Source organism: Pieris brassicae, chromosome 5, assembly GCF_905147105.1.
Source record: "Pieris brassicae chromosome 5, ilPieBrab1.1, whole genome shotgun sequence".
Taxonomy (NCBI): domain Eukaryota; kingdom Metazoa; phylum Arthropoda; class Insecta; order Lepidoptera; family Pieridae; genus Pieris; species Pieris brassicae.
The window spans coordinates 13,769,434-13,988,546 of NC_059669.1; the positions used below are offsets into that span (position 1 = coordinate 13,769,434).

At 35.3% G+C, this 219,113-nt stretch overlaps 10 protein-coding genes and 1 pseudogene across 18 annotated transcripts; 7 read left to right on the forward strand and 4 right to left on the reverse strand.

Annotated features, from left to right (window-relative positions):
- The first annotated feature begins 5,675 nt into the window (after nt 1-5,675).
- On the forward strand, nt 5,676-26,640 carry LOC123709673 (fatty acid synthase-like). 2 transcript variants are annotated; one of them, XM_045661167.1, is made up of 40 exons: nt 5,676-5,707; nt 6,201-6,347; nt 6,665-6,857; nt 7,482-7,602; nt 8,813-9,016; nt 10,018-10,134; nt 10,217-10,395; nt 10,798-10,940; nt 11,097-11,300; nt 12,033-12,219; nt 12,397-12,559; nt 14,074-14,243; nt 14,498-14,649; nt 14,737-14,920; nt 14,989-15,137; nt 15,705-15,889; nt 16,148-16,267; nt 16,392-16,501; nt 16,903-17,093; nt 17,383-17,534; nt 17,695-17,952; nt 18,317-18,431; nt 18,621-18,863; nt 19,115-19,546; nt 19,761-19,910; nt 20,079-20,191; nt 20,557-20,707; nt 21,099-21,270; nt 21,729-21,841; nt 22,066-22,224; nt 22,593-22,765; nt 22,845-22,991; nt 23,171-23,380; nt 23,731-23,839; nt 24,297-24,429; nt 24,834-24,984; nt 25,051-25,198; nt 25,409-25,585; nt 25,667-25,769; nt 25,938-26,640. In XM_045661167.1, the coding sequence occupies exons 2-40, from the start codon at nt 6,201-6,203 to the stop codon at nt 26,480-26,482; spliced, it is 6,873 nt and encodes a 2,290-aa protein (XP_045517123.1). In that variant the 5' UTR covers nt 5,676-5,707; the 3' UTR covers nt 26,483-26,640. The 2 variants fall into 2 exon arrangements, with proteins under 2 accessions (XP_045517123.1, XP_045517122.1); XM_045661166.1 differs by lacking the exon at nt 5,676-5,707 and adding an exon at nt 5,719-6,096.
- A 4,232-nt stretch (nt 26,641-30,872) lies between these two features.
- LOC123709528 lies at nt 30,873-64,451 on the forward strand (annotated as a pseudogene).
- Nucleotides 64,452-70,738: 6,287 nt separating this feature from the next.
- On the reverse strand, nt 70,739-104,802 carry LOC123710477 (fatty acid synthase-like). 2 transcript variants are annotated; one of them, XM_045662405.1, is made up of 40 exons: nt 104,770-104,802; nt 104,222-104,371; nt 103,300-103,492; nt 102,361-102,481; nt 101,726-101,929; nt 100,980-101,096; nt 100,665-100,843; nt 99,653-99,795; nt 98,914-99,117; nt 98,453-98,639; nt 98,186-98,348; nt 97,927-98,096; nt 97,179-97,330; nt 96,806-96,989; nt 96,156-96,304; nt 95,550-95,734; nt 94,785-94,904; nt 88,106-88,215; nt 87,384-87,574; nt 86,979-87,127; nt 86,259-86,492; nt 85,530-85,644; nt 84,641-84,883; nt 84,127-84,561; nt 83,725-83,874; nt 83,446-83,558; nt 83,123-83,273; nt 82,693-82,864; nt 81,970-82,082; nt 80,970-81,128; nt 80,115-80,287; nt 79,883-80,029; nt 79,275-79,484; nt 78,657-78,765; nt 73,445-73,577; nt 72,992-73,142; nt 72,662-72,809; nt 72,201-72,377; nt 71,793-71,895; nt 70,739-71,342 (listed from the first exon to the last, which is right to left on the reverse strand). In XM_045662405.1, exons 2-40 carry the CDS (start codon nt 104,369-104,371, stop codon nt 70,795-70,797), a joined length of 6,855 nt encoding a protein of 2,284 aa, XP_045518361.1. In that variant the 5' UTR covers nt 104,770-104,802; the 3' UTR covers nt 70,739-70,794. The 2 variants fall into 2 exon arrangements, with proteins under 2 accessions (XP_045518361.1, XP_045518362.1); XM_045662406.1 differs by lacking the exon at nt 104,770-104,802 and adding an exon at nt 104,634-104,651.
- A 1,599-nt stretch (nt 104,803-106,401) lies between these two features.
- LOC123709844 (asparagine--tRNA ligase, cytoplasmic) lies at nt 106,402-117,543 on the reverse strand. 2 transcript variants are annotated; one of them, XM_045661422.1, is made up of 10 exons: nt 117,368-117,543; nt 116,954-117,298; nt 116,232-116,452; nt 115,876-115,994; nt 113,820-113,993; nt 112,848-112,976; nt 110,714-110,858; nt 109,945-110,049; nt 108,423-108,633; nt 106,402-107,517 (listed from the first exon to the last, which is right to left on the reverse strand). In XM_045661422.1, the coding sequence occupies exons 1-10, from the start codon at nt 117,393-117,395 to the stop codon at nt 107,333-107,335; spliced, it is 1,662 nt and encodes a 553-aa protein (XP_045517378.1). In that variant the 5' UTR covers nt 117,396-117,543; the 3' UTR covers nt 106,402-107,332. The 2 variants fall into 2 exon arrangements, with proteins under 2 accessions (XP_045517378.1, XP_045517377.1); XM_045661421.1 differs by having other exon boundaries at nt 116,954-117,301.
- A 1,642-nt stretch (nt 117,544-119,185) lies between these two features.
- On the forward strand, nt 119,186-125,256 carry LOC123710089 (cyclin-dependent kinase 1). Its single transcript, XM_045661786.1, has 7 exons — nt 119,186-119,583; nt 119,844-119,988; nt 120,111-120,245; nt 120,643-120,752; nt 121,051-121,164; nt 123,099-123,201; nt 123,612-125,256. The coding sequence occupies exons 1-7, from the start codon at nt 119,435-119,437 to the stop codon at nt 123,789-123,791; spliced, it is 936 nt and encodes a 311-aa protein (XP_045517742.1). The 5' UTR covers nt 119,186-119,434; the 3' UTR covers nt 123,792-125,256.
- A 1,151-nt stretch (nt 125,257-126,407) lies between these two features.
- Nucleotides 126,408-145,920, reverse strand: LOC123710023 (zinc finger protein 2-like). Of its 5 annotated transcripts, none has more exons than XM_045661676.1 (15): nt 145,589-145,920; nt 144,566-144,718; nt 143,862-144,041; nt 142,833-143,075; nt 138,518-138,793; nt 135,278-135,467; nt 134,046-134,223; nt 132,396-132,469; nt 132,076-132,215; nt 130,926-131,090; nt 129,953-130,090; nt 129,355-129,432; nt 128,715-128,780; nt 128,065-128,139; nt 126,408-126,550 (listed from the first exon to the last, which is right to left on the reverse strand). In XM_045661676.1, exons 1-15 carry the CDS (start codon nt 145,724-145,726, stop codon nt 126,434-126,436), a joined length of 2,211 nt encoding a protein of 736 aa, XP_045517632.1. In that variant the 5' UTR covers nt 145,727-145,920; the 3' UTR covers nt 126,408-126,433. The 5 variants fall into 5 exon arrangements, with proteins under 5 accessions (XP_045517632.1, XP_045517633.1, XP_045517634.1 ...); XM_045661677.1 differs by having other exon boundaries at nt 144,566-144,786; nt 145,589-145,714; XM_045661678.1 differs by lacking the exon at nt 145,589-145,920 and adding an exon at nt 145,148-145,240.
- LOC123710024 (dnaJ homolog subfamily B member 13-like) lies at nt 136,852-138,038 on the forward strand. Its single transcript, XM_045661683.1, has one exon. The coding sequence runs from the start codon at nt 136,922-136,924 to the stop codon at nt 137,939-137,941; it is 1,020 nt and encodes a 339-aa protein (XP_045517639.1). The 5' UTR covers nt 136,852-136,921; the 3' UTR covers nt 137,942-138,038.
- A 1,085-nt stretch (nt 145,921-147,005) lies between the features above and the next one.
- On the forward strand, nt 147,006-149,415 carry LOC123710323 (solute carrier family 35 member G1). The gene is made up of 2 exons (XM_045662145.1): nt 147,006-147,146; nt 147,222-149,415. Exon 2 carries the CDS (start codon nt 147,232-147,234, stop codon nt 148,264-148,266), a length of 1,035 nt encoding a protein of 344 aa, XP_045518101.1. The 5' UTR covers nt 147,006-147,146; nt 147,222-147,231; the 3' UTR covers nt 148,267-149,415.
- A 124-nt stretch (nt 149,416-149,539) lies between these two features.
- LOC123709757 (mediator of RNA polymerase II transcription subunit 21) lies at nt 149,540-150,705 on the reverse strand. The gene is made up of 3 exons (XM_045661290.1): nt 150,555-150,705; nt 150,202-150,480; nt 149,540-150,063 (listed from the first exon to the last, which is right to left on the reverse strand). The coding sequence occupies exons 1-3, from the start codon at nt 150,594-150,596 to the stop codon at nt 149,938-149,940; spliced, it is 447 nt and encodes a 148-aa protein (XP_045517246.1). The 5' UTR covers nt 150,597-150,705; the 3' UTR covers nt 149,540-149,937.
- Nucleotides 150,706-151,811: 1,106 nt separating this feature from the next.
- LOC123710189 lies at nt 151,812-209,521 on the forward strand. Of its 2 annotated transcripts, XM_045661944.1 has the most exons (4): nt 151,812-152,021; nt 183,438-183,480; nt 200,422-201,359; nt 207,554-209,521. In XM_045661944.1, the coding sequence occupies exons 3-4, from the start codon at nt 200,429-200,431 to the stop codon at nt 208,126-208,128; spliced, it is 1,506 nt and encodes a 501-aa protein (XP_045517900.1). In that variant the 5' UTR covers nt 151,812-152,021; nt 183,438-183,480; nt 200,422-200,428; the 3' UTR covers nt 208,129-209,521. The 2 variants fall into 2 exon arrangements, with proteins under 2 accessions (XP_045517900.1, XP_045517901.1); XM_045661945.1 differs by lacking the exon at nt 183,438-183,480.
- Nucleotides 209,522-210,992: 1,471 nt separating this feature from the next.
- LOC123710389 (protein D2-like) lies at nt 210,993-218,827 on the forward strand. The gene is made up of 5 exons (XM_045662240.1): nt 210,993-211,063; nt 212,317-212,397; nt 217,590-217,713; nt 217,924-218,137; nt 218,671-218,827. Exons 2-5 carry the CDS (start codon nt 212,320-212,322, stop codon nt 218,807-218,809), a joined length of 555 nt encoding a protein of 184 aa, XP_045518196.1. The 5' UTR covers nt 210,993-211,063; nt 212,317-212,319; the 3' UTR covers nt 218,810-218,827.
- Nucleotides 218,828-219,113: the final 286 nt, after the last annotated feature.

A 219,113-nucleotide genomic window follows, 5' to 3' on the forward strand; every position in this document is an offset into this window, starting at 1 on the left:
CATGTTTTATATGTATAAAAATTAAAACTCCTTACCGTACATTCAGTCCTTATATTAAGAATGAACAAGGTAGGTTTGAAATATCATTTACAAAGATTTTTCCATGTCAAGTAATTTTTATGCTATCATATAACTTCTGAACTGAATTTCTTTTTATTTAAAATTCATATTCTAATTTAGTAGTGAAGTAACTTTTTCCCTTTCATTCTAAGAGGCGTTTGTGTTTTGGCTGATCTTATAAGCTAAACCTATTACCTTCCTCAGTGATAACTTTTTCGTTCCTTGTATAATTAGCGTATTAGTTTTGATTCATCTTGATCTTGGTTGATCTGTACTAGGTCATGTTATCAAGTCAACGCTAGCAAATCTTAAGGATTTAAAGACACATCACTGTGCACAATGTGAAAGTCTTATTAATAAGTTTATTCCTTATTGAAAAATGAATAAAATCAGCGTCTGTGATCGTTTCCTTACGATCCTGCTTGTTACTTTATGAAATTATGCTTTCTTCTCAGCGTCCACGACGTTTACTGTCGTCGACTGAAATTCGTAAAGCTATGTATAACACAAGCAAACACTTCTAAATCTATACATATGAAATCTAATTACGTCTGCTTGATTGATGAGAAAACTTAAAATACCGAACGTCATTTTGTACATACACGAATAGGGAAAGAAAAAATGGGGAACGATACAGAGGAAGACTGCTCACGAGATGGTCGATTGATATTATATTAACGGCTGGTTAAGTTGGATGCAGCTGGCATACTTATTAGAATTACTTATTTTTATTTAGTACAAATAAAAATAAGTATCGTAATCTTTAAATCGCCAAGATTTTGTCCTCTTTTTACAAAATGTTTATAACCACCTGCAACCCTTATATAATATCATGCTCCTCATCACATGTTAAATCAGATATTACATCCTAGTTGCTTCAGCGTGTGACTTTCATCCCTGAGGTCGTAGGTTCGATCCCCGGCTGTACACCAATGGATTTTCTTTCTATGTGCCATGTAATGATGTGGCCGGCTTGTCTTAGACCCAAAAAGTCGACGGCGTTCGTCAGGCACAGAAGGCTGATCACCTACTTGCCTATTTGATTAACAAACGATTATGAAAGAGATATTGTAATCTGAGGCCCAGACCTAAAAAGATTGTAGCGCCATTGATTTTTATTGTTTTAAAAGCCTCATAGGTTTTGATTTTGATTGGCAGAAAACTCTAATAATCGATTTTCACCATTTTCACTTGTTGCCCATTAAGCTCCCGGAGTTTGTTTCACTACAGACGTATGGCCAGGTCCTACTGGAACACAACACTTATGTTAATTTTGGCAATTTCTGGTCAACCGCTAATTTTAAACGATAGTTGACAGTAGAGATAATAATTTAGAATTTCTATGTGGCAACAATTATTCATAGTAAACGATCAACTCCATCTAGGCCGCCGCTTGTAATTATCATTTAACCACATAATATTATCATTTCGGAGTAATGCGTCACAACAAACAAACACACGATTTTAATTGCAACTTGAGACTTATTTTCATAGATTTCTTAAGGCTTAATGCGATTCATCATCCCGTTTAATACGCCCGAGCCCGAGTCGAGTGGTCTAACCGAGCGCTCTAACGAGAGCCCCCAGAAAGGCAAAGCCCCCCCCCACCCGCTCGTGAAGAACCCGAGATACTGCAGGGTTTTCCTGGATATTCTTCCATTGATGACAATGTAGTACCGTACGAAATTCAATCACAAAACGAGGCCCTAAGTGATAATGATGAGACGAAGATGAGTCAACTCCGGTTTGGTCCGGTCAAATGCCCAGGCATTATCCGCTGTTAATCGTTTAAGACGCTATGTAGCTGTCTGTCAAACCAAAATAAGTGATTATTTTAAAAAATTTACTTAATTATAATAACACTACGTATTTAATATAATTTATAAATGTATAATTTAATACCTATATATAATAATATGTAGTACGTATGATTTTCCATATCCCGCATAATACGCTTTCTCGCTTAAGACCCATTTTTGGTAAATCGTCTGAGTAATCCAACCAAATAAAAATACCACACAATTGCTATCCGCATTCACAGACCACATTTATAAACATTTAAATAAAAAAGATCATGTTCTAATAGTGTTTATTGACTACAGTAAGGCATTCGACACATTAAAGCACAGCGTAATCCTGCAGAACTTAAATGACTGCGGAGTACGAGGAAACCTACTCAAGTGGTGTGAAAACTATCTGCAAGACAGAACTTATCGTGTTAAAGTGTGCAACGAAGAAAGTTTTCCAATATCTATTACAGAAGGTACGGCTCAGGGCTCAGTCATTGGGCCTTTACACTACCTTACCTATGTTAACACATTACCTAACATAATAAAGTATTGTCAGATATTCCAATTTGCAGATGATACATGCCTAGTAGCTGCAGGGCCTAACATCCAAGAAGCAGAAACAAAGCTACAATCTGATTTCGATACATTGGCTAAATGGTCCCACGACGTAGGACTTGTACTAAATCCTAACAAAACAAAGTTCATGCATATCCGATCCAGTCACAATCTAAATTCACGTACACCCATCTTAATCTTACACAACCACACATGTGCACATTCTTATAACTTGTACCCCAATAGCTGCAACTGCAACGCCTTAGAATTAGTTCATAACCATAAGTACCTGGGGCTTACAATAGATGACCGAATGTCCTGGAAAATGCACATTAATTCTGTCTGTGATAGGCTAAGAGCGATACTTGCCAAATTCACTTTAATAAAAAATAAAATACCACTTAAAACTCTGCTACTATTATACAAAGCACTAGCCGAATCCATTATAACATATGGACTTACAAGCTATGGGAGAACATGCAAAACTTATCTAAATCAAATATTTGCAATACAAATACGTATTTTAAAAACAATTACTCCCTTAAAATTAAAATCACAATATAAAGCGGACTACAGAAAGCTATTTGCATTTTTCAAAATTATACCTATACACGAGAAAGTACAACTAGGATTATTAAATGAAAACTACTTTACAGAAAATTACCTCAAAACAATTAAAACTCACTATCACTACTCAACACGTAGAAAATTAAAAAACGAATTTCTATTACCCAAATACAATAATTTATATGGGAAAAAAACATTAGATTACATTATTCCAAATTTAATAAACTCGATACCAGCTACACTTCTTACGAATATAACAAGAAACAATATTAAATTTAAATTAAAAAAATACTACATAAGTCAAACAATTATAAATTATGCATAACATAAATTATGCCATATACGTCATTAAAATATATATATATATATATATATTCGAATATAGGAACTCATCCTGTATGTGAATGAGAATTCTCGACAAGAACAGGTTTCTTGCATCGGCTATCTATGCGCGTCAGTGTTTAGATGTGTTTATGACGTTTTACGTGCAATTTTAAATCGTTTGAATGGTTTGATTGTTATAAATTTACAGTTTATATGTCACTGGCCTTAGTATATATATATGTGTGTTAATGATTTAATTATGTTCGACGTCCTGGTGGATAGAAAAACTGTGCACAGTTTGTGTTTCCACCACATCAACTACCTTTATATTAAGAACACTTATACAACAATAAATAAATAAAATAATCGTCTTAAGCGGGTTTTACTGTATCTATAGGTTTAGGAAAAAAGTTCAATAAAGATTCGGCGGTGACCTCTTCGATAATAAATATTAATTCTTAAACAAATTTTATTCATTCGACGTAACAAATATAAAAAAAAATTATATCACTTGTTTAGTACTCACTAGACAACCTTTTTAGTATAGGCAAGCACTATAAAACAATTTTTATCAAATTTAATTCACAACTAAATTACTTACTTAGATTTACCTGATCCCCTAAAGAGTAGATGTTTCTGGAATATGTCTACGGGTTGTTTTCGGTAGTGTACTTGTTGACTTCGATATACTAAACGTTTTTTTCCATTTAATTAACATCCCAAAGCAACTAAATACGCTGCTTTGACTACGATATACTTTGTAACTTATGTTTCAGGGTTTGGCCTTTTGAACTTTATAAACGTTATACCTATTCCTAAATTGTTTTGTAAGTGTAAATATCGTTAGTGGCTGTTGCAAAGCGTTTTATAAAATATCAAAATATTTGTTAGCAATTTTATTTAAAAATATCTAATTAAATTGTAACAAAAGTTTAGGCCGAATTGTGAGGTTTTAACAATAGTTAAATATAGTCCTTAGATGTAAGATACACAGCTGTAATCTGACAAAGACCTGTGACGACATTCCATAACATCCAATACTGACTTTAATAATTTATTTTTATTTTTTATACAGGTTAACTAAGACATGTCAGTCTCTAATAAATGGAAGATAGTCTGTTCTTGCGTTCTATTTTTAAATTGCATTACGTAAATAATTATTGTATCGCATAATATCAAAATATTTGTTAGCAATTTTATTTAAAAATATCTAATTAAATTGTAACAAAAGTTTAGGCCGAATTGTGAGGTTTTAACAATAGTTAAATATAGTCCTTAGATGTAAGATACACAGCTGTAATCTGACAAAGACCTGTGACGACATTCCATAACATCCAATACTGACTTTAATAATTTATTTTTATTTTTTATACAGGTTAACTAAGACATGTCAGTCTCTAATAAATGGAAGATAGTCTGTTCTTGCGTTCTATTTTTAAATTGCATTACGTAAATAATTATTGTATCGCATGGTATATGTGATACCAAACTTGCTACATCAGCGCTACGGATATTGAGAGAACCTACAAAATTATGGGATACAAAAACGTCGTCGTCATCAATTCATCAACCCTGATGAATTAGTATAAAGTGAGTATCGAAATAATTATTACCAATTATATGGTATAATCGATAACAAAAAAGGAATGCTATACGGAAATCTCGACGGTTCTGAAAATGCCGACAAAGACCGACTTTTATGGCGACATTTATTGAACGTGAACAATCTCTATGAAGTAGTAAAGCAAATGTTCCGTATGTAGCTGCTACAAAAATTGGCTTAGTAAAAAACATAAGGGCGAAAAGAAGTTTCCGTAAGTAATAAAAAGTAATAATATTACTACTAGCTTAGGTCAGCATATGGTTAAATACGATACAGTGAGGGCTAAGGAAGCTAGTGATTAATGTTTATCCTTCGCCAAACACTAGCATCTGTTTATGCCCTGAATCACTTCAAATTGACGCCTGCCTCGTCCCTGTGTTGCGACAAAATGGTTTCTACCTCTGGTATATTTGCAATCTGTATGTCACTTACCACGTTTATAATTTTATTTCCACCACACAAATATACAATATTTATAGGATTCTTAACCCACATTATAGTTACTATAGTAATTAAAAATGGATAACTACAAATAAGACACATTAAAAAAGGATTGATCTTAAATAGTACTTTTTATCTATGTATGTTATAATCTTTCTGTATAAAATTGTTGCATTATAGTCTGTATTTTTTATTATAATATATATCTAAGCACCCTGTATCTAATAATATATCAATCTCGAATAAAATTCAAATTTACGAACCTATTGACATTTATTATAATTTATTGTTAATATAAGTGACTCAATGTACTTTTTTTATTAGTTAGTGCTACGTAAGCAAATTAATTGTACGAAATTTGTCTTTAGTAAGTAATAAGTGATTTACCACTATGGTGTGAACGCGGAAGCATTTTATAAATCGTGTGTAACTAATAGTGGGCTAATTTTAAATAGATCGTTTATAAAGAACAGTCTAGGTTCTGAAGCCAGATTTTTGTATCTGTTTTTAATCATTTTTCTTATTGGGATGTGTTCAGTTCATGTGTCTTATACACGCAGTAGATTTTAAAGGTCTGAGACGTCTTACGATTCCTTCATCATATGACCAAGTAATTAAGTAATTGATTGCTTAGTCGAATGACCAGCGTTTTTACGAGTTTACAATGTTATTGTGAAAAACAATTATAGTAATTTATTTAAATTGCCTGAGATTTGCAATTGAATTTGGTTAATGAACAATCCATATACAATAAAGGTTAAGTATGACACATAATTAAAACTGTTTTATTTAAAAAATAATGTTTTTATATATTATAATGTACCATTTTCATATAGACCATGGCGGTTTCTGTTGCATAGATGGCGCCTAAACCTCAAGATTTCGTCGGTTCAAAGAAAGATGAGTGTGAGGCCGGTCTTGACGATGCGGTTGTCATCTCTGGTATGTCAGGACTCTACCCTGGCTGTCACAGTGTAAAGGAGCTCTCGGATCTGCTATACAATAAGGTGTTTATTTTGTTATATTTATTTAACTAACTAAATTTATACGCCGATGATCTTCAAATCTGCGTTCAGTCAAGTCTCGATGATCTCCCACAAGGCACATAATCTACTAACTAAGAGCAGACAGAGAGCAGAGCACATAATCTACTAACTAAAAAATTGGGGGTTTTACTTGATCAAAATTTATCCTGGGGCATGTTAAAGAAGTTGTCTTACCACGATATCCCGCTCACAAGCTGCTTAATAAACTCAAAGTACAAGACCTGTGGGGGGTGTCTTGATATGTAAATATGACAAATACATGTAAAATTGTTTTCCAGGTCAACCCTATATCCGCCGAAAATCCGCGTTGGGAATACAATCATCCAGAAATAACTGACTACATTGGCAAAGCACCCGACATAGAACACTTCGATGCTCAGTTCTTTAGGGTGCATTATCGCCAGGCCAATTCCATGGATTGCATGTCTAGAAAGATCTTGGAACAATCGTACCAGGCTATTTACGATGCAGGTATTACTTTAATACGATACTTCTCCTGTTGATTCCTACAAGTCGTAGTGTATTATAAAAATTTAAATCTAAAACCCAGTGGTAACACAGGCTGTCGACTCATCTAAGGCATGCCGGTGTCCACACGATGTTTTCCTATACGTGTGAGCGTTAAATGCGCACAGACAAACTCCATTGGAAATAAAGTCCTTTGGTGCACAGCTGGCGATCGAACCTACAAACAACCTCATGAGAGTCGTACGCTGAAGCTACTAGGTCAACACTTGCTTATACCTAAAATTTACACCCTATCTGATTTAAAAAGAAATTGTGACTCAACACTATTATTGATTCTTTTTGACATAAGTTCAAACTCATTATTATGAATGTTATAGTTTTGTAGATTTAGCTAACTGTGACTCCCGTGTATCAAAAACGTAATGGTTTCGACATACATGAGTTGTACGTTGTGCTTTGAGTGAGTGCCAGTACGGGATTACATAATATATAAGTGTGATTTGACGTCGGGCGTGTCATTGTTTTTTTGTATTATTTGTTTTAATTTCTACGCCATATTTTAATTACTATTTTATAAATTAAACAATTGAGCTTTTAAGTTATTTATACACAGTGTATATATTGCAGGTGTAAACTGTGAATACCTTTCTGGCAAAAAAGTGGGCGTCTACCTTGGGACCTCTTTTTCGGAGACTGAGAAGTCGTGTATTTATGTCAATAATATAAATGGCGGCTGGGGAATTACCGGGTATGTACATTTTTAAATAAAAGATTCCAAAGAGTGTTGCAATATATCGGCCACATTGCCCGGAAACCGAGGGAAAGAGACCCTAACACGATTGCACGACAGTCCATTGGATCTCTTTTGGTACAAAGGTATCGCAGAGCAGGTAGAAAAAAAATTTAACGGCAGAAATATATGAGTCTTTCCTCCAAATTCGATTTTGTTTCCTTTGGAGTAGAGACTCTTGGGGTACAAGCGCGCCAATTAAAGATCTAAGTTGGCGCCTGGTAGATAGTACCGGTCACCCCAGAGCTGGTGCTTTCCTCGCTCAACGAACCAGTATCGCAATACAGCGAGGAAATACTGCCAGAGTTAAAGGTACACTGCCACAGGGACCTATTCCCATATTTCCTCCCATATAAGGTAAATAATTTTTATGATTACTTTGTAAGTTAAGAAAATTGTGAATACTGTACACTTGATTGTAATCCATATAACTAATAAATAAATATTAATATATAAGAAAAAAATGAAAAGTTCACTGTTCAATGTATCATAGTCATAGTGTAGTATGATTTGTAGTATATCAATGAATATATTAAAATGATAAAAAAAAATTAACCATTTTGCATTTCAAAAATGTTTATGAACTTACCATGGATAGATAGTGTTTAAATGAGTTGTTCGGATTAATACCTGCGGCTGAGTTTTACATCGGAAGTGGAGACAGAATACGAAATAACACCCGTACCACGTTGACGTCCGTCGTTCCACAACTGAACGTTTTTTAAGGCAGTTCTTGCCGCGCACCACTACTATGTGGAACCAGGTGCCCACTGAAGTATTTTCAAACTAATTCGACTTAGGGTCATTCAAAAACAGAGCGTACCAATTCTTAAAAGGCCCTTAACGCACTCGCTAGCCCTCTGCCATTGAGATTGTTCATGGGCGGCGGTATCACTTAACATTAGGTGAACCTCCGACCTGTTTGCCCGTAGAACAGGGGTCTTTAAAAAACTATTTATGCAAACGTTTTTCAAATAACTTCTTTTATATTATTTCTTGTTTTGTGCCTGTTTTGTTTTCGAAGCGTTGCTTACATCGAAAATTACGGTTGCTTATGAACAGCTGTAAACTGTCGTTTGTTATTAAAAGCTCAAATATATTCTATACTATTCTCTATGCTCCATAAAACGAGTGGTTAATGTTAGTTAATGATTTCATACTCTTGCAGATGCAGTAAAGCTATGTTCGCGAATCGTATCTCGTATTGGTTGAACTCCAAAGGACCGTCAATGGTTCTGGACCAGGCCTGCTGCAGTTCCTCTGTTGCTTTAGAACTCGCCTACCAAGCAATCAAACGTGGGGATTGTGAGGCCGCTCTCGTAGGGGCCTCCGTTCTATGTTTTCATCCACATTCTTTTATTCATTATGGAAGGTAAGTAATAATAAAATATTAAATCTTTTGAGAGCAGTAGTGGCAGCTTAGGTCCAACGGGATAGTTCTAGAAAGTACTTACTGAAGTTACTGTTGGTTCCACCTCTATGACCCTTTAATATATAAAATTAAGTCCTCCCTGGTAATGGGTAGACACAGAAAATACCGTTTTAATGATTATACAAGTACATATAAATAATCGTTATAATAGTTATCCTTGCGGTGTGAGCCAACTAATACACGCACAAACGCAGATGACGCACAAACATAATTCAACATTAGTTAGGCGATTCAGTGAATTATTGAATCAAGTCATAATCCAAAACGTTTTTAATATACGGTAGACATAAGCGCTAACTTCGGCTCTAAACTAAATTTAGTATGCAATTGCATACGTGAATTAATTAGGTTAATTATTCAACGTACATTATCAATTGTCTTTTGTGTGCAAATTCTGTTACAAATTAGTTTTCATTATTATTTAGCGTACAATTATGATAATTGTCAGTAACAATAAATTTTTAAAGTTCAAACTTGTCATCAATGATTATTTTAAATGCATGATACAAATACGAGAAATATACAGATAGTTATAAGTATTCAAATCAATTATAAATATCTTAACTGCTCTTATTATATTTAATATCATGACATTATTATATTTAATATTTACATTAATCTTTAAGATAAAAATAACATAATTCTGCTAACATAAATTATTATAAGGACTCATAAAATGGTCCATTTCTGATGATCTACACATTTAACAGCATTCCCTGAAGGCCTAGTAGCTAATACTGGTTTTATGCAGTATAGTAAAGATGCCAAAATTTGATTTACTAAAGCTAGGAATAAAAAAATGTTAGAAAAGGTACAAAAATTGCAGCATTCAAGTTGTTTATTCAGGCTGTGAAATTATTGCATGGGTCTGAAGGTACCGCAGCGATAAAGATTAACTAGTACCATCCGTTCTATTATGATTTTTTGTACCTTTTTTGCAGAATCATGCCATTGACCATGGATGGAAAAACAAGATCATTTGATCAGAATGGATGCGGATGCGCTAAATCTGATGCGATTAACATAATCTTCCTACAAAAAGCGAAAGATGCTGTCAGGTAATACAAATAAAATTTATGAATATATTTAAAATTTGATATAAATTAAATACCTTTATTGAACATGAACTAAATTCAACAGAGTATACGCAGAATTGGTGCATGTAAGATCAGAATTTACATCATTTGTGGAAGGTGAAGAAGGTCCTAGGTTTGGTTTCTACCGTAACCCAAAAGAGGTTGTTAACTTCATGAAGAAGTTTTACAACGACGCCAAGGTTTCGCCGAAAGAAATCGAATATGTTGAAGCGTTTGGTTCTGGTATATATAAAGTCTATCTTATATAGTGCAGTAAAACTACGATGAGTTGACTTGAAACAGTATCACTTACTTAACATTTAAATATCTGAATATTTAAAAATATTTAAGATAGCCTGTATGCCAATACTATACTAAGGACTACATTAAGTTTATGTTATTATATTATATTATATATATTTAAAATTAGTACGAGACCTATAGAGTGAAGGCCTCATCCAAATTCTTCCATTTGTCTCTCTTTGTTACTATTATCCCCGCTGTCTCTTTTATTTCATCTTCCCAGGTTTCTGGTGGCAACCTATCTATTTTATTTCCACTGGGCCAAGTTCAAGTGGGGGTTTGACCCATCTGTCTTAACAGCGTTAACTAACATTATATTACCCGTATAATTGACATTTTTAGGGATGGTGGAAGCTGATGAAGCTGAACTAGAAGCTATTGATAAAGTTTTCTGCGAAGGCCGTACTGACGCACTACCAATCGGCAGTGTTATGTCGAATATTGGTTATAGTGAGGCAGCTTGTGGGATATCTTCTATAACTAAGGTTAGAAGAGTAATTATCCGTCTTAGTATGTAAGCGTATTCTGTGATTCACATACGTCTAAACATGATTCTGAGTCTTCCAAGTACTGAACTTTGTGACATACTTTAATAATTTAAATATATCTGAAGTGCCTTTTTCTTTATTCTATCTTTCCAGGTGCTACTGGGTTTTGAAAGAGGTGAATTCGCAGCGAACATCAACCTTGAAATGCCGCGGGATGACGTACCAGCTATCCGTGATGGTCGAATTAAAGTGATCACGCATCATTGTCCAACTAATCATGGCTATGTTGCAGTCAACACTTTTTCAGTTACGGGCTCAAATTCCCACGTCCTTCTCAGAGGACGTTATAAACCAAAGGTTTGATATTAATTAATACGGTTTTCAGATTTCTTTAAGTCGCTGTTATTTTTATTCATAGTTATTTTAAATGTATCGTTTTTCTATATAACCAACGACAAACAACTAAATGTATTTTTCACGAATAAATTGTTAAATTTCACATATTTAGTATGTACTGAAAGTCTTTAGTAGTGTGCAACCCAAGTGTGCTCCAAGAACTGGGTTTATTTGTACCTATGGGATATGTGCGACGGCAAAGGCCTAGGTTATTTGCGATACCAAGGACCAGAAGCAGCATGTTGCACGGATCTCCGTTATCAAAGACGTTGCGCCTACTGAATGCTGTCTCCTACACTATCGACATATTGTGTGAATTCGCAGAAGCGATATTTTATTATATAACGATACTTTTATTTTATATTTCCCGACATTGTCTTATAGCATAGCCTGTAAGAGTAATGTATGTATTTCTGTAATGAATAATAATATGGGTTTGTCACCCATGACACTAAATCGTAACACTCTGCGTGTTTAGAGAAATTACAAAACTACGTTTTACCACTACTTTTACTTTTTACTTTTTATTAACTACAACAGTAGTTTTGTAATTCATGAAAATATCAAACCCTAGTTTAATTATTTTTTTTAATTAATTAAAATTACGACAGTGGTTAACAACCTATAATAACTCCTATGAAGAGAGACTCGGTTGACGCGTGGTTATTTGGCTATTATTTATCTATCCTACAGAACATACTCCGATACAAAAGCAGCATTCCCCACCTAGTAACGATATCCGGCAGACAGGACTCTTCTGTGAGAAAGATTTTCAACGATCTAAAGAGTCGGCCAGTGGATCCCGAGGAACTAGCTCTCTTCCGTAATATTCATAAGGCCCCCATCGCCGGACATTTGGGACGTGGATTTTTGCTTCTTGGTAATATTTTTTTCATTAATTCATTTTCCCCAACAAACAAACTTTACTTTAAATTCTTTACTATGACCTCTTAACTCTCCTAATCTGAACTTCATACAATTCTGTTGTAAAACATAATACAAATCTCTAAGCACTATTAAATAAAACATAACTTTAGTTTTTACTAACAATTTTAAGACACAAATGAAGACAATGAAACAGTGACTCTAAGTGAGAAATGCGATTACTTCGATAACGCTGTTCGTCCTCTCTGGTTCGTCTATAGTGGTATGGGATCCCAATGGACCGGCATGGGTACTCAACTCATGCGCATTCCAGTTTTTGCAGCTGCAATTGAGAAGTATGTTTCTGACTAAAGTCACTTGAAATTCTTATACACTATCACGAGATGCATTATGACTAAAATGACACTGAAAATGTTTAGAAAATTACAAAACGGCTTAATGTAGAAAGTTGCCAATACTTTTATTGTTTTTCGAAGTAATCTCCGTTCTTATCTACATATCGTCGCTTTCGATGGAACTACTGAGAACAGCAGTGGGCCAATTTTTCGTTAGGGGTCACTTCTTTGGCATTTTTATGCGCTTTCACCGCATCTTCAGGGCTCGTAAAGCGACTACCTCGAATTTTATCTTTAGTTCTTGGGAATAAATGAAAGTCGCACGGCGCCGGGTCAGGTCTGTATGGCGGATGACTCATTATCTCGACACCTACTATAGTCAAAAATTCAACAGTCCGTTTTGGGGAGTGTGCTGAAACATTGTCGTGGTGAAGGAGGATCCAGCTTCGAGGGCGCTGCTGTCGAATTTTTACCAAGACATCAGGCAAGCAGCGAATGACATACCACTCTGCAGTAACTGTCCTTCCATGTTCAAGTACAAATGTCACGAAATGACGTTTCCTACCAAAGAATGAGGCAATCATCTTTTTTCCATGCCTTTCTTTACCATAGTTGGCTGATCCTCGAAAGGAGGCCCACTGAGCTAATTGTCTTTTGGTTTTGGGTTTGTAGCAATGTATCCAGCTTTCATCACCTGTGACGATCTCAAATACAGCATTTGAGTCACCGCCGTTGAACTTAATTAACATTTGGCGACACCAGTCCATGCGAAGGTGTTTCTGGTCGTCGGTTAAAGTATGGGGAATCCTTCTGTTACAAAGCTTCCTGACGCCTAAATGTTCGTGTAATATTTTCTGAAATTGACTCATATCAATGCCTAATCTTGCCCGTATCTGCTGATAGGTCACTCTCTTTTCTTGCTCTATCATGCGTCGTACAGTACTGATGTTATCTTGAGTAGTCCCTGGTAAAAGACGTCATGCGGATCATCATTGAGATCTCTACCTCCAAGTTTAACCTCGTTAAACCAATAGTAAATAGGCACGAGATGGAGCTTCATTAATCGCAGCCTATCAAAGCCTTGTTGCTGAGTAATCCTACATCGAAAGTCATAATAAATCATAGACCGAAAATTTTCTCGCGTTAGGTTCATTTTCACGGGTAACAAGAGATATAGATTTGCCCCCAATTCATAAATACAAATGACAAATGAATGCAATATACTACATTATGTTACCAAAGAGTTCTAAAATTGAAACTTAAAAGAAATTTTCCTTAGTAATGTTTCTAACTGGCCAGTTCTAAACATTTTCAGTTTTACCAGTAAACAGACCTATCATACCTTAGGATTTTTTTATAGAGGAGACCTATAAGCAGTAGTTCCTTGAAAAATTTAAGAAGATTTATTACCGACCAGCTTCGTTAGTTTTCACAAACTTAAAAACATTTTTTTATATAAAAACGATGAGTATTGTCGTCAATCAGTTTTTATATTACAATTAAAACATTCACAGGTGTCACCGTGTTCTGAAGCCAAAAGGCATAGATATTGTGGACATAATCACGTCACCAGATAAAACTATTTTCGATAACATCTTACACTCCTTCGTCGGTATTGCCGCTATACAAATTGGTCTCACAGATGTATTGAACACTATAGGAATATTCCCGGATAAAATTATAGGTATGTAAATGATTAATAACATAAGTACACAGTATATTAATACCTGTCATGTTTACAACTGAGATTAATAAAATTGTCGTGTTTGTAAAAATTTAATCTGACATACATCTGACTTACATGGCTAAGTGTTTCCCGAGTCCCCAAGTTCCCGATAACATTTTGAGTGTTATAAATAAAACTGAAAGATTGAAAGTGGGTGGTATTTGAACATCCCCGTGCTTTGGGTGCGCGTACAATAAGTATGACGTTTTCAGGTCACAGTGTCGGCGAGTTGGGATGCGCATACGCAGATGGCTGTTTTACAGCCGAAGAAATGGTTCTTTCCGCATTCTGCCGTGGCCTTGTCTCCAAACAAACACCGTTTATAAAGGGCTCTATGGCTGCAGTTGGTTTGGGTCATACTCAGGTAATCATATACTCTGATAGAACGTACAAAAGAAAACAATTAAATAATATTTAATGATCATGTTATTCTGAATATTGTCTCCATCAGATTTCCAAATTATGTCCACCTGAAATAGAAGTGGCTTGCCACAACAGTTCCGAGTCCTGCACCATATCTGGCCCAGATGATGTTATGAAAGAATTTGTTGCGAAATTAACAGCTCAGAACGTTTTCGCTAAAGAGGTTCCTTGTTCCAACATCGCGTATCATTCTCGTTATATTGCGAAAGCAGGTAATGCCACGGTAATAATATACTTCGTAGTTTGGGTAAAGACTTAATACAATACTTTTCGTTCCAAGGTTCCGGCTTACAGAAGTACTTAAGTGAAATCATTAGAAGCCCAAAGCCGCGCAGTGAACGTTGGCTCTCCACCTCAGTTCCAGAAAACAGATGGGACGAGGAACCAGCCAAGTATTCATCTCCAGAATATCACACTAATAACCTATTGGTAAATACTCTATTGGTATTTCGTATTGGGTCTATTCCATGCCTTAATGCAGTTATTGAATATGGGAATATTATAAATTTTTGATGATAGCATATTGATCAAATTCTTCACAGTTTAAAATAATTTAAACATGTTAGATAAATAAGTTGGTAATAAGGTTTAAGTTTTTTTTTCTATTTTTACGTTGCGTTATATTTCGTTCCTTGATTTTTTATATGTTTTCCATTACTACATTTTTATTTTTCTATTAATAAAAGCTTACAATATACAAATTTTAACAAACAAGTACTAATAGGCAAGCATACACGAAGAGATAATACAAATATTTAACAAAAAAACTAAACGTAAATCATTCTTTTACATAGTGTAATTTCTGTGTCTGTAAAATGTATAATGAATTATTTTCTTGTTTTTCTAGAATGCATTTTGTTTTAAAACTTATAAATAAATACGTAAATGTTTTCCTTGACTATCATATAGAAAGTTATTATCATTAAATCATTATATTATTTGTATCATTGACTTTCCTTTGCCGGCATAAATCTCCATCATATCTTTTTACTACAGAATCCGGTTCTTTTCGAAGAGACATCTCGCCATATTCCTGCTAACGCTGTGCTCATAGAAATAGCTCCTCATGGATTACTCCAAGCCATTCTCAAGAGATCCCTACCCGAAAGTTGCCAGAACATTTCCCTTACTCGCCGAGGACACCCTGACAATGCGAGGTTTTTATTAGAAGCTATTGGACAGTGAGTATGTCTTGATTGATACTGAATTATTATGCTTTTACTAAAATAATAATTTTAATGTACTTTGTAAAGAAGAGGCAATCTTAAAATTTTACAATAAATAAAAGTAAGAGAGAAACTAATGTTATTATCTGTATGTAATATGTTAGTAAATAAATTAAAAATACCTGATTGTTATTTTAAATATCGAACACCATATCAGAAGAAATCCTAAAGTTATAATGATAATTTGTACATTATATGTCCATATATTAACAGGATTTATATGGAAGGCTACAACCCTAAGATTCAAGAATTATATCCCAAAATAGTGTTTCCTGTATCCACTGGCACCCCTATGCTCGCACACCATGTTGAGTGGGCACAATCTGAAACTTGGTAAGTTATTTTTTTTTTCTTATTGACTACCATTCGTGACGCACTAGATACGTTCAAATAATGGCAATAATTTAATATTTAATTGATAAAAATTTAGTTTGATTGTATAATACAACTGCTCTAGGCCACTACCCCTATTCAAGATAGAAGATCGTAAGAATGCAGCCGCGTGCCGTTTTGTCATTTCCATACATGATGATGAACATAAATACCTCCGAGGGCATGTTGTGAAAGGTTTGTGTAAATTTTTAAAGGTAATGAGGCTTAATAGCTCTTTAGCTTATAGCTTATAGCTATATATGGGAGAGTATTTACACACCAGAAGCTTTGACAACAATTATCAATAACTTAACTGTTTTTATTATTATGGTATTATGATAATTAATATGAGACGCATACCTATTTTTATATGGCTGATTGTGCAATATAAGCTTGGACAACAATTATGAATAACTTAACTGTTTTTATTATTATGGTATTATGATAATTAATATGAGATGCATGCCTATTTTTATATGGTTGATTGTGCGTTTTTTTTATAATTCATCAATCTGAATGTACCAGTTTCTTTTCAAATAAACCTTGATTCGTCACAAAATTGTTATACCCATAAATCATACAATTTGATTTTGTAGGTGTAAACGTGTACCCATTTGCGGGAGCACTAATGTGCGTGTGGGACACTCTGTCTATGGTATATAGCAAGGAGCGAAAGCATATATCAGTAAGATTCCAGGATGTTCACTTCAAAGTACAACCATTGTTGCACGAGCAGCATCAGTTACGCCTGAATGTCAATTTACATCGTGGTACTGGAAGGTTTGAGGTGAGTACAGTTTTGAAGTTTTTATGCGACCTGTCTCCTTTAATGCCTTTTCATTACTGGAGGTTGGCCGTCAGTATCTTGAAGCGTGTCATGTCCTCTGCTAGATGCAGAAACACTTCCCCAGTCGCAACACTCGTCCATTCCCTAACGTTTCGAAGCCATGGTTTCTTCTACCAACGCCGTTATAACGCCGTTTATCCTGGATTTTACCCATTATAATTAACTGAAGGAGGTGGTAGCGCTTATAGTACGTGGAATGTATTTGCGTCTATTTTTTTTTATTCTTCAGGTAACTACGGAAAATTCAGAAATTTTATCAGGGTACATAATTCGGAAATATGAAAGAGGGGTGGTAAAACTCCCAACAGAAACTGATGAAGAATTAATTTTAACGTCGGAGGATGTCTCCAAGCTATTGAAGACCAAAGAATATAATTTCTCGTAAGGAATAATTATTGATTTATTAATTTTTAATACCACAAAGATTAAACTAAAATTGCTTTATGTATTAACATAAGTAATAAGTATGTTATCATAATAATCACCACATTTATCATAGGAATTTCAGCTTTTTAAATATTTAATGATATTTTACCTACAGCGGAGACTTTTTAAGCATCAAAAATGCGGCCACATCCTTGAATCAAGCTAAAATACTCTGGGAAAAGAATTGGTTGACGCTGATTGATGGTTTACTTCAATTAACTATGCTACAGCAAAGTCAGGACGTTTCTGAGTTGGATTATATCCGACAAATTGATCTGAATGTAGAAGAACTATTTAATATTGAGATTCATAATAATAATAACAATGCAGTTCTTGTCGATGGTTATGTTTCGGAAACCCTTGACGTTTCCTGGTAAGAATTATAGTGATCTATAATCAATAATATTTATTCTTCTACTCTATCTCTATCAGTCTCGCTTATATTACTTAAATGAACGTAGGGTCCTTCAAGATAAGAGCATATCAATTCTTAAAACGGAAACGCACTTGCGAGCCCTCAGGCATTAAGTGTGTCCATAAAAAAAAGGAATGAATGGGCCTAATTTTGGTTTCCCGGCCAATCAATCAATCGCCTAGACCAATTTACTGTCAATCAATCAAACAAATGAATTCAATGTAGAAATGTGACGAGTGAAAATTTGTTCATGCCAAAGCCGAACTGTGTAATGTAATAATAGAACCTTACTGTTAGAGAAAAATTACGTTTATTTTACCAGGTGTCCTGGAGTATCACTTCATAATGTCAGATTCCGTTCTCTCCTGGCGAGCAACGAGAATGTTTCTTTAAAAGTGAACAAATTTGTGCCTCATTTTCCTGAGGGTCTAAGTAATGTGAGTTTTTTATCCTATTTAATGAATGCGAAGAGATATAATAATATCACCATAAGATAAATAATTTTTAGAAATTTATGGACCTTAATTTATATTTGTATATAAAATTAAACCGAAACTTCCGTTCTACGTTGAGAGCAATTTTATATCGTATAAGCAATACGTATAAAAAAATCACATTTATTACAGGAAACATCCGCGCTTTCGGTGTTCTTCCAAATGATAGCTGAAAATCTAAACAAAAGCACAATACATGCATTAGTTGTTAACCAGGCCAGCCATAATTTTGTTCAATTAAAAGCCATTACACGAGAGATTCCGGGTGTCAAAGTAAACCTTGCATGTGTAGAAAAGAGTGCTCTTAACAAACTCACCAATATTGAAAACCAATTTCATGTATTGCTTCTATGTGACCTATCGATCCAAGAATCTGTAAGTATTTTTAAAGTTGTTAGAAATTTAAGTTTGGGGAAACCAAAATATCATTAATTACCGTTAAATACTATTTTAGTAGTTTTACGAGTGAGCTTAGTTAGAGATCTTACTAAAGCATTAATAAAAATAACTTTTAAAAAAGTCAAATGTATTTATTAATTTTTATAGAGATACAAAAACAAACTCTTTAATAATCTATAGATAGTACGATAGTAAAAAGATGTGATTCAGATGTGTTTTGTTTTCAGCTTACAGAAACCCTACATAACATCCTTCCACGTGGTTTCTTTATCATAAACAAAGAGTTATCTGAACCAAAACAAAGACTGGCTTCTCTCTACAGCCCATTGTCAATGCACAACATTTCTAATGCTAAAGTCCAACTGCTACGTTGGCGCCCAACCCCATCCTGTTCCAATTCTAGCACAATTGCTGTTGAGTCTACTAAGGATATTGCTTTATTGAACACCAGGCTTTCCCAACTTCCTCCAAAACATAACCTCAATATTGTATCCACACATCCATGCATCTCAGAGTTGAAACAGTTTGTACAAACACGGCAGAAAGTGGGCGTCGGAAACGATAACAATATATACTTGATTGAGCTAAACCAAACTTTGAATGAAGAGTGTTTGAGAAATTTACCATCTCTAAATTTAACTTTCAATACATTGTATCACGTAAGTTTTTATTGATTTATTATGCTATTATTATAAATTATCATAATCCTCCCTCACTATTTGCAATCTCTTGACAATCTAGAGAATCCTCATCTTCCATTGCTGTAATTGGATATATTATCAGAGAGGTGACAAACAGCACACTGCGTGTAATAAAAACCACTATAACTATAATCTTACTATAATCTCTATTTGATTTGTTTCGATCCTCTAGGGTGTCTTGGGAGGCAACTACTACCTGCCCGTAGGAAGTCAAGCGCAATGCACGAGAAATGCAATACTCCAAACCTCTAACATTGGAGATATCGATTCATTGACCTGGGTTGAAGCGCCTGAGCTTTCGGGAGCAGGGATTGATGTAAAGGTATGGACTTAACTGTCCTAAATCAAACTCACTGCCTTTTATCGTAAAAAATCTCAATAAAATCAAATTAAAAGTTCAGATGTAGTACGATGATTTAAATCTAAAATACTTCATTTTGTTACAAAAGTTTAGTAATTTAAATAAATAATTTTAATTTATTGTTTATAGGTACACTATTCAACGTTGAATAGCCTCGATGCAAAGAGGAGCATGGGAGCGATACCTGTTGATTTCCATTCGGACCTAACGTTTGGAATGGACTTTAGTGGTGTGACTGAAAAGTATGTTGTTTATATAAGTAATATTTATTCACAATCACAGCCTGTCATTCGACAAAGGCCTCTTCTAAATTTGTCCAAGGAGTTCTCTAGAATCCACATTGGACCCGATCCCTTTTTTATATCGTCCTCCCATCTTCTTATTTGCCAGCCTCCCTTTTGCTTTCCAGTACGTACATAACACTCTGTTACAGTTGGAAGAGTATAGACCTTAAACGGGTTGTGTCGACAAAAAGCCTGATGATTTTGATCCATTTTATGTAGCAATTTTCGAATGTTAAACCCTATAATTACACACTAGCTGCTTGTTTATTATATCCTTTGAATTATTCTGCTTTCTTGTCGTTCATTATAGACATATGTTTCAGTGGAGTCCGCGTTATGGGTATTATTAAATCGGGTTCCGTGAGTACTATGGTGCGAGCCAAGAGTGAGCAATTGTGGCCTGTGCCTGCGCATTGGACCCTTGAGGATGCCGCTACCGTGCCTTTGGCCTATTGTTTGGCCTTCTACTGCTTGGTAGGTGCTTTGGGGTACTGTACAAGTCTAATTTAATTGTATCACAATTCAAGAAATGCGATGACTAGGATAAATCAAATATATCCTAATCGCATTATTATCTATCTCATTATTAATTATCATTATGTTTGGTACCACTTCATGTTCTTAGTGAGATGACTGTCTAAACGTGATATTTATCTAAAATGTTCACTAAACTTTTTTAGGCATATTATTTTTAGTCCAGTAACTTATACTTCTGCTAGTATGGAAAAAATAGAAAAACATTAACCTCAATAATACTAAGTAGTTACAGTAATAGCAAGAGGACATGTTATGTTTTAGTCCTTTAATGTGTTTTGTATATATAAAACCCGTATAAAATGTCACTAAAATCATTGTTAACTTCTAGACCAGCAGGAGTAGCTTAGTACCTCGTATGAGAATTCTAGTTCATGGTGGAACCGGAGCATTAGGTCAAGCTGCAATCTCCATTGCACTCGCTTTTAACTGTGAAGTCTTTACCACGGTCAGCGACCAGACGAAGAAGCAATTCGTTAGAAAACTCTTCCCTCAGTTGAAAGGTATTTTCAAAGTATTAACCCAAAACCGTTGACCAGAGCAGTGTTGTCCTAGCGGCTTCAGTGTGCGACTCTCATCCCTGAGGTTGTAGGTTAGCCCCTAGCTGTGCACCAATGGACTTTCTATGTGCACATTCAACATTGCTCTAACGGTGAAGGAAAACCGTGAATCGTGACGAAATTGGATTGCCTTAGACTCAAAAAGTTGACGGCGTGCGTCAGGCACAGAAGGCTAATCACCTTCTTGTCGATTAGATTAACAAATGATCATGAAACAGATAAATCTGAGGCCCAGGCCTAAAAAGGTTGTAGGTCCATTAATTTATCTATTTATTAACACAAGAACGATTTAGCAAAATGAACCAATCAAACAACAACAGCATTTAAAGAACTTAAAAAACTTTAAGTAACAGAAATTATACTGGAGCGCGAATTTATTTGCCAATATTATTTTTTTCCAGAGGACCATATCGGTAACTCCCGCGACCACACCTTTGGAGACATGGTGATGTCAGCTACGAACGGTAGGGGTTGCGAAATCATCATCAGCTGCGCAAATAAGGAGCTAAAAAATGTACGTGTATAATCTTTTACAGTCATCCTTCAAATTAACTGTGGTTTGGTCCAAAATAAGACCACCATTAAATAAAATATCCTGAAATAAGATAACATCAATCAGAATATTGAATTTGAAATTCATTTTCTCTTGACATTTCATTTATTAAATTTGATTTGGCTATTGCATCTTTGAGCCTTATCCAAATAAAAGCCCGACAAAAACATTTCGTATATTTCCAGATCTCAATTAGATGTCTAAGCGAATATGGAGTCTATTACGATGCTAGTCTATTACACGAGCATGAAAACTTTTTCCTGGGAATGCATCACTTTACTAAATGCCGCTCTTATGCCACTATTGATCTACGCGGGATTTTCGAGAATGACAATGATATGAAGGTAAATTTTAACAAATTATTTAACTTACCTATATATACCTATTGCATTTACTGAATTTTAGATTAAAATGTACGATATTGTCTATATTATAATGAAGTTACGTAGTAGAACTTTGATCATATTTTAAAATTTAAATGAAATATTGTACATTTTTATTTTTATTTGAAATGTAACTTAACAATTCGTCGATTCCCGAGACTGTAGGCGGTGTTAGTGTTCATGAGCAGCGATAACACTCAACAACAGGTCGTGAGTTTTATTCCTTATAAGAAATAGATTCAGTCTCATACCTGACTTCGCCTATGCTTGATCATTACTGGTGGAAAGGTTACTGTCATATTTACTAGTTGTTGTCATAATATTTCTAGCGATTGCAAGTGCTCGTAAGCGAAGGAATAGCGCGTGGCTACGTACGTCCTCTGTCCCGTGTATCGTTCCCGCCCAGTGACGTCTCTCGCGCCTTCCGTCTATTGGCTGCAAGTAGACATCGCGGACGAGTGCTTCTTGACATGCAACAACCCATTCCTGATGTTAAACCAAGGTATCAATAAATACTATATCTCTATTTTTTTTATTTTTTACATTATCAAATCTATAGTTACGTATTTTAAATTTTTCAGGCTCCAAATATCACCAGAATCATGCAATTTGATCATATCAGACGACGATGTATTGGCGATCCAGCTTGCTGATAGACTGGTCGCACAAGGTGCTAAGCAACTTTACATTCAGGCACCTTATACTAACGCGTTCCTAGTTAAACAGAGGTAAAACTTTGTAAAACATTATTTAAATATATTAATTACGATAGACAAATAGAATCTTTCATCTTATCAATAATAATCTAAAATAATAATCACAAATAGGATTCTTTTTCATAAGTATCTACACCAGAAAGAGAGTAAAATACAGCTTGCATAATATTGACAAAAACGCTTGTTTCCAGATCGTGGAGAAGGTCTGGAGTGCACTCAGTAATCGACAGACAAGGGCTCTGGAACAAAAACTATTGTGATATTCTCATTAAAAAGAGTAGGGTTTTGGGAAAAATCGACGTTATATACACGATTGTCAGTAAACAACAGAAGAACACTGATGTTACTACGTATTTAAACAATTTTATATCAGTCGTGGAAAACTTAGTCCCAAACCTCAAGTAAGTGATTTGTTCATGCAGAGGTGGCTTTACCTATGATGTAGAGCATATGTTGCACATGGACGCAACGGTGATAGGAACCGGCTCTTTCAATAAACTTGCGCTATTGTAAATTTGTATGTATTCCATTTTTAACGCGCTCTCAGTAGAAGGCGCAAGGGATGCGCCTGTTTGCATAATTTTATTCAAACGCATCCATTTAAACACTCTCGTTGGTGATAAGCATTATATTATGATATTCTATCGGTCTATCGGACAGTTACAGGATTTCGATTTCTTCTCCATTTTCTTATTTAAAAAAAAGAAATTATGTGAATAATCTTCATAATGCGATTTTTTATTGGACGCAGACACCTTGCCGTTATTGATGTGGGTAATCGTATCAGTAATGATGAAGTAAGATCACCAATTGAGCATTATCGAAACTTGACAATTATCAAATCACCAGCACTTGAAACGGTAAGTTTACGAAACTCACAATAATAATAAATAAATAAATCAGTGGTCCTACATCATTTTTGGATCTGGGCTTCAGATTTCTCTATCTGTTTCAAGATCTTATGTGCCCGACACACGCCGTCGTTTTTTGGGTCTAAGGCAAACCGGTTTCCTCACGTTGTTTTCTTCACCGTTCGTGCGAATTAAATTCGCACATAGAAAGAAAGTCCATTGGTGCAGAGCCGGGGATCGAAGCTACGACTCACGGATGAGAGTCGCTCGTTGAAGCCGCTAGGCCAACACTGCTTTTAAATGGAAACTAGCAACACTATTCGCTTCAATTTGTATGTGTTTTTATGAACATACTTCAAATCATATTCTTTAGATATTCTTAGTAGCAGTAAGGGTCTTGCGCTGTGGACACATTGTATATAAATAATATAATTTTACTATTTATGGTTTTAAACATATTCTGTAGGTGCAAGGTGCATTATCAATAAAGCCAATACTAAAAGTACTGGAACAAGGTTTGAAATCTGAAGAACCTGTGGTTATTGTATATGAGCTTCCTGAGGAGAACTCTTTGTTAGAAGAGATTGCTAATATTGCTAGTAAGTCTTTTGCTTCTATGAGTGCTTGTGTTCATTATTCGCATTTACCAATAACTGAACGCCATATGAATCTATCTGTAAAAAAGATTAAAGGTGACTAAAAAAATATTGTCTCTATAATCTTAAGATTATAAGGAAATGAAGTGTGAGCAGTTCTTAAAGAACTTATTTAGTAAATAAATATTAATAGTTTTAATGGTATTAACGAAGCTATTACATTCTTAGTTTCTTAGTCAATAGCACAGAGGATGAATACCACCATGGCGATCTGGGATTCCAGTCCATAAAAGATAGAAACAGGCACTTACGCCATAAACAATTGGAAGTTATTAAATTATGTTTGATGTGGGTTACGAAAACGTTCAGAAAATATTGCGTCGGTACAGCTGATACTTTGTTTTCAGAATTTTGTCTACCAAAAAATCTTGTGAATACACTCACTCTTAAGGAGCTCTGCAAGGACTCAATCGCACTCATACCAGTGAGAGCTCACTTGCGCGATAAGTATCACATCGTTCTGTCTGAAGAGGAGATACCAGATCTTACCATAAGCCAGTATGTTCTGTTCCCTTATTATGATTCCTGTCTCCTTTAGAAACATTATATGGACCTTTTTTTCAGGATTAAAAAACTTGAAGAAAGTCTTTTAGATTCGACATTTACGGATGTCGAAGGATTTGCAAGCTTTTACTCACCCATAGAAGCCGATGAACTTCATGGCACTACGGAAATGGTCGTTCTTCCCACATTAATGAAATCGATTAATATGGTAAATTATGAATTCTTAATAACGTTAAAAGACTTGTATGTCAAAGTCATATTGAATTCTACACTAAAAATATGGCTAAACTTTGAAATTTCGTTAAATATCGATTCAGCGAAATGATCAGCATAAACTGCCGTTCCATGAAAACATCGATTCTTCAGTTCATGATAGACAAAGTATGAACTAATATTTAAGTATTTTTTAACAACACAGGGGCATGACGAATTTGACGTAAATCAAAAGTTCTTATGCGTGGTACCAGGTCTGGAAGGACACAATGGAAGATTCACGCTTTTATGTGAGAGACTCAAGTTATTAACATTAGTACTCCAACCTGGTTTGTCGCATCCAGATGAAACACCTCAGGAGTTAGCAGCTAGATTTGCTAAGGTATATAAAAAATCCTAAGTCTAGTTTTTTTAGGAAGGAATATTTTAATATGTTTTCTACTCACTACTATCATATTTTTAGGTTTTCATGAAAAGAACTGGTACTGTCGGCCACTTTTATCTCTTGGGATATGAGACTGGTGTCATAGTGGCGTTAGAAATGGCTAAAATTCTCGAGGAACATGGTAAACACTAATTTTATTTCTGTATGATGTACCTTGCAAATATATAAGTGTAACTAAAACAATTTTTGCTGTATTCGATAAAAACATTCTACCCATCGAAATCTTTCCACCAGACCATTACAATATTTATTTATTTTATTGGAGCCTTAAAAAAACGTTTTTTATTAGGTCTCGAGGGAACTGTATTCTGTTTGGGTGGAGCTCCTAAAGATGTTCTGGCAGAAGTCAATTATATTCTTAACCAATTTAACAGCGAAGAAGAACTGCAGAATGAATTAATACGACACATGCTACGTATGAACTTAGGCAATGATAGTTCCAACGTTCAGCTAAAAGGCACCTGGGAGGAAAAAGTATCTTCATATATTAAATATATTAAGGGAAAAGTGACTTCATCTTTGCAATACAGCCGAGAATACGTCTTGTGCGCATATGGCCGGATAAAGCAAATCCGACAGTGCAAAGTTCAAGTTACACCCCTTAAATCTCAGGTCATATTCCTTAAGTCCAGAGTGTCAGTTAAATCCTGTGATTCCTACCAGTACTATTCTGAACAACCTGTGATTGTTTATAATCTAAATACTTCTTTGGCTAATGTGACTCAAGATTTGCAGTGCACGGCAATCGTTAATAGGCATTTAGATGAGGACATTCTGAAAGCTTTTAATAGAGCTAATCTTTGCTTTACCTACAGTTGCAAGACTAATTATTAACATGAAGTAGAAATAAAACATTTGGTGGTTTAAATAAAGCGGAATAAATGTATACATAAGTTATAATTAACCAAGGTGGTGAAACTTAATGTGGAATTTATATTCATTATTTATATATAATAAAGGCAATGGAATTTATATTCATTATTTATATATAATAAAGGCAAATACACATGATACTGAATATTACTTTTAAAAGAGGAACTTTCAATAGTACTAACTAGTTAATAATCTATTTATCTAAATAAATGAGATAGTTAGATTAACATAGTTACCATTATTTTATTTAAAAAAACATATCGTAACCATGGCAACAAACACCATATCAACTTCAATCCACTTTATATAAGTATAAAAATTAAAACTCCGTACCTTACATTCAGCCCTTATATTAAGAATGAACAAAATAGGCTTGAAATATCATTTACAAAGATTATTCCATGTCATGTAGTTTTTATGCTATCATATAACTTCTGAACTGAACTTCTTTTTATTTAAAATTCATATTCTAATTTAGTAGTGAAGTAACTTTTTCCCTTTCATTCTAAGAGGCGTTTGTGTTTTGTCGAAGCTTATAAGCTAAACCTATTACCTTCCTCAGTGATAACTTTTTCGTTCCTTGTATCATTAGCGTATTAGTCATGTTATCAAGTCAAAGCTAGCAAATCTTAAGGATTTAAAGACACCTCACTGTGCACAATGTGAAAGTCTTATTAATAAGTTTATTCCTTATTGAAAAATGAATAAAATCAGCGTCTGTGATCGTTTCCTTACGATCCTGCTTGTTACTTTATGAAATTATGCTTTCTTCTCAGCGTCCACGACGTTTACTGTCGTCGACTGAAATTCATAAAGCTATGTATAACACAAGCAAACACTTCTAAATCTATACAAATGAAATCTATTTACGTCTGCTTGATGAGTAAACTAAAAATACCGAACGTAATTTTATACAAGCAGGAATAGGGAATGAAAAAATTGGGAACTATACAGAGGAAGACCGCTCACGAGATGGCCGATTGATATTATCAAAACGGCTGGTTTCCTGGATGTAGCTTGCATACTAATTAGAAAATAGATATTATTTATTTAGTACAAATAAAGAATTAGTAAAAAACTAGTTTCATTTATTATCTTTAAATCGACAAGATTATGTCCCCTTTTTACAAAATGTTTATAAGCACCTGCAACCCTTTTATCATGCTCCTCACCACATGTTAAATCAGTTATTATATATACCTAGTGGCTTCAGCGTGTGACTTTCATCCCTGAGATCGTAGGTTCGATCCCCGGCTGTACACCAATGGATTTTCTTTCTATGTGCCGTGGAATGATGTGGAAACCGGCTTGTCTCAGACCCAAAAACTCGATGGCGTGCTTCAAGCACAGAAGGCTGATCACCTACTTGCCTATTTGATTAACAAACGATCATGAAACAGATACTGAAATCTGAGGCCTAGACCTAAAAAGATTGTAGCGCCATTATTTTTTATAAAGCCTCTCATGTAAGTCTTGATATTGATTGGCGGAAAACTCTAATAATGGATTTTCACCATCTTCACTTGGTGCCAATTAAGCTCCCTGAGTTTCTGTTTCAGTACAGACGTGCCTAAGCCAGGTCCTGCTGGAACACAACATCTCGCGTTAATTCTGGCCGTTTCTAGTCAATCGCTAGTTTTAAACGATAGTTTAGAGTAGAGATGCAAATTCAGCATATGAAACAATTATTCATAATAAATGATCCACTCCATCTAGGCCACCGGTTGCAATGCTTCACGGAACTTTGACCACAATCATTTTCACATAATATTATCATTTCGGAGTCATGCGAAGGAAAAAGTTCAATATATTTTCGGCGGTGACCTCTTCGACAATAAATATTAATTCCTAAACAAATTTCGATCGTTCGACGTAACACATATAACAATTTCACGTTTATATCACTTGTTTAGTACTCACTAGACAGCCTCTTTAGTATAGGCAAGCACTGTAAAACAATTTTTACTAGATTTAATTCACAATTAAATTACTTAGATATACCTGATCCCCTAAAGAGTGGATGTTTCTGGAATATGTCTACGGGTTGGATTCGGTAGTGCCTGTGCTTGTTGATTTCGATGTACTAAACTTCTCTTCCATTAAATTAACATCCCAAACCAAGTAAAAACTATGATATACTTTGTAACTTTGGTTTCAGGGTTTGGCCTTTTGAACTTTATAAACGTCATACCTACTCCTACATTTTTTGCAACTGTAGAAATAAGTGCTATATTGGCTGTTGCAAAGCGTTTTATCAAATATTAAAATACTTGTAAGCTAGTTTATTTAAATCTATGAAATTAAATTCTAACATAAGTTTAGTCTACAGACTGTGAGGTTTTAAATATAATCCTAAGATGTAAGATACACAGGTGTAACCTGATAAAGGCCTGTGACGACATTCCGTAACATCCAATACTGACTTTAATACATTTTTTTTATTTTTAATACAGGTTTACTAAGACATGTCAGTCTCTAATAAATGGAAGACACTCTGTTCTTGCGTTCTATTTTTAAATTGCATTACTTACATAATTATGGTTTTGAGATAGTAACCCTTTACTCTCAATAAACCATTCTAATCTATTTTTAACTAAATGTTCAGAAATTTTGGAAATAACTGAAGCTAATGCAATTGGTCTGTATGATGTTGGATCATTAATCGGTTTGTTGGGCTTATGTATAGGGATAACTTCATGGATTTTCCATGATGAAGGAATATTACCTGATGTTAAGATAGAATTAATTAAACTGAGAAAATAAGAAAGGCATGTGTCATTCAGGTTTTGTAGAAAATAATATGGAATTCCATCACAACCTGGGGCTGAGTCCCTAAGTTTTGAAAGAACCCCTTTGAGTTCTGAAAGGCTAAACGAAATGAATGAATCGCTACTATCATGCTGGGAGAAGAGAGAAGGCTGTGAGTCAGAAGAAATATTTTCTATAGATGGGACATATGGTGGAGCTAATTTGTCAAGAAACAAATAAACTGTATTGCCATCCATAAAGCGAGACCTTTGAGGTTTAAAAGCAGATCTGAATTTACGAATATTTTGCCAAACTTCAGATGAAGAAATGTCTGGTGAAATTGAAGCACAAAAAGATTTCCACCCATTGAATCGTTTTTGTTTTAATAATTTACGTGTTTTAGTTATAAGATATTTACAATACAAATATTATTTACACTAGCAGCAATAATGGAAAATTTATCACTGTGATTAGGCATGGGTATGTGGACAAAGGGCACACTTCCCTTAAGAATTAGTGCAACTCCACCATACCCATATGTTCTGTCTTCTCTAAGACAGATATATCCTGGGATTCTAAAATTGAATCCAGGACGAAGCCAAGTCTCTTGAAGAGACACAGCAAATGATTTGTAATTATTCAATAAAAAAATTAGGTCACTTTTTTTACTATTAATACTCCGGCAGTTCCATTGAATCACCAGAGACTGGTTTCGTGGATGGTCCTGTCTGTCCATGAGTTAAAAAACTTTTTGAAGAAGTGGCATCGTTGAACGGTATTTTAATTATGTCAGATTGTGAAAGGTATTGAATTATAGAAATTATGAGATCCTTTGTTATGATTTCTGACAAATCATTATAATTTTTGCGACAACCTGTAGAAAAGGAAGGAATGTTGCTGTAATTTTCAATAAGCTCTGCATGCGCTTTTTAATCGTATCCCTTACTAGTATTTCTGGGACGAGCTTTGGGTTTCATGATACTGTTTTCCTAAATGACTGTGTGGGGCTTTTAGAAGGGCTTGTTCAATTATAGGGACTGGAATAAGGAGTAGTCGGACCAGAAGGGGCCGATGAAGCCGAAGCAACAACGTCTGCATAGAATTTCGAAACTGTTGTTTTTTAAACTTGTTTTTTAAATCTTGTTCGTTTTTACTTTTTATTATAAGTGTAATGTCATCAGCAAATAGTGTACCGTTCTGATGTATAGCATCTGGGAGGTCATTTATGTATGTTAGAAAGAGTAGTTGGGCCAAAATACCGCCATGGGTAGTTCCGTACACACGTTGGATCTATAGGTTTATTGTTCTAGTTTACAAATATTTGTAATTTCCACATATTGCATTCTATTTTCAAGAAAAAGTAATCGATTGCTTAGTTGAATGACCTGCGTTTTTAAGGAGTTTACAATGTTATTGTGAATAAAATTATAGTAATTTATTTAAATTGTCTGGGATTTGCAATTGAATTTGGTTAGTGAAAATTCTATATACAGTAAAGGGTTAAGTATGACACATATTAAAAAAATGTTTTATTTAAAAAAAGTGTTTTTTGTATATTATAATGTACAATTTTGATATAGATCATGGCGTTTCTGTTGCATAGATGGTGCCTAAACCTCAAGATTTCGTCGGTTCAAAGAAAGATGAGTGTGAGGCCGGTCTTGACGATGCGGTTGTCATCTCTGGTATGTCAGGACTCTACCCCGACTGTCGCAGTGTAAAGGAGCTCTCGGATCTGCTATACAATAAGGTGGTTATTTTGTTGTATTTATTTAACTAACTAAATTTATACGCCGATGGTCTTCAAATCTACGATCAGTCAAGTCTCGTTGACTGGAGTCAAAATTTTGTGTGTACTAATAAATCCTAAATAATAAAACGAGTAAAGTAACAATTATTGGCAGGCTTATTTCACGATTTGGGGGTTTTACTTGATCAAAATTTATCCTGGGAACAGCATGTTAAAGAAGTTGTCTTACCACGATATCCCACTCACAAGCTGCTTAATAAACTCAAAGTACAAGACCTGTGGGGGATGTCTTGATCTGTAAATATAACAAATACATATAACATTGTTTTCCAGGTCAACCCTATATCCGCTGAAAATCCGCGTTGGGATTACAACCATCCAGAAATAACTGACAACATTGGCAAAGCACCCGACATAGAACACTTCGATGCTCAGTTCTTTAGGGTGCATTATCGCCAGGCCTATACCATGGATTGCATGTCTAGAAAGATCTTGTAACAATCGTACCAGGCTATTTACGATGCAGGTTTTGTTTTAATACTATACTTCTCCTTTTGATTCTTGCAAGTTGTAGTGTATTATAAAAATTTAAATCTAAAACCCAGTGATGACACAGGCTGTCGACTCATCTAAGGCATGCCGGTGTCCACACGATGTTTTCCTATACGTGTGAGCGTTAAATGCGCACAGACAAACTCCATTTGAAATAAAGTCCTTTGGTGCACAGCCTGCGATCGAAGCTACTAGGTCAACACTTGCTTATACCTATAATTTACATCCTATCTGATTTAAAAAGAAACTGTGACTGCCAAAAAATCTGGTTTTATTATTATTAGAAGTATTTTATATTAAAAAAAGTCAATGGCGCTTTAACCTTTTTACGTTTGGGCCTCAGATTTATACATATCCCTTTTATGATAATTTGTTAATCTAATAGGCAATAAGGTGATCAGCCTTCTGTGCCTGACGCACGCCGTCGACTTCTTGGGTCAAAGGCAAGTCGGTTTCCTCACGATGTTTTCCTTCACCGTTCGAACTAATGTTAAATGCGCACATAGAAAGAAACTCCGTTAGTGCACAGCCGGGGATAGTACCTACGACCTCAGGGATGAGAGGCACACTAGATCAACTAGTACTATATAATATATAATAACTGATTTTACATGTGATGAGGATGATATAATGGTTGCAGGTGCCTATAAACATTTTGTAAAAAGAGGACAAAATCTTGGCGATTCTTTTTGACATAAAGTCAAACTCTTTATTATGAATAAAGAGTTAGCTAGTTTTATAGATTTAGCTAACTGTGACTCCCGTGTATCAAAAACCTAATGGTTTCGACATACATGAGTTGTACGTTGTGCTTTGAGTCAGTGCCAGCACGAGATTACATATATTAGTCATTGTTTTTTGTATTATTTGTCTTAATTTCTACGCCATATTTTAATTACTATTTTATAAATTAAACAATTGAGCTTTTAAGTTATTTATACACAGTGTATATATTGCAGGTGTAAACTGTGAATACCTTTCTGGCAAAAAAGTGGGCGTCTACCTTGGGACCTGTTTATCGGAGACCGAGAAGTCGTGTGTTTATGGCGCTAATATTAATGGCGGCTTGGGTCTTACCGGGTAAGTACATTTTTAAATAAAATTAGACTCCAAAGAGTGTTGCAAGATATCAGCCACATTGCCCGGAAACCTGATGTCAACCTTAAAAAACGAGGGAAAGAGACCCAACACGAAGGACCGACAGTCCATTGCGTCTCTTTTGGTATCAACAAAACCTGGGCTTGTCTCTAACACCATTCGCCTTACTGGAAATTGTAAGAGATGGAAGCACCGGTGGAGTAATCTGCCAAAGCGGGATCGAAAGCATCACTATGCAAGCTAGCAGAGGAGAATATAAGAAAACTGTTATAACAAACTCAGTTAAAAAATTATATATAAACTTTATTTAACAAACCATTGGCTATTAAAATATAATCCCGTCGCACCTCCTTTGGACTAGCAAGAAATCTGGGGCAGCCGCAGAGCAGGCAAAAAAAATGAAACAGAAAAAATATATGAGTCTTTCTTACAAACTCGATTTTGTTTCCTTTGGAGACTCTTGGGGAACAAGTGCGTGACAACAAGTGAGGATACCGTGACTCATTTTTTGCAAAAACCCGTCATCTTTTAGTCGATATCAACTTCGGGGTAATAAATACAGATAACACAACTTTCTTTACAGCTGTGATACTTTTGACATTCAATACCTTTTGTCTTCAGTCACCGTGACCACGCACGCTGTAAAGCACGTGAAACGGCGGAAAAAATCCATTTAAAAAGTGTTTTCTTAATGGGTAAAAGCTGTGTTAACAAAAGTCAATACTAAGTGCGCTAATTAAAGATTTAAGTTGGCGCCTGGTAGATAGTACCGGTCACGCCAGAGCGGGTGCTTCCCTCGCTTAACGAAAAAGTATCGCAATATAGCGAGGAAATTGTAATTCATATAACTAATAAATAAATATTATAATCCACTGCTACTTGGTGACTGACTTGTGGCGAGTGAAACTAACGCCTTGTTGCCTTTCGCTATTAATGAATTATAATAATAATAAGCCTTTTTATTTCCTGTTTTACAATAGTTGGTAGTTGCTATATTACAGAAAAAAAATGATTTCTGTTATGTAATGTAAGCTACATTATGTTAGTAAAATATGTCGGAGAATGAATATTTGAAAATTCCCGCCACTCTGAAGTTAGTCGTAGAATGCGGTGTGATAAGGTAAGGTAGACTGTCAACGTTGACAATTGACAATACCTAGTCTGTGTGATCTACCAAATGTCAGTGGCGCGACTGTTTCGTGGCAGTTAGTGAATTCTTTAGTCACTTGAGTTTCGAACGTCGCCTGCGCCGGACGTGCGCACTGACTGTGTTATAATGTCGGACGACGGTAGTAACACCAATTTTGCCATTATTAATCGCGTTGAATCTGCGACATCAGAAGTGGGATCGCTCCCAAACTCATCCTCCGTGACTGCAGCAACGGCCGTGATATTTCACGCCTAATGCAACTCCGGACTAAGTGGCTAACGATCCGTCCACGTCAAGCCGCAATGAACGTGGCACGCTATCATCACCCGAGGCGTGGTCATTATTCCTCAAGAATATGATACCAGCTTCCAGGATCCTATCCCGCAGCCATGTACATCTGCCGCAGCTGCTAGGAAACTGCGCTCGAGTGAAATATTTCTGCCATCTTTTGATCCAGATGAGTGTCAATTCATTGCGTCACAATGGTGTGAAGAGATTGAACATCACATGAAAATAATTCCTGGAGCGACTACGAAACAAGAAAGGTGCGTTCACGCACCTACAAGGCCGCACTAAAAGGTGGACTACGCGTTCATATCCACTGTGCAAAACTTGGACTGAATTGAGGGATCGGCTGACTAGCCAGTTTGTTACGACGAGAAGATTTCACGATTTGTTTCGTGATATGGTGGAGTACACAAGTGACCAGGCCGTGACGTACGTCGAGTATTCTACAAACAAATTGGCGCCTATAGACCGACTAGATACTGGATGGGGTGAGTCCAACAAAATTGAAGTTGTGATCTATGGCATTACTGATGTCCAGGTACGTACAGATTTGCTGAAAAATACACCCACTTCTTTCGCCTTACTCGATCGACATCTGAGTACGTATCATGACGGTTTCTAAGCGTCCGAGATTGAGCGGGCCTAATACGAATACATGTCGTTGTCACTATGTTTGCTAATGCGGGATAAAATTAGAAAAGAACCTGCCCAATCTCGTGCACCACCTACTGTTAAATCCCCAGATAGGCCAACTAATGTACAGTGTTCTTATTGTTTAAAAACTGGACATTCTGAATCTACGTGTTTCAAAAAGCAACGAAAGGAGAATTTTAAGGTGTCTGTAAACGATTCGGCAAAGGCGAGATCTGTTAACGTTTGCTCTGCCTCCCGTTACTTCCGGTTGTAAATTACGGGCGCTGATTGACAGTGGTTCAGAATGTCCGTTAATGAAAGGGGAGATTGCTAGTTGTTTGTCTGATGGAAAGGAAATCTCGTTTACCCGTCTCACCGGAATTGGGTCTGCTCCATGTTTCTCTTATCAAGGGATAACGACTTGTGCCGAGTTTGATGGATTTCACACCGAAGTTACTTTTAATTTTGTTGATTCCAATTTGATTCCATATGATATTATTTTAGGTAGAGAAATGTTTAGGACGAGGTTTGATTTTTACTCTTAGTAGTCAGGGTGCTAGAATTGCTCGCGATGTTAACGTTTGCCTAACTATAAACACAGGCTCAGTACTGGACCAAATTAATACTGATTTGGCTGGCGAAGAGGATGTTGATGGGTTGAGATTGATACTGGAGGAATATAAAGCTAATTTTACTAGTGGCAATTCTAACACTACTGTTAAAACTGGTAAAATGCAAGTAGGGCTGGGGAACCCCGATAAAATTGTGCAGCGACGGCCGTGTAGGCTGGCCCCTTCTAAACGCGCCGTGGTGCTTGAAATAATAGCTGATTTAGAACGTGAAGGTATAATTCGTGAGAGTTCCTCACCTTTTTCTGGTCCGGCTTTGCTTGTCAAGAAGAAGGATGGGTCTGACCGTCTTTGCGTGGACTTTAGGGAACTCAATTCCAACACTGTGCGCGATAGTTACCCTTTACCACTAATATCCGAACAGCTGGACACCCGAACATACCAAAGCTCATTCTACTGTAATAGGTTACCTCACTTCTGCACCTGTTTTAACCATATTTGATCCCAGTAAACCAATTGAATTGCACACAGATGCAAGTTCAAACGGATATGGTGCAATTTTGTTTCAAAAATTTGATAATCAGCTAAAGGTTATTGGATACTTTAGTCAGAGAACTGATGTAGAAAGTAGGTATCATAGTTACGAGCTCGAAACTGCGGGAGGGTTTCTAAAGAGTACGTTATCGTTATCGTTGACGGTTCTACGAAATTTTGTTACTTGACCGTTGTTAAAGATTTGACGACGTTCGGAACGCGTAAGCGTATCATCTCTGATAAGATGACTTCGTTCACCGGAAGTAATTTCCAAAACTTGTGTAATGAATGGTCTATTGAGTTTCATGAGGTGACGAGTGGTGTTAGTCGAGGCAATGGGCAGGTAGAGCGACTAATGTCGGTTCTCACAAACTGCTTCACCATTGCTGAAAATCACGATAATTTGGTATGAACAAAAATCCCCCTCGGCTAAATTTTCTCACAGTTGACGCGAACCAAGATAATAATGAGGACAGTTTAATTGAGATGCGCGATCTTGCTAAAAGCAGGATGGACGAGCGGGCAACGCAAAACACGGTATGATTCACATAAAGCCACGGTTCATCCATTTGCAATAGGCGACTTGTTGCTAGTACAAAAGAACCCCCGAATAATTAACAAAATTAGTGAGAAGTTCAATGGTCCCTGTAAAATTACAAAGTTATGTTCGAATGATCGTTACATTTGTGAGCCATTATCTGAGGGACGGTCTGCCTGAAATGTCAGAATGTCTTCACCCCATAGTATCCATAAATTATTAATTTTCTATCATTGTAACAGATTTCAATTGGTAATTTGCTTCGTAAATTTGGGGGTGCTGTTTAATAATTTGAACTGAATTATTGTATTAAGCCGAGATTAACTTTGTTGATCTCGATCGTGATAGTGTTTTAATCAATATACAATTTATGATCATTATTCATTGTAAAGAGGGTTTATTTTTTTTCTCTAAATGATGAATGACAATGTTGGATTGAAAGCCTCATCGCTTTGTCCTAATGATCTGCCTAAATGGTCCTAATGCTGAAAGTTTAGAAGCTTTGCAGTAATTTGTCCTTGTATTGATGCTGAAAGCTTAGATGCTTTGCAGTTATTTGTCCTTGTATTGATGCTGAAAGCTTAGACGCTATGCGTTAATATGGCCTAGTATTGTTGCTGAAAGCTTGGACGCTTTGCTGTATTTTAGCCTGAGATCTATTTTACCAGTATCGATGCTGAAAGGTGGACGCTTTGCAATGTGTTCGATGTGCTGCTCGTAAGAAGTGTTGAAAGCTTAACGATATGCTGTGCAATAAAGTTGTAATACTTTGAAAGCTACTACGCTTTAAGCCGCTGCAGGATTGAAAGCTAAGTCGCTTTGTCCGAGCTCTTTGAAACCTACCATGCTTCAACATGATTGGACTGAAAGCTGTATCGCTTTGTCTGAATACTTTGAAAGCTACTACGCTTTAAGATATAATCGGGCTGAATAATATGTCACTTTGTCTGAATACTTTGAAAGCTTCTACGCTTTAAGTCACTGGAGGATTGAAAGCTAAGTCGCTTTGTCCGAGCTCTTTGAAACCTACCATGCTTCTACATAATTGGACTGAAAGCTGTATCGCTTTGTCTGAATACTTTGAAAGCTACTACGCTTTAAGGCGCTGGAGGATTGAAAGCTCAGTCGCTTTGTCCCGGAAAAAGACAACACCAATCAGTTCGTTGAAAGCTGCTACGCTTTACGCTGATCAAATGTTGTAGACTATCGGATGGCACCTAAAGCTGTGACACTGAGGTGTTGTAGTATCGACATACCGACTGGCCGAGTGACAAAGATACAACGCGAGAGCGCGTTGGCCGTCAGAATGGCCGTGTCGGAGAATGAATATTTTAAAATTCCCGCCACTCTGAAGTTAGTCGTAGAATGCGGTGTGGTAAGGTAAGGTAGACTGTCAACGTTGACAATTGACAATACCTAGTCTGTGTGATCTACCAAATGTCAGTGGCGCGACTGACGCCTGCGCCGGACGTGCGCACTGACTGTGTTATAATGTCGGACGACGGTAGTAACACCAATTTTGCAATTATTAATCGCGTTGAATCTGCGACATATATATACATTATTTATTTATGAATTAACAGGAACTCCGGTTTGGGTATAGGCCTCCTCCAAAAATGCCCATTTTTGTCGGTCTTGTGCTATGGAGTGCCAGTTTATGCCAGCTGATCTTTTTAGGTCATCTTCCCAGCGGTCTAAGGATATCCCCTTCCGCCCCTTGCCTGGTGGTCCTTTCTATTGGATAACTCGTTTGGTCCACTTTCTGCTAGACATTCTAGCTACATGGCCAGCCCAATTCCATTTCAGTTTTTGAACAAAAGTTAAAGCGTTTGTAACTTTAGTGACGGCTCTTATCTTTGTTGTCTCTTATTTTGTCCATTTTCTTTATGTTTAATATGCTTCGCTCTAAGCCTCTTTGACATACATTGATTTTATTCTCAGTGTAGAGAATTTCCAGGTCTGGCTTCCATAAGTTAATCTGGGAAGCAGACACGAGTTAGCCTTGAGAGCTATTGGTAAGGTACTCTTAAATATTTCTTTTAGGCTCCAATATTTATTCCAGGTTTCTTGGACCCTTTTCTATATTTCTATAATGTATCTGTTTTTCTCGAAACTTATTCTTTTTCCCAGGTAGGTATAATTTTCTACATATTCTAACTGGTTACAATTAAGAGTTATAGGTCGTATTCGTGTATTAGTCATTATCTTAGTCTTCCTTAATCTCATCTTCAATCCAAGTCCACCTTTTATACAGAGTCCGGTTTTACTCCAATCTAACTTGTTCATGATATTTTCGAGTATGGTTATGAAAATAGTGGGTGATAATGGGTCCCCTTGTCTACCCCTCTTTCTATATGGTAGGCAGGGCCTAAAGTTTCGAGCTTTATTCTTCCTTTGTTGTTATTGTATATGCTTATAATCACCTATATCTATTTATCCGGCACCTCTTGTTCTTTTAAGCATTGTCATATGTGTGTGACTGTTCGAAAGCTATTCATAATCAACAAAAGTTATGTAAAGATGTCTCTGAAACTCTTGATATTTCTCCAAAACTAACTCAATGGTGTGGATGTGGACGATAGTAGAGTACCCTTTTCTGAAACCTGTCTGCTCTACAGGTTGTTTTGCCTCTATTATCGGACTTAACCTATTATTTATAATAGATGCAAAAAGTTTGTATATATTTCGTAACAAACTGATTGGTCTGTAGTTGGTGATATTTTTTGGATAGCCTTTTTTTTATTTTATTTTTTTATGTAATAGTAGGCAAACGGGCAAGAGGCTCATCTGATGATAAGCGATACCGCCGCCCATGGACACTCACATTGCCAGAAGGCTCGCAAGTGCGCTGCCGGCCTTTCAAGAATTGGTACGCTCTTTTCTTGAAGGACCCCAAGTCGAATTGGTTCGGCAATACTTCAGTGGGCAGCTGGTTCCACATAGTGGTGGTGCGCGGCAAAAACTGCCTTAGAAAACGCTTATTATTTGTGAAGTTAGTCCTATTTTTCTTTTGCGTGGTAAGCCTTATTCTCCAAACGTTATTTCGGCCTTTTCGATAACTAATAATAAAACCAACGGGATTGATTACCCAGATGTTGACAGGTCACAGTGGATTCTTGTCGTATCTTTGCAGGTTCAGGGTTAGACAAAGTGCTGCCTGTCCTTGTAGCAATACAGCTGAAGAGACGGTGTTGCATCTTCTGACCGACTGTCCAATTTATGGATACGACAGATATAACACTGAACAAGCTATGGGCATGGAGGTGACAGAGGCGAGTTTGAGGGAAATAATGTTCAACATTAGGTTAAGAGGCATCTTTCTGGGATTTGCTGTAAAAGTCATAAAAAAAGTTGTTAATAGAAATAGATAGTAGTGTTTAATCATCCGGGTTAGGAATACCATACGTAAGCTATTAAATACCTCCGACGACTACATAGTCGGGGAATTATCTAGAATTATTATATTTAAAAAATGGACTGTATTGCAGCCACTAAAAAAAGCCTTATTTTACACCTAATATGACGGTGGTCTGATGCGTAGTTTAGGTTCAGAACTTCTATATTTTGAAACAATTTTGGGTGATTTGATCTCGTTCTTGTACTGTCCATCTGCTGTTTTGTTTTTTCTTGAAACAGGTATTTATAATTGTTAATTCATGTTCTATCGCGAAGTTAACCAGTCTCTGACCTTTATCGTTTCTTTCGCGGTTTCCGTATTGTATCATTGCTAGATATTCGTTTTCTCTGGGGACTCCAACTTTTACATTGAAGTCTCCCATTAGAATGATGTGTGTGTGTGTGTGTTGTTTCAAAGGCCTTTTCTATGATCTTATAAAATTCGTCAATATCATGTTCGTTTGCTTTTTCTGTGGGTGCGTATACTTGTATAATTGATATCTTCAATGTTCCTGTTGAGAGTTGCTACACGTTCTGTTGTTCCTATGAAGCTCTCTATATTGTTTTTCCGTGACTTGTGTATTATGAATCTCACCCCATTTTGTCCGGGTGTACATCAAATGTAGCAAAGTATATGGTAAATAATAATAAGTAGGTGTTGTGTTCATCTATTTTGTTACACTGTCGTCTAACTTCCGAAATTCCCATAATATCCGAGTTAATTTTACTTAAACATTCTTCTAGTTCTAATAGTCCGTCGTATGATGACAGCGTGTTGACTTTGTATGTCATACAACTTTAACGGCGGTTTAACTTTGTGTGATTTGAGTTAGGGATAACTTTGAGTTAGGGATTTGTATTTTTGGAGGGTTTTGGTCGTAATGTTCCACAGTGACCAGCCTGGTTGGAAGATTTCTTATGTTTTCAGAGGGGATTTGTATGCATTGCGATGCATTTTTGTTTGTTGTATTTTTACTTGTCAAGAAAGTTCTTGAACTCAACATACTTTTATGGTTTTATGGCACCATCGGTGACACTGTTTGACCTTGTGGCCTTTAATTTTGAGCCAGACTGTTGTTGCTTTTTCATATTTTTTTGTTTTATTTTCTGTATTCCTGTTTTTGTCCAGTATGATACATTTATCCTAGCTTTATTACAGCAGTATTTTCCTTTTCTCTTTCAACCTCAGTTTGTGGAGAAGCCGATAATTCTCTCTTCCTTTTGTATATGTTAGATCCGCTTTCCTTGACTATAAGTTGATCATATTTTAAAAATGCAATCTTACCTTTCTTTAGTTCTTCTATTAATTTGGTTTCAATAATTTCCTTTTTTCTACCTGAGCTACCTGAGCTACCAGAGCCAGCGCACGACTCAACAGAAGTAACTATATAAAACAAGCTTCGTCACGTCCGTCTGCTCATTTAAATTAAAAATTTAGTATCAAATTTAACATAAGGCACTACATCACGCCCCTCCAGAGACCGTCAAGGGCGATAATAGTCGTGAAATCGTACGCGACGCCCTGATCTCGTCGTCCTGACGACATCGTCATCATCATCAGCACGAAGTATGTCTCGATTTTCCGCATTTGGAGTGTGCCGAGTGATTGCGTGAGTGTTTAAGTTAGGTGAATGGTGTGTGTTTGTGGTATTGTCTGGGTCACACAGTATGAAGGCCGGCTTAATGCCGTCTATCGATACGGTCACTTGTTTACCATTTACCAAGATTTTGAAAACCTTGTCATCTCGTTGGATGACCTTGTGGGGACCTGAGCATGCTGGCTTCAAAGCACCACCAACAATGCAGTCCCTGAGAAACACGTGAGAAGACGTGGCAAGGTCCTTAAAAATAAAGGTGTTGTGTTTGCTGTTGTGCCTGGCTGTTGGTGATGGTTGAAGGTTCCGAACCATGTTCCTAAGCCTAGACAAGTAATCAGTTGCATCAACTGTGACATCAGCCTCAGGGTCGAAGAATTCGCCTGGAAGGCGCATAAGCTGGCCGTATACAAGTTTGGCTGCTGAAGCCCGTACGTCTTCTTTATAGGCGCTGCGGATACCCATCAGCACGAGTGGAAGAGATTCCACCCAGTTGTTGTTTGCATGGCAAGTTATCGCAGCTTTAAATTGGCGGTGGAATCTCTCCACCAGTCCATTGCAAGCTGGATGGTACGCCGTGGTTCGACGATGCTGGAATCCAGCAATCGTCGAATAGGGCCTTAAATAGGGCGGACTCAAACTGCCCCCCTCTATCTGTAACGATATCCGTGGGGCACCCAAAACGAGCGAACCAGCCACTCAGCAGGGCCTTTGCCACCGACTCGGCAGTCATATCTGCTAGTGGTATTGCCTCAGGCCATCGCGTGAAGCGATCGACGGACACAATACTGGAAACCTTGACACAATGGCAAAGGTCCCACGAGGTCAATGTGGATGAAAGTGAACCTTGACTGGGGTAATTTGTAGATGCCCAATGGAGCGGACACGTGTCGTGTGATCTTGGATCGTTGACAAGATAAGCAGGATCGAACCCACTCACGACAGTCCTTCCTAACGCCTGGCCAGACGTAGTGGTCCGAAACGAGTTTCGCAGTTGCCTTGGTGCCTGGATGACTGACGGAGTGCAAGCTTGCGAATATTGCAGTACACAACTCCTTGGGCACAAACGGTCTTGGGGTTGAGGAGCTGATGTCACAATACAACAGACTACTTTTTTTTTTTTTTTTTCGTCAGGAAATGCTTTTACGCATGTCCCTACGGTATTTTACACCAGCAGGGATTATGTGGGACTCAGACTTAATAAACCCTACCCACTAAAACCTGACGGATGACTTCAGCTCGCCAAAGGGCGATGGCAGGTAACAGCTGAGCCCTATCCTTACCCCCGCCAAATGCGAATGCCACAATGCCACATGACTCCTCTCACACACAAATCTTCCAAATCTTAACTTAGGGCAGACGTGCGAAAACACGGCGTCGCTGCCCCGGTCGTCGTTTCCTTACTTGCGGAGCATCTGAATCATTTTCACGCTGACGCTCCGCATTCTCTTTCTGACTCATGACGGCCTCACAAAAAGCCTTGAAGGCATTCCAAGGACCGTCATTGTAAGCTTCCACCATTCTTTGAATAATTAGTGGAAGCGACAGATTGCCATCAATGCTATCAGCAATCACAGAGCGAAAGTAGTCCCAAGCCGGACACTCCTCCACTGTATGCCTCACCGTATCATCTAAACAGTCACAATGATGACAAGCGGGTGTCGCCTCTCTTCCAACGATTCGATGCAGATAACTTCCGAAGCATCCATGGCCAGAGAGAACCTGCACGAGCCGATAGGAAAGCGATCCCCACCGTCGGTCCACCCAGTGTTTCAAAAAGGGACGAATAAGATCAACGGTATGTAAACCAAACCGACATTCACTTAACTCTTCCCTCCATTCTTGCAAAATTAAGCGGCGATACTCCTCCTTCCACACCTTGACTACCTCCAGAGGTGGGTCAAAACCACCACTCCTGGCTTCAGCTCTTCTCCAAAAAATGTCTCCCAAAGCCAGAGCTTCCAAGTGCCAAGGTGGAGTGGCGGCTATGACACATGCTGCATCACAGGATACTGCACGGTATGCCCTCGCAATTCTAATGGCAACTTTACGCTGTGACCGCCTCAGTATACCTTTGTTGTAAAATGTCAACTTATCCGCCCATATCGGACAACCATAAAGAGCTTTCGCACGTACTACACCAGCATAAAGAAGCCTACAGCCCTCGCCTGGCCCACCGATATTTGGCATTATACGACCCAAAGCCATTGCAGTTGACTCAAGCTTGGGTGCCAGGGCTGCAAAATGAGCTTTGAAAGTCCAACGGGCATCGAGAACCAACCCGAGGTATTTCAAAGTCGACTTTACTGCCATATGAACGCCATCTACAATTATTTCAGCGCCTCTAGGTGGAGACCTCCTAGCAAAACAAATGACTTCAGATTTTTGTAAAGCCACTCGAAGACCAAGTCGCCTTATACGAGTCACTACTTGTTCTACTCCAGCAGCAGCTAACAAACTCGCCTCTTGATAATTACATCCCTTGGCCGTCACAAGGGTATCGTCAGCATAACATATTAAGCCTACTCCTGGCATCAGTCTACCTCGAAGGACTGCATCAAATCCAATGTTCCACAAAAGGGGCCCAAGAACCGACCCTTGGGGAACTCCACATCGAACCTGATAACATCTCCAACCTTCCCGACTTGGATATATGATCGATCGTTCAGAGAGATAAGCTCCTACTACATGTCGTAAGTAAACAGCCACACCATGATAAAAGAGACCGTCCATAATCGCTCTCCAGGGAATAGTATTGAATGCATTTGCAATATCTAGCGAAACCGCCAACACAACCCCACCACCAGAGACAGTTTCTTCGCACAAGTCCCTTAACCTAGCTAAGGCGTCAATTGTAGAGCGAGCACGCCGAAAACCGAATTGAGAATCAGACAGATTTGGACCAACGATCAGAAGATGCTTCTCGAGGCGCGAGACAATTATTCGCTCAAACAGTTTTCCCACCTCAGGAAGTAAAACAATAGGTCTATACGCCGAAGGTGAATCTACCGGTTTCCCGAACTTCCTAAGAAGAAGCAATTGACCGACTTTCCAGCTACTAGGGAATATGCCGTTCCTCAAAAGATCAGAAAGGAGATCTCGAAATCTGTTAGATAAACCATTATCAAGAGATTGCGCCAAAACCATTCCATGCAATCCATCAGGACCAGGAGCGGTTCTTTTGTTTTGAATTTTAAAAATACCTGCCCCTAACTCACCCTCTGACACCTCAGGAATATCCTCTGAAAGATCAAAGTCAACATTAATAAAAGGAATAGAATCACAAGGAAACAGCCATGTAACAACCATCTCAAGAAACGTTGGCTCCATTGTGGATGTTTCCCTGGGGACGGAGTTTACTCATGACAATATTATATGGTCGCCCCCACATATCACGATCCAAGGAGTTCAGGAGCTCCTTCCATGCCCTATCCTTTGCTTCAGCTATTTCCATCCGAAGAGCCCTTTTTGCTGCTTGATAAGAAGAATATAAACTTGCCTCTTCGTCCTGATCACGTCACGTCATCACGGTAACTGAGATGCCTTCTTCTAAAACGCGTGTACCGGCGACGTGCCTTAACACACTCCGCTCGTAGTTGGGCTAGTTCGGATGACCACCAATAGACGCTTTGCTTAGGTGAGATGGGACCGATCCGGGGCATAGCAACGTCACTGATACGAGTGAGTGAGTTCCTAAAACATTCCACCTCAGAATCAATTGTAATATTTGAAGGTTTGGGATTCCAAGCTTCTACTAACGATACCTCGAAAAGCGCATCTTTGTCTAGATTTTTTCGGGACCATCTAGGACCTATCTCAGATGGAGCAGGACCCGGAATACTTACAGAAGAATCATTGATGTCAAAGCGAATGTACTTGTGGTCTGATAAAGTTTCAACATCTGACAACACCCTCCATCTATGAACATAACTTGCAAGTGCAGGACTTGAAAAAGTAACGTCCACAATAGAGCCACCATTCACACGTACGCAAGTCTGAACATTACCCCGATTCAGAGACACCAAATTATGAGCAGCTAGCCAATCCAACAAAGCGTCACCACGTTCATCAGTTACTGGAGACCCCCACACTGTAGATTTAGCATTGAAGTCTCCAGCGACAATAAGATCGAGCGGTCGACACCATGAAATAAGACAGCCCAGTTCGGACAAAAACATTTCAAATTCAGCAAGCGTTTTATTAGGGGAAAAATAAGCACCGACAACTGCAATTCTTCCAATCTTTAAAGCAACACAACCTCTACCCTGCATTGTTGAAGCAACTGACAGCAAGTTGACATCATTTATAAAAATCGCTACAAGACCATCACGGTCACCGACCCAGTTGTTTCTATCTGGAACCATGTATGGTTCTGAAACAATCCCTATATTAACGATCCACTGTGTCAAACTCTGAATTAAAAGGTCTTGAGCACTTGCACAGTGGTTCAGGATTGAATAAAACGTAGATCCATACTAACTAATTACAATTTCTTGGGTCTCCATTATGTCACTGCACAAAGATGGTTCTACTGAAACCTTCGTGTTGAATCTTCTCGGCAATTTTTGACTGGGAGCAGTAGAAGCTTTCCCCCCCAGTCGATGATCCGCTGTTTTACCAGCCGCAATACACAGAGGACATTGCGGTTTGGATGAACAAACAGACGCACGATGACCTGGCTGGCCACACCGGTAACAAGACTTACTACGGTCTAGTTCCGCCGTACAACGAGCTGCAACATGACCAGCTTGCAAACAGCGGAAGCACCTTAGTTCTCGTTGTTGCAGCACCGTCACCCTAGCTGAAGACCAGCCTACAAGCAGACGACCTTCAGACAGTTTCTTTGCAGCTTCCACCGGGCATTTCACCCACACCGCAAAGAGACCCGTCTTAACTTGACGAACTTCACCAACTCTAACATGATCGGATGAGCACTCCCCTTTCTTACACACAGCGTATTTTACTTCGTCAGCAGTAACAGAATCGTCTAAGCTTGATACTCTTACTTCAACAGATTTAACAGGTCTCGACACAAGGATACCCTTCGTACCATAGCACTCCCTTAATTTTTTAGCCAGAACATCTGCATTCTCTCCTCCACCTTCACCAGTGACTTGAATAATGGCAGCACCAGTTGCGGCACGTCTAAACCTAACTGCTTCAATTCCCAACTCCTCTAGCCTAATCTGTCCTTTCGCTTCTTTAATAGCCTCCGCATATGTTACGCCTTTTTTCAGAATTTTCGCCGGAACAGTTACAACAACAGCAGCTGTACGGGGCGTACGCAGTCTTGGCTTTTTAACTGGTGCCTGAAAACCAGTTACTATTGGTTGAGCTAACACAGCACCCGACCTTTCCCTTTTCTTCTTTTTTCTTTTCTTTCCTTTCCCAACAATCAAGCAATGCTCTTTAGAAAGGTTGGAAGCCAATTGCAGAGGCGAGGGCTGAGCAATAGCAGATACCTTTTCAATGGCCATTATTTCATCTCCTGCAATTCTTTTATTTTTCTTCTTTTTTGAAATAGAGGATGGTAGTTGGGGCAAATCAGTAGATGCTGCTTGCACCAAGCCTCTGCTATTCACCTGCCTATTATTCTGGTATTGATCTGGCTCAAATCTAGGCGGCCTAACGATCTTGCATCGGTCCGCAGCTAGAGAAGGCCTTAATACAGGTGCAGGATTAAGCCTAGGCTCAAGACTCTCAATCCGCGCATTTAATCTATCCCCGATACGGTGCATCAGATTCGCCTCAAATTCCTCGAGGAGAGAAGGAGTAAGCAATGGCTCCTTTGAATTAACTCCAATATGTTTCCGAAGATCCGTCATATCCTGCTGGAGTATCTCAATTTGCTTTTTAAGGCGCTCGTTTTCTTCACGCAGAGATCGAGTTTCCTCAGAAACTGAACGTTGAGCAAGTACCCCAATATCCTTCCGCATGTCCGCAATGGCATTTTTTGCCATATGGACCCATTGACCTTTGATATTAGACGATTTTGTGGCAACCTTTTCAACAACTCCCAGGCTAACCTCAATCCTCTTTACTAAATCCAATGACATATCCTCGCCCTGTTCCGACACCAAGACAGAAGATAAAGTGCATCGTGTTTCTCGAGCTTGAATTTCCAATGCTAAAAGCTCTTCTTCCTCTCGAGCCTTTTTCTCAGCTCTTGATTCTTTTAACTTGGCAGACTTGTTAGTAGCAACCGAATCCACATTCTCGCCCTTAGTGGATGGCCGACCTCTGCCTTTACGCCGCGTTATCTTTGAAGACGCCTCTCTTGCGATATCTGAATCGGTGTCAGCGACTTCTCTGAAACGCTTCCGGGAGCTCCAAAACCGCGATGAACCTGTCAAAGACTCCCTTGCTACAACACCTGAGTATGTGGAAGAATCCGACATCTCAGGGCACTCCAACATAATATCACCGGGGGGCGCTGGCAAAACAAAATGATCGCCCGCCATTGCCACTCCAGCTTCCTGCTCAGCCGCATCACACGGCATCTCCACACTAACATCTTCTTTTGATTTGGTTTTTTTGTTTTTTAGATTATTTCTTGTTGTCATTTCATAAATTATTTTTCCATGGGGGAAAAACATAGTCCACCCAGGTGGTGCCCCCTGCACCTAGGTAAACCTTATACCACTCGGAGGACGGGAGGTATCCGAGGGATGGCCGCTAGCGACTGACTTTACTCACCATCCACCTGTAAACACAGGTAACCGACACCGCGCAAAACCTACAAGGCGCCCCAATGTCGGGAATTTAAGGGTTTTTTTATTGAGATTTTCCTTTCTCTCAAGGCCGGCCAATTAAGGCAAGCCCCCCTGGCCACAAGCATGCCGCTAGACATGACAACGACACACGCAGGAGGTAACAGGTTGCCCGACGGAGAGTCGAAACCCACCCGGAAATGCTTATCGCAGCCACCAGATCCGTCGCGCCACAGACCTAGAAGGTCATCCACCATATGCAGAGCATTACAAATGTATATATAAAAAAATAATAATAGTAATAATAAAAATACACAACACCGGTCGTAACCGATTCAAAAATTGAACCGGGGGCACGCCCTGAGCCCACCAGTTTTGGTCCACGCCAGTTGGATGTCGGAAGTCCAACCGATCGGAAGTCCAAAAACAATGTGCCAAGAGCAATGCTCTTGATATTCACTAATACGAGTTAAACTACAAAGTTCAGTCCATACATTTCCCCAAGGTGCTGGCTTACACCCCAGATATAATGATACACCAAATGAAGCGCACAAACGCTGGCCGGCCATCCCAACGTGCGAAAATAGATGACGCACACCCTCCCCTTACGACCACTACTTCTACTGTTGTTCATCAAGTTTCTTCTATTTAAAGAAGCCTACTGAGAACTGTGCCATCGGTCCAATCGGCTTCCCTAAAGTGCTGGCTTGCACTCCAAGTACTAGAGCCCCCCCGCCACGTCAAGGCTTGGACCTTGGAGGGGACAACAGACTACTTGACCCAGGTATACTTACCTGTTTCAGGTGCAGAGAAATGTCTCCAGCCAGTAGTTGTTTCAGCGCCGGGTCCTCGAGTTGAGCTGAGGCGATCCTTTCAGCGTGCACAGGTTGAGCAATTTCCTCAATACGTGAAAGTGTGTCAATTGTGCGATGAATTCTAAATGTCTTGTAAGGTTGGAAAGTGGAGCCGAATGAAACGAACGAAGTCTTGATTAGAACTGCGCTGCTTTATTAGCAATAATATTGATTAAATATGAATAGTACAATAGGTATAATATGTTATCTCTTACATCTCCCCTTTAGAAAGAAAAAAAAATGTATGGTTACAAAGATTACATTTTTTTTTTATTACAATTTTTTTATGTAACTTCACTTTTATAGGTGAATGAATATAATCATTATAATCCTAAAATACGTAGTAAATATTGTATTGATTACATTGCTTATGTACTAATAATAAAATTCACTTTCATTTATGATATATTTTAGTTCTATTTTTATGAACTAAATAAGGCTTTCCGTCCTTTAAGATTTCAACATTCGGAGAAACATCTCTGATTACAGTGAAGGGACCTGAATACACATCACTCATTTTGTTATTATTTTCATTTTTTAACACAATGAAATCGTTAGGTTTATAAGAAACTGTCTTAACATTTTTGTCATAATTTAATTTTCGTTTACATTTGCTTTTGAGTAAGTTGTCTCGAGCCTCTTTTTGAGAAGTTTATATACGGTATTTCAGTTCGCATGGGTAATTGTCATGATTGTATAAAGGTTCTACGCAAGTACCAGATAAATTGCTCGGAAGAACGCATTTCCTTCCAAAAACTAATTCGAATGGTGTAAAATTATGTTCTGAATGTACTGAAGTGTTATATGAAAAACACCAAAATGGTAACCAAGAACTCCATACCTCTGGATGGTTATTGGTTTGAATTCTTAGAAAACTGTTTAGATGTTTATGGGAATTTTCAAGAGAACCAATACTTTCATGATGGTATGCGGTCGAATTTATCTGTTTTATATGAAGAAGCGTACACATTTCCTTAAATAACGAAGAAATAAATTCTTTACCTTGGTCTGTGGCGATCTCCCTTGGAATTCCATACCTTAATATAAAATTACTTACCAATGCTCGAGCGACTTCTTCAGATTTTTTAGAAACTAAAGGATAGGCTTCGACGTACTTACTCAGTTCACATTGAAGTGTTAGTATATAACTATAATTATTTTGATCTTGGTCTAAAGGTCCTACTAAGTCTAGGTATATTTTTTCAAATGCCCAACTGGCTGTAGTAGTAATAGACATTGGTTCCTTTACTAGAAGAGAGTGTTTGAAACTCAAAAAGTTTGACATTTATGACAACGTTGTACATGTGTGTTGTTGTTGTAAATGATTTTATATATTTTTCCATGCTAGGCCAATAATAGTATTTCTTAATGTTATTGTACATTCTTCTCAGACCCGCGTGGCCACTCGTAGGTAAGAGATGAAAATCATTAAGAATTACTCTTATTTCGTCTTTATCATTTATTCTTACCACATCAGGTAATATACAAATTCGTGGACCGGTCCATTTGCTATTTTTTATCTCTTGTAATAATTTTTCTACGAAAATTTTATTATTTTTACTTTTTTATAATATTCACTTCATTTATTTTTATCTTAGCACACAATTCTTCTAGCTCTTTCAAAAATTCAGCTCGTGACCTTTTTGATGAAGAGTCTAGGTATTTTATAAAAAGATTTTGCTTACTAGGCACATAACAAAATGTCTTTGTTTCTTTTTCAATAATCTTTTTACGTTTATACTCTTTTAATAAGTCTTTATTCATTCTTTATTAATTTTAATTCTATTGATTCTTTCGGTCTAATATGTCTCTACGACTTTAACTTACGACTTACGACTTATTTCAAAATTACAAATATTATATTCAGATAATTCATGTACGTCAATACTAAAATTTGATAATGTTAAAGGTTGATCTCTAGTATTTAATAATTTAATTGGTATAAGCCCGTTGATAGGTTTGACTATACAACTAGCTATAAAAACACCAGACGCTATCTCTGAAGCACATATAACTGACTCATGTTCTTTGTCTGTCTCTATAAAATGTATAGATTCACATCTAGGCGGTAAATTTATTTTAAACATATCCTATAACTTTGACTTTGCCCCCGATTCCATTTATTATTACATTATCTTTATGGATAGGAATGTTTAAATGCAATAACTGTTTATACTTAACAGCTGAAATTGACGCTCCCGTGTCAATTAGCCACGGACAAATTTGGTCATGTGATGATAAATAAATGTTACAGTTACTGTCGCTGCCTAAAATAGTCTCATTAGTCACGAAAAAAAATTTATATCGTCATTTTTAGGTATATTTTCTGGTTCAGTAACTACGCGGATTTGATTTTTGCCCATCCTTTGGTTTCCACTAAATCTATAATTATTGTACCTGCTTGTACCTCCTAATATATTCTATACTATTCTCTATGCTCCATAAAACGAGTACTTAACGGATCGCACTAACTATATTTTATTATTAATCAACTGTTTGATGATTTCATAATCTTGCAGATGCAGTAAAGCTATGTTCGCGAATCGTATCTCGTATTGGTTGAACTCCAAAGGACCGTCAATGGTTGTGGACCAGGCCTGCTGCAGTTCCATGCAATGGCAGCTCCAACGGGATAGTTCTAGAAAGAAGTTACTGTTAGTTCCACCTCTACGAACCTCTAATATGTAAAATTAAGTCCTCCCTGGTCAATATCAGGGTAGACACAGAAAATACTGTTTTAATTATCATACATATAAATAATAATATTGGCTCAATTTGGAACTTATATGAGCTTCAACCTTCGATCCTTGCGCTGTGAGAAAAATAATACACTAATAAACACCCCTTTAGACAAGGTTCCGAAGATAATGGAGTTCCCCTTTGAATAGCTAGACTACTTCTTTGTCCGAGGTAGCTGCCAGGTCTTCGGTCTCCTGTGATGTCGACACACGTTTTTAAATTGTAGTCTTATCATGTAGTTTCATATTAGGTCCGTTTTATAAACTTTCAGTTTTTAGACTAAATTATTCGCGCTATCTTCATGATTTTTGTGATAAAAGCGATGGAAAAAAAGATATGGATTTACGTAATCTTCCTACAAAAAGCGAAAGATGCTGTCAGGTAATACAAATAAAATTTTATAAATATATTTAAAATTTAATATAAATTAAATCGCCTTATTGAACAAAATGCAATAGGATATACGCAGAATTGGTGCATGTAAGATCAGAATTTACATCATTTGTGGAAGGCGAAGCAGGTCCTAGGTTTGGTTTCTACCGTAACCCAAAAGAGGTTGTTAACTTCATGAAAAAGTTTTACGACGACGCCAAAGTTTCGCCGAAAGAATCGAATATGTTGAAGCGTTTGGTTCTGGTATGTATAAAGTCTATCTTATAGATCATAGTGCAGTAAAACTACAATGAGTTGACTTAAAAAAGTATGTAAATTTAGTACGTAATCCAACGTTAGATTCTTCTTGGTCTTGGATTAGCAGCATGTGATTAGCTTTCTTTGTGATTTTTGGGAATAAGTATTCCGGATTCCTCGCAATTTAGTTCAACAAACGAGCGAAATATAAATTCCTCAGACGAATACATCGTGTATTTAGGACTGATAGTCACCATTAGCCACTTGTCCGACATATCTAAATATGTATACGAGATAATAACGAATTCTTTATACATCATTTTCATCGACATATCTGAATATTTATAGAAATACCACATTAGCCATAAAATGCTTATAATTTTTTTTAAATAGCCTGTATGCCAATACTATACTAAGGATTACATTAACTTTATGTTATTATATTAAAATTAGTACGAGACTTATAGAGTGAAGGGCTCATCCAAATTCTTCCATTTGTCTCTCTTTGCTACTATTATCCCCGCTGTCTCTTTTATTTCATCTTCCCAGGTTTCTGGTAGGCATCCTATCCATTTTCTTTGCACTGGGCCATTTCAAGTAAGGGTTTGTCCCATCTGTCATAACAGCCTTACCTAACATTATATTAGCCGTATAATTGACATTTTTAGGGTTGTTGGAAGCTGATGAAGCTGAATTAGAGGCTATTAATGAAGTTTTCTGCGAAGGCCGTACAGACCCACTACCAATTGGCAGTGTTATGTCCAATATTGGTTATAGTGAGGCCGCTTGTGGGATATCTTCTATAACTAAGGTTAGAAGAGTAACTATCCGTCTTAGTATGTAAGGGTATTCTGTGATTCACATACGTCTAAACATGATTCTGAATCTTCCAACTACTGAAATTTGCGACATACTTTAATAATTTAAATATATCTGGAGTGCCTCTTTCTATATTCTATCTTTCCAGGTGCTACTGGGTTTTGAAAGAGGTGAATTCGCAGTGAACATCAACCTTGAAATCCGCGAGATGACGTAGCAGCTATCCGTGATGGTCGAATTAAAGTAATCACGGATCATTGTCCAACTAATCATAGCTATGTTGCAGTCAACACTTTTTCAGTTACGGGCTCAAATGCCCACGTCCTTCTCAAAGGACATTATAAACGAAAGCTTTGATATTAATTAATATGGTTTTCAAATTATAAAGTAGGCAGATTTCTTTAAGTCGCTGTTATTTTGTTTCATAGTTATTTTAAATGTATCTTTTCCCTGAATAACTAACGACAACAAACCAAATGTTATGTATATTATTATATTTCACGAATAAATTATTGAAATCACAAGTTAAATTTCACATATTATAGTATGTACTGAAAGTCTTGAGTAGTGTGCAACCCAAGTGTGCTCCTAGAACTGAGATTCTTTGTACCTATGGGATATGTGCGACGGCAAAGGCCTAGGTTATTTGCGATACTAAGGGCCAGACCAGCCTGTTGCACAGATCAAAGACGTTGCGCCTACTGAATGCTGTCTCCGACACTTTCGACATATTATGTGAATTCGCAGAAGCGATATTGTGTATATAATGTATTTAATATTTTATACTTTTATTTTATATTTCTCGACATTGTCTCATAGCATAGCCTGTAGGGGTAATGTATGTATTTCTGTAATAAATAAATGAATAATAACATGGTTTTGTCCCATGACACTACACCGTAGCAGAGCGTTTAGAGAAATTACAAAACTACGTTTTACCTTTTTATTAACTACAACAGTAGTTTTGTAATTCATCAAAATATCAAACCCTAGTTAAATTAAAATTACGACAGTGGTTAACAACTTATAATAACTCCTATAAAGGGTGACTTGGTTGACGCGTGGTTATTTGGCTATTATTCATCTATCCTACAGGACATACTCCGATACAAAAGCAGCATTCCCCACCTAGTAACGATATCCGGCAGACAGGACTCTTCTGTGAGAAAGATTTTCAACGATCTAAAGAGTCGGCCAGTGGATCCCGAGGAACTGGCTCTCTTCCGTAACATTCATAAGACATTTGGGGCGTGGATTTTTGCTTCTTGGTAATATTTTCTTCTTCTTTAGTTCCTTGAGATATTTAAGAAGACTTTATTATTATTTAACAAACAAACGGAAAACAAACGAAGCTGGTCTGTAGACTGTTCTCCAAATTAAAACATTTTTTTGTTAATGCCATGAATATGTATTGTTGTCAATGAGTTTCTATAATTATATTAAAACATTTACAGGTGTCAACGTGTTCTGAAGCCAAAAGGCATAGATATTGTGGACATAATCACGTCACCAGATAAAACACCCTTTGATAACATCTTACAATCCTTCGTCGTTATTGCCGCTGTACACATTGGTCTCCAAGATGTATTGAACACTATAGGAATCTTCCCGGATAAAATTTTTCGTATGTAAATTATTAAAAATTTACAATTATATGTAAACAGTGTATTATTAGCTGTCATGTTTACAACTGAGATAAATCAAATCATGGGATTTCGGGCTTGATTCCTGAGTTCCCGATAACACTTTTAAATAAAACGCGCACAATAAGTATGACGCTTTCAGGTCACAGTGTCGGCGAGTTGGGTTGCGCATACGCAGATGGCTGTTTTACAGCCGAAGAAATGGTTCTTTCTGGATACTGTCGTGGCCTTGTCTACAAACAAACACCGTTCATAAAAGGCTCTATGGCCGCAGTTGGTTTAGGTCATACACAGGTAATCATATACTCTAATAGAACGTACAAAAGAAAACAATTAAATAATATTTAATGATCATGACATTCTGAATATTATCTCCATCAGATTATCAAATTATGTCCACCTGAAATAGAAGTGGCTTGCCACAACAGTTCCGAGTCCTGCACCATATCTGGCCCAGATGATGTTATGAAAGAATTTGTTGCGAAATTAACAGCTCAGAACGTTTTCGCTAAAGAGGTTCCCTGTTCCAACATCGCGTATCATTCTCGTTATATTGCGAAAGCAGGTAATGCCACGGTAATAATATACTTCAAAGTTTGGGTGAAGACTTAATACAATACTTTTCGTTCTAAGGTCCCGGCTTACAGAAGTACTTAAGTGAAATCATTAGAAGCCCAAAGCCGCGCAGTGAACGTTGGCTCTCCACTTCAGTTCCAGAAAACAGATGGGACGAGGAACCAGCCAAATATTCATCTCCAAAATACCACACTAATAACCTATTGGTAAATACTTTATTGGTATTTCATATTAGATCTATATCGCCATCGGACTGATTAATATTCTTAGGATCTATTTTAGTTGTATATGCCTTAATGCAGTTATTGAATAAAGGAATTTTTTTATGCTAGTATATTGATCAAATCCATCACATTTTAAAATAATTTAAACACGCTAGATAATTAAGTTTTTAATAAGGTTTCAGTTTTTGTAAATTGCGTTTTATTTTTGCGTTATATTTACGTTCCTTGATTTTACAACATATTTTATTTTTCTATTAATAAAAGGTTGCCAAGGATCGGCACACTAATATTGGTCAACAAAATACAATATACAAATTTTAACAAACAAGCACTTATAGGCAAGCATTACATACACGAAGAGATATTACAAATATTAAACAAAACAATTGTTAAAAAAAACTAAACGAAAACCAATTTTCTACCTACATAATTCTTTAACAATTAATTTGTAATTTCTGTGTCTGTAAAATATATAATGAATTATTGTCTTATTTTAAAGTTTTTTGTTTTAGAACTTCTAAATAAATACGTAAATGCTTTACTTGACGATCATATAGAGAGTTATTATCATTAAATCATTATATTATTTGTATCAATGACATTCCTTTGCCGGCATAAATCTCCATCATATATTTTTGCTACAGAATCCGGTTCTTTTCGAAGAGACATCTCGCCATATTCCCGCTAACGCTGTGCTCATAGAAATAGCTCCTCATGGATTACTCCAAGCCATTCTCAAGAGATCCCTACCCGAAAGTTGCCAGAACATTTCCCTTACTCAACGAGGATACACTGACAATGCGAAGTTTTTATTAGAAGCTATTGGACAGTGAGTATGTCTTGTATTGATACTGAATGATAATGCTTTTACCAAAAACAGATTTAATGTACTTTGTAAAGAAGGGACAATCTAAAAAATTGTAAAAAATTTTAATGTAAATAAAAGTAAGAGAGAAACTAATTTTATTATCTGTATGTAATATGTTAGTAAACAAATTAAAAATACCGGCTAGTTATTTTAAATATCGAACACCAACTCTGAAGAAATTAAAGTTATAATGATAATTTGTACATTATATATATTATATGTTTATATATATTAACAGGATTTATATGGATAGCTACAACCCTAAGATTCAAGAATTATATCCCAAAATAGTGTTTCCTGTATCCACTGGCACCCCTATGCTCGCATACCATGTTGAGTGGGCACGATCTGAAACTTGGTAAGTTATTTTTTTTCTCTTATTGACTACAATTCGTAACGCACTAGATACGTTCACTAATGGCAATAATTTAATATTTAATTGATAAAAAATTAATTTGATTCTATAAACAACTGCTCTAGGCCACTACCCCTATTCAAGATTGAAGATAGTAAGAATGCAGCCGCGTGCCGTTTTATCACTTCCATACATGATGACGAACATAAATACCTCCGAAGGCATGTTGTGAAAGGTTCGTGTAAATTTTTAAAGGTTATGTGCCTTTATAGCATTGTAGAGTATTTACACACCAGAAGCTTTGACAACAATTACAAATAATTTAACTGTTGTTAGTATTATATTATGACATTATTATAATTAATATGAAATTCATGCCTATTTTTATGTGGCTGATTATGCAATATAAGTTTGGACAACAATTATGAATAACTTAACTGTTTTATTATTATGTAATTATGATAATTCATATGACACGCCTGCATGCCTATTTTTATAATAAAATAATAACAATGCAGTTCTTGTCGATGGTTATGTTTCCGATACCCTAGACGTGTCTTGGTAAGAATTATAGCGATTAATTTCTTCTTCTACTTTATCTAATAATATCACCATAAGATAAATTAATCTTAGAAATTTATGGACCTTAATTTATATTTGTATACAAAATTAAACCGAAACTTCCGTTCTACGTTGAGAGCAATTTTTATTCGTATTACTTATACGTATAAAAATTCACATTTATTACAGGAAACATCCGCGCTTCCGGTGTTCTTCCAAATGATAGCTGAAAATCTAAACAAAAGCACAATACATGCATTAGTTGTTAACGAGGCCGGCCCTAATTTTGTTCAATTAAAAGCCATTACACGAGAGATTCCGGGTGTCAAAGTAAACCTTGCATGTGTAGAAAAGAGTGCTCTTAACAAACTCACCAATATTGAAAACCAATTTCATGTATTGCTTCTATGTGACCTATCGATCCAAGAATCTGTAAGTATTTTTAAAGTTGTTAGAAATTTAAGATTGGGGAAACCAAAATATCATGAATTACCGTTAAATACTATTTTAGTAGTTTTACTAGTGAGCTGAGTATCTTACTAAAACATTAATAAAAATAACTTAAAAAACTCAAATATATTTATTAATTTTTATAGAGATAAAGAAACAAACTCTTTAATAATCTATAGATAGTACGATAGTTCAGATGTGTTTTGTTTTCAGCTTACAGAAACCCTACATAACATCCTTCCACGTGATTTCTTTATCATAAACAAAGAGTTATCTGAACCAAAACAAAGACTGGCTTCTCTCTACAGCCCATTGTCAATGCACAACATTTCTAATGCTAAAGTCCAACTGCTACGTTGGCGCCCAACCCCATCCTGTTCCATTTCTAGCACAATTGCTGTTGAGTCTACTAAGGATATTGCTTTATTAAACATCAGGCTTTCCCAACTTCCTCCAAAACATAACCTCAATATTGTATCCACACATCTATGCATCTCAGAGTTGAAACAGTTAGTACAAAAACGGCAGAAAGTGGGCGTCGGAAACGATAACAATATATACTTGATTGAGCTAAACCAACCTTTGAATGAAGAGTGTTTGAGAAATTTACCATCTCTAAATTTAACTTTCAATACATTGTATCACGTAAGTTGTTTTTATTGATTTATTATGCTATTATTATAAATTATCATAATCCTCCCTCACTATTTGCAATCTCTTGACAATCTAGAGAATCCTGATCTTCCATTGATGTAATTGGATATGTTATCAGGGAGGTGTAAAACAGCACACTGCGTGTAATTAAAACCACTATAACTATAATCTTACTATAATCTCTATTTGATTTGTTTTGATCCTCTAGGGTGTCTTGGGAGGCAACTACTACCTGCCCGTAGGAAGTCAAGCGCAATGCACGAGAAATGCAATACTCCAAACCTCTAACATTGGAGATATCGATTCATTGACCTGGGTTGAAGCGCCTGAGCTTTCGGGAGCAGGGATTGATGTAAAGGTATGGACTTAACTGTCCTAAATCAAACTCACTGCCTTTTATCGTAAAAAATCTCAATAAAATCAAATTAAAAGTTCAGATGTAGTACGATGATTTAAATCTAAAATACTTCATTTTGTTACAAAAGTTTAGTAATTTAAATAAATAATTTTAATTTATTGTTTATAGGTACACTATTCAACGTTAAATAGCCTCGATGCAAAAAGGAGCATGGGAGCGATACCTGTTGATTTCCATTCGGACCTAACGTTTGGAATGGACTTTAGTGGTGTGACTGAAAAGTATGTTGTTTATATAAGTAATATTTATTCACAATCACAGCCTGTCATTCGACAAAGGCCTCTTCTAAATTTGTCCAAGGAGTTCTCTAGAATCCACATTGGACCCGATCCCTTTTTTATATCGTCCTCCCATCTTCTTATTTGCCAGCCTCCCTTTTGCTTTCCAGTACGTACATAACACTCTGTTACAGTTGGAAGAGTATAGACCTTAAACGGGTTGTGTCGACAAAAAGCCTGATGATTTTGATCCATTTTATGTAGCAATTTTCGAATGTTAAACCCTATAATTACACACTAGCTGCTTGTTTATTATATCCTTTGAATTATTCTGCTTTCTTGTCGTTCATTATAGACATATGTTTCAGTGGAGTCCGCGTTATGGGTATTATTAAATCGGGTTCCGTGAGTACTATGGTGCGAGCCAAGAGTGAGCAATTGTGGCCTGTGCCTGCGCATTGGACCCTTGAGGATGCCGCTACCGTGCCTTTGGCCTATTGTATGGCCTTCTACTGCTTGGTAGGTGCTTTGGGGTACTGTACAAGTCTAATTTAATTGTATCACAATTCAAGAAATGCGATGACTAGGATAAATCAAATATATCCTAATCGCATTATTATCTATCTCATTATTAATTATCATTATGTTTGGTACCACTTCATATTCTTAGTGAGATGACTGTCTAAACGTGATATTTATCTAAAATGTTCACTAAACTTTTTTAGGCATATTATTTTTAGTCCAGTAACTTATACTTCTGCTAGTATGGAAAAAATAGAAAAACATTAACCTCAATAATACTAAGTAGTTACAGTAATAGCAAGAGGACATGTTATGTTTTAGTCCTTTAATGTGTTTTGTATATATAAAACCCGTATAAAATGTCACTAAAATCATTGTTAACTTCTAGACCAGCAGGAGTAGCTTAGTACCTCGTATGAGAATTCTAGTTCATGGTGGAACCGGAGCATTAGGTCAAGCTGCAATCTCCATTGCACTCGCTTTTAACTGTGAAGTCTTTACCACGGTCAGCGACCAGACGAAGAAGCAATTCGTTAGAAAACTCTTCCCTCAGTTGAAAGGTATTTTCAAAGTACTAACCCAAAACCGTTGACCAGAGCAGTGTTGTCCTAGCGGCTTCAGTGTGCGACTCTCATCCCTGAGGTTGTAGGTTAGCCCCTAGCTGTGCACCAATGGACTTTCTATGTGCACATTCAACATTGCTCTAACGGTGAAGGAAAACCGTGAATCGTGACGAAATTGGATTGCCTTAGACTCAAAAAGTTGACGGCGTGCGTCAGGCACAGAAGGCTAATCACCTTCTTGTCGATTAGATTAACAAATGATCATGAAACAGATAAATCTGAGGCCCAGGCCTAAAAAGGTTGTAGGTCCATTAATTTATCTATTTATTAACACAAGAATAGAAGAGGAAGATTTAGCAAAATGAACCAATCAAACAACAACAGTATTTAAAGAACTTAAAAAAACTTTAAGTAACAGAAATTATACTGGAGCGCGAATTTATTTGCTAATATTATTTTTTTCCAGAGGACCATATCGGTAACTCCCGCGACCACACCTTTGGAGACATGGTGATGTCAGCTACGAACGGTAGGGGTTGCGAAATCATCATCAGCTGCGCAAATAAGGAGCTAAAAAATGTACGTGTATAATCTTTTACAGTCATCCTTCAAATTAACTGTGGTTTGGTCCAAAATAAGACCACCATTAAATAAAATATCCTGAAATAAGATAACATCAATCAGAATATTGAATTTGAAATTCATTTTCTCTTGACATTTCATTTATTAAATTTGATTTGGCTATTGCATCTTTGAGCCTTATCCAAATAAAAGCCCGACAAAAACATTTCGTATATTTCCAGATCTCAATTAGATGTCTAAGCGAATATGGAGTCTATTACGATGCTAGTCTATTACACGAGCATGAAAACTTTTTCCTGGGAATGCATCACTTTACTAAATGCCGCTCTTATGCCACTATTGATCTACGCGGGATTTTCGAGAATGACAATGATATGAAGGTAAATTTTAACAAATTATTTAACTTTAATTTAAAAATACCTATCGTACTTACTGAATATTAGATTCAAAATGTACGATATTGTCTATCTTATAATGAAGTTACGTAGTAGAACTTTTATCATATTATAGAATTTAAATGAAATATTGTACATTTTTATTTTTATTTGAAATGTAACTTAACAATTCGTCGATTCCCGAGACTGTAGGCGGTGTTAGTGTTCATGAGCAGCGATAACACTCAACAACAGGTCGTGAGTTTTATTCCTTATAAGAAATAGATTCAGTCTCATACCTGACTTCGCCTATGCTTGATCATTACTGGTGGAAAGGTTACTGTCATATTTACTAGTTGTTGTCATAATATTTCTAGCGATTGCAAGTGCTCGTAAGCGAAGGAATAGCGCGTGGCTACGTACGTCCTCTGTCCCGTGTATCGTTCCCGCCCAGTGACGTCTCTCGCGCCTTCCGTCTATTGGCTGCAAGTAGACATCGCGGAAGAGTGCTTCTTGACATGCAACAACCCATTTCTGATGTTAAACCTAGGTATCAATAAATACTGTATCTCTAATGTTTTTATTTTTTACATTATAAAATCTATAGTTTCGTATTTTAAATTTTTCAGGCTCCAAATATCACCCGAAGCAAGCAATTTGATCATTTCAGATGACAATGTATTGGCGATCCAGCTGGCTGATAGAGTGGTCGCACAAGGTGCTAAGCAACTTTACATTCAGGCACCTTATACTAACGCGTTCCTCGTTAAACAGAGGTAAAACTTTGTAAAACATTATTTAAATAATATTTATTACCAAAGACAAATATAATCTTTCATCTTATCAATAATAATCACAAATAGGATTCTTTTTCATAAGTATCTACACCACAAAGAGATGTAAAATTGAGCTTGCATATTTTTATAATGACAAAAACGTTTGTTTCCAGATCGTGGCGAAGGGCTGGAGTGCACTCAGTAATCGACAGACAAGGGCTGTGGAACAAAAACTATTGTGATATTCTCATTAAAAAGAGTAGGGTTTTGGGAAAAATCGACGTTATATACACGATTGTCAGTAAACAACAGAAGAACACTGATGTTACTACGTATTTAAACAATTTAATATCAGTCGTGGAAAACTTAGTCCCAAACCTCAAGTAAGTGATTTGTTCATGCAGAGGTGGCTTTACCTATGATGTAGAGCATATGTTGCACATGGACGCAACGGTGATAGGAACCGGCTCTTTCAATAAACTTGCGCTCTTGTAAATTTGTATGTATTCCATTTTTAACGCGCTCTCAGTAGAAGGCGCAAGGGATGCGCCTGTTTGCATAATTTTATTCAAACGCATCCATTTAAACACTCTCGTTGGTGATAAGCATTATATTATGATATTCTATCGGTCTATCGGACAGTTACAGGATTTCGATTTCTTCTCCATTTTCTTATTTAAAAAAAAGAAATTATGTGAATAATCTTCATAATGCGATTTTTTATTGGACGCAGACACCTTGCCGTTATTGATGTGGGTAATCGTATCAGTAATGATGAAGTAAGATCACCAATTGAGCATTATCGAAACTTGACAATTATCAAATCACCAGCACTTGAAACGGTAAGTTTACGAAACTCACAATAATAATAAATAAATAAATCAGTGGTCCTACATCATTTTTGGATCTGGGCTTCAGATTTCTCTATCTGTTTCAAGATCTTATGTGCCCGACACACGCCGTCGTTTTTTGGGTCTAAGGCAAACCGGTTTCCTCACGTTGTTTTCTTCACCGTTCGTGCGAATTAAATTCGCACATAGAAAGAAAGTCCATTGGTGCAGAGCCGGGGATCGAAGCTACGACTCACGGATGAGAGTCGCTCGTTGAAGCCGCTAGGCCAACACTGCTTTTAAATGGAAACTAGCAACACTATTCGCTTCAATTTGTATGTGTTTTTATGAACATACTTCAAATCATATTCTTTAGATATTCTTAGTAGCAGTAAGGGTCTTGCGCTGTGGACACATTGTATATAAATAATATAATTTTACTATTTATGGTTTTAAACATATTCTGTAGGTGCAAGGTGCATTATCAATAAAGCCAATACTAAAAGTACTGGAACAAGGTTTGAAATCTGAAGAACCTGTGGTTATTGTATATGAGCTTCCTGAGGAGAACTCTTTGTTAGAAGATATCGCTAATATTGCTAGTAAGTTTTTTGCTTCTATGAGTGCTTGTGTTCATTATTCGCATTTACCAATAACTGAACGCCATATGAATCTATCGGTAAAAAAGATTAAAGGTGACTAAAAAAATATTGTCTCTATAATCTTAAGATTATAAGGAAATGAAGTGTGAGCAGTTTTTAAAGAACTTATTTAGTAAATAAATATTAATAGTTTTAATGGTATTAACGAAGCTATTACATTCTTAGTTTCTTAGTCAATAGCACAGAGGATGAATACCACCATGGCGACCTGGGATTCCAGTCCAGAAAAGATAGAAACAGGCACTTACGCCATGAACAATTGGAAGTTATTAAATTATGTTTGATGTGGGTTACGAAAACGTTCAGAAAATATTGCGTCGGTACAGATGATACTTTGTTTTCAGAATTTTGTCTACCAAAAAATCTTGTGAATACACTCACTCTTAAGGAGCTCTGCAAGGACTCAATCGCACTCATACCAGTGAGAGCTCACTTGCGCGATAAGTATCACATCGTTCTGTCTGAAGAGGAGATACCAGATCTTACCATAAGCCAGTATGTTCTGTTCCCTTATTATGATTCCTGTCTCCTTTAGAAACATTATATGGAGCTTTTTTTCAGGATTAAAAAACTTGAAGAAAGTCTTTTAGATTCGACATTTACGGATGTCGAAGGATTTGCAAGCTTTTACTCACCCATAGAAGCCGATGAACTTCATGGCACTACGGAAATGGTCGTTCTTCCCACATTAATGAAATCGATTAATATGGTAAATTATGAATTCTTAATAACGTTAAAAGACTTGTATGTCAAAGTCATATTGAATTCTACACTAATAATATGGCTAAACTTTGAAATATCCATTCAGCGATATGATATAATAAACCATTCAGCATAAACTGACCGCTCCATGAAAACATTATCGATTCTTCAGTCCACGATAGACAAAGTATGAACTAATATTCAAGTATTTTTTAACAACACAGGGGCATGAAGAATTTGACGTAAATCAAAAGTTCTTATGCGTGGTACCAGGTCTGGAAGGATACAGTGGAAGATTCACGCTTTTATGTGAGAGACTCAAGTTATTAGCATTAGTACTCCAACCTAGCTTGTCGCATCCAGATGAAACACCTCAGGAGTTAGCAGCTAGATTTGCTAAGGTATGAACGCGTCGACTATTTGATACAGCTGTGTTCAGTCTACTCTGTGCCGTCTTGTCTGAATAAAAAATCCTAACTCTAGTTTTTTTAGAAAGGAATATTTTAATATGTTTTCTACTCACTACTATTATATTTTTAGGTTTTGATGAAAAGAACTGGTACTGTCGGCCACTTTTATCTCTTGGGATATGAGACTGGTGTCATAGTGGCGTTAGAAATGGCTAAAATTTTCGAGGAACATGGTAAACACTAATTTTATTTCTGTATGATGTACCTTGCAAATATATAAGTGTAACTAAAATAATTCTTGCTGTATTCGATAAAACACTCTACACATCGAAATCTTTGCACCAGACCATTACAATATTTACTTATTTTATTAGAGCCTTAAAAAACGTTTTTTTATTAGGTCTCGAGGGAACTGTATTCTGTTTGTTTGGCTCCTAAAGATGTTCTGGCAGAAGTCAATTATATTCTTAACCAATTTAAGAGCGAAGAAGAAATGCAGAATGAATTAATACAGCACATGCTACGTATGAACTTAGGCAATGATAGTTCCAACGTTCAGCTAAAAGGCACCTGGGAGGAAAAAGTATCTTCATATATCAAATATCTTAAGGGAAAAGTGACTTCATCTTTGCAATACAGCCGAGAATACGTCTTGTGCGCATATGGCCGTATAAACCAAATCCGACAGTGCAAAGTTCAAGTTACACCCCTTAAATCTCAGGTCATATTCCTTAAGTCCAGAGGGTCAGTTGAATCCTGTGATTCCTACCAGAACTATTCTAAACAACCTGTGATTGTTTATAATCTAAATACTTCTTTGGTCAATGTGACTCAAGATTTGCAGTGCACGGCAATCGTTAATAGGCATTTAGAGGAGGAAATTCTGAAAGCTTTTAATAAAGCTAATCTTTGCTTTACCTACAGATGCAAGTCTAATTATTAACATGAAGTAGAAATAAAACATTTGGTGGTTTAAATAAAGGGGAATAAATGTATACATAATTTATAATTAACCAAGGTGGTGAAACTTAATGTGGAATTTATATTCATTATTTATATATAATAAAGGCAAATACACATGATACTGAATATTATTTTAAAACAGGAACTATTGAAACCAACTAGATAATAATCTATTTATCTAAATAAATGAGATAATTAGATATATGTTAATATGTGATATACCATTATTTTTATATAAAAACAAATATCGTAACCATGGCAACAAACACCATCTCAACTTCAATCCATGTTTTATATGTATAAAAATTAAAACTCCGTACCGTACATTCAGTCCTTATATTAAGAATGAACAAGGTAGGTTTGAAATATCATTTACAAAGATTTTTCCATGTCAAGTAATTTTTATGCTATCATATAACTTCTGAACTGAATTTCTTTTGAAGTGAAACTTCTTTAGAATCGTTGTGATTTCAAACCGGATGCAACGAAAAAACGACAGGTAAGAGACATGTGACATGACATGTGTAGGATGAAGCCAGGGGAAAGAATGAGACAGAAATATACATACAATTTTTATATTATCGGTCTCTCCTCTTTGTGCCATACTTCGTAGCGTCCCCACTCCCGTCTTCTAAGCATAGTCGCCTGTAATTTGTGAGCCAGAGCGAGAGAGCAGATGTCAGTGTGTATGTATATTGCACACTGTTTAATACGTGCTTGTATTTGAGCATTTAACGTGTGTAGTGCATGTGAAAACTACGTGAGCTTACTGTACACTGTATGCGGCTGCGTATTACAGCGTTTTAGTAAGATAGCGTGGTGTGTTATTATTTAACTGTTTGTGAGTATTTTTTTCTAATAGGCAATGATCAGGCTTCTGTACTAATAGACAATTAAAGAAACACATAAAAAACCTTAGATTCCTTGACTATTGAAAGCGATTGGAAGTGAAACTTATTTATCGGCGTTGGAAAAAAATTACCGTCTCATTTTTGAGTTACGCGTCACATATTTCCGTTACGTACTATCTTTTTCGTGTCCCTACCACGGTTGATTCATTAATAACAAAAATATATAATAACGATAACAACGATAGTAATAATTGTATTACAATTAATGAAATTCTGTAATAATCTTAGTAGTGATAAGGTAAAATGAGATAATTGTATTATTTGTATTCATGTCTATGATAATGAAAGCCTTTTGTTAAACTTTATCTAATTTAACTTTATTTAACCAATGTATATAAAGTTGCATATATTGGATCATTTTTCGAAAAATAAGGTCATAAAGACGTTTCACTTCTTACGGGTGTACACTAGTACACGCACACATTTTTGTTTTTTTATTTAAAATTCATATTCTAATTTAGTAATGAAGTAACTTCTTCCCTTTCATTCTAAGAGGCGTTTGTATTTAAGCTGATCTTATAAGCTAAACCTATTACCTTCCTCAGTGATAACCTTTTCGTTCCTTGTATAATTAGCGTATTTGTTTTGATTCATCTTGATCTTGGTTGATCTGTACTAGGTCATGTTATCAAGTCAACGCTAGCAAATCTTAAGGATTTAAAGACACCTCACTGTGCACAATGTGAAAGTCTTATTAATAAGTTTATTCCTTAAAAATGAATAAAATCAGCGTCTGTGATCGTTTCCTTACGATCCTGCTTGTTACTTTATGAAATTATGCTTTCTTCTCAGCGTCCACGACGTTTACTGTCGTCGACTGAAATTCGTAAAGCTATGTATAACACAAGCAAACACTTATAAATCTATACAAATGAAATCTATTTAAGTCTGCTTGATGAGTAAACTAAAAATACCGAACGTCATTTTGTACATACAGGAATAGGGAATGAAAAATTTGGAAACTATACAGAGGAAGACCGCTCACGAGATGGCCAGTTCATATTATCAACACAACTGGCTCAAACTGGATGCAGCTTCTATACTAATTAGAAAATAGATATTATTTATTAAGTACAAATAAAAATAAGTTAAAAACTAGTTTTATTTATTATCTTTTAATAATCTTACTAGGATTAAGTGCTAGACAGGCTGCTTTTAATAAATTTGCGATATTTGTTTTAAAATAAATGTTGTTGTGTAAGAAAGATGTCAGGAGCGACATGGACGTGGAAAGCAAGAGATACATCTTGGTGGTGAACACTGGGGAGGCCTATGCTCAAAATGCTCAATACCTGACACACGCCGTCGACTTTTTCCTCACGATGTTTTCCTTCACCGTCCGAGTGAATGTTAAATGTGCACATCGAAAGAATGTCAATTAGTGCACAACCGGGCCTCCAACCTACGACCTCAGGGATGAGAGTCGCACGCTGAAGCCACGAGGCTAACACTGCTGCAATATTCACATTTACTTTAACTTAATTTCGTTACAAACTTAATGTAAATAAAATTTAACTTACAAGTTTGTCAATAAAGGCTATATTTATTTATTTTATTTATATCTCTAAAGAATTAATGCTTTGCGATTCTGATACAATGTATTACTGTCTATAAAGAAATTTGTTTATAGCAAAACCCTTTGGCTTAGCTAGTTTTAAATAAAAGACAAAGTAATAGACCAGTAATGTTGGTAAAATATAAATTCTGTCTATACATGGTGCTACTAATAACGAAAAAACATTGATTCAATGATAAAGATTCAGTCATTGCCAAGTCTTGCTAAAACTCATATAATTTTAAACAATTGAGTTTAAAAAATACTTTTCATATTTCAGATCAAAATCTTAATTAAGTATCATAGATGGCACTAAAATAAACCAGCTTATATAACGTTTAGCCATAACAACATTTTAGACATTTATTTAGATATGTTGTCCTGACAATATAATATTATCTATAGCAATCGAATGACAACCTGAAGCTTTAAAAATAACTACTTTTTAGTTTAATTGCGAATATTTAATATTTATTTTCATCAATAATAATAAGATAGATATTTTTTTATAGAACAGCGTGCAAAGGGGCACAAGGCATACCTGATGTTAAGTGATAACGCCACCCATGGACACTCAATGCCAGAGGGCTCGCGAATGCGTTGCCGGGCTTTTAATAATTGGTACGCTCTTTTCATGAAGGACTAAGTCGAATTGGTTCGGATACCTCAGTGGGCAGCTGGTTCCACATTGTATTGGTGCACGGCAAAATCTGCCTTGAAAGCTCAGTTGTGGAATGGACGTCGTTGTGATAAGGATAATAATAAAGCCACTTTAATTCCATACTATAAAGATTAGCGTTATGGAACACTTTGTTCCTCAGCATAATGCTGAACCATTGTCTTTTTCAAATGTAATTTACAACTTAAACAATTTCATTATAAATCATATACTTAAGTATAATAAACGCATAATGATTATATATGATTAATCTTTTCTTATGCATACCAACAATAATTTGGGTCTGAGACTATGTAACAAATATCTAAGTTAAACCAAATAAACGATAAGACGTGCAACAACAAAACTAAATTGAACCTTAAATAAAACATATGACTAACCTAACCAAAGAATAATTTAATTTGTCTTAGCGCTAAATTAATATAACAAAAAACAATAACTAACCTTAAAATATAATAACTAAAATATATTATTAAAAAGAGTCCCTTTAGGCAAGGTTCCGGAGATACTGGCAGACTTGTAAATAGCTAGACTTATTCTTTGTCCGAAGGAGCTCCCAGCTCTTCGGTCTCCTGTGATGTCGACTAACCTTTTTGATATTTCCTTATATATTACATTCTTATAATATTAGTGTTTATAAAATATACACTTCATTATAAAAAAAAACTATACTATTCATAGTTTAACCTAAGTAAGTTTAAGTTTGCAGTAAAACATATAAATAGTAAATTGAACAAAATTTTTGAACCAACAGAACTTGGCTTTGCCACTTAAGGCGGCTGTGAAGCCGCTAAACACGCTTTGTGCACTCTTTTTACTTTTTGAATTTGTTGTTGAAAGTTGACGTAAAAATTTTAGCAAAGACACTTTGTTGATAAAGGCTTCTGAAAACATTCCATAAATATATAACTATCTTTTACAGTGTTACTCAGGGCCGATGGCTGGCCATGCGTGATACTCGTGAACGGGTGCTACTTGTGGTGACTGGTCGTACTTGAATTCATATATGCGGTGATGTTAGTTATTTTTGACTATGTATTTTTGCGTTCCCACGAGAATGTAAGTGCGTGCTCCTATCTCACCATGCCTCCTGCTGATGTCATGTGGTACATGGTGTGATGGTTGCAGCTCCTTACAAACGTTGTGTAATACAAAAAAAAAATTGGTGATTAAAAAGAGTGGCGGAGAGTTTATTGCCAGTTCTTTTCTTCCACTCTACGCCCTTGATTTGAGAACTAGAAGTAAATGTATTATTAGAAGCATTTAATGTATATTTCTTCTTTTTTCTTATTTTCTTTTTTGTCGTTCATAAGTTTACATTGTGTTACCTATATGTATAAATGACTTTGCCATCAAAATTAACATACAATAGTTACGAAAAAGTCTACAACCAACTCTTTTCAAAAGTTGGTTGTCGACGAGGTGATCATCTTGGGTCGGCTGTTTTTGGTCTCGCAACAAATTCTTTCATACAAGATTTTAAATCAAATTTTAACGTCTGGTATCTTGACGATGGTACTCTAGGAGGTTACGCAGATATTTTAAATTTTGATAAATGTGAAATATTTCTCCATGGAATTTGGACACCACCAACGCAATAAAAAAAATGAATACCTTAGCCTCAAATATTAAAATAATAAATAAAAAACCTCTGTAGTCCGTAAGGGCACCGATTTTCAAAGAAGCTTTTGAAGAACACATTAACACGACAATATCAAAAAAGATCTTTCTCCCCGTTTTCTGGATATTACCGCACACTCAGCACTGTTCATTTTAAAATTCTGGCTTTTTATTCCCAACTTAACTTATTTACTTCGCAGTATCGCTCAATTGCTCAACGAACATCGCAACACAGCGAGGAAATGCTGCCAGCGTTAAAGGTAAAGACCAAAGTTTGTGGACCAAACTTTTAAAATTTGTTTAAATTTTCTTTTTATAATTTATTATTATTATTATTACTATGTAGGTTAAGAAAATTGTAGACTATATATTTGATTGTTATTGTTACTAATAAACTTATTTATCATCATAAATATATATATTTAAAAAATCAGGGAGTTGACTAGGTGTATGATTATTAAATATCAATAATAAAAAGGAATATTGAAGCAAGTCAAATCAAATGCAACAAATTTTAATCCATTAATACACCACTTCTTACTTAAACAATAAAATCAATTATCTTTGGCCTTCATACTATAGGTGAAACATATGTTGGATTCGTCAAAGTTTTGCAATACGTTCGGCTCTAAGTGCCGATTAACAATTGCCGAGCACCGCAAATCTCTAGCCACATTAGCCAATGAAGTGTCCAAATCGTAGACAACAACGGGTTTCTCAGAATATTTCTGTAGCGAATCACTTGCTTTTACTGCCAATTTCGACTTGAGGAATATCACTTGAGACTTCAGGAGAGTAGCTTGGTCTTTGTACTTTAGGAGTTGCCTCATCCGTGAGTACGCGCACTTTATGTAGTCTTGATTGTATTGTGACGACAAAGGCACTTTTCCTATAAGTTTGTGGACATATGAGGACACTTTCTCCTCCCAGGTGCCCTTTAAATCTATCTGAACAGTTGTATCGCTTAAGTTCATTCGCAGCATGTGTCTTATAAGGTCATCTTGTAGGTCTTCTTGGGACTTGTATTTATCGAAAACGAGGTTGACTTCTGATACGATATCTTCAGGAGTTCCACCCAAGCAGAATACAGTACCCGTTAGGTCTGGAACATTACATTTAATAATTAAATTAATATTTTTATGTATTCTACAAAGTCTTTATACTTATTATAGAAGATATTTGTGCACATGAGTATGTGACTTACATTTTCTTTCTATTTCTTAACTCTCAGACAATGTCCTACGAGTATCAGAAGAGCAAGCCTCACGCTACACGAGTTGTTCACACACGGCAGACTTTCTTATTATCTTGTAAATTGGTGTATTTTAATTTACCATCGGGATTTACTTTATTTATTGTTATTTAACACCACGTAATATATAATGCAATATCTACAGTATATGTTACCACTTACAGGCTATCTGATCGGGCTGATTTTTACAGCAGATTAGGATGAGGTACTTAACAATGTTTTTTTTTTTAATTGATCACCCTACTATATTCTCTGGTAGTGTTTATTCGCGTTCTTTAAATTTTTAAGTATTTAATTTACCTTGTTCTTCAAGAATTTTGGCCATCTCAAGCGCCACTATGACACCTGCCTCATACCCGAGAAGATAGAAGTGACCTTTGATACCGGTTCTTTTAATTAAAGTCTGTAAAAAAAACAATATTCTAGTTTAATTGGAAGAGTTTGAAATGGTGTTAAAATGATCTTTGACAACAACAACTGTTACAATAATGATCGATCGACAAAATCGATTTTTACAAACAATCGATTTTGTCAGAGGCGAAGTTAAGGCTTAATAACCCGTTTGGCAAAAGTCATAGTTAAGTCTCGACGCTAAAATTTACTCAGACGCAGCGTCACGCGATGTTTTTCTTCACTATAAAAAGGAAAGGCATCGCAAAGAATCCTATATTAAGGACATATTACTATGATAAACAGCTTATAATTAACCTTGGCAAATCTAGCTGCCATTTCCTGAGGGGTTTCATCAGGATGCGTAAGACCCGGCTGCAGTACTAAAGCGAACAGCTTCAATCTCTCAGCCAAGAATTCGAATCTTCCATTGTGACCTTCTAAACCTGGTATGAGACATATGAAATTCTGGTTCGCGTCAAACTCGTCATCCATCTGCAAAAATTAATTGAATGATTTTTACTCTTCTAACTCCGACAAATATTATGTTATGTTCATGGGCAAAAATTAACTGATTGAAAAACTTACTGAACTTTGAATGTAGTGAGGTGGTTTCAAATTTGAATATAATGTTTTTAGTGGACCAATGTTTTATTTTATTATATATATATAATAAAAATATATATATTATATTTATAATAACTTAGAATACATTGACCAAATAGACAAGTAAGTTAGAATTTTAAGAAACATGTTTGTATTTAGAAATGGTAGCTTACCACAGCAGATGATCGCACTAACGAGGGTAGGAAAACCATTTCCGTGGTGCTTCGAAGTTCATCTACATCTACGTACGAGTAAAACTGCGCAAACCCATCCACGTCCTTGAATGTTGCGTCCAACATGTTTTCCTCAATGTTTTTAATCCTAAACAAAAAACGATACAGGATTTGTCACGCAAACTAAGAATTATTTTTAAATTAATAAAAATTGTATTTATGTGTTTCGAATTTTGTAAATAACATCGCGTTCATATAAATTGTATGACAATAATACAATTACATGAAAATGGATCATAGAACACAAATAATCAAAAATATACAACTCACTGGCTTATAGAAAGATCTAGAATGGCTTCTTCCGATAGGAGGATGCGATATTGGTCCCGCAAGTATTCTCTCAGTGGGAATAGTAATGTAGTGTCCTTGCATAATTCCTGAAGCGTGAGTGTATCTTCTAGAGTTTTCGGTAGATCGATTTCTGAAATTTTAAAAATATGATTTAAAATACAGCAGTGTTGTCCTAGTAGCTTCAACGTGCAAATGTCATCCCTGAGGTCATGGAGTTGAACCCCGACTGTGCACCAATTTTCTGCCTATGTGCGTATTTAACACGTTGCTCGTACGGTGGAGGAAAATATGATGAAGAAACCAACCCTTAGAAGGTCCGAAGGGGTATACGTTAATACTTCTTTAGTAAACGTTTACGTGTTTAGTTACTGTATTCTTCAAATAAACTATACTCAGATATATTTCTAAAATAAGGCGTTTTAAACGACTTACTAGCAATAGCAGCGATGTGATCCAACAAAGATTTCTTATTAGGAACCACCTGCACTACAATCACAGGCTCCTTGGAGTTCAATCCTTCTTCTAAGACATTCAGTATAGACTTAAATGAGAGGAAGCCTTGCACCTGAGTGAACAAAACAAAAAAAACTTTTAACCCGGGATTAAGTTGAAAATCATTTTTTAAATTGAGGAAAACTTTGTGTACGATACATTAATAAGACCATAAAACGGCAGTTTAAGATTTTCATTCATCAAGGTAAAAAGAATAAAATGCGGATCATTTTTTTTAAATCTACTTGACACTTAAATTAAAGGAGAATACGCACTAGACACACAACAGAGCGACGCCACAAAGTACTTTAAAATATTGTTACATATGCACGTCGTGTACTAACGCGCGATTCCGTTGCCACGTATCACTTTATATTTCATACAAAAACGAGCTCAGAACCAGAAACATGATTTTGAAAAGCTGGTGGTAATTTTTTTTTTTTAGGTTGCTTTAACTGTAGTATTACAATACAATTAGACCCATCGCGTTTAGAAATGGCCGATCTACTAACAACACTGCAGTGGGCAGTTCCACAATGGTTAATGAAAAACTTTAGATATCGCAACGCTTAGTTAAAGCTAAAAGCCTTTGTAGCCTTTGTAGAAGAAAGATGGATCCGGAAGATTCCTTCGTCTTAAAAGAAAGACCCTAGACTACTTTCAATCCCGAAATGCCGCTGTGGGGACTGGCAACACTGCGCGGGAGACGCTAGTTTTTACCGAGCTTCGTCGCCGGCAGGTCGTACGATCGTACCTACGCCACGTATCGCGACACAAGCTACCGGTAGACTGTTTAAACGATACATTGTATTAATTTATTTAGAGTAAATATACATGTGTGTTTAAGTATATGGGGTTTCATTTCCACCAATCCTACACCCCCATTTATTGGTGACACCGACGTGATGGACAATCAAGACGCGCATGACGCTCCCGTGATCAATAGCGTCAGTGTTAAAGTGCCGCCATTTTGGCCCGACGAACCTGTGCTATGGTTCGCACAGATCGAAAGCCAGTTTACGTTGGCGAATATCACGGCGGACACTACTAAGTATAACTATGTAGTGTCAAATTTGGATTACAAGTATGTTTCGGAAATTAAAGACATAATAAAAAACCCGCCCACTACGGACAAGTATATATCTTTGAAGACCGAATTAATATCGAGATTGTCATCATCCCAAGAACAACGGGTACGACAACTTTTAACACACGAAGACATTGGAGACCGGAAGCCATCCCAATTTTTAAGACACTTGCAAAATCTCGCAGGTCCAGAAATTCCAGATGACTTCATTAGGTCCATATGGTCGAGCCGATTACCAACAAATATTCAAGTCATAATTGCGTCACAACCAAAGAGCTCGCTAGACTCCTTGGCGTCGCTAGCGGACGCAGTTACGGACGTCATGTGTCAACCACAAATTAACCACGTGGCGTCCCCGCACAACGAGATAAAAGAACTAAGGAATTGCGTTGCCGAGCTAACCAAGCAAGTCGCAGCCCTTTCTACATCTACATCTCGGCGTCCACGCTCGCGATCGGGACAGCGTGCATACGAGTCGCGACGCCGATCACACAGCCATGGACGTTCACGAGATGTTTCAACGAGTGGCGTGTGTTGGTATCACCGCACATTCAAAGACAACGCGACAAAGTGTCGTGCGCCATGTTCATATAAGGGAAACGACAACAGCAGTCATTAATGGCGACGAACAATGGCTGCCACAACCACGTGCGTCGTATTTTTGTTGTAGATAAAAACACAAGACTGGATTTTTTAATAGACACTGGTTCGGATTTGTGTGTGTATCCTTGTAAATATGTAAATAATAAGCAGTTAAAAAACTGTGAGTACAAACTTTATGCAGCCAATGGCTCAGTGATTAATACGTATGGAACAATCAATTTAAATTTAAACCTCGGTTTACGCAGAGACTTTCATTGGCGTTTTGTAATAGCAGATGTGACGAAACCTATAATAGGGATAGACTTTTTAGCTTATTATAATCTATTAGTTGATGTGCGTAATCACAAGCTAGTGGATGTAACAACAACTCTTAAAGCAAGTGCTAAGCCAGCTTCAGCTACTGTATACCAAATCAAAACTGTTTCAGGCACCTCACGGTATCACATTCTTCTCACTGAGTTTCCGGAGGTTACGAAACCATCGGGTGAGCCAGAGGTACGTGAGATCAAACACAAGACGCTACACTACATACGGACTACGCCTGGTCCACCTGTGTTTAGCCGACTGCGCAGATTGGCACCGGATCGACTCCGCAGAGCGAAGCGTGAGTTCGAAGACATGGTAAGAACAGGTATTGCACGCCGTTCAGATAGCCCGTGGGCAGCGCCGCTACAGTTGGTACCTAAGAAAGATGGCACAGACCGCCCATGCGGTGATTATAGAGGTATAAACAGCCGTACAATACCTGATCGATATCCGGTTCGCCACATCGCCGATTTTTCACATAATTTAAATAATTGCATAGTGTTTAGCAAAATTGATTTGGTGCGCGCATACAATTTAATACCTGTCAATCCCAGTGACATACCTAAGACTGCGATTACAACACCGTTCGGTTTATTCGAATTTCCTTACATGGGATTTGGTCTGCGGAATGCCGCCCAGTCATTTCAAAGATTCATGGACGAAATATTAAGAGATCTGGATTTTGCTTTTCCTTATATTGATGATGTTCTCATTGCCTCACGAAGCCATGATGAGCATGAGATACACCTACGTCAAGTACTTGGACGTCTACGAGATCACGGAGCTGTTTTGAACACTTCTAAGAGCATATTCGGTGTTTCAGAGATCGAGTTTCTTGGATATCTTATCACTGCAGAAGGCACACGTCCTACTCCAGAGAAAGTCATCGCAATCCAGAACTTTACGCAGCCGAAGAATTTAAGAGAACTCAGACGATTCCTTGGCATGATAAACTTTTACAGACGTTATTTACCAAATGCTGCTCAGATGCAAGCACCACTCCATGATCTTCTTTCTGGTAATGACAATAAAGCAACGACGCCCATATGTTGGACGCATGAGCTCGAGGAGGCCTTCAAGTTGTGCAAAGAGAACCTTGTGGGTGCAACTCTCCTAGCTCACCCAAATCCAACGGCGAAGTTACTGTTAGTAACAGATGCATCGGATATAGCGATAGGTGCAGTACTACAACAAAAGATTAATGACGTATGTCAACGCACGCATGACGCATTCTTTTCGAAAAAGTTAACATCAGCTCAGCGGAAATATAGCCCATTTGACAGAGAATTGCTTGCAATCTACGAGGCAGTGAAATACTTCCGGTTTATGGTCGAGTTAAGACCTTTCACGATTTGGACCGACCATAAACCTATTGTCGCAGGATTTCGCAAGGCATCGGACAAATGTTCGCCACGGCAATTCCGGTATTATGATTTTGTCTCGCAATTTACGACTGACGTGAGATATATCTCCGGTGATGATAATGTCGTAGCGGACGCACTGTCAAGAATCGAAGCTATATCGGACATAGACTTAGACCAGCTGGCTGCAGCACAAGATAGAGACGCGGAATTGAACGATATATTAAACAGTAATTCTTCGTTAAATTTAAAGAAAATTTACATCTCTAATTCCAGCAAAGTGTACTGCGACATCTCCAGCCCTTCGCCACGTCTGTACCTCACACCTGATTTTCGGAAACAAGCGTTCAACTCCATCCACGGGTTGAGTCATCCTGGTGCTAAGCCTACGATTCGACTTATGACAGAGAGGTATGTTTGGCCGAATATAAAAAAAGATTGTAGGGCATGGACGAAAGCCTGTATAGCGTGCCAACGCTCAAAAGTTGGAAGACATACTCGAGCCCCTATACACGTTTTTTCACAACCATCTTCACGTTTCGCCCATGTTCATGTAGATCTTATTGGACCGCTGACTATTTCACACGGCTACCGTTATTGCTTAACTGCTGTCGACCGATTCACGAGATGGCCTGAAGTTATTCCGTTAACAGATATAACGGCTGAAAGTGTGGCTTATGGTTTTGTTAACGAGTGGATCGCACGATTTGGTTGTCCGCTTAAAATTACAACTGATAGAGGAAGGCAGTTCGAATCGCATCTCTTTAAAGAACTTGCAAGGCTTACTGGTTCCGAGCATATCTCAACTACTGCATATCATCCTGCAGCTAACGGCCTGGTGGAGAGATTCCATCGACAATTAAAAGCGGCTATAATGTGTCATGATAACGAGAATTGGCATGAGGTGCTTCCTTTAGTTCTTTTAGGCATACGTAGCGCATGGAAGGAGGATATATCGTCCAGCTCTGCTGAGCTGTTATACGGTGAAGGTCTTAGATTACCTGAAGACTTATTCATATCGTCGGGTACTGAAATCACCGACCACAGTGACTTCTTGTCGCGTCTACGGCAGCATATCAGCCAGTTAAAGCCAACGCCTGTTATGCGACATGGTAAGGCCAAAACATTCGTGCATAAGGATCTAAAACAGGCAACGTCGGTATTCTTAAGGCAGGATGCCGTACGTAAATCTTTAAAACCACCATACTCTGGTCCGTACAAAGTCCTTGACCGGACAGACAAGACCATGAGAATAGAAATGGACGGCAAGACAACAACGGTGTCTATAGATCGAGTGAAACCGGCACACATATTGACTGAGGAGGAGCCTATCAATAACACCATTGCAGTTCCCAGTATGCCCCCTGCGAAGAAGCCTGATTATGTAACTCGTTCAGGCAGAAGAGTTCGATTTCCGCGCCACTTGTACGACCTATAGGTCTCCGGGGGGGCTGATGTGGGGACTGGCAACACTGCGCGGGAGACGCTAGTTTTTACCGAGCTTCGTCGCCGGCAGGTCGTACGATCGTACCTACGCCACGTATCGCGACACAAGCTACCGGTAGACTGTTTAAACGATACATTGTATTAATTTATTTAGAGTAAATATACATGTGTGTTTAAGTATATGGGGTTTCATTTCCACCAATCCTACACCCCCATACCGCAATGGCTAAAGTCGAGAAGTTTTATAATATATACTTATCGGAACAACTTTGTTTGTTAGCGCGTTTCACGGTATATCAGGGTACATCGTTCGAACTGTCGCTACGCCTTAATTAAAAAAAATACTTACCGATTCAAAATCAGGTGACTTGATGATAGTCACATTGTGCTTAGAGGGAGTTGCTGATGTGAATACGTCATCACCTATGCGGTTACCGATGTCGATAACAGCAAAGTGTCTGAAATTAAAAAGAACTTCTTTTCACAGGTATTAAATAAATAAACTGGTAAACATTAATATAATATATACACAACAAAACAAAATCACATAATAAAACATGAGGTATAGTTAAAACTGAAAGTGCTTAGACCAGTAGGATTCCCTGCATCGTGGGCACACCATAATGGTTTTAGGTACTGGACGTAATAATTTCTACACTTAAAATTTTATAATAAGTTTTCTAGTGTTGCACAAGGAAATCACTTCCTGTTTCAGCTTAGGACAGTTTGAGATGTTGCTTAAGATAGACAGTGCATGTATAGCAGTATATAAACATATAATGATTAAATAATTCATAAACGTAAGCAAGGCAAATTAACAAAATCGGAAAAATTGTGAGATTTTTATTTTTCGTTTTACCAGATTCTAAGATTCGGGATTGTTTCGGGATTTATTTCTTTTAATTCAAATATTACTTTCGCAAGCAACAAAAAAAAAGTAAAATTATATAAATAAAAGAGAACTTACTCGACAGCTGATGTTAATTTCCTAGAAGCTGTATCCAGTGTATCCAAATATGTAGTGACGTCAGTGTACTTCTGGGCTTTGCTGACAATCATGTAAATAATCTGGATTTTCCCCAGGACAGTACTCTTGTTAAGAAGGCACTCTATATACTTCTTGTTCCAGAGTTCTTGTCTGTCAATGACAACGTGTACACCAGCATCTTGCCAGGATCTATGTAAACATAACAAACTCATATTCACATAATGAAATTTTAAATAAAACAGCCTCCTATAATAATTATACACCGAAATATGTAAATCGTAGTACGTACAGACCACTATTAATTATATTATTATAAGGCCGTTCGGGACATTTTAATTATTTGGAATTGAAAGTATTATAAAGTTATTTATTAGTAATATACAAAAATATAATAAATATATCATAATATAATATAAATAAAAATATAATAAATGTTAAAATGTTCCGTTCTTACGTATTATATCATTACAATCTAGGAAAAGAATATTGTTTTTTTAATATACATGTTGGACTTTTTGAAAAGTTTTGTCATTGCAATAAGATACTGAAAGTCCCAGTCCCAGAGCCCAGAGATAAGATTTTTTTACCTCTGTTTAACGAGGAAGGCGTTACTATAAGGCGCCTGAATGTAAAGTTGCTTAGCACCTTGTGCGACCAGTCTATCAGCCAGCTGGATCGCCAATACATCGTCATCTGATATGATCAAATTGCATGATTCGGGTGATATTTGGAGCCTGAAAATTTTAAGAATGGAATACGTAAATATAGATTTGATAATGTAAAAAATAAAAACATTAGAGATACAGTTTTTATTGCTACCTAGGTTTAACATCAGGAATGGGTTGTTGCATGTCAAGAAGCACTCGTCCGCGATGTCTACTTGCAGCCAATAGACGGAAGGCGCGAGAGACGTCACTGGGCGGGAACGATACACGGGACAGAGGACGTACGTAGCCACGCGCTATTCCTTCGCTTACGAGCACTTGCAATCGCTAGAATATAGTACTTAATCAGGTTTTAGTATAAAAATACTTTTGCATTATTGAGTCAAGTCAAGTATGAGTTCTGTTTGACATAAATAATGTTTTTTGACTAATGAGTCATAGTAAATGCTGAATATTTTAATATTATATGAAGGCTATATTAAATATATGAATTCTTTGAACTTCCCCTTTATTTCAATTAAATTTTTTTTTCAATTTTAAAAAATACTTCCTAATTAGTGTTGTTTTAATTAAATGATAACACTATATGACTTAGACCCAAAAAGACGACGGCGTGTGTCAAGCTAACACATACAGATACAGAAATCTAAATCACAGACCCAAAAAACTTTTATCGCCATAAGAGCGTTAGGATATTTACGAGGACGTCGAGACAGAATACAAAATACCATCCGTATCGACGTCCATCGTTCCACAACTAAGCGTTTTTTAAGGCACTTTTTGGCCGTGCACCACCACTATGTCGACCAGCTGCCCACTGAAGTATTTCCGAACCAATTCGACAAGAATAGAGCGTACCAATTCTTGAAAAGCCGGCAACGCACTTGCGAGCCTTCTGGTAATGTGAGTGTTCATGAGCGGCGGTATCACTAAACAACAGGTGAGCCTCCAGCCCGTTTGCGTCCTCTTACGTAGAAAATTGGTGGCAAACCGGCAGGGGAAAATTTACCTTCATATCGTGTTCAGTCTGAAATATGCTGCGGATATCGATGGTGGCGTAGGAACGGCATTTAGAGAAATTGTTCATTCCGAGTGTAAAGTTTTCTCGCTCAATCAGCAAACTGGCATCATAGTACACGCCGTACTCGGCGAGACATCCAATAGAAGTCTGAAAATAAATAAAATTAATGTTGAAATATTTAATCACTTCAAATTCAAAATTAATCTTTCAACAAATACTTGTGAATATGAATGAATGAAATTTTTTTTAGTAAACGTAGTACTTGCTAAGTAAAGTATTTTTTATATAATCAACAGTTTAGGTTTCACTATATACAAAAAAGAATTGAGAGATATGACTCAATAACGGATGAACCCATTTGGCTGAAAATTGCTGAGAAGGTAGCTTTTCATCCTATTTTCGTTGGACCTAAAACGTAGTACAACAAGACGCAACAAACAGAAAACCTAAAAATTTATGACGGTTGATGTGTTTATCTCGAGTTCCTATTAGATTATCGGCACGATAATCTACAATCGAACCAACACGATCAAATCTTTCGCGACAAAGCCGTAATGCTAATGGACCGATTTTGATGAGTGTTTATTGTTTAAGTGGATTTAAGAATAGTTTATAGAAATAGTTATATTATTTACAATTAGATGTTTTTTGTTTATTTTATTTTTAAGTTTGAAATTTTGTATTTAAGATGTGTGTACAGGACAACGTTTGTCAGGTCCGCTAGTTTTTTATAAAAAAAACAATCCTGACCTAACACGTAACCCTAAAATGAAAAGAATGCACAATACATGAATAAAACTTACACACGAAAAACAAATGAAATGAAATTAATTCGAGACAATATTACATAGTAAAAAACATTACAAAAAATTAACCAACTAAAAATAGGCACTTACAAATAGAACTTTTCAGTTCAATAGATAAGACAACTTTTTAAATAAACTGCAAAAAGACAAACGAAATATTTTTCTTTAAAATTAATAATTACATTCTTGAACTCCTTATTCGCACAGCTGATGATGATGTCGACACCTCTACCATTCGTGGCAGACCTCACCATGTCAGCGAAACTGTGGTTGCGAGAGTTACCGATGTGGTCCTCTGTGAAAAAAAAATCATAGAAAAATCAGTTTATGGAAAGATGAAAGAGGATTTATATATTTCTTCAAAAGACAGTTTTGTTTAATATAGTTTTCTCTTGCTGAAAATAGTTAAGGCAGTACATAAGTTCGGTGGCGGTTATTAGAACGAAACTCTTTGGACAAAGCTAAGTTGTTTCCACTTTCTTCAATCGTTTAAAACATTCGACTATAAAACAAAAAAATAGGGTTACGACAAAAACTAAAAAAAACTGTAATTGGCTTTTTATGGGTTCTTAAAACTTATACCACCAGTTTAATACTCGAAAAAAAAATAATTTAAGCGTACGACCAACCAGACTCCAGAAGATTAACCACTCCCTATACGGGAATTGTATTCTTTTTACAACAAACTCCTAAGCGAAATTAGAGAATTACCATAAAATGACCCTAATCCTTGGTATTTTGGATTTGCTCCAGTTCATACTAATTGTAAGACTCAAAACTTAGCGATCAAAAGGAGTAGCGGAAGTTAAGCACGCAAGTTTCAATATTACCAACTCATTTCATTAGATAAAATTTGAATATTTGTTTCGTGCAGAACAATAATAGACAAAGAAATCGTCGCATACCTTGCAACTGAGGGAAGAGCTTCTTAACGAACTGCTTCTTCTTCAGATCACTGACGGTGGTAAAGACTTCGCAATCAAATGCAAGAGCAATGGAGATTGCAGCTTGGGCCAACGCACCTGTTCCACCGTGTACCAAGATGCTCATACCGGGTAAAAGGCGGCTTTTAGTGCTCTAAAAGTGTAAAGAAATTATTAAATCTTACGTGGTTCAATTTTATTATTAAAATGTCAATGAGATTTTTGCTCGAATATTTTAGAGAATTATTTTAGAAAATGTCACTGACAAATATTAGTCACTTCGTATGTATTCTATACGATTATTAATTTTTAAATTAAAATAATATTATGAGATACTAATTTACATGAAAATTAAACGAAACGCATGAAATAAAATAAGAGCAAAATAAAAATATTACGTCAAAGCACCTACCAAGCAGTAGAAGGCCAAACAATAGGCCAAAGGCACGGTAGCAGCATCTTCAAGGGTCCAATGCGCAGGCACAGGCCACAATTGCTCACTCTTGGCCCGCACAATAGCACTCACGGAACCCGATTTAACAAGACCCATAACACGGACACCACTAAAAATGAATATTTTTGTCAAGAAATACAATAGTAAACCAATTAGTGTTCTCTTTCTCTCAAACCTGTCGCGATCTACGTTTTAGAGTAGAACGAAAAAAATAAGTAAGGAACTCCAAGTTCTATCAAATATATTCACTGTGTTTATAGCGCAGGTCAAGAAATACACACCTTTCCGTCACACCACTGAAGTCCATTCCAAAGGTTAAATCCGTATCAAAATCGATGGGTACTACTCCCATACTTCTTTTCGTGTCGAGGCTATTCAGAGTAGAATAGTGTACCTATAAAAAAATGATTTTAAAATACTGTAATAATTCCTCCATTCATATCCGTCAGATGTAACAATATTGCCTATATATATATATATATATACGAAGGGTGAGTTTATTACAACACAATAGGAATATAAGTACGCATTAACATTTTTTAAATGTGTATGTAACAAACCTTCACGTTAATCCCTGGTCCAGTAGGCTCAGGTGTTTCGACCCAGGTCAATGAATCGATGTCTCCAACGTGAGAAATCTGGAGTATCGCATTACCCTTGCTTTCTACCTGACGTTCCACGGGAAGGTAGTACTTGCCTCCCCAAATACCCTTAAATAATTTAAAGAATCATCGTCACATCCAGAAAACATAATATTACATAACGTCACATACAAAATTAGTTACAAAAAATGACATTCTGGCTAAAAATAAAATTTTTAAATTAAAAGTGGAACTTCGATATATCTACTAGTTGTCCTGTGACCTAGCAATATTGACCAGCGTTATTAAACGTAAAAGAACAGTTTATAATAAGAATAGGGTACAAGGTTTTATACAATGTTCCCAGACCAGAATACTTACGTGATCTAATACATTGAAGGTCAAATTCAGAGGTGGCAAATCGTTCAAACACTGTTCATTGGACACTTTGTGGTTTATTTCAATCATGTATATCTTCTTGTTAGACCCAATGCTGGCCTTGCTCCATTGCTTCACTAGTTCTGACAAACCTGGGACTTTCGGGTATGTCGACACAATCAAGAGGTTCTGTCCGGCAGGAAGTAGGGAAAGACTAGATTTTAATAACGCAAGGTCTTCAGTAGAATGGACTGTAACTGCGCTGGAAATGGAACGGGATTGATTTGGACGCCAACTTATAAGTTGGATTTGCGCATTGGAGACTCTGTGAGAGGAGACAGGGATGTAGAGAGATGCCGGTCTCTGCTTTGGTTCTGAAAATTCTTTGTTAATGATGAAGAAATCGCGTGGAAGGATATCGTGTAAGGCTTTCGTGAGCTGGAAAAAATATTATCATAAGATGAAGGTTAAACCGGTACTGATTTTTCTTAAGAGTTAAATATAACATTACACTTACAGATTCATCAAGTGATAAGTCATTGAGAAGTAAGACATCAACTTGATTATCAATATTGGTCAGTTTGAGGAGGTCTCTCTTATCAATACAAGCAAGGTTCACTTTGACCCCAGGAATTTGTTCAACGACAGATTTCAATCCACTATATTTAGAGTCAGGTCCGTTAACAACTAGGACATTTATTGTGCTTTTGTTAACATTTTCAGCAACTATTTGGAGGAACACTGCAAGAGCTGACGATTCCTGTAATAAAAGAAAAGTATTGTATACTCATGTATTCAGTGTTTGCTTTAAGAATATGCATGCAATATGAATCATTCTCTTTCTTCTTCTTCTTCTACTTCTTCTCATTCTCAAGAAAAAAATTGACAATAGGACCAAACCGATAGAAAGAAGAGTGTCGTGCGCCTGGTTTTGATCCCTTAAGAAAGTACTTAAAAGTAAAGACTTCCCAATGGTTGCTAAGAAAAAGGTGTTCAACTTATATATCCTACTATGGGATACTTACGGCTGTCAGACTTGGGCATTATCTCAAGAAATCTCTTTTAAAGTTGAGAACATGCCAAAAAGGAATGGAAGCATGGTGGGTGTCAACACTGAGACATCGCAAAAGAGCAGAAGAGATATGATTAACGACCAAAGTAGCGGACATCATAAAGAAAATAAGGCAATTGAAATTGGGCCCTCAAATGGGAAAATCAGCCCTAAGGGTTAATAATATCTTTAAACAAAGAAACTTTAGTTCCAATCCAATTTCGGGCGCCATAAAAGTCAGTCATGATGCATTTTATTATTGCCTTCCGTTTATAAGAGTACTTCACATTTCAATAAAGGTTCTTTAAATAATATAAACACGAAAAAACGTATACTTAATAATGAAAAAACATACGTTACTTTGCCCCTTGGGGAAATGGGGTACAAATTTGTAGGCCTTCACAGAAACGCTCTCGCTACTCGCTGGCCGAGAACAGAACCTCACATTATGGAAGGTTACACCAGAGCATCTGGAAATTTTAACCATTTTCTATTTTTATAATATTTGAACTTACTAAACTAAATCAATTGCTATGCTATACAAACAATAATAACCCTTTTTATAACTTTCCTAACAAATTATACTTCTCTTATTATTGGGGAACCATATTTGTCTAAAAAACTCGTCTTTCTCATATTTAAAGATAGAAATTCAAACTTAGATTTCGGGTTCGAGGCAATAAAATCTGATCTTCTAAGTAAATGGTGGAAGCATGTTATACTTATAATAAATACATTTTCCATGGAGGTAAACCTATTTGTTTGTACACTGGCTGAGTTCACAAGAGTTGCTTGGTATATTATTAGTCATAAGATCTAGATATATCTTTTTAATGTTTATTAATTGGAGGATTATCGGTGTAGGTTATTGTTTAGCTCTATCGCATTAGTGGTTAAGATATAATTATTATGTGGAAATTAATTTAAAAAAAATGGATTTATATTTTGGAACCTATGTTACTTAGACAATAGCATACTAATACTTAGAATTTTTGTAATCGGTTTTTAAATGCATTCGTTACAAACATCCATCCATATGTGAATTTTTCGTTGGTATCTCATCCAGTTCAGAATGTTACCTCACCTTGAAACATCCAAAACTTCAGAGACATAAGCATCTAGAGTACTGACATCCTCGGGCATTTTATCGACATTTAGATCAATTTGGCGAATAAATTCCAGCTCCGAAGAACCATGGCTTTTCTTCAACATGTTAAGTTGAATCAAACCATCTATCAGCGTCACCCAATTCTTATTCCATGAAATTTTCGCTTGACTAAGCGACGTGGACGCTTTACTAATGCTTCGGAAGTCTCCGCTAAAAAACAAACATTATTTTACTGGACAGATGGTGAAATGGATATTTATATGTGACTTACCATAGCAACAAAGACGTTAGTCTTTAGTCCTACTTTTCGAAAGCATTTTAGTTACAAGATAGTCATGTTAAAGCTTAATAGCCCTTGGACTTAAGATCCACATAATAATTACTCTTAAATAACTGTTTGTTAGAGCAGTGTTGGCCTAGTGGCTTCAGCGTGCGACTCTCATCAACCCAGGTTCTATCCCCGGCTATGCCCTAATGGACTTTTTTCTATGTGCACATTTAACATTCCCTCGAACGGATAAGGAAAACATCGTAAGGAAACCGGCTTGCCTTAGACCCAACAAGTCGACGGCGTGTGTGAGGCATATGAGGCTGATTAGATTTGCAAATGATCATGAAACAGATATCTGAAACCCAGACCTAAAAGGGCTGTAGCACCTTGTTTTTTTTTCATTTATTTAAATATAGGTTTCTTACCAATAATTGTAGTCTTTAGTTTTTAACAACTTGTAGATATCGTCTGACGTCAGAGATAACTCTTCGTGATCTGCAGTGGTGACGTCAGGCCCGACTACATTATTCCAGATTATGTAACCGGTCACGATTTCAGTGTTTTTAGTATATACCTGAAATGTAAATTCGATAAAAAAATCTAAATAGATATTAAACTTAACTAAGCCCAACGGTTAAAAATTAACCTTATTTATTCGAACGAACTAACTATTTCTGTCCCTTTTCAACTTTTACGTTAAACAAAATTTAATAGAAAGAGGCGAAAAAGATTCTATCATAACTACACTGCTTCTATAAATAATGTTTTTATAATACGTAGTCAAGAATAGTAATAATGTGTTTCAACCAAACTATAGTAATAAACGTTACCTCAAACCGCCCTGTACCGCGATGTATGGTGACATACAGGATAAACGTTTGTTGTTCGCTGATCAAAGGTTGCACGGTAAAGCGCACGTCACGGAAACGTACTGACTCGCTGCGACGACGGATCCCACGCACCATACTAAACGTATCCCATACACATGTGAGTGCACCCGCGAATGGGTAAGTATTCATGCCTGACAATTTAAATTATAGTTAAATAAACCTGGTGCTGGCTCTGTGTCTTCAACGTGCGTCTCTCATACGTTCAAATCACAATGCACCAATGGAATTTTCTTTCTATGTGCGCAAGAATCGTAAGGAAACACAGAAAAATGATTACCTACTTGTCCAGAATATAAAAACGGACTGAATCTGAGTCCAAGACCTAATAGGATTATGATCATTAAACTTTCTTTACAAGTCTCTTGTGTCAAATTTGTCAATGCTCGATTACCATAAAACTATAACAAGGTGGATGCATGATTTTCAGTGTTGTATTTAATTCAGTTTTCTATTTTCAGTGTAGAATGTCTAAATTGGGTGTTTATTTTATCTTCAATTAGAAATATTGTTGAATCCCCACGTAATCTCCATAGTAATTTAAATGAATGGTCATTTCTTTTTGCAAATATGAAAAGATCTGTAGAACTTTTTGGAAATATTTTTGATTCAATAAGGCTGTTATAGCATTTTTGCGTAATCTAAATGATTCCAATAAAAATTACCTTTCACAACGTGTCCTCGAAGATAGTTGTATTCGTCATCGTGCACAGATATAATGAATTTACATGCGGCGGCATTCTTAAGATCCTCCGTTTTGAAAAGAGGAAGTATCCTGAAACAAAAGGTCTTCTTAATATTGTTACGAGCTAGGGGATCGGATAGAAAATGCCGTAGATTTATTCAAGGGTTTATTTCTTGGTAAATCAATGAGGAATTTATGGGCACGAATTAATTGCAGAGATGCACTAATAACACACAAAAACACAGTCACTAATTACTTCACTTATGCACACTTCACACAGTACTTTATCACTTATATTCACTTTATTCGCACTTTATCGCTTCGGTGTTTCGCTCTTGTTATCGCATTCAAAACTAAAAGCGACTAGTCGCGTTTCGGCTCGCTTATATATCCCTGGGAATAATTCTAAACAATATTCGAGAACTTTCTAGGCGGGCTTGCTACTGAGTAGCGATTGCACAATTCTAGAACGTCCGCACTCTTTGTCTCTTTCGCACGTTGCTCCGTCCTTGTCGTACGGCGTTCTAGAATGATCAGTCTAGTTTCGAGAAAGTTCTGATGTTCTGATCTTCTCTCTCTCTCTCTCTCGCATTTCGTCCTTGTCTCACACCTAGAAAGTTCGGTCTAGAATATTCCTTCATCAAAGGGGTATAACTAGGCCTGAAAACGCCTGAAAACGGGTCTCCTGAAAACTACACCACTCTACTACACATGTTCTGAAACCGACTGAAAAAAGGTTTCAGCTTCCTGAAAACTAGGGTAACATTATGGAAATTACAATTTTCTAATATGTGATTGACCCTCTCCTGAAACGGTCAGAAATCATATTACAGCCTGCTGAAAAGTTTTCTAACTAGTGGAAAAATCTAGAAACATTGCAGTCGACCCATCTTTGTAACACTACCCTGTCCTTAGACATGCTCGTCCCGAGCATCATTACATCCTTTATTCCCTATAAAGCCAAGCCAATCGATTTATGTGAACGACTTTCGGTTTGCTCCTTAAACCACCCACTTTCTTTGTGCGATAGGTAACGTCATTTATCTTCGTAAGTATCGTGTGTGGACCGTCCCAGTCAGCTTGAAGCTTTGGTGATTTGCCTTTTCGTTTTGTTGGGTTATGAAGCCATACTTGCGAGCCTTCTTTAAATTCTATATGATTCGTCTTTCTGTCATACCTAATCTTCGTAGTCTCACTTATTTTGCTTTGTGATGCTCGTACGTGTTCATGGATTTCATCCAGTATCCATTCCCATTAATCGGCACAATTCTTGAAATAGTAGAGACTCAAAATTTCTTCCCTGATCACTGTGCATTTCCAAGGGTACTCCAAATCTAGAGAATACGTCATTTACAAGTATCTCAGTTACTGTAACTGCCTCTTGATTGGGAATAGGGAATACTTCGGGCCACTTCGTAAAGTAATCCATAACAACCATGATGTACTTATTTGCTTTTTCTGTTAACGGAAATGGTCCAGCTATGTCAACTGCTATCCTCTCCCATTGGGCTCCGACATTGTATTTCTTCATACTCGCTCTAGTTCTCGTCTGTGGGCCTTTAACAGCTGCACAAGCTTTACATTTTCGAATCCAGTCTTCTACATCTTCGCGGCAATGTATCCAATAAAATCTCTCTTTAATTTTCAAAAGAGTCCTTTTTACACCTAAGTGTCCGCCTGATGAGCCGTCATGAAACATTTCCAATATGTTGCGAATCTTGGATCTTGGCACAACTAACTGTAGGAGAGATGCATCCCCACGAGCGTTTTCCCATTTGCGACATAACACCCCATTATGGAGAACTAAGCTATCCCATTGAGCCCAGTTCCCAACTCTTGGTCGTGGTGCTAGTAGATGCAACATCATTCCATCGTGGCTTTATAGCTGAAGATTTCATCCAGTCCAGAATTGGTTTAATGTCAGAGTCTTGTTGTTGCTCTTCCTGAATTAATTTACCACACCAATCTGGACTAATGGTATCCGTTCTTAGTATCCTCACATGGGCAACCTCTCTACCTTCGTGTCTTGTACAATGTTTACAGTCTTCCTCACATGGCCTACGAGACAAAGCATCTGCGTTCCCGTGCGCTCGACCCTTGCGATGTTCAGTAGCAAAGTCATACTCTTGCAATTGTTCGATCCATCGAGCCACTTGTCCTTCTGGGTTCTTGAACTAAAGTAGCCATTTTAATGCAGCATGATCTGTTCTAAGACGGAACTTGCGACCTAGTAAGTATTTACTGAAATGCTGCAGCGTCTTCACAACAGCCAGTAGTTCCCTCCGAGTGACACAGTAGTTTCGTTCTGGTTTCGATAACGACTTGCTGAAGTAGGCTATTACTTCCTCGCGCTCACCTTTTACCTGTGATAGTACACCTCCGATGCCAATTCCACTGGCATCTGTATCTACCACATATTCGCCATCATGTTCCGGGTAGCCTAGTATCGGAGTCTCACATAGTCGGTTCTTGAGCTCATTAAATGCAACTTCACACTCTCCATCCCATGTGAATTTCCTCTTCTCTTCGGTGAGTCTGTGAAGAGGTTTTGCAATATCCGCGAAATTTTTCACGAATCTTCGGTAGTAAGAACATAAGCCTAAGAAAGCACGGACTTCAGTTTTATCTTTAGGTACTGGCCATTCCTTCACCGCAACTATCTTCTCGGGATCTGTTCGAACTCCGTCCTGCGATATAATGTGACCCAAGTAGCTCACTTCTCTTTTGAAAAATAAACATTTCATTGGACTTAATTTCAGGTTGGCTTTATGGAGTCTGGTGAGCACCCGTTGCAGATTCCGTATGTGATCTTCAAAATTTCTCCCAATGATGACTACATCATCCAGGTACACTAAGCAGGCTTGTCCTATCAGTCCTGACAGTACTTTCTCCATTAGTCTTTCAAAGGTGGCAGGCGCATTGCAAAGCCCAAACGGCATAACTTTAAACTGCCATAGTCCTTTTCCAGTTGAAAAGGCTGTCTTCTCTTTATGACTTGGGTCTATCTCAACTTGCCAGTACCCACTTTTCAAGTCTAAAGTTGTAAACCATTTTGCCCCACTTAAGGTATCCAAGGTGTCATCTATTCTAGGTAAGTGGTAACTGTCCTTCTTTGTGATATCGTTAAGACGACGATAGTCGACGCAGAACCTTAAACTGTTAGCCTTTTTCTTGACTAAAACTACTGGAGAGCACCAAGGGCTGGAAGATGATTCGATGACATTATGGTTTGACATTTCTGCAATCATCTTGTCTATATTTTTTCATATGCGACAGGTACTCGTCGCGGTCGCAAACGTATCGGTCCTTCGGTTCCAGTCTCAATTCGATGTTTAACTACACCTGTCCTTCCTAGATCTCCATCGTGTGTAGCAAACATGTCTGAAAATAACTTCAATAGTTCCTTTGCTTTCAACATTTCTCCTTTCGACAAGGTTTCCTTACAGGCCTCTAATACTTCTTGAACTATATCTCGTTGTTTACTGACTGTACTATTTTCAATGATGGATCTATAGACGTCGTTCCCACCCTTTAATGTTCTACCTTTTAGAGAAACTACCTCATCTCTACACTTGAACGTGCCGTTCTCCAAGTCAATCTTACAGTTGTAATGCTTCATGAAGTCTAAACCGATAATACAGTCATCCACGATGTCAGCAATAACCACCTTATGTCTGTATGATCTTCCGCCAATCTTGAAGGTAGCGATACCTTCCCCTCGAACGGTTATGTGCTGACCAGTAGCTGTAAGGAGCTGTACATTTCCACCAGAAAGGCTTTTGTAAAATGACTTCAGAAGTTGGTATCTAATTACTGTCCGGGAAGCTCCAGTACCAAGGGTTAACTCACACCTACATCCGTTTACTTCTCCGTCGATAACAATGGTATTGCCATCCTGAGTTTGAGTGATCATAACTTTTGGGGCCTTCCTTACAGAACCGGCCAGCATCCGCCCCGTGGTCTTGGCTTCTACTCGTTTCCCTGCCGCTGTTCACCGGCAGTCACACCCGCTGCTTCCGGTTCCCCACGTCTAGTCTTTATTTCGCCTCTGAGATCTTTTTTAGGGCATGACAACCTCATATGCCCTATTTCCCCACAGAGGTAACAGGTAGGTCCACGTTGGGAACTTGGTTTTTCCGTGACAGCCCTAATGCGGTTAGGTCGATGATCCTTGCAAAATGCTTCCACCTTCAACGCATGGGCAAGAGCATCCTTAAGTTCCTTATGGTGACCGAGGTTCACAGCCATTCAAATTTCACGGTCTCGAATACCGTCGACAAGAGCTTGAACCAGCATCTTGTCTGCAACATCTGGTGAGGATGCGTAGGCCTTCCTTACCAGCTTCTCTATTTCAAGTCCCCATTTTTGCAAACTTTCATTTGTCTGCTGTATTCTATCCTTCAATTGAGCCCTGTAAACGTGCTCAAATTTGCGTCTCCATACCGTGATTCCAGGGCATCTAGCAGTTGCTTCAACGTCACCTTACCTTTCTTGGTATCTAATATGGAGAGGGCTTCGTCTCGCAGTCCCAGAATAAGGGCGGTAACAGCTTGATTGTCAGTCCACCCGTTTGACTCTGCTACAGTCTCAAACTGCAGCTTGTACGCGCCCCAAGAAGATGTACCATCAAAGGGAGGCACTTTCAGATTTCTAGGTGGTGCTACAGTCGTGACAACACCAGTGGTCTTCAGGCATTGGATATCATTTTCTATTCCAAGGATACGTTTATCCTGCTTGGATAGCTTACAATCCATATCAGATTCAATCATACCAAGTTCTCGATCTTTTTATCTACCTGTACTTTCAGGTCACAAAGTTTTTCTCCGATACGGCGAGCCTGTTCCTCCATCATCTGATGAGCCTGCTCTTCTTGACGACGTGCCTGTTCCTCCATCATACGACGTGTCTGGGCCTGTTCTTCCATCATTTGGCGTGTCTGTTCTTCTTGACGGCGTGCCTGTTCTTCCATCATTTGTCTTGTCTGTTCTTCCTGACGGCGTGCCTGTTCTTCCTGACGGCGTGCCTGTTCTTCTTGACGGCATGCCTGTTCTTCTTGCCAGCGTGTCTGTTCTTTAATCATTTGGCGTGTCTGTTCTTCTTGACGGCTTGCCTGTTCTTCCATCATTTGTCTTGTCTGTTCTTCCTGACGGCGTGCCTGTTCTTCCATCATTTGTCGTATCTGTTCCTCTTGACGGCGTCCTTGTGCTTCCATCATTTGCTGCAGGGCAAGGAGGATGTTGCCATCGTTACTTTCACCCATCCCGCGGTTCGCATCGAAACTTTGTCGCCGGGCGGCGTCGCGTGCTGATTGCGCCCTTGTCTGCACTCCCTCCGCAGCTGGAGACTCTGCCACAGACTCCTCTTGATTCTCCCTTTGAGTAATTGGCATTTTTCTATCCCACTTCTGACACCAAAATGTTACGAGCTAGGGGATCGGATAGAAAATGCCGTAGATTTATTCAAGGGTTTATTTCTTGGTCAAATAATAAATCAATGAGGAATTTATGGGCACGAATTAATTGCAGAGATGCACTAATAACACACAAAAACACAGTCACTAATTACTTCACTTATGCACACTTCACACAGTACTTTATCACTTATATTCACTTTATTCGCACTTTATCGCTTCGGTGTTTCGCTCTTGTTATCGCATTCAAAACTAAAAGCGACTTGTCGCGTTTTGGCTCGCTTATATATCCCTGGGAATAATTCTAAACAATATTCGAGAACTTTCTAGGCGGGCTTGCTTCTGAGTAGCGATTGCACAATTCTAGAACGTCCGCACTCTTTGTCTCTTTCGCACGTTGCTCCGTCCTTGTCGTACGGCGTTCTAGAATGATCAGTCTAGTTTCGAGAAAGTTCTGATGTTCTGATCTTCTCTCTATCTCTCTCTCTCGCATTTCGTCCTTGTCTCACACCTAGAAAGTTCGGTCTAGAATATTCCTTCATCAAAGGGGTATAACTAGGCCTGAAAACGCCTGAAAACGGGTCTCCTGAAAACTACACCACTCTACTACACATGTTCTGAAACCGACTGAAAAAAGGTTTCAGCTTCCTGAAAACTAGGGTAACATTATGGAAATTACAATTTTCTAATATGTGATTGACCCTCTCCTGAAACGGTCAGAAATCATATTACAGCCTGCTGAAAAGTTTTCTAACTAGTGGAAAAATCTAGAAACATTGCAGTCGACCCATCTTCGTAATAATATAATGATTACAATGACGTTACGCTAAAGATATGTGTTCTCTTCTTAACTTCTTCACCTTAACCAATATTGCCTTCGGGCACGACAGTCAGTGGTTCGTCTGGTCGGAGATCCTCCCTTTAGATAAGACAAGCGTATATATTTCTTCGAGAGCTGTAAACCAGTACCAAGGCATAAGTGTTTTTGAAACCAGAGTGAAGCGAGCGTTTTACGTGTTAGTTGTTTTTTATTCAGTCGGCACGCGGTACTTATTTCATATGCAGTTACATTTCGTATCTCTTTGGTAATTGAAACATAATTTAATCCCTAGGGAGAAATAGTTATTTTAGTCCCTGTTAACAGGAATCTATCTAGGTGTTTCTTAATGGATGTAATAGAACAATTATTTTAGTCCACACTTACTTTTGTTTTGTAAGAGCTCAAACTTTTTTTTATTTGTAAACTTACCAAGACTCCGTATGTGCCCATTCAACATGATGTGATAACATTGGGGTACCAGTAGACACCGGAAATTCGACTTTGGGGTACAACGCCTGGAGCTTAGGGTTGTAGCCTTCCATGAACAATCTGTGACAAAATAGCAATTTTGAATTATTATCAACATAGTATCTGTAATTGACAGTATTTTTATGTTATCTAAACGAAATCAGATTATTATTAGATAAACTATATCTATGGCATCCCTTAATTACGCTCCTGAGTTGGCTCCGGTACGAATGCGACTATTCCGGTGCCTGTATTCGCTCGGTGCTGGAAGACCGCTTCATTATATCCGATCCCAAAAAAGGCGACCGCTCTGATCCTTCTTGTATCTGAAACTCTGTTACTAGTAGTCTCTGGAAGGACTAAATCTAGTCCAATTTAACCCCAAGTTTGAGCGTTTTCCGCCAAAAAAACACCCTTTGTCGCTACTCCTGTTTTTGAAGACACTCTTCTTAAAGCCACAGCCAGCATCGGAATATTTGGCGTTGACATATCGAACAACGTTCAGTTTCGCGGTCATTTGGAGGGAAGGGTAAATTAGCCTCCAGGAAGCTTGGTGTGATCACCTACTCCCAAAATATTCATACATATGACTACGTATTGCAGCAAACTATAAGGGCTTCAGATTTGGGTCCGATTAAAATGAAATTAATAATAGTAGGAGATAATACTACTCATAATACCAGTCGGTATTATTTATACATTATAAAGGGTATGTGATATACTCACTGTCCAATAGCTTCCAACAAGAATCTTGCATTGTCAAGGTGTCCTCGGCGTGTAAGAGGAATGTTCTTGCAGCTTTCGGGTAAAGATCTCTTTAGAATAGCTTGGAGTAGTCCGTGGGGAGCTATTTCAATGAGCACAGCGTCAGCAGGAATGTTGCGAGATGTCTCTTCGAAAAGAACTGGATTCTGTTGAAAAAGAACAGTTGATAAATATCATAGTCGGTTCAGGTAGACTCTTCTCAGAACACCCATTAAAACTTTCTACCTTAAAGATCTCTACAGTATGTTATATTATTGCAATACTGTTTTAACATTTGTTAGTAATTTATGCTACGCTCTTGATTTGGGAACTGGCAGTAAAATAGTTTTCTTTGACGTGTTTTAATTTATAAAAGTACATGATTAAATTCTATTTTGATTTTTATCAGAAGTTTTAGTGGAAGTTTCGTGAAATAAGTCGAAATTGAAAAAGATAGAAAACTTTGAAACCCATGCCATTTATTAAGATGGACCTTAAGTCAATCCAGCAAGATTTTATTTCCATTGAATTTTGTAAAGTCGAAGGAGGATACGAAAAATTTGATTACAATTAATAAAAATAAACTACCAGAAGATTATTGGTGTGGTATTCGGCAGAAGAGTATTTAGCTAGATCCTCTTCCCATCTGCTTTCTGGAACCGAGGTTGAAAGCCAACGTTCACTACGAGGCTTGGGGTCTTTGATAACTTCACTTAAGTACTGACGTAAAGCGGGACCTGGAAAAGATTCCGTCAAGGTTATGTAAGGCCATTAAAAATAAGACTTTATACCGAGTAGCCACTGGAGCTTTTGGGCGAGTCAGTGGTTAGTCTGGTCGAGGGTCTTCCCTTAAAGGTTGGAGGTAGAGTACACCATTTTTCATACACATGTCTTTTCCTACTGATCGCGAAATTCACCTTACACCCTATTATTAGGACCCTTACACATTATTAGGACAAGTATACTGTTCTTAGTTATCATTAGTCTCTGTCTTTCAAATTGTATTTACACTTTAATGAAGAAAGATTTTCTTATTGTACTAATTTATTATTATAACTTCCGCTTTAGGCTCTACATCTAAAAATAAGTGTAGTAGTGTGTAGTAGAGGCACTCTAGTGTGCTACAAGTAGAAAAGCATAGACTTTAAGGTATACAAATGTATGGTATGACAATTATAAATCATACATTTTTTTTTTTTTTGTAAATCAAAAGATTTTTGGAAATAAAATAAAATTACCTCCTTCTGCGATATAACGTGAGTGAAACGCGATGTTGGAGCAGGGAACCTCCTTAGCGAAAATGTTCTTAGCTGTTAAAGACGCAACGAACTCTTTCATGACTTCAGCTGGACCTGAGATTGTACTGGATTCCGATGCGTTGTGGCACGCTACTTCGATTTCAGGTGGGCACAATTTTGAGATCTGAGATTTTTTTAAATAAATATTTTTAATTTTATGTCGTCTGGGGAACGATATTAGTAAGACCCGTATTTTGCTTTTTCTATAGAACGTTTACTATAATTGACTATACTGAATACGAGGCTTGAGATATAAGCCATTCGGCAATTTTAAACAATAAATACGTTAATAAATTTATTTCTAATACTGTACCTCAGTGAATCCCAAGCCAACAGCAGCCATGGAGCCGCGAATGAAAGGCGTTTGAACAGAGACAAGACCACGGCTGTATGCAGACAGGATCATCTCTTCCGCAGTGAAGCAGCCATCTGCGTATGCGCACCCCAACTCGCCTACACTGTGACCTGAACGAAATTTATTTTAGATATATATTATAGATATTTCATATACAAGCAGACTGTATAATGATTTTACACCCACGGTAGGTCTTTTCATCAAAATCAATGCCGATTTCCTCGCAACATTAATCTTGCTTCCAAACGAGCAAACGTGTATTTATTGGGCACACAGAAATAGATAGTGTTAGCTTCTAATATTAATTTAATTAAATTCTAAATATTTTTATGAAACATATTCTTAAGAATCTTGCTACAAGTGCGCATGTGCAACAGTTACTCATTTGACTCGTTCGGTTGTTTACGAGTTGTTACGAATTGACTCGACCATTTTCCCGAAGTGGGATGGTCGGGTCGGAGAAGGGAGTTGTGATTATAAAAGAGGTTGTGAGACATGCGCACGGGCCTTTTCTTCGTACAAGTTTAAAGTTATACAGTTCACGTAAAATCAGTGAAGTAAATTATAGTGAATTAAGTCATCATTGAAGTGTTTAATTTCCTACCCTAAGAACTAAATCAACTACCGCTAACAATAGAGAGATAGAGATAGAGATCTATTTACGTTCAGGTACCAACGCAGGCTACCAATGCTTAAACATACATACCGATAATTTTATCCGGGAAGATTCCTATAGAGTGCAGTACATCTGTGAGACCGATTTGTACAGCGGCAATACCGACGAAGGAGTGTAAGATGTTATCGAAAATAGTTTTATCTGGTGACGTAATTATGCTTACAATATCCACGCCTTTGGGCTCTAACACGCGACGACATCTGTAATAATATTTATTCAAATTCCAAATATATATACATATTTCCAATAAATATTATTTCAAATTTTGTTAAACTCTAAATATACTTACTTCTCAATAGCAGCAGAAAAAACTGGTATACGCATGAGATGAGTTCCCATGCCGGCCCATTGCGAACCCATACCACTGTAGACAAACCATAGTGGACGGACCGCGTTGTCGAAGTATTCGCACTTTTCACTTAGAGCCACTGTCTCATTGGCTTCGTTTGTGTCTGTCAAGGAGTAAAAATATAAATTATATAAAAACATATAACAATAGAATACCGCAGATATTTTAGCCTAGCCCTATTCTATAAAAACAAGCAACAATACTCACCCAGAAGCAAATAACCACGCCCCAAATGTCCAGCGACAGGGGTCTGATGAATGTTATGGAAAAGAGCCAGTTCCTCGGGGTCCACTGTACGGCTCTTCAGATCTGCGAAGATCTTAAGCAGGGCTGAATCCTGTCGCGCTGATATCGTCACCAGGCGAGGGATGCTGCTCTTGTAGCGGGTAAGATCCTAAAGCGAGATTCAGGAATAACCAATTATTGAAAAAAGCAATTTCTCATATTTCTCTGTTTAAAACGGGTGATTATATTCTATTTGCTGCTTGAAGTCGCTCAGATAAATTTGGCGTCAGTCGAGACTGGCAATTAAAGGATTTGCATACACTAGACTAGCTTAAGTTAACAAAATAATGCAGTTACGTTGTGTATCTGTAAATCTAAATCGATTTCAAAAGTCAACCAAATTATAGTTTTTAATATTGCTCATTTACAATGATTTCAGTTACCTTTGGTTTGTTACGTCCTTTGAGCAGTACGTGGGCGTTTGAGCCCGTAACTGAGAAAGTGTTTACTGCAACATATCCGTGGTTAGTCGGAGAATGATCCGTGATCACCTTGATGCGACCGTCGCGGATGGCTGCCACATCATTCCGTGGCGTTTCGAGGCTTATATTTCCAGCAAATTCACCTCTTTCGAAACCCAGCAACACCTGAGATGTAAGCGTAGATGTCATAACTTCGTTGTGTTATGGGTTAATAATCGTGGTTATTGTTTTAGAAAATGCTGTAAAGATACAGAGAGCGCTAAACTGACACCCGTAGGTCAAAGTTCAATACATTATTTTGGAAATATTCAACGCTCAGAACGACTATCCAGTTCACCCAACTGCCTGAATTCCGGGGAGTACCGGGAATACCGGGATACATTTTAGCTTCTTCGTAAAACTTTTGTCAAAAGTTTTTGTTTAAAAAAAACTACTTTCGTAAGAATGTTTAATTAAATATTATTTTCCACTTCTTTTTTAAAATAACGTTTTACTATGATGTACATAAAAACAAATACATAATGTTTGAAAAAGTCATTACTGCGAAATATATTCTAACATGGGGATGTGTTTTACTTTCATCAAAATCGATTTGGTTGTGGCATCGTATTTCTGGAGAGAATGATATGTTGTCTTAGTAATGTTGAAAGGTACTTGAAGGTAGAATTTTAAAATTACTTTTATTATTCTCACAACTGACCTTAGTAATAGAAGATACCCCAGAAGAAGCTTCACCATAACCAATATTGGACATAACACTCCCAATAGGTAGTGGATTTTGTCGATCCTTGCAGAACACTTCATCGATCGCTTTAAGTTCAGATTCATCAGCTTCCACCAGTCCTATAACATTTTTTAAATTAAAATCGTGCCATTATAAAAACGAATATTTATTAGAAATAACCCAATTGAGAAAGATGCAAAGTTAATTTGATTAAACGTCTAGATAAAACAGGTGTGTTACACTTAGATATGGAAGCAGTAAACGAATCAATCAACTACCGGTTTCGTGTAGGCAACCGTGACCCGTATAACTTGAAAATTATCCTTGTGTATCATTCTTGATTTATATTTATATTTATTTGCAAATTTGAATTGGAAATAAATTTAGATTATAGATCGAGTATAGAAAGTTGCAGGAGCAGTGTTGGCCTAGTGGCTACAGCGTGCGACTCTCATCTCTCAGGTCGTAGGTTCGATCCTCGGCTGTGATCCAATGGATTTTCTCTCTATGTGCGCATTTAACATTAGCTCAAACGGTGAAGGAAAACATCGTGAAGAAACCGGCTTGCATTAGACCCAAAAAAGTCGACGGCGTGCGTCAGCCACAGAAGGCTGAGCACCTACTTGCCTATTCAATTTACAAATGATCAAGACACAGATACAGAAATCTGAGGCCAGACCTAAAAAGATTGTAGCGCCATTGATTTTTTTTTATATTTGCCATACGAATTCGTGCAGTTTTTAAGTTTATCGTGACTATATCCAACTACCACAAAATTTAGGATTATACCACACTCTCAAATATCATGGCTTACTATCGGTAAAATATTTGTATAAATCAGCTCAGTAGAACCAACCTTCAACTTCACCAACTTTTTAAAATTATTACTATAGATATTGTGAATGTTCGGTTTTGCTATGTTGCAAAATGACTAAAAAGAAGAATAATTATAAAAAGAGATGGGATACATCTATGCGCATTGTCATACCTGAACCAAACGCTTCAACATATTCAATATCCTTCGGCGGAACGTTAGCTTCGTAGTAAAACTCTTTCAAAAAGTTAGCGACATGTTCTGGATCACGATAGAAACCATATCTGGGACCTTCGTGTCCCTCCACTAAGGACGTAAATTCGGATTTTACATGCACGAGTTCTGCGTATACACTGTAATTATTTTTTATACCCGATTAAAACGTTTTTTAATTATATTAAAATTCGATAGTTAAAATTTAAAATGCTTCGAAATTACATAACAATACAATACATTTCGGCGAATAGTAAATAGACTTGGAACTGTTACCGAATAGCATCCTTGGATTTTTGTAGGAGGAGCACGTTGATCGCATCAGACTTGGCGCAGCCACATCCGTTCTGATCAAATGACCTTGTCTTTCCGTCCATACTCAAACTCATGATTCTGCAAACATTGTTTAAACCGTGCATTTAGGACAACTTATTTTCATTTCATGTGTCTTATATTCTTGTACTTTAATATGTAAATAGAGGATTAGCATAGCAAAAAATAGAAAAATGTGGAATGGCTCTGACTGACGGTGACTTTTACCCGTGGGGCACCATATACATCGTTGTATTACTTACTTTGTTTTACGTAATAGGAGGCAGAGCCATTTAGGAAGAGGCTCACCTCATGTTAAGTGATATCGCCGCCTATAGACACTCACATTGCTGAAGAGCTCGCTATGTCAGCCTTTTAAGAATGTTCATGTCTTGTGTCGTAAATGTGTTTATAGTAAAGTAGTAAAAAAATTTACTTGATAAATTATAAATTCTATTTGACTTCTTTGGTTTGTCGACTTACGTATTTAATAAAATAATCTATACATCAGAATAAATTAATTTTGCACGCGTTAACGAATACGATTTGAAATTCATATAATTCATTAGTACAAAATTAATAAATTGAAAATCGTCACAGATTTAATTACGACCACGAATTTACATACAATGCAGACATTTAATACAAATGACCATAACAATTTTAATATTTCTTATGAAAACATATAGTTTTAAAATGTTAATACTTACCTTCCATAATGGATAAAAGAATGTGGATGAAGACATAGAGAAGAGCCTCCTACAAGAGCGGCCTCACAATCTCCACGTTTGATTGCTTGGTAGGCAAGTTCTAGAGCCACAGAGGAACTGCAGCAGGCCTGGTCCACAACCATTGATGGTCCCTTGGAATTCAACCAATAGGAGATACGATTCGCAAACATAGCTTTACTACATCTGCAAAATTAAATATGTTTTATACACAAGAAGCAAAAAAAAGCAGTCAAAAGAAATTACACGTGGAAAAAAAGTTAGAATAATTCTCTTTATTGTACACACACTCACACGCTCACACAAAATCCCTTTCCAAAAAGCATGCAAACATGTTGGTAAATGCATAATTGACATATCATATCAAAACATTTATCACCCTCTGATACTGTGATAGAAGACATCGAAACAAACAGACATGTGTGACAGGCAGGCACAAACCTTTCTATATTTATAAGAAACATATAATATGAAGGAAAGGGTTGTTTAACTTCTTGATTTACTCTTGGCTTGTGTTCATGTCAATACAATCATGAATCCGCTCGATAGGAAATAGTTAGACTTTGGAAGGAATTTGTTAAATTTAAGAAAAAGCTTATATCTAAAAAATGACATACCCTGCGATACCAAAACCGCCGTTAATAGTGTTGACATAAAAACAGGTCTTCTCAGTCTCCGAGAAACAGGTTCCAAGGTATACCCCCACTTTCTTGCCAGAAAAGTATTCACAGCTTATACCTGCAAAAAATATTGTTAAAGACTACTGAAGATCGGAAGAAATAGAATAATATGTTGCGTTTATAAGACTTAGTGTTAAATATGATTGCAATTTCGTAGTTTTCAGGACACATTATGCATTAAAGAGTATCCAGAGTTTTTTACGCCTTCTTTTCTCTCTGCCTACACCTGTCTTCTTTGCCGATGAGTAGGGATGTCTACGATACAAATTTAAAGACGTGGAATAAATGATACCTGTATCTTATATTCCTTAATAAACATATATATATATTTTTAATTGTATAATTGTGGATAGGCTCTCCATTTTATAACCCCATATTTCGATAGAACCAATATACTAAGAACACCGGAGCATCATATTTTAATAAATTTATTTAAGAATAACGCCTATAGCTTTTACATTATTTTACACACGAAATTTACAAGTCCACATAGCAATCCTTAACTATTGTCAAATTGAAAACAAACTCACAATTTTTTTCACAGAAGAACGGTAATATATATACACCAAAACAGTTATGAGACAATAACTAATAAATAAGTTTAACGCAACGTTTTTTAGTTATTTGTTTCATCAATTTCAAGGACATAAAACACCAAAACAAGACCGTATCATGAGACTGTTTTGACTGACTGAAACACAAATATAGACGTCGTCAAGCTTAGATGTTATAAAAAATTATCTAGAAAGATCTAAAGTCAAATACTCTATTACTTTGTCATAATTAGTTATAATGATAATGCCGTCATCTTTGGGGCTATTATATTTGCTAGCAGTAACAAAGTAGTGTTACTTTCTGAATTCTATAAAATATTACCTGCATCATAAATGGCCTGGTATGATTGCTCTAAAATCTTCCTGGACATGGGGTCCATGCAGTTGGCCAGACGGTAGTGCACCCTGAAGAATTGAGCGTCGAAGTATTCTAGACCGGGTGCTTTTCCCGTGCAGTCAGTTACTTCTGGATGATTGACTTCCCAACGGAGATCCTTGTTGTTAATCGGATTAATCTAAATAGAAGAAATTTTTAGATTTTATATCACAGTTACATTACATCAAAGAGACTATTTTATAAAGGAAGGATTTTGTGCGCTTCCTCCGACATACTTTTACCAGGCTGATCGAAAGTGGCTGATTTATTCTTTACAAAGTTGTGTATATTCTTAACGGTTGGAATAAGTTTGAGCGGTATGCGCGCGACTTGCGCACTAAACCCTCGAAATCTAAAGCGAAGCAACAGGGGTCCATGCGTTTAAAAGAAGAGGTGGTGGCCCACCCCTGCATGTACTGGACCCCATCCCCTAGCTATTTCTAAAAGTGGGTGCCCCGATCTGTGGAAACTTGCTGTGTCATGTATCTTCACAAACTAACAAAGGGCGTGGAGAGGCGGACGCAGCGCATGTCGGAAAGCGGATAAGGCTTGGGGTTTTAGTTAGTACGCACAATCGCGAGGCCTAGATAATCCTCCCGAACTAAGCAGCCGCGCAGTAGCGCATGCGCAATGCGTTTCACCAATTTAAAAAAAGTATGGATACCCATACTTTATTGTACTGATTTGTAACCAAAAATAGTAGGTAGGTGTCGCTACAACCTGGCTTGCCTTAACTTACAAAAGCATGTTACAATATAGTTCTGTAGACAATCGTTATTTGCTTGTCAGGAAAATATGACCATGCCAATGACACAGTAATTTCCCTCATGTATGTTGTAAATTCAAACATATTTCTTTACGAACAAACCTTATTGTAAAGAACATTCGAGAGTTCCATAACATTGTTGCAGTCAGGATAGAGTCCAGACATCCCAGAGATGACGATCTCTTCGCCAGTTGGACAGACCCTATTCTCATCTTTCTTTGTACCGGCAAATTCTTGAGGTTTTGGCGCCATCTGTAATAATTTGTTAACTATAAAATATTAAAACTAACAGTGATACTTTGAATTTTGCTGACGTTTGCTATATATGTAAATATTGTATGTCAATCATTTCTTAACAGAAAATAAATACCAGAATTAAGTTATAATATGAACTATCTCTGATAATCATAAGTAATTACTTTCACTTCAAACCGGCGTTAGTCTCGTCGAAAGTGTTAAAACGTTCATACAATATATGTAATATATCTAAAAGCAAAACTCAAGGATTAAAAACCTCTGCTTATGGAGTTCACTTATCTTCCAAGACAGCCAATAGCCCAGAGGTTCTAGAATCTATTCCTGAAGAAACAATAGAAACCTGTATAGAAATGTATCATCCCCATTATGGGATAAAGGAACTTCAAACTTACCTTGCAAACTTGATGACTATAGGGCACTAGAACAATAACCTAACTAATGGAAAATTACCAACCACAACTTATATAAACATTTAATTATACAATTTTCAATTCGTTTAAAATTATAATTAATTAATGTCAAAAGGTGCGCACGATTGTTTTTTTTATATACAGGGTAACGAATGTCATAATCTATATTAATATTAGTAATTAGTAACTCTCTTTGTAATAATTATCTCTAGAAATACTAAAGCGATTTGATTTTCTGGGATTCACCCAGGTAGTTTATAACAATGGCGAAAAAAATGGCTCCATTTTAAGAAGCGTTTTTCAGCGCAAAGAAACTGCGCAGAAACGAATCAATGAAAACAATGGCATCATGGATGCTTCCGCATCCAGCAACTTTTTTCTGTTCTGAGACCTCAAGAGAATGCACGCTGGACAAAACTTTGCGCTGCTGATTAAGAAATCGCCGAAACTGAAGCCTCTTTTGAGCCTAGAGACAAAATGTACTATAATTTTTTTATGACCGCTATAATCTTTGTATCGCTCTCGAAGGCAACTCTAATAATTAAATCAAAAACTTCAAAAAAATCTTTTATATGTTAGCGTTTGTACTTTATAGTCCACTTAATATACAATATTTCATTAAACATTTTATATATGTTATAGTTGCATTTGCGAAGTGGGAACGAATATGAAAATTCGTTTATTTTTAACTATATGCACTAGGTTTATTTCGGTATCTATAAAACTATTAGTCGTACGCATAATTTACCTAACTGTACTAAATTGGTTTATACGTTTTGTGTTCGTAATAACGAAAACTTGTCATAATAATAATTATGACAAGTTTTCGACAATAGATATGTTTTTATAAATCAAACCTTGAAAGTCAAAGAGAGGGAAGAGAACATAGTGAATAATAAGTAATTGAGGCAGAATATATAAAATTACACTGGAACCGAAAAACCGCCTGTAAATTGTAGAGGGTTCTATATAACCTAACCTAACGGGACACTCTGTATACAACAAGTTCATGGTCAAATATTACGTTAATTCATTGATACCTAATTTTTAAAACTGATTAATAAATCGTTAAGTAATTTTGCATTTAATATAATATGAAATAATAGACCTTTTGACTAGGTTTTAAAAAACATTTCATATTTTTATTTATGAATATGGACACAGACCGATATTTTTTAATTCTGTAATGACTTAAAATTCTAACTAAACATTCATAATTTAAAGAACCCGCCAAAACGGCAAAGGCAAGATGGCGTCGTTAGGCCAATGACGTACAAATACGTGAACACGTAAACAAATGTCAAGTTAATTATGTTAATTTTGATTCTGAAATTACATAAATATATTATATTTCGATCAAAAACAGTCTCCGGCGATACTTAACTCCTCGACAGTAGTAGTAGTAATAATGTTGTTTGTTCAACAACTGAGCGTTTCATAATGCAGTTTTTTCGTTTAATTTAAGCTCCTGTTAAGCTAGACTATGAATTAAAGGCATCTATAATATTATTATATAACTGAGGTCGAATGCCATAATAATCTGAGCAATGAAACAACGAGAATTTAATTTCATTTTTGCGTAGGATAATTTATTGAGGTAAATAAAACAAAACATATAAACAAAGCTTTTATTTTACACCATAAATAAACACAATCTCTTAGTTTGAACAATTTTAATAACCATTTTAACTGTAATGCGTATACAATTTGTATCGCAAAACCTTGCTATAGAGTATAATTGCGTAACAGATCCAAAATAACTACCATAAGTACAAATTAAATCAGTATTTTACAACTTTAACTGAAACGTTAAACATATCTGCGTTATATACATGTATGAAACATCTCACTGAGGGTAATGACGAGATGACGATTACAACTTATTGGATTTGATAAACTGGAGACTAAGTTGACTGTGAATTTTACTCTAAGAAATAATCCTATCGAGTGAAGTATTCAAAACATAGTAACTTATTTGAAAATGGCAAATGCAAGATTTCTAAATGCTCAATATAAAACTTTAATTATCAATACACAATACAGCATACAGTTTCAATAGAGTTCAACCAACTTCAAGGCATATATATGTACGTATGTACTATATTATAAAACGATATTTTCCCTCTATTATATCCTTCTACTGCTATGCAGTCTGATGTATATTCCAAGTGACAGAAGGAAACTCTAGCTAATTGAAAATTATATTTTGAAGAAGATGAAATGAGTTTTTTTCTGTTAGTTCTAATGTTTTGTATTTTTTTTAAATTATATAATATGAGATGTAATCTTGCAAGGACAATATATACTTTTTTTCGCTTTACACAGACTGCTTAAAAATATATCTAGTGAGTTCGAATCGAATTAATTAAACCGTAAATCGTCAAAGATACCGTATTTTTAAAAAACGAAGGTAATTCAACTGTGAGCTTATGTTAGATACAAAAACTAGCTCGTTTTTGCTAAAAAAAATCTAACAGTTAATAAATTGTGTAAATTGAAATAACACTGAGAGGGGCCAAAAAGAAGCTCACATAATATTATATACTTAGGGCGTGCACCGCTCAAGGAAACGCGGGTAAAGGCAGACATCGCGGATGTGGTGCCGGGCCAACAGCCAGCACAAGAATCGTTCTAACCCCAGCCCATACCCACCGTGTGGTACTGAGCCGAATTTACGTTGGTCCGTGTACCAGTAGTACGGCGTAGGGTCGATGCCTTCCCGTGCGTAACCTGCTGACAAAATCGCGTTATAACAATTAAGTATGGCTGTATTCTGAACACGGCTTTGTTGTTCGTGAATACGTTAACATAACGGTAGGTAATAAACAGATTTTGACGACACCTCATGATTAAAACTAAAACGAACATCGTAGGTTCCGAATCAATATACTATATAGATATAAAATAACCTAAAATGGTGGCGTTTCCCTCCCACCACTGCGCGATCCTTTAGATATCTCAGGATAATAATAAAAAATATTCTGTGTGGTGTTTTTCCTGGGATTTGAGATCGCATCACTGCTACCCTTTTGTTTCTACATCATTAAAGTTTAATAATAAACATCTTAATACTTAATAAAAACAAAAGTATATAATTTTTGGGAAAAGTACTGTATGTATGTATAAGGAGCCGTCCATTAATCACGTGAGGCTCGAAAGGGGGTGGTGGGAGAGAGTTTCGAATGGCGAAAAAATCACGAATGGCTCAGAAAGAATTTAATGAGTTGTGCGCTAATGCGAAACAAGAATATACTTCAAACGAAGATAATCGCGGAAAGTGACATTCAGTCTTCGTGGGCTACCTTTTTGAATACTTTACAAATTCAAAAGAATCGTAACTTCGGATCATTAATAAACAACTGTATGTAGTTATGTAGTAAATCGTCTCATTAATATTAAAATGAGCATAAATATTTTTTATTATATGTTCTGTTTAGACTTCGCAGGGCTGGATATTAACATTATTACATATATAATAGACATTTTTGTAGATATTGTCTTTTATAAATTGTAGGCTTTGCTCTATTGTCTATAGTTTCCTCAGTGTACGCGATATAGGGATTTTTTTTCAGACATTCGGTTACATGAGCGAAGTTTTCATCCTATCTATTATATATCCTATATCAGAATCTTACCTTCCATCAATTGTTCATAGTCCCATATCCTCATAGAACCACCGACAATCTCACCAACTCCCGGCATCAGCACATCCACGGACTCAGTCAAGCGTTTGTCATCTTCACATCGGGGCATATAGAAGGACTTTATTTCTGCTGGAAATTTGCATAGAAGTATCGGCTCCCCGATCGCATCCGTCATTTTACGTTCGGGCATCTCTGGTATGTCCTAAAATTAGATTCTTCTATTAAAAGCCATCTAGAAAGAGTTGGAAATGGCCTTTACCTAAAAGGTGTATATGTCGCAGCCATTTAGCTTAGAGAGCCGTCCAATCAAAATCCTAGCCTTTGTACTAAACAGCGTCGATTGACAAGCCTGAATGATATTCGCCATTTGATCAAACAGCTAGACAAAATCAATGTGTTTCTGCATGAATGTTTATAATGTATTCACACAAAAACTACATGACCGATATCAAAAATTCCTTCACCATTAGAAAGCTGCATTTTCACAATGAATACTGTATTTTAATAGGGATCTCTAACAAAAATGTAACAATATTACCCAAGGTGTGAAAAACTTATCTATAAAAAATCTGTCATCGCGTGCGCTGTGGAAACTATTGATGAAAGAACAAAAAATGTTAGGCTAAGTAGGCAAGCTGGCTGCGATAAAGTCAATCAATGGCGCTACAACCTTTTTAGGTCTGGGCCTCAGATTTCTGTATCTGTTTCATGATCATTTGTTAATCGAATAGGCAAGTAGGTGATCAGCCTTCTGTGCCTGACGCACATCGACTTTTTGGGTCTAAGGCAAGGCGGTTTTCTCACGATATTTTCCTTCACCGTTCGAGCGAATGTTAAATGCGCACATAGAAAGAAAATCCATTGGTGCACGTGCACAGCCGGGGATCAAACCTACGACCTCTAGGATGAGAGGCGCACGCTGAAGCCACTAGGCCAACACTGCTCGTGTTCGCAAGTTGTTAACATAGAAATGGAAATAAAGATTTGTTACATTATTATCTTTTAAAAATAAAGTGACGACATTATTTTAGGTTCTTAAGATTTCTGTATCTGTTTCGTGAGGTTTTTTAATATGGCATAGGCTTCGAATGTGACACCCGCAACGCCGACGTCTACCGGGTGTTTTGCCCACCTTTCAGGACCGGAAACTGGTTCCACAAAGAGGTGGAACGTGGCAGAGAGTGCCTTAAATTGAGTTGTTTTATGGAATGCCAGGCGTCAAGGTGGAGATAGATGGCGTTTTTTAAAAGGCACGTGGGTTAGCCTTCTGAAACACAGAGACTTTTTGGGTCTGAGGCATGTTTCCTAATGATGTTTTCCTTCATCGAACAAAAGTCGCACGCTGTCTAGGCCAAAATTGCTCTTATATGAAACGGCTTTTTTGAAAATTTTATGCCAAAAAACATTGTTTTAATCTTAAAAAACTAAACTAGCAAGGTTTAACTTATATTTAGAGTTTCTAAAGATTTGACCGTGGCTAATCACTATTATGCGCAGACGCAGGTATACTCACATCGCCGAACTCATAGAAGGATCCGTCGTCTTTAGTGATATTGTTTTCTTTTAGATATTCCAAAGCCTCCGTATACGCCATTCGCTTGAATGGCCTTGTAGGTTTCTGAAAGAGAATTAATAATTGATTCAACGAATTTAATTTTATTTGACAGTATGAAAAATTACTATGTGTAATCTGTAGAAAACTTAAAGCGTTATAATAAAAAGTTATTGTCATTATTAAAAATATTATTTCAAAAAAATCTTTTTTTTTATATGGAAGTCACATATTATTTCAATCAGAGGTGACGAAACATGAATGCACAATTAGTATACAACTGTCGAATCCTAATATTGGCTTGGAGTAAAATTTCGACGCAGGTAGATGTTTTCGATCGAAATATATGTATGTGTATTTGTGTAATTTAAGAATTAACATTGAAAAAAAACTTGACATTTGTCTATGAGTTTAGTGTACGTCTTAGGCACTGGAACGACGCCATTTTGCCTAGACTAGCGATGTGGCAGTTTTTTGAAATTATCAATCTTTAATTTAAATTTTAAAACATACATACTTATACTACTAAAAGAATTTTAAAAAAAATGTATACATTCTTTACTAACTACTTAATAATATGAAACAGTAAAACCTTATCAAACAGCTTATTGGGTCTAAGGATAAGATAATATACTTAACGCTAAGTTTGGACAGCATAGTACCCTAAGATTGGCCGGATTTGAATGCAGGGTGCAGTAATCTAGATACATCTAAAACGTTATCAAAATACCTTAAAGTCTGGGTTAAGTTCATAAACCAATTGCCCTTCGGGTGAAGCCAGCACCCGATCGACCACATCCACCACAAGATCCTCGATCCTGTCCAGCAATTGCTCAAACGTAATGAAGGGGATCTCCGCTTCCACGTGGCTGTACCTGTAAATACAATTATACTTTAGAAAATATTCTAATACAAAATTCAACACTAGACATACAATTCGTAACTCTTTCAAAAAAATATCCTTACTAAAACAAATTTAACACAGAGATACAAATACATACCCAATACACGCTTCCTCTTGTATATATTATTGTTAAGTCGCGTTGTTTCTATAAGATTTTCAGAAATATTGCTACTCCTTGAAAGCTTTTTTAAAAGGAACTAAATATGTCTCAACTCTTAACGCAAACAGCTCACACCATGTATTCTCTTTTACTCAGAGTTTGAAGAGTACCTAAACCTACTCGTGTCTTTCCGCCTTGATCACGTGGACACGTTTCCGAGAGGATCGCAATATAAAACGAAAAAATAACACCGGTGTGGAACAACAAACAAAACATTTTTAAAAGAAATAAGTAGTACTCAATCATCCTAATTACCAATGCTATTTACTTAAGTAAACTACGACAACAATATAGTCAGGGAAGCTAGAAAATATAACTAAAAATAAACAATGATGTGCTTGCTCAAATATTCATTGACCAATGTAACAATGTCCAACGTCATCGTTCGTTATACACTCGGCCCTGGTATAGCTTTCGCACTTTCGTTTTTGTAATATGTAAAAATATCTATACATATAAATTTGGCCACAATACCACCTGATGTTATGTGAAATGGGTCCATATATATGGAAGGAACGCCTGTCCAGTAGATGCCAATTTAACCGCCGAATTTTTAATTTAAATTTGTTTTCTATATGAAAATAATGATTTCAAGAAGGATTAGGGATTTTAAGGGAGTTCTTAAATTATGTATAATTTTTGAGGCACTAACATAGAATATGGCGTAATAAATGATTTAATTGCTTTTAATACTAATTAGAAATACAATTTTATACGGCTTTTTATTTCATCCATCGTAATATATACAACTTTTGATAGATTAACATACATGATTTATTCATTAACTAGCTGACCCGGCGAACTTTGTTCCGTCTAACATTTAATGTCATGTCACAGATTAGCTAAACAATTAATTACGATTTTATGAACGTAATACAAATTTAACAAAAAAGAAAAACTGTCGTGTAATTAGTAGCTTAATTTTCCTTAGTTCACGTCAAATAAATTTCTGAACGCATAAATATTTGACAGTTAATGTATACGTCAATCCTTTTCATTAATGACTTTATTCTACATTTTGTTTATTAAATGTCAATTCAATTTAAAATCCGAATAATATCCGATTATTATGAATATGTCGCAGCCTAACTAGTATTAGCCGTACAATTAACAGCCTAGCCTTTTAACTAAACAGCGCCGTTTAACTAGCGGCTTGAAAGATATTCAGCCAGTTGATCAAACAGCTAGGCAAATGACGTTTCATTAGTTGCCTAGCCTGTTGACTATTAATTTAAATATAGTTCCACTTTCTGCTACTCTCAAACTCAAAACGAAACTCGTCAAACTGTCAATATAGAGTCGGAAAACCACAACTATGATGTTGTTTTCCAAATTTTAATGAAAAATAACAAGTACAATGCAAGAGTGTACTGACAATAATAAGGTGAATTTAGCTGTGACTGTCTCGAGGAAATGAATTTTTAAAGAAATATTGTTTATGTCAGATTTTTCTTCTTTTTTATTTCTGCCACATGGTCACTGTATCACCAGATAAACGTTACAGCTGAATATCTTTCAGGCCGCCAGTTAAACGGCGCTGTTTAGTTAAAAGGCTAGGCTGTAAATCGAACGGCTTATTACGGCTGCGACACATTTATCTTGTCAATTAGATAATAATGTATTTATTCTTAAATTTGCAGGGAGAGTTTACCGTATCGCCTGGATCAAATTTGTATAGGCCTTTTTAATTAATTTTTTTTTCTTCATAAATTTCCAATCTTTTTAACTGGGGACGGAGAAAAATACAACAAATCATGGAAATCGGCCATTTTCGAGTTATATATTATATTAGTGACTTACTCAGCAAGATGTCTCCTAGTTCGCGACTGTTCGGCGCGGTACGACTGCGCTATACAATACACGTCACCCAACGTTGCAAGACAAGTCTCGAGATACAACTGTGAACTCTGTGTAAGGTACGCTTGCTCTCTGAAATAAAAAAAACAATTTTACGCTTTCATTAAAAAAACTAGCTACTCCCTAAATTCGTTTCGCCTTAATGTTTTTTTTACGTAGCCAACCTTTTTAGTAGCTACATACCAACATATATAAACTTTTGCTATTCCTTTGAGACTATTCGCTTTTCCAGAATAAAAATCCAAACACTAAATAAAAAAAAATCATATATCCATAATATTTTCAGAGAAATAAATTTTTCAAAATTACTCGAATTGTTGGTATTCTTCTAATTTTGTGATTATTTTTTTGGATACATGTTATATAATATATTAGATATTTATACAGAACAGTTTCCATAACCGTACATACATGATGAATGTCATGAAAGTTGATTAAGCCTCTACCTAGGAAGGTCTACCTAGTTCTGCCTATCCCTTCGGGGAAAAGGCGTAAAGGTATAAATAAAAATAACACTATTTTATCCTAAAAATCTGAATAAATTCAGATAATTCCATATATAACGTATATTTCTGTTAGGAAGGGACTATTACTATACAGTAGTCACATAATGCCTGTTATAACAACGATACGACTACCTGCACTTTTGTAAAAAATATTATACATATTGTTAGCAACGATTTTTTTATATAAAGCTTCTTTTAAAATAATTTATATATATAACTACATAATGAATGTAATTCTTTGACAAATAAAGTATATTTGAACCGAAGGGAATTACTTTTTGCAACGTAAACATAGAAAGAACGGATTATTTAAATAATCAATATCATTTATATGGCCCGCCTCTCGCGTATATAACAAATTCAAGTAGTGTCTACTAGTAAAGAATAGACAATAGACAATATAACTTACCCGAAGTAGCTAAATTTGAACAGAGTACTGCCACCCTCACACTGAGTCTGTACGAGTGTTGGGGGAGTCACCTCTGTGTAGCTGCGAGCGTTAAAATGTTCGCGGAAAGCTCGCGTCACAGCCGCACGCGCACGTAGTACTTTCGACGTGTTCTCGCCACGAATCATTATGTGCCTGAATAGAATAAAATAAATACAATGTAAAGATTTCAATGTCAAGTGAATTATTATTTACTGAATTTCATTTTATTAAAGTATTTCTACAGCTACTCATTAAGCAATATTGAAACAATTACATTACACAAAAGCCAAAAACGGAATACACATTCAAACATAAACCACAGTTTTAACTATTTATACAAAAAATATAACAAAGTTCTAAGATTCATTGATCATTATAATAAATATTTAATATAAAAGAAGAATAACAAAGCCATTATTAATAAAATATACCAGAGTTTTTTAAATATTTTTTAAGCATTCTTTAGTCACATTAAATATATCTATTTGTATTGTTTATTTGTGTATACGATACATGGCTGAGTTAAGTAAATAGTTTTTATTAGACCGAGGAATCTGGAATAGTTGGGTTTGCCTTGTATTGTATGATGAAGAGGTGTGAAAAAGTAAAAGCGACCATAAGTCAGGGCAGTCAATTAAACCGTTGCAAATAGCGTGTAAAAACATTAGGTCGTATTGTTTACGTCTACATTCAAGGGATTCAATACCAAAGTACTTGCAGGAATCTATGTAGCTACTATACTTTCGGAAATCCCTAAAACTTAAAAACTGTTTGCAGTTCTTTACAATTTTCTTACAATCCAAAAAAATATAGATATTAAGAAGAGTGGCAGAGAGTTTCTTGCCAGTTCTTTTCGCCCTATCTACGCTCTACTTACAATGCAAATTTAGATTGTTGATGTGAAACTTCTTTAGGCGCCTGAGGGTAAATTTTTTACGGAAAGACAATGGAGGAAAATGGAACGATTGCAACCAATTGAGAGAGTAAGAAAGACAGATCGAGAAAAAATACACGCTATTGGTTGATGTATTCGTTTAGTAGTTACATATTACAAATTTAGATGGCAATTCTGTCGCACAAGCTCATATACAGTGTGAATATATATATACAAATATGTACATGGAGTGATCATATACTGGTAAATGATCATCTATTGGGGCATTTACCTTAGTCATAATTAATTTACAAAGAAGTTTCACCTATTTTATAATACTGATGACATTTCTTGTAACTACCGGCACAACACAAATTAAACAGTATGTCATAATAACTATCTACTAACTCGTGGTAATTTTCAAAAAATTTCTTAAGAAATTTAGTAGTCACATAAACCGTGTTAACATCACAGTTAGTACTATAACAGTTCAAAAACAAACACAATTAGTATGATACATTTAGTAATATTGAAACATGTGTAAAACTTTAACATCTGAACAAATATTAAATTTAAAAAATATTAAAATACTGGATGCATTTTATTTCATAGTAAGTAGGACAAAAACAGAACCACTTCACATCTTGTTAAAATGGATGACTGATGATAGATGTGAAGTGGTGGAAGATGGAAGTTTTTGTATTTTCTAAAAGTTTTATTTAATTTCGGTTATTGAATCATAATCAACAAAAGTTTTAATGGTTCCTCTTGCCAGTTATTCTTGTCCATTCTACACAATAATTGTAGAACTGATACTATGACATATACTATCAGTTTAGTTTTTCTCAAGAAACTATAACTGTAGAGATACCTAAATGAATGAATGATTTTTATTTATTTATATGCTAAAAAAATATTTTTTTTTATTTATTAATTAATTGTATTTATGATCTTAAATAGAAAAGAAGTTGGTGTGGTGGAAACACAAACTGGATAGAGCTTTTCTATCCACCAGGACGTCGAACATATTGAAATAATTAACATATATACTAAGGCCAGTGACATGTGACATATACAAATAACATTATAACCACTAAAATTGAGTCATAAACCAATTGAAACATTGACGGTCCATAGATATATTATTTTATCTAAACAAACCTGTTATCAAGTTGGACGTCTGGATGTGCTTCCTCATTCAGTATAGCATCAGCACCTCCAGGTGGGGCTAAGCCAATTAGTTCCCAGTAGTCTACTGTCAATTCATGGCCTCCTGGTGCCTGCAATAGTTATAGAATTAATGCAGCCTCATGATAATTATGTACTTAATATGACATCAAATAAAAATCAACATTTAATTTTACTTTTTAGAGATTATTTAAATTAAAATCTTCTACTTTACCTATTTAACATTTGAGACTTATTATTAAAAATTCCTTTTAATAATAGTTAGTGGGAAGAGGTAAAAGACAGTTTAACTGTTAATAGAAAATCCAATAAGACAAAAATTAACTTACAGTTTTTCCTTCTGGAACTGCTTCCAAGTTCCCATAAAGGACTACAGATGATTCAGTTGATAATACAAGGGCATCATAAGTCTGACAAAGTTCACCATGAAGGACACATTGTAAGTAACCTGTACCATCTCGCAGTGTTATAAATGCTAGTGATTTTCCTTGACGTCTCAACCTGTGCACCCATCCAGAGACTTTTATTCTTTTTCCTCTGTGATCCTTTGCTAAAAATCAGGTTATTTAATAATAATAATATAAACAACTGATATTTCATTATATAATTTGAATTAAACATTTTAAATAATTTTATTTACACTACTTGGTTCATTTAAGATAAAATTTCATTATTCTTTTTTTATAGATATTGAAACAAAAAGTATTTGACAAATTGATTAAATATTTTAAAAAAATGTGTTTGTAAATGTGGTAGTAAAAATAATAACATACAGTTAAAAGATTACACAGATCTTATGTAAAAAAGTGAGTGAGTATTACATCATTTATAAACAAATACTTTCTTAGTACATAGCAAGAAGATCGTTTTAAAATATGATTCTTAACTTTTATTCATAACATAAAAGATAACCAAATAACAAATAGATTATTTATCTCTGTAAATAATCAAGATTAATTTAAAATATCCTGATTTGTGATCAAATTAAGTGAACAATATAAAAATGCTTAAATTTAAATTATTTTCGCCATTAATAATACTAAAAACTCACTCTGAAATAACTTCACTGTTTCTGCAACAGGAAGGCTAGAATCTTGCTTAATAACAATTTTCTTAGCGTCTTCCAAGTTCTGCTGCCGTTTATCATTGGTCTCGTCTTCAGCCTTCGCCTTGTCAGCAGCTTTATAGTTTTCCCTTACCCACATCTTTTGAATCTTCTTCAATTGGGATTTCGCCGCTATGTCGTAAGATTTACCTTCTTCTTTTGAATCCACGTAAATAGTTGGAAATGGCTCCTTTCCTGCATGACGCATTGCCTGCAGGATAGTTTTAAATGGACTCTCCTGTGTTCCATCTCCACTTTTGTCATTTCCACTCTTTTCCGACGTGTAAATAGCTTCTGAAAAATCAATATGCTAGAATACCGCAGTACGTTATTGATTATAGGTTATGTAAAAGTGCATACCAAGCGATAGATTTTCCTTTTCAGGCATTATTTATTATTTCTCACTTGCTTATTACTAAGTTATTTAACAATAATATATTATGAAATAAAATTAACGAACAGAAGGTTTTTAAACACTTTAGTGTGGTGTTTCATACAAACTTAAGTTCAATTTGTGATTGACACGTTGACACCTACGATGTACATTGTTGTACAATCGTATCGCGTAGAACGACATGACACAGTAACGCGGATGACCACAGAAAATAAAATATACCCTAATAGGAGGTGGGTAAACTGTAATAATTTTGATTAATGGTTGATTAAACGCTTTTTCTCTATCTAAAATTCCCATTTTGATGTAAGAAGAAAATACTCTATTAATAACACAAATCCCTCGATCGCATTATTTGATTACTACGGTATATATATTATTCGAACATTAAATTATTCTTTGAAATAAAGATATAACTATTCTACTGAAATCCACTACAATATTTGGTAAATTCGAATTAACGTCCATGTAACGTTTATTCAAATTTTAAGATATATGTTGGTCGCACTTTTTACTTCTGCAGTCGCAGTGGCCGCTGTGTTTTCACCACTAGTGTATTCCGACCAAACAGTTACAGTGGGCAGTTGTGGAATGACGGATGTCGAAGTGAGACGGGTGGAATTCCGTGTTCTGCCTCGACATCCGATCCTGAAACCAACTGCAGGTATTAATCCGAACAACTCCTCTGAACACTATGATAAATGCGGTAGAAGATTCACAGTGACCCCACATCTCTACGTAATGCCAGGGCTCAAGCCGCTTAAGGGATTGGTCGTCGACGATTCGAACCGCTCTTCGTTGAATACGCTCAAGTACTTAGCTTTCCCTCCAAATAATCGCGAAATTGAACGTCGATCGACATGTCTTCGCCAAGAATTCTGATGCTGGCTGTGGAAACAAAGACATCAAAAGAAAACAAAGGGATAAGCTAGTTAAAAACAAAATATGTACATAAACATATTACAAATTAAGTCGGCCAGCGGTGAATCCCAAAAAAAAAATGTATTGGAATAACTTTAATTAAATAACTACAATCATTAAGACTTAACTAAATAAGAAAATTGAATCGGCCCGATATGAGATGCACGGTCAATGATCTATATTATAGACTTATTCCTAATTGAGAATTGACCGGACCGGATGTGAGGTATCCGATCAAATGCTCCCGATAAATATTTTTTTATGGAATCTCGATATTGGCCTCAAGGGCCTTTACAGCTCAGCTCGGGCTGTTTTAGCGAGCGTAGAATAAAGAAAATTTCTTTCATAATCAATAATAATGTTAAGATTTCTTCTGATCATTATAATACAATAAAGGATAAAGCAAAAGTCAGGAGATTTTAGTCGGTAACGAAACATGTAGTAATTGTAAGGAGGTCATATTGGGAACAAGAAAAGAAAATATGGTCGAGGTCACTAATAACTTCTCTACACTCACAAATCTTGCAATCAACAATACGAAGCCGTGCTAAATGTTGAGGTGTACGTGTCCTAAACGCATTCTAGATATAATATAGGTGACAATTTTAGAACTTCTTAGAGAGATTCTTCTTTAGAATCTCGTAGATCCATGATTTACTGTGGATCCTGGGTTAAATTTCAGCATAATGTTTGCCTTTGAACTCGCTGCTTCTCAACCTGATCGAAGGCTTTCGCTATATCTAAACCAAACGCTAGCGCTTCCCCCTCGGACTCAATATGGTCTGTTACGGCAGTATATTGTAGTCTGTGGTATCCGGTCAGTTAACAGTTTATGTCAAAAATTTCAAAAACTTTAACGTTTGTCTTACGACAACGCATCTGCCTCGAATTTGTACTTTTAATTTTAAATAATTGACGTTATTCAATATTTACTTTTAACGTTTTATAAAAGTGCGTACTGTTTTATCTATAGCTGACCAATTTTGTTCGTAGATGCTATTACCATTTGCTAAAAAAAAACTCCAAGCCTGCGGCCTTTGCATGCACGTTGCAAAATAATTTTTACTTGTTAGTTATTAAAAGATATCAAAATTAAGCTCCCACAGTACAAAATGGAAGATTTTTTGAAGATAGAAAAGATTGGGGAAGGGACTTACGGTGTTGTGTATAAAGGTAAAAACAAAATCACTGGAGAGTATGTTGCAATGAAGAAAATTAGATTGGAGTCTGAAGATGAAGGCATTCCGTCCACAGCGATACGGTAATTGCTTTATTCCATTATAGCCCGCAATAGTATATTTTAAGATTGTTAAAATAATGTGGCAGAGAATTTATTTTGCTTTATAAATGACTTAATTGTGGAGTGTTAATATAAAGTAAGACTACATGTAAGAGCTAATGGACTCTGAAATCTTCCAATTTTTTGTATGTTTGTAATTTTCCAACATACTTAATACTTAACATTAATATAATGAACCACTGCTGTGGACATATTTTCATAAAATGTTATTTCTTCTTTAGGGAAATATCTTTGCTGAAGGAATTGAATCACTCAAACATTGTGAAACTGGAGGATGTGCTAATGGAAGAAAACAAACTTTATTTAATTTTTGAGTTTTTGTCTATGGATCTGAAGAGATATATGGATTCACTGGGATCTGGCAAGGTAATAACTTTGTTTGTTTTATGATTATTTTTCTGTTGCATCAAAGTGTAACAATTTTGCCTTAGTCTTAGCTAGCCTTGCTTACTTATAATATATATAATTTAAATTGAATATTTTTTCAGTTCATGGATCCTGCCACAGTGAAAAGTTATCTGTATCAGATTAACAGTGCTATTTTATACTGCCACCAACGCAGGATTCTACACAGAGATCTCAAGCCACAGAATTTACTTATTAACAAGACAGGTATAATTAAGGTGTGTATATTAATCGTTATGTCACTTTTTAATTAACATAAGATGCAGCGATAGACTTTTATGATACATATGTTTGTATTGTTTACACAATAAGTGTACAGGGTTAGGTTATTTAGATGCTTAAAGTTAATTGATGACCTAACACTTTGTTGCCAAATTACACCAATACTAAACCAGTATGATAAGAACACTTAAATAATAAGGAGGGCATGGGCGGCCTTACTGTTTTAAGGCAACCGCTATTAGAAAACAAATTACTTAAGCAAGTCTGCAAAACTGCAATTGATTTACAATAACTTAAAATTAAATAAAAAGAAAAACGTTAAAAATAAGTATCAACAATGTAGAACATGCCTTAAAATGACAATTAAAATATTTATTTATTTCTATAACACAGGTAGCAGACTTTGGTTTGGGCCGTGCATATGGTGTACCAGTCCGTGTATACACTCATGAAGTTGTTACACTGTGGTATAGAGCCCCTGAGGTGTTGCTTGGCTCACAGAGGTAACATCTTCTTACTTATGATTAACATATAATTTATTATCGTAAATACATACATTCAATTAATATGAAATATAAAAAGTACTAGACAGTGCAATTATGATTAAAAGTAGTCAATAAATAGTCTCTATTGAAAAATAAAAATAAAAAAACTAAATCTTATAAAGAATTTAGTGTATAGGAAAATGAATTAATCAAATACCAATAGTTACTGATACATAGTATTAAAATTCCAATTTGAATTTAAAATAAAATACTATTCCCTACTACTGTCATAGACAGATCTATTATGCCATTCCAGATATTCCTGTCCTATTGACATGTGGGCTGTGGGGTGCATCTTCTCTGAGATGTCTTCAAAGAAGCCTTTGTTCCAAGGAGACTCAGAGATTGATCAACTTTTCAGAATCTTCAGGTAAGAAACATAAGACTTTTATCCAATAATAAGCATACCTTTTATTATTATTTATATTCAACAGAGTATAATGGAATGTAAAAGCAATTTTTCTTAGGAAAAACCCTCAAATATGAGTTAATTTCATGTGTATCTAATAAGGTTTCTGGCACATAAAATCAGTTAAAAGTATAACTTAAATGTTGACTTAAAACTTGGAAAACAAACTTAAAGATGTAACCAAAAATTGATTGTGACACTGACAGTGTAGAAGCGGCCTTAGTACTCGGTGTCTAACCTAAACCACTAACGGCCGCTTCTATAAATAAATAGAAAATAAATCAATGGCGCTACAACCCTTTCAGGTCCAGGCCTCAGATTTCTGTATCTGTTTCATGATCATTTGTTAATCTAAGAGGCAAGTAAGTGATCAGCCTTCGACGTTTTGGGTGTAAGGCAAGACGGTTTCCTCACGATGTTTTCCTTCACCGTTCGAGTTAATGTTAAATGTGCACATGGAAAGAAAATCCATTGGTGCACAGCCGGGGAACGAACCTACGACCTCAGGAATGAGAGTCGCACGCTGAAGCCACAAGCCACACTGCTCTTGCAACTTTCTATACTCGATCTATAATTATTTCCAATTCAAATTATTGCAAAAATTTAGATAAATGTCTAAATTTGATATTTAATAGGATTTGATATTCAATAGGACTTTATGAGAAATGGATTGAAATATCAACCTCTAGTAGTAGAAATTGGCTAGTATAGAAAGCGGCCATTAGCCACCAAGGTTAACACTAGGGACGATTCCATACGCGTTTTTGCCGATACGATACCGACGCTTATTGAATAAAAAAAATTAGGTAAAATATATCAAGTTTTTAAGAGTAATAATTGAATTGAAATAAAATTAATAACTGTTAATACTTAAAATTAACATTGAGAAGATTTTTGTTATTCCATATTTTATTTTATTCGCTATCGAAAAACTACTACGCGAGATAGCAGTTAAAAGCCAAAGAAATGGCATACTTGGTGACAAAGACGGTGAGAGCGAGAACAAACTGAATAAAACGCGGGGATTCCCAGGGCATAGATAGTCCGTGCCTCGTTTGCAACTTGATCAAACAAGATGCGCGTTTACATTGCTTTTTTAAAGCGCGAATATTGAAAAGTATCGTATCGACAATTAAAATATCGCCGATATCGATATATCGGCAAACCCAAAGTATCGGATTGATACCTACTGCACCAACCAACTGGATAATTTCATTTTTTTAACATAAATGTTTTAATGTTAAGAAACACTACAAGCTTTTGTTCTGCGACTCTGCCTTATATCTCAAATCACATTTTTGTCTTGAGCCCTCAACTGTCAAAGTCAAAAATAAAAAAATCATTTATTCATATAGGTAACACAAATGAACGTCAATAAAAAAGAAATATACATTAAATGCTTCTAATTGTACATTTACTGCCAGTTCTCAAATCAAGGGCGTAGAACGGAAGAGAAGAACTGGCAATAAACTCTCTTTTTAATCGCCGAGGTTTTTTTTGTATTACACAACGTTTGTAAGGAGCTGCAACCATCACACCATGTTCCACATGACATCAGCAGGAGGCATGGTGAAATAGGAGCACGCACTTATATTCTCGTAGGAACAACACGCAAATACATAGTCAAAAATAACTAACATCACCGCATACACGAATTCAAGTACGACCAGTCACCTATGTCAAACTATCTTCAAAGAAAAAATTTTGATGACTCTTGAAACTAGATTCAAGTTTAAATATGGGTCTTAAGTGAAACATGCATTTCCCTTACTAATTAGCTAAGTATTCATTGCGCACATATCCAATAGAATAGCCGAGGCTCGAACGGACGACCTGAGGATTCTAGAGTAGGTTAATACTGCTGTTTGCACTTTTATTGTATTGTTGTTCAACAGAATGCTCCGGACTCCGACAGAGGAGACTTGGCCTGGAGTGTCATCGCTACCAGATTACAAGCCCACATTCCCCAATTGGTCTACTTACAATCTACACAATAATGTAAGTGGCCATTTATATTTTTGTCCCACGCCCCAAAGGGATGTCTAATTTTTCATCTCACTGGTATTTTCTCAATCGGCAAGGTTGGCCGTGTTTGTTTAAAATGTTTTCTCTATTAATTGAATCAATTAAATGAGGGAAATAAAAATCAATATGGGCGGATTTCTTTTTTACTTATTTGTGTAATTGACGAATATTAACGACTTTGTGTATTTGTTGTTTTGACTGTCCATATAATAATTTCGACTACAAGATCACTCTGCGATTTAAAAAAATGCTCAATTCAAATAATACCAAAATATTATTTATTTCCACTATTGCACGTAATGTACTTTTTATATCTATTATAAGCGTTTAAGCAATGTGATAATTCGTTTATATTTATGTCGTCTATTTGGATCAAATTTTAGGTCCAAAACCTAGACGAGGCAGGCATGGATTTGCTTCAAAGTTTCCTCGTATACGACCCGGCAAAGAGGATCACCGCGAAGGATACACAAAGGCACAGATATTTCCGTGACGTCAAACTGCCCCCGGAATTGACACGCACAAACGCCTACATCAAGAATGAAGACGTCAAAGAGGTTTAGGGCAAACCAAGAGATTTAATTAACGACTTCACACATTAAAAAGATCAAATTTGATGTTTGCAAACTCGAATTACTGGTCCGATTCCAAAAAAAAAATCCAAGCAAATAACGAACAGGCCGCTAGAAAATTAAGGTATTTAACTACCGGGTTCTATAAAATACTACTCGTAATTACTATAGTTTGCAACCAATTGTAATTGATTTTCTTGTTTAAAATGTATTCTATATAGAAAAATCAACTAGTTGCGTTGTAAGTAATTACAACTGGTATTTTATAGAACACGGACAATTTTGGTCCTTCGATATTGAGATTAAAATAGAGTCTACCTTTTATAATGCGGGATTCTCATTGATTTGATGTTCCCACTCTAAAAGATTCATACAAATACTGTACTATTTTTAATCCTGTGTTTGTTTTCTTTTACCTCAGAAACTGCCGTATAAAAATTGTTTGTGTTAAATAGTCTATAGATCGACGAAAGCTATATTATAAAGAAGTACGCACATACAAAATTTCATGGGGAAGTTTTGACCATGTACTTTAGCAATATACCTAAAAAGAGACTCCTGCGCATCAATTCGTGTCTTCGTGTTAGATTAACGTTGGTTTTGTATGACATAATCTGTTGAAATATTAAGTTTTTTAACGGATGTCAAACCAATATTCTTTACCGTAAACATGAATGTGTTTTGTCAAATTGATAACTACAAGCTAATTTAAAAAATGGTGTGTGAATATAGTTTATTAAGGTCAACTTAGCACCAACTGAGCCTTATTGAAAAATTATGGGTTAAGAAAAAAATCGCTTGGTGCTATCGTATGTAATGTATGGATATTTTTGTAGGTAGCATTTGACATGCGTTAAATATACGACTCGTAATTCGTTTGGTATAACGTTTAAAATATGCTGGACATTCTGGTACCAAACTTTGATGTCATTTTTTTAAATTCTTGAACCATAATTCACTGCCAAGGGTTGCGAAACTAATACTATTTCTGTTTATAATATAGAAGGTGAGAGAGGATATATTTATTCTGACTTTCGAAAGTACCGTCATTTCCGATTTATTATTCGACTTAAATAAATTCAAATTAATTATAAAGATCTCGTTTCTCTAATTATTCACAGTCTATTAGTGCATGTATGCGTCCCGTATGTCAAACTAATAGTAGTCATAGTTTTCGATAAGTCCCGTTTATAAATCTCTCATTTTCCTTTATCTACCCTCGTTTTGATCAAGCCATCCTGTTTTATAGCGGACGATATGTTTTAAAATTCATGTTGACTTTTTGAACAAATACTAAGGTTGGTCATATATAACAGTATGTTTTAGACAGAACAATTGTGGAAATTTGCATAATTTGATATGAAAATGTTTTCGCAAATTATTCATTGTTTATATATTTTCTTAATATTAATTACCGAATAGCTTTTAATAGCATTTGACGATTAGGATTTTAGTTTTGACCTTTTATTTTTAATGATTGTAAGTAATTAATGATTTTAATTATAATTTAATATTTACAAAGATGTTTTATTTATTACCCGAACCTCTGAACCTAGAAATTAAGATGGCCATTGATTGACACTAATTATTAAGCAACTTTCTCCCTTATTAAAAAACAAACCAATAAACACACTTAAAGTTCACAACTGTCTCTTTCCATTACAGCGTAAATACAATTGGACAGAAAGAGACAAAACAATTTAAAGATTTATATATATAAGTGTTTAGTATGAAACCTAGATACAACTTTATTAAAATATACCACTACACGTATTACTGTTAAGGGTGGTAATCCCTATAAACAGCGCCATCAATAGATTTCCTCGTACCATTTGATAATCTTGTGTTGGGCCGAGAACCTTAAAGAGAATTCTTAATAGGACAAAAGCTTACGACGACCAGACCTTTGTTTTTTTTGTTACTGAAAGTTTCTTTGTATATCCAACACAGGTAAGAACGACCATCGACTATAGTGTTTGGATTGTGGTTACTTGTGCAGAAAACAGATAGTAAGGGTGTGTTAAATAGTACCTGGACTTCCTTATAGTATAGTTATATTTTCTTCAGGATAACATTAGAAATCACGATATCCAGCATTTTTACAGTTTCTACCTACTGACAGACACCCCGAAACTATAATGGCAATAATGTCACTGACAGTAGGAAAGTGCACGCAATGCAACTCGTTATCGACACTAAGTTACCTGCGCACGCGCACTGCGTTATCGATCGTACCTAGTCCGTTATTGATATGCACCTCTACAGTTCTTACGCACATCACTACACCTTTCCATAAGACCTGTTAGTACGAGCGAGACAAACAGATAAATATGGTTTATAAACTGAAGCCTCGGTTCAATATGCGTCGACTATAGCACCTGTTCAAGCGGGTGCGAGTGAGAGAGAGCGCTTATAATACATCTAAATAATGAGGATATTCGCTAAAAACTTTGATGGATGTGTCAACAAGTAGTTGGTCGGCCTATGCCTGACACGCCGACAACTATTTTACACTATGTACTCTTCATGAATCTATGGTGTCTAATATTTTTTCTTTGTGTCCGGCCCATGTACTATATTCGGGGACTTCAACTGAATAAAACGCAGTTTAAATATATAAAATCTATTTATCACTAATGGTGTATGGTGTAAACGGCCGGGTGAGGAGGGGGTTGTTGTAAAATAATTCGATGTGCGACGCCACTCAACTCTTGCGCAGACAGTCCAGACACAACCGTGCCATTTTGCAACTGAAAAATATATCATAAATTAGTATACATTTTATTTCTACGTATTCAAAATACTTCCTCATATCATCCCACAGTATTTTACCGCAAAAAGTTTTATTTTTATTTTCGTAAACATAAATAATTACGAATACGGTCGCAAAAATATACGGGAAATAGTAGCATGGACCAGTGGTGAATGTCTAAATTTTTGGTAGATGGCGTACAACAGCGTACGATGGTGGCGTGATATATTTTACTTTTATGTTTTTAATATTATTATTATTTCTTATGTAAGTGAAATGTATGTATAAATTAAGAATAAACTTCTTTAAATCTAAACTATAAAACTTATTAAAGTTTATAATGAGTCAATATTATGACATGAAATATGTACGTATCATGTCATATCTCAAAAGTCGTGACTAAGTAGGACTCGCGTAAGTTTAAAAATACTAAATTTTGACAAACGGAAATCAATGATTCTGGTAAGGAAAGCTAATCTATATATCAACTTTATTGCCATTCAATAAATTAATTACAAGCACTCACTGTTGTCACTAAGCAATGTCGCATTCCGAAACACAACAAGTAATAATAGCGCGAACCCGACCAAATTGAATAGTCAAAAAATGTGAGGGCTATAGATCATTAGTACTGATTTTTAATTTGGTTGGCTTCGCGATATTATTTCTTTTATTTTAGTTTCGGCATGCGACATAAAATGCATATGTTTTCACGTCATTACATCTGTCAAACAAATCGCGTTAGAAAAAGGATTTAATTTTTGAATTATTAATTTAATATCCCTATCTGAGCAAAATTATTTGAATACATACTAATAGGAAAATATATCAATGAGGCACACAATTTTTAAATATTTGTCACTTTTAGGTTCCCACTATCCTTTATATTATTTTCCAATCAGGTTTGAATCCTAAGTTCGCCTCTTAGTTTGAAGCCCTCTAGCAGACATCCCAGTCGGAGTTTTTTAGTGGGTCACAGAAGAGTGGCCAAAGTTCGTGGAAACGAAGATACTTTGGTCACCCGAGCTGAACCTCACACATCGGCCTATAATCAGGGTGATGGCAGAAACATCACCCTCATGAGATTTTTTTGCGCCGACTATAAAATTGGTAGGAACAAAAAACTGCCACATTTCAAATCTTTTTCACAGAACGAAGTCTGTGGGGTCCGCTAGTCTAAAATAAAATTCATATTATCAGACACAAACACAATAATTTGACAATTATTTTTTCTGCCCCCGCAAACTTCGTTTCGCCTGGATGTTTTTTATTAAGCCTATCTTTTTAGTACTAACCCATATGTTGGTACCACTTGCATATACTTCCCCATATAGACGGTTCACAATTCCGAAATGAAAACAGATTTTTAAATTTTTCTTAATAGTTTCCCATTTTGCCTAAATATCTTCAAACAAAATAAATAAAAAACACTCGAATTGGTTCGTCCGAGTTTTTCGTTTAAGATATTTTGTGATATATTTTTATTTATATAGATTAGTACATTTTAATTACCTGCAATATATTTGGTAACATCGTTTGACAGGAAGATGTCGCCACGTGCAACTGCTCTTGTTGCATTCCGACCGCCTTTTATAGAAAAACAGTCATATTATTTCACCAGAAACCAATAAGTCTTGCTTAATTAAAGGTACACAGGGACCAAACTTTATTAATTTTCTATTTATCAAATTTACTAATTATTGTTATTACTATGTAGGTTAACAATATTGTAAATACTTTGTAATGCATTTTTAAGAAATAATTTTACACAATTTATGTTATATATAAACCATTTGAAATTATACTATTGAAAATTATTTTTAAAAACATTTTGTTACGCTACAATCGGAAAACCAAAAGTTATATCAGGGAAAAGAAAGAGATGTTACCCTCTTGCACGGTGGGCTGAAGAGCTTAAAGAAGTTAGTGGAGAAGATTGGTAGGAACGTGCTTAGTCTAGAGAGAGATGGAGCCAGTTGAAGGAGGCCTATTCTATATAAGAGGTTTTTCAGGCTTTTAAAGATGAATGAATGTTTCAAGGTATAAATTAGGCTTAATTATTAACAAAATGGCAAAATCAAAGATAAATTTCGAGATCTAGCAGGCAGCTTAACAATTCGAAATCTTAACAAGTCGTATTTGGATACACAGAGTATACTTACATGTATTTGAATGGGTTGCTGATGCGGTTGTATTTGTATTGTTTGTACTTGAAGTTGCTGGGGTTGCTATAACAAAAAAAAAACTGAATTATATCTTTATATAAAAATGTTAAGTAAAATTTCTAATCTCTGACATTTAAAAAAATGATAGCTGTCAGATTTTTACGGAATTAAAATTTAGTGGCTTTTATTATTTACACATTTTGCGTCAGTTTTAGTAATATATTTTAATAATAGCAGTTAAAAAAGTTTTGCGTTTTGAGTTATCATTATTGCCCCTATAAAATCTCTAATCCTGATTGTTTCAGACTTCGAAAAATCGTGGCACAGATAATTAAAAGCATTTACAGTCATCCATCTGTAACGCGGTAAACCAGAACCGCGTTATAGGAAATCGCGTTGTATTCTCGCATTATGAACATTAAAAAAAGTAGGATAAAGAATTTATTTCAGTTATTAAGTTTTATTTTATAGGAACACAATTGAAACAGATGCAAATGTACGCAAAACTAATTATGGCCTTGACTAATGATAAATTTCACACTACAGAAATATAACTTGAAATATATCCGAGTCATAGGAAATATCGCATTGTATGAGGGACGAAAACGCGTTCTAGAGATTATATTAATAAACTTACAGTGTTGATATGTTGGTGTGTTTGTTGCAATTGTAGAGATTGGACGGACGATATTACTGGATAAGGCTGTTGGACATTCTGTAAAAAATATATTGTTTGTAAAGATAGAAATGGCGGCCTATATTAAAAGACAACTTGCTAATTACAGTGTAAACTCTTTGGATGCATCTTGTCTATTGTTTATTGTGTATTGAGGCAAACGAGGCTCATCAGATGTCAATTGACACCCACATTACCAGAAAGCTCGCAAGTGCGTTGTCGGCCTTTCAAGAATTGGTACGCTCTTTTTTGAAGGACCCTAAATCGAATTGGTACGGAAATACTACAGTGGGCAGCTGGTTCCACAATGCGGTGGTGCGCGCCTACAATGCCTTAAGAAACGCTCCGTTGTGGAACGACGGACGTCGCGGTGATACGGATGGTATCATGGTGGACGGATTCTGCCTTGACGTCCGATGATGAAACTCAGCTGCTGTTATTAAATTAGTACGAACAACAGATATTTTTAATCTTTTGACGCACTAGGATTCGAACCCTCGACCTTGGAATGGATTAACACACTTAATAATACTTATAGCTTTGAGTAATTTGTAAATACCTGTATATGTTGATGAATCGGGACGGCGAGTTGTTGAACGACTTGCTGCTGTACCTGCTGCGGCTGAACTTGCAACAGTTGCTGTATCTGCGGTTGCTGTTGTTGCTGCTGTTGTTCTTGTACCATTTGTTGCTGTTGCTGAGATTCAAAGAAACACAATGAGAACGAATAATACGTAAATTAATGTTACTATAATATTTATATGAATTTGTGTATAAACGGAATTTTTAAGATAAACAAGGGGACTAAAAATCTATCGGTTGGATACTGTAAAAAAGTTAAATAACTATCAAAAGTTATTATTTATTTATTACACATATACATACATTATCCTTATAGACTATGCCGATACTATAATGTCGAGAAAAAATAAAATGTTCTTATATGTAAATAATTCAAGGTTCAATTACTACTATACACTTATTTTATACGTTTGTAGTTGATATATATTTTTAGCACAACTTTGTCCATATATTTAAGACATAGGACTCTTCCTTTAGGCTATAAGGATTTTTTTAAAATATTTAAACTAACTTTAAGAATAGCAAAAAAACATCAAATTTCGGGCAGTCGTTTATACATTATTTATGAGTAGCAACTTATAACGGCATGCATGGATATTAAGTTTTTGACGTGAAACTTCTTTATCGGCGTTGGAAAAAAAAGTACCGTCACATTTTTCCGTTACGCGCCATCATTTTCTTGTCCCTACCACCTGTATTACTTGTATTCATGTCTATGATAATAGAATCCTTTTGTTAAACTTTATCTAATTTAACTTTATTTAACCAATTTCTGTAAAGTTGCATACAGTACATCATTTTTCGAAAAATAAAGGTCATAAAGAAGTTTCACTTCTTACGTGTGAACACCAGTACACGCATACATGTTGCAATATTGCAAAACAAATTACCTATGTTAGGGCACTTAGGAAAAATCACTGAAACATCAAAAACATTTAAAAAAAACTCACCCTAAACGCGTACAATTTCTCGGAGCCGTCGGGATTGAAGACACACATTTGCACATGACTTAGCAAGTGCTTCTTCAAACTATGCAAGTACATGTAGCTCTTAACACATAAGCCGCACTTGAAGCGCCGTTGACCACCCTCAGTTTGTATGACTACTTGCATTTCCTATATTTTCATTCAATTTTACTCATATTTTAATATTATAAAGTAATTTGTAAAAAAGAAATCAGTGGCGCCACAACCTTTTCACGTCTGGGCCTCATGTCTGTATCATGATCATTTGCCAATCGAAGCCAAGCAATCAGTCCAGGGCCTGATACACGCCGTCAACTTTTTGGGTCCAAGGCAAGCCCGGTTTCCTCACGATGTTTTGCACACAGTACCAATTATTCAATTCTTGATGCAAATAGTTAAATTATTTTTTTTAATGTATTTTTGTAGTTTTTTTATTATTATTATAATTTTTGTGTGTAAACAAACGGGCTGGAGACTCATCATACCGCAGCCTATGGACACTTACCCAGAAGCCTCGCAAGTGCGATGCCAGCCTTTTAAGATTTGATACGCTCTTTTCTTGACAGACCCTAAGTAGAATTGGTTCGGAAATACTTCAGCGGCAGCTGGTACCACATAGTGGTGGTACGCGACGGTGGTAATAGTGTTTTTTTTGTGTTTATTCATATATTTTGGGCCATATGTGGTAAAACACTTCTATATTTATCAATTTAATTATGATGGATTTATTTATTTACAGTTGAATACCTTAAATATACATATAAAAAAAATAGGTTGTTAGGCGACGGGCGGCCTTATCGCTAACAAGAGATTCCTTCCAGGCAACCATAAGCAAAAATAATATACTAAATATTATGTACTAAGTTTTGTCTTTGTTGGTTTTACACATACTTCAAAATCAATATTATTACATATACCGATAACGAACAATTAATTTTTATAAAATTGAATAATTTTATTACATAAGAAATATATAAAGTAGCTTCTACAATGTTGATTTAAAATTGTGACGTCACTGATTAAGTTTTTACCAAAAACATTTGACTAACAAAGATATTTAACGAATATACATACATATTAATACTTATTTAATTTAGTAAAAATACACTTATGTATTCAGTGAAAATAAAAATACCTGCTGATTCTGACAAGGAGTCTCCAGTTCCTCTGTTTCTTCTTCTTTCTTCTCGTCTTTTTCGTCAGTCTTCTCTGCTTCGGTGGGCTCTTCTTGCTTACTCTCTTGTGCTTTGACATTCTTCTTTAAGGCACCTGATTCTATGTTTAAAATAAAAATATAAAAAATTCATAAAAAGAATTAAAGTATACATTTTTTATTTAAGTATATTTAAATTTAAAAAAATATTTTCAAAGACTGTATCCTATTTAGATAGTATTCGTCACTTAAATTAGTAATTAAGTAATAAATAAATAAAATGGCATTATTAAATCAATTACCGGCATGTTTGTTTGTGTGTAATCGAAGTTCCGTCCGAGACTTGCAGGTTTTGAGACAGATGGGACACACGAATCTGTAATAATAAACACAAATAAAATAATAGTTCAACAAAAAAATATTCTCACGCACTTCAAACCTAGGTTTAAGTAACGGCATAAAAAAAATTGTTAGAAAGCGCGCCAATTCTTTACTTTATGAAGTCTTTACTTCTTATCTGTGGTTGTGTCGGCTTTCACGCGTTTTGTTTTTTATTTCTTAGCGGCGGTCACTTCTTAGTCCAGTTTCGCATGGTTCCAATATTTTTCATTCAAAAATAGAATGCTAATAATGATAGATAGTGCAGCTAACGCCTGATGCTTACAGTATATTAAAACTATCTTTTTATACGGTGTTGCTGGTTTGTCGACCTCAATATGTTACCTACATATTTTTAAATAACAAATTTATTATATGGATTCAAAAAAGTTATTAATCTAAGGTATTTATGTTATCTATATTCTAATTCGAAGTTACAATTTCGTCTTGACGCTTAAATATGTCAAACTTCATACAGATTTTTATTGTCTGCTCCTGAAACTAAATTTATGTTTGACATTCTAGAATACGGGCCTTAGATAGGAGTAATCAATGAAAGCCGGCCGTACGCATGAAAAAACATGACTCATGCCTGAGCCGAGCTTGCAAGCGAGAGCGCGGACCAAGCGATAGAGATAGATAGATCGGGGTTTAATCATTTAATTCAACAATTGCAGCACAAATGGTAAATAATTCTTGCATTTTAAGAATTTGATTAGGGATACAATGTCATTTGTTCTTTGAATAATATATAAATCAAATACTATATGCTAATTTATATTTATAGAAAGATCATGATTTAATTAACTCCTTTGTATAATACAAAATAATGATAATAATTTAATTCAATTCATAAAAGTATGCAATTTTACATATTTATTTTCTTGTGAAATCTTCACGTAAAATTATCGTCCGTAAAGCTTTACAGACAACCAAATTATTTTATGTTGATGTGGGGACAACTGTCGACGTGTGAAAATTACGAGTCGCGAGTCAGTTGCCTCCGGGCCCCGTTGCGCTTAGACGAGTGTTAGGCAATAAATAATAGTCACGTAATTACTCGTTTAATTTAATCCTGGCCCATAAGGAGATGACTCAACATTGATACCACTTACGTCATTAAAGACCCACAACCTAGAAAATTAATAAAGGTATGTATATATTTTTAGAGAATAAAATATCAAGAATTCGGTACTCTTTGCACAGACTAGGTTAAGAAATTTAGTTTTTATTTAATAAAAATAATAAATAAATTTGGTGTTTACATATAAGGGAGCGTTCAAGTGTTACGTAACGAATTTTGGGGGGGGGGGTCCTCTTGTAAAACGTTACGATGCGGGGTGGGGATAGAATTACGCGTTATTGATAATAATAATTGACTTCCCAGTACTTTATCCCTTTATACAGAATGGTAAGTTTTAGGTATAAAGAGTCACTGGGGTCGTTCACGAAACCTTTTACTATTGGATACAGAAAACGTTACGTTACGTTTCATGGGGGGGGGGGGGTTAAGAACCTAAAAAAAATGCGTGACGTAATACTTGAACGCTCCCTAACGTATGAGTCAAACTTACTTTTTATGTCCCGTATGTATCAACAAGTGATTGTTTCTCGCAGATGACGTAGTGAACTTCGCAGTACACAATTTACAACTGTACGGCTTCTCGCCCGTGTGCGTTCTACGGTGGTATATTAAGGCCGATTGTTGAGCAAATCTTCGCTCACAGAATTGACATTCAAACGGTCTTTCACCTGAAAAACGTAGAGATATACAGAACTTGACATATGAGTTTAATACATTCCGTCACCTTGCTCGTATAGAAGATATTCTCCCCATTGAAATGAATTGAATCTAATACTCAGTAGAAACAAATAATAATAGTAAAAGTTAGCAGTGTAAGCAATGAAGAGAAAAAAATGTAAATAAAATAAGAATAATAGAATAATTTTAAAGTAGATAATTAAATATATTTGGGCGGATTAAAAACTATATTACGTGAAATTTTTGTTGAGTAACTAAATGTTTTTTTTTTTAATTGAGACAAATATTTGATTTTCTGGGTTTAATTCGATAGACATCATCTCATCATCGGAAAAATCATCATCATCTCATGATCAAGGTTACAAAAAATGTGATAACGTTTTGTAAATGTACAAAAAAAACGCTAGGAAAACAGGCCGCTAGTTAATCTACGCTGTTTAGTTAATAGGCTAGGCTCTTGATTTAAAAATATATGTTTATTATAGAACATAAGATACAGGTATCACTTATTCCATGTCATTAAATTTGAATAGACATCCCTACTCATCGGCAAAGAAGACAGAAGGTGTAGGCCGAGAGAAAAAAACCGGCGTAAAACTGTCGGTACTCTTTTAAAATAGCAAATCATCAAACAACACTTATTTTAAAAGAAATATCGCAAATTAATTAGAAATAGCCCGTCTAGAATAGCCTGTCCCAGGCTTTTTATCAACTAGAAAATCGTTAACTTTGTAGTAAGCCTTTTTACACAGCTTTTCTTTGATTAATTTCTTAAATTTATTAAAAGGCTATCATAAATATATTGCTAGGGAAAGGTTAGTATATTATTTTCCTTGATTGAACGGCTAATTCATATAGTCTGCGACATGTATTCTTAGAATCGTGTAAAATAATACGCGTGAAGAGAATTCTGGATATTTTATTATTATCTATGAATTCTTTAAAACCGATGTAGACGTGTGGTCGGCAATAAAGACAAGACATAGTTTTTTTATATAATTTTGTTAACATTATAATTTAATTGTGCAAATAAACTAAACCAACCTGTGTGAATGCGCATGTGCGCATTAAGCTTCGACACTTCATAGAAGGCTTTGTTGCAAATATTGCACACGTGATTTCTTATACCGCGGTGTTTCTTCATGTGCTGGCATAACGTTGAATGGCGACGGAACGCCTTGTTACATTCTGAACACTTTAGTGGTTTTTCACCGGTATGTAGGCGGAAATGTACCTGTAATAGAGGAAGAAGTTAGACAATGCTTTCTGTGTTTTTTTTGCCGAAGCTTGACGGAGTGGAGAAGGAAGTATTTTCGAACCAAACCTACTTAGTTCTAATCTTCTACGTCCGTCAAGAAAAAAAGCGTACCAATTTTTAAAAAGCCGGCGACGCATTCGTGAGCCCTCTGGCATTCTGTCGCAATAGCGTCCATGGGCACGGGTATAACTTCCGGTGAGCCTCCTGCTCTGTCTTATAGAAAAAGGACCTGTTGCAAGTGAAGGCAGCGATTGGCAAGAGGTGGCACAGAACAAAAAAGATTTTCGTTTCGGACCCCAAGAAATTTTTTGGGTCGCAGTCGCTTATTCACTGAGCCCTACATTTATATGCAATTACAAGAGTCAAACTGAACAGAGATAGAGGCATTTAAGATGGGATGTTAGAGGAGAATGTTGTGACTGCCAAAGAACCAATAACTCCATTGTCGAACCAAACATCACCACAAGACTGTTGACTATCATTTACAAACGGGTGCTTAGCCACTTGGGCCATATTGCCAGGAGAGAACCGAATAGTCCCGACAAGCTGGCAAAGGGGAGAGTCATGGCAAGAGTAGATCTCCTACCCGTTAGTTAGTCAGACTATAATCGTAGGACTTTTTAAGACACGGCACGACTTTCAGAAATGAAAACTATGAAGAAGAAGTCTATTACAGTCTTTAATTTCCTCGGAGGCCCGAGTTTGATCGAAGTATAATGTGTATTTGTATAATTTAATTTACAGGTATGGTATGTCATACGGACTAGTGCGAAGCCATCTTTGCCTAGGGAAGTGTTAGCTTCTTGAAATTATGTATCTTAAATTTGATTAATAAAGCCTTAACTTATGAATAATCAGAAATATTTGTTTTAAATCTAATCAAACCGCCCCCTAAAACACATGTTACAGTATACTTTTCTTGGCCGGCGGCTGATATTGGTATTACCGTCGCCATTTTGCAATGTCAAACTGACATTGTCAGTTTATATCCTCCAAATAAAAATAAAATAACTTGCATCATTACTTACAATGGCAAAGTTTTAATTATTGTTAAGTATCTTAAAAGATATTGTATTAATAGTACACGTAACAAAACCTATTATATCAGTTAAGTTTTAGTTTTTTTAAATATACCAATGTATATATGATAAAACAATTTTTATCAAGACATTTCAATAAATTATTAAGTTAGCCTGCATGAAATCCAATTATTCCCCTTATAATTGTTAATTTTTATTTACTGTCAATACTAATACCCATGCCAGCGACGCTCTTAGCCAAGTAAACTATGTGGCCCTATACAATATCGTGATCGTAAAAAAAAGGAATAAATTAAATACTTTTCCAATAGATGACATATAAATACATCTTTGATGACAACGTCAAATAGGTACATACAATCATTTATTAAGTAATAATTTATAGAAAAAATGGGATTTGATTATTATGGTATACTCGGCGTGAAGCGTTCATGTAGCCAATTGGAGATCAAAAAGGCATACCGAAGACTCGCCTTAAAATACAATCCCGAAAGATACGACAATGACGACAACATGCGCCGAATTTTCGCCCTCATCGGCGAAGCTTACGAGGTATTAGTCGATCATGAACACAGAGCAGTTTACGACCAATACGGAGAAGAAGGCCTGAAGAAGGGAGTACCAGGGCCCCACGAATACATCCAGCCTTACTCGTATCATGGAGAACCTATACGGACATTCGAAGAGTTCTTTGGCACGACAAATCCATACGCAGACCTTCTAGACTACTATGAAGACCCCCCACCAATGTTCGACTCCCCCCTCGGTAAGGGTTACAAAGAAAAGGACCCCACAATAGTCAGACCTCTTGCTTTATCCCTTGAGGAGGTCTACAAAGGGGGCTTGAAGAAAATGAAAATACAACGCCTAGTCTTCACAGACGAGACGTGTTCCGAGTTGAAGCTGCGAGAGAAAGTCCTATCAATTCCCATAAAGCCAGGCATTTATCCAAACACAGAGGTCCGTTTTAAGGAGGAAGGCGATCAGGGACCAACAAGGATTCCAGCAGATGTCGTCTTCATAACAGAAGATAGACCACACGAGCGCTTTGTCAGGTCAGGGCTGAGCGACCTTCTAATGGTTCGTACCGTTACATTGCAGGAAGCATTGTGCGGTTTTATGATAGACATCAGAACTTTGGATGACAGAATCTTGCACGTTAAAATCTCTGATGTGGTAACACCTATGTACGAGAAGATCTTAGAAGACGAGGGGTTGCCAGTACCCATTTGCCCTCAAAAAGCGAAGGGCAATTTGATAATACGTTTTCAAATAGTGTTCCCGGAATACTTGTCCAAACGTACTAAGAAGGCATTTGAGGAAGCCTTCAGAGTCAGGGATGAGGAAGATGAGAAATTTGCTAAATTGAAATGCGGTACTTTGTCTACGACATCATTCTATAAACTATGATCATACAGTTTTTTTTCTTTGATTTCTGTTAACCCTTATCAGCTGAATCAATTTTGATTAAATTTTGTTTAATAAAAATTATCTTTCAAGCAGAGAACATTATTGTAAGATAATAATTTTTTAACCAGATTAAAGCTATTTGTACATATATATAAGTAAATATAAAAATAAATCAATGGCGCTATAACCCTTTCAGGTCTGGGCCTCAAATTTCTGTATCTGTTTCATGGTCGTTTGTTAATCAAATAGGCAAGTAGGATCACCTAGTCTTCTGTGTCTGACGCACGTCGACTTTTTGGGTCTAAGACAAGCCGGTTTCCTCACGATGTTTTCCTTGTGTTAAACTATGTTTTCCTAATGTTAAAAGCGCACATAGAAAGAAATACCATTGGTGCACAGCCGGGGATCGAACCTACGACCTCAGGGAAGAGCGCCGCACGCTGAAGCCACTAGGCCAACACTGTCCGTAACCAACCAAAGACAATACTATGAACATTATGGTATCCAAGATTAGAGCTCAGCTGAAAGGACTCCTTTCCTCGGGGGAGTCAAACTGCTAAACATAAACAGACTTACCTTCAAATCAGTAGGATTATAAAAGGTCTTTGAGCACACGGCGCAGATAAATGGCCTTTCACCCCTATGTCGGGCCATGTGGGACCTCAAGGCGTAACCGCTGAAGAACCGCTTCTCGCACACCGTACACTGATGGGTCTTCTGCTCAAAGTGTGTCTGCCTGTGTCTGTATAGTAATGTTTTTGTTTGGAAGGTCCGTTGGCAGACAGAGCAAGTCGGCTGCTTGGGTGGGCGCTGCTCGTGTGTACGCATGTGCATTTTCAACATCCCTGGACCCTGTTGTTTGAATTAACCGTAATATAAACTATGATTCAATATATTTATTTATTGAATCATTGGTCTCACTTTACATTTAACTACCAAGATTACTTTTAACTATTTTTCTGGTAACTGGTTTTAAAAATATTTTAACTAATTTTTCCTCGGGTTTCCTCACGATGTTTTCATTCACCGTTCGAGCGTATTAAATGAGCACATGCAAAGAAAATCCATTAGTGCACAGCCAGGGCTCGAACCTACGACCTCAGGGATGAAAGTCGCACGCTGAAGCCACTAGACCAACACTGTAGGAGTATGATAACAGCAGAAAAAATTGACCTAACATTTGGAACAACCATGGTACTCTGATGATGGAAGGTAATGCATTCCATAAATTTTAATGTACAGATAGTATATTTAGAGTTTTTATATTCATATCTGTTCTATATGAAAGTGATTTTCACAGAACAGCAGACAGGATCACCGGATATAATATTTTTTGTTCATATTGGCTTTTACATGTCATGAGGAGCATGATGCTGAAGTTGCAGATTAGAAACATTGTGTAAGGAACTCTGGTTATTTAAAAGAGTGACCGAGATTTTATTGCCAGTTCTTCTCTTACATTATTTTGGCGTCGGGACGTGACGACCCCATCGCCCACTGATGAAATAACCTGTGACAGAGGTTATTTCACCAGTGCAGTCAGTCAACCCCCTTCCTAGTGGGAGTGCCATGCTGTTGCTTTCGGGCTTCAGCCAATCGGGCAGGCACGACCGGGGCAGTACCACTGTCTCACAGAAAACCGGCGTGAAGTGATGCAATAGGTTCATCTTATTGTACTCGCGTTTCGTGCGGTGAGTGAGACTCCCGGAGCCCATCAATTCCCCCCCCCCCAGAATATGAAGATGCAGTTTAAACAGAGATTACCCCAGGGGGGTACCACACGTTTCCGCTGTGGAGAATCCCCCTCTGAGCGTCCATCATCGGAACAATCAGTATTCGGTGGTGGATACACAGGCTGCCCTTCGTATTCTGGGGTGGGCAAAAACTGCTCAAAACTATAGGTTTCGATCTCGGGGCAAACGGAAGAATTTACCGAAGGCATCCCCTTCCACGCTCTCAGTGGACTTTACCAATATTAGGGGGCTCAACTCTAATCTTAACGCGGTTCACTTTCACCTCGAAACTGCGAAGCCGGCCTTATTCTTCCTTACTGAGACTCAGATATCCTTCCCGGCTGATACATCCTACCTCTCCTACCCGGGGTACAAATTGGAACATTCATTTGTGCCGCGGGCGGGAGTTTGCGTGTACGTCAGAGAGGATATCTGTTCTCGTAGCCTCGGGTCGCTTGAAGGAAGGGACCTATCTAGCCTCTGGCTGCGCGTAGACTGCGATGACCATCCGCGATTCTACGCATGCCTGTATAGGTCCCATAGCGGAAATACCGAAACTGAGCGACTCATTGAGCACATCCAAATGGCTACAGATTCCCTGCTCGAAGGGGTTCCTACCGCTGAAATCGTGATACTTGGCGATTTTAACGCTCACCATGCCGATTGACCTTCTGCTGACCTCACATCCGGAGACCTATCAAGTCTCTGTTGACCCGCCATTGGGTTCATCGGATCATTGTGTGGTCCGGAGTACTGTGCCTACTACGCGCCCTCCTCGGCCCCATTTTTCGGGTTGTCGTCGTATTTGGCACTATCGGTCAGCAGATTGGGATGGGATGCGGTCTTTCTTTGCGTCCTACCCTTGGGGGCCTATGTGCTTTTCGTCGGAAGCTCCAGATTCCGTCGCTGCCTCTGTCGCCGAAGTGGTTCTGCAGGGCATGGAACTTTTTATTCCATTCTCTGCGGTGCCGATCGGTGGCAAGTCACAGCCCTGGTTTAAGCGTTCTTGCAAGGCGGCATCGCGTCGAAAGCGAGAATGCTTTAATGCATGGGTGGAAGCGGCGATATCTCGTGATGCCAATACCAGCGAACATAAAAAAGCATATAACTCAGCCTCCAGGTCCTTCAAACGGGAAATCGCTAAGGCAAAGTCAGAGCACATCGCCAGATTTGGCGAGAGATTGGCCCAACTCCCTTCTGGGACCCGAGCCTTCTGGTCTCTCGCCAAAGCTGTACAAGGGAATTTTTGTCAGCCATCGATACCACCGCTGCACAGAGAGGATGACTCGCTCGCCCACACTGCGAAGGAGAAGGCCGACCTCTTGGGCTGTCTCTTCGCGTCCAACTCGACTTTGGATGACCGGGGGAGATCACCACCGGCGATTTCGCGGTGTGGTAACTCAATGCCGGAAATCACATTCCGGCAACGTGCTGTTCGCAGAGCACTATCTTCCTTGGACATTCATAAGTCGAGCGGGCCGGATGGTATCCCTCCAATTGTGCTGCGTACATGTGCTCCTGAGTTGGCTCCGGTCCTGACGCGCCTTTTCCGGTACCTGTACTCGCTCGGCACTGTCCCGAAGTGCTGGAAGACCGCTTCGATACATCCGATCCCTAAAAAAGGCGATCGCTCTGATCCATCCAACTATCGCCCAATCGCAATAACCTCCTTGTTCTCCAAAATAATGGAATCCATTATTAATGGCCAGCTCTTGAGTTATCTAGAGGGCCACCAGCTGATTAGCGATTATCAGTACGGCTTTCGTCGTGGTCGTTCGGCTGGTGACCTTCTAGTATACCTTACTCATAGATGGGCAGAGGCAATTGAGTCCAAGGGGGAGGCACTAGCGGTTAGTTTGGACATAGCGAAAGCCTTCGATCGGGTGTGGCACAAAGCACTGCTCTCGAAGCTTCCAGCCTACGGGCTTGTTGAGCATGTTCCGACCTTAAACCCGTGAATGCTGGGGTCCCACAAGGCTGTGTTCTGTCCCCGACCCTGTTTCTTCTGCATATCAATGACATGTTGCAACTTAGCAACATTCATTGCTATGCGGACGACAGCACTGGGGATACTCTTTACACTGGCCGGGCAGGTATTTCTCGGGCAGTTGTCGATGAGTACCGGAACAAACTTGTGTCTGAAGTCGAAACTCTTTTACGTGGAGTCTCGGACTGGGGTAGACTAAACCTAGTCCAATTTAACCCCAAGAAGACACAAGTTTGCGCGTTTTCCGCGAAAAAAATACCCTTTGTCGCTACTCCTCTTTTCGAAAACACTCTTCTTGAAGCCACAGCCAGCATCGGAATACTTGGCGTTGACATATCGAACGACGTTCAGTTTCGCGGTCATTTGGAGGGAAAGGCTAAATTAGCCTCCAAAAAGCTTCGTGTGCTCAGTAAGGCGAGACGGTACTTCACTCCGGGCCACCGCTTGCAACTCTATAAAGCGCAAATACGGCCCCACATGGAATACTGTTCTCACCACTGGGCGGGGGCTCCCCAGTACCAGCTCCTTCCACTTGACCGTATCCAACGAAGAGCGGTTCGAATCGTCGATGACCAATCCCTCTCCGAGCGGCTCGATCCTTTGGCGTTGCGTAGAGATGTGGGGTCACTCTGCATCTTCTACCGCATTTACCATGGAGAGTGTTCAGAGGAGTTGTTCGGATTAATACCTGCAGCTGAGTTTCAGCATCGGACGTCGAGGCAAAATACAAAATTCCACCCGTATCACCTCGACGTCCGACGTTCCACGACTGAGCGTTTCTCAAGGCAATTTTTGCCGCGCACCACCGCTATGTGGAACCAGCTGCCCACTGAAGTATTTCCGAACCAATTCGACTTAGGGTCCTTCAAGAAAAGAGCGTACAAATTCTTAAAAGGCCGGCAACGCACTCGCGAGCCCTCTGGCATTGAGAGTGTCCATGGGCGGCGGTATCACTTAACATCAGGTGAGCCTCCTGCCCGTTTGCCCCCTATTTTATAAAAAAAAAAAAAAAAATTCTATGCCCTTGATTGGAGAACTGGGAGAAATTTAGAAACATTTTTTTTCTGACGCTCATATGTGTGCATTAAGTTACCTACATCAATAAATTATATTTTTTACCGCCTATGGACACACACAGTACGTTGGCGGCCTTTAAATTTATTTAATTCACCTTAAAAGTCCTATCACAAATGGGGCACATCGGCGGCTTCTTGCAGTTGGCCTTGATCCAATTTGTATGTGATTTCAGGTGCTGCTTCAGCCACCGCGCGTGTTTAAATTCCTTGTGACAGAGGTTACACACGTGGCGACCAGCTGCGGTGGTGGTGGACTGGAACACCACCATTTGGAGATAGTTCTCCTCATCAGAGTTGAGGGCTTCATCTTCTTTCGGCTGGTCAGGGATGGATTGCAGCTGAAAACATTACAATAACAAAGAAATAAGAAAAATAAGGCAGAAGGTAAGAAATATTTCATATAACACGGTGGCAATAAAAAGGAAACAAACATGCATACAATTTTTTTAAACACACCAAGATATACAAATTAAAAGAATGCATACAATGACAGATGTAATTAAATTAAGGCTTAGTAATAATAACATAAATTTTGCTCTCTTAGACTTTTGTTTTAAATTTAATTACACATGCCTGGAAGAAATCACTTAGTAGCGATTATGCCACCTGTTGTTGCCCATATTGTTTTTAAGTTTATTCTTATTATTTTATTATAGTGTGTATAACATGTTTCAATAAATAAATTATATTTTAAGATAAATCATGTGTTTAGTTTCTACACAATTTCACCTTCAGTGAATACAAAATTTGACTATATATATAGTAGTCTTTCAATAAATATGTGGTTTATCCCATACCTACTGAGATATGAGATATTAACTTACAAACAAGCAATTCCTTATTAATTTTACCCTTATAAATCATATTAATAATTATTTAAAAGTTAAAATAAACTGTTAAACACATAAACTATATATGTTTTGTCTCTATGTACATAATATGGAAGCTGTCTTATGATTTATTAGAAAATATTACACACTTTAACTACTAAGCTAGCTTACTTTAGTTGAAACGGTGGTTAAAATTAGACTAATGTATTCTTATAATTAAAGGGGTTAGAGTAATTCCTCAGACCCTTTGTCAACAAATACAAAACTCTAAACTGAATATAAAAAATTGTGTACCTTATCTATATCAAAATCCTCTTTCTGCAGTATTTCCTGTGTAACATCAGCAGTTGTGTCAGTGTTATCAAAGAATCCATCCAAAATATTCTGACTATTATTTAAGCTAGGCACTTCGATGAATTGTATGTATGGTGATGTTTCCGAACATGTGATTGACAGGGATTTCTGTGCCTGTAACTATTAAATGATAATATTAATATGCATGCTTGTAGATTTATGGACAAATACACTATTACATTTCTAATTTTTGCAGTACAGTATTGTACCAGCTAGCTCCTAATAGCCTCCTAAAGCTCCATGGATGAGATTCAAATAATCCAATAAGATTTTAGTGCTAAATTGCTTAGCTGGGCTTTATTGTTTGTTTGGCAAAATGTTTGTTAAATTTTTTAAATAATAACTACTGTCACACAGATGTCATAAAAAACTTCGGGATTAAATAGAGAGATACAGACTTTATTAATAGATCTTCATATCTCTTTTTCTGCCTTCAATGTAATACTAGCACTAAAAGTAAATATAGAAGCATTTTTTATATTCATGTCCATTGTGTCACTTAAATAAATAATATTTTGACTTGAGTCTGAATTGAATACTACATAACTCCAAATAACGATAGGAATCCCAACTTCAATATTGCAGAGTAAAAATAAAAATACAAAGTACCCGCATCGATTGTCTAAGCAGGTCATTTAAAATACCTGATCCTTTTGTAACTCCTCGTCATCTTGCCTCTTCTGTTCCCGGAGCATGACGTCATTTCTCTCTACCAACTCCTTAAATGTGTAGCATCTTGAGATCTGATGTACACATTGAAGACATAATTGCTTTGGTAAGCCATCGCCGATCGCGACCTACGATTTGTATATTTTTTTAATATTTGTTTATATTTTCACTCGCTGTTGTGATCACTTCTTTTTTACTGAATACGGAAAAAAATCATAATTATTATATATAATAATTTCATAAGTGCAAGTTTAATTAAAAAGCAAATATTAAAATCTTTGGAAGATCTATCTTTAAGTTGAAAGGAAGTATATATTACAGTAAGGTTTATTTAGTGGACTGTAAATTCTTAAAGAAAATGAGTTATACTTAATAGGCAACTGACCTATCTTAATAACCTTAAGAAAACTTATCTAGCTTTTAATGTATCAGTAAATATACAGTTCAAGGACTCATTTGATGTATTATTTATTAAATACTTAAATAAAACTATTATATTTTTAAAGAATATAATTTAATTGAAACACGGTTCTAGTACTAGTTTTTTATGAACCTACGTTTATTTTCGTTCGTTTATCGTTATATCAATAGAGCAATTCTTTAAAATATAACTTTCTTGTACCTAACTATCCAGTATAAGAACAATAAACCATTATTAAAGTGGTCAATAATGTTGGACGCTAAATCCGAGCATCGAAAAATCTGCTATTGTTAAAACGCCCATCATTGCACCTCAATATATCTAGGTACAACTATTTTTTTTTTATCTCACTCGCCCCTTATGAGGTACCTAAGGTAGGAAGAGGACAGATGAATATTTCACAATCGAATTCCTAGAATATTATGCACAAAAGAGAAACTTGAAATGACGCTATCCCATGATTTCTAAACAAAGATGACTCGAGGAGTACAAACGAGTAAGATATGGCTTTGCATAAGTGGGAAAGAGACAACAATACACCCCAAAATGCCTATCACTATTAAATTTGTCATCTCACCTGCACTTTTGATATCCCCATCAACATCGTCGCCGTCAGCTGTTCGAATAATGGTCTCATATCCTTTTTAACTTGCAAACAGGCGCGACATATTTTATCAAAATTATATTTTTGCACTTTCTTCTCCGTAGCAGCCATATTGTTAAGGATTGTCCTTACTGTTCAAGGTTCACAAAAAACACAAATAAATTCCTACTCCGTCACCATACATTTATTGTAATGAACATAAGAATATACATTACACTTTAATTTGAAATGAAACTTTGTACAAATATATTTAGAAATGTATGCACGCGAGGAAGATAGACACATGCTCGAAGTAATCGAAACGGGTGGGGAATGGCGATTGGACAAATGCTGAACGAACAAACAGCATTAGTAGTCTATACCTGCGAGAGAAACAAAGACAGGTATATTATGTTATCGACCTATATCGGTCTTATTCTTTTTGCTCCTTACGTAATAATTACTATTACTTTTCGACTTGCGTTCTAAACATAATATTTTTTTTGTATCCTTTATTATATTATCTTCTTTCATACTCAATAATAATATGAATAAAGATTTAATGTTTATTTTCATATTTTGTTTTTAACTAGCTTATCCCTTTGATTAATTTTAGCAACTAGCATAAAGTTAAAACTATTTAAATTTTTTTTATTAATAACATGAATAAATATTGGGATCGTGGGTCAATGGGATTTACTAATTTCAAGAGACATTCAAGTATTAAACATTCTTTATTTTTTATAGAAAAAATTGTTGATGTTTTTAAAGAAGTTGGTGTATGCTAATTTATAGTTGAGCTTTTCTTAAGATTTTAGTAGGTACCTGGGGCCTAGATTAAAGATTTTATGTTTGTATAGTATATTTTTATATTTGTTTCATAATATTACTAGCTTATTAAAATATAATGGGTAAAAGTTAATAGTTCTTGGTTTATGATCTGGGACCTTTAATATGTTATTTAGACCACGGTGTATACGTTCACAACATTTATTTCGTCCGACATAATATAAAATCTCATAAATTATTCAATCCTTAATACATAGTGCTAGAGCATATCACACTTATACTTTATATTGTAATTTAAAGCACAAATTTTAAATTCCAGTTTAGTAGAGTTACACTTAACTTTAATATTGCTTGATATTGCCATGGTTTTTTACTGATCATATTTTTATTACAGATAATCTAACTAAACTTAGAAATAATAAATCTGGGAAAAAATACTAATATTTTTTATTTTATTCCGGAACTTACAAGAATCAACTTCGACCACCATTGTGAAATTCAACCATTATAGCATAGCATGACGGGTCAAAAACGTAATAATATTATTATTTTCTACGGTTATATTCCTAGTCTGTGGTACCATTATTGTTTTTAATTTTCACAAGCCGTAAGTAATCTGTGATAATTGTCGATAAGTTTTGGGAGTGTTGTGATTTGTGAATTATTTAAAAAAATCTACATTCATAGAAATTTAAGTAATGAATCAGATAATATGAAGTCTGTAAAGTACATTTAAATTAAATCGACAACTTCTTTCGCCTTCGTAAGTACATATGATTGTTTTAAACAGAGTAATACATTAGTAGTACTTAAAAATACTAAAAATATATTGTTTCAGAAAAATAGCTATGCCGGAGCATTTGGAACTTCAGCATCTTGTAGATTTATCTGTTGGAAGCGATGAAACTTTGCCAAACCTTCTCGAGAATAAACGACCTTTGATAAAGCGATGTCCATACATTGGTTTACTCCTGGCCACATTATCTTCGCTTTTCTTTTCATTATGTTCGGTAATAGTGAAAAGCCTAGTTAACATAGATCCAATCCAACTGGCAATGTTCCGTTTTATTGGTGTCTTATTGCCGACTGTGCCGATTGTTATTTACACTGAACAACCAATATTTCCACAAGGCAAGCGATTACTACTTATACTACGATCTATTGTTGGAACCATAGGACTAATGTTAAGCTTCTACGCTTTTCGGAATATGCCATTGGCGGATGCTTCAGTGATAGTTTTCTCAGTACCCGTGTTTGTTGCATTGTTCGCTCGAGTATTTTTAAAAGAGCCATGTGGTATTTGGAATACAATTTCTATAATATTAACTCTAGTTGGTGTAATACTAATCACTCATCCTCCATATATATTTGGTGAGGAAAAAGTTGAAAGCAATGAAAATTATGATAGTTTACGAGGTGCCATTGCAGCATTTGTCTCTACAATATTTGGGGCTAATGCTTATGTGTTGTTACGAGTGCTTAAAGGTTTACATTTCTCTGTTATTATGACTAATTTTGGTGCTATTGCTATATTACAAACATTATTTGTTTCTGTGGTATTTGGCACTTTGTGTATGCCAAATTGTGGTACAGAACGGCTTCTAGTTGTATGCCTAGCTTTATTTAGTTATTTAGGACAAATTCTACTGACTATGTCTTTGCAAATGGAGCAAGCCGGTCCAGTTGCTATTGCAAGGTCTGCAGATATTGTATTTGCTTTTCTTTGGCAAGTAATGTTTTTTGATGAGATACCAAGTAAATATTCAGTTTGTGGAGCTGTCTTAGTTCTTTCTTCAGTATTATTAGTAGGTTTACGTAAATGGGCTTTAGCTCTCCCAGCTGAGTCACAGTTAAGAAAAATGTTAGGAATTTTGGCACAATAAATATTCTTATACTTTATATTTTTCATACATTAAAATTATTCTAATGGTGTCTTTTGAAGCCTTAGTATAAACATATTGTGGTTCCATTTTAGTAGTCGGAAGTATATTGAATGTAGGCCTAGATAATGTTTAAAATTTCAAATTTAGTTCCTTCTAGTCAGTTATGAAGTGATATTTTAAGTAAGTTTAAACTAAGTTATCAAAGTTGTTTTTTATATATTGATAACAATTTTTATTTCTTAAATCACTGATGTTATAATTTTTATAAAATCTCTAGTACTTAAAAAAATACTCCAAAGACTGTTAAATAAACACAATGTATAGTTTAAATTAACAAGCATTGAGTCAATGGGATGATGAAAATTATATGTTAATGTTCGGTAAGGCATAGAATGTACCCCTGTACCAAAATCAAATGATTCCTGTAGTGTAAATAGATATTGCATTATTAACTTAGTTTATTTTTTATAGGATGATACTTCATTTTGACATAATTTTATAATAATGCAAAAAACATATTTATTTTTTTGCACAAATTATGATATAGTAATTTGATTCAATTATTTAAATTATAGCATTGTTACTTATATTTACTGTTAATGCATCAAATTTAAGTAGGCATAAACTTATCAGCTGGAGTTATGTAATTCATGTTAGGAAAATGTTTTTAGTGTAGGCTTGCAATACTTAGATCTGACTACACAGGGCTCAATTTTCTTTTGTAAGGTGCATTGAACATATTAAGTTCAGTATAAGGTTCTTACAATTGAAAATTCAGTGCTAGAAATATAAGCTAGGCATCTAGTTAATACCTACCATTTTGTGTTCCTTATTGGCCTTATCTTGCATGTCTGGGTTGTGCTTACCATGATTATAAAGCTTAAACATACTTAAATAAAATAGCACAGGCCCAAAAACTCCTGATCCTTGTAGTAAATATAAGTTTTCATTCTACTAATTTTGTCTTCACAGTACTCTTAATTGAATATATGACATGGTTAAGCAGATATAAAATAAAATGGTTTATCATGCACATTTTTTTTACCAATCAATATTTTACTTGGTATTAAAATGAAAGTTATCATAGTAACAATGTAATTTAGAATATAAAATACAACTAGTAACAAAAGCTATACTGTTTTTATTGCGCTATTAAATATTTAAGAATTGTTTTATTATAATAAATCATTAATCTATTTAGAAAATATTAAATTGTGATATTTTTTCTCACCTATGTAATGAGTTATATTGCTTATTAAATAAGAAAAAAAAATCAAATTGTTGTTTAATTTATTTATGACAATACTCAATACCCATCTTTTGCTTTAGTTTACTATGCCAGTTTTATGAAGATACATATGTTTTTACAGAATATAGGGTTGATCATATATATATTTTATGACAACACTTCGTAAAAAAAATTTAACTTGAGAATGTTCATACATTTTATTCTCATTCTATCTTCCTTGATACTGAATATGACATAAGCTAAGTTATAACTAGACCTACAAACTTTATGGTTAATGACCTAATTGAATACTGTTTATAAATGCTTAAAAATATTTCTTGATCTGATATAGAAAGTGTATTTATTTAATTGAGTGTAACTTCTTTTTCCATAACAAAATGGTATTTTTATCACCAACGGTACCATCCGTCATAATTTATCTCCTATAACTGTGGTTTTGAGTCTTTCTCTAAAATCTGTGCTGGATTCTGCATATCTAGTTGACATTGGGCAATATCACTAAGAGCACCTTGAATTTTTTCTAACAATATTTCTCCTTGGCGGACCACCTGGAACAAAATAATGGATTTGAGGTTTACAAATATACAATAGTTCTATTGATTTCAACGCAATCAGTAAGAGTTAATCAAGGTAATTAGCGCTTAAAATTTCTCAAGATAAACCAAAACTAACAAAAATTTATTTACCTCTTCTAATTGTTCTGCAGCTTCTTTGTTCTCAGCCTCCAGACGCCTCAAACTTTGAACCTGAAGTTCTGTTGAACTTTCTTCACTTGGAAGTGATTCGATAAGAGTGTCAATATCCTTAGCACAACGTGAGATTAATGTCGCAAATAGAACAGCATAATCTTCTTGACTCTGTTGTTGCTGTGGGGTTTGTGAACCGCTGCGGTCAAAACCAGGGAATTTGCTTGGAGTCGAGAACTGTTGTAAGACACCAATACTGTTGCAAAAGTACTCTGCTTGCTGTAACAAAATAACTTATAGCGTTAAGAATTTACTCAAGCCAAATTTAGTATTAGACACTACACTGCCACTACCTGATTAATTGTATCTTGTAATTGGGTCAAACGGTCTGCCATTTTTGCTTCGTTATTGAGTTTAAAATGTTCCTGGATTGTTAAATAACAAATTATTTAAGTTTACTACAGTACTTGTTTTCTTGTTATATATATATATATATTACTGATTTTCACTTGTTTCGATATTTTGTTGGGCATAAGTCAGTGTCACATACAGTGTTTAGTTGTCATTTGTCACGAAATTTTGTTTTTAACATACGTCTAAGATGTTCATAGGTTCATTAAAATTTTGAAAGATGGCGCTACATAGTTAAAAAAATTAAACAACGCTTATTAATTATAAAACTAATATTATAATAACAAATATATGTATTTAAAAACGTTATCATCTACAGTGTTTAATCCAATTTTTATATGTTACCAGAAATAATTTTATAAATGTACAATTTTAGTTATTGTTTCTCTCCAGCTTATTGTTAATTTTCATTGTAATAGTACATGCTGAAAATTAAGTTATTAAAAAAATACTGTAAGTTTAATTAGAATTAATGTATAATTACCATAAGACATGGAAAATTAAATAAGACTTAGAAATATGTTATGTATAATATTAAGTTTGACTGAATCTTTCGACTGGCGTATGGCACTCAGCAAAATCATATTATTTGACGTTATAAAATGTAAAATTTTGTAGAATAACAATTCAAATTACTGTTATATCCAAATATTTTATATGACACTTTTAATCGTAAAATAACCTATATAGTTTTTACGATGACCGCATTTTTCATAGGTGTGTATAAAGTCCCATAACTACTTACAGGGCACGCACATGCATATTTTCAATCAATTTTTTTAGTAGTAGGTGATCGGTCTTTTATACAAGTCGTCCATTATTTCGGGGTTTACACATGGGTTTAGGCACTAGCTGTGCATAATTGGATTTTCTTTCTATATTTACAATTCTAAAAAGTTAAAGTTATAAAAACATCGCAAAGGACTGGCATATCATCTGAATTCCGAAATAATCGACAGACAGCACAAGCAAACGTTGGTCAATCGGAGAAAAATGGTTATCTTAAAGAATAAAAGTACACTAATGTTTTTGGAATGAATCCTTAAAATAGGGGAGTATTAAGTTCCCAATTAAAATATGTTACGACGCATTACGAAAATTAAGTGTCGCACTGTCCTAGACATCTTGAAATATCCACCTGCATCTCGCGGCGGGAAAACCGGCTGTAAGTCGAAAAGCACATTCACGTCGCACCTACACCGCGTATTTAGTGGATAAACAACCTCTTTGCGGTGCGCACGTGTGTTCGTCTACGAACCTTTACGATTTCGAATCTTAAAAATAATATAGTCTGCAAGTGTTGTTCGTGGAGGATGGATTAAGTGTTGACAGGAGTAACTATTTGAAACTGAAAGTTTATAAGTGTCTGTGAAAAGTGGGATCAGGTCAAAAGTCCCCTAGCTTAAAAGGTATTTTTTTTAATAAATATAATGTTTATTATTTATTATACAATCATTAAAACCAATATTAATATTATTTGTTTTTATAATCTGTGATAAGAATCAGTTCAAGAGATTTGCGAGGCAGTGGAATTCTATCCAGTTTCATTCATCGTATTTCGCAATTGCAAATATCGCTCTATTTATTTCCTCAAAATATTATTTAACATATTTTAATTTAGATTTAGTACCCAAGTATTTTATTGAGTTTAGGTTAGGTTAGTTTTGAGTTTGTTTTCCGCCAATATTTGAGTCTATTTTTCTTTAATTGTATTTAAATTGTGGTTTGTATAATAATGCAATTGTGCAGTGTAATCAATTCTATAGAGATTTGACAGATCAAGTGAACCATCTAAATATTTATTTTAGCTTAACTTATTGCTTAATATTTTATTTTGTGTAGAGGTTTTTCAATTTGCAAATTATTTGGTAGGAAGTATTAATATTCCTCACTCCTACACAGAGCATGGTTAAAGTTACAAAAGTAAATATATTACGTTATAATTAATTAAACGACCTTACTCCTTATACAACACATATCGAATGATTTTTATGAATATTTAAATAAATCATTATTACTCTTATATTTTAAATATTATGGCAATATTTTTGACTTTATGCCAGTTTCAAGTAAAAGCTTGGGAAACTACACGCGAGAAAACATAAACAAAGACATTCAAAGAAAACAAAGGGATAAGCTAGTTAAAAACAAAATATTTACATAAACATATTATTATTGATTATGAAAGTAGATAATACATTATAATACAGTAAAGTATAAAGTAAAAGGCAGGAGATTTTACTCAGAAACGGAACATGTAGTAATTGTAAGGAATACATAAAGGAGGTGCGGTCGGAATTTATTATTTTATATAGGTTATACATAAAAACAGAAACGTCTGTCACTCTCGCCCTTGTGTCATTTGCAAATAATCAAATGTGACAAAAGGTGACACTAAATATCTAAAGAAATCTCTATACTTTTTTGGTCAAATAAATAAAAAAATCTTTTCTTATGAGCACTATAATTCTAAGTTATTATTATATTAAATACTACGCGACCTCCGAAGGAGCGAAGGCCTCCTTATTCCACTTGTCACCTTCGTTACCATTTTGTTTTCATTCGTTTTAAATTTTGAACTTATCTTAATACATATTAACATTGTAAATTCGATCAGTTTAAACATTTCAGTTTGTGCGGTATGAAAGATAAATATCTGTTGCAATAATTTGAATTTAATGTTTTTGAATAACAGTGATTAAAAATCACTTAGAGACAGGTATAATTAATATTATTGGCGAATTATGCAGTTCTATTGCGGTCAATGATAAGTTATCAGTTAACAATCGTCATTTTTGCCATTCTTTGCGGCTATGTAGGCAGAATATAGGGTTGTTGATTAAAAGTTATAAAGCTTCAAAGATATAAATGTTTCGGAATTCATAACTTTACCTAAGTATTCGTTTATGTGATGTACATAAATCGAACATTGGAAAATGCTATTATTATTACAAATCAATATTTTTGATGAACTAGCGAGATGTGGAAAATTTACTTCCAGGGGAAAATGGTTATCTATGTGCTGTGTTGGCTGTCATTTTATCAAATGTATATTAATAAAATATCGAACGTCGGATCTTAATAATCTTCCGTCATAGTTGACAGCCCTGGAGTGCTAAACAGTAAACTATTGTAATTGCGAAAAATACCTGTTTGATGGATCGCTTTGATTTATGCATGTGGTTAACGCTTTTTAGTCGTGTTAAATAAACACTGTGTAGTGTAGAATAAAACCGAAAAGTTAGGTTTCAAGAGGCATTTGATACAATATAAAAAAAAAACAGTGGCGCTACTACCTTTTTAGTTCTGGGCCCCAGATTTCTGTATCTGTTCCATGATCAATTGTCAATCTAATAGGCAAGTAGGTGATGCGCTTCCTGTGACACAGGCCGTCGATATTTTAGGTCTAAGGCAAGCCGAATAGCTCACGATGTTTTCCTTTACTGTTTGAGCGAATGTTAAATGTGCACATGCAAACAGAAAGTCCATTGGTGTACGACCGGGGATCGAACCTACGACCTCAAGAATTAAAGTCGCACGCTGAAGCCACTGCTTAGTAGCTAATAATATTTGGTTTATGTGTACATCAAATAAAGTGATTTTACGTATTTTGACCTAGTAAAATTAAAATGTATTGTAAATTCTTAGCCAGTTCATAAAAATATATCAGTATTATTTCTCGATTTTAATTTTAATATTTCTGTAAAATTGTAATTGTGATGTGAAGAGACAGAAAATTTTATGAATAAGGTATATTTTTAATGTTACCATTTTTAATCGTATTTTTGGCTTTTGACTTAAATTCAAAGACAACTTGACGTATTAAATATTCTAGAAAATAAAACTGCTGAGAAATAGATTATACAAATATCTGTCGTCACGCTCCGGTCAAACTGAAAGTCAATTAACGCTTACTTGTAAATTCATAATTCACGTTCTCTAACACACGACGCGTTGTTTCGTTTTCTAATAAAGAAATGCTGAAACTGAACTTAATATTTATCAAACTTATAGGGTGATACTGAGACTGGAGAGTAAGCGGAAAATACTTCCGTATGTTAAAATTATATTATTCTCTTGTACACATTATGACATATACCACAGAATAGTAAGGATGAACTTTACCGCATTGATAAATGTGGTGATTAAACAATCATACTTCACAGATTTGCATATGTTTAATAAAAATTAAGTCGACTTCTCAAATACCTTATAACCTAGGTATATCTGCTCAAAGTATAGCCTACATCAAGAGGATAGACAACGTCTATGGTCTACTGAGAAAGGGATACTAAGTTTTTATGCGTTTAAGCTTCTGTGGTGGACTGTAACTCATTTTTACTTATCAGTTTTCTTTAATAGGTAATCGATCTTCTGCGTCTCTATCTGTACCTATTTGTAGAACACATTAAATGAACTCTTATAATTGAGTTAATCTTGTAATTTCGTTATTTTCGTCCATAAAACCTAAACCATAGATCTTTTGTACAGATATTTAAATTTCGAATTAATTTCCATCAGTTTCATAGATTGGTTTTTCTAATATACGAATATGCCGATTAATTTTAGTATTGTTTAAGTAAAATACTCGTCAGATGGCACGTGAAAGTGATGACCTCTCAAACCGGCTCAGCCACTCAGTCGATAGACGTTTGCAAAACGTGGCTATAGTTAAGGTACCGCAAATATTTTTCTAATATTAAAGAGGGAATGGCTGTAGCTTAATAGACACAGAACTCTAGTCTATGGATTTATTCCAGGAATCGTATTAACCATGCTCCTCTCAAAATTATTTAATTAATTCAATTACCACATTATTTATAAGGAAGTGACTAGACCTTCTACGAAGAAAGTGAAAAAGTAGGCTGTTCGCGCTAAATCGGTGTCAATCAAAGAAGGATTTGACAATTGTCGATTTGACTTTGACACACGAACCCGAGATGGTAGGTGCTGTCGCGTGCGCACTAAATATATACCGCATACTGTATGGCATTTACTTTTTTTTTTGATTCATCATGGAAGGATCCAGTGTTTGGAGTGAGATACGTTGATGGTAAGTGCTAGTTTTAGTCTTAACGATTATTGGATTCCTTTTTTTATTATACTGACACGCGACAGCTGAAACAGCGCATATTATTTCACCGAGGGAAGAGAGCATCCTGGATATAGCTTCCGGATACCCAGGCCCACACATAGGCCTTAAAATGAACGAGAACATAGCTAAAATAATGAAAAAGTGCGCGGCGAAATGCCTTACATTATGCCCTAAGACAGAAGTGGCAATGGGCGGGGCATAGGAAGATACACAGATAAATGGTGGACTTTAAAGACAGCTGTATGGAAAGAACCAAGGGGAAGAAGGAGTGCCCCAAAAAAAGGTGGATAGAAGAAATAGAAGCGGTAGCAGGAAGCGAATGGAGAAGGAAAGCCATAGACAGAGTCAGTTGGAAAAAGCTGGAGGAGGCCTTTACCCGTGAAGGGGTTCCGATCGACGGTACTGAAGGTAGAAAGGATATAGGATAAAATGAATGTGTAAACGGGCTTTATTATTATATCTCGAAACTGGTGAAGAAAAAAACAGCGATGTAGCACATTTGGTATGATAATTTATTATTCTTGATTAATTATCTGTCTTAGAATTAATTTGGGCTTCATGAACGTAGTAAGAGCTGCTACAAATCTTTATATAAACAATGTTTTGTGTTTGTATTAGTTTCCTCACATTTTTGCGTACATGCGTAGTAGCTTCTACAAGCAGAAGTTCTATAATTTCTATTAATCCAGTGGCATTACAACTACAACCTAGATTGTATACTTTCCTGTCTTTGTGGACAAAGGCAATTTAATAGTTATTAAGTGCCGGTTTCCTTACAATATGTAGTCACAGTCACAGACAAGTTTTATTTGCGTACATAGAAAAAAATATACTAATTTAAAAATGCCGGCAGCGAGCCCTCTGGCCTTGAGAGTATGCATGGTCCATCACTTGCCATGAGATGAGCCTCCTGTCCTGTTCTATAAAAAAATAGAAGAATCGAGTGGTGTACTACCAGGATATGGGCACTGCTCCTCCAAAGCAATGCATAATCGCTGCCCTTAAATATGTACTATGACGATAATCATTATTTTAATGTACCGCGTGAATCAAAATATATTTAAATACAAGTTTTATGTAGGATGTCGTGTGTAGTAGGACTTTAATATTAGTCTTAAAAGCAGGTAATTAAACATACAAATTGTATACACGCAAGGTCGCAAAACGGAATAAATCAAGATTATAGCAGTTTTAGTCTATGAAATTATAGCATATAAACACAAATAACACATTTATGTAGTGCTCGCCCTTTATTCTGCCAAACGCACTGACATTGTTGTTGACTCTGTTTTCTTACCGATTTCCAAAAGATATATAAGCAAAGTAAAATAAACCATATTTGATATATATTAGATCAATTTAAGAAAGTAACATTGTTATTTACATTTTTGGATATCTACTTCCCCCTCCTCGTTTATGATAATTATGATATATTAATGTTTTGAACTATACTTTTTTAAATTTAGTATTGAAGTTACCTTACATGTATTTTTATAGCTCGTTGTTTTAAATGTCACCTTGACATTTAAAACTGACTCTGGGCGTGAATCCTCATTAATTTGTGTTTACCTTTTAAACGTTTAAACTGTTTATTTGTAAATTCCTAAGACATTATTGTTTTTAGAATTTTTTGTCTTTAGATTTTTATTCGTAAACGTCTTACATAAAATGAAAAAAGTATTTTTATTCGCAGTACAATGTTGTATCGTTTGACCACATTCGTATCTAATAATTTTCGTAATACACACACAAACCAAGTGACAGGCATTAAAGATATATTATTTATATATATTTTAATACAATAACTGAATTGCTAAGAATCTAAAATCCAAATTGTATTATAATCATTTTCAACAGAAATTGTATTACAATTATATAACATAAAAGTATTGAGTTTCATATTTTACAAGGGACAATGTAAAATATTTTTGGAATTATTAACTATTTTCACCCGCAAAATTAACATCCCGGTAAATTGAGAAATGAGTTAAACTATTCTGAATTATCGCTGATATTTCGTGCCTAGAACGATTTCCTCGTAAGGTGCTTTGATAAAGTGCTATCTGGAACCTTCAAAGTTTGGAGTTTTAGCTATTATAGCCTTATCGTGTAAACTGCTGTTTCGAAGTCGTTAATATTTAATGATAATGCAAAGTTTTTCGACGCGAAACGCGCCAGGCGGTAATAAATTTTATTACGAATTCAGTTGTTAAAAGTAATATTCTCAATTAGTTATTACTGTAGCCATGAGCGTGAGGAATTTAAAGCAAAAGACGAGAAGCGTTTCGTTTCATTGCGATTGGTCAGCATATCTCAGAGGTGTAACGAACCGACTTTCTGAAGAGCTGGGAAACTTGGTTCTAACTCTAAAAGCAACTCAACTCTTATTGCAGCCTGGTTCTGGTTTTAAGGTTAGACAATAGGTTTCTGTGCCTGATATACCGTCGATTTTTGGTTAAAACATGGTCTTCATACATTGTTTACTGTCATAGTACGAGCTATAGATTACAGTTACAGCTCCGAGAATTGTTTGGTCAGGTTATTTTAGAAGAGTTTTATTTTATGATTATTGCGACCTTTTTGTAATTGAGGGGCAATCTGTAATATACTGTATATGCGTTAGTATACAGTATATTACGGATTACGTGGCGTGACTGCTTTGTGGTGAAGAGTTATATGGGATTTCCTACTTGCATGCCAACTAAGACCCTACGGCGCCAGCAGCAATCGCCTGAGGCAGGACGCGGTAACAGCGTAGCCTTGTCCGCATCCCGCCACGCGATCAGCCGTTGAAATCAGGCCTCATATAGCCATGAATGATGTGGAATGGTCCTTGGTACAGCAAGGGCCATACTTACATCGGCCTATTCACCCTGGATTGTAGAGCTGTCGGGTGCAATGCAAGTATCGCTTAGGGCACAGCCGAGATTAGAACGCGCTTAAAGGCTAACACTTCAGGCACTCTAGTTTCCTATAATCTAGCTTCTTCTATTATTGTTAGATTAAATACATTTTTAAATTACGTGTACAGTGTATTAGTTGATACTTTTTAGAATTCAAGTTATACTTTAGGATCTGCGTTGTAATTACGTGCAGCCTCGTTTATCACGTTAATTACTAGTTTTTTTGTATTTCCTGCTACAATTTTGGATCTTTTAAGTGACTTTAATTAGTATGCGAATCACGATAGGCCTGTCGCGGATTTCGTAATTTAATTTAGGAGATACTGGGAATATTACACTACATATTTTCTTAACTCGAAAATATATTTTTAAACGATTTCATGCTCCATTTTGTCCATTCCAAATGTCTTTGATAAGAATTATTTATTTGCAAGAATGCTGTGCATACAATAATATAGATACAATCTGATTTTCTTCGCATGTTCTGTTACAGACAAATGCAATTTTGTCTAGAAGACTTTTATAATTATGTATTACGTTACATTATCACTTTACTTCTGTCTATTTCGTTAATTGATTCATTCCTTGATTTGAACTAGGAATCATGTTATATTTTCAGTATATACATATACAATAATGCGGTGACATCGTGAAACGCGCTAACGACCGCTGAGTATAAATGCAACATCTCGACAGACACTTGGACCTACGTCCTGTGGTGGTTTGAAGATTCTTCAGGATAGATAAATAACTTTCGGCCTATCTTCAAGAGCCATATAGCTGGTAGGGGCTGACTCATTTGGGTTTATAGGGCAGAAATAATTCTGTCGGTGGTCCGAAACATCGCAGTTAACCGAATCCTGGGTCCTTGGGTTTTGCGCCACATGCCTAGACGGTTAGGTTAAAAATGTCGTAATAGTTAATTAAACATGTCTGTACCTAAATTGCTAAACTCGTGTCAGTGGTTCGCGCGTCGCCCGAATAAGTAACTAGTTGGGTAATTCTTAAATCGATGTCAAATACGCTATTTCGTAATGATGCTCTGAAAAGGGTATCGCTTCTAAATTTGAATATCCTCGACTACGGCGACCTTACGTGGATTTTTTTCCCGTGTTTATGCTTTTTAGTTATGATGACTTATAGATAAAATCGTATATTCTGCGTGACCTGGTTTTTGGCTTAGGTAGAGAATACTTCACGTAAAGGAACGCTATTTGTCGCTAAAAATACAGAACTAAAAGTAGGTTAGAGGTGGAGTCGTCTTATCGTACATACATTACAATGGCGTCACAGCCTTTAAGGTCTGTTCCTTAGATTTCTGTTTCCGTTCCGTGAGCATTTCTAAAAGGCAAGTTCGTCAACTTTTGGGTCTAAGACATGGTGGCTTTCTCGCGATGTTTTCCTTCATCGTACGAGCGAACCGAGCGAGCATCGAGCGAGAGCATTTTTTTTTTTTTTTTTCGTCAGGAAATGCTTTTACGCATATCCCTACGGTATTTTACACCAGCAGGGATTATGTGGGACTCAGACTTAATAAACCCTACCCACTAAAACCTGACGGATGACTTCAGCTCGCCAATGGGCGACGGCAGGTAACAGCTGAGCCCTATCCTTATCCAAACGCGAATGCCACAATGCCACATGACTCCTCTCACACACAAATCTTCCAAATCTTAACTTAGGGCAGACGTGCGAAAACACGGCGTCGCTGCCCCGGTCGTCGTTTCCTTACTTGCGGAGCATCTGAATCATTTTCACGCTGACGCTCCGCATTCTCTTTCTGACTCATGACGACCTCACAAAAAGCCTTGAAGGCATTCCAAGGACCGTCATTGTCAGCTTCCACCATTCTTTGAATAATTAGTGGAAGCGACAGATTGCCATCAATGCTATCAGCAAGCACCGAGCGAAAGTAGTACCAAGCCGGACACTCCTCCACTGTATGCCTCACCGTATCTTCTAAACAGTCACAATGATGACAAGCGGGTGTCGCCTCTCTTCCAACGATTCGATGCAGATAACTTCCGAAGCATCCATGGCCAGAGAGAACCTGCACGAGCCGATAGGAAAGCGATCCCCACCGTCGGTCCACCCAGTGTTTCAAAAAGGGACGAATAAGATCAACGGTATGTAAACCAAACCGACATTCACTTAACTCTTCCCTCCATTCTCGCAAAATTAAGCGGCGATACTCCTCCTTCCACACCTTGACTACCTCCAGAGGTGGGTCAAAACCACCACTCCTGGCTTCAGCTCTTCTCCAAAAAATGTCTCCCAAAGCCAGAGCTTCCAAGTGCCAAGGTGGAGTGGGAACCAGAGAGCTATGCCAGGTCCATAGCAAGTGAAGAAATGTAGTCTCTGCTACCTTCACCTACCTACCTTTTTCATTCTTACCTTCAAAGCATATTGTTAAAATATAATCAACATAATTGTAGATCGTTATCAACTCCAAGTGAAAGCCAATACAAGAATCATTGCCATCTTGAGTTTCGAAACACATACTGACCAAATACGATTTTACCTTGGGTAGATCGGAGTAATATTATTCAATTTTATTTTACGCTAAATATATATATATATATATTTAATCTCTGAAAGTACCAATTCCAATGCTATGTAAAGCATTAGAGAGAGATTTTAACCAAATATTGCTGGTAACTTTTTAAAATAATAATAGAGAAAATAAGTTGATATTTTATAGACGAAATAGGTTGTTACAAGTTTATTGCAATATTCAGATCAATTTGAATTATCAAAATGACAATTGACAATTACCGCAATTTTCGGTTTACGTAAAATTTACAGTTGACAACTTATACAATCATATTGACGTGCTTTAATTCTAATAGCGTATCTGTAATACTGCGTTCATTACTTTTGTTTTGCTGTAAGGAATAGTTATTGGTGTGCATATAAATAATACGTCGAAATTGTGTCTAGCTGCCAGAAATATGCAGTACATTCAATGGTGCTGTATAGAGTTAGCACAGGATTTCTGATTATTTTTAAGACAATATATCCTAAAATCGAACGCAGAATGTGTCATTTAGGTAAAGCATTAGCTTTATATAGCAGATTACTGTTAAGTCTTATTACCACTGTAGACCTCTATAATAAAAAACACGTTTACTTCCAATAAATAATTTAATATATATAATTGACTTAATTATAACTATATTTTTTTTCGTAACTTCGTTCAATTTCATTAATCAGACAAGGCCATGTACGGCTGTGTCCATGGATTTCTTTCTCTTCGCTTCCGCTATCTTCTATCCATCTTTATCTTGGCGCCTTTGTCTTCTGCCTCCTTACTTCTTTCTCTTGGCATATTGTTGTCTTGAAAGTACATCTTTTATCCGTGGATCTTGCTATGTGTCCCGCCCACTGCAATTTATATGATTTTCGTCCTTTACTTCGCTATTAACTTTTTGTATTTTTCTTATTTTTAGTACGTATCCATAACTGTCTAAAATGCTACTACTTTAGATGTAAAAAAACTAATTAAAAATATAATTTTATACGAATGAGAGTAAATGACTCAACTAATATCCTAATAATTGGGACAAAGATCTAGATTTTTCCCATTATATACACCGTTACCCCACATAACTGATTGTTCTTGAAATTTGTCACAGTACATTATATACTTAGCACTCTGCGTTCTTGTTAACACTACCTGTTAAAGAGTTATTCGATGTAGAACTTAGAACTTTTCACCTTTATTTACATTACATTACATTTCTATATATCAATTTACAATTATTATTATTACTATGAAGGATAAGAATATTGTAAATACTGTTCGTTTGTGTTTTGAATATTATGCTGAAGCCACTAGGCCAACGCCATAGTTGTACAACGATTTATGGGTTTTGCCAAATTAGGTGATGTTCGAAATACATAATTTCAATTTAATAATTTTTGGTGAGGGTATTTTTTCTGGGCCGACCGTCACATTTATTAGTTGAATCATTGTTGAGATTTAGTTGAGGTTACGTTAGACACATTTTTATTTTGATATATACTTTTTGTTAATTATAATTGATAATAGTTACGTCCACTATTTAGAATATTATAGTGAGTGTTTAGTGCGTTTTTGAGAACTATCGTGAGGCAAGGTATTAGCATCAGTCTAACCTCTATTTGTTCACAAACTAATAGAATTTCTCCAAATCCTTACGGCTGATAATATTATGTGCCTTTCTTCCTGGTAAGAAGATACTGTAACGAGGTATGTACTCAGGATTTATTATTCTAGTATGAGATTGTGTATCGACGGCCACCGAACCGTTCTTTGTGGTACATAATTTTTTGGCAGCACAGCGTGGTTTCGATCCATGCACCTCTGGGTTATGGGCCCAGCAGGCTTCCACTGCTGCAATTAGGTGATAAATTCGACTACAATTTTATTATTACATACATGATTCTACTCAGCTACTCAGGTTAACAATTGAATAACCTTGTTGGCAAATGCTACCTCATTTACAAAACAAATTCTATGAAAAAGAATGTAATGAAGCGTGACAATAAATTAGCATTTGAATAAACATACTCGTCACACGAATATCGATTAGTCGATACATCCGATTATCGATTCTAATATAAATTCAAGGGCGTGTCGATCATTTCCCATGGTGTTTACGTATTATGTTTAAATTTCAAAAAATCTAAATAGAAGGAATTTTAGCGTCTATGTTTAACCGCAGAATCACGGAGTTGTTTACCAGTAAAACTTAGTCTCTAGGGCCACCTGCCCTTGTACGAATGATAATAGATACCACTAGTGGGAAATCATGTAAAATATGTGCAGAAACTGGTTTTCTTTGGACAAAATGAAGTATTGATACAAAGTAAATATCTAGAATACACCATAATACCTAACGTTTAAACGTAAATTAATCAATGAAGCTTTTTGTAAATTATTTAAATGATCCTAATCCTTGGGATTGATTTCCTCCAGTTCAAACAATTTGTATAACTCAAAACTTAGCGATTAAAAAGAGTGGCGGAGAGTTTCTTGATTCTAAATATAAATTTAGAATCAATTTAACATATTTTCTGTTGACGTTCGTAAGTGTACAATTAATGTAAGTTTTTTTTTTTTTTTTTATAAAATAGGGGGCAAACGGGCAGGAGGCTCACCTGATGTTGAGTGATACCGCCGCCCATGGACACTCTCAATGCCAGAGGGCTCGCGAGTGCGTTGCCGGCCTTTTAAGAATTTGTACGCTCTTTTCTTGAAGGACCCTAAGTCGAATTGGTTCGGAAATACTTCAGTGGGCAGCTGGTTCCACATAGCGGTGGTGCGCGGCAAAAATTGCCTTGAAAAACGCTCAGTCGTGGAACGGCGGACGTCGAGGTGATACGGGTGGAATTTTGTATTCTGCCTCGACGTCCGATGATGAAACTCAGCTGCAGGTATTAATCCGAACAACTCCTCTGAACACTCTCCATGGTAAATGCGGTAGAAGATGCAGAGTGACCCCACATCTCTACGCAACGCCAAAGGATCGAGCCGCTCGGAGAGGGATTGGTCATCGACGATTCGAACCGCTCTTCGTTGGATACGGTCAAGTGGAAGGAGCTGGTACTGGGGAGCCCCCGCCCAGAGGTGAGAACAGTATTCCATGTGGGGCCGTATTTGCGCTTTATAGAGTTGCAAGCGGTGGCCCGGAGTGAAGTACCGTCTCGCCTTACTGAGCACACCAAGCTTCCCACCCCCCCCCAGCATTCACGGGTTTAAGGTCGGAACATGCTCCGTCGACGACGACCTTGATGCTCCGATCGGCCAGAAAGCTGGAGATCCAGTCGCATAATTTCTCGGGAAGCCCGTAGGCTGGAAGCTTCGAGAACAGTGCTTTGTGCCACACCCGATCGAAGGCTTTCGCTATGTCCAAACTAACCGCTAGCGCCTCCCCCTTGGACTCAATTGCCTCTGCCCATCTATGTGTAAGGTATACTAAAAGGTCACCAGCCGAACGACCACGACGAAAGCCGTACTGATAATCGCTAATTAGTTATTTTAAGTTTGTGGTTACCGCTCTTTAATATTTTGTATAGTTATTGGCAATCATTCCAATAATTGGTTCATTATAACTTGGTTTTAAAGTTTGTACTTTACGGGATTTTTTTCAATCTTTTAATATTATACAAATATATTTTAACATTATGAATTCGTTTGTTATATATTGATTTGATTGTTTACACGAACCCTTTCAGAATGAAAACTATAAACAATATTATCTTTGGCTTACGTTTTTTAAACTATGAACAGGTTAGATTATAAATTTGTATGAATCTTGGAATCGTTGAAACGACTAAGAAATTGCATTGGCCAATTGCAAACATTGCATTTGGTTGCATCGAATAATGGCATGATAATTAATTTGAAATACATGAATAAACATTGATTATGTCTCGTAATCATTTTTATTAGCCGAATGTTCCCATGCGTGTTTAGCATTTGGTATAAAATGAAATGTTAAGTAACTACTGAGCCGCTGCTAAGAAAGAGCTCTGCTTCACTAGGCAGCGAAGTCGGAAATTGTGGAACTCCCGATGGAGGTATTCCCTGGGAGTAATTAGTTCCAGTTGTTTAAAAAAAGGGAGCATACTTCTAATCCGGCAGATCATCCACCAAACTGGGTGTCAATGGGCTTTCCGTAGGCTCGTATTCCCCCTATATCGTCTCCTATAAAAAACCAGTGTCGTTACCCTGTAACTCCCAATAGCGATTGTTTCTATTTTGAGTTTTTGCCATATCATCTACGGATGAGATACATCAAAATTGCATACAAAACTTAGGGATTGGTCTACACAGTACAAGGACTGTTCTCCAAAAAATGTTGCTAGTGCCTGAAAAAAAAAATGGAAAACACAGATTATTATATATTTGTTTATATAATTTTATCTATTATATTTATTTTACCACCTGTGAACTTTTGTTTTTAATTTGATTTTTGTAATCTGTTGTTTCAACTTCGAAACTGCTCAGAGCAGAAAGACCACAAAAGGGTACTAATATTTTTGGCTCTTATGCGATAGACACACTGCCGTTTGACATTGATATGATGTAATGTCAAACTTGTCCTAAAAAATTAATTTTGGTGACAATTTCTAGCATATGTATTTCCTGTAAAAGAACCAACTGACTGATAAAGCGTCTTTGTTTATATTTATTTATTAAATATAGTATGTTTGAAGAATAAAACTGTATTAAGTATATCACTTTGCTCTAATGTCAATAGTTTTCGAAGCCTATGCGATGGAGAGATTTTTATTGGTATTTTCACACATTGGGTTATTAGGATCTGGGATCTCTAACTTTTTTAAATATACTAAAGTCTGTTTTAGGGATTCTATTGGTAAAAGAATCTTTCAAATCGGTCTAGTACTTTTTGAATTTCAATGCAAACAAACAATCAAATCTATCCTGTCATTACTGAAGATAACCACAACATCAAATAACAAGTATTGCTGGCTATTTCGTGCGGTCAGACAAAAGGCGCGTATTTACGTAAGGCAACCGGTACCGGGCGAAAGCCGCAAAAACTAGAAGATGTGTGCATATGTAATACTTAACGGTGAAATATAGTCTGTGGACTAAAAAGTCCCGTACCATATATTTCACTACTTCTTTTATTAAATGATTTTCTAAGCGACATAATAGAAACTAACTTTTAACAGAAGCAACACTCCAAGTTTAATCAAAATATGTTCGTTAATGGCGATATGGGCATCCAAGAAGAGACAGAAATTTAATTTTATGTTATAACGCGAACCGAAGATTTATCAAACTCCGGGTCAGAAGTAAAGCGTCTAAATTCAGAAACGAGATTAAGCGCGAACCATGAGTCCTACATGTCAAAATCCAATAAATTTTTGACGTACGGGAATCTGACTTACACGCTATATGACGTTTCTGAATCTTACCCAAAAACTGTGGTTTAATAACATCAAAATAACATTTATTCATGTAGGTAACTTTGGACACTGAACGTCAGTGAAAAGTTTATGGTTTTAAATTCACATTTGCTGCCAGTTCTCAAATTCAGAATGTAAAACTGACGAAAAGAACTGGCCATTTACTCTCCGACAATCTCTGAAATCGCCAAAGTTTTTTTTACAAAATGTTTGTAAGCACATGCACGACAGTTGGGAGTCTTTTAAAAATAAAATTAGGAAAAAAATATTTATATTGAATAAATATAATACTATTGTAGAACTCCAATATTTTTTAAAATTTAAAATGTAATTATACGTTTATTGACATTACTGATATTTACAGGTAGATACATAATTTTTCCGGCGCATGACACTGCGATCATCGCGTGCGCAAGATAATAAAGAAAGTATTTCTATTGATTATTTTAAGGAATATTTTCACGTTATGAATGTGAAGTCATTAATATACAATAGAATATTTTTTATAAGGTGTGGAGATTGGTAAGTTTAGAGTGGTTGGCCTATCTTGGACATACCCTCCCCAACTCTTTAACAAGTTGCACTGCTATTATATGATAAACGTATACAGGCCTTGCGAAAAAGTGAGCGAGATTACGAAAGCCAAAACGATAGCGCGTTCCGTTTGATTGTGATTGGTCAGGAGCATCTTTGTTTTCCTTCTTCTAAATCTAAAAGAGTTATGAGGGCCTCGCTTTTGTGCGTACCCACTAAAACCCCACGGCACCACCAGCAATAGCCCTGGACAACGGCGTGGCTTTGTGCGCTTTATCTCAATCCTTAGTACACTGTATACTATACTATATGTGTAGGACATTCCATTTTACATATTTCGTGACAGCACGGGTTCTGTCATCGGGGAATCCGGCTTGACCTTTTGGTACTATAAGAGGCAAGAAGATTTTTTTTCAATCTTACACAATACCTGTTCGGCAAAATATAAAAAGATTTTTTTTTGTGTAATTCTAATGTTTATATATTTGATGCCCTTAGAAAACATTGTAGCTACTATGTTATTTCAAAATGCAATTTCGATAACAAGTGTTATACGTGACATTAAAATATGTCAGACATGGAATTCTTCGTATATTTTAAAATGTTGCTGAGTATTATGAATAAACATTATACAACATATTAGCATTTAACTAGATTAAAACTCTTAACTTTATTCATGACAGAAATATGATTGTGTCAAAAGTGACGTATTATTTATTATTAAACCATATGATACAAAGCCCTCTGCCATTGAGTTTTCTTGTTATCACTTACACATCAGATGAGGCCACAGCCCGTTTGAGGCCCATTCTGTAAAAAAATGCGCACATAGAGAATCCGTTCCAAAATTCATGCATATTTTTTATCACTTTTTGCGCGCAAGCTAGCTTAACACAAAAATCATATTAAAGTCATACTTCATACTTCTTCCTAACCTAACCTAACATAAATAATATAGGTAAAACTTAAAACAATCATATATAAAGATGGAAAACATAATATATTTAACGATTCAAAATTGTCTGAAATTGTTTGAATACATAGTATTGTCGTTTGTTAACAAAGCTTTTACGCATTAAGAAAACAGTTTTTAAACGGATTGAAGCTCTATGTATTATTATTATAAACTTATAATTATTTACATATTTTTTTTATTTTTATTTTTTATTAATATAAATTTAATTAAATGGTGTGATGAGTAGTATGGGTGTGTATGTGGGGTTATTCTTAATAATCTAAGCATATTCTGCGATAGCTTAAGGCGATTACATAAACTCGTAGAGGCGTTTATTAACAATATCACAATAATTGCTTTCATATACAAATTGATACTAAAGAAAGGCGTATCTATTGAACCACTAACATATTAGCCAAGCAAGTACTCGAACAGCTTACATAACCTAATCATGTTCATTGAAAGTGAAATTTGATTACAAGTTGATGAAATGGTTCATTGGAGGTGTATTAGGTACACATTTAAATTTGTTATATATTCAAAAACTCGAAAAAGGTTTTATAACTTCGTGTAATAACTTGATTGTACTAACGTCGTTATTAAAATATTTGGAATGGTGGTAGAAGAGGTTTTTTTTAAACAAACTACAAAAAATTTTAAAAATTGGAAGGGCCTTAAAAGAATGTTTACGACTAGGCCTACCGAATCAAGCCGACAGTCAAGCCTTTTGGAGTGGATATAAGCGACACGAGATACGAGAATTTTATATATATAATTTATTTATTATTATTCTATTGTTAAAGTTCTGGATACAAAATGACTTTCAGTGCGGAAGAAGTTATGAGTTTCAAAGTAAGACTGATAAAATATTAAAGTCCATCCATTGTAAAATACACTTTGACACCATGTAATAAATACGCTATTACAACTTGCGGAAATCCAAAGTAATTAACTTTTTAATACCCCATTTCATTAGCGACACAAGCCTTCGTGTATTTATTTAGTTTTATTTTATTATGATACTCGTATACCGTTACAACTGTATTTTAGGTTCAGTGACAACACCTTACATCTTTAATTCTAATGACACAAACTTTGACAGGTGGTTGTTGACGATTGACACGTTACAATTTGACAAGTAGATCGAATAATCTCACGTTAAATATTTTGCATTCTGGATATTTCTGGTGGAATAAATTGCTTGTTCTAAGATACTTTAAAATTTATAATGTTAATAGGAAATATGTACACAATTTTAATTTGGCTTGTTTCTAAGTTTCGAATAATTAAGTATATTTAGTCGGAAAATGTTACTGAAGTTTTCTACACTTTTTTTTTATTGCAAACGCGCAGGAAGCTAATTTGATGTTAAGTGATACCGCCGCTCATACACTCACATTATCAGAGAGCTCGTAAGTGCGTTGCAGGCCATTTAAGAATTGGTACGCTCTTTCCTTAAATAGCCCTAGTAGAATTGGTTCGAAAATAGGGGTAGCTAGTTCCGGCTGTAGGTGTATATACGGCTTTTTAATTGCTTAATGTAACACTAACACACTAAGATGTCTATAACTAGTATACAGCGTTAAAATGATATTCATAACAATATAAACATAATATTTACGTTGTCCCTTCTGTAACATTATAAACAACATTTTCGTACTTGCACATCTCTTGGAATAAGAAAAAAAAAAACATTTTATCGGGTGCCTAATAGTGTTTTTGCACTACTGCAAGGTTTTCTAGCATCCATGATACGGTTGTCATAAACAAACGCGGATTGTGTCAGGTGTCATGCAAAATCCCGCGTAAATTTGTATAAAGGTAAATAATTGAAATACATTTTCAAAACTATTCATGTTTTTACGTTATAAAAAGAAAATTTTATTACATTTATTTAAATAATCAATTAACAATATAAAAACGCTTTTCTATTATAATAATATTTGTGCATTAAAAACCTGTACCGTACACGTAAAACAAAAGATGTTTAATTTTGTTTTATTAAGCATTTGCGTGATTGCTTCATTGTATTGTGAAACGTTAACATGTTCAAAGTCAAATATAACATCATATTGACAATATTTTGTGAGGTTTTTTTAAGACACCACAGTAATAGTATACCAGTTCAGCTGTGTGAATACAGAATAAAAAAATGTAATTGTAAATTCGGGTTTTTTGAGGTCGGATATATTTTTAAACCTCATTCTTATTTAGTACTTCCACGCAGTTGGGGATATGAATAACTTTAAAGTTTTATAATTAAAAAAAGTATTATAATTATCATTGGTTGTTACAAGCAGTTGATTATAATTTATAAATTAATAAAGACATATTTTAAATATTTTTTATAGTTGAGTTACTGTTCCGTTCGTTCACTTAAGCGACCTTGAATAGCGAATCAGCACTATCATATAATTCACTAGTCGCGTCGGTCATAGATATTTATAGTCTTATTAGAAGGTAAAACCTAGTACCGGGTGTCGTCCATATTCGATTTTCGCTATTAATCAAATATTAAACTGGTTATTAGCTTGAGAATTATATCTATCACAATCGACCGCCAAGCTTAGAAAGATAGCTAACTTTATCAAAAATTTAATACGAAAAAATCACCTAATTATAAAACTGAATCATTCCCAAAATAAGGAAATAATCCCCAATCGGTCCATCTATTTAGTTTTATATAGTTCAGAAAACGGGCAGGTGGCTCACCATGGACATTTACACTGCCATAAAGTTCGCAAGTGCCGCAGTGCGTTTCTGGCTTTTCGACGACCGATGATGGAACTCAGCTCCAGGTCATCTGAACAACTTCTCCGAAGACTCTCAATGGTAAATGCAGATGATGAAATGAAGATGCAGAGGGACCCTACATATCTATGCAAAGTCAAGAGATAAAGACTCTAGGAAAGTGTTTGGTCGTCGAGGAATTCGAATCGCTTTCGTTGAATACGGTGATTTTATATAAAAATATTGTTATAAATTATAAATCTGTTAGTGAAAGTTAAAATTTTCTCACTAGACTATACTTCTATCGAACTCTAGATGTTTGGTTTAAAAAATTTGCATTTCAATTTTGTTGGTCTGAACTTACGACAACAAAACAACTGGATAGAAATGTAAAACGGAACGGTTGTTTCGTTGAATTGTGATTGGTCAACAGCGTCTCTAGTCCAATACGCATTGACACGTGACATGATACGTCATGTTATTACTTCCGTTTTACTAATCACAGTGTTTAGATGTAACAGGAGGCTCACTTGATGGCCACCTTTTATAGAAACCTAAGTCGTATTGGTTCGGGAATACTCCAGTGGGGAGCTAGTTTCACATAGTGATTTTTACATGACTTTTGGTTATTGTCACCTACTGAAGAGTTCTTTATTAAAAACCAAACCATTGTCAGACACCTGTAATTTGTTACCTTGTCACTTAGTTCTCATTGCAATCCGTTTAAGAAACATTCCTTAAATCATATCATACATATCCGAGCCTTATAGAAGGGATTATTTGTAAATAGTAGATATAGATTATATGTAATACAGTATCGTAATGTTTACTAGGCAAGCCGGTGCACCGAGGTGACCGCATTCCTAGCAAATGTCTGCGGAACCTACACTCCCTTCTATTTGACCATTTACACATATCCTTTGCATAAAATGGATTTAATTCTTCTTAATATAAATGTTAGTTCTTTTTTAATATGGCATTATATTTTTTTAATTGTGGCTTATTATCATAAAGATGCTTCGACTACATTTTTTTTAAAGTCATTGGATTATTTAAGTTTTTATGAATTAATTGACTGCCTTGAAAGTCTCAATTATAATAAAGTTGACAAATACAAAAAAGGAAACCTTTCAAAGGATAAAGATGTCGTTCTAATTGGCGGGAAATATGAGTTTTTGAGAGCTTGCTGTAGCAGTTGTAAGTATAACTAAAATGACGTAATAGTATATTTGTAATAAATGAAAATGTAACTTTTTCACAAGATTACAATTTGAAACAAGACAAAATATAAATGAATCAAAAGCATTTCAACATATCAGGCATATCTTTAATCAAACTTGCATTGGGTAAGTGTAATTTTTGACAGCACGCAAAACCAGGCTTAGTTTTACACTGAACGTTTCGGAATGTATAAATTGTATTCAATAGCTGTGTAGTATCAATGTCATTAACCCACTTATTGACAAAACACCTAACAATATTCTCGCCCCTTTTCATTGAACGTTTAGAAATGTTTATAAATAGTTGTCAATTTCCGTAGTCTACAATGAAATAGAGTAAAAATAAATATTCTACGTTACTTTGTAATGATTTAACCTTATGTCATGTCAATCTTGACATTGTAATTTAGGTGTCAATGTCAATTCTCACTGTCAATTACTGATTATTCGTTATAATTTATCTGTGCAAGATTTAAATAGTTTCTATTAATATTTTTTTTATTTGATTGGTAGTTTGCTAAACTGGCGTAAAGTTAAAACTATTGCCATAATATATATATAAAAAGTGGTAATTTGATTTCTTACAATGAAAATAATTCCCGTAACTTAAACGCCATCTTATTTCTAATTATGTCGTCTTAGTTTAAAGTTAGGAAGAAATCCTAATCGTCTTTATCATCAGAACAGTGTTGGATTAGTGAATTGAGCGAGAGACTCTTAACCATGAGGTCATACGTTCGATCACGTTTTCTTTGGTTTTCTTGATGATGGAGAATATCGCGAGAAAACCAGCATGCTTTAGACGCAGTCGACGACATGCGTCAAACACCGAAGGCTGCTTAATGACTTGACTATCAAGAAAAACTACAGAAATCTGAGGCTGAACCCTATAGGTGGCACTGGTTTTTCTTACCTATATACAGATATATTTCGGCTCGTGCTTATAGTCTTATGTCATAAATGTTCCGCAAAAACTGAAACCTTAGATTTCTTCACTGGGCAAGATATTTTCAATTTATTCTACAAAATCACATTAGTAAACGAACGCGTTCTCATAATTACCTAAATGTAATGTAAAGATTTACTTTCATTCAAGGTTTTAATTGGAACTTCTTGGAATAAGCTTTAACACGAACTTTTGCGGCAAACGCCGTATTAATTCCGAAGTAACTTAGATACGTGAACCGAGGTTTATTAAATTTTTAACTGGTATTTGGAATCGTCTTTGGTTTACGTGAACACGATTGAAGACCATCTCTCGATGTCGACTAATGAAAATTACTTGAAACGTGTACTTAAATTATGTATTAGAAACGCGTTTATGCTCATTAAAAAGACATTTAAAAGTCGTCTTCTAGAACAAGTAAGTGACAAAAATCTGACATTACAATGCAATTAATTCAAAAAAAATAATTGAATTAGAGCTTAATATTATATATCCAGCGGATCCTGAGTACGATAAATTAGTTAGAACAGAATGTTTTATACATATTAAATAAAAAAAATCATAAACATTTCCGCGGATCCTGAATTCGAATAATTAATGAATACATAATTTACAATTTATCTGTTCCCATTTCAAGGTTGCTGAACATAAATTAGCTTCTCTAATAGCTTAACAGTTGACAATAGATAAATAATAAGTAATACTTTACATAAAATATATTATTACACAGTAATACCTTTAAATAAATGACAACTATTTTCAGGCATCGTACAGGCTTTGTGCTGTACGATGCATATACGGTAATAGAAAATGTGAAACTTCACATTACTGCTTTTGCCATTGCCCTACTCTATTAGAAAATCTTCTCGCAAACGCCTACAAGATCATACATATACTAGAAAAGCCTAACTCACGTATTCTCAGTGTAAAATTCGCGACTTAGCGTGCATGATACATGACATGACCCGTATGTCAAAATCAAATACGTTTTTGACGTTTACGCGATATGACATATACGGTCTAAGGCTGTATTTTGTTCACTTAGATTTAGAAGTTAAGCATATTAATCAGCACGAATAAAAAAAAACAATGGTGCTACAACCTTTTAGGTCTGGGCCTCATAAAGCCTCCTCCCAACAGACACGTAAAACCCAACAGCACGATGCAGGTTGTGTATGCAAAGATTTCACACAAAAAATGTCCCTGTAATATAACATTTAAATATCAAATTAACATGTTAAAGTGACCCCCAACTTCCTGAGGTCGATCGGAAACGAATCTTGTTTTAATGTTCAATGTTTTATTAAAAAAATAACTACAACAGAGTAGAGTTAACATCACAAATTAAATACCTAAATCTAAGAGAGTTTAGTCAAAGGAAGCATCACATATATGAAGTAGTTTCCTTTAGAAATTATTAATTATAATTATACTATAAGATATAAGATATTATAAATATAAGAACGTCTTCAATATTGTTTATAAGAACAGGTTTTTGGGTTGACAACCGGTTCGAGCCCCAGGTGTTTTTAGGAAGGAGGAAATGCTAGTTGCGGCCTCAAAAGATATGAGGGACTCGACTCACACCATCCTTTAATTCATACAACCGGGTGAGCCTACTAAAACTTGGGTACATTCCACCCTAGCGTAGGTTTTGTATCCACCACATTTTTAAAAATGGAACAACAAATACCTGTTGTAATACCATAAGTAATATAAGTCTAACACTGTATGTTGTGTATGTTTGACTGTTAAATTTTAAGACCAACTCACTTCTATACACACTAAGATTTTATTGCTGGGACAAATCCTGCATCTAATTAAAGCCATTGCTTGTAATAATAATGTAATTTAATTCCATACGGTTAAAAATACATAAAATCTGTGTTAATTTTTTTATTATACTTTTAAACTACTTTAGTTATTGTTATTTCCGTTACTCTGTGTTCTGCAGATTGGACCCCTTGTGGAAAGGCCTCCTCCGGAACTTTCCATTTGATCTCTTCTTAGCTTCCTCCATCTGTATCTTTTATCTGTACATCCATTACTTATATCTCATGTCAACTACTAAGCTACGTAGGAAGTTAAAGTTATATAGTTTTAGCTTTTAAGTCTTATTTGACGACAATGTCGAAATAAATATGACGAATGACACAAATATACTCATTCGTATTGACTTTTTACATAAGAAAGTTCCGGTGAACGAGACGTCTGAGCTCGTTTTCCTTTAGCAATCAGACCGGACTTTGCTTAATGAGCTAAGCGGATTGACCCGCGCTAAATGCCTGCATTACAATGTCTAGATGCATACTAATAAACGCGAAAGTCTATTTACGAATTTAAATCTATTCATTCCTCACATTCCTACTTTATGCATTAGCCGTAGAACTCAGAAGTTTTGATATCTCCATAAAAGTGGTTCATCACGGATTTTAGCAGCAAACTAGTAACTCGCACTTTATAAACAGGTTCTAGATTTACCATATGAATAAATATAAATATATAATAAATCTCGTAGCCAAAAGCGTTCGTGTTACTAACAAGTCCATATATATTTGAACCACAAATACACGAAAAATTCGTGGAAAATATCGTGTCTCGCTTAGTATTTCAGCTATTTTAGCACCAGTATGAAACGTTGCGTGATTGCCAACAATAATTGCATGCTAGGTAGTCGATATGTTCTATTTGGTATTTTTTAATTATTTATATCGATTATATGTAGGAAGTAATGTGTGGGATTTGAAGAAAATTATTTATAGTATTGTTTTTATACAGGAATTGTTAGAGTGCATTATTTTAAAGTGTATTGCTTCTGAAAAATTTGTGAGTAATAATATAGATAGTAATAAGAAATTCGATATTGTATTCAATATTTTTTTGTTGAATCTAATTTGCAATTAGTTTGATAGTTGTTGATAATTGTTCCCCTTAGTTATAAGTGTACTTTTAATCTAGTATTAACACAATGTAAATTACATTAAGACGAACATCGTAGAATATAGAAGACAAACAGTAAGAGATTCGTCTTTAGTTCTGTCAAAAATAAACATAAATTATATGCAATATTGTTTATAATACATATACCTTCCATTTATGACAAAACTAAAGATATGTTTAACTTAATAATAACTAAATGTAAACTTTTTCTAACTAAATACGTATTTGAAAAAGATTTATTGGCTATATAATATTAAAAAGCACAGTGTTGGCCTTGTGACTTCAGCGTGCGGGCTGCAAATCGAAATCATTGGACATCATCATCTAGATGGTCTGGTCCATGAACCGCGAAGGTCTGCAACATAATAACCACCTTCCTCTTTTTTCGAAGTCGGTTAAAAATATAATGAACATATAGGTGTTTATCTCAGTTTCGGCTGTGTGCATCCCGTTATGAATCTTATACATTTGGGTTTATGTAATACAGTGAAAGTGTTTAATACGTAATTCTAGTTATAATTGCGTCATAAGTAAAAGGTGTATGTGGGAATCTTTGTCTACAATTCGATTTAATAATTACCACTATAATGTATAATATAACTTCTGGTTATACCGGATAACGGATGTACGAAAAATAAGTTATTTACACTAGTTAAGTACGGTGGTGTTATATGTGCAGATATAATTTAAAAAATAGTTTGAAGCTAGGTAACAACTTTTATCGTTTAAAATATGAGCTTATAACTAACAAAAAATTAGTGGACTTGCGTCGCTGGGTAACAAAAAACTAACTTGACTTATTGAAGAGTTACTAAAGAGATACTTATGTTAATTGACATTATCGGAAACAAGAATGTTAAATTACAATTTATGAGTGTGGTAAAAACTAAAGGGCTCATATTGGCTTCAACTGTGCGATCCTTGTTTACACTTTTAATTATTAACTAAAATATATATTTGTTAAGTTACATTACTCACTTTACATACAAAAAATTAAAAAAAAAACACAATCAAGCTAAGTGCTGGTAATGTTTGTGAGGAGATAATCTCTGAAACTGAATTGAAAATTCTTTCACCAATGAGTAGTTGTAAGGGTGATAGGCTATATTAACCTGAAACACGAAAATACGTTTTCGTGATAGTTGGCTTTGCAAAGTCGTAGAAAAACGAATGGTTACTTACTTAACGATGAGTGATACGTCATTGAGTTCTGGATAAAAATTGTAAAGCTTAATAATGCCAACAAAAACGTTGGCAACATAGAGTCTGGTCATAAGTCTTAAATTATATAAGCCAGCAAGTTCTCCTCTATCTTTGCGTAATCATCTCATAAACTACATGGGACTTATTGCAGTTTTACGTACATGAAAAGGGACGGTTTAGGTATATAACTTTCAAGGTTTACGGGTTGCTGGAGCAACCCTCGTATGCGCGCGTCAATCATGCAAGCGCGTACATCTGATCTGGCTGAACAAATTTTTTATGACATATTTTATCTCAAAGTTTCATCTTCAACACAGTACAACACTATTATATAGAATGTCTATTCTATATCTATAAAGCTATTTCTTATTCTTAGTCCTTTATTATCATTAACGAACGCGATTGAGTTATCATAGTGTTACTTACAATTCTCAACCCCTGAGGATTTTGCCGCCGCGGACAAGGTTTCGTTGTTACCGCTGGTTTAGAGCGAGTGTTGATGGTGCCGTGAGGCACAGGTGGCGATTCCCACATAACCCTTTGCCCCTAGCAGTCGCGCGGGGGTTATGCATAATGAATATCCCTAATAAAAAACGCCTGCCTCGTACGTACATGAATTAGCTCCGTAATACGCTATTGTAACAATTTCTTTTTTCTATGTCTTTGGTTAACATAGCTTTTACACATTGAAAAAAAATTAAAGCTATTTGTATTATTAAAAACTTATTTCTTTAAAATATTAAGTTAAAGTTTAATTTCAGTTTTCAGTTTTTGTCTGTTGGTGTACGTATTTGATTTATGATTTTTGTTTCGTATATTCTTTTATCAATGTAATCTGTTTTGTCTGTGTCTATTGTCTAAGTGTTCTTCTAAGTTCTTTAATAATATGTATATGAGTAGCTGTAAGATTACATATAAATAAATATAGCGTATCTGTCACATAAGCCCTTTTAGCATACAAAATTGTATATTAGTAGTAAATAACATTTTCATACTAACTCATTAAATTTAAATATTCATACAAAAGTCCATATCATATAAGTTTATCGTTACACTGATTGTTTCATAAATTGCCAATACGTAATTGAACTGTCTGTCTCACGCGAGTGCGATAGTGGAAAATAGGTATAGGGAGCCAAGCCTAGCCGAGGTCATTGAACTTTTGACAATGTGTGTTAAAATCACTTTCTTCTATTTTAGAATCAATACAAAAACTACTAAAATAGTGTACTAGTGACTAGGCTAAAATAGTGTAGCCTCGGGTTGTTTATGCTATCGTGGATTATGCTTCAAAGGAGTATTAAGAAATCACTAAATAATGCAACATGATCACATCCCACTTCACCCTCACGTATATATACTTTACACAACACAACGAATTAGGTATTAGACTACTGCTTAGGTACTAGACTTAGTTAAATGTATTCATTACTTTTCTTACGTAAATGTTTGAGTTTGAAGCTTTTTGTTATGTATTCCATCTTTGGCTATACCTTTATTATAATTATATAATTGTTTTTTGTAATCTATAAGTTAGCTGCTAGATCCCCAGCTGTGCACTAATGGACTTTCTTTGTATGTGTGAATTTAATTCGCTCGAACGGTGAAGAAAACATCGTGAGGAAACCGGCTAGCCTTAGACCCAAAAAGTCGACGGCGTGTGTCCGGCACATGAGGCTGATCACCTACTTGTCTATAAGACAAATGATTATGAAACAGATACAGCAATCTGAGGCCCAGAGTTAAAAAGGTTGTAGCGCCACTGATTATTTATTTTTATTTATAAGTAAGCTCTGTCAAATAGTGTTCATGCTGTGATGAAAAGAGACAGGTGAATATTGTGGTAAGATTTTGTATGAATAAGTAAAAATAAATAATATTAGTTTAAACTTAGGAATAAAGCTCGTAATAAATTTTCAAATTTGTTAGGTAGCTGCTTTTAAAAGCTTTTAGGAAGTACCGAACAACATTTTGTTAAATGTATCTCACAAATAAACGCCTTTTCCGAAGAATTTAATAGCGATTTTGATATCTAAATATATAAATCTTTGTAAGATCAGCTTGTATTACGGAGACAACTGATTTAGACAAAATATAATTAATTAATTGTTTTAGTAAGTGCATAAAATTGTATGTAAATACAAACTTTTTATTAAAGCGTGATTCCAGTTTTAAATAAATAAAGAAATATTACAATTGAAATACCTGTCAATAATATTATAACTAGGTACACGATGTTTAGACATACCCATATCTCAAAAACTACTTTATAGTTTTTGATGAAACGGAATATACTGATTTAAAAATACAGTCATATTTATACAAATATCATATCATATATTACGAAATTAATCTCACGTACTTGGAAACCCAAAAAGATTATATATCTATACAACGATACATACAGAACGTTCTTTTATTGAAGCCATGAAGAAATTTCTTCCATTTCATTAAAATACCAGACATGCTAATCGAATTATATTTTTAAGTTTAATCTTAATTCTTAAATGTCTTTTAATTCACGCAATTAATTTGTGGTTGGCCACTTTGGCTATATTTTTAGGTCTTTTTATTTTCTAAAGCGTTGGTAAGCTCGGCCTACTGTACATAAAAAGTTTTACTGTGACAAGCATTGAATAACATATTCGTTTATTGACACCTAAACATAACAATGAAATATATAGTATTTACAATTTTCTTAACCTACGTAGTAATAATAAACAAAAAAATTAAACAAATATAAAAAGTTTGGTCCCTGCAGTGTGTTAAAACTGGCAGAATTTACTCCCTGTATTATAAATACTAAAAGAACAAAGCAATAAACTTTATGTTTATGAACTATAATTAAATAATTGTTGTAATATAAATGATAGTATTGTCTTTTGTTAACATAGCTTTTACACAAGACAAGACTTTTTAAACGGATTGAAGCTATGTATTATTATTATAAACGTATAATTATTTACATAATTTTAAATTTAATTTTTTCCGACGTTTCGCGTTCTTTACAGCGTGGTGACCACATTTTGTAATTGATTTTTGCCCATACATTAAATACTTGTATATTATAGTGTCGCGAGTATCGCCTACTATCCGATAAAAATAGATATATTTTTTATTTCTGCTTAAAAAAATACTAAACTATATAATATACCCATACTATACAGTTAAGTATTATAGATTCATTTACATCAAAGAACTATGTTTTTGTCTTTTGCCGACTAAAATTATACAAAAAGATGGGCTAAGCATCGCGAAAGTGAAAGGGTAGAATCGGCAACCTTTGATCTATTGAATTGATGCGCAATTTTGATTTTTGTTAGAGATTCAATCAATAGAGACATCACTTTACGTGACCGACTCGATGATTGTCAAATTTACGTTATACAGAGTGTTCTAAAACATAAAAAACAGGGCGCTCCGACCCTTGGGCTCAGATTTCTGTATCTGTATCGCGATCCTTTTTTTATGTGTCTGACCATAGAAAGTCAATTCCATTGGCACATCCGGAGCTTAATTACCACTAGGCCAACACTGCTTTAATTGCAATTTTAACAACAGCATACATCTTTAACGTGTCAAGTGATGCGCGATTATTTTACTATTATACTGGCTAGTCCTTGAAGGTCGTACCAGTTTTTAAAAGTCACGCTCTTGCAAACATTCAGGCTATGTGAGTGTACATGGGTCATGTGACATGGGTGTATCAGTTATCATCAGATGAGCCTGCCCGTTTGCCACATGTTACATTAAAAAAAAAACTATCGTCTTTTGTTTTTGCCACATTATTATGTGGGTAAGTAATGTATCTGTTTGGGTCTTAATAAAAGTAAACATTACAGGCCCTACAAAATACACACAGATAAAGAAGATATTGGAATATACAATAGTTCTAGGTAAAAATTTTGTCAAGAGACTCCACGTTACGATCCTGTTCATAAAATAATATAGTTGTTAAATAACGATTGAATGCCCCGGGAGCCCTTTCACTTTCTTATGGGATTTAGTTCCATACTTTCACGGTTTAAGCGGGAAAGAAGAAAGAGAATATTGACATGTAAACTTTTTAGAGTTAGAAACAGTACATTATATCAGATAAAAATATTCATTGGTCTCTCAGATTTGGGCGCAACTGTAACAGTAGCACTGTTACAGTCTGCGCGATGCACAAGTGATTTTTATCAGAGCGTAATCACAATTTGACGGGAAAAGAAGAAATAATACTTAAGTTCAAAGACTGCAACGGGACTCACATAGTTTTTATGAATAAGAGGGTCACTTCATATATGCTCCAGTTTGAATATTACAAACAATTTGTAGTACTCAAAACTTGGCGATTAAAAAGAGTGACGGAGAGTTTCTTGCCAGTTCTTCTCGTCCGCTCTACACCCTTGACTTGCGAACCGGTAGTAAATGTAAATTTAGAATTAATTTAACATCTTTCCTGTTAACGTTTATGAGTGTACTTGGTTACCTATATACATAAAGTGATTTTAAGTTTATTATATTCAAAAAGAATTAGCCGCCATGCTGGAATTGCTCCGGAGAAATTATTTTCAGAAATTTTTAGTACCAATTACAAATTATAGTTAGGTTAGTATTAGGTCTAACAAATATTAGATTTTCAAAATGTAATTTGTTGCCTTATTTTAAAAAAAATCGATTAAAAAATTAATCACAATTAAACGTTCTATGTTTAACACTGTCACACTTCTAGCCCACATTACCTGCAATTTATAAGCATTTGATAACTACCGGTAATAAAACCGCCTCGTCTCCATCTATGGACGCATATTAATTATCGATTGACCTGACCGGCGCAAGCGCGGCGTGCGCACACGAGTTTTTGCGGCCCGAGGCGTTTCAGAGAAATGAAAGCCGAAGCAACCTGCCATCGCTTCCGCCACACACGGAACTAGCCTCCGTACGGATAAAATTTATTACTCAATTTTGTCTAAATCCATTATTTATCTGTAATCAACATAGATGACAAAATGTCACCAAGAAAGTAAAACGTTTAAGAAGTGGTTTCTTTATGATGTTGCCATATAACAGAGTACCGTACTATAAGCGTTTTGGCTTAATGATGACGCAGAGGATGTCCAAGGGTCCTTTATGTTCAGTTGAACTAAATATGCAAAAAAAAAATGTATATAACTTTGCAAACAGGCTCTCCTGTTGTTAAGTGCGGCGGCATCACCCATAGACACTCACATTGCCAAATGGCTCGCGAGTGCGTGGCCGGCCTTTTAAGAATTGGTACGCTCTTGTCTTGACCCTAAGTCGAATTGGTTCGCAAAAACTTCGGTGGGCAGTGTTGATATGAGGCAAAAACTTTCTCAAAACACGCTCAGTTGTTGAACTACGGACGTCGAGGTGATACGGGTGGAATTTCGTATTCTGTCTCGACGTCTAACTTAGAATGAAAATAATGATTACAAAATGCCTGTTTAGATCATGAAACAAAGCTGCACTTAGAATTTCGCTAAATACATATTTTTGAATAATTATGCATAATAATAATCAATGGCGCTACAACCCTTTTAGGTCTGGGCCTCAGATTTCTGTATATGTTTCATGATCATTTGTTAATCGAATAGGCAAGTAGGTGCTCAGCATTCTGTGCCTGACGCACGCCGTCGACTTTTTGGGTCTAAGGCAAGTTGGTTTCCTCACGATGTTTTACTTCGCCGTTCGAGCTAACGTTAAATGCACACAGAAAGAAAATCCATGTGCACAGCACGGGATCGAACCTACCACCTCAGGGGTGAGAGTCGCACACTGGAGCCACTAGGCCAACGCATATCACAACAACAATAAATCAAGATTCTAAAATAATAATTTTTGTCCTTATATATAGTAAAATGATGCTGAGTCTGTCTGTATGAACACGATCAACTCTAACGTACTCACCAATAAATAGTGTGATTTTATGTTCATAAGGATTTGTGTGAGTGAAATATATCACAGTTAAGGAGGTTGTAATGAATCTTGCTACATCATCAATAACATGAGCATGGCCTAGTGGCTTTAGCGATCGAATCTCATTCTTGAGGTCGTAGGTTCGATTCCTGGCTGTGCACCAATGGACTTGGTGCGCATTTAACATTCGCACGTCGACGGCGTGTGTCAGGCACAGGAGGCTGATCATCTACTTGCCTATTAGATTGACAAATTATAATGAAACAGATTCAGGAATCTAAGAAGGTTGTAGCGCCACTGTTTTATTTTATAAGGCTAAGTCTGTATTAGTGTTGTAAACTAATAATAAGAGAAAATGTTGTTTCAATGTCCTAGAATTTAATCCGGTACCTTCAGGCAGGTGCCTTGAAACCAATCCCTGTCCTCTTTAATCATATTAAATTACTCTTTTCAGGTCACCGGCTGCGGTTGAGCCCTAGGCGCGAGTAACTGATTATGTGAGTTGATTGAGAAATATATGACATGTCAAAAACACGGAACACACATTGCGTATACAAATTTTAGAACTATTAATTTCAGATATATTTGTTTCATGAAATATATGCTCAGCTTTGGTATAGGTACGAGATAATTTGTTTTTAAATATATATACATATTTATGAAATTGTGATATAAACCAATACAGAACAATTGATTCGTTTTATATTTTTTAAAGGCTGGCAACGAAATTACGAGCCTTTTGTCATTGAGTGGCCGTGACGGTATCACTTAATATCTGGTGAGTCTCCTGCCCGTTTGCCATCTCTGTAAAAATAGTTTCTACTAAATTCTAAAGCCCCACGTAGAAACAAGAACCACCCAAACCCAATTTTAATACTATATAAACTATATTATCTTACATACTCTTCCATCGGAGGCCGGCGACGCACCCACTAAAAATGGCTGCGATGACGGCCCTTTTTGGCGTCCCGTAGGTTACTTTGTCCCCCCTATTCTATAAAAAACTCCAATCATTTAACATTTAACTTATAATCATTTGTCATTATTTAATGCAAGAGAAATTTTCTTTAATAAATAACAAACTGTACTTGATCTTGTTTATTCGAAGCGTGATTATTAATTCATCAGTTATCATCACGTTCACAGATTATGAAAATATAATCAAAGATTTCTGAATACGGTTTTGGTGCGATTTCAAAATATCGTTTGAAATTCGAATTTGTTCGCGATCGTGACAGCTCGGTGTGAAATTTTGGGCTGTGTAAATTGTCAGTGAAATCACTGACGAAATGACGTTTCATAAACTTTGATGTGGATCAGGTATTTCGTGATAATGATTGTATTATATATTGTATACTGTATAATAGAAAGCAATCAGTATCTTCGTAATATATGTAATATTACGGCGAATTTTGTAATGTACCTCGTAATACATCTTCTTGGGGCCGGGATATATGGAGAAACCTTGGAGAACCTTGTATGTCTCACACAAATCGATTTTGGGGTCTCAGAGTCGCTACTTAGCGTTACTGTCTCCTAATGTCAAATTATATTGGGTTTTGACATACAAGAGTCATTAGTTCGTGGTAAGTCTTGTTTCTGAATCTAACCCTAAAATATTTCGATTCCGAAAATTTTTTTGTCTTCAGCGTCCATTTCTTTATAGCAGTTGCGTTAGGATGATATTGCAGTGGTTGTTTACAACTAAACACATTTTTTTAGGTCTGGGTCTCAGATTTCTGAATCTGTTGCATGATCATTTGGCCTGACACACGCCGTCGACTTTTTGGAGCAATATTTCCTTTACTGTACGAGCGAATGTTAAATGCACATATAGCAAGAACATCCATTGGTGAACCGCCGGGAATCTCAGGGATGAGAATCGAACGCTGATAGTCCTTAAGTATATTTAAAAAAAACCGGGGTTTGACATAGTTAAAACTAGCACAACTACTAGGCCATATTCATCTTTTAAATGTACTATAATTAATTAATATAAATATTGTTATTAAATTTTTAATGTTGCTCATTATCAAAGTTACGCAAAGGTTTACCATTAGGTAATAATATAGGTCACAATTTTCTTCATTAACGCAACAAAAAAATTATTACAAAACAATGGAGGAAAAATTATATTTTTAATTGTTTACGCTCCTTTAAATCTCCATAGATTGACAATGACACACGGATTACGTTGGACATAAACAAAAGAGTTCACACACTGACGTTTGAGTTACCATAGTTATTGTTTGAGATGAAATCGGCTTTCTGTCCCACACTTTCATTAAGTAAACAATAAAAAGTTTTCTAGTTTATCAGATTTCTAAGTTCAAATATTTGTGCGATTAGTTTGATAATAAGTAATTAAATAAGAGTAGATCGCGTGGTTTGAATTTTTATCTAGGTATTATGTCATTTAAACAGTTATCTCTGTCATAATTTAGATTGTCTCATCTCAAATACCTCTTTTGGGGTTTTTTTGAACTCGATTTAAAGGTGAAAATACAAAAACGTCTTACTTCAGAATAATAGTAAGTTGTATAAATTTGCCTTCCGTATCACCGTAACATTGAATTTCCGCAATTTATTTATTCGTATGGTAACATTAAAGACAGATAATGCATTCTAATCTCCTGAAATGAAACAGTACTCAAAATATTACTTCTAAAATATATTATATATGTTTATTAGTAATCATAACAATCAAATGTACAGTATTTTCAATCTTAACCTATGTAGTTTAAGATTGTAAATACTGTTGAAAATAATAAAAATAATTAAAAGTTAATCAAAATATAATTAAAACAAATTTTAGAAAGTTTGGTCCCTGCGGCACCTTTAACGCTGGCAGCATTTTGCTCGCTGTATTGCGATACTTTTCGTTGAGCGAGGAAAGCACCAGCTCTGGGGTCACCAGTACTATCAAAAGAAAGACAAATATTCCTAACCCATACAAGGCTATAATTATACATATAGCTTCTTGTTAAGATATATAAATATATTTTTTGATGTATTTTTAATTGTAGGAAGATCGCTAAAGGTTATTATTGTGTAATTAGTATAGTATTAACTGTTAAGATATAATTATGTGGGAAATACATAAATATTGGCTAGACTGCAACGTGACCGAACGTTTAAAACAAATATTAAGAAAATATTTACTACAGAATACCAATTCGATGTTTATGTCAACAAAAAACAAACTCCGTCTTACATGTACGTGAAGGTCTACCACACACATGCGTGTAGTGCGTTGTCATTTCGCGGGCAATCTAAATAAATATTTATCCGAATAGTAAATATGCAAATATATAGATAAAATTAGCTTAGCCTAGAAGTGATGCAACAATAGATAATGAGTAATTTCTATGCAATGAATTGTGTCATCCCCATAAATATGTCTGTGAACTATTCGTAATTTGAAAGAAACCCGCGATTGTCCTTTTCCAAATTCCGATCCAATTTTTAGTCCAATAAAAAAAAAACGCCCGCGATTCATTTAAAAAAAAGATGATTTCATAGAAATATGTTTTTATATTAAAATATATTTGATAGAATAGAAATTTGGTTCATAGCAGTTAAAATTAAAAGATGCTGTTTCCTTCTTATTCCAAGACTGAATTAGCACTATGTTACGAGAAATTATGATGTGTTGTAATTTAAAAAAATCCAAGAAACAAGTTTTAGCCTAATTTTAAGCTGGTCATTATTATTAATTGGATTTGGTGATTTTTAAATCTTCCTTATATACATGTTACTTTCGCTTAAATAATTTAACTAATTACGTAAGCTTCCTTAAATAATTGTGTTAGTCTTACATAACACTTATACTTAACATTTTGTTTAAAAACATATTAATATATACTTTATAACATATCCTATACATACTCATAGCAAAGTAAATCAGTTTTTAGTGGCTTAAAAACATTACAGTACAGTTCTGTCACTACGCTGACTGTTTGGTCTAAATCTTAACGGTTTCCCAAGATGTTTTCCTACTAGTTGGTCAAATCTACGACCTCAGAGATGACAGTCGCATGATGAAGCCACTATACGCTGCTAAATGTTGTTAATGATTAAACACTTGCGTTTGGTTATCATTTCATTTTTATATTTCGTTAAACGTTCTATATAATCTATGCAAGTAAAGTTACAAAACTGTCAATTTAGCAAGCGTCTAATAGATTACCTTATTGAATGCACGGAACATGTAAAATTATTACTAAGCCAATTACTTCCCACGATATCTTAAACAAATGCTCATTCAATACTCATTATGCATACCGCTTCCTGTAATACCATTCCTGTAATACAATCTCACGGGGTCACGTCGGCATCCCTCTTGCAATGCGTAAAATATCATAAGAGCATTATGTAATGCCTTAAAACGTTACCGCATTACGCTTTGTGGGAACGGACCACGGACCACACAGTTGGCGGGAATTTGCTTACACTTTGACGGGTGACATTTCCTGTATCACAGCCATCAGTATAATACATCATAGGCTATAGAATATTATGACAGAGCATAGATCTATTTAATGTAAATCGAATTCTATTTTCGAAGTGAATGCCTTTCCGGTTAACGCATTTACACAGATTTCTAATGGCCACAGATTAAAAACCTAATATCTTTGATTATGTACTCAGACAGGAGTTATAATGCGAACAGTGTTGGCCTAGTTGCTTCAGCGTGCGACTCTCATCTTTGAGGTCGTAGGCTCGATCCTCGGCGCCAATGGAATTTCTTATTATGTGCATGTTTAATATTCGCTCAAACGATGAAGGAAAATATCGTAAGGAAAGGCTTTATACCCAAAACATCGATGTCGTGTGTCAGACACAGTATGATCAACTACTTGTCTATTAAATTGACAAATGATTTATGATAATGAAACAGATACAGAAATCTGAGGCCCATACCTTAAAATGTTGTACGCCATTATTAATATTTAAGGAGATAACAACGCGCTTAAAGGTTTACTTATATATCATTAATTACTAACAATGTAAGTTTTAGTTCCCAAATACTAAACATTTCAACAATGTTGCTATTATATAAACCCATTAATACACCGTTGCACTTAATTACCGGTGCAAATGTACCGGCGGTATACATTTCACAGTAATTTATGTTCGCTCCTCAATACAGGACCTCGTAAATAATGGTAACAGAAGCCTGCGTGCCGTGGGAGAGGCGCGATCCCACGCATCTTCTTATACCCTGGTGAAATTTATATTTTAATTGCAAGTTTCTATGCGATTTTTTTTACTTCTAAACTTAAATATAACTCACATAGTTCAATAGGTAACGAAATATTGATTGAAATAATAAAATAATTATTTGTACGTTTATATTAAAAAACCAAAATAATTAAACTTCTACGAACTAATTTTAAAATATAATCTTAAACTCAGCAAACCGAAAATATCACAAAAGTCATAATAGTATGTAACTACACTAAACATTAGTTAGGTTATGGCAGCTAAAATTAACAATTATTAATAAATAATTTATTAAATAAAGAGTCACACATAAACACAACAATACGCACAGACCAATATTAATAAGAATTATATTTTACTATGTTTCCTATTAATTCTTTGTTAATTATTATTAATTAATACATTGGCCTCATGTGCCGGACACACGCCGTCGACTTTTTGGGTCTAAGGCAAGCCGGTTTGTTGTTAATGTTTTCCTTCATCTTTCGAGCGAATTTAAAATGCGCACATAGACAGAAAGCCCATTGGTGCACAGCTGGGGATCGAACCTACGACCTCAGGGATGAGAGTCTCACGCTGCAGCCACTAACCCAACACTATTCTATATAAAAACTGTTGGTTACCTAAATAAAAATAGTTACTTAAAATAGTTAGTTAAAAATAGTTCTGGCATTGAGAATGTCTATGGGTCCTCTTAACACCTGGTGTGCCTCCAGCCAGTCGGCCGCCTGTTCTATAAAAAAAAGTTACACATTTGGTTTTAGAACGTTTTATTAACTAGAAATTAAAAATATTAGTTCGTGTAACATTAAATCAATCGTCGTGGCAATTAAGAGATTTCTAGAAAGTACTCGACTCATTTGCTGCGTATAACTCAGAAGTAATGATCTTAGCTCCTTAACAAGACATGATATACGTCTGATTACTGTTTTATACAATATACTAAATTTGTGATACTGAATTCGTGTTTAGGCTTTTCTCTCTTACCTTTTTTTCTACAAACAAGTTCACAAAAAAGAGTACGACTTGACATGAAATACGATCTAGCCTATACAATAATTATGGCTAATAAGTAATATTATGTTCACTTAATTTTCTACATTACTAGTGAATGGCTTAAACTAAGGTAATGTACATTAACAGTCTTAGTGTTCTATAATATTTTGACACTATGTTCGTGAGTTCTCGTAACTAACGTTATTCTTATTTAAAAGTTTTTAATCTGTAGTTAATGTTACAGTGACGAAAAATCTATTTTTAAATGTATAACGAATTAACTAAAAATCTTCTAATTCGCTTACAAAAATCATACACGATTAGAATGCTTTTTTTATAATGAGGTGAAAATGCGCTTACGCAGGCCCGTGCCATGGGTGTCGAGGTTGACGCGGAGACTGTGGGGCTGGGTCTACACATATAGCCCTCTACCATTCAGAGGGGCAACGAGACCCTACCCAACGCTGGGCACTCGGGGTTTGCCAAGGGATTTGGACTGCAATATTTTCCCTAAGTAATATATTCTATAATTATTTTAAAGTAATATACGTCTTGACGTACGAAGTCGGTACAGGTCGCTGATATAAAAATATTGATAATAATTATATACTTTAAATAAAGTGGTTTAAGTAACGTGTTTTATAACATACATTCATTAACAAAACTTTCAGAATAAACAAATTATCAGAGTTTTGTAACCCTTTTTTTTCTGAAATCCGAGGTCTTTTTTGGCAATAAAAAGTGAAATGGCCAGTAGTTTCCTTAGATGAAAGAATTCCCCTGGCTGAAAACTAACAAACTGTTAATGTTTGTAACGATTGAGTGTCAAAAATGTATGGAAATTGACAAAATTATAACAATTGTTGAAGAGCTCAAAAAAACCTTGAATCTTCGGGCGGATAATTAATATTCTATTGTAACGAAATAAAACAATATAATTGTCGTAAAAGTAAATACAATCACAAAATTAAACATGAATATACGAATAATTATTCATATTAGTGTAAAGACTATCCCCACTTTTACTTTATAAGACGGGAAAGTAATATGATGTTATGATAATATTATTCAATTAGAGTCTTGGACGGTAAGGTTGCCACAAGGTTCTTTTAGCGGTAGCACTAATTCGCTGATTGACCACAAAGTGTTATTTTTTTACCATGGTTTACCAAGTTTTACAGTTAGATGTTATTTTTGCTGTAATTATTCATTCTTATACCAAACGAAATCAATCAAATTTTGACGAACTTAATAGAACCGTGATAATACATATAAAAATAAATAAATCAGTGGCGCTACATCCATATTAGGTCTGGACCTTAGATTTCTGTATCTGTTTCATGATGCGCCTGACACACGCGGTCAACTTATTGGGTCTAAGGCAAGCCTGTTTCCTCGCGATGTTTTCCTTCACGATTCGAGCGAATGTTAAATGCGCACATTGAAAGATAGTCAATTGCTTTACATCCGGGATCGAACCTACGACCTCAAGGATGAGAGTCGCACGCTGAAACCACTAGGCCAATACTTTTACATATACACGTCGGTAATATATAATTTATATACCTATACGAATAAAGTTATTTTGAGTTTGTTATTAATGTAAAGTCGCACTATTTTTTGTGAACAATATTATTGTAGAAAAAAATATATAATTACACTGTTTGTTAGGACTTTAAATAAAATAATTAACGGATTTATTTTAATTTTAATTTGGTCTTCGTTGCACTTAAAATACCTACGCTTTACAAATATATATAGCCCGTTGTATGTTTGCGAGACGTTATCATTTTAATATTGTAATTGACAGCCCTATGTATCTGAGATGCACGAGATGAAACCAAAGCTAATTAAACATTGTGTATTCTCCGCAAAAATATGATTTACATTAAGTAAATATTAAGTAACCTCTTAGAAATTTCGGACAAGTTAGAAATGTTAGTTTGTAGGCTTATTTATTTACCACATCTTATATCTACAGTATAATACAATATATCTATTTTAAAATAAATAACATAAATTTAACAAAATATGATAAAAATCAATTTTAAATTTTTACTAGTAATTTTTTGCTTAACAATGCGGATTAGTTACCAGACAGGCCCTTACCAACGCTTTTATTGAAATAGATCAACCCGCCACCGAATATACCACGCTCTTCATAGGTAGCGTTTACTATGTTATATTCGCAAAGAAATAAAAAATGAGAGATTGATTTTGCAGACGGAATTTGGAAAATTCTGCTGGATTTGAACCTTGGGGAGGAATAAAGGACAAAGTTAATGTTTTTTACGAGGTTACTGTTCTGTATTTGATCATTTAAAATTTTCTATACGTACATAGGGAGAGGCCTAGAGATCTTCGATTGTACAGTGACACAGGTGCCTATAAGCAAATTTTTTTTTTTAGGAGTTTTTATTTAGGAGTATGACCAAACGAGCTGGTGGGTGGTAGCCGCCGCCAATGGATCTGCAATGCTCGTACTCGGTTAGATCGTAACTGCGAATCTAATCCCGACTTTAAATTGAGTTTACGTACTGCGCAATCGCAAGGTTGCGGCATCCTACGGATATTGAGAGAACTACATCGGAATTGCATACAATCGTGTTTGATATCGCTATTGGAAGTTACAGATCCCAAGTGCGTTGTCGGCCTTTAAGGAAATTGTACACTCTTATAACAGTATCGTAATACCAGGGTTGGATGCCGATTAACCTATATATCAGTGTTTTCCAACTTATATTGAACCATGCCAACCCCACTTAGCCTTCCTAAACCTCTCTTGACGACCCCCCATGGAACATACATAAGAAATAAATTTAGGATGAAATTACTTGGAAACACAATAATTACAAATAATTATTAAAAAAAACCAAAAATTTTAAAAGTATACCTTAACAATCAAATAGTTTTGGCATATTTTTCGATGTGACTATGGGACGTAGGCCCCGCGTTGGGAAAAACTACTATTTATGATTTATTTATAATCAAGGTTTTTTTGCACGTTAAGTACGTCTTCAACTCAATTCGCAGCTATGCAGTATTTGAATTTGTATGTACGGAATTATACTCGTTAATACGGTAAGATAACAGTAACCAAAAATCGTTGGAGTATTTGGTATTTGCCTAAATGCTTTAGGAAACAGAAATCTGAAGGTCAAACAAGACAAAGAGGTGTAATGCCAAGTTTTTTTATAAAACTGCATAAAATATAACGATAATTATACAAACATTATATTTTTTTGCACACACAATACTCAAATACATATTAAAAGATGCAACTGACATTTATAAATGTGTGCGTGTACTAGTGTACAAACGTAAGAAGTGAAACTTCTTTATGGCCTTATTTTTAGAAAAATGATCTACTATATGCAACTTTACAGAAATTGGTTAAATAAAGTTAAATTAGATAAAGTTTAACAAAAGGCTTTTATTATCCTAGACATGAATATAAATAATACAATTATTTCGTTTTACCTTATTACCACTTATTATTACAGAATTTCATTAATTGTAATATAATTATTGCTATCGTTATTAAATGTTTTTGTTTTTAATGGCATCGAATCTCTTCGAATCAACCGTGGTAGGGACAATATATATAATGCAAGAGATGGCGCGTAACCGAAAATGTGAGGGTATTTTTTTCCAACGCCGATAAAGAAGTTTCACTTCAAAAATAGCTTGTTAAAAATTGTACTTGCTAAACGGTTATTTATAACATTATATAGATTCAAAGTGCGTCGTGTGTATATTCTCAAGAGTGTCAGAGAGAAAGCAGATAGAACGCCAAGATTGCGATGTAAGCTCCTATTAACGAACTTAATTATATGTATAAAGTGCAATTAAAACTCGCACATATAAAATAAGAAAACCGTGTAGGCTATGTGTATTTTGAGATATATAAAAAAATACAAATACTGCACGTACCGTAAAAAACTAACTTCTTGCTGATCCCGACAAAGACCACCAGACCCTTTCATTCTGCCCATCCTCGCCCCACACAACCTTGCCTGCAATCAGTTTTATTTCACCTCCCCATCTCTGTTACTGTCCACAATTTTTTTGTTAACTCATTATAGTTTTACTCCACTTCTCACATTCTCACAAGGTGTGTCCCTTATCTCCACTCGTCGTAAGAATATGTCATTTGCGAATTTGAGGACGATCGGAGATATTAATCTTCAGTAAAAATAGCTGTCTTCATGTGGCCATGATTAAATAATGATTCTAATAATTACATTTTATAACCTAGAAGCTCTAAAAGGGGTAGGCTTTACAAGCCTTTTATGATCTTATATAGATTTCAAGGTGTGTTACAGATAGTTGTGAACTTCGTCTTATGTAATGTTAAAGATTTACCGGTATATAACGACCGCGAATAAAGAATATCCATTGACAGCTGTACTTAAAATGGTTTGCCATGCTGAACCACTAGTATCGCGTGTATAGTTTTTTTTAACGAAACAATATAACCATTAGAAATGTACAGGTAAAAAGTTGTTTTGTCTAAACAAACATTCAGAATTGAAATATGAATACAGATTAAAGTCCATAATTAATACAAACAAAATATATGTTTATTATGGAACATAAGATACAGGTATCACTTATTCCACGTCATTAAATTTGAATCAGTAGACATCCCTACTCATCGGCAAAGAAGACAGAAGGTGTAGGCCGAGAGAAAAAACCGGCGGAAAAAACATCATCAAACAACACTTATTTTAAAACAAATATCGCAAATTAATTAGAAGTAGCTTGTCTTTGACTAGTCCCAGGCATTGGCCAATCTCAATTTTAGATCGACAATTCAATCCACTTTTAAAGAAAGGCATGCCAAAATTCGATCAATCGATCTTTAACAAACTCAGGGTTTAACCAATCGTTTATAAGTAATACAACGTTTGTTATCCGCAGATACGTACCTCCTTTAAAAAATCTAATCAGCCAGTGCAGTACTCACTAAAGCTGGAAATTATTTGACACCAATCTTCCATATAATCATTATTCAATTACAGCATACATGCCAAACAAATAACAACAAACAGTTCATCTCTCAGTCTTCGCAAACCTGTCATAAATATATCCAGTTCTGGGGCTGAGGAAAAGCCAGATAATTAGCGGAATCGGTGATGACCTCTATCTGATTTTGAAGTAATAATAAATTACGTTGTTCCGCTTATAATTAAGTTGGTAGTTTTCCTGCAACATGAATATGTCAAGTCGGAAGAAATTCTCTGAGGCCAACCACATGTACAATTTCGTATCGACATTGACCTAGTATAAATGATTTTGTTGCCTTACATATAAGGCACTTTGATGGTCAAGCCTTCAAATCGGACTGCTACTGAAGATAAAATTATTACCATGGAATGTTAAGTCTAGTAATTTCCTGTTTCTAAATCTTACCCTTAGAAAACCGCTCGCTCGCCTGTCAATGCTTTTTGTAATATATAATAGGAGTCAACCTGTCTGGAGGATCATCTGATGTTAATTGATACCTCCGCCCATGGACACTGCCACTGTGTAAGACACACGTGCATTGCCGGCCTTTTTAGAGTGGGTATGGTTTTCCAAAGACACTAAGTCCTAATGTGAGCCCTCGGATAATCACATTGCCAGAATGCAAGTGCGTTGCCGGCTTATAAATGATACTAAGAACTCCTTTTAGAAAAGAAATGAGCCTTTTACAAGCTCATTTAAAGTCTAATATTGACGGTATTTTTATTACTCCTAATGTAGGTTTAATTTGTTTTTTCGTTGTATTATATCTCATATCAAATACGTTATAAGTGTACTTGTTTACCTATATGAATAAAGTTATTTTGACTTTGATTTTGTTGTGCAAGATGTAAATGCTATGGGCGACCTTTTTTATCGAATCAGCGTAAAGGATAAATAATATTTTATATTATTGACCAATTAGAAGCTTTCTATTTGATGTGTATATAGTTTAAGCAAATGTACAATTATGTGAAAACGCATTGTGACAGTGAAAATCCGAGACAATGTATGAGAAAATATATTCTTAAGATAATTTGTTGGGACCCAGACAACGTTTCCGTTTCTAGTGCATTCAATTAATCTCTTTTGTAACTTTTGCATCTCACTTCGTTTGCATAAGGTATATACGCCAGGGCTCAACCTGGCCGGATGTTAAGTGATACCTACGCCCATGGACACTGTCAGAGGGCTCGCACGTGCATAGCCGGCCTTTTCAGTATGAGTACACTCTTTTAAAAGGACCTTAAGTCAAATTGGTTCTGAAATACCTCAACGGGCAGCTGGTTTCACATAGAGATATGCTTAAACTTCGTTATTTAAAAAAAATAAGTCATGTTATCTAAAATTATTTATTAAAACAAGAAACGGTTAAATTTACAGTTTCTTCGATTAAAACCAAATAATAAACGTATACAAATTTTACTTGTAAGATACAAACTGTATTTTTGATAGTTTTTAATTAACTTAACACTTCACTATAACTATATATCTATTACTAGGCGATTAACTATCACGTAGACGGATGCGTCCTTTCTCTGAAGTGCTATTACCTAAATATAAAAAAATCTATGCATACATTGTAATTTTCGCTTTTACATTTGAAGCATATTCTTCCTCAACTTTGAACCTCAAAATGTTTTCTTCACGAGGTAAGGTAGCTTTGCCTTAATATAGGTTTTATACAGTTATGTTGTTTTTATTTTGTATGTGTATCAGTGGAACAATTGCTAAGATTGGCAATGAACAAGGAGAGTTTTCGGAGAATGTTTTATTTTATAGTATTAATTAATGACTTCCATTTGTGTACGAATCAATAGTTTTTATTTAAAAACTCCGCTTGGACTGGAAATATCGTAAATGGTACTTTTTACTTATATAAAACAAAATCAGGTTACAGCGCGTTTTAAAGAATACGTGATGATAAAATATCGAATATACATTTTCCATATGTATTCGTGTATTCCATTCCACGAATACTATTCTAATTATTAGCTATGTTTCTTCTTTTATTAGTTTTAAAAGTATCTATGGACCGCTACTCAAGTAAATACAGAACCTAGTATCGACTGTACGTTTTGACAAGACCAGTCCGCGTACAATATTGAGATCCATAATAAATATATATCAATATATTGTTTCTAATATTAGGAAGTGATCTAGTTATAAAAATGTCATTGCAATATCCGGTGTTAATACAATTTAAACGCTGAGGCGATAAATTAAAACTAAATGTGGCAGCATTCGGTGTTACGGAGTTCTACAATTTCCGATAAAACAATAATTGTTTCGGGTTAAGCAATCGGGTTAATCATACATAAACTTTAAAACCTAAAACTTGAAAATACTGAATAAGAATAGAGACTGAACTACTAAAGGCCGGCAACGCCTCGCAATTGGGTGTATCATTTAACCCCAGGTGAGCCTCCCATTTGCCTCTTGTTATATGAAAAATATGTATATGCATAGATCTACGCCAAATTTAATCATTTACCCAATAAGTAGATGAGTTATAACAATATTTAAATCATACAGTCGAACTTTTGATATATTTTAATAATGTTCTAGTACCTATATAAAGAATCGCTCTAGTCTATGACTTAGCTAATTCTATTATTAGCTTACACAAACAGGAAGGAGTTTTTATTGCACGTTCACAGACCATTGTGATAAACGATTCTTTATTTGCTTTCTATTAATCTCTAGTTTTTCTAGACTATATATAGAAGTGCTGGTGGCATAGTTTTACAAATAGCTTTGACATTTTAATTTAGAATTATAATAACAACAGTAATACTACAAAATAAAATATTTAGGTGGTTCAACGTATCAGCATCGTAGTATATTGAGAATAAGAATACACCAATTTCTTAATAATAAATTACGGTTAAAGTGCTCTTGCGGCCGGCAACGCACTTGCGAGTCGTCTGTAAAAGTGAATATCCAAGGGCAGCGGCATCACTTAACATCAGATGAGCCTGATGCCCGTTCGCCCCATGTTACCCATAAGACCGTGATGAGGTATGGGACAGATACATTTCTGTACCTGTTTTATTTCCTTTGCAAATAAGTCAGCAATATGCCAGACTAGTGAAATTTCTTCGCATAAGTGTTAATTGGGTTTCGGGTGACGGCTGAGTTTCAGAAAAGTTAACACTGCTTACAAAAAAAAACTATTTATACTTTAATTACAAGTTCCTTGACGTTTGATACATTCTAGGGAGTAGATACATTTTTATCTCCACTAACAAAAACAGAATGACTGTGCAATCAGCTCCAGGGTCTGAAAAACCCCCATCCGAATACAGGAGGGGAATTCTGTTTAATTATTTATCCAAGTTTACCACATATACATATGGTATAGGTACGTACGGTAACGTACCTACAAAGTCTTTTATCTAAAATGTGTGACAATATAGGTATACATAAACGTTACAAATAACGTACAATGAAAATATATAGAGGATAAAATAAAAATACAAGAAAAACACCAGAAATTGTTGGTAAGCAGAAAATTGCATAACAGCGGATTAGATATGATGTGGTACTTAACTATGCTTTCTTTTTCTTTCTTCTGTTATAACTTTGTTACTTTTTCCCTGTTTTGTAATTTGTGATCCTATAATAATGTTTGTCTGTGTACATTTGATTGAGTGATTATGTCGAATTTTGACATTTATCAATCTAAATTTGCGAATTAAGGATCGGGATTGGATATAATTTTAGATTATAGATCGAGTATAGAAAGCGGCCGTTAGTGATTGTAAGCATTTATTATTAGCGATAAATTTGTGCACGCTATGCGGTCCGCAGCTATCATCGAGGACACCCATTGGTCGAAAAATTTGATAACCTCTCGCGTGCTTTAATAAATAAATATATAACGCATATTTCTATTTATATAATCCCATATATAGTAATAATAAGTTACCACATAATAACGCATTTCATGTGGTAACTTTACCCAGTGACATAAGCTAATAAATTACGTTATTAATTTTGTAATTTCAAGACGCTTTTCACACGTTTCATCTCCATCGTAGGTGACAGTTTCGTCAGTTTTTGACCATACATTAAGCATATATATATATAAACAGGTTACATAAGTTTTTAGGGAACGGGCAGTAATATTACAAACAAGCGATTTCATCCAGACAACCCCATAAAAAGGACATACCTACTGATACCTAATAATTAACAAAATTAAATAATTAATATTTTTTACATGGATGTGGATTCAGTTTCCGCACTTAGACGCCCACTTGGCCATTAGTCCTGGCTAATTAAGCCAGCCTAGCTTCTTGCAGAACTTCGCAGGCTTCAAGGAGGGGAGGCTTACTGTTCGTAGGGAAAACTGATTATATATATAAGAAACGTACTTAATCTAATTGAAACTCGCGAAATTTAGTTTGAAGGCCAAGGTCAAAGGTTGTCAATGTAACAGGCAAAGAACCAGGTGACTAGCCTGACACACGCTGTCGACTTTTTTGGTCTAAAGCAAGCCTACGATGTTATCCTTCAACATGCGAATGTTAAATGCGCACATAGAAAGAAAATCCATTTGTGCACAGCCGGCGATCGAACCTACGAACTCGGAGATGAGAGTCGCACGCTAAAGCCAATAATGTGGTTCATAAATAGATATATGAATATATTCATGATCAACAAGAATATAGATCGTTTTCTCCAATTTGCAAAGTTGATGTATCTATTTGATAAAACAACATTCCTATTTAAAACCTTTATCCTGGTCTCATCTGATTTCTCTGTATATTTTCAATTGAATTTGAAAATATAACCATCTGTTTTATCCGTACAATGATTCCATTCGAACTTTGCATTACATTCCGTCTTACTATCGTATTTTATCATCAAATCCTCCACGATTTTCAGACGTGTCATCCATCTATGTTGTCATGAATTGACTAGGATTTGAACATTTTGTTCCTTATTTTTCATCCCCAATACGATATTAAATCAAAATATCATTTAAAGTATTATACACTTATTAACGTCAATAATTAAAATGTTTTTCTGAGAATTAACATAAATCCATATTGCTATTACTAACAGCATTAAAAATTAATATTGCAAATTGCTTGCTGCAATTTGCAATATCGCATTATCGCTAAAAGAACCGATCGATATTTACATTTCAAATTCGGTCCAATGTCAACATTTAAAATTAAAGTATAAACATTCACCCAAATAAACATATGACATTTGAAAGTGAGTGAAAGTGCACCGGCAACGTCCATGTTTTGTCTATAAAATTACCTTAATTACTCGTTTTACGAGATTCTGATTGAGAAATTAACAGCTATTGAGTATTTATTATAGTCATACTATTAGACACAAACTTTTATTAATAACAATTAACTTGGATAGCATGTCTCATAGATATTTCTTTATAACCAAGAAGAGTTTTCTGTATTTCGTGGATTTTGTATCAAAATGTCATGTTATTCCCGTCATCAATCATAAATCACTTCAAATGCTTGTGCTAGTACTCCCAATGGCTATACTAATCCGAATTTTAATAAAGTTTCAATATTCGTAATGCAGACGTCACCTTGAAATTGCCCGTAATAAAAACCCCACGTTAAACTGGGCATCACTATCGTTATTCGATATTACAAAGCTCCAGCGTTGTTTCAATTCTCACGGCAAATAACAGCCAGCTTGAAGTTAAGTTCGAAATCTAATGTTTAGGTATTTATACTTTTGCGCGGTCGTGTAATATCTAATGTGTTAACTTTTAACGCTATCGTCTTTGATTTTCCCATACGATTTTCTGATGCTGTAATAGAGAATGCTTAATTGTTAACTGACCATAAGTAATTTGAATATTGCTTTACTGATCTAAAGCTTTATTGTTTGAAAGTTTGATTTATTAGTTTTGAACGAATCAATTGGACAATCATATTAAATTTGGTACCGATTAATAACATTTTCACTTTTTATTTAACAGCAAAATTTATCAGACATTTAACCAGTTAAACATGAGTTAGATTTGGTAAATGTAGCTGTAGAGTTTGTGGCATTTTTTCAATTATGTGGATCGATATTTAAATAATGCAATTGTGCAGAACGTGTAATATTACTATATACAATACACGCATGAATACATTATTTATATCTAAATACTGAGGGTTTCTAGTTGGGATAGTTATGAGAGATAAGATATTAATAAAACATTCCTTTTTCAGAAAAACAATGACCGTCAAGAAATCGAATCGATGTGGAGGTTGGGCAGCAATCGTCGCAAGGCAGAAATTGCATAATGCGAAACAAGAGTTAGATGTTGTTAACATAAATAAACAGACAACACATGATGATTACAACACAATCGTTGGGTTCAACGAGAAAGACCAATTACAATTACGAACTAGAGAAGAAGCAATAGAGGATGATAAACAAAAACTTATTAAAGATTACAATTTTAAAACGAATAAATATGAGAACATCGCCATTGATGACATTATTACATGCGTCAATATTGAAAATTTCCCGAATTGCGAAAACACTCTAGTCTTCTACGTAACTAAAAATATAAATAAGGAAGCTATTGCGCTCAAATTCGAAAACGAGCAGGACTTCAAAAGAATATATTTCACATATAAATACTTTAAAATGCGGAATCGGCTTACAACAAATTACACAAGTAGTGATAGCCTCTTTGCGAAAAAGAATCTTAAAAATAGAAAAAACAGTATGGAGGACTATGGATTTTACGATAAAAAGCTCGAATATGATGTGAAACAGATAGAGCACGATGGAGTGACCCATATATCAGTTCAACAAAAAGGCTTCAATTCAAAATATGATCAACCCTTAAGTTTAATTGGTATAAGAAACGATTATGACGCTGGTGAAATAGATAGTATAATATACACTGATATAGAAATTCCAGCAAAACCTCAAAAGAAAAAATTATTTAATAAGAAAGCTAAGGCTCCATCACCTCCAATACTAACAAAAGAAACGCCGAAGGTGTTAAAAGGCGAATTTGTTAGAGTGAACGTAGACAGATCACCAGATGTTGTTCCGAAAGATTTTAAACAGAATAAAATTCCTGATATCCTTATATTTCGGGATAAGTCAAAACGAGGCAGTCCAACAAGTAATCTGTGGTCTACAAATAAAGGTAAGCATATAATTAATACTAATGGATAATTTACTTATTACACGAGGTTCTGGTATAAAATTTTATATAGGAAGAGTACTCAAAGAATTATTTGGTTATATTTTACAGGGTACTATTTGTAAATTTTTTAATTGCTATATTTTTTTATTTTGTACAATTTTAAGGAGGTGCATCCATTACCAACCTCCTTACAAAATGACAAATTAAAAATAAAATGAACACTGTCATGTATATGTAATGTAAAATAGGTTTCATACAAAAACGTTTTATAAGTATGATAAATTTCTCATCTTGATTAATTTACTACGTAATGCTGGCTCATGTTTCCGTATTGCCGTTATACAATTGCATAATGCTCTATGTTTTATGGTACCTGTATATTATAGTACTATTTTATTGACCTTTGTATAATACATAATTCGCTTCCCGCTTTTCATCAACAAAGCTCTCAGCAGCTCGTACGCCTTAAAGTGGTGAGACCTAAAGTGGTCATTAGACCACTATCATTAGATAAAATATATAAAAATTGCTATTTTCATAAACATTTCTGATATTTATATAAATATCGTTCATTAGAATCCTCTACTAAACGATAGTTGTATAGTAAAGGATAAGCAGGCGTACAGCCGCGAATGTAAAGCGACCAGTACCCAAGGCCTTTGGTGACCGTAAACTCTTGCACAACTCCGGTCATTCACTTAGCCGATGCATCTTTACAAATCAAATTGCAATTTGTCATCATCGTTATGGTTCTTGAAGAAATTTGACACAATATCAAATATACATTAATAATGTAACGGCGACAATGTTTATGGGTCAGGATTTGAAATAAATAAAGATAAATAATTAGATTAAAAAAAATAAACCAGAGTCTGTGTCAGTTTCATGATCATTTGTCAATATAATAGGCAAGTAGGTGATCAGCCTTCTGTGCATGACAGACGCCGTCAACTTTTTGGGTTTTAGACAAGAGAGAGAGATAAGTTTCCTCACGACGTTAGCTTCACCGTTCCAGCGAATGTTAAATACGCACAGACACACAGCCGGGGATCGTACCTACGATCTCCGGGATGAGAGTTGTACGCCGAAGCCACTAGACCAACACTGCCCTTTATTTAGAAGTAAATCATAATTTAATTGGGCTAAATTAGGCACCTTAAAAAAATTAGACTAACCTCTAATGGGCCCAAAGCTGTCTGTCACGGGCAATCTTATTTTAATAAGCATTTTATAACAGCATCCAACTTTTATAAAATATAATATAATAAAACAATTATAAATCAAATAACAAACATTTTTTATTTACTGACAAATATATATATCAATACAGTACTAAGGTACTACTAATAATGTCGAAAAATAAATGTTAAATATATATACAGTACATATAACACGACAGTGCAACTAAATTGCTAATTGCAGTAATCATTTATAATTTTACTTTAAATTTGATAGACTTCTGTTGAGATTTTTGGATCTAACATGGCCGTTTTCTCCCAAAGTTTTTTTTCGCTAATAAAGAATATATTGCGCAAAAATCTATTGATTTATTGGGTTGAATCGCTCGAGCTAATTAAGAATTTAAAGAGGGTGGAACAGTCACCCATTATTACCAAGCCCTTTCGGAGACAACAATCATGTATTGGGAAAGAAGCTTATTGCGTATGTCAGGCTAACAAGCTTGTTATAAAATCATAATATTTGTGTAGCCTCTCGCATTGCGAATCTCTATGACATACATTGAGACATGACATAATGTTGGTAATGCTCTAAAGAAATTCGGTACCACTGACAGCTAAAATCCTTACTTAGAGTCCGTACTCTAAAGGTATGCAAGTTGCAAGTCAGTTACTATATTTCATACTTAGTTAATGATAATAAAAAAAACGTGTGTGTACTTATGTACACGCGTTAAAAGTTATACTTCTTTGGCGTAACTAGATAAAAATATTTTCAAAAATGTTAATCTACGTTTGAAAAAAAAACGACACTAACAAAAGAAAAAACAAAAACGTTGACTATAGCTAACTTCAGGGTGTCGGGTTCTCTAACGCGCTAGAGAAGAAGAGATACTAAAGAAGTATAACTTCCAAAAAGTGTAGTTATTTGTTTAAAGTAAGTTACTAAAGTATTTTTTAGCCTACAATTCCAAGTAAAGTGAACTTATTACCTTTACGTAAGTAATTCTTAAATTTTAATACACGAAGTGACGTTGTTTATTCGACTTGGTAATGTTATGTATTTACCTTTAAAAACAGAACTAATATGAAGTCGTCCATTTTCAAGGCACTCGCATTGATAGATATCAAAATGCAAAATGATATCAAATAAAAGCCCTTTCGGATGAGCTTACTAAAATAAACTAATATTTATTTTGACGTTCGTAGTTATCAAAAATTTTTGTAATTTATCGAGGAAAAACACACCATTATAAGACAGCGTTAGCGAAGTATGTAGATCTAGACATTACATAAATATTTTACAACTAAATTGTAGAACTAATATTTTTAAATTACCATTAAATATCCTTGACCAAAAAACTAATGTTTGTACAATTAATTTGTCAGCAAACACGTAAATTGCTAATAGAACCTGTTCAAAGATTTGTTTTTATTCTGCATAATTATGTTTAAATATGGCCCTGATTTAAAAAAATAATTTAGCTCGCTCCAGTTCACTTAGGGCCCTCATAGAAACGCCAACAAAAATTTCAAGGTGCATTTACAGTGGTTACATTGGTGGTTTACTCTTTGATATACGACTTTGACTTAACAGTAGAATTAAGATGTACTCTTCATAAGAGTACATCTTAATTCCGGAGAATTGACCGTGCCTCGGAGTCCTAACAATTAGACGTCGAAAACTAATTACGAATTAATTGGAATCCAATCTCAACCACAAGGACTCTCTACTCACAACTTCTAAAATACAAATTACAATTTGTTACGAGTCAATAATTTTTCTATGAAAATCTATAACTGACAAATGTGTATAGATTCAAACATTATAACACGGTTCAGCTAATGGCTGCGCAAGTTGCAATCATTTCGGATCTAACTAACTACGTTTGAAATTACAAAAACGGTAAAATAAGAAGTCCCTACATTTCTTCGCGTCTTCCAAGCACTCTAATTTCTATCAAATCTATTTCAAGGAATATATTTTCTTTAACTCTAAGATGCTATCTTCTCCGCTACCATTGACTGTCATGTGTTTTCCGTAGGTAAATTACGATAAATTTTAGATAACTACGAACTTCAATACAATAGACGACAAACGTGGTTTCAAAGTTTAGCACGCAGATATTTTGTAGGACATAAAATTTCCCCGTTGACAGCTGACAGTCTGTGCATGTTGACACAGATACGCATTTAACAAAAGACTATTAATTTTATGACATCTTACCTGGCGTTTGCGTTTGCAAAATCCTTAACACTTGTTAATACGTCTGTTGACCAGGTTACACTTGGTTAATTCGCTTTTTAATCAGACGCGCTTGATTCCCATTTCTAAATATAATACACACAATACAATTATTTACTAAACTATCTTCATGTTCGTGGGCTGAATAGAAAGTAGCCTAATTGATCAAGTCGATTCTCTCACTCAGTTTTTAATATTAAAGGAAATTTAATCGTCAGGATAAAATATAACAGAGATTACATGCAAAATTGTCTGTAATAAACGTTATAAGCCACAAATACATAATGTTGTCGTTAGGTCTCATCTGCTTTAAAACATACGACTTCGTTCTAGCAAATGTATTTTTTTTTTTTCACTTCAAACTTATAAGATTATTTTCGATTGCTTATTATCAATATTGACGAACTAAACCTTAAATAAGTTTTCATTGTGTGACTTGTGTTATACTTGTTATATAAAAAAGTGTTACCATTTATATAAAAAGCAGTGCTGGCTTAGTGGCTTTAGCCAGCCCTGGGAAAACATCATAAGGAAACCAGAATGTCTTGAATCCAAAAATCAGAACCAACTTGTCTATGAAATAGAATCAAAGAAACGGATGAGATGGCCAAGTCCCATATAGCTTTAATCACCTCTAAAACTTATTAATCGTTAACACATGATTGTATGTCACTTATTTATACTGACTGCTGACATATAAAATATTATGATATCATAAAATGTAATTTAACTGTTAATTTTAACTGCTGATTTGATATGGCTGAGTTTTTAATTTATTATATGTACAAATTTTGTAGCAATTGAAGCATTTATTATTATTATTGCAGCGAAAATTAGCGGAATTTCCGATATCAAATAAACATTTAATAGGTTCCCTGATAATATATTTGGCAAAGTTTTTTCAAATGTAAAAGTATTTCGTTACATAAGTCTGTACTGTGTATTAGATTACAGGAAGAGTAGCAAATGGAGTAGCGCGAGAATCTTATATGTTACGCTTGAATAGTATCACACGACTAAATGAGCTATGAACCACGACCTAGGAACTGCTCATTTTCTTTCATGAGATTTAGTTCCCTTCCTTGTAAGAATAATGTTGACGGAAACAGGTACTTTATCAACTTGAAGTACTCGTGAGCAGTAAAACACCAATATAGTGATGACGTGACTTGTTCTATAAGGATATAATAGTTGATGGCGTATGTCAGGCACCGGAGGCTGATCACCTACTTCCCTGTTTGACAAAATGGACTAAAACGTTGTAGAGCCACAGATAAAAAATATTAGTTAGAACAAATCTGTTCATAACTAGTTATAAAAAAGTCATACGTCCCTATTAAATTGTGTTTGCCCTGTGACGAACTATGATTTGATTAAAAGAGGACTGGTTTTGTTCATTTACACTGAAAATCACACGTGACTTATAATTTAGAGGTCCTTTTCTATTTCTGAGGAAACAATCATTATGTTAGCTTAGTAGGCCCAGAATTATTAGAAAAAAGTATGTCAATTTCATTGATGGATGCGTACGATACATGAGAATCTGATGTTGTCGATACACCGGAATGCAAGACCGACCCGAGGGCAACACTAATACGACTTTCCAGTGTTAGAATTACGTCAAGTTATTACCATAGAAGGCTAGTAGTAGGTGCCAAAATTATACATTTTTCATATGTGGTCCGGATACAGCGCAATCGCGCGGTTTTGCTATTTTATGTTGTTAACGGGTGCCTCATTATTTTGTTTAATCTTTAGTGTATAAACTTTTGTTTATGTTTCCATACTTCCAACCCTGTGGAACAAATGTTGGTTTTTAGTAACGCTAACGATATATGCTTGCTCCACACTTCCAAGCCATCATACTTTCAATATTATTTCCTCACGAAAGTATCATTTTTGACCTTACTTGTATACCATCGTGTTAAACCCCTAAAGGCTCACCTTGCTATTTCATCAATTCGTTGAGTAATACGTGTCATCAATTTATAACAAAAATGTTTGTTCGTGAATGTTGAGTGGGTCAGATGTTTGATAACCTTTTGTACGTAAAAAACGATTTGTCGTTGTTGATTGAAAGGTTTAGAATTTCATTACGAGTTGTACTGATTGTGTACATTTTATATCATACAAATATGTAATCATAATTAATAAGTTTGGACACTAGGGCCGCGGTTTTTTAGGTTTTATAGGACAAATTCCATTTTCAGGGAGGTACACAAATAATAACAAACAACTGTATTTTGAATTAACTCGGACCGGAATTTTGCTAACAACAGCAACAGTGATTAATTTCCTGCTTATAAAAACGATAGCATTCTTCTCGTGTATCTCGTGACATAAGGTTATCGATAAGGACGAAGCTATTAATAAAGTTTTCCCCTTATTGTCTAAACGTAAAACATCCTTGTAACACACGGTCATCACATTGGCCTAATACTGTATTCAATTGAGAACGAAATAAAAAAGTATAACCTAACATAAACGTAAAAAACAGTATATTATATATGAAAATCATTAATTGCCTTATGTAATGATAATACTAGGCATCATATATCACATGCCGATAAAAGATGATTGTATGTAATTTCTTTGTCATTTATTATGTAACAAATTACATAAATTTTTCTTAATATCAATTTACATTATTGGCGCCTGACAATATTTTATTGAATTAAATGTTAATACATGATTTCGTCTTAAGATTCAGGCGCATTGTTTAATACGTTACTGTGTTTCGCATTTCCTAATTTGTATTTTAAAATTTCCAGTGAACACGGGCTACGACTCCGATTGCGAGGAATGGAGAAGCAGCCGGTCTCAGTTCTCAACGACAGCGTTTGACAGCCTCGCCCGCCCCACCAAAACTGCAATGGCCTTAACCCTCAGGAAACCGCAGCGAGTAGAACCGGTCCCTCAATATTATCGCCTAAACGACACATCCAAACTAACACCACTCCAGTTCCGGCCGAACAATTTCCTCCCCCGACCTCCGAGACTACCTAGAGCCAGCACAGATAAAAGAAACCTGGTAGATCATAGGATGTACACCTCTTTACAAAACCTGGAGATGCCAAAGAAACTAAGCGAGCCAAAAAAACAAAATGAAAAGAAGAACTATTCAAACATTTCCAATAAGATTACCGGGTTGACTAACAAATTGAGAGATTTCGGTAATGGCAACACCATTGGAAGGTTTAAGGCGCAATCGCACAGCGACGTAGCTAATTTAAAGCCAGTATTAAAAAGTCATGATGGAGCAAAACGATCCGTTGTTCGGACGTGTAGTGCTGAGCCACCAAAGAAAGTTACATTCAGCGCGTTTGCAACTGTCCAAGTCGTCTGAACGTTGATAATAAGAATCGAGAAATCAAAGTTAAATGTATTTTATTCGTCGCCAATAATTATTACGAAAAAAATTTAAAAATTAAAACTTATATAAAATTCACTGTAAAAACGCATCCGACAAAGTATTCCTTTTCGACATACGTTTCGATGAAAAAAAATCAATATTAAAACAACGGTAACATATATAAATTTGATCTTTTATAGGAAAAGCCCTTAGAAGTATATTGTCAGTCAAGTATTGAAGCACCTAGTAGATGTATATTTTAAATAATATGCAGGTCGGGAAATCGTGTAAATAGTACTAGTTAGCTTTTGTTGGTAACAATTAATGTTGTATTAGCAAAAACCGATATTATTGATACAGGCAATTAAGCAATTTCATGATAAAGTATTATGTAATAATGCGTTAAATTGAATTTGTACTTGAGACTAGATTCAGAGGGAACAGATTTGGGGAGGGCCTTTTGCATTAGTGTTTTGAGTCCCACCATTTTATTTCATATTTAATCACTGACTAATAATGATTATTAAATTACTAGAGACGATTTATACTATTAGAATATTTGTGGTATCTACATTGACCAAATATAACAGAACATATTCTATTACAAAGTTTTTTTTAGTATTGGTTTCTAGGATTTTAAAAATTAAAAGTATCATAACTTCGTACCTTTTTAAAATCTACAGACAAATCACACCCATTACAATTCAAATAATTCAGTGACTTCCGTAAAAAGCAGTTGTAGGAAAGTTACAACACGTCGCTATATTTTCCCGTATACTGTTAAAATAGTTTTTAAACAAACTATCAAAGCGCGCTCCGATGGACTGCTTTTATTACCTACATTATGTTCCCGGGAGGCTGTCAGTCCCGCCCAGTTCCCCAACTATCAGGACCTGAAGTGCTTGACCAATTGAAATGCCACCAATCTTTGTGAGAGAGATTGCCGTCGGTCAATTTCAGATGAATGTAAATCTGAAATATTGTTATTTATTTATTCTTTGTGAATAATTATTATAAGCAGTAGTCTGAGTAGGCGCTTTGCACTTTGACCTCATATAAGGGTCCTTGCACTGACGTAGTTGTATATTTTGTGAGTATTAGTCACTTTTATAGCATATATAATATATACTAATCGAAACGTCGAAACGTCGACGTGAAACTTTTCTTATCACTCCACATAAGTTACCTTAAACTGATTCAATTTTTTTTGGCATAATTGTTTTTATTCTGTGTACAAAATTATTATCTACTTTCAATATACCACATAGGTTCAGTAAACTTATATACTTATTATTTAATATTGTGTTTGTATGTAAATATATATAATTTAATGATCATTTTGTTAAATGAACTTTCTCTAATATAGGCACTTTATTTTGCGCGCCATTTCGCTAATGTTTATCATAATTTATATAAGAATATGTAGATAGATAAATTATGTTATTATGTATAAAAGTATTTACCTTATTATTAAGAACACTAATGTCATCTAGCTTCTAGAATGTTTTTGTGTTTAGCGAGTGTTTGAAAATAAAGATCAATTTGTTGATGATTGTCGTTTGTAATACCCTAAATTTTTTACTATTTTATTAAACAGATTGTTTTTAATAGAATATTGCCGCGAGGAAAAAATACTAAGCGGAGTATGGATGAGTGGAAACGGAGACAACTTGTGCAAGCTATTTGATGGTCGTTTGACATATGGAAGTTTGCATGCCTCAGCATCAATATGTAGTTAAACCATCTTTGTAAATTTTTACAATGATAAAAATGTCAAAGCCTAGCCTACATAACGCTCTTAAAAATTAGTAATGTGAATTAATAAAAAAAATGTGTGAAATTAGTAGAATATTTAAAACAAAAAGAAGCGTAATCTCTTCAAATCTCAATGGGCAATATTAAAAAACGAGCATCATTACTGTCTGAAATACATCGCCAATAACGTTTAGGAATTTGACGTATAATCACCTTTTATGTTTCTACCTCATTGGTTTAATGGATAATGCTCCTCTTTTGTCTCAATACGCAACAGGATCAAATCCTCGGCTGAAAATATAAAGAACCATAGCGAGTTCTTTAAGAAAAAAATAAATTGAAACTTGGTTCGTTGCTACTTAAGTATTTCCGAACCAATTCGACTTAGGGTCTTTTTCTTTTATTAATAAAAGCTTGCCAACGCTCGGCATACTGATACATTGGTAAAAGAACCAAAATATACACATTATAATGTTAAAAGCACTTATAGGCAAACATGACATACACGACCAGATAATACAAATAATAAACAAAACAATTAGAATTACAAAAAGCAAACGAAAATCGATGTTAAAGTCCTGGAAGTAAGAGCGAAAAAAATGGCCGAAAGGCCGGAAACGCACGTGCGACCCTTTTGGTTATGTAAGTACCCATGGGCAGCGGTATCACTAAACATCAGATGAGACTCCTGCCGTTATTACATTAAAAAAAGGCGTTTAATCACAATTATCTTATAGAGAGAACCTACGTCTTAATGCCGAACCATACTTCTAGTTGGTCCAGATGACCAGCGCAATTATTGGCCGTGGTCGGTCTGGGTTGTATAAATACCATTATTATGAATACACTAAAAATTATCATTTAATTCGCTTAGTGTTATCGTTCTTAATTCTAATATTGATTTTATAAAAAATAGCTTTTATATATTTGTTGTACGTTATCTCTGTATCTATTTGTTCGGATTGCTAAACCTTATTATTTATATCGAGAAAAGCTGACTAAATGGCATTTCAACTGCTTTAAGGCGGGTAAAACTGTGGGGCATAGCTAGTTATATGTGAAAGGTGTTTAGGTTATCAGAAACAATACATTCGTTGTGCGATATTAAACGTTATCGATAAATTGTCGTATTTTTTACAGTTGTACTTTGTTGCCTGTCTCGTCAAAACGCAACGTAAGTTTTAATAATGAATTAATTGAACATTTTACTTAAAAATATAAAGAATAAACAGGTATATAAGAGAACATTTTATCTGGATATGGTCTGAAAGGCCTAAGTGTTTTGGGAAAAAATTCCGTCTTGTAAAAATTCAGTATAGTTGCAACTTAAATTTTAGGGGTTTTAATGGATTTTCAGTGGATTAATTAACGTTAGAATATTTTAAGCTTGAACAACTTAACGGTCTTATTTACAGTTAGACATAATATTTTATTACGTTACTTTACTTCTAATAAAAAATATTTCGATAATTTCGTAAGAACGACTAGCGCCTGCTGTAATCGGGATAACGTTTCGTTGCACACAGATAACGTTAAATTTTACCATTTGTGTGCTTCTAACTTTCCCTTAGGAACCTGAACTTTAAATATGATTAATTTGTACCGTATTTTGTGTTTAGTCTTTTTTAATCTACAAAAAAATAATGTTGTATTAATCTTGTTTTAACAGTGAAAGAAAACAGGGCTCATATTTTAAAATAACGTATACATATTGTTACATTTTTATGGGTTTGAATATATAAGTAATAAAATAAAATATATCGTATATAAACTAAAATAAAATTTGAATTATCACAAAACGCCTGAAGCATTTAAAAAGCAAATATGTCCCAATTATGTTTTTTGGAAAAAAAAATATTAGATTATTTGAGTCAAAAATTATAAATAATATTAATTTTATAACGTCATAATATATTTTAATAATGTGATAAATAATGTAAGAATGTATTGTATATGTTATTATTACTTAAATTTGCACCCTATTATATGTGGCAGTATATGAGATAGGCGGCAAACAACTGATAGAGCGGGTCTCGCTAAGAATTGCGCCCCGGCCCATGAATATTGCATATAAAAAATATTAACACTTTTTAAACGGATTGAAGCTATGTATTATTATTATAAACTTATAATTATTTACATAATTTTAAATATAAATTTTCCGACGTTTCGCGTGCTTTACAGCGTGCGTGGTCACGGTGACTTTGTGACTAAATTTAAAATTATTTACATAATTTATACAGATTCTGCTACATTCATATATTTACATAGCTTGTTTATTTTTCTAGATTAAAAATATTAATTGCATTTATCTTATCAAAAAGCGACGCGATTCATCATCATCACATTGTGATTGCATATTTTATCATCATAATTCACTTCTGTATCAGACGTATTAAAAAACTAACCAAGATTTATTTATTACAGAAAATGTCGGTTGCAAGCACATTTGAGTCTAGCAAAATTGTTCCAGACGTCATCCCCGTCGCACCTTCAAAAACCATAGAGGTGAGATCTTTAAAACTTTAATGCTGCGTAACTTTTACGCAAGGTGCGCCATTTGACCTTGAGGTAGTGCGGCCGAACCTCAATTTTTAGAACCAATGCTTTTTTTGTGTGTAATTAACACCCAAACAATCGACGTTGATCCTGTAAGCATTTAAATTAGGTGAAAGATGAAAGATTAATGATGTGAAATCTCATTCACAATGGGGCATAGACATATTTGGAAACACACATTAGAAATATCCCGATACAATTATTGTTCCGAACCCGGGTTCATGAACCCAGGCAATAGTATTTTTTTTTACATTATTTTTTAAAAAATATATAGTCGCTCCCCCCACCGATGAAAAGGTATACATTATATAACATTTTCTTCTTATTATTATCTCAGCTTAGCAATAATTAATTATTATTATTATATAATATATAAATTAATTAACCGAGTAGGTCTCTATGACGCTCGATTAAATCCCCATTTAGCTCAACTACTATAGGCACACAGGCGAAAAATAACTAATCCATCATAACTACCAGATCGACCAGATCATGTTGACGTTCCTAGAAGAGTTTTAAATGTAATTGTAACAGATTTTATTACCTATTATTATTATTAATTATGTATAAACACACTGATTAATGACGATAAACCTAATTAAATATTTCAAGATAAAGTTATACAATCGTATTTTTGTTTATCAAAATAAGCAAAAATATGCGATAATGTGAGCCAAGGTCGCACAGTTTTCGTATCTGTCATATGCGACTTTGCACGTACGTAAACCTGTAATTTAAAATAACGCGTAATTCGCCTGATCAGCAATTTCGCCTCGGGCAATGGGATTTTTTTCTATGAATTTAACACTTGCTATATTAACCTACACCCAGGGCCGGAATAAGCAAGCGCGGGGCCTGTAGCAAATTCTATCAAGGGGCCCTTGGTATGCATTAGGTTCTCAAGATTAGGGTGTTAAATAGAACAAAACATGCAAATATTTTTTCTGGATTTAATATAGTAGATAACGGCAAAGCAACACTTTCTATATAGCCTTCTTTAATCAAATCATGCTCTATATTCAACAAAGTGATGATAAATTATCAAGACGTTCGATGATAAAGGTAGATGTGGTATAGATGCTAGTCAAAATATGTCGATTATAATCAAACATTACGGTAAAATGTTTGTAAAATACCTACTTATTTTTAGGATTCAGCGAGACTAAATCGAGTTCGAGATTTTTAAGTGGAAGTGATGTTTTATTACGGTTACATTGGAGCACAAGGCCCCCAAATTCGCGGAGCCCCGTAGCATTTTCTACTTTTGCTATGTGGCTAATCCGGCACTGCCTACACCCTACCATATACTATACCTATTAAGCATTTCATAGATCCAAAGATCAATGACACGTGTCAGGCAAAGATGTCTATAAAACAAATGATGGTCGAAGAAACACATCGTTTTCATTGGGAATGATATGGGATGAATAGCCATAGCATGGACGGAATAATAGTTAAATATTTAAATTTACGGTGAGGTTCTGACTGATTTCTGCCTACAAATTACGCACGCGCATGCGCATTATGGAATTGTAACCTTCTTAAATATTTTAAGACGACAATAATATGTAAATAGTCTTAATGTAGGGATTACGAAGGATAGTTTAAGATAGATATAAAAGTGCTATACTTTACATAAATGTAAGAAGTGTTCTCGATTGTGGTTACTCGGTTTGGGCACTAGTTACACAGTACTCAAAGAAAAAAAAGTGTGCGTATACTAGGGTACACACGTAAGAAGTGAAACTTATTTTTGACCTTATTTTTCGAAAAATGATTTAGAAATTGGTTAAATAAAGTTCAATAAGATAAAATTTAACAAAAGGCTTTTATTATCATGAATACAAATAATACAATTATTTCATTTTACCTTATTACTACTAAGATTCTTACAGAATTTCATTAATTGTAATAGAATTATTACTATCATTGTTATATATATCTCCTTTAATACCTATAATACGTTCAATATCTAGAAAAACGCGTGTAAACTTTTAAATTTATGCTCGACTAGACTCTCGACGAAAACAATACGCTTGATTGTTACTAGATGAGCTCATCTCAAAGAAAATTAATTGCAGCTCACTTCTAGAAACATCTCCCTTCCATGTTCCTGGCTATAAGACTCGTGATCGTGCTTTGTTTCACGTTCCTCACAGCAACACCGACAGTTATACAAAATACTCAATATGTATCGCGCTGCTCGGATATACAACCAATATTTAAGCCTTGACTTGTTAAAGCTGTTAAAGCGGAATATGCTTAAAAGGAGTGTTGAGAATATCCAAAGCACAAAACACCTGCATCATGAGCACACCCCACATACACACCCTCACTTCATACAATACAGCCAAAATAGGTATAACTTAGTTAAATATATTGAATAATTTTTATTCCTTTTCTCTTTTGTTAGCGTTTGAATCTTTTTGTTAATATTATGTGTTCCATCTTTGGCTATATCTTTAGTATTATTGTTAAGTATTACGAAATAAATAGAACGATATGGAAGGACTAGAATAAAAAAAAACTGTTTTTACTAAATAATGATATTTTTATGTTTTTAAATATCTTTAAAGTATATCTTAGTTTTTTGTAAATTTAGGTTTTTCTTAATCTTATAGAAATCTTTTTCGGAAAACAGGCAAATTAGGTATAGTGTTAGGATACAGGTATAGGTAGGTAAGATTAGGTACATAAAAATAATACAATAAAATATGTTTATTATGGAATATAAGATACAGATATCACTTATTTAACGTTATTAAATTTGAATCGGTAGATATCCCTACTCATCGGCAAAGAAGACAGAGGGTGCAGGCCGAGAAAAAAGAGCAAATCATCATACAATTTTATATGTCTGTGGCAAATAACACTTATTTTAAAACAAATATCACAAATTAATTAGAAGTAGCCTGTCTAGCACTAGTCCCAGGCCCTTTTATCAACTAGATAATCGTTAACTTTGTAGTAAGCCTTTTTACACAGCTTTTCTTAAATTTATTAAATGGCAGAGATAAAAGAGCCTCCGGGATTTTATTAAAGAAGAGTGTCCCTTTTCTTAAAAAAGAATGACTAACTTTAGATCGTCTAGTACGAGAAATTGCAGCCTTTGTTTGTTTGCCTGCGAGTATTAACATTGTGCATATGTTCTATTCTAGTAAACTTATCACTATTTTTGTATACATACATAATATTTTCATAAATATATTGCAAGGGAAAATATTGTTAGGTGTATTATTAGTTCACCAAAACCAGCTGTGTAAAATAACAGTACCTCCGTAAATAATACTGGCTTTTTCTCGTTTTCAGTTTACAGGGCAAATCCCAAAAAAAAATTCGGTTTTTTTTTCTTAGATTATTTGAAGGGGAGTCTACTTTGACACCTACTATTATTACGATGACGTTATTGCGATAAGTTAATCCAACCACTGAGAATATATACACCCTCGATCTTAGCCATTGCGGTCTTCAGGCCAGTAGTTGGACTGGCCGAGGTCCGAGAGTATATAGGTCGGAGTCCATCCTTCATGTAAATGTAACTAAAACATACATAGTAGATTTACATAGTTCTCGATACATTTCGAATAATTACATTATTTTTGACATCTACATTATTAAAGTTTATATTCCGTTTTTTCCAAAATCCAAAGGTTCCAGATAGTAGCAAAGAAAATCACAGAAAATAGAAATAAAACTAGTTGAGTTTGTTTCTTCGTAGGCCACTTGGTAGAATACTTTTATTTTGACTTCGTTACGCTTCTAAGGTAAAAAGCAGTGGCTTCAACGGGCGACTCTCATCCCCAAAGTCGTAGGTTCGATCCCCGTCTGTTCACCAATGGACTTGCTGTCTATGTGTGAGTTTAACATTCGCTCGAACGGTGAAGGAAAACAACGTCAATAATAAAAAACCGGCTTGCCTTAGGGCTAGATCTGAGGCCCACACCTAAAAAGGTCGTATTACCACTGATGTATTTATTTTATAAAAATATTAATAAAGTTCAGTCGTATATCCTATCTATAAATATAAGATATACTAGATAGTACAACTCATCATAAATCGTCGTCTCTTTTCATTACAGAATGAACACAATTTAACAGAAACAGACAACAAACTAGTTAAAACAGCTACGTTGACGGATTTCGTTTTTGTTTGCGACACGTGATATATAATTCGGAATGACACAAAAATAAATTATAATATATAAATATCAAGTGTGTTTATTAAATTTAATACCTAATGAACTTAATTTACTATTGATATTATAAAAAAATATCACAAAACATAATGTCAAAATTAAGTTATTTACAATTGGCGTCCAACTTATAGTCTCAATACTCGCCCACGCTATAAAGGGACCTTGTCTTTAAAAAATTAATCACCTTTGTGTATTATATACGTATATATACATAGAGTTGTTCCTTAGATTTTTACTTTTGCATTACTTAAGCCTGTTAACTAATCAGATTAGTCTAACATTAAGCAGGAACTATACACACCAAAAACAGCCTAAAAAACAATTTATTATCTAATTCAATATGTAAAAAAAACGGGACGGTTTATTTTAACAGTATAAAGATCTGATTATAAAAGTACCTTTGGATCTCTTGTATTAATCCAGGCCATATGACGACCCACAATATGAGGACATCTAAAATTAACATTTTTTTTTAATATCCACCGATCGCTTGCTCACCGTCGAGCGTCGGGATGCCCCCGACCCCGTTGTGGTAGTTACTGCACTGTTGCTTCCATCTCTGACGATCTATAAGTAGGTGTCAGAGAATGTAGGGCCCAGATTTTGTGATACCTGCTATGTCTCACGTAATGGGCTGCATCCTCTTGGTCTATTTCCTTTCATGAAGATTCCGGGGAATGTGTCTGGATTATTTCAACACTCTCTGGAGACAAATGCTTGAAAGGCTCTTGCTGACGCCTTTAAAATTGAGATATTGGTTCTACTGGCTGTCCGGGGAATCTATAAGCCACTTTTTTGGTCCATGATTCAACGCTTTAGAGGAAAATAGAGACGACTAGTGTTTTGACGATGTATAATGTCTTTTTTATAGACATCGATCTTACCATATATTTTCTATAAAAGTCTATATATCTAGTACTAAATAATATTTTATTACTTTTTCAGTTGAAATACCCAAGTGGCGTGGTAGCCCAGCATGGCAATGAACTCGCTCCAACAAAGGTCAAAGATCAACCAGCTGTCTCCTACGAAGCGGATCCTAATGCTTTCTACACCTTAGTCTTCACAGGTAGAATATTGATGATCTCAAACCAAATTCTTGCAAATTCTTCAAATATCTGAAACTTCATGTATTTTTTTCCGTAAAACTTAATTTAATATAGACGGTAAGGAACAGACCATGAAACTGTACAAATCAATCAATGTTATAATGAAGTTTGTATACGTTAAATTATTCATTTAAATGTGTCACAAATTTATGATTGCTTAACTTTTCTAGACCCAGACAACTACAACGGCCCAGAGCCAGTATACCGTGAGTGGCACCATTGGTTGGTCGGAAACATTCCTGGCAACAACGTCGCCTCTGGTGAGGTTCTGTCTAGCTACATTGGTTCTGGACCACCAGAAGGCACTGGCATCCATCGTTACGTATACATTCTCTACAAGCAGCCTGGAAAACTAAATTTTGACGAGAAGAAGTTAACCAACAAGTATGTTATTTCCTTTGACATATTATCATGCTTTGATGCTATTGAAATCAATATTGTAATTATTTTGACTATAATGTATGTACTCTAACTCTGTTTATGTTTTCGCCTTTCTGCCTTTTGTACCTATTATTAATGTAGTTCTCTTACTTTTATAAAAAAACAATCTGTGGAGCAATTCAAGTACACTTCTGTAGCTACAACTTGATCTAGTACTGGTACTTCTTTTATCTGTATTCTATGTGCGATATGTGTATTTTTCCACTTATTAAAACAATTTAAATCAATTTAATACAACGGGATATCAACATTTCTTCGTAAAACTGTAATTGTAATATTTTGTGGCCTCTGTCGCTATTGAAATCCGTGTCTTTAAATGGCAGGCATTTTATCAATACCAAGCTATTAACTGATACGAATGCAAAAACAGGACACCAACTTTAAGATCCTCTTTGTTTATCCGGAAACCGTGTTGCAGATAAAATCCTATTTTTAAGTTTAAACCAATTAGATTAAACAAAATTTTACTATTTCAGATCCATCGATGGCCGGGATGCCTTTTCAACGAAGAAATTCGCCGAAAAGTACAACTTGGGAGCGCCTGTTGCTGGCAACTTCTATCGCGCACAATTTGACGACTACGTCCCACTATTGTACAAGAGTTTAGGCGTTTAAAAATAAATATTATATATAGTTCATGTTTTATTACCTTTAAAAAGTACCTAGTAGTTATCATATCACCTTCTGGTTGAGAAATTTAAAATTGATGCTCTTTCAGTTCTCTATCAATTTATGTATTGGTACAGAAATATTAATCACGTAGGTCTTAACGGTTCTAAGGCAGTGTTAGCCTGGTCATAAATAAGTGAAGTAAATTATCATAAGGAAACGGGTATGCCTGAGACCCATAATCGCAGCTAGTAGCTAAATAAAATAAAGAATTGTATTTAAGTATGCACAACATTTCATTCTTCCGCCG

Excerpts from the sequence above, each read along its gene's own strand:
- LOC123709673 (XM_045661166.1), top strand. The coding sequence starts at position 6,073 with ATGAACAATCCATATACAATAAAG. Across the intron at positions 19,547-19,760 it reads CTTTCAATACATTGTATCAC|GGTGTCTTGGGAGGCAACTA; the intron begins GTAAGTTTTTAT and ends TCGATCCTCTAG. Across the intron at positions 20,192-20,556 it reads TTTAGTGGTGTGACTGAAAA|TGGAGTCCGCGTTATGGGTA; the intron begins GTATGTTGTTTA and ends CATATGTTTCAG.
- LOC123710477 (XM_045662405.1), bottom strand. The coding sequence starts at position 104,371 with ATGGCGCCAAAACCTCAAGAATTTGCCGGTACAAAGAAAGATGAGAAT. Across the intron at positions 96,990-97,178 it reads TTGGCTTGGGATTCACTGAG|ATCTCAAAATTGTGCCCACC; the intron begins GTACAGTATTAG and ends AAAAAATCTCAG. Across the intron at positions 81,129-81,969 it reads CGAATAAGGAGTTCAAGAAT|ACTTCTATTGGATGTCTCGC; the intron begins GTAATTATTAAT and ends ATTTATTTTCAG.
- LOC123709844 (XM_045661421.1), bottom strand. The coding sequence starts at position 117,395 with ATGCCTGAAAAGGAAAATCTATCGCTTG. Across the intron at positions 113,994-115,875 it reads GACGTCCAACTTGATAACAG|GCACATAATGATTCGTGGCG; the intron begins GTTTGTTTAGAT and ends TATTCTATTCAG. Across the intron at positions 108,634-109,944 it reads CCTTCTATGAGTTCGGCGAT|GACATACCAGAGATGCCCGA; the intron begins GTGAGTATACCT and ends ATCTAATTTTAG.
- LOC123710089 (XM_045661786.1), top strand. The coding sequence starts at position 119,435 with ATGGAAGATTTTTTGAAGATAGAAAAGATTGGGGAAGGGACTTACGGT. Across the intron at positions 119,989-120,110 it reads ATTCACTGGGATCTGGCAAG|TTCATGGATCCTGCCACAGT; the intron begins GTAATAACTTTG and ends ATATTTTTTCAG. Across the intron at positions 120,246-120,642 it reads ACAAGACAGGTATAATTAAG|GTAGCAGACTTTGGTTTGGG; the intron begins GTGTGTATATTA and ends TCTATAACACAG.
- LOC123710024 (XM_045661683.1), top strand. The coding sequence starts at position 136,922 with ATGGGATTTGATTATTATGGTATACTCGGCGTGAAGCGTTCATGTAGC.
- LOC123710023 (XM_045661676.1), bottom strand. The coding sequence starts at position 145,726 with ATGGCTGCTACGGAGAAGAAAGTGCAAAAATATAATTTTGATAAAATA. Across the intron at positions 138,794-142,832 it reads TTTGTGATAGGACTTTTAAG|GGTCCAGGGATGTTGAAAAT; the intron begins GTGAATTAAATA and ends TTCAAACAACAG. Across the intron at positions 135,468-138,517 it reads ATAATCCTACTGATTTGAAG|GTACATTTCCGCCTACATAC; the intron begins GTAAGTCTGTTT and ends CCTCTATTACAG.
- LOC123710323 (XM_045662145.1), top strand. The coding sequence starts at position 147,232 with ATGCCGGAGCATTTGGAACTTCAGCATCTTGTAGATTTATCTGTTGGA.
- LOC123709757 (XM_045661290.1), bottom strand. The coding sequence starts at position 150,596 with ATGGCAGACCGTTTGACCCAATTACAAGATACAATTAATCAG. Across the intron at positions 150,481-150,554 it reads TACAAGATACAATTAATCAG|CAAGCAGAGTACTTTTGCAA; the intron begins GTAGTGGCAGTG and ends ATTTTGTTACAG. Across the intron at positions 150,064-150,201 it reads CTGCAGAACAATTAGAAGAG|GTGGTCCGCCAAGGAGAAAT; the intron begins GTAAATAAATTT and ends ATTTTGTTCCAG.
- LOC123710189 (XM_045661944.1), top strand. The coding sequence starts at position 200,429 with ATGACCGTCAAGAAATCGAATCGATGTGGAGGTTGGGCAGCAATCGTC. Across the intron at positions 201,360-207,553 it reads TCTGTGGTCTACAAATAAAG|TGAACACGGGCTACGACTCC; the intron begins GTAAGCATATAA and ends TAAAATTTCCAG.
- LOC123710389 (XM_045662240.1), top strand. The coding sequence starts at position 212,320 with ATGTCGGTTGCAAGCACATTTGAGTCTAGCAAAATTGTTCCAGACGTC. Across the intron at positions 217,714-217,923 it reads CTACACCTTAGTCTTCACAG|ACCCAGACAACTACAACGGC; the intron begins GTAGAATATTGA and ends TAACTTTTCTAG. Across the intron at positions 218,138-218,670 it reads GAGAAGAAGTTAACCAACAA|ATCCATCGATGGCCGGGATG; the intron begins GTATGTTATTTC and ends TTACTATTTCAG.